Below are 248615 nucleotides of genomic sequence, written 5' to 3' on the forward strand. Positions count from 1 at the left end.
ATTTTTACTAGAAACAGGGTTTCACCATGTTGGCCAGGCTGGTCTCGAACTCCTGACCTTAGGTGATCCACCTGCCTCGGCCTCCCAAAGTGCTGGGATTACAGGCGTGAGCCACCGCACCTGGCTTGCCCACCTTTAGTTTTGAAGAACATTTTTCTGTGTAGAAAATTCTAGATTGGCAGCTATTTTCCTTCAGCCCTTTAAAGATTAAAATGTGCATCCTTGACTTCCATTGTCTGCTGATTTCCATCATTTATCTTGAAAGAATTATGCTTGCTTCTCCAAAGATAACGTGTCTTTTTTTTTCCTCAACTGATTTTTTTTTTTTAAAGACAGAATTTCACTCTGTTGCCCAGGCTGGGGTGCAGTGATGTAATCTTGGCTCACTGCAACCTCCACCTTCCAGGATCAAGGGATTCTCCTGCCTCACCCTCCCAAGTAGCTGGGATTACAGGCGCCTACCATCATACCCAGCTAATTTTCGTATTTTTAGTAGAGACAGGCCTTTACCGTGTTGGCGAGGCTGCTCTCAAACTCCTGATCTCAAGTGATCTGTCCATCTCAGCCTCCCAAAGTGTTGGGATTACAGGCGTGAGCCATCACGCCTGGCCCAGTTTTTTTTTTTAAGAGACTGGGTGTCACTATGTTGCTCAAGTTGGCCTTGAACTCCTCAGCTCAAGCAGTCCTCCTGCCACAGCCTCCCTAGTATTTTGGGACTACAGGTTCTCACCACTGTACCTGGCTCCTCCCCCACCGATTTTTAAGAATTCTCTGTCTTTGTTCTTAGAAGTTTTACTACAATGCTCCTGGGTGTGGATTTTTTTTTTTTTCTGAAGAGTTATAGAGTTTCATGAATGTGTAGTTTAATGTCGTTCATTAATATTGTAAAATTCATAGTCAGTAACTCCTCAACTATTACCTCTGACCCAGCCACTCATTCTCCTGTATCTAAGTGATTCCAATTAAATGTATGTAGACCTTTACACCATGTTCCATATGCTCTTATGCTCTTTTATGTGTTTTCCACCTGTTTTCCTGCTCCATACTTTAGACCGAATATTTTCCACTCACCTGTCATTCATTTATGAATCCTTTCTTCTGTTGTATCTAATTTGCTGTTAAACCTATCTATAGAGGGTTTTTTTACATCTTAGTGAGTAGGTTTTTTGTTCCAGAATTACCATTTAATTCTTTTTAAAACTAATTTCTAGCTATCTACTTTTTTCTTTTTTTTTTTGAGACAGAGTCTCACTGTGTCACCCAGGTTGGAGTGCAATGGCACAATCTCGGCTCACTGCAACCTCTGCCTCCCGGGTTCAAGCAATTCTCATGCCGCAGCCTCCTGAGTAGCTGGGATTACAGGCATGTACCACCATGCCCAGCTAATTTTTTGTATTTTTAGTAGACTCAAGGTTTTGCTGTGTTGGCCAGGCGGGTCCTCAAGTGATCCGCCCACCTTGGCCTCCCAAAGTGCTGGGATTACAGGTGTGAGCCACTGTACCCCACCCCTATCTACTTTCTTCAGTGTATAAGAGCTCAAATATGATAATACTAATACCTTGTTCTCCTTTAGATCTGGTTCTGTTTTTTTCTTGCTTTTTGTTTATTTGGTCTTGTCTCCCGGCATATCTGCTAATTTTTGTTAAATACTGAATGCTGAGTAAAATGAAAAATTGCATTATCACTTACATGTTGGAGCTAAAAGAAAAATTGTAGAGGCTCTGGATGATGTTCTTCTCCAGAAAATATGTAAATTTCTTTTTTTTTTTTTCCCAGCCCATTAGAGTAGGGTCAAATCATTTACTCCAGTGAGGAATTGAGATGTTACTGGCTTTGTGTGGGCTGGTCTATTTCTGGATTGCCCTGATTCCTAGGTCGTGATTCTGTAGGACTCTCTCTGAAACCCTAGGGCGTTTACCACATTCTTCTTATGAGATCCTGAACTCCAATTTTTAAATTCTCACCACGCTGAAAAGCCCAAAAGCGAGCCTCAGCTTGAGTAGCTTTCTGCTTTGCTTCTGCCCCTCCCCCTCACCCCAGCACATGCAGAGAATATGATTTGGCAAATTTTCTGAGAAAAAAAACTACATGGAATTTGGGGCTCACCTCTCTTATGCCCTTGTCCCCAGGATCTTAGTTCCTTAAATTCTGTTTGCCTTGGATTCCAATTTTTGAGCCCTGTGATATTGCCCAAGCTTTAGGTTACCCTTTTCTGCACAGCCTCAATGCCTCCCAAGCAAAGTGGCAAATTTCTTGAGAGTCAAAAGCAGTGGAGAATATCCCCTGACCTCAAAGTGGTTCCCTTCTCTTCAGAATTCTGGTTATTTAATTCCGCACATGCTGATTGCTTTCTGATACCTCAAAACAGCCGTGTGTGTGTGTGTGTGTGTGTGTGTGAGAGAGAGTGTGTGTGTGTGTGTGTGTGTGTGTAAGAGAGAGAGATCTAATTTTTACATTGTCCTCTAAAAGAATCCTAATCTGATCCAAGCAAGTCTGTCATGACCAAAGCAAAAGGCAATGGATGCATATTTTTTAAAATGAGACTTCTAGTCTGGGCGCAGTGGCTCCCTCCTATAATCCCAGCACTTTGGGAGGCTGAGGCGGGTGGATTACCTGAGGTCAGGAGTTCGAGACCAGCTTGACTAACATGGAGAAACCCCATCTCTACTAAAAATATGAAATTAGCCGGGCATGGTGGCGCATGCTTGTAATCCCAGCTACTCAAGAGGCTGAGGCGGGAGAATCGCTTGAACCCGGGAGGTGGAGGGTGCGGTGAGCCGAGATCGCACCATTGCACTGCAGCCTGGGCAACAAGAGCAAAACTCCGTCTCAAAAAAAAAAAAAAAAAGAGAGAGAGAGTGAACTCTGATCATTCTGGAGAAGACCATGAGGGAAGAGAGTAGAAGCAGAAAATGAAGTGAACAGGCTATTGCAGAATTCCAAATAAGCTGATGATAATGCCTTAAGCTAGGATACTGACCCTGATGACAGAGAGGTGGATGACTTTCAGATTTTTTTTCTTTTGATGAAGATAAAGTTATAATAATATCCAGGCAAGGTGGGTGGGGGTGACAACAAAGGACAATTTCATATACCGCTGAAGGGAGTCCAAATTGGCACAACCTTCCTAAAAGGCAAATTTACAATGTTTATCACAAGGCTTTAAAACAATATTATCCTTTGAGCTATCGATTCCATTGCTAGTAATTTATTTTAAGGAAATACCACCAATATATTGCAGTAAAAACACTTATTGCAGACTTTTTTTTTTTTTTGAGATGGAGTTTCACTCTTGTTGCCCAAGCTGGAGTGCAATGGCGCCATCTCAGTGCACTGCAACCCCCACCTCCCGGGTTCAAGCGATTCTCCTGCCTCAGTCTCCCTAGTAGCTGGGATTACAGGTGGATGCCACGATGCCCAGCTAATTTTTGTATTTTTAGTAGAGACAGGGTTTCACCATGATGGTCAAGGATGGTTTCGAACTCCTGACTTCAGGTGATCCGCCCGCCTCGGCCTCCCAAAGTGCTGGGATTACAGGCATGAGCCACTGTGCCCGGCCAACAATTTTTATAATAGGGAAAAATTGGAAACAACCTAAATATTATTCAACATGAGATTAATTAAGCAAATTACTACATCTATTAAAAAAGAGGATCTAAAAGAATGTTTATTGGGATTAAAAGTTAACAATTGAAAAAAAAAACAGGTCCTAAAAGCATTCATACAATGTGACCTCATTTATCTTAAAAATAATTATATATCATATGTATAAATACAACTATACATTTTAACATAATTATATATTATATGGCTATATATATATATATATATGCACGCTGGAATAAACACCAAAATATTAATGGTAGTTTTCTGTAGAAGTGGTGTACAGCTTGTATTTTGTGTGTGTGTGTGTGTGTGTTTATGTGTGTGTTAAAATTTTCCACATTTTTTTCAATAGTAGTGCTATTTTTATCATCCGAAAATAAGATTGTTCTTACTCTGAACTCTGTCCCTGACCCTGGCCTTACCTGTCTCAAGAATTGAGGCCTCCTAGCTGTCCGGGAGGATTTAAGCCCTGGGATGAACACTGCCAACTCAGAAAATCCTCCAAGGCGGCCAGCTCACGTCAAGCACTGTTTCTCCAAATGCTGCCGTGTCCCTGGGAACAAACCTCTCCACTGTCTTGGTGGCTTCCCTCCCCGGCCTGTCCTGAAGCATCTCTGCCCTGGGAGTGGGTCACTTGACAACAGTGAGAGGGAATCCGTGAGGTGGGTGCCAGGAGTGCAGCCCCGCGCTGCCCCGGCTGGCACAAGCTTGGGCCATGACTCAGCCCCTTCCTGCTCACCTGGTGTCCCGCCCTGCTGTCTCCACTTCCTCCCCAGCCCGCACCCTCGGGTCACCGTCCTTCCTTGCTAGTTTCATCCTGTTGAAAGAGTCCAAGCTACTTTTCTCTAAATTCTTTTGTTTGATCCACTTCAGTGGTTTCCCATCGAAAGGGCTCTCGGGTCAAGCATTTCACCCGGGCCTTGGGCTCAGCCACGGAAAGTTCTAGAGTCGCCTGTTTCTAGCTCTGGGACCTCAAGTTTCTGTCCCCTGCGTGGGCGCCAGCTCTCACCCACTCGTGCCAGAGTCCGCATGCGTGGCACTTCAGATGGTACACAAGTGAACCTTTTTATACTTAGAAGTTTGCATTAATTAATTAAAGTTTGTACCGTTTCACGAATTAATTGAGACAGAGTCTTGCTGTGTCGCCAGGCTGGAGTGCAGTGGCTCAATCTCTGCTCACTGCAACCTCCACCTCCCAGGTTCAAGAGATTCTCCTGCCTCAGCCTCCCGAGTAGCTGGGGCTACAGGCACGCACCACCACGCCCGGCTAATTTTTTGTATTTTAGTAGAGATGGGGTTTCACCATGTTGGCCAGGATGGTCTCAATTTCCTGACCTCGTGATCCACCCACCTCGGCCTCCCAAAGTGCTGGGATTACAGGCGTGAGCTACCGTGCCTGGCCCCTAATTATATTTTTAAGGTACAGACACTTATATTTGAGGCTATTAAAGGTATGAATGCTTATGTTTAAGGGTTGTGCTTTGTTTCGTATTTTTTCCCAGGCTGGACTGCAGTGGCGCGATCTCTGCAACCTCTGCCTCCCAGGTTCAAAAGAAATTCTCATGTCTCAGCCTCCCGAGTATCCGGGATTACGGATCCGCTCCACCACACCCGGCTAATTTTTGTATTTTAGTAGAGATGGTGTTTCACTATGGTGCCCAGGCTGGTCTCTAACTCCTGAGCTCAAGCGATCCACTCACCTCCGCCTCCCAAAGAGCCAGGATTACGAGTGTGAGCCACGGTGCCAGGCCAGGCCATGTTTAAGATATTTTTAAGAAATGGATGTTTTTGCTGGGTGCGGTGGCTCATGCCTGTAATCCCAGCACTGTGGGAGGCTGAGGCGGGCAGATCACTTGAGATCAGGAGTTCGAGACCAGTCTAGCCAACATGGTGAAACTCCATCTCTACCAAAAAATACAAAAGTATTAGCTGGCCGTGGTGGTAGGTGCCTGTAATCCCAGCTACTTGGGAGGTTGAGGCAGGAGAATTGCTTGAACTTGGGGGGCGGAGGTTTCAGTGCGCCGAGATTGCGCCACTGCACTGCACCCCAGCCTGGGTGACAGAGTGAGACTCTGTCTCAAAAAAACAAAAAAAAGAATGGAAAGTAGAATGACTGCGTTGCTAAAACACCCCCTTCACCTCACTACTGGCCCAACACACATGAGTTAGGCTTGAGAAGGCAGCTTTTTTTTACTTAAACATTTATTGGGCTCTAATAATACTGGGTCTTTGTGCCAGAGCCTACAGAGATGCGTGAAATAGGATCTCCCTTCATCGAGGTATTAAAGGATATAGAGGAAGGCCAAGGGCGATGGCGCACATCTGCGGCGGGAGGAGGGTCAAGGGTCATGTACACACACACTAAAAACACAAAAATTAGCCAGGCGTGGTGGCACATGCCTATAATCCCAGCCTCATGCTGAGCACTTTGGGAGGCCAAGGCAGGCAGATCACTTGAGGTCAGGAGTTCGAGACCAGCCTGGCCAACATGATGAAACCCTGTCTCTACTAAAAACACAAAAATTAGCCAGGTGTGGTGCATGCCTATAATCCCAGCCACTCGGGAGGCTAAAGCAGGGAGAATTGCTTGAACCCAGAAGGTGGAGGTTGCAGTGAGCTGAGATGGTGCCACTGCACTCCAGCCTGGGCAACAGAGCAAAAACCTGTTTCAAAAAAAAAAAAAAAAAAAAAAAAGATGTAGAGGAGATGCCAGGAGAGATGTAATGAGGTAGAAAGGCATTCCAGCCAGGAAACAATCCCCAAAAAAAAGCATGAAAAAAAGATCACAGAGGCCCACAAGCCCAGGGCCTTCAAGGGACCTGAGCTGGAAGCCAGAGCTGTGGCCATGCTGTGTAGCAAAAGATAGCCCAGCGGAGGGGCTGGCTGGAGCAAGTCTCCAGAGAGCAGTGAGGGCTTCATGGGCTCCCTGAGTATGGGCTGTGCCTCAGGGCAATAGGGAGCCGAGGAAGTCTTCAGAGAGAGGGGATGGGATGGGGTGAGACCTGTGGCCACTGCATATTGTTGGGCTGGGGAGCTTGGGAACCAAAGCAGGTGAATTGGGAATGAAAATCAGTTCCTATTCTGCCTGCCAAGCCATGTGCCCTGACACAGCCGGAGAAGAAAGAGAGCCTTTTTCCAATTTACTTCCTAGAGGGAGACGCCTCTATGTGTTCTGTTCAGAGGTCCAAGGTGTCCCTGGTTCTACCAGCAGTCCTGGGCTATGTAATAATGGGGCAGAGCCCAGGAGGGCGAAACAACAGGGAAGCTTGGGGCAAAGCAAACATTTGAGCTGGCTGGAGAAAGCCAGGCCAGAGCCAACAGCTGCAAACGGGTGGGGAGACCCTCAGGGCTGCACCAACCCAGGGTAATCCCCTGGTCTCACTGTGGAGACAGCAGCCTCACCTGGGATGCCCCAGCGGCATCCTGTGGGGCCACTGAAGCAGCAGATCTCGTCCCCTGGCCTCTGTGTAGGCTTCCCTAGGGACACGGCCATACTTTACTCCATACTTGTGGGGTCCTTTGCCCTCTCTGGTGAGGCCTTCCCATCTGCCCACAGTTACCAGATCAAGCAGGATGCTGAGAAGCGGAGGCGCGGTGGGAGGAGGGTCAAGGGTCATGTGCACACACACACTCATGGCTGGGAGGTGCCCCCACCTCCTGCCCTTGTGCACTGCCTCACTGTCTTCATGCTGAGCACACGTAGGGCAGCCAGCTTGCCTCGCCCTGCCTCCCTTGCATGAGCCCATCCTCATCTGGAGCCAGGACTGGAGCTGGCCCCACCTGGCCAACTACGTGCACTCAGGGCAACAGGGCTGTCTTCAAACAGCACACAACCTTCAGTGTCCCCTATCCGGGCCCTGGTCGGTAATCTAGGCCTGCCCACAACAGCATGGCAAAGATCATTGCCAGGTGTCTTTTCATGGACGGCAGTGATGTAAACAGACCAAGAGTCTCTGCCCTGCCAAAGGTTGGCCTTAACTGTAAACTCGCATTCTCACTCTATCCCATCCCCTTCCCCACCTCTCTTCTCTCCACTGCTTCTGGGTCGGGCCTGCAGTTCCTGGCCCCATGTTTGCTCCCCAGCCTCCAACCCCTCTGCCTTAGATATTCAGGGTGACTCACACTTACTCTTATTAAAATGTCAGCCCTGGCATAAGGTTCCAAATGGCATGAGTGACCCCATCCCATCAGGGTTGCCCCTGCCTGCTGCATCCACTCTGTCCCCACAGGGAGTGGCAGGAAGGTAGTGCAGAGAGCTTCGGAATACCCCTGCGCCTGGACAGCCAGTGTCCCTCCGGGGGAGCAGGAAAGTCAGGAGCTTCACGGATCCCACTTCCCTGGAGATGCTGTGCAGGGAAAGCTGGGGACAGTGAAGATGGTGGGGACAGAGAGCAGGTTACTCTAGAGGCTCCTGGGGGCCCTTTGGGCCTCCATCTGAGCTGAGCCACCTCAACTTCCAGTCCTCCTCCCCTAGCCTGGAGGAAGGAATACCTCTCCAAGCTACCCAGGACCCCAGTGATCTCTGGGGGCAGAGGTTCCCACACAGGCTGCTCCTTAACATCACCTGGGGAAGCTACTGAAAACTCAGATTCAACAACTGTACATGAACCTAAGGGAGAAAGCTCCAAGCTGTGCTGTCCAGTAAAACAAGCAAGATGCACCAGCATGCGTGTGGTGCACACCTTTAGATTAAAAACAGGGGGAAGGGCTGGGTATGGTGGCTAACAGCCACCTGTAATCCTGTAATCCCAGCACTTTGGGAAGCCAAGGCAGGTGGGTCACTTAAGGTCAGGAGTTCGAGACCAGCCTGACCAACCTGGTGAAACCCTGTCTCTACTAAAACTACAAAAATGAGCCAGGCGTGATGGCGGGCACCTGTAATCCCAGCTACTTGGGAAGCTGAGGCAGGAGAATTGCTTGAACCCGGGAGGCAGAGGTTGCGGTGAGCCAGGACCACGCCACTGCACTCCAGCCTGGGCAACAGAATGAGACTTCATCTCAAAAACAAAACAAACAAACAAACAAAAAACACGGGGGGAAGGAGGGGCATATTGACTCATGTCTATAATCATAGTACTTTGGGAGGCCGAGGCGGGAGGATTTCTTGAGCCCAGGAGGTCAAGACCAGCCTGGGCAACACAACGACACCTTGTATCTACAGAAAATTTAAAAATTATCCAGGTGTGGTGGCGTGCCTGTGGTCCCAGCTACTCAGGAGGCTGAGGTGGGAGGATCACTTGAGCATGGAAAGTCGAGATTGCAGTGAGCTGCGATTGAAACACTGCACTCCAGCCTGGGCGACAGAGTGAGACCCTATCTCTCAAAGGAAAGAAAAAAAAACATGGAATACAAATCCCTATTTGTATCTGTTTGTGTATATATAAATATAAATAACATGCACAAAACTAACTGCTAATAACAGCAGTTACCTTTTTTATTGTGGTAAAATACATATAACAAAATTTACCATCTTAACCTTTTTTTTTTTTTTTTGAGACGAATCTTGCTCTGTCGCCCAGACTGGAGTGCAGAGGTGTGATCTCAGCTCACTGCAACCTCTGCCTCCCAGGTTCAAGCAATTCTCCTGCCTCAGCCCCCCAAGTAGCTAGGATTACAGGTGCGCACTGCCATACCCGGCTAATTTTTGTATTTTTAGTAGACATGGGGTTTCACCATGTTGGCCAGACTGGTCTTGAACTCCTGACCTCAAATGATCCACCCACCTTGGCCTCCCAAAGTGCTGGGATTACAGGCGTGAGTCACCACACCCGGCCCATCTTAACCATTTTAAGTGTACAGTTCCACAGTATTAAGTACGCTCATATTGTGAGCAACCATCACCACCATCCATCCAGAGCGCTCATCTTCCCAAACGGAAACTCTGTCCCTGTTAAACACTCACTCCCCATTGTCCCCTCATCCCCCAACCGGCCCCTGGAAACCACCATTCCACATTCTGTCTCTATGATTTTGACTGCTCTAGGAACCTCATATAAGTGAAATCAATCATACAGTATTTGTCCTTTTGTATCTGGCTTATTTCACTTAACGTCCTCAAGGTTCATCCATGTTGTAGCAGGTGGTAAAATTTCCTTCCTTTTAAGGCTGAATAAATATTCCGTTGTGTGGATGGATCACATTGTGTTTATCCACTTATGTGTTGATGGACATTTGGGTTGATTCCACCTTTTAGCTATTGTGACTAACACTGCTATGAACATGGGTATACAAAGATCTACTTGAGTCCGTGCTTAAATTATTTGGGGTATATATCCAGAAGCGGAATTGATGGATCATACAGTAATTCTATATTTAAGATTTTGGAACCACCGTACTGTTTTCCAAAGAAGGTACACTATTTTACATTCCCACCAGCAGGGTAGAAGGGTTCCCATTTCTTCATATCCTCACCAACTCCTGTTATTTTCTGGTGTGGTTTTCTTGTTTTGTTTTGTTTTTTGTTTTTTGTTTTTGTTTTTGTTTTGGTCTTGTTTTTCTTTATCCTTTTGAAGGGATCGTTACCTTCTGAAGGGATGCACAGGAAATGGGCAGATGAGGGACAGGGAGGGAGATTAATATTCACTGCAGGTCATTTGACACTTTCTCACTTTTTTTTTTTTTTTTGAGACAAATCTTGCTCCGTTGCCCAGGCTGGAGTGCAGTGGTGTCATCTTGGCTCACTGCAACCTCTGCCTCCCGGGTTCAAGCAATTCTCCTGCCTCAGCCTCCCAAGTAGCTGGGATTACAGGCACCTAGCTAATTTTTTGAATTTTTAGTAGAGACGGGGTTTCACCATTTTGGCCAGGGTGGTCTCGAACTCCTGACCTCAGGTGATCCACCCACCTTGGCCTCCCAAAGTGCTGGGATTACAGGCATCAGCCACCGTGCCTGGCTATCTAACTTTTGAATCATCTGAATATATTACTTACTCAAAAAGGTACTTTGTTTTTCCAACGTGTGTTATGAAAATTTCCAAACATACAGAAAAGACGAAAGAATTTTACAAGAATCCATACATCCACCACCTAGATTCCACCATTAGCATGCACTATTCTTACATTATCATATATCTATCCATCCATCTATCCAATTATTAAAAATAAGTAGAGTGTACTTTCCTGAGCCTCTCCCAAGATCTGCAAGTCATGAGTGGGGCCTGGAAATCAGTTTCTGTAATCTGTTCTCCAGGTAATTCTGGCATTAGGAACTTCTGTCCTGGTCCAGCTACTCACCCCTTGCAGAAACCACACCTGCAGTTAGTCATTGGTTAGCGGGGGTGGGATTCTTCCCTTGTCTAAAAGCCCCTTAGCCTCACAAAAATGTCTCTCTAAGGAAGATCTTATGTCACTGGGCCAAAATGGTCACCAGACTCATCTCCATCCTGGCCAAGCTCTTCCCCAGGACACGCTTTGGTGCCTCATCAACACCACTTCCAATGTGGCCCCAGAACTAGACAAAACTCTACAGCATGACCTGCCCAGGGAAGGGACCCCTGGTCTCGTCCGTCCCTGAGCTGGAACCATTCTTCCATGGTTCAGCGTGCATTTGTCCTTTCTGCTGAGAAGGGGAGAACACTCCAAAATGACATGGCAGTATTTGCAACAGACACCTTATTCACTAAATCAGGACAAGATTGGCCAGGACCCTTGAGTCAGAAAGTGTTTGCATCTCCTTACCCACCTTTAGCCTTCTCTTCTTGCCATAATAATAATAAGGATGATTTCGATAATAATCGATACAGAGAGATAAATGAAGAAATACATATATATTAGATAGACGAAGAGATTGGATAGATGATAGATAGATAGATAGATAGATAGATAGATAGATAGATCTATGGAGAGATTGGAGAGAGAGATTAGATGGATGGATGGATGGATGGATGGACTGATAGATTGATGGAGAGATAGATCAATGGAGAGATAGGTAGATACATAGATACACAGAGATGGATCAGTGGAGAGATTAGGTAGATAGATAGATCAATGGAGAAATAGATTGATTGAAAGATAGATGATTGATTGATCGAGAGATTACATGGATGGATCAATGGAGAGATAGAGATTAGATAGAGAGATGGATAGATGGATGGATGGATCAATGGATAGGTTGATTGATGGATAGATGGAGAGGATAGAGAGAGAGAGATTAGATAGATCAATAGATACATAGATCAATTGAGATAGGTGGATCAATGGAGAAACCAGATAGACAGATGAATTGATTGACTGATAGACAGATAGACAGACATATAGATAGAAAACACTGACAGAGCCCCTCCTGTGTAGCAGGTGTTGTTCCAGGCACATTACTTGCATTCATTCATTTTATTGTCACAACAACCCTATAGAGTAGGTACTATTATCCCCATTTTCTACAGATGAAGCAACTGAGGTGCAGTTTCTACAGATGAAGCAACTGAGGCACGGAAGGATTAAGTAACCTACCCAAAGGCACATGGCATTTTCTCTTTAGTCACCAACACACATAAACACACATAGAGCACTCGTGAATGCTCATGCACTGGTCTAATTTCCCAGAGCTCCCTACCATCAAGTCCTATAGTGTAGTTCCTCCTGGCTAGTATACTTGTGCTCTCAACCTTTGCTGATAACTAATTCCTTCTTCCTGCCAAAATCCAACAGTCCACTTTCCCAGAAACTTGCTAGATGGCTAGAGCCGACCTGAAAAATAAATTCAAGTTAAAGTGTCTCTGGCTGATGCATTTACCTACTCAGGTAAATGTGTGTGTCCGTGCCAACATATATAAGTATACACAATTTTTTAAGTGGAATTCTTTTTCTTTTTCTTTTCTTTTTTCTTTTTCTTTTCTTTTTTTTTTTTTTTTTTTTTTGAGACAGAGTTTTACTCTGTCGCCGAGGCTGGAGTGCAGTGGCGCCATCTCAGCTCACTGCAACCTCCACCTCCCGAGTTCAAGCGATTCTCCTGCCTCAGTCTCCCGAGTAGCTGGGACTACAGGCGCATGCCACCGTGCTCGGCTAATTTTTTGTATTTTTAGTAGAGACGGGTTTCACCGTGTTAGCCAGGATGGTCTTGATCTCCTGACTTCATTATCCACCTGCCTCAGCCTCCCAAAGTGCTGGGATTACAGGCTTGAGCCACTGTGCCAGGCCAGAATTCTTTTTTTAGAACACAAACCAGGACAGACAATGATAATAAATATTTACATATTAAAGGTAATTTTCATAGTCAAGCTTCATGACAGGGCCAGTGGAAAAGATATTGGTGCCTTAGGAACTTTATATCACCCCATAAATCACATCACAAAAGTCTAAGGATGGCCGGGCCTGGCTCCGTCTCCTTTCTTGGGGACACACAAGGGCTTGATACTGAGGTATTTGGGGCACCTTTTCAGGAATCCCCAGAAAGCCCTAGGCAGAGTCATGAGCCACATTGTTGAAGGGGCTTAGAACTTTGCAATGCGCCCCTTGGAGATGCCAGTGGAAGGAGAGAAATTTGGAGAGCCCTCTGGGATTAGACTTGCTGGATGAAAATACAGAATGCCCACTTAAATTTGAGTCTCAGATAGAAAAGGAATACTCTTTAGTATAAATATGTCCCAGAGGGCCGCCACAGTGGCTCACGCCTGTAATCCCAGCACTTTGGGAGGCCAAGGCGGGCGGATCACCTAAGGTCAGGAGTTCAAAACCAGCCTTGCCAACATGGCGAAACCCCATCTCTACTAAAAATACAAAAAAATTACTGGGGTGTGGTGGTGCACACCTATAATCCCAGCTACTTGAGAGGCTGAGGCAGGAGAATCGCTTGAACCCAGGAAGTGGAGGTTGCAGTGAGCCGAGCTTGCGGCCACTGCACTCCAGCCTGGGTGACAGATCGAGACTGTCTCAAAAAAAAAAAAAAAAAATCCGAGATATTGTACTGTATTGTACTGGACATATTTATACTAAAAAGCATTCGTTGTTTGTCTGAAATTCTAATTTACCTGGGCATACTGCATTTTCATTTGCTAGGACCACCTGGGACTCTCAGGGAAAGAACAAGAGAGACTGTGATGACGGCTTGCACTCACCGATCTCTGTCCATGGTGAAGTGGCCGAGTGCACTGCCCTGACTGTCCTCCCCACCAGCTTCAAGGTGTCCATTGAGCCAGAGCCATGACTGATCGGACAGAAGAGGGGTCATCCTGTGTCATCCTATGGGGTCACACACATGCTGGGCTGTGCCTTGGACCCAGTAACTTACTTTTTTCAGAAGAAAACTGGTTTCTTGGGGACCTCCTGAGAGGACTGGGAGGGAATCCTCCAAAATGATTTCCCCGAATTTCATTCCTCCATTATTCTTGATGACTTTTTTCTTTTTCTTTGAGACAGTCTCACTCTGTCGTCCAGGCTGGAGTGCAGTGGTACAATCTTGGCTCACTCACTGCAACCTCCACCTTCTGGATTCAAGCAATTCTTGTGCCTCAGCCTCCCGAGTAGCTGAGACTACAGGCTCGCACCACCATGCCCAGCTAATTTTTGTATTTTTAGTAGCAACAGGGTTTCACCATGTTGGCAAGGCTGGTCTCGAACTCCTGGCCTCAAGCAGTCTGCCCGCCTCAACCTCCCAAAGTGCTGAGATTACAGGCATGAGCCACCATACCCAGTGGATGACTTTTTCTCTAATCACAAAAGAAACATACATTCAGGGTGAAAACGCAAACATCACAGAAATATAAAACTGAGAAAGTCTCTCCAGAGATAACTGCTATTAACAGTCTGATGTGTTTTCTTCCAGATTTTCCTCTATGAATATGATCATGTATTATTATCTTCATAAATAGAATTGTATTACACAGGCTGTTCTGAAAGTTGCTTCCATTTATCGTGATGTCGGGGACTTCTTTCCATATCTGTGTGCATTCCTGCTTCACTGGTCTTACTCGCCTCATTCTTTATGCCAGTGGTGCTGGGTCTTTGGAGTTCTAAGCGCCTTTGGGTGTTCCATGAATGACAAATGCACACAGGCAGATCCCACAAATATATGACTCTGAGTGTCATAGACTTCCCGAGGCTGATCTACTACTGACCCCTTCACCCTGTGCATGGTGTGAGGATAGGGGTGTGGGGGGAAGATGGGGATCACAGAAATGGGTCCAGGAGGGTAGGAAGGACAGTGTGGGTGACTTTCCTATTGATAGGGAGACCCATGCCTGGGGAGCCTCAGTCAAAGGGGTCCTGGGTCACTGCCTCCACTGTGAGACCCTCTGACTCTCCTGAGCACCCACCCCTGGGCTCCTCCTCAGGCTGGGGGTTCCTCTCCTGGCATCCTCAGCAAGATCACCTGACTCCAGCAGCTGCCAACCCCCTGGGCAACGCCAAAGCCTCCTGGCCTCAAACGGGTTGGGCGACATTCACTTCCTCGCGCTGTCCTCCCGACCTGCTCTGTCATTAGGAATTGCCTCGGCGGTGGTGGTCACACTAACAGCAACAGGAGGAGATCGTGCTGCTGCTCAGCACCTCGGGGTGGCTCAGATCTGCTGGAGGCCCCAGGAGGGAAGGTGGATGCTGCTCTCTCTGGTCCCAGCCAAAGTGAGTCTAGGGGCCTGGATGGGCGTGGGGAAGGAGCTTGGCAATGTTGGAAGGTTGCCAACATTGGAAGGATGCAGGAGAATGAGGGAGAGAGAAATTGAGAGAGAGAGAGAAAGAGGTACCTGTGGGTAAGCAACTAGTCACAGCTAAAGCTATAGGACCTCGCACTGGGGCTCCAGGAGGGAATCCCAGGTGCCTGGAAGTATCATTCTGTCCCACTGGCTCCTGTGCTGAGGTGGGGATGGGGGGTGTTTTCTCTGGGGTGGGGACACCTGCCCCCCTCACTCTGTTCCGGAGATGGGCTACTGCTGTGGGGGAGGCTCAGTACTGGGGCTTCCCAAGGTCAGCTCCCTTGGGCCAGCCATTGCCCTCCCCCTGCCTCCCAGGTGGCCAGAGGGGCATCCTTGTTTAGGGTCACTCTAAACCTAAAGAGGAAGGAACTTTGGGTAGTCACTTTTCTAACAGTGCTATTTCTTCTATTCCTTTGACCAAAGTCTGAAGACAAAGTCTTAAGCTCTGAGCCTCAGTTCCCTTATCTGTAAAATGAAGATAATCCCTACGCCCCAGCCTTGTCAGGATCAGATGAGGAAGGGATGCAAAATGCCAAGCACATAATTAGGATTCAATAAATGGTCGCTGTTGTAATTATTTATTATTAGCTCAATACTGGTCCCACTTCACCTAGGAATACTTTCCAGCCCTCCTCTCCCCTCAGTTTCCTAAGGCACCAACAGGGATGCTTTGGCACTTACTGCATTCTTCTTCAACTCGTTTGTGCTCAAACTAGAGTATGTTCCTTGCATTTCTTCTGTTGCCCTCTCCCTCACCCCAGCATCCAAACAGAATCATACCATAAGAGGAACTCAAGGATGGGGAATGGAATGGGATTCAGAAAGGGAGAGAGGCAAAGAGGGATGGGTCAGGGAAAGACTGGGAAAGGGAGGCAAGAAGGTGGGGAAGGAGGTAGCATTGTCCAGGTGTTGACGGCGTGGCTCTCCGGAAGCACGGGACGGGGGAAGGATTGCCCAGAGAGGCCATCGTTGGAAGGGGGAAGGACTGTCCAGGGAGGCCATCATTGGAAGGGGGAAGGATTGTCCAGAGAGGCCATCGTTGTAACAGGGAGAGATTGCCCAGAGAGGCCATCGTTGGAAGGGAGAAGGATTGCCCAGAGAGGCCATCATTGGGGCCTCGGATGTCTTCTGCACTCCCTGGGTCCTTTTTACTTTTCCTCTAACTCGGATGAAAAGTAGAGGCTCTCCTTCTCCTTCCCTGCTCGTCTCAAGGAGGACAGTGCTTTCTAACTTGGCTAATACCTACTCACCCAACCTATCAGCTGATTCTAACAATGTTCTACCATCTACGGAATCTTCTCTGTCTCTGTTAACTCCCTCTCCGTCACCTTCACCGGTCACCTCAGGTGACTCACTTCCCTCTCTCTAGACATGGATCTGCTCATCTCTGAAACTAGGAGCTTCAACTAAGTGATCTCTAAAGTCCTTTTTCCCTCTAGTATTCCATATTTGCTCTTCTTGTCAGCCTTGGTCTCTACTTCTCAGTTATCCAAACAACTTAAACCATTGATCATCAATCCTCCTTTCAAAAAAATATCTTTTTCAAGAAAACTTATAAATGTCCACTAGGCTCTAAAGTTTTATAAGAACTTCCTTGGCCACTACTTATCCCCAATTTGTAAGTCAGTACCTAGCACATAGCAGGTGCTCAATAAATATGTGTTGAATAATTAGACAGATGGATGGATGGATAGAAGGATGGAACTCTTGCCATCATACACTCTGGGGGGTTATGAAATGCAGGGAAACATATTAATAGTTGATTGGCTTAAGAAAATCATGCCCATCCTGATTATAATGGCTGTTTGGTATAAACATTTGCAAATGTGTTATGAAATAACTACCAAGAAAGATTGGAATAACCATTTAAATTATTATCCATCGCCCATCACTTATCTTATCCATTGTCATCTTGTTCAGTTATTCTAATTTGAGGTGAGCTGCCCTCTGTCAAGTGGGTGTGATTTTTTAATCATCCACATACTAAGGAACATTTGGGGATGAGAGGGAAGGAAAGGAAGGCAAATGCTGTGGCTGCCTCAAGAGCTGTGACAGGGGTCTCCAAGTCCCCTTTGGGAGAAGAGGGGACAGGACATGGTCTGTCTTAATAATGACAACTGCCATTTACTGAGCACTTACTCTGAGCCAGACTCTTCACTCACATTAACTCACTTAATTCCCCCAACAACTCTCCGAGGAAGATGGTACCATTATTATCAATTTCGTCTTATGGACAGGAAACTGAGACTCAGAGAGGTTAAACAACTTGGCTAAGCTTATACAGACAGTAATGGGTAGATCAAAGATTTGAACTGCCATCCCCCATCCTGGGGGCCACATTGACCATCTCAAAGACCAAAGCTAGAAACTCCCGAAGAGGTTTGGGGGCCTCCTCCAGGATCCCAGATTCCTTATCCCACCTCCAAATATTTTTGCTCTTTGACTATGGGACATTTTCAACTCGGCAAAATAGATTTGGAGCCAAGCCAAGAGAGGGAGGGATTCTGAAAGATTTGTGATCTTAACAGTTGTCCTTCCTACACATTGATTTTGTTCCCACTATGTCATCTCTCAGGTCTGGGGGCTGCCATGCAACTCTATTTTATCAGTGTGTCCAGGGGTCTTTTGTCTCTGTCATGGATGGAAGAAAGCAGCAATAACAAGGAATCATGGTTCTTTTTAAAGAAGCTGTTCCAGATAAGTTTAGGCTACACAGTTGTGACACTGGGAACTTTTCAGTGAGGACACTTGGACCTCACCACACACCCCAGTGGATGTTTCCCTTCAAAGCCATCGACTTGGGAAGCCATGTAGTTAATCAAACAAATCTGGTCTCAGATTCTGTTTAAAACCCATCTTGTTGCCAGCGCCTTGGCTCGCATCTGTAATCCCAGCACTTTGGGAGGCCGGCCGAGGCGGGCGGATCACTGGAGGTCAGGAGTTCAAGACCAGCCTGGCCAACATGGTGAAACTCTGTCTCTACTAAAATTACAAAAATTAGCCATGGGTGGTGGCATGCGCCTGTAATGCCAGCTATTTGGGAGGCTGAGACAGGAGAATCTCTTGAACCCAGGAGGTGGAGGTTGCAGTGAGCTGAGGTCGTGCCACTGCACTCCTGACTGGGCGACAGAGCAAAACTCCCTCTCAAAAAAAAAAAAAAAAAAACAGCCATCTTGTTACTTTATAGTGACTCCATAGCTTTGATTTCAAACAATATCATGCCACTTGATCACTCATTTACTTTCCTATCAGACTTGGCTCCCAATGACTTCTGGGCATTTCCAAAGTATCAGACATATTCTCAAAGGATGAAATTCTGTCTCCATCACGGTTAATCAGATGCTTCTCTCACTGCCTCAGGCAGCCCCATAAGAAGAATTTGGAGAATGACTGAGCTGTGGCAGGTGAGGGAATGAACCTAAAGCTCCCTGACGTGACTATGTGGAGGGCCAGCAGGCATTTGAATGTGTAAGTTCTAAGCTTTGTTTTTTTAAACAGTCATTGCTTTATAGCCACACTTAGCACGGAGGAATGCAATCCAACGGCTGGAGGAAATCCAATGGACCCGCCAACCCCAGGTGAGGGCAGAGGTTGAGACTAGCACGGGCTTTTCTGGAAAATGGCCACTCTGGGTGCAGGTCCAAATTGGACACGGGACTGGGGCTGTGCATGCATCTTCTTAGCCACCTGCTTCCCCTGGTAACAGGGACTTCCTTTCTTCACTTCCGTCACTGAAGCAGGAAGAGGTGAGGCAGTGACCTCACCATGTGTGTACATGATGATTGAGGTGAGACATCAGGAACTCCACACACCTCCTCCTGGGGTCCAGTGTGACTGGGTTCTCTGGTTCTCTGTCTCCCGATTCTCCCTTCCAGAAGCATCTGCTCCTCTCCTCCTAAGGGTCTTGGGCTCTAGGTTTGAGTCAGGTGGGCCATAGAGGAGGAGCAGCAGAAGAGCCAAGAGTAGGAGGAAGAGAGAGGAGGCAGAAGACAGGGAGAGGGGATAAGAGGCAGTGGAGGCAGAGGTGTAGGTGGGAGTTAGGACGGGGGAGGGAAAGAGGAAATGCCCCAATATTCACAACCCTTCCCGTCCACAGCTGAGCGTGCCATCTCCCAGTGGCCATGTCAGAAGGGGAGAGCAAGGACAGCTCGGGCAGTGAGTGCCCCGTGTGCTATGAGAAGTTCCGGGACCTGGAGGGCGCCAGCCGGACGCTGAGCTGTGGCCATGTGTTCTGCCATGACTGCCTGGTCAAGTACCTGCTGTCCACTCGCGTGGATGGGCAGGTCCAGAGGACCCTGGTCTGCCCCATCTGCCGCTACGTCACATTCCTTAGCAAGAAGAGCTCCCGCTGGCCCTCCATGCTGGACAAGAGCTCCCAGACGCTGGCTGTGCCCGTGGGCCTGCCCTCCGTGCCCCCACTGGACAGCCTGGGCCACACAAACCCCCTGGCTGCCTCCTCGTCTGCCTGGAGGCCACCTCCGGGCCAGGCCAGGCCGCCAGGCAGCCCGGGCCAGAGCGCCCAGCTCCCCCTGGACCTGCTGCCCAGCCTGCCCCGGGAGTCACAGATCTTTGTCATCAGCCGCCACGGGATGCCCCTGGGGGAGCAGGACAGCGTGCTGCCCCGCCGCAGCCTGGCAGAGCTCTCGGAGGCCTCCCTGGCGCCCCGCTCCGCCCGCGCCTTCTGCTGCCGATCGCGGGCCCTGCTGCTCATCACGCTCATCGCTGTGGTGGCCGTGGTGGCCGCCATCCTGCCCTGGGTGCTGCTGGTGAGGAAGCAGGCGTGAGCCGCACCTCAGGGAGGCCGCCGGGCTAGCCGTGGCCTGGGGTGGGACAGGAGGCCCACGGCAGCCCTGGTGCCACCAAGCTCCGAGGGGCACGCGGGCAGGCAGAGGGGAGGACCTGGGCACAGAGAGGGCCTTGGGCTTCCCCGACCCCCGCAGGGGCTTCCGCTCGACAGAGAGGCTGGAGCTGACTCCATGCGCGCGGCGCGTGTTCCCCACGTGAATCCTCAGCAGATGCGTTCCCCTTCCTCTAGGCTGGGAAGATGGGTGGTCACTGCCCTCCTGCAGGCTCACCAGCCCTGAGCGGCAGACCTTACCTGCCAGGTGACCTGCCCAAAGCCAGGTGGGCCCCTCCAGGGACAAGAAAGTCCTGCCGGCAGACGTCTTGCTGGGCTGGCCGATGGCAGGATCCTCCAGGCCAGAATTCCCACCCGGGATTTGTGGCTTGCCCTCGGGAACAGACAGAAGGGGCGCCCAGAATCTCAGCACTCACCCCCGACCTCCACCACAGCACCCCAACCCCTAACCCTCCCTGTCCCCAACCTGCCAGCTTAGAAGGGCTTCCCTGAAGGAGAAGCTGATCTCAGAGGCTGCCCCAGAATTTCTGGGAGAATGAACAGAAACTGTTCTTCCTGGAGAGCTGAGGCCAGATCCAGAGACAGGGGTTGGTTGATAGAGGCCACCCCAGCAGAGTGCCCCACGAACGGAGCCAGAGGTCTCCCTGAGCCCTCCAGGCCCAAGGAGGGATCCAAACTTTGAGTCCTGGGGTTCTCAAGGGTGGCAGGGAGTGGAGGGGAAGCCTGACAGGCGAGCCTTGAGTCAGCTGAGAACTATGTGGGCAAACGAACCCCTGGGGGCTCCCGCCTCCCTCCCAGCTAGTCCTCCTCCTCATGACCCAGCCACTCATTTAGAGGCCACACCAGCTGGGCCAGTTTCCTAGGTGGATTGCCAGGCTGGGCTGGGTGAGGAAGGGTGGGGAGGAAAACAGCTGTGCTTGTCAGGGACGCCGCCATCTCAACCGAGAAATGCTGAGGCCCAGGTGCCCTCAGCTGCTCCTCGAGGTCTCTTTGCCTGGGGCCCCCAAGTTGGACTGTGAAGAGCCTCAGGTTGGGTCTAGCCTGAGGCATTCGGGGATAGCTATTAGCTGTTTATTGAGGTCCGTAAGTCAACCAACACCTTTCAATGGAAAACAACAAAAACCTCCAGCAATTATCTCAAATAAGTGGTGGTCTGCACCCAGCTGTGCCCACAGCTGAGCCCCCCCCAACCTCCCTCAACCTATACCCCTCTGGGCAATTTGCTGTCTTGGTAGGGAGGGAAGAAATAGCAGTCTACGTTTTATCTAGTTCCTAAATGCCTGCAGTGGTGGTCATTTGGGGACCGCTGGGGATTTGGGCCCCACTACAGGGGATATTTGGGACATAGAGAGGGCTGCTTTAAAAGCACTTGTGGGCTTCTCTGTGTGCATTTCAAGATTACAGAAGTGGCCAGGCACGGTGGCTCATGTCTGTAATCCCAGCACTTTGGGAGGCCGAGATGGGTGGATCACAAGGTCAGGAGTTCGAGACCAGCCTGGCCAATATGGTGAAACTGCGTCTCTACTAAAAATACAAAAATTAGCCAGGAGTGGTGGCGCGCGCCTGTAGTCCCAGCTACCTGGCAGAGACAGAAGATTAGCTTGAACCCGGGAGGCGGAGGTTGCAGTGAGCCGAGATCGTGCCACTGCACTCCAGCCTGGGTGACAGAGCGAGACTCCGTCTAAAAAAAAAAAAAAAATTACAGAAGAGCACAGGTGCTATTGGAGGGGAGGGATACAGATGGATTCCATGGGGAAAATATTTATTATAGGAATAAAAATAATGTTAAATTTGCAAAGACTCCAATGAGTCTCTTTTAACCTCAGCCAGGCTGTTTTAAACAGTGTCATGAATTTCTGGGAACCTGGTTCTAGTCTTTTCAGATTCTGTCGTATTTGCCAAAAGTTTCTTTCAAAATACTCTCAGCGTTTTCGTATGTTCAATGGTGACCTGTAGCTGCAACTCCTTTTATTGTCAGAGAATGCCAAAAGCTATTTTTAAAATAAAGGTATATATTTTCTCAAAGATTCCAGAGACTCTGCAATTTATGTGGGAAGCTCCGAGCCTGGACTTGAAGGACAATTCACTTTAGGTGAAAAAGTTTGATGCGGTATCTCACTCCTGTAATCCCAGCACTTTGGGAGGCCGAGGCAGGTGGATCATGAGGTCAGGAGTTCGAGACCAGCCTGGCCAGTATGGTGAAACCCCATCTCTACTAAAAATACAAAAAATTAGCCGGGCATGGTGGCGCACGCCTGTAGTCCCAGCTACTCGGGAGGCTGAGGCAGGAGAATCGCTTGAACCTGGGAGGTGGATGTTGCAGTGAGCCGAGATCATGCCACTGCACTCCAGCTGGGTGACACAGCGAGACTCTGTCTCAAAAAAAAAAAGAAGGAAAGGAAAAGAAAAAGTTTGAAATGCAAACAGAAATGGCTCTTACACATCTATTCAACCACAGTTGCAAAAGAAATTAAAATTAAAATTCGGCTGGCATGCCATTTTTCACCTATGAGCTTGTCGAAACCTGGAAGCCTCATAACCCACTCCGCTACTGAAGCTGAGGGAGGCAGGGGAATGGTTAGTGGGAAAGCGTATTATTAAAATCCCTATCAAGGGCAATGTGACATTATCTACCAAAATTTCTGCTTTGCTCCAGCAATTCCTGTTCTAGAAACATCCTACAGATATACTTGCATGTATGGGCAGCAGCATACATGTGATGCTATATAATTGCAGCATTGTTTATAAAAATAAAGGATTGGAAAAACCCTAAATGCTAATCAATAGGGTACTGGTTATCTATCTTAAGGTCCAGGGAATATCATGCAGCTGTAAAAGAAAAAAAAAAAAAGAACAAGAAAGGACTCAATAAACTTATATGGAATGTCTCCAAGGTACAATGGAAAATGAGGAAAAGCAAGGTGTGGAACACTGGATACTGGATACTACAATTTGTATAGAAAGAGCAGGAAATAGGCCAGGCACAATGTCTCACGCCTGTAATCCCAGCACTTTGGGAGGCCGAGGCGGGCGGATCACCTGAGGTCAGGAGTTCAAGACCAGCCTGGCCAACATGGGGAAACCCTGTCTCTACTAAAAATACAAAAATTAGTCGGGCATGGTGGTACGTGCCTGTAATCCCAGCTAATAGGGAGGCTGAGGCAGGAGAATTGCTTGAACCCAGGAGGCGGAAGTTGCAGTGAGCTGAGATCGCACCGTTGCACTCCAGCCTGGGCGACAGAGCAAGACTCTGTCTCAAAAAAAAAGAAAAAGAAAGAAAGGGGGAGAATAAGAATTTACATTCCTATTTGCTTACTTATGCATCAAAAAAGTGGGAATGCAGGGCACGGTGGTTCATGCCCAGCACTTTGGGAGGCCAAGGTGGGAGGATCACTTGAGGCCAGGAGTTCAAGACCAGCCTGGGCAACATAGTGAGACCCTATCTCTATTTTTTTTAAAAAAATTGTAATTACCTTGTGGTGGTGCACCTCTGTAGCCCCAGCTACTCAGGGGGTTGAGGTGGAAGGGTCCCTTGAGCCCAGGAGGCTGCAGTGAGCTATGATTGCACCAATGTACTCCAGCCTGAGCAACAGAGTAAGACCTTGATGACACAAAGAAAAGAAAGACAAGAAGGGCAGAAGGGAGGGAGGGAGGGAGGAAGGAAGGAAGGAAGTTGGGAAGATGTACAAAACACTAATAATTCTGACTAGCCATGGAAAGGAATGAGAAAATGATGGAATGGGAAGGGGAGTTTTCACTTTACCTTTTTTTTTTTTGAGATGGAGTCTTGCCCTGTCGCCCAGGCTGGAGTGCAGTGGCGCTATCTCGGCTCACTGCAAACTCCGCCTTCAGGGTTCACGCCATTCTCCTGCCTCAGCCTCCCGAGTGGCCGGGACTACAGGCACCCGCCACCAGGCCCAGCTAATTTTTTTGTATTTTTAGTAGAGACAGGATCTCACCGTGTTAGCCAGGATGGTCTTGATCTCCTGACCTTTTGATCCACCCACCTTGACCTCCCAAAGTGCTGGGATTACAGGCGTGAGCCACCGCGCCCGGCCTCACTTTACCTTAAATTTATCCCTTTTGATGTTTGAACCAAGTAAATTTGACATTCAAAAACTGAATTGAAAAATTATTAGAAGCTAAAGATATCTTCAGTGTACACGCCTGTTGCCAAGTAAGATTGCCCCAAGAACAGTCAAGAGCTGCCAAACCACCTGTCCTGTGGTTCGAGAGTGTCAACTACTGGCTTAGTGGGGCTGGTTTGTCTGGTTGGAGGTGTGACATCTTATGCTAACAGGCGCCCAAGGAGTAAGGTTTAAAAATTTAATGTTCTCAGCGTTCCTGAGTTCCTGAGCATTTCTCTGGGCCCCGTCATTGAATGTGCTTATTTTGATTCCCCCTTCTCTTCTTTTCCTCTTTGTTTTCAAATAAAATCTTTTGTTTTAAGCAACCATCATGCGGTGAGGGCACTACAGGACAATACCATTACACAGACAGAGATAGACAGATAGATAGACAGACAGACAGACAGACAGATAGATACATAGATAGATAGATGGATAGATAGATAGATAGTAGATAGATAGATAGAGGGATGGATGCCTAGGATTAAACTTAGTTGCTCTTCTCTTCCTCCCCTTATCCAGAGGCACCCCAACCCCTGCAACACACACACACACACACACACACACACACAGCCACTTCCCATCATAATAACCTTTAACAGTAATACACACTTACACAGTCTGAGCCTACCAGTCAAGCTTAAGGATCCATAGCATTGCCAGCAGGGCCCTGACGAGGGTTGCCAGGATCCTGGGCAGGCATATTAGAGACCTCTGTGCCCCTCAGAAACAGTTCCATAACCTCTCCCCTCACTGAACCCTGTGTGACTCACAAGACCACTCAGCTGCTATCTCCTTTTGACCTCCTTGTCAGTATAAATGTCCTTTTTGGGTCCAGGTGCAGTGGCTCATGCCTGTAATCCCAGCACTTTGGGAGGCCGAGGCAAGCGGATCACGAGGTCAGGAGTTCGAGACTAGCCTGGCCAACATGGTGAAACCCTGTCTCTACTAAAAATACAAAAATTAGCCAGGCATGATGGCGTGCACCTGTAATCCCAGCTACTCGGGAGACAGAGGCAGGAGGATCGCTTGAACCCGGGAGGTGGAGGTTACAATGAGCCAAGATTGTGCCACTACACTTCAACCTGGGCAACAGAGCGAGACTCCATCTCAAAAAAAAAAAAAAGTCCTTTTTCAGGGACACACAATAAACAACTTTGCCTCACCCTTACAACTCCTCCTCCTACCAGGATAAATTAACTCCACAGCTCATTCTCAGCACAAACCACTTGCAGTTCCCAATATGCAGTGGGGTGCAGGCCTGGGCCTTTGCTTATGAGCCTCACTCCGACTGAAACACACTCCCCCCACCCCAACCCCCACTCCACCCCATCTACCTGGAAAACTCCTACCTAGCTTTTCAGAAACAGTATAGTTCCAGGGTTACCTCTGAAGACGTGCCCACTTCCTTGCTCAAGGGAACTGCCAGCTCCTACGCCACTCCCCCCATCCCCCACAAAGCATCCATCGGTGACACTTGATTATGCTTATCTGGTCACATCTGTCTCCTCCTTAACGAAGTGCTCCTTCCGGGGAGGCTAGATCTTATAGATCTTGGTATCTCCAGTGCCTGACACAGAATTTAGTAAACAGTAAGAGCTGGAGAAATATTTGGAGAATGAGTGAATGAATGAATAAACCTGACAGCTTGGTGTTTAGAAAAAAGTTAAGTCTAATCAACTCTGGGTGTGGAATCTAGCTATAATCCCTGCTTTGCTATGTCTGAAGGCTTCAAAATGATCCTAAAGGGACCTTTTTCAAATCCAGGAAGAGGAATGTGGGCAGCGAGGGAGAGAGAGTGCAGTCAGACTAGGCTGCAGGGTGAAGGCAAGGTACCCAACAGACACACGTTAAGAGAAAGGGGGCCGGGCACGGTGGCTCACGCCTGTAATCCCAGCACTTTGGGACGCCAAGGCGGGCGGATCACGAGGTCAGGAGATCGAGACCATCCTGGCTAACACGGTGAAACCCCGTCTCTACTAAAAATACAAAAAGAAATTAGCTGGGCATGGTGGCGGGAGCCTGTGGTCCCAGCTACTCGGGAGGCTGAGGCAGGAGAATGGCGTGAACCCGGGAGGCAGAGCTTGCAGTGAGCCGAGATAGCGCCACTGCACTCCAGCCTGGGTGACAGAGCCAGACTCCGTCTCAAAAAAAAAAAAGAGAGAGAAAGGGACGGCCAGGCGTGGTAGCTCACGCCTGTAATCCCGGCACTTTGGGAGGCCGAGGCAGGCAGATCACTTGAGGTCTGGAGTTCGAGACCATCCTGGCCAATGTGGTGAAACCCCATCTCTACCAAAAATAAAAAAATTAGCCAGCCAGGAGTAGTGGCTCATGCCTGTAATCTCAGCTACTCAGAAGGCTGAGGCAGGAGAATTGCTTGAACCCTGGAGGCGGAGGTTGCAGTGAGCCAAGATCGCACCACTGTACTCCAGCCTGGGTGACAGAGCGAGACTCCGCCTCAAAAAAAAACAAAAAACAAAAAAAACAGATAGGGACGTTCTAACTAGGCTACTGGCCATTTGCATCTGTATGGACAATTTGTACCCTGCAAATTTTCACATTGTATCAAGTGTCATGCTGTATGGATGGTGGGCTGAAGGTTTAATTTTTTTTTTTTTTTTTTGAGACAGAGTCTTGCTCTGTCTCGCAGGCTGAAGTGCAGTGGCATGATCTCCACTCACTGCAAGCTCCGCCTCCCAGGTTCATGCGATTCTCCTGCCTCAGCCTCCCGAGTAGCTGGGATTACAGGTGCACACCGCCACGCCCGGCTAATTTTTTTTTTTTTTTAGTAGAGATGGGGTTTCGCCATGCTGGCCAGGCTGGTCTTAAACTTCTGGCCTTAACTTCTGACCTCAAGTCTGCCTGCCTCAGCCTCCCAAAGTGCTAGGATTACAGGCGTGAGCCACCATGCCCGGCCTGAAGGTTTCATTTTGAGACTCGGTATTGAACAGAGGGAGAAAGAAAGGAAGGCCTGGGAGAGTAGGGTGTCAGCAGAGGATGTGAGGGCTGAGGAAACAGAGAGGGTCTTGGTGGGAAGACAGGAAGACGATGGGGACACCCGAACAGGAAGGGAGTTGGGAAACTAGTAAGGACAGTAGGAAGAAAGAGAAGGAGTGACAACGTGAAGGCCAGAAAGGCAAGGCAAGGAAGGAAGGCAGGCACCTTCGGCAGCTCCCTAGGACTTCCAGATCCAAATCACACTCAGCTCAGCCCTAGAACCCCTGGGCTCCCGTCTAAATGCCTCTCTTCAGCGGCAAGGACCTGGTTCCTGGAAAACGCGAGTCACGCTGCTTCACACCTCCAAGCCTTCCTTCAAGCAATTCCTACTGCCTTGTGGAGCGAATGCTAACATTCTTCCAATTCCAGTCAATGCTGACCTCACCTCAGAAGTCTTCCCTGACCCCAGAGCTCCCTTCTGCTCCTGAATCACAGAGACAGCAAGGGCAGCTGGCTCAGCGAGCACTTTTCCTGTGGTCTCGTGGCTGTTGATTCCCTTGTCTATCTCTTATAGACAGTAAACTTCCTGCAGGCACAAATTTTGACCTATTTTGCATCGCCAGTGTCTAGTTTCAGGGCTGGCCCAGGAAAGAAGCCTCATAAATATTTGTTGAAAAGAGTCGCAGCAGAGGAATTCTTGCTGAATTTTTCAATGATGAATAAAATCTAGGGCTACTTCCTTCACAGCATATTTAAGAACACAACTATTTTTAAATCATGAAAACGCATGTTCGTTGCTGACCATCCTCTGGGCAGTCCTGACTATGAGGCTCCCACAAATTGGGGCCATATACAGTTCCCAGAAGAGGCCGGGGAGCCAGCCTGCACGGGTTCTGCTGTGACTTATGGGTCCTGTATAACCTTGCACCAAGTTCCTCTCATTTCTCTGTGGCTGAGTTGCCCAATCTGTAAAATGGGGACAATAATACCAGCAACAACAGAGCCATTTTGTGGATTAAAAGAATTCATGATGTAAAGTGTAGAGAAGAGCGTCCCCACACTCAGAAGGCTCACTACGTCTTCGGTATTCTTGTGAAACGCCTGTCCTCTGTCACTGTGACACCCGTGTCATTCATTCAGCAGAAGCCGTTCAGCGCCGGTGCCTGCTGCACTGCCGCTGCCTCAGAAACCATTTGCAGGGGCCGGGCGCGGTGGCTCACGCCTGTAATCCCAGCACTTTGGGAGGCTGAGGCGGGCGGATTGCCTGAGGTCGGGAGTTCGAGACCAGCCTGGCCAACATGGTGAACCCTCGTCTCTACTGAAACTACAAAAATTAGCCGGGCGTGGTGGCGGGCGCCTGTAATCCCAGCTACTCAGGAGGCTGAGGCAGGAGAACCCGGGAGGCGGAGGTTGCAGTGAGTGGAGATCGTGCCAGTGCGCTCCAGCCTGAGCAACAAGAGCGAAACGGTCTCAAAAAGAAGAAAAAGACACACACACACACACACACACACACACACACACACACACACACACACACACACACACGAAGAAGAAGAAAAGAAACCATTTGCAGGGAGCGCACGGCTTCCGTCTGGTCCTGAACTGGACGCAAACAGGCCGAGCATTTAGAAACCCGCGCAGCTCCCCGCACCGAGAGGCTTCCTCTCGCCTGGCTCCTTCGAAGCGTGGTCTGGACCAGCACCTCCCACAGCACTGGGGGCGCCTTGGAAACGCGGCCTTGGACCTATTTCCGCGGGGGCAGGCGGCGATCGGTGGCCCTGGTCCTCGCAAGGCCCCTCACCACCCAGAACTGAATCTCTGGCGGGCACTGCTGTGCGGTCAGCAGACGCCCAGGTGCAGGGGCGGTGGCCGGCGTCGCGGTGGAGCTCGTTAAAGTACCGGCACGCTGGCCGCGCCCACGCCACGGGCGGGAGGGGACGGTGAGTGCAGGGACCCAGGCGACCGGCCGGCCGGCGTCCCCGCGCCTCCTGGCGGCCAGAAGCAGAGCCTGCGCTTCCCCGGCTAAGGGGTGCCGGCCCCCACCCCGGCACCTGGGAGTGAAGGTACCAGCGGGTCTCCTGGGCGGTCTCCTGGGGCCGCTCGTTCCTTCACCATCCCCAGGGGCAGTTGGACCCTGAGCAGCCTTAGCCAATAGCCCCGGGACTACCCTTCCCAGAGGATTCAGCGGCAGCACCCGGGTCTCGGAAGGGAGACACTAGGACCTGGAGGAGGGGAGTTTTGCAATCCCTCGCAGTTCCCCTCCTAGCCAGTAGGTGACACTAGCCATAAATTTATTTCCCAGTTTACTCCCCTCGCTCAAACTCCGCGCCCCTCTCGCTCCGAGAGACATAGGTCTCGCGAGATCTTTGGTAAACTTACAGAACCGGAAGCAGCGTGTAGTTCTCTTCCCTTTTGCGGCCATCACCGAAGCGGGAGCGGGTAAGGATTCGGCGGGCAAGCGGGTGTAATCAGCAGCCATCCGTTCTTGGCATGGTGGCTTCCGACCGCGGGGACCCCGAGAGTCTCTCGTCGGCCGAGTAGCAGCCAGGAAGGAGAGACTGGGATGGTTCGCTGGGCCGGAGATGGATGGAGGGACCGGGGATTTGGGGACTCGAAAACGAGCTGAGGGAAGGGAGCCTGTGGAAATAGTCTGGAGTCTGGGTAGTGTCGTTTCCTAGAGAATGGTCTCGAAGTAACTTCTCGGTAAAGTCTTCACGGAATTTCCAGACCACACTTGCCCACTGGGAGGCTTTTAGGACCCGAGACGTGTGCAGGCTTTTCCAGGTTCGGGTTGGTGGGCCTTATTCATTTTGGCGGGGCTATACGTATTCACTCTTAAGCCTGTAGAAGATGAACGTTGATTGTACCTTCTAAAACGTGAGGTTATAGTTAAGAGAATTGCGTTGTCGGTCTGCTCAGCAGAGATGTAAGTCCAGTCTTGATTTCCTCAGGCACTACTTGAGGAGTTGGGAGAGTGTAACTAAAAGGTCTTATAACTAGGACAAGTGTTTTTGATGCAAAAGTCTTTAGTCCGTAAACATATACGGAAAACACCCGAATAAAACAAAAAATAAAAAGTTTCGAGCTTCGGTTGATAGGCCCTTCCGATCAAACAGTTTTTGTTGAAGTTGCACAACATGACACTGCCTATGATCATTCTAGACTATCAAGATAAAATCATTGCGGTTGTTTGGAAGCTGGATGAGATTTTGGTCATTTAAGAGTCTTTTTAACTTTTTATTTAGCCAAAATGAAGTTTAATCCCTTTGTGACTTCCGACCGAAGCAAGAATCGCAAAAGGCATTTCAATGCACCTTCCCACATTCGAAGGAAGATTATGTCTTCCCCTCTTTCCAAAGAGCTGAGACAGAAGTACAACGTGCGATCCATGCCCATCCGAAAGGATGATGAAGTTCAGGTGTGTATCCCTACTTGTTCTCGTTGTCTTGATGGATATTTTACGCACTTAGCTTAGAAGAGGGATTGCATTCCTGAGAAAGATGCTTCTGAGACTCTTGCTCCCAAAGAGTGGCAAGATGAGTTGAGCCAGGGACCAAAAAACAGTAAGTAAGCTGCTTTTCAGTTTTTAATTGTATTATTTGGTGAAAATCAATTTTTTTTTTTTTTTGAGACGAAGTCTCGCTCTTGTCCCCCAGGCTGGAGTGCAGTGGTGCGATCTCAGCTCACTGCAACCTTCGCCTCCCGGGTTCAGGCGATTCTCCTGCCTCAGCCTCCCGAGTAGCTGGGATTACAAGCGCCCGCCACCACGGCTCGGCTAATTTTTGTGTTTTTAGTAGAGGCGGGGTTTCACCATGTTGGGCAGGCTGGTCTCGAACTCCTGACGTCAGGTGATCCGCCCGCCTCAGCCTCCCAAAGTGCTGGGATTACAGGCGTGAGCCACCGCGCCCGGCTGAGATGGGGTCTCACTCTTACCCAGACTGGAGTGCGGTTGCGTGGTCATGGCTCTTCTGGGCTCAAGTGATGCTCCCATGTAGGACCTTTTTTTTGTTTCTGTAGAGAGGGGTCTCACTTTACTGCCCAGATTGGTCTCCAACTCCTGGGGATCCTGCCCGAAGATCAGTTTCCTCAAACGTCAGATGATGTGACCATAATTAGGTGACATAATCAGAACATTGCTTTGGGATTATCCTTTTATCAATATATTGTGACTACCCAGCAGGCTCATTTTGCCTGCTGTCCATATAGAGCCAATTTATCTAGACAGGAATTGCAATAGAGAAAGAGTTTAATTCATGCAGAGCCAGAACAAGAGACCAGAGTTAATTACTCAAATCATTCTCCCGGAAAATTTAGGGATGGGAGTTTTTTTAAGGATAATTTGGCAGGTAGGGGGCCAGGGAGTGGGGCGTGTTGATAGGTCGTATCAGAGATGAAGGCATAGGGAGTTGAAGCTGTCTTCTTGCTCTGAGTTGGTTCCTGAATGGGGGCCACAAGATCAGATGAGCCAGTTTATTGATCTGGGTGGCACCAGCGGATCCATCAGTGCAGGGTCTGAAAAAAAAAATCACGCAAATCTTAGGCTTTACAGTGTGTTATCCCTAGGAGCAATTGGGGAAGCCTCTAGCTGCCTAAACTGTAATTTCTAGTCTTGCAGCTAATTTGTTAGCCTACAAAGGCAGTCTGGTACCCAGGCAAGAAGGGGGTTTGTTTCAGGAAAGGACTGTGAGCATCTTTGTTTCAAAGTTAAACTGTAGACTGAGTTCCTCCCAAAGTTAGTTTGGTCTATGCCCAGGAATGAACAAGGACATCTTGGAGGTTAGAAGCAAGATGGGAGTTAGGTCAGTTCTCTTTAACTGCTGTAATTTTCTCACTGTTGGCAATTTTTGCAAAGGAGGTTTCAATGTTTGGTCATTGAAGAGGCAGTTGAGGACCAGTAAACAGAATTGCTCCCAATCTAGATTCAGGAGCTGTAACTGAAGCACAGTCACGTTATCGTTTGCGCTTACAGGTAAATAATTTGTTGCATCTATTTAGGTGAAGGTTTCTATAAATGACCCTTAGGTGTAATCTGTAGTGCAGCTAGTGATTAAAGAATTCAGGCAGTCTCTAAAGCCATTTACATACACACCATCAATATTTTTTCATGCCTATTTCAAAAAGATGAAATGGGTTCCCAAATAAGCAGTGTGGGTTGAGAACAGCCATTGGACCCTGCTGCAGTAGTGCTAAACTTGCCAGTAGACCTTGAAAACAGTCATCTCTGTTTTCAGTACATACCAATGCAAGAAAGTCACAAACTGGGAAGAAGAATCTGTTCAGAAACACTTGTCCTCACAAACTGAGGACCACTGGGATTCCTGTCCGCTAACCTTTGGGAAAGAATTGGTTTGTTCCGTTAAGCATTTGTTGCTGCCCTCTGACTAGCACTAGGTTGCACACATTAATGGGTTCAGATTTAAATACTCTTGGTCTGTTGCTGCTTTTGAGATGGAGTAACAGATTCCTTGTTGTCAACTTCTTACAGGTTGCCGAAGTGGGCTCTTTTTTTTAATCTTTTAATATAATGATAGGGTGAATGGTGTATGCATGAGTTTGTTTACTTGATTTACAAGGTTAATCTTTTATTCAAATATTTGTTACTTTTGAATTTGCTCTTAGGTGGTACGTGGACACTATAAAGGTCAGCAAATTGGCAAAGTAGTCCAGGTTTACAGGAAGAAATATGTTATCTACATTGAACGGGTGCAGCGGGAAAAGGCTAATGGCACAACTGTCCACGTAGGCATTCACCCCAGCAAGGTAGGTGTTTTTGAGAATGCTTGAGAGAAGGAAATTATGGCAATTATTGTTGACGTGATTGTTTACAGAGCAAGCCCATAGAAATAGTCCTTGATTTTACATGTGCTGGAAAAAAACATTTTAAAGTAAATACTACTGCACTTGTATTGAAAATTCTAATACCATTTAAAATGTTTCTGACATCAAAGTGTTAACGGTCATTATGTTTCTGTTAGTTTGTTTTTGAGACAGTCTTGCTCTGTCACCCAGGCCGGAGTGCAGTGGCACAATCTCGGCTCACTGCAGCCTCCGCCTCCCAAGTGCAAGCGATTCTCCCGCCTCAGCCTCCTGAGTGTAGCTGTGACTACATGCGTGCACCACTACACCCGGCTAATTTTTGTACTTCTTAGTACAAAGTTTCACCATGTTGGCCAGGCTGGTCTTGAACTCCTGACCTCAGGTGATTTGCCTGCCTCAGCCTCCTAAAGTGCTGGGATTACAGGTATGAGCCACCATGCCCATCCCATTACGTATATTAAATGTGCTTTTTCTTCAAAAGCTATTAGTAAGCTGATCAACAATCAATAATTCATAGATCTTAAAATTTGGGAAGTAGGTTTTTGTAAGATGAAATGGCACTTTGGCCCTGGTTTTTCTTTTTTCTTTTTTTGAGACGGAGTCTTGCTCTGTCGCCCAGGCTGGAGTGCAGTGGCGCAATCTCGGCTCACTGCAAGCTCCGCCTCCCGGGTACATGCCACTCTCCTGCCTCAGCCTCCCCAGTAGCTGGGACTACAGGCGCCTGCCACCACGCCCAGCTAATTTTTTGTGTTTGTTAGTAGAGATGGGGTTTCACCATGTTGGCCAGGATGGTCTCAATCTCCTGACCTCGTGATCTACCCGCCTCTGCCTCCCAAAGTGCTGGGATTACAGGCGTGAGCCACTGCACCCAGCCAATAAATGTAATTTTTAAACCTCAGAGAAGTCAAAAGGCTGGTATAGTAAAACACCTGTATATCTCTGACCTAGAATTCTCTATTAAAATTTCGTCATGTGTTCTTTATCCATTTTCTCCACCCCCAGTGAATTTACTAAAAAAAGATCATGACACTTCACCTGTAATTACTTCAGTGTGTATCTCTTAAGAGTAAGGACTTCCCCATTCCTTAACCTACTCCAGTCATTTTTCCTACTCCAGTCATCTCCTCACCAGATACGTTGTTTCAAAAGGTCACCAGTTTGGTAGCAGATTCTTAGTCTTTTTGTACTGTAGATGTTAGTGCAGCATGTGACGGTCGATCTTTGAGTAACTCAGTCATCATCTTCATGTCTCATTCCAGTCTTAGGACTCTCCTCTTCCCCTAAACTCTATACTCAATATCCAACTGGCAATTGCGCAGTTCAACTTAGATATCTAATTAGTATCCCAAACTTGGCATGTTCAAACCATCATAGTGCATGGCAGCTCTCTATCTTCCTAATTGCTCAGGCCAAAATGTCATTTAAAATTTTTTTTAATACGGGCTCATGCAAGTGTTACCCAGGTGCTGGTCTCGAACTCCTAGCCGGAAGCTATCTTCCCACCTAGGCCTCCCAAAGTGTTGGGATTATAGTCGTAAGCTGCCTTGTCCAACCAAAAATGTCATTTTGACTGATTTATTATATACCCCACATCAGTTTATAAGATCTGTGGACTGCTGTCTCATTATAATACCTAGAATTCTGTCTGCTCTTTGCCATCACATTGGCCTGTAAGACCTTAACTGATCTGGCCGGGCACAGTGGCTGACGCCTGTAATCCCAACACTTTGGGAGGCCGAGGCGAGCAGATCACCTGAGGTCAGGAGTTCAAGACCAGCCTGGCCAACTGGTGAACCCCATCTCTACTAAAAATACAAAAAAAATAGCCAGGCGTGGTGGCACACGCCTGGAATCCCAGCTACTTGGGAGGCTGAGGCAGGAGAATCACTTGCACTGGGGAGGCGGAGGTTGCAGTGAGCCGAGATCGCACCATTGCACTCCAGCCTAGGCAATGAGTGAAAACGCCATCTCAAAAAAAAAAGAAAAAAAAGACCTTAACTGATCTTCCCTTACTTCTGACATCTTTTTCCATTCTATATGTTCTAGTCTGCTCGCCTCCTAGCAACTTGGTAGAATTATAAATTCTAAGAGCCCAGGCCTACTGAGGCAAAATTAGGGCTTATGACCCAGGTGTATGTTTTAATAAGCCCTCCAGTTGATTCTTATTCAAGTTTGAGAGAAACACCTATGAAACTTGATAATCTCCTGCCTTTGAACCTTTCAGCTTGCTGTTCTCTTCCAGATACCTGTGCATAGATAGATAGCTCACCACTTTAGGTCTCTGTTCAAATGTAGGGCTTTGCTTGATCACTGTAGAAAGCCCCTCGGCCTCCTCACACTTGCCTTCTTTCTCTATCAAAGTGATGTAGATTCACTTGTAAATGTTTTCAGGCTCCCTATACTAGAATGAGTTCAGTGACTGTGGAGATTTTTGTTTGGTCTGCATGCTGTATTTCCAGCACCTCTTTTCACCCTTTCCTTGCATTCATAAGACTAAAATTTATCATAATTTGGATGTCTTTTAGGATTGGAACTGTTGGAGTAAGATCTGTATTGTCATCTTCTCACTAAAGATTTTGCAGGTGGAATTATGTGTGGATGCTACCTTTAATTTCTAGCATTAAAATTCTGAAGTTACTTTATTATTTTTCTGTTTGGGGGTGGGGTTTTTGTTTGTTTGTTTTGTTTTGGACAGAGTTTTGCTCTTGTCGCCCAGCCTGGAAGTGCAGATGAAGTCTCAATTGATCGCCCAGGCTAGAGTGCAATAGCACCATCTCAGCTCACTGCAGTCTCCGCCCCCCCAGGGTTCCAGAGATTCTCCTGCCTCAGCCTCCCAGGTAGCTGGGATTACAGGCATGTGCCACCATACCCAGCTAATTTTTGTATTTTTAGTAGAGAAGGGGTTTCACCGTGTTGGCCAGACTGGTCTCAAACTCCTGACCTCAGGTGATCCGCCTGCCTCTGCCTCCCAAAGTGCTGGGATTGGGGGCATGAACCACCGCACCCAGGCTGAAGTTACTTTGGAAACAAATATATTTGTATATGACAGCTTGTAAAACTGTAGTGAGAAGAGCAGAATCATATATTTCTCAGTGAAAAAGAAACAAATCTTATAATGAAGCACAGAAGAGGCTTTAAGAATTACTGATACCATCTTGCCTTTTCTCCTTTGTTGGTAGGAAATTAGTAAATAAGCCAGGTTTGATGGCTAAAGAGTGATTTCTGGAGTTTTTTAAAAGTTAACTAATCTTTTCTTATTAGGTATCCACCTACCCCAGGTTTGGGAAATGGTATTGAATGTTGGGCTTTCCCTTGTGTTTTAGTGATTATTTAAAGCTTGGGAGTGTTTTTTTCTTATTTTTCTGCAGGTGGTTATCACTAGGCTAAAACTGGACAAAGACCGCAAAAAGATCCTTGAACGGAAAGCCAAATCTCGCCAAGTAGGAAAGGAAAAGGGCAAATACAAGGAAGAAACCATTGAGAAGATGCAGGAATAAAGTAATCTTATATACAAGCTTTGATTAAAACTTGAAACAAAGAGCCTGTGTTTTGTGCGTGGTGATTTAGGACACTCCCTAGTTTTCAGTGGATCAGTCTCTTACCTCTGATTTGTTGGTCTAAAATTTTTCTGAAATCAGGACTGATGAGATTTTTTTTATAGTGGGCAGCAGCATTTGAGGATGTATCAGAAGCTGGAGGGGTGTCATTGAGAAGAAGAAGGCCTATAAGAAAAGCTAGTTGGAAACACTTCCTCTTGAACCTGTCTTTTAACTTTCTTACTATGGATAGGTTGCTATATGGACAGGCTATATTTTTTACCTTACTGTGTAAAAGTTTGTATTGCCATTGGATAGGAAGTCTTGCTTTCAATAGGATAAGAAGCTTCTGTGACTTTATAGCTTCTAGATCACTTCTTCAAGCTGTTCCTCCAGATTGAGAGGTCTCGGGTTCAGGTTATCTGATAGACCCATGGGCCCCCTTTACCTTGTTTTCTGCACAAGTGCTGGATGAGTGCCATCAAACCAAAACCTAACACGTCTTTGAGTTAAAATATGAACTAAACTGCAGCTTCGTCAGGATGAAGTGAAAAGGTGTGAGGTGGCAGCAGTGTGTGTCCTCCTGCCGTTCCTTAAGGATCTAAACAGGATACCTGAAGCCCGTTTACTTTACAGGCTGGAGACTTGGCAACAACGTGGGAATGGGGAACGGGCCCGAGTTAAGTCACTGGCTTAGCCAAGGTCACAGCTGGCATCTGGGTGAACAGCGCTGCACGGTGTCCGCAGTGCGGTCCGCTGAGCGAAGAGCGGGAGCTCCTCCTATCCGCGGTGCCTCTAGGGGGCGGGGCTTCCGGCTGGCGCTGGCTGGCTTCCGGCGGAGCGGGCGGGAGGTGGGGCGGAGGTGCTGCTCTGGGGCCTCTGGGTGGAGGGGGATTCAGACGCCGCGTCTGGTGTGTCCCTTTCTCCTTCCCGACCTTCCTCAGTCTGCGGCTCTTTTCTCCACCGCGCGCCCGCCTCAGCCGTTCAGCCCTGAGCTGGCGGGTGGACGGGCATGGATCCAGGCGGTGGGAGCAGTCTGCGAAGTCAGGGTAGGAAGGCTACACAAAGGAGGCGACATCCCAGCCCGGTCCTCAGGAATAAGCGGGCGTGCCCGCGTGGTGTGGACGGTGAGGGGACACTGTATTAAATGCCTTATCTGCATTATCATTGAATCTTCATAGCAATCGATTGTGATGGGTACTGGTCATCTCCCCGGGTTGTAGATGAGGAAACTGAGGCCTCAGTAACTTTGCTTTAGTCAGTAAATGATAAGAGTCAGCAAATGAATTCCCAAGCGTAGACTCGGCCGTACCGCTGCTCTACCTTGCTAATAACGACCTACCTGTAAGCGACATTTTTGACAAAATGTCCTTTAAACATCTTTTGTGCTCAGCTCTGTATTCGTGGGCCCTCCAAAGGGGGTACAGGCAGGTAGAAGCCTCCGCCCCTACCTTATAGGTTGTATACATCTGAACCGGTCGACTAAAGATGCAAAGCCAAGTGCTCCAGTGAGTGTGGTACAGGTTGTTGAGATGAAGGAGAGATGGCAATCGGCTGAAGTTACTGAATACGTCAGGAAGGAGGCTGGTTTCAGCTGGCTGTGATTGGGAGGATCAATGCGAGAACATTCCGAGTCGGAAACAGCCAAGGCAAAGACTCACAGGTGGGTGAAGGGAGTAAACATGGCTTTGGAAATATTTCCAGTTTTCTCTGACCAACTCGTTTATCACCTAGCCGTCACATAGATCACACCAAGAAGCTGATTGATTTACGGTCGCGTTTCTTTCATGTTGCTTTGGAAAAGATACTGAAGCCTCGGGCAACATAATGAGACCCCGTCTCTACAAAAAAAAAAGAAAAGAAAAGAAAAGAAAAAATTAGCTGGGCCTGGTGACGCATGCCTGTAGTCCCAGCTACTTGGGAGGCTGCGGTAGAGGATGCCTTGACCCTGGGAGCCGTGATCATGCCACTGTACTCCAGCCTGGGTGACAAAGTGAGACCCTACCCTCTCAAAAAAAAAAAAAAAAAAAATGAAAGAAAAAAGATATTGAAAGCTTAGAAATCTGCAGGAGTGGGCAAGTAAGATGAATAGGTTAGTAGGTCCCGACGTCCTGGGCTGCATGCGGCCCACAGACCACAGGTAGGACAAGCTTGATCCAAAGGAAGATGCCGCCTCTCCATCACAGCCAGCTATTGCCAGGCAGCAATGCCGCCAGTGCGGCCAGAACGTTGCCTTTTCAAGAAAGCCAGAAATCGAGGCTGGGCGCAGTGGCTCACGCCTGTAATCCCAGCACTTTGGGAGGCCGAGGCGGGTGGATCACGAGGTCAGGAGATCGAGACCATCCTGGCTAACACGGTGAAACCCCGTCTAGTAAAAATACAAAAAATTAGCCAGGTGCGATGGCGGTCGCCTGTTGTCCCAGCTACTCGGGAGGCTGAGGCAGGAGAATGGCGTGAACCCGGGAGGCGGAGCTTGCAGTGAGCCGGGATCGCACCACTGCACTCCAGCCTGGATGACAGAGCAAAACTCTGTCTCAAAAAAGAAAGAAAGAAATCAAGATTTTTATGTGAAATCTCCCAATCTGTAAATATAGGTGAAACATTGAATTTTTTTTTTTTTTTTTTTTTTTTTTGGTGACAGAGTCTGGCTCTGTCGCCCAGGCTGGAGTGCGGTGGCACGATCTCGGCTCACTGCAAGCTCCACCTCCCGGGTTCATGTCATGCTCCTGCCTCAGCCTCCTGGGACTACAGGCGCTCGTCACCATGCCCAGCTAATTTTTTGTATTTTTGGTAGAGACGGGGTTTCACCGTGTTAGCCAGGATGGTCTCGATCTCCTGACCTTGTAATCCGCCCACCTCCGCCTCCTAAAGTGCTGGGGTTACAGGTGTGAGCCCCCACGCCCGGCCGAATCATTCAAATTTTTTTTTTTTTTTTTTTTTTTTTTTAGTATTTATTGATCATTCTTGGGTGTTTCTCGCAGAGGGGGATTTGGCAGGGTCATAGGACAATAGTGGAGGGAAGGTCAGCAGATAAACATGTGAACAAGGGTCTCTGGTTTTCCTAGGCAGAGGACCCTGCGGCCTTCCGCAGTGTTTGTGTCCCTGGGTGCTTGAGATTAGGGAGTGGTGATGACTCTTAACGAGCATGCTGCCTTCAAACATCTGTTTAACAAAGCACATCTTGCACCGCCCTTAATCCATTTAACCCTGAGTGGACACAGCACGTGTTTCAGAGAGCACGGGGTTGGGGGTAAGGTTATAGATTAACAGCATCCCAAGGCAGAAGAATTTTTCTTAGTACAGAACAAAATGGAGTCTCCTATGTCTACTTTCTACACAGACACAGTAACAATCTGATTTCTCTTTCTTTTCCCCACATTTCCCCCTTTTCTATTCGACACACCCGCCATTGTCACCATGGCCCGTTCTCAATGAGCTGTTGGGTACACCTCCCAGACAGGGTGGCGGCCCGGCAGAGGGGCTCCTCACTTCCCAGACAGGGCGGCCGGCTGGGCGGGGGCTGCCCCCCACCTCCCTCCTGGACGGGGCGGCTGCCGGGCGGAGGGGCTCCTCACTTCCCAGACAGGTGGCTGCCGGGCGGAGGGGCTCCTCACTTCTCAGACGGGGCGGCCGGGCAGAGACGCTCCTCACCTCCCAGACGGGGTGGCGGTAGGGCAGAGACACTCCTCAGTTCCCGGACTGGGTCGCGGCCGGGCAGAGGCGCTCCTCACATCCCAGACCGGGCGGCGGGGCAGAGGCGCTCCCCACATCTCAGACGATGGGCGGCTGGGCAGAGACGCTCCTCACTTCCCAGACGGGATGGCGGCCGGGAAGAGGCTCCTCACTTCCCAGACTGGGCGGCCGGGCAGAGGGGCTCCTCACATCCCAGACGATGGGCGGCCAGGCAGAGACGCTCCTCACTTCCCAGACAGGGTGGCGGCCGGGCAGAGGCTACAATCTCGGCACTTTGGGAGGCCAAGGCAGGCGGCTGGGAGGTGGAGGTTGTAGCGAGCCGAGATCACGCCACTGCACTCCAGCCTGGACAACATTGAGCACTGAGTGAGCGAGACTCCGTCTGCAATCCCGGCACCTCGGGAGGCCGAGGCAGGCAGACCACTCGCGGTCAGGAGCTGGAGACCAGCCCGGCCAACACGGCGAAACCCCGTCTCCACCAAAAAATACAAAAACCAGTCAGGCGTGGTGGCGCCTGCGGGCAATCCCAGGCACTCGGCAGGCTGAGGCAGGAGAATCAGGCAGGGAGGTTGCAGTGAGCCGAGATGGCGGCAGTACAGTCCAGCCTCGGCTCGGCATCAGAGGGAGACCGTGGAGAGAGAGGGAGACCGTGGAGACGGAGAGAGGGAGAGGGAGATAAATTTTTTAAAAATCACTAGATGGACCAACCAAAATAGGTCTATTAGACAATTGTAGACCCTGGACTCTACTGTAGAATTTCATGGTATAGTAAGGACTGTACCTCTACTAAAGACTGAGATTCTACATCTTTTGATTATAAATTGTTTCTAGCCTGTTGCCTTCATTCTTTTCTCTTTTTCTTTTTTTTATTTTTAGAGACGGTCTCACTATGTTGACTAGGTTGGTCTTGAACTCCTGGCCTCAAGCAATCCTCTCACCTTGGCCTACCAAAGTGTTAGGATTACGGGCATGAGCCACCATGCCCAGTTGCCTTCATTATTTTATAGAATGAAGATGAGGCTTTCCCTTCCTTTGTGGTCCCCTGAAGGGACTCAAATAACAACCAACACAGCACTCAGGTTCTGAGAGATGCTGGTTTCAGAAAGGAATCTGGAAGGTGCTTTTTCTGGATTCCATTGAATACCTTGTGGTTTCAAGTCTGTTAGAACTAGTAGGACCGGCTGGGTGTGCTGGCTCACACCTGTAATTCCAACACTTTGGGAGGCCAAAACAAGCAGATCACTTGAGGCTAGAAGTTCGAGGACTAGCCTGGCCAGCATGGCAAAACCTCACTTTGGGAGGCTGAGGCAGGTGGATCACTAGAGCCCAGGAGTTCGAGACCGGCCTGGGTTTTTTGCAACATGGCAAAACCCCATCTCTATAAAAAAATACAAAAAAAGAAAAAGAATGAAAATGCACATTTTTCACATTTTAAATTTTGGATGTGTCTTATCAATACATTCATTTAATACACACTGTTTTTCCTCTCAAAAGAAAGTTGTTATTAAGTTAGTGATTTACAATCAGTAATGTCTTAGAATCAGGAATATTCATGATTAACTAGCAATGCTGAGGAGGGGAGTTTGAAGCCCTTTTACTGAAGGACCTTCAGGACCTGGAAGCAGGCCCCACTTAACTGAGACTCTTGCTCAGAGCCTTTAAAAGTTTCCATCTTTCTCTGCTTCTCAGGAGTCTGCCCTGCCCCTCCGCTCTGCATCTGACAGCTGGGATCTCGGGATCCTGTTTTCCTAAGCTTGCTGGAATTCCTGCAGTCCTCATGTGAACTCCCCTGGCCTCATCACCATCCTGTCTTACAGCTGTTCTGACTAAGGAATCCCAGTTTAGACAACTGAGTATCAAGTTCTCTCCCTAAGGAATTATCTGATCACAGTGGCAGGTAGACTCCATTTGGGGTATCTCTTTTCTGCAGGATAATCTCCTGACATTATGTACACAGATATAATATTTCCATTGGAAACAGATCCTGCCACCCCTGTTAGGAGTCATCAAGCCTGCGCCCAAGTTCACTTGGACTCTGCTTTATTCTGAAAAGATTAATACATGGGCTACAGCTCTGGCAGCGTCAAAACTGGCCAGACCAACAGACCTCCCAGGAAAGCAAAACTCCTTTCCCTCATCCATGAAGCTGTACTCATCTTGTTGGATGTGAGACCTATTTCTTATTTCTTCCATTTATTCACCTGACTCGCTTTCAGAGTCCTTTATGCTGCACACCTTCCTTCCTGGTGCCCTCTCTTGTCTCTTCCCCAGTCCTGCTGAAGCTGCTCTTTAGCCCATGCCCCAAGACTGTATGGTCCCTGTGGCAGCAGCCAGTGTTGTTTCAGGAAGCAACAGCATTTGAAAATATGACCAAAGATTGGAATTATTTAGAAGGCTCTCAAAAGGATTGCTACAGAGACACAATGCTGGACAGTTATGAGAACACGGTCCCACAGGGTAAGGGCTCAGAATCTTCCTTTATTAATCTTGTGGACAATTGTCAAGGGGAAACCGTCATTTAAAAATATCCCCACAGCTTTCTTCTTGATTCCCCAAGATAAGGACAGACTCTTCAGCCATAAGAAATTTTTTTTTTTTTTAAACAGTCTCGCTTTGTCGCCCAGGCTGGAGTGCAGTGGCGTAATCTCGGCTCACTGCAACCTCCACCTTCCAGGTTCAGGCAGTTCTCCCTGCCTCAGTCTCCCGAGTAGCTGGGATTACAGGCTCCTGCCACTACACCTGGCTAAATTTTGTATTTTTAGTAGAGATGGGGTTTCACCCTGTTGGCCAGGCTGGTCTTGAACTCCTGACCTCAAGTGATCCGCCCACCTCGCCCTCCCAAAGTGCTGGGATTACAGGCGTGAGCCACTGTGCTTGGCCAAGAAATTGTTTCTGTTGATCATGGGAAGGCTCAGAAGCAATCCCTGGTACAAATTTCAGTTTAAGAGTTTGCTGTTATTATGTGGTACCTTTTAGCAACGTTCTCCCATTTATATTATTTTAAAGGGTACTGAGGGTAAGATTTTAGCCTCCTGCCTTAGGAGTTTCTGTTTATCCTCTCTCCTATTCAATTAATAAAAACCAGTTGATTAGGTTTCTTGCTATAAGCTAATGACTTCATTGTTTTTGCTGTTTGCCTAAAGTCTAAAACCTCTACATATTTGTGATCTTTACTGATGTCAAATTCTGTTGCTATGCTCTGGTTTTGGATGGTGCTAGTTGACTTTCTAGTTGCTTTTTAACTATTATTCTATTATCATTCTTCCATATAATCATCTTCAAAAATTAGATGAAAGAATTGATGAGGAACTTTAGAGGGAAAGTCTTCCAGGTGGGAGTGTCAGTGAATTTAACTTTGTTCTCTTTTCTTCCTTTCTTAGGATCCTTCTTACAGTTCTCCATGATGCCTCAGAGAGCTGGAAATGATCCACCTGGGGTTTCAAATGCAAGTGAAATGGAAATGGAGATAAGTAACATGAGAGAAAAGTTTCTTATGAGTGTAACAAAGTTAGTAGAAAGCAAAAGTTACAACAGCAAGGTATTTTCCAAAGAAAAGTACTTTCAAACAATAAAGGAAGTTAAAGAAGCTAAAGAAAAAGGGAAGAAGTCATCACGTGATTATCGCCGTGCAGCAAAATATGATGTAATCTCTGTACAGGGCACAGAGAAACTGATAGAGGCTACTCATGGAGAACGTGATCGAATACGGTATTATGTACATAAGGAAGAGTTGTTTGATATTCTTCATGATACACATCTCAGTATTGGACATGGTGGGCGGACACGCATGCTCAAGGAGCTGCAAGGAAAATATGGGAATGTCACCAAAGAAGTTATTGTCTTATATCTGACTCTGTGTAAACAGTGCCACCAGAAGAACCCAGTACCCAAGAGAGGCCTTGCACCACAGCCCATGACTTTTAAGGACATAGACTCCACATGCCAAGTTGAAATACTTGACATGCAGTCAAGTGCCGATGGTGAGTTCAAGTTCATTTTATACTACCAGGATCACTCAACCAAGTTTATTATTTTACGGCCATTAAGAACCAAACAGACCCATGAGGTGGTCAGTGTCTTGTTAGATATTTTCACAATTCTTGGTACACCCAGTGTGTTAGACTCTGACAGTGGCGTTGAGTTCACAAACCAGGTTGTTCATGAGCTCAATGAGTTGTGGCCAGACCTAAAGATTGTATCTGGTAAGTACCACCCTGGCCAAAGCCAGGGCTCCCTGGAAGGAGCAAGCCGTGATGTAAAGAACATGATAAGTACCTGGATGCAGAGTAACCACTCATGTCACTGGGCCAAAGGCCTCCGATTCATGCAGATGGTGAGGAATCAGGCTTTCGACGTTTCCTTGCAGCAAAGTCCATTTGAGGCAATGTTTGGCTGTAAAGCCAAATTTGGGCTATATTCCTCAAACTTGCCCCGGGAAACTGTGGCTACTTTACAAACGGAAGAAGAGCTAGAAATTGCTGAAGAACAGCTAGAAAATAGCCTTTGGATCAGGCAGGAAGAAAGGGCTGAGATTGGAGCAGACAGATCTGATATGGACGATGACATGGATCCCACTCCTGAAGCTTCAGAACCCAGCACCTCACAAGGGACTTCCGGTCTCCTCTGCTGGTGAACAGATGGCTGCTGGGTGGACAGTCACAGGTGTCTCTCTGAGCATAGTCATCTGAGAACTGTTGCCAGAGGCCCCAGAGGAAAAGATTGAAGGCTGCACTCTCAGGTCAAGTTGTACATGGCAGTCCTTGCTCAAAAAGACAAAAGTTCGGGTCTGTGTATTTATTCTTAGGGCTGCCATAAAAAATTACCACAACCTGGCCGGGCGCAGGGCTCATGCCCGTAATCCCAGCACTTTGGGAGGCCGAGGTGGGCGGGTCACTTGAGATCAGGAGTTCAAGACTAGCCTGGCCAACATGATGAAACCCTGTCTCTACTGAAAATATAGAAATTAGCCAGGCTTGGAGCTGTGTGCCTGTAATCCCAGCTAACCAGGAGGCTGAGGCAGGAGAATCACTTGAACCCAGGAGGCAGAGGTTGCAGTGAGCCGAGACCATGCCACTGCACTCCAGCCTGGGTGACAAAGCAAGACTCTGTCTCAAAAAAAAAAAAAAAAAAAAAAATTACCACCATGTAGGTGACTTAACAGAAATTGAGTCTCACAGTTCTGGAGGCCCAAAGTCTGAAATTAAAGTGTTAGTAAGGTTCTTTCTGGAGGCTCTGGGGGAGAATCCATTCCATGCCTTTCTCCTTTCTCTAGTGGCCATCGGCAATCCTTGGCATTGCTTGGCTTGTGACAGTGTAAGTCCAGTCTCTGCTTCTATCTTCATGTGGCCTTCTCCCCTGAGAAGGCCATAATTTTTTATGGCAGCCCTAAGAATAAATACACAGACCCGAACTTTTCCCTTATTAAGTAAGGACTACCATATACAACTTGACTTGAGATACACAGGAATACCTTGTGTGTATTCTTTCCTGTCTCTTGTAAAGACATCACTGGACACCAAATCCATGTCACTGGATTTAGGGCCCACTCTAATGAGGATGATCTCATCTCGAGATCCTTACCTTAATTAGATCAGCGAATACTCTTTCCAAGTAAGGTGACATTCACAGGTACTAGGGACCTGAACTTGAACTTATTTTTTTTTTATTTTATTTCATTTTTTTAGAGACAGGGTCTCCTTATATTGCCCAGGCTGGTCTCAAACTCCTGGGCCCAAGGGATTGGCCTCCCAAAGTGCTAGGATTACAGGCACACGCCACCACACCCAACCAGGACTTTTTTTTTTTTTTTGAGACAGGGTCTCGCTCTGTCACTGAGGCTGGAGTGCAGTGGCACAATCTGGGCTCACTGCAGCCTCCGCCTCCCCAGTTCAAGCAATTCTCCTGCCTCAGCCTCCCCAGTAGCTGGGACTACAGGCGTGCACTGCCACACCCGGCTAATTTTTTTTTTTTGGAGACAGAGTCTCACTCTGTCGCCCAGGCTGGAGTGCAGTGGCATGATCTGGGCTCACTGCAGCCTCCGCCTCCCAGGTTCAAGCGATTCTCCTGCCTCAGCCTCCTGAGTAGCTGGGACTACAGGCACGCACCCCCATGAACCCAGCTAATTTTTGTATTTTTAGTAGAGACAGGGTTTCACCGTGTTAGCCAGGATGGTCTCGATCTCCTGACCTCGTGATCCACCTGCCTCTGCCTCCCAAAGTGTTGGGATTACAGGCGTGAGCCACCACGTGCGGCCAGACTTACATTTTTAAGAGACACTCTTCTCATTATAGTCAATAGAAGTATATGTCTGCAAAACAAGAACTGATGGATGAGGTCTCAAGAATGTAAAGCTGGTGGGACTGCCCTAGATGTATCTAATACATATTCCTGCCCCTCAGACACATACTCTAAAACATGGAGGCATCACAGGAAAATAAGTAGATGAAGGAAGGCTGGGCACGGTGGCTCATGCCTGTAATCCCAGCACTTTGGAGACTTAGGCGGCCGATCACTTGAGGTCAGGGGTTCGAGACCCGCCTGGCCAACATGGTGAAACCCCTTCTCTACAAAAATGCAAAGTATTAGCCGGGCACGGTGGCATGCACCTGTAATCCTGGCTACTCAGGAGCCTGAGGTAGGAAGATCCCTTGAACCTAGGAGGCAGAGGTTGCAGTGAGCCGAGATCATGCCACTGCACTCCAGCCTGGGTGACAGAGCAAGGCTCTATCTCAGAAAAAAAAAAAAGTAGATGAAGGAAAAGTAATAGGAAGAAACAAGGTTCATCTAAGATGCCCTAGAGACTGGCCACCTTACCAACTGGGCTCTGTTTCCCGCTTCAGGAGAAACTGTATGTGCCATCCCTTTTCTCAGAGCATTATGCACAGATAATTGTGTAACTGCATGAAACATATATTAAAATTAGGTCAGAAGTAAAGTATGGTTGGAATTTGGGTATGCGTCTGCCACTTGTCTGTGTCTCAAGCACTTAAAAACATATCCTATTTCTGGCACAGTTCAGTGCATTTCGGGAAGTGACCAATAGTCAGGGAAATAATCAAGGTTTCTGGAACAAAATGCAAGAGTTGGCCTGAGATCACTGCTCTACCTAGAGAGGAGTAGGGCAAGGCCAGTCTGGGCCATGATTCAGAGTAAGGATGACTGACCCAGCCACAGGGGAGGACAGTGCCTAGGACCTGTGTACTCCTATGTTCCCAATGCCTAAGAGTGCCCAGCCCATGGAAAGTGTTCAGTGAATTTAATGAATAAATGATTCTACAGAAATGGGCATGGGGAAGGAGAAAGGGCCTGCAGTCTTTTATTTTTATTTTATTATTATTTTTTTTGAGATGGAGTCTCACACTGTCGCCCGGGCTGGAGTGCAGTGGCACAATCTTGGCTCACTGCAACCTCCACCTTCCAGGTTAAAGTGATTCTCCTGCCTCAGCCTCCCAAGTAGCTGGGATTACAGGCGCCCGCCAACCACGCCCGGCTAATTTTTTGTATTTTTAGTAGAGATGGGGTTTCACTATGTTGGCCAGGCTGGTCTCGAATGCCTGACCTCATGATCCGCCTGTCTTGGCCTCCCAAAGTGCTGGGATTACAGGCATGAGCCACTGCGCCCGGCCAGTCTTTTATTCTTTATACAAGTGTCCTTCCTGCACATCCCAGAGCCATCTAAGACCCATTCTGATCATCACTAATGCCAGTTCCCTCTTCTGTAAGGGGCAGTAACACCCCTGGTGCTGCCTACCTCACAGGATTGTCCTGAGAGACCAGCGAGATTCTGCATGTGAAGGGGCTTTCTCTGAATAGTGAAGTTCTACAATGTGACTCATCTTTGCGGACCCTGTCCTCCACGTGAGAGTGGGAGACCTCTGCTCATTGCCATTTCTTTTCAGATTCTGCAGTGTTAAGTTGGAAGGTTTCCACGGAAGCCGCATTATTATTACATAGGAAGTGACATCACTTTCCAGCCTGTTTTGGGGGGCCAAAATCTTGCTATGTTCTTGGCCAGCACGTCAGTTTCCATCCTCCTTCCAACCCATTGTCTTTCTTTGTAACTCTGCCTAACAGGTCTGGGAGGTCCAACTTTGACTGAGGATGTTACCTTCCCCTCCCCAGTGCTGACCTCCTCCCTCCTAGTTACTTGGCATACCGGGAACCACATCATCAACTCCTGTGGGTAAAAGGTGACACATGAGCCATAACACTGCTTGCTTTCCCAGAGATGCCTGGGTTTCCAGGAGCTGCCACATCACTCTTCCTCTTTTGCATCTTAATGTTGGCAGTGGGAAAGAGTTAGAGGTGGATTCCTGGACCCAGTCTGGCCTGCATTATTTCAGCATGTGGAATAGAGGTCACTAACCGGTGTGCCACAGGCTAGTCTCAGCTTGCAAATGTATTTTGTCCACATAATGTTTCTAATTTTGTTTTTTCTAAACAGAGTTTCGTTCTTGTTGCCTAGGCTGGAGTGCAATGGCGTGATCTCGGCCCACTACAACCTCCACCTCCCGGGTTCAGGTGATTCTTCTGCCTCAGCCTCCTGAGTAGCTGGGATTACAGGTGCCTGCCACCACGCCTGGCTAATTTTTGTATTTTTAGTAGAGACGGGGTTTTGTCATTTTGGCCAGGTTGGTTTCAAACTCCTGACCTCAGGTGATCCACCCACCTTGGCCTCCCAAAGTGCTGAGATTACAGACGTGAGCCATGGTGCCCGGCATTTTAAATTTTTTTTTTTAATTAATTGCCAACACTTTAAACACTGGAGAGTTCATATAAAAATCTGGATGTCTAGCACCTCTTGAGAACTCGGCATATGTGGCCACAGTGGGTCCACAATTTCTGCACAGCAGCAAATGAGGAGACGCAGTGCATGTGGCACTCTCCAGGTGGCCACCCTCAGCCACTCACATGCATATTCGTTTCTGTGGCCCACTGCTGAAGAAAGGCCACTGCGGGGCATGGTGCCATGTACCTGTAATCCCAGCTACTTGGGAGGCTGAAGTGGGAGGATCACTTGAACCTGGGAGGCCAAAGTTAAAGTGAGCCATGATCGTATCACCGCACTGCAGCCTGGGTGACAGAGACCCTGTTTCCAAAAAAAGAAAAAGAAAAATGGCCAGCAACAGACCTGTGTATCTCTAGGAACTTATGATAGAAGTGGCATTTCAATCAGTGGGAAGGGTTGTATTATTCAGTTAATGGGGCTGGATCAATTGGCTCTCCATTTGACAAAAATGAAGTCTGACCCCTAAACATTAAACATTTAAAAATAATGATAAAAATATTGCGGGGCTGGGTGCAGTGGCTCATGCCTGTAATCCAAGCACTTTGGAAGGCCAAGGTGGGTGGATCACCTGAGGTCAGGAGTTCGAGACCAGCCTGGCCAACCTGGCAAAACCCTGTCTCTACTAAAAATACAAAAATTAGCTGGGTGTGGTGGCAGGCGCCTGTAATCCCAGCTACTTAGGAGGCTGAGGCAGGAGAATCACTTGAACTCGGGAGGCAGAGGTTGCAGCGAACCAAGATCGCACTACTGCACTCCAGCCTGGGCAACAGAGCAAGAATCTGTCTAAAAAATAAATAAGTAAATAAATAAATATATATATATATATATATATATGAAAAAAAGATGTTTGTGATCTTGGAGAAAAATATTAATACATCTGGCTACATAAAAATAAATACTGGTATGGAAAAATAATGCCATTTAAAAAGTAGAAACTAGGCTAGGTGCAGTGGCTCATGCCTGTAATCCCAGCACTTTGGAGGCCAAGATGGACGGATCACCTGAAGTCAGGAGTTTGAGACCAACCCGGCCAAAATGGCGAAACCGCATCTCTACTAAAAATACAAAAATTAGGCATGGTGGCAGGTGCCTGTAATCCTAGCTACTCAGGAGGCTGAGGCACAAGAATTGCTTGAATCTAGGAGGCGGAGGTTGCAGTGAGCTGAGATCGTGCCACTGCACTCTAGCCTCGGTAACAGAGTGAGACTCCCTCTCAAAAAAAAAATTGTTTTCTAAAAATCTGTTATGATTTTCTTTCTCATCCTTGGCCATTTCTTCTAGTCTTAGTTTTAGCTGTGACTTTTCTGTGTAAGACTCACTTATGCCTCTTCCAGGCTCCTGCCTTCTGACTACTATGGGCTTCTCAGAGTCAATAATCTCCCCTAACATATTCTTCCTTCTGTATTCCACTAGTTCTATTAATGGCACCATGGGTCACCCAACCCAGAGTCATCAGTGTATCATTCTCCCTCACTGCCCCTAGCCAATTTGCTAAATCATGTCATCCCTACCAGTGGCAGATTATATTTTCCAAATGTCAATGCAACAGTATATCTGTAACACGTGTTCTTCGAGAACTTTGCACTTTCCTATCAAGAGATGGAGTTTTTATCACCCCTCCTTGAACTTAGGCAGAAATTTGTTCTTGCCTTGACCAGTCTAGTACAAAACAGTAATAATATGTGGCTTCTGAGGCTGTTATAAAAATGCCACCTCACTCTCTTGGAATGGTTACTCTTGAAACACCATGTTGTGAAGAAGCCCAGGCAGCCTGTGGAGAGGCCCACATTGAGAGGAGCCAAAGCCCTGGGCCCTCGGCCCTGGCTGAGCTCTTAGCCAACAGACAGAACCAACCTGCCAACCATGTGAGTGAGCCATCTTAAAAGGAGACTCCCCAGCCCCCAGTTCATCGTCCATTCAATACTGTATAGAACAGACACAAGCCCTGGCCAAATTGCAGAGTCATGTGCAAAATAAATGAATGTTGTTGTTTCAAGCCACCAAGTTTAGAGGTGGTTTGTTATGCAACAGTACATAACTGATAGGCTAACTCTGAAATGTCTTAAATCTGTTACCATCTCTCCATTCCCCCAGGACAGGCCCTTGTTACCTTTGTTGATTGGAGACAACCCACCTAGTGAATCTTCCAGAAGTAAAGCTCTGCTTGGAATAATAGTTAACACTACTGAATACTAATTTACCTACAGTATTAGTATTGAGCTTTAAATTCATTTTCTTTTTTTTTTTTTTTTTTGAGACAGAATCTTGCTCTGTTGCCCAGGCTGGAGTGCAGTGGCACAATCTTGGCTCACTACAAGCTCCACCTCCCGGGTTCACGCCATTCTCCCGCCTCAGCCTCCCAAGTAGCTGGGACTACAGGCACCCGCCAACACGCCCGGCTATTTTGTATTTTTAATAGAGACGGGGTTTCACCGTGTTAGCCAGGACGGTCGGTCTTGATCTCCTGACCTCGTGATCCACCACCCACCTTGGCCTCCCAAAGTGCTGGGATTACAGGCGTGAGCCACCACACCTGGCCTTAAATTCATTTTCTTATGTAATCCTTACAGTCCTACAAAGTCAGTTGAAGCTGAAGAAATGAGTTTAAATAGGTGTATTAAGGACTTAATTTTCCTCTCATAAAGAAAGAAATAAAGCTCAGAAAGTAATAACTAGCCCAGGGTTCAAACCTAAGTGTCAAGTCCAAGGTCAATGCTTATAACCATCTCCCCTGCTCAAGAATCTCCATTGGGCCAGGTGCAGTGGCTCGTGCCTGTAATCCAAGCACTTTGGGAGGCTGAGGCAGGAGGATTGCTTGAGCCACAGGGTTCAACACCAGCCTGGGCAACATAGTGAGGCATGGTATTAGTCAGGTTTGGTGGCTCACACTGTAGGCCCAGCTACTTGGGTGGCTGAGGTGGAAGGATCTCTTGAGCCCAGGAGGTCAAGGCTGCAGTGAGGTACGATTGCACCACAGCCCTTCAGGGGAAAAAAAAAAATCTGCAGTGGTTCCTCACTCGCAGGATAACAACTTAAACCTGGCATCCAAGTTGGACCATCATATGGTCCCAACTACCTTTGCAGCTTTGGAATTAAGGCATCAGGTCTAGGCACATGAATTTCCTGGTTTCACTTGTTTTGTGTGGGGTGGCAGGAAGAAACTCAGGCCATCGGCTACTCTAGGCACTGCCAGAGTCACTTATTCTTTCCAGAACTTGGCTTCCTCATCTAAGGTGACAGACAATTGAACCAACTCGTTTTAAAGTTCTCTTCCAGTTCTGCCCTGTGTAGTGTGAAGACTGTCCTCTTGTACTTTTGTACTTCCTACCTCTTCTAGAACCCCAGCCTGAACTTCCTGCCAGGGCACATGTCCCCACTTCCGAGATGGAGAGAAGATGGGAGACTTAGAGATGAATGCTTTTGTGAATGTTCTCTATTTACCCACTTTTTCAGAACTAGCTTTGGCCTTATATTGTGGAATAGAATCTGCTTGTCTGCAGCTCTAGGGGTAGAAGGAACGTTTTCTTCTGATATTTCTGAGATCCCTATTACCAATGGTTTTTTTGAGACTAAGCATTAGAATGTCATTAGCACTGAGAAGGAAGGGCAGCGGGGGAGGCAACCGAGAAGCTCAGACTTACGTTCTTGCTTCCAAATTATTTTACATGCTTTCTGGACATTAGTACAACAGACCATTGAAGTATGGTTTGCCAAGGTTAGGTTCAATCACTGCATGAGCCCGTTACCTCTGCAATTACTTTACCCTTGTTCAATTTGGTGACTTTGGGTTGTCGAATTGTAAGGGGGAAAGGTTTTTTGTTTTGTTTGTTTTTTTTAGTTTGTGATTTACAGTTCTTCCATTTGTTTTGTGGAAGCTTTATAGAAATTGATTTGAAACCTGAGATACTTTGAAATATAAAAGAGCAAGAGTTATCCCAGGACTCTCATTCAAAAAGTTGACTGATGGCAAAACAAGCTTGTCCCCGGAATCTTCAAAATTTTCTTCAGAATTCTATCCCTTTGAACTTACTGAATTTGGTTTCTTTTTTAGTTCCTGGTTCTTCCTTATTTTTATCATGGTGCTAATCTTTGTTTACCCAGGTTCTGACATTTTTACCCTAGAATTAATTACCCCAGATGGTCGACTCTACTGTGTTTTCCAAGCAAACAAAGAAGGCAGGAAACGTGAGCTTCCTGAGCAAATTGCCTTTCCGTTTTAATATGAGACTTTGCCTTTTAGAATCATATTTTTCTTATGTTTACTTTTCTTCATTGTTATTATTATTATCATTATTATTATCATTTTGGTTTGGATCTAGTTAGAGTTTCCCTTTTCCATTTAAAATTTGGTCCTGATATTTTGCTTTTTGCTTCCCCATGTCTCAATTTGTTAAATCTTATTGTTCTATGTAATTTGAATTGCTACATCCTTTCTGTTGACTAGCTCCTTGCTCAGAATAACTTTTCCACACCTGGAACTTTGGCATAGGAGTTCTTTTCACTTTTATGCATTTCCCGCGACATTACAGGGTGAGTATGTAGCAGATGAGTGCTTGTGAGCCTTTCCTCTGGGTTTCACACAGATGGCTCACTCCTAACTTTGGTGAGTCATTCAGTGGCCAGATGTTTGCCTCTTTCCTCCTCCCCACTCTACCCCCACAATTCAGTGTACTGTTCTTTGAATGACATCCCCTCTGTTTTTGCCTCTCTTTCTCCTGATGCAATGGCCAAAATGCTGGAAATGGCTGCCTTAAATGTAGGGACCATTAGGATCTCGCTCAACACAGAACCCAGGTCACCTGTAATAACACAGCTGGCTCCCAGTCCTGAAACCCTGCCTTTCTGCCCTGAATGGGGTGCAGAGAACCAGTCCAGACAGCTGAAACTGCCACCCTTCTTCATCTGTAGGTGCAGGGGCCCTCTGTATCAGGAAGAGAGTCTCTCTGAAATCCACTGTCATTCTGGGCTTTTCCTGGACCAGCTCTCCTTACCTACCCCCTTCTCTAGCCTGTCAGTTTCACTCATTCATTGGACATTTATAAGCACTAAGTATGTACCAGGCATCATGCTGGCCTTTGGTGGTACCAACAAATAAAGAGACTGCTAAATGCAGAAAAATAGGCACGGAGTAAAGACTTGTAAGTCTGTAAAGGAGTGCTCAGTTTCCAAGGACCATTTGCAGATCACTGCTGAACATTCTCCATCCTGCCTACTTTGTATTAGAGGACTTCTTGCAGGGAGAAATATAATCAGCAGGATCCTCACTCAGAGACCTGGCAGACACCACCTTAACCCAGTGATCAAAGTTAACCTCCCCAGTACATGTACAACTACTGCTGCCCTGATAGGATGCACTGAGAACATTTCTGTGTCATTTGTACCACAGATGCGCTACTTGAATCTAATTATGAAGAGACAAGAGACAAACCCAGATTGAGGGGCATTCAGCAAAATAATTGCCCTGTACTCTTAAAAAAAACGGCAATGTTGAGAAAGACAAAGAAAGACTGAGGAGCTATTCCAGTTAAAGTAGGCTAGAGATGTGGGAACCAAATGTGATGCATGATCCAGGATATTCTTTTATTACAATGAGCATCACTGGGACAGTTGGTAAAATGTGAATATTGTCTGAAGAGTATAATATTGTATCAAAGTTAATTTCCTGATCTTGAGGATTGTACTGTGGTTATGTAAGAGAATGTCCTTGTTTTTAGGAAATAGATGTTGAAATATCTTGAGATAAAGAGCATTATGTCGGCGACTTATTATCAAATAGTACAGGAAAATGAGAGAGAGAGAGAGAGAGTGTGTGTGTGTGTGTGTGTGTGTGTGGAGAGAGAGAGAAGGGAGGGACAGAGGGACAGAGAGATATAAAACAAATGCACCTGGGTGCGGTGGCTCACGCCCATAATCCCAGCACTTTGGGAGGCCAGGGTGGGCAGATCATGAGGTCAGAAGTTCGAGACCAGCCTAACCAACATGGTGAAACCCTGTCTCTACAAAAATACAAAAATCAGCCAGGTGTGGTGGCACACGCCTGTAATCCCAGCTACTCAGGAGGCTGAGGCAGGAGAATTGCTTGAACCCAGGAGGCGGAGGTTGCAGTGAGCCAAGATCACACCACTGCACTCCAGCCTGGTGACAGAGCAAGACTCCGTCTCAAAAAAAAAAAAAAAAAAAAAAATGCAGTAAAATGTTAACATTTGGGGAATCTGGGTGAAGAGTGGGAATTCTTTGTACTATTCTTGCAACTTTTCTGTAAGTCTACAATTACGTCCAAAAAAAGAAGAATTGACAAGTTCCCACCAAAGAGGAGAGACAGCTTTGAACATGGAAATACAGGGTAGTAACTTGGCAGTTTGCTCTTTGGCCTGCAAAGGCAGTATTCATGTGAGTGAGAGTCACTTGTCTTCAAGTCCTGGCATTTTATGTAGCAGATCCCAAAAGCTGCCTGAAAGCCCCCAGGCCTTGTGTCGTTTCCCCTTCTGTTCACAGGTATCTTCCAGGCACTCACTAGAATATGGTGTCTGACAAGTTTCTCAGCTAACCAAGCATGGAACCAGAATTCTCAGAAATACCAAGGACAGTTTCTATGGCACTGACCAGGCTTCACCCTAGAGAGTGGTCCCCTACCGAGAACAATTCTTCCTTTCCCCTGGCTACAAAATAGGGATTCCTGGCCTATTTCTGCCAAATGCTTTGTGGAAGCAGAAAATCATAAGCCTTGTGTTTTCTCCATTATAGAAAATTAGGCCAGGTGTGGTGGCTCATGCCTGAAATCCCAGCACTTTGGGAGGCCGAGGCGAGTGGATCACCTGAGGTCAGGAGTTCAAGACCAGCCTGGCCAACATGCTGAAACCCTGTCTCTACTAAAAATACAAAAACTAGCCAGACGAGGTGGCGGGCATCTATAACCCCGGCTACTCAGTAGGCTGAGGCACGAGAATCGCTTCAACCTGGGAGGCAGAGGTTGCAGAGATTGCGCCACTGTACTCCAGCCTGGGCAACAGAGCGAGACTCTGTCTCCATAAAAAAAAAAAGAAAAGAAAAATAATATTCCCTCTTTCTTGGCCCTTGGTTTTTGGGGTGCTTTTTTGTTGTTTAATAATGGACTTTATTTTTATTTTATTTTTATTTTTGAGACGGAGTTTCGCTCTTGTTGCCCAGGCTGCAGTGGAATGGTGTGATCTCGGCTCACTGCAACCTCCACCTCCCGGGTTCAAGCAATTCTCCTGCCTCTGCAAATCTGTAGTTTACATTAGGGTTCACTCTTTGTGCTATGCATTCTATTGTGTTTGTTTGTTTGTTTAGAGACAGGGTCTCACTCTATTGCCCAGGCTGGAGTGCAGTGGCGCAGTCATGGTCTACTTCAGCCTCAAGCTCCTGAGCCTAAGTGATCCTTCCACCTCAGCCTGCCAAGTAGCTGAGACTACAGCATGTGCCACCATGCCTGGCTCATTCTATGGGTTTTGACAAATGTAAAATTACATGTAGCTACCATTAAAGTATCATACAGAATAGTTGCACTATCCTAAAAATCCCCTGTACTCTAGCTAGCTATTCATCCCTCCCTTCCTACTCCCCAAACTCCTGGAAACCACTGATCTTTTTACTCTCTATAGTTCTGCCTTTTCCAAAATGTTATATATAGTATGTTCCTTTTTCAGACTGCCTTCTTATACTTCACAATGTGTATTTAAGTTTCCTCCATGTCTTTTGTGGCTTGAATAGTTCGTTTCTTTTTTGCACTGAGTAATATTCCATTGTATGGATATACCACAGTTTATGCATTCACCTGCTGAAGGATATCTTGCTTGCTCCTAATTTTCGGCAATTATGAATAAAGCTGCTATAAAGATTTGTGTGTGGTTTTTGTGTGGGCATCAGATTTTGGTTCATTTGAGTAAATAGGAGCACAACAATCACGAGATTGTATTTTAAGAGTATGTTTAGTTTTGGCCGGGCGCGGTGGCTCACGCCTGTAATCCCAGCACTTTGGGAGGCTGAGGTGGGCGGATCACGAGGTCAGGAGATCAAGACCATCCTGGCTAACACAGTGAAACCCTGTCTCTACTAAATACACAAAAAAATTAGCCGGGTGTGGTGGCGGGCACCTGTAGTCCCAGCTACTGTGGAGGCTGAGACAGGAGAATGGCGTGAACCCGGGAGGTGGAGCTTACCGTGAGCCTAGATCGCGCCACTGCAGTCCAGCCTGGGCGACAGAGTGAGACTCCATCTCAAAAAATAAAAAAGTATGTTTAGTTTTTTAAGAAATTGCCAAACCAGGCCGGGCACGGTGGCTCGTGCCTGTTATCCCAACACTTTGGGAGGCCGAGGTCAGAAGTTCAAGACCAGCCAGGCCAACGTGGTGAAACCCCGTCACTACTAAACATGCAAAAAAAAATTAGCCGGGCATGGTGGCACGCCCTTGTAATCCCAGCTACTTGGAGGCCGAGGTGGGAGAATTGCTTGAATGTGGGAGACGGAGACTGCAGTGAGCTAAGATTGTGCCACTGCACTCCAGCCTGGGCAACAGAGGGAGACACTGTCCCAAAAAAAAAAAAAGAAAAGAAATTGCCAAACTGTCTTCCAATGTTGCTGGCCATTTCGCCTTCCCACCAACAATGAATGAGAGTTCCTGTTATTCCACATCATCACTTGCTTTTGGTGTTGTCAGTATTTTGGATTTTAACTATTCAAATAAATGCAGCGGTATCTCATTGTTTTAATCTGCAATTCCCTTGAGAACATATGATGTTGAACATCTTTTCATATGGTTATTTGCCATATGTATATCATCTCTGGCGAGATGTCTGTAGATCTTTTGCATATTTTTAAATATTTTGCACATTTTTTAATTGGTTAGTTGAGTTTTAAGAATTCTTTGCCTGCTGAGGAAAACAGTCTTTTATCAGATATGTCTTTTGCAAATATTTTGTCCCAGTGAGTGCTTTGTCTTTTCATACTCTTGAGACACTTGAGTGTCTCACTATGTTGTCCAGGCTGATCTTGAACTACTGGCCACAAGCAATCCTCCTGCCTCAGCCTGCCCCATGGCTGGGCTCGGCCCAACACTTGGTTTTTATTTACCCTATTTCTATGTCTCTATTTCAGAGCTGGCTGGCTAATCTTGGCTACAGCCAGAGACTACAAACTATTGAACTAACAACAATAGAGATTTTTAAAAGAAAAAAAAAAGCTGTTTTCAAGATAAAAGTTTACTTACTCCAGTGCTGTGAAAATCAAAATCAATATGCTTAGCACTCAGTCACTTGAGGAAACTAATAAAACCTAAGAATGTTGTTTGGTTTTGTTTTTTTGTGAGACAGAGTCTTGCTCTGTCGCCAGGCTGGAGTGCAGTGGTGCGATCTCGGCTCACTGCAACCTCCGCCTCCCCAGTTCAAGCGATTCTCCTGCCTCAGCCTCCCGAGTAGCTGGGACTACAGGCATGCGCCACCACACCCAGCTAATTTTTGTATTTTTAGTAGAAACGGGGTTTCACCATGTTGGCCAGGCTGATTTCGAACTCCGGACCTCAAGTGATCCACCCACCTGGGCCTCCCAAAGTGCTGGGATTATAGGCGTGAGCCACTGCGCCTGGCCATGCTTAATAATTTTGGACCCCAGTTGACCACGGGTAATTGACACCATGGAAAGCGAAGCAAAACCACCAGGTACCTTGATCTTGGATTTCTTGATAATGAGAGAACTACTGATAATAAGGAAATACCAGATAGTGAGGGAACTACTGTAAATTCTAATCTATATTGAGGAACGAAGACATGATCATCAAAAGCATAACTGTGCTGTATCTTAAAATCTTTACATTCTTTTTCTTTTTTTTTTGTTTGTTTTCAGACAGGGTCTTACTCTGGCACCCAGGCTGGAGTGCAGTGGTGCGATCTCGGCTCACTGAAGCTTTGACCTCCTGGGCTCAGGCACTCCTCTCACCTCAGTCTCCCCTGTAGCTGGGACTATAGGCCTGTGCAACCATGCCCGGCTAATTTTTGTATTTTTTGTAGAGTCGGGGTTTCACCATGTTTCCCAGGCTGATCTCGAATTCCTCAGCTCAACCAATCTGCCTGTCTTGGATTCCCAAAGTGCTGGGCTTCCAGGCGTGAGCCACCACCCTGCCTCCCTTCTTCTTCTGTCAAGTGTATTTGTAAATGTTTCCTTCATTATTCAGACTTCATACATTTATTGTTCTCTCTGATGGAATATTACCAGCCTCTTCAAGCCTTGCTGTCTGATTGTAATTCAAATTGAGGTCTGCAGATCGGGAGTTGTCTTTGTAAAGCAGAACAATTTTAGTTTCAGTCTATTTTTATCCTCCCTTTAGCCAAAGAAGTTGTGTCCATCAGCAGTCTCAGTTATGCTAAGGTAATAAACAACCCTAAAATCCTAGATGCTTACAACAACCAGGTTAAATTCTCACCCACACCGTGTGTCTTGGTCTGCTCAGGCTGCCACTGCAAAAGTCCATAGACTGGGCGCCTTAAATAACAGAATTATTTTTCTCACAATTCTGGAGGCAAGAAATTCAAGATCCAGGTTCTGGCTGATTCCGTTTTTGGGGAGGGCTTCCTTCCTAGCTCAAAGACAGCTGCCATCTAGCTATGTCCTCACACGGCCTTTCTTCAGTGCATGTTTGCAGAGAGAAAGAAACAGCTCTGGTGTCTCTTATAAAGAACCACTAATCCTATCGGATAGGGCTCCCACCCTTATGACGTGATTTAACCCTAATTACCTCCTAAAAAGCCCTATCTCCAAATACAGCCACATTGGGAGTAAAGGCTTCAACATATAAATTTCAGGGAGAAACGGTTTAGTCCATAGCACTACCTATCCATCAAGTATCTGCTGTGGGCTCCTCTCCATGTCTCCTCATTCCAGCACCCAGGGTGACAGATCAGCCACCACCTTGAATGTCGTTACTGCGGCACAGGGAACTAACACTAGTAATTAAATGCTCCACATCCACTTCCAAATCTCCTACCAAATATCTCTGTGGCTCAAGCTAACCTGAAACACTGCAGGAAGAGACTTCTGGAAAATAGTTGCAGTTTAGCTAAGCTGACACAATACACCAAATAGGTAAGGAAGAAAGAATACCCAATCCTAGGCTGGGCGCGGTAGCTCCTGCCTGTAATCCCAGCACTTTGGGAGGCCAAGGTGGGCGGATCACCTGAGGTCGGGAGTTCGAGACCAGCCTGACCAACATGGAGAAACCCTGTCTCTACCAAAAATACAAAATTAGCCGGGCGTGGTGGCACATGCCTATAATCCCAGCTACTCAGGAGGCTGAGGCAGGAGAATCACTTGAACCCAGGAGGCGGTGTCAGGCCTCTGAGCCCAAGCCAAGCCATCGCATCCCCTGTGACTTGCATGTATACGTCCAGATGGCCTGAAGTAACTGAAGATCCACAAAAGAAGTAAAAATAGCCTTAACTGATGACATTCCACCATTGTGATTTGTTCCTGCCCCACCCTAACTGATCAATGTACTTTGTAATCTCCCCCACCCTTAAGAAGGTACTTTGTAATCTCCCCCACCCTTAAGAAGGTTCTTTGTAATTTTCCCCACCCTTGAGAATGTACTTTGTGAGATCCACCCCTGCCCGCAAAACATTGCTCTTAACTTCTTAACCGCCTATCCCAAAACCTATAAGAACTAATGATAATCCACCACCCTTTGCTGACTGTCTTTTCGGACTCAGCCCACCTGCACCCAGGTGAAATAAACAGCTTTATTGCTCACACAAAGCCTGTTTGGTGGTCTCTTCACACGGACGCGCATGAAAGCGGAGGTTGTGGTGAGTCAAGATCGCGCCATTGCACTCCAGCCGGGGTTGGAGTAGAGACGGGGTTTCACCATGTTGGCCAGGCTGGTCTCAAACTCCTGACGTCAGGTGATCTGCCTGCCTCGGCCTCTCAAAGTGCTGGGATTACAAGCGTGAGCCACCACACCTGGCCCTAATTTTTTAAAATAAGGCTTCAGAGACTTGCTTGGCCCTTCCCTCTCTTCCGCCATGTGAAAACACAACAAGAAGGCACCATCTTGGAAACAGAGAGCAAGCCCTCACTAGACACTGAGTCTGCTGGTGCCTTGATCTTAAATTTCCCGGATTCTAGAACTGTGAAAAATAAATTTCTGTTTTTTATAAATTATCCAATCTCAGGTACTTTGTTATAGAGCACAAATGGACCAAGACATTCAATTAAAATAAATTTTAGGCTGGGTACAGTGGTTCATGCCTGTAATCCCAGTGCTTGGGGAGGCTGAGGCAGGAGGATCTCTTGATGCTGGGAGTTCGAGACCAGCCTGGGCAACATGATGAGATCCCCCCCACCATCTCCAAAAACACTTTTTTCTTTTTTTTGAGACAGAGTCTTGCTCTGTTGCCCAGGCTGGAGTGCAGTGGTACAATATCGGTTCACTGCAACCTCCACCTCCTGGGTTCAAGTGATTCTTGTGCCTCAGCCTTCCGAGTAGCTGAAATTACAGGCACCCGCCACCATGCCCAGCTAATTTTTTTTGTTTTGTTTTGTTTTGTTTTGAGACGGAGTTTCACTCTTGTTGCCCAGGCTGGAGTGCAATGGCACGATCTCGGCTCACCGCAAACTCCACCTCCCAGGTTCAATCGATTCTCCTGCCTCAGCCTCCCTAATAGCTTGGATTACAGGCATGTGCCACTGCACCTGGCTAATTTTGTATTTTTAGTAGAGATGGGGTTTCTCCATGTTGGTCAGGCTGGTCTCAAACTCCCGACCTCAGGTGATCCGCCCACCTTGGCCTCCCAAAGTGCTGGGATTACAGGCATGAGCCACCACGCCCGGCCTCATGACCAGATAATTTTTGTATTTTTATTAGAGACAGGGTATTGCCATGTTAGGCAGGCTGGTCTCAAACTCCTGACCTCAAGTGATCCACCTGCCTCGGCCTCCCAAAATGCTGGGATTACAGCCATGAGCCACCGCACCTGGCCCAAAAAACGTTTTGTAAATAAAAATTAGCCGGGCATGGTGGCACATCCCTGTAGTCCTAGCTACTCAGGAGGCTGAGGCAGGAGGATTGCTTAAGCCAAGGAGTTTGAGGCTGCAATGAGCCATGATCATGCCACTGCACTCCAGCCTGGGTGACAGGGCAAGAGTCTCTCTCTAAAAAAAAATTATAGTAATAAAATTTAAAGATCAGAATTTATAAAAACATCTGGATTGGCAGCATCTTTTGAAAAAATCAGAAGCTCTAGCAAATATTCTATTTAAGGTTTTTGGTTGTATACAACAGAAATCAACCCTGGTTAACTTAAGCAGAAAAGGAAGGATATGAAATAACTTACAGAAAGCTGAAGAACAGGCTTAGAGGAGTAAGAACCAAGGGAGGCTAAGCAGCCAGAGCTACAACCCTAGTCATGCCACATGAGTTTTCTGGGAGAAAAACCCTGTGCTGTCCCCCCTAGACAATGGCCCTGTCACCTCTGCTGCAGGATGCAGGATCCTGCATGGACTAGAGTGATTCCAATATTCCCTTAATTCTTTGCACTTAATGAAAAGGATACAAAGTCGCAGGTGAACAATCTTTTTTTTTTTGAGATGGAGTTTTGCTCTTGTTGCCCAGGCTGGAGTGCAACGGCACAATCTCGGCTCACTGCAACCTCCCCCTCCCAGATTCAAGTGATTCTCCTGCCTCACCCTCCCGAGTAGCTGGGATTACAGGCATGCATGACCACGCCCAGCTAATTTTGTATTTTTAGTAGAGACAGGGTTTCTCCATGTTGGTCAGGCTGGTCTCGAACTTCCAACCTCAAGTGATCCGCCCACCTTGGCCTCCCAAAGTATTGGGATTACAGGCATGAGCCACCGTGCCCTGCCGCAGGTGAATAATCTTAGTCATATGTTGGCACTCTGGCTGCCTGAGAGCGGTCCCAGGTGTGTCTTCCCCTCCTGCACCTTCTATAATTGGAAGCGACTCCACTTCCCAGTTATGTTGACATTCTCCCCAAATAGGAAAACCATATGAATGCTGAGCAGCTCCAAATGACAAATGTTCCTCACAGCAATAACCCATGGAGCTGAGTTGCACCTTCCCCTGTTACATAAGGCAGTTTTCCGGGATATCCCAATCCCACTTGTCTCCCAAAATTAAAATGAAATTCCAGTTGCCATTTCTAATTATGCCCTCCTATTGTAAGATATTTTTTATACCAAAATGTAATGGTAATAAAATATGTCCACAGGCCAGGCGTGGTGGCTCATGCTTGTAATCTCAGCACTTTGGGAGGCCAAGGCGGGTGGATCACTTGAGGTCGGGAGTTCAAGACCAGCCTGGCCAACATTGTGAAACCCCGTCTCTACTAAAAATACAAAAATTAGCCAGGCATGGTAGTGGGCGCTTGCAGTCCCAGCTACTTGGGAGGCTGAAGCAGAAAAATTGCTGGAACCCATGAGGTCGAGGTTGCAGTGAGCCAAGATCACACCATCGCACTCCAGCCTGGGCGACAAGAGAGAAACTCCGTCTCAACAGAAAAAAAAAAAAAAAAAGAAGAAGGAAATCCTGTCATTTACAACAAGATGGATGAACCTGGATGGCATTATGTTAAGTGAAATAAGCCAGGCACAGAAAGACAAATACTGCATGATCTCACTTACATGTAGAATCTAAATTAGTCAAACACATAGAAGCAAAGAGTATTATGGTGTTTGCCAGGGACTGGGGGAGGATGTGACTGAGGAGATATTGGTCAAAGACTATAAGATTGCCGGGTGTGGTGGCTCACGCCTGTAATCCCAACACTTTGGGAGGCTGAGGTGGATGGATCACCTGAGGTCAGAGGTTCAAGACCAGCCTGACCAAGATGGTGAAACCCCGTCTCTACTAAAAATACAAAAAATCAGCCGGGCATGGTGGCACACACCTGTAATCCCAGCTACTCGGGAGGCTGAGGCAGGAGAATTGCTTGAACCCGGGAGGCAGAGATTGCAGTGACCTAAGATCTCACCATTGCACTCCAGCCTGGGCAATGAGAGTGAAACTCAGTCTCAAAAAAAAAAAAAAATGCCGGACGCGGTGGCTCACACCTGTAATCCCAGCACTTTGGGAGGCCGAGGCAGGTGGATCACGAGGTCAGGAGATCGAGACTATCCTGGTGAACACGGTGAAACCCCGTCTCTACTAAAAACACAAAAAAATTAGCCAGGCGTGGTGGTGGGCACCTGTAGTCCCAGCTACTCGGGAGGCTGAGGCAGGAGAATGGCGTGAGGTTGCAGTGAGCCGAGATCGCGCCACTGCACTCCAGCCTGGGAGACAGCGAGACTCCATCTCAAAAAAAAAAAAAAAAAAAAAACTATAAGATTTTAATTAGGAGGAATGAGTTCAAGAGACCTATTGTACAACATGGTGACTATAGTCAATAACAATGTATTGCATTTTGAAAAACGTTGAGATAGTAGGTTTTAAGTGTTCTCACCACAAAAAATAGTATGTGAGGGAATGCATACATTAATTAGTTCAACTCAGCCATTCCACAATGTAAACCTATTTCAAAACATCATGTTGTATATGATAAAATAATTTTTAAAAGTTTTTAAAAATTTTTTAAATAATTTTGACAAATTATTCAGCTAAGCTGCTTTCACATTCCTGGCCTTCAGATATGATGTGAGATAATAAATATTTATTATTTTAAGCCACTAAATGTGGGGTAATTTGTTATCCAGCAATAAATAGCTAATACACCAGATCTTTATCAAAAGGGAAAAATTATATACAGACTGTGAGAGTGGCCCCCTTTATTTATGTTACCCACCTAACCCCTGTATGCATTTGAGTTTGTGACCCCTACAAAATCACTAAGTCAGTTTCTCTAATTACATTATACATACGTGTGTTTGTACCTAAGGCAGAGACCATGACATTCCTTTATTTGGTGTCCCTTCCTCCAGGATGACTAGTTCAGTAAGTCCCCCAGTAAATCCTTGTTAGCTACTGGGGAGAGGATTAAAGTGGGATACAGAGTAGAGATTTGTGGAATGTCTGTTGTGCCTAATTTTCAAGCCCTTGTATTATGTTCCTTGCTCAGAATCTTTGCTTTGTTAGGAATCTTTCCTGGGTTAGGAATGATACAATTGCTGATCTGGTGTGGTAAGAACAAGAATCTCAGAAGGGGCTCATATTAAATAGAAGTCAGCTGGGCGTGGTGGCTCACACCTGTAATCCCAGCACTTTGGAGGCTGAGGCGGGCCGATCACCTGAGGCGGGCAGATCAGGATTCAAGACTAGCCAGACCAACATGGAGAAACCCCATCTCTGCTAAAAATACAAAATTAGCCGGCATGGTGGTGCATGCCTGTAATCCCAGTTACTAGGGAGGCTGAGGCAGGAGAATCGCTTGAACCTGAGAGGCAGAGGTTGCGGTGAGCCAAGATGGTACCATTGCACTCTAGCCTGGGCAACAAGAGCATAACTCCGTCTCAATAAATAAATAAATAAATAAAGTCGATCATATACATTAGGTTGAACCATATAAAATTGCCACATTTAACTACTAACACAACATATATGGTTCAATCTGCAGTGGCGCAATCACGGCTCACTGCAACCTCCATCTTCCAGGTTCAAGCGATTCTCATGCCTCAGCCACCCAGGTAGCTGAGACTACAGGCATGCACCACCACACCCGGCTAATTTTTGTATCTTTAGTAGAGACGGAGTTTCACCATGTTGGCCAGGCTGGTCTCGAACTCCTGACCTCAAGTGATCCGCCCACCTCGTTTTCCCAAAGTGCTGGGATTACAGGCATGAGCCACCTCACGCGGCCCAACCTAATACATATATTTTTAACATACCTGATCCACTCACAATTTCTCCCTGTGAGAGGTGACAGCGTGCTGGCAGTCCTCACAGCCCTCCTCGCTCTTGGCGCCTCCTCTGCCTGGGCTCCCACTTTGGCGGCACTTGAGGAGCCCTTCAGCCCACCGCTGCACTGTGGGAGCCCCTTTCCGGGCTGGCCGAGGCCGGAGGCCGCTCCCTCAGCTGGCAGGGAGGTGTGGAGGGAGAGGCGCGAGCGGGAACCCGAGCTGCGCGCGGCGCTTGCGGGCCAGCTGGAGTTCCGGGTGGGCGTGGGCTTGGCGGGCCCTGCACTCGGAGCAGCCGGCCGACCCTGCCGGCCCCGGGCAATGAGGGGCTTAGCACCCGGGCCAGCGGCTGCGGAGGGTGTACTGAGTCCCCCAGCAGTGCCAGCCCACCGGCGCTGAGCTCCATTTCTCGCCGGGCCTTAGCTGCCTTCCCGCGGGGCAGTGCTCGGGACCTGCAGCCCGCCATGCCTGAGCCTCCCACCCACTCCGTGGGCTCCTGTGCGACCCAAGCCTCCCTGATGAGCGCCAACCCCCTGCTCCACAGCGCCCAGTCCCATCAACCACCCAAGGGCTGAGGAGTGCGGGCGCACGGCGCGGGACTGGCAGGCAGCTCCACTTGCAGCCCCGGTGTGGGATCCACTGGGTGAAGCCAGCTGGGCTCCTGAGTCTGGTGGGGACTTGGAGAACCTTTATGTCTAGCTAAGGGATTGTAAATACACCAATTGGCACTCTGTATCTAGCTCAAGGTTTGTAAACACACCGATCAGCACCCTGTGTCTAGCTCAGGGTTTGTGAATGCACCAATCAACACTCTGTATCTAGCTACTCTGGTGGGGACGTGGAGAACCTTTGTGTCTAGCTCAGGGATTGTAAACGCACCAATCAGCGCCCTATCAAAACAGACCACTGGGCTCTACCAATCAGCAGGATGTATTGTGGTTTCATCTGGAGGGATAGACATGACCAAGGTCAGCTATGGATGCTCTCCTAGGAGGCTGGCCTCTCTGGGCAACATGTCCAAAGCCTGATGGGCATTGCCAGCATTCCCCAAGCTAACTTTAAAACCCAAATATGCAACTTACCTTTTGGTCTTAGGACCTAACCCTAATGCTTTCCTTTGTTGCCATGTTTTATTCCTGCTGTTACATGGTGGAGGGTGTGGGAGGCTTGGGTGGAAAGCTATAGCAGCCTGAGGGGATGGTGGTAGTGGTGGTTTCCAGGGCACAGGCTCTATGCGCTCTGTCATCGGAGCTGGACACAGAGGGTGGGACTGCTGCCCAGGACACACACCTGGGCTGACCACTTGTGCTGTGGTGCTCCTTGTTTAACCTGCCTCTTATCTTTGAGCCATTTGGCTTTTGAATCCTTCACTATGCTTAAGCCAACAAGTTGGCAAGTGATATCTGTCTCCTAATCAGCTCTACCTCCTCCACCCACTAACTAGCAAATGTTGGGTCAGGGGTAACAAAGTAAAAAGAGGTTTAGCTCTCCAGAGGCGTTTGCCCATGTACAAGTATGTTCTGGTAGAGGTTGGGCAGGTTTAGGCACTAACGGGTGCCAAAAGGCTCCTGGGCAGGAAGAACTGGAAAACAAACTTGTTCTTTCTCCCTTCCTCTCCCTCCTCCTCTAGCTTGCCTCAACAACAGCCAGATATGAGAAAGAAGAGACGGACAATTTATTCCACATCACTCAAGCTCAATCAAGGCAGGGAGAAAGCAGAGGAGTGCAAAATCCTCCCTTTCTCATTCCTTGCAATGATGAGGACCAACCTATTCAAGGGCTGGGGGAGGATGAGGAGATGGGGTCAGATGAATGGACAGAACTTGGTGCCAGGAGTTCAGAAAAGATTACACGTGTGTATCCTTCTGCTCAGGATCCAGGACTCCCTCCTGGGTGATGGGGGTGTCTGTGATCGTCTGTGCCCTTGGAGATTCTTCTACTAAGCCAAAACTGCTGCTGCAGGACACGGCACCACTGGGGTGGCTCAGAATCAGACTCCAGAAACTTTTATGGTTGAAGTAGCAAAGGATCGCTGGGAAAGGACAGGGACAGGGGAGAGGAAAGTTGTGACTGGGAGGTTAAGTGACAAGTAGGGTGAGACCAAAGGGAAGATAAGACCCTAAAAATCTAGCCCTGGGGATTGCCAGCCTCTTCCCTCCACACTTTCCCTGCCCTACCCTACTCATGTCGCTTCCTTCCCCCAGGGCCCTCTGGCCACTCACCGCAGGTGAAGTATAGGATAAGCACCAGCCAACCAATGAAATAGCTCCAGCCGATGGGGATGGATACATTCCTTTCCAACTCGAAGATCCAGATGTTAATGGGGAATAGCATGAGGGTGGAGAAGATGAAGGTCACTAGGAGACAGGAGGCAGAGGGTCTCATTGTCATACAAGAGTCCCACAGGAGGTTCTTCCTCATCTGCTAGGCTGCAGCCACAAACCACATCACCACGCACAGAGTGACTGGCCCTGAGGTTCCAGGAGTCAACCCCTGCATTTCTACCTCTCCTGTGACCAAGAAATGATGTAACTCGATTCTCGGTTCTGTTCTCCCACCACCCACAAAACCCCCATACCACCCCCAAAGAAGAGGGAGAAGTGCCCAGGAAGATGGGGGTTAGGAAAACAAAGGACCTTTCCAGAGGTAGGAGGCACCTTCACAGAAGCTCAAGATGGTCCCGACCAAGCCCACAAAGGGCAATTTCTGAACAGCAGGCAGGTAGGGCAGGTGCAACCAGATGGTGAGGACGAGGCCCAGCCCCAGGGTCAGGTTGAAGCTTAACTTAGCCACCTTAAACATGGGCTGATTTGTCCACAGCTTAAAACTGCCTGGGGAAAATGACAAACAAACAAGATCAACTAAGGATTTACAAAAGATGAAACATAATCAAATGAGCAAATACAAGAAAATGTACTGCCAGGCGCGGTGACTCATGCCTGTAATCCTAGCACATTGGGAGGCCGAGGCAGGGGATCACAAGGTCAGGAGTTCAAGACCAGCCTGGCCAACATAGCGAAACCCCGTCTCTACTAAAAATACAAAAATTAGCTGGGCATGGTGGTGCGTGCCTGTAGTCCCAGCTACTCCGGAGGCTGAGGCAGGAGAATCGCTTGAACCTGGGAGGCGGAGGTTGTGGTGAGCCACTGTACTCCAACCTGGGCAACAGAGCGAGACGCCGCCTGCAAAAAACAAAAAACAAAAGAGACAGAAAGAAAATGTACAGACCCATTAATAATCAGAGAAATGCACGTTTGAAATAAAATGAAATATTGCTTTCACTTCTTAAACAATCCGAGATCCTTGATATGGATATTGTTTGATAACCTCAACCACATGCAAATGAATACCTCAACAGAAAAAATGGACAGAGGACTTAAACTGCAATTCTCCAAAGAAGGAGTACAAATGTCTGATAAACATATAAAGCTCAACACAAAGAATTGCTAATTAAATGTGATTTGTGAAAAACCATCAAGGCCGAGCACGGTGGCTCACACCTGTAATCCCACCACTTTGGGAAGCTGAGGTGGGAGGATCTCTTGAGCCTGAGGGTTTGAGAGCAGCCTGGACAACATAGGGAGGCCCTGTCTCTTTAAAAATATACAACTGGGGTCGGGTGCGGTGGCTCACCCCTGTAATCCTAGCACTTTGGGAGGCCGAGGTGGGCAGGTCACTTGAGATCAGGAGTTCGAGACCAGCCTGGCCAACATGGTGAAACCCCATCGCTACTAAAAATATAAAAATTAGCTGGGCATGGTGGCATGCGCCTGTAATCCCAGCTGCTGGGAAGCTGAGACAAGAGAATCGCTTCATCCCAGGAGGCCGAGGTTGCAGTGAGCTGAGATCACACCACTGCATCCCAGCCTGGGGGACAGAGTGAGACTCCGTCCCAAAAAAAAAAAAAAAAAAAGTATATATATATATATATAGAGAGAGAGAGAGAGAGAGAGAGAGAGAGAGAGAGACACACACACACACTTGGCTGGGTGCGGTGGCTCACACGTGTAATCCCAGCACTTTGAGAGGCTGAGGTGGGCATATCACGAGGTCAGGAGATCGAGACCATCCTGACCAACATGGTGAAACCCCATCTCTACATACATATATATAAACTGTCAAATTAGCAAAGATCAAAATAAGATTGATAACACCTAGTATAGGAGAGTATGTAGAGAAAAGAGGTCCTCTCATACGCTCCTGGTGGGCAGCATTTGTGGTGAATGATCTGGTACAAAAGATCCAGAAAATCTACATTCTTTGACCCTACAATGCTTCTTGGAATTTATGTTAAGGAATAATCAGAGATCTGCAGCAAAATCTCGGTACAGGAATCTTCTTTGCAGAGATATTAATATGTCGGCTGGGTGTGCTGGCTCACGCCTGTAATCCCAGTACTTTGAGAGGCTGAGGTGGGCGGATCACTTGAGGTCAGGAGTTTGAAACCAGCCTGGGCAACATGGTAAAAACCCCGTCTCTACTAAAAATACAAAAATTAGCCAGGTGTAGTGGCACCTGTCTGTAGTCTCAGCTACTGGGGAGGCTGAGGTGGAAGGATCACTTGAGCCCAGGAAGCAGGGGTTGCAGTGAGCCGAGATCATGCCACTGCACACCAACCTGGGCAACAGAGCAAGACTCCGTCTCAAAAAAAAAAAAAATGTCCAATATGTCCAATAAGCTCCTTGATTTACAAGATATTTATAAAATAAATTATACTATCCCCATACATTGTGTTATTGTGTGTTCATTTAAAATGGTGATAGGTGATAGACTGGGCACAATGGCTCACACCAGTAATCCCAACACTTTGGGAGGTGGAGGCAGGAGAATCACTTGAGCCCAGGAGTTGGAGACCAGCCCGGGCAACAGAGGGAGACCCTGGTCTCTACAAATTAAAAAAAAAAAAAGTAGCCAGGCATGGTGGCATCTGTGGTGCCAGCTACTCGGGAGCTTCAAGGTGGGAGGATCACTTGGGCCCAGGAGTTTGAGGCTGCAGTGCAATAAACTACAATCACACCACTGCAGTCCATCCTGGGTGACGGAGTGAGACACTGTCTCAAAATAAAAATAAAAATAGATGCTTGTCTCTGAATAGAATGTCTCTGGAAAGAAACAGGAGAAACTAGGGAGGGAGACTGGATACTAAGAGATAACAGACTCACTTCAGTATACAATCTTTTGTATTCTTTGAATTTTCACTGTTTATACACACCTAATCCTAATTAAATAAATTTTAAAAATCAGTGATGTTTGGCCGGATGCGGTGGCTCACGCCTGTAATCCCAGCACTTTGGGAGGCCGAGGCAGGCGGATCATCTGAGGTCAGGAGTTCAAAACCAGCCTGGCCAACATGGTGAAACTCCGTCTCTACTAAAAATACAAAAATTAGCTGGGCATGGTGACGCACACCTGTCCTCCCAGCTACTTGGGAGGCTGAGGCAGGAGAATCGCTTGAACCCGGGAGGCAGAGGTTGCAGTGAGCTGAGACCGCAACTGCATTCCAGCCTGGGCAACAGAGCAAGACTCCGTCTCAAATAAATAAATAAATAAATAAATAAATAAAAACAAAAAGCCTGGCTGTCTTTGAGTAACTCCGTAGAGCAAGGCGCCTATGTGAGTTTTAGAGCCAGGCACACCTGAGTTGCAATTCCAAACCTGCCATTATTAGGTTGATCCATGTGAAATGCTCCTTTTGTAGGTGAAAAGCAGTCAAATATTAGCATGTCATTTGGTTCAATCTAAATAGCTCTATGACCCTGAGCAAGGTACTTAATCTCTCTGAGTCCCAATTTTCTCATCTCTAAAATAGGGATAATTATCCCTATCCCTTAGGGTTGACTAAGGACTAAATTGAACAAATGGAGTAAGTGTACAATAAAGGATAGCTTTTGTTTCCCCAAATTTATTATAATAAGGACATAATATTTTCATAATGCTTTCATAATTCATTATATGAATACTTTCATATTCATATGATAAGGACATAATACTTTCAGAAAATAATAGCTGTGTGATTTTTTTTCATGCTAAGGAGAGTGAAAAAATGGAAATAAGGGTCAAAAGCTCTGGTTTTCCCCAGGAGCAGAGAAAGAACTCCAAATTCCTGAGGGGTGAGGGAACAGCATAACCAGAGACTAACAACAATAAGAGCCAGGTGTGGTGGCCACGGCCTGTAGTCTGAGCTTCTCCAGAAGTTAAAGCAGGAGGATCCCTTGAGCCTGGAAGTTCGAGGCTGCAGTGAGCTATGATTGCACCACTGTACTCCAGCCTGGGTGACAGAGTGAGACCTTGTCTCTAAAAAAATCAGCGAAACAAACAGAAAAAAACAAGGATGAGGAATGAAGCAGCTGCAAGAATTCAGGGAAAGAAGGAACACAGAAGCCAGATGTGGAAAAAGGAAAATGATCCAGAAAAGCAAGGCCTGAGGCAGAAGGAAAGGAGAATGTGTGCGATCAGGGCCTGAGAGGGGACATTGCAAGGAGTCCTCTCAAAGCTCTGGGTACACAAGACTAAGGAAACCCCCGTCTCACTGCGGCTCTTGTCCCTGGTAAATTAGGCGATTAATGAATGATTCTCTTGTGCTGAGTCCATGCCCCTCGTAACTTTTTTTTTTTTTTTTTTTGAGACAGAGTTTTACTCTTGTTGCCCAGGCTGGAGTGCAATGGTGCGGTCTCGGCTCACCGCAACCTCCATCTCCCGGGTTCAAGCAATTCTCCTGTCTCAGTCTCCAGAGTAGCTGGGATTACAGGCATGTGCCACCATGCCTGGCTAATTTTTTGTATTTTTAGTAGAGACAGGGTTTCACTATGTTAGCCAGGATGGTCTCGATCTCCCGACCTCAGGTGATCTGCCTGCTTTGGCCTCCCAAAGTGCTGGGATTACAGGCGTGAGACGCAGTGCCCAGCCTGATTTTTTTTTTTTTTTTTTTTTTTTGAGACAGGAGTCTCACTAAATTGCCCAGGCTGGACACAAATTCTTGGGCCTAAGCAATCCTCCCACCTCAGCCTCCTGGATAGCTGAGACTACAGGTGTGCAGCACCATGCCCAACTCTCTCACAGCATTCTTAGAAGCACAGATTTGGCTCTGGGTTTTATCAAAAGCAGTGACATTTTCCATTGCACCAATCAAATCTATTTAGCCAGGCTACAGGATAAGAAATGATCATCAGAGGTCTCAGTGCCAGTGGAACCATCTTGCAGGCCAAAAAGTAAAGATGACCAGAGAGAGGGAACAAGAATACATCCAGGGTGCAGATACAGAGGCCAAGACAGGCTGGCGGCCTGGGCTGGGATGGGGGGTGGAGGGGCTCACCTTTCCCATTCTCTAAGTCAGAACAGCTCCTGGATTTGCAGAAGTGCAGGAGCCCCATGGACATAACGTGGGCTGATGTGTGGATTCTGTTGCTGACATCCACAGGCCAGCGCTGGTAGAAGCGGCTCCTAGAGAGGTCCAGCCATTTCTTGGAGAAGGCCATGACCAATAGTAGGATAAAGGCAACCAGGCTGAGCTCAGAGGCCAACACCTGGGCCATCCAGCGGAAGCTGTGTGTGATTCTCCATTGAAAGGGCAGCGGAGAGTTCCGGCGCTGGCCCAAGGACCTGTTACTACTGAGGGAGAGGGTGGAGGACAGCAGTCTCCCATCTTGTCCCAGCTCACCTGTGCCCCATCCTGCCTCCCCACTCTTCCTTTCCTTTCCAGGTCTCTGATGTTGGTCTCTTTCTCCTTCTGACCTGGGGAACTCATTCCCAGAGTACTCTGCATCCATCTTGAGCACCACTTCACCCCCTGTCTCCCCCTTCCCTCACCAGGCTCGATCGTCTCTTCTCATCTTTTGGATATTTTCATCAGCTACCACCATGCAGCCTGAGGTCTGAGAAAGAATGAGGAAGTCTAATAAGAGACCTCGATCAAATCAGAGACTCTTGATCCAAGAGAAGGCCCCAACCCATTCAGCAGGCCAGGTCCCCTAACTGCCACGGAATTTTCCTGGGGCACAGTGAGATGGGGGAGGGGAGCCAAGTCTTCAGCAATTTTTTTTTTTTTTTTAGAGAGACAGGGTCTCCCTCTATTGCCCAGGCTGGGATGCAGTGGCACAACCTAGGCTCACTGCAACCTTGAACTCCTGGGTTCAAGTGATCCTCCCACCTCAGCCTCCTGAGTAGCTGGGATTACAGGATTGTGCCAGCATGCCTGGCTAATTTTTCAATTGTTTGTAGAGATGGGGTCTTGATATGTTACCCAGCCTGGTCTCAAACTCCTGGCCTCTGCCAGGCACGGTGGCTCACGCCTGTAATCCCCGCACTTTGGGAGGCCGAGGTGGGTGGATCACCTGAGGTCGGGAGTTCGAGACCATCCTGACCAACATGGAGAAACCCCATCTCTACTAAAAATACAAAATTAGCTGGGCATGGTAGCACATGCCTGTAGTCCCAGCTACTCGGGAGGCTGAGGCAGGAGAATTGCTTGAACCCGGGAGGCGGAGGTTGCAGTGAGCCGAGATCGCGCCATTGCACTCCAGCCTGGGCAACAAGAGTGAAACTCAGCCTCAAAAAAAAAAAACTCCTGGCCTCATGAGATCCTCCCCACTTGGCCTCCCAAAGCATTGGGATTACAGGTGTGAGCCACCTTGCCTGGCCTGTGGCTCCAGCTCTAACTCTTTCTGGAAATCCTGTTTCTCAGGCCACAGCTCAGAACTGTGGATCTGACACCTCCCTCCAGCTTCTGCCTCCCTTTACATATGAGCAATGGTATGTGAGAGGCCCTCCTGTGGTCTGCATATGGTTAATTTGTCTTCACCAAACCTCATGCTGAAATTTGCTCCCCAGTGTGGTGGTGATGGGAGGTGAGAGGGCCTAGTGGATGGTGTTTGGGTCATGGGGGCAGATGCCTTGTGATTGGATTAACGCCTTCCCTGAGACCTCACTCCATTAGCTCCCCACAATATCTGGTTGTTAAAAAGAACCTGGCACTGTTACCAAGCAAAAGTGCTCACTGCCAGATGTGCATAGAAGCCAATACTCCAATACTAGGGCACTAGGTTTTGAGAAAAGGAAAGCTTTATTGTGAGCTGACCCACGAGGATACGGGAATCCAGCTCAAATCTGTCTCCCTTTGCTGGCCTTAAGGCAGTACTTTTATTAGAAAAGGTTTAGGGGGAGGATTCTGGGATTAGCGGGTGATTGGTGGAAAGAAGGGAGAAGTCTAGAAAGTCCTTAATCATGTCCAGTTATCTCCAAGGTTCTTCATGGGTTGCATGTGCAAATTTGGTGGCGTTAGTATGAAACATCAGGTGGAAATTCAGGCTGTGACATCAGCAAGCTCGTTCTGTGCAGATTGCAGTCAGCCATACGGGTTCCCACTGATTTCAGCCAGTCCTGTTATAAGCAAAGGGATTTTTCAGCATTTCAGCAAGCTGTTTCTTAGCTGCCATCCTGTAAACTCGAAAATGTCTGTTAATCACTGGTTTATTTAACTGTTTGGGGCACAGTTTCAGCTCCTCCCTTACCTTGTGATCTCTGCACAAGCCAGCTCCCCTTTGCCTCCACCATAAGTGAAAGCAGCCTGACATCCTCAACAGATGCCCAATCTTGAGCTTTCTGGCCATCAGAATTGTGAGCCAAATAGCCCTTTTTTCTTTATAAATTATTCACCCTCAGGTATTCTGTTATAGCAACACAAAATGGACTAGGACAGTCCCCTTTTCTCTTCCTAGTTCCTCTGCCCTAACCCCAACCCCAAATGCTCACTGATGGAGCAGGGGGAGGGAGCAGGAGCTTGTCCCCAGGAAAAGATCCTCCCTCCATGGTTCTTTGGACATGTCTTGCAAAGATGTCATCGAGCTTCCCATTGCTTTCCCCAACCCTTCACCTCCCTCCCAGCTCTACTCACTGCTAGTCAATCACCACCAGTTCCTTCCCTCTTCTTTTGACTTTTCTTTTTCCTTTCTTTTTTTTCTCAGCACCAGAAAGAGGAGGATGTAGGATGAGAATGGGTCCTAGAGGTGTCATGCCTTCTGAGATTATTGTAATTTTATTTATTTATGTATTTATTTATTGAGACAGCCTTCCTTCATCACTCAGGCCAGAAGGAGTCTCTGTCTAAAAAAAAAGAACATAGGCTTTGGGGTCCAACAGGCAAAGGTATGAAAAATGGGTCTTCCCTGCCTTTTTTTTTTTTTTTTTTTTTTTTTTGAGATGGGATTTCCCTCTTGTTGCCCAGGCTAGAGTGCAATGGCGCCATCTTGGTCAGCTAACTGCAACTTCCGCCTCCTGGGTTCAAGCAATTCTCCTGCCTCAGCCTCCCAAGTAGCTGGGATTACAGGCATGTGCCACCACGCCCAGCTAATGTTTTGTATTTCGTAGAGACAGGATTTCACCATGTCAGTCAGGCCGGTCTCAAACTCCTGACCTCAGGTGATCCACCTGTCTCAGCCTACCAAAGTCTTGGGATTACAGGTGTGTGCCACCACATGTGGTCGGGTCTTCCTCTTAATAGCCCTGTGAACCTCGATGTCATATAGCTTCCTTATGCCTCAGTTTACTTATCTGTAACACAGGAACAATATTTTTCTCATAGACTTGGTAAGAGTGCTGAATGAGATAATGATCAAAAAGCACTCACTAGTTCATAGTAAATTCCCAGCAACTGGTAATTATATTGTTAAATTATCATTTTAATTGTTTTTACAGTCTTTCACTAGCAAACAGGGAAAGAGCAAAAATGCAGAAGATAATTCCTGGCAAGCATCCTTGCCAGTCAGTGGCATCTGCAAATCATGGAACAGATTAACTCTCCAGATTAACTCTCCTTGTAAGCAAAAGGAGAGTGAACTATGAATCCTGATGTCACCTGTGCAGTGGGACCTCAGGAATGGTTGAAAGTTGAAATTCAAAGCCTGTGAGGGCGCTTCCTCTGGCTGTGGTCTCTGCCCCTCCCTGGGCATCTTCCTCTGTCTCTGCAGACCAGCCTCTTCCTCTGCTCTGGTCCACATGGTGGGAAACGTGGCCCTCACACTCCAAGCTGTGAATCAGACACCTCCAGCTGCTGGAGGGGAGACCTCTCAGTCCCAAGTCCAAGCATTCCCTGGCCCTGCCAGGGACGAGTGTCATCCTTAGAACAAGCAGCTACAGTTGGGGCACTGGGTCAGAAGACAGAATCTTTTTTTTTTTTTTTTTGAGACAGGGTCTCACTCTGTCATCCAGGCTGGAGTGCAGTGGTGCAAGCTCCGCCTCCCGGGTTCATGCCATTCTCCTGCCTCAGCCTCCCGAGTAGCTGGGACTACAGGTGCCCGCCACCACGCCTGGCTAATTTTTTGTATTTTTAGTAGAGATGGGGTTTCACCGTGTTAGCTAGGATGGTCTCGATCTCCTGACCTCGTGATCTGCCCGCCTCGGCCTCCCAAAGTGCTGGGATTACAGGCATGAGCCACCACACCCAGCCAGAAGACAGAATCTTGAAGATGGGAGAAGGAGGGGAGAACACTGGGAGAGGGGGTGGTGGGCCTGCTGGGAATGTCATTTACACAGAGCCAGTGTCGTCAGGATTGGGCTTCCTCCCTCGAATCCTCTTTAGTTTTTAAGTTTTTCCTGGAGTTTCTTTTTTTTTTTTTTTTTGAGATGGAGTCTCACTCTGTCCCCCAGGCTGGAGTGCAGTGGTGTGATCTCGGCTCACTGCAACCTGTGCCCCCACCGGTTCAAGCAATTGTCCTGCCTCAGCCTCCCAAGTAGCTGGGATTACAGGTGCCCGCCACCACGCCCAGCTAATTTTTTGTATTTTTAGTAGAGACAGGCTTTCACCACGTTGACCAGGTGGGTCTCAAACTCCTGACCTCATGATTCACCCGCCTCGGCCTCCCAAAGTGCTGGGATTACAGGCATGAGCCACTGCACCCAGCTTTTTCCTGGAGTTTCTAAGGGTTTTTAATAATAAGCATTTCTCGCAGCAACACACAACACAGAAGAATCTTGGAAATAGAATGTTTCCTGAAAAATGTAACCCCCAGAAGACTACACAGTACATATGATGCCATTTTTATAGAGCCTATAACCAAGCTCAACAACCAATGCATTGTTTAAGCTTATGTAAGCTTATGACTGCATAGTAGTTTTTAAAAAGCAGTGGCACAGTAAACATGAAATATCATATGATGGTTACTTCTCAAGAAGGCAGAGGAGTGAGATGTGGAATGTTACACAAGCACATATGCATTATTAATAAGAGTCTAGTTCCTGGGTTGGGTGATAGGTGCAGGCATATTCTTTTTTTTTTTTTTGAGACAAATCTCGCTCTGTCACCTAGGCTGGAGTGCAGTGACACCATCATAGCTGAACTCCTGAGCTCAAGCAATCCTCCCACTTCAGCCTCCCAAGTAGCTGGGACTACAGGTGTGGTGGTGCACCTGGGCTCAAGAGATCTTCCTGCCTTGGCCTAGGATTACAGCTCGTGCTGGGATTACAGGCACAAGCCACTGTGCCTGGCCAGGTATTTATTATATTATAATCATTTACAGCTAACATAGATTTCATAACATCTTGTGAATGTATCAAACATTGTTTTTCAGAAGGTAATTACAAATAGTTCAAGAAAGGAAATGTAATCTAAGTGATTACTAGCTCTGCAACAAAAGATATTTATATAGTCACAATGTATAAGGTAAACACTGTTCATTGCCTTTCAACTCTTAGAATCAACAGATGGACAAAGCAAGGAAGACTTAATTATAGCCACAAAAGTAAATGTAACTGTCATCGGCCTTGATGTTGCACAAGCAAAAGCCTAGAAGACGGAGACTGAAAGATGGAAGGAGGAGAAGAGAGCTGAAGGGAAGCCATCCACTAGTAACACAGGGAGAATCGACAGAGAAATTTCCTAGCTTCCTTGCTCCTAGGTTGGGATATCTCTAACACATGTCCTACATCAGGAGCTGACAAACTTTTTCTGTAAAAAAATCCAGATAATAGGCCGGGCACAGTGGCTCACGCCTGTAATCAGCACTTTGGGAGGCCGAGGTGGGTAGATCACGAAGTCAGGAGTTCAAGACCAGCCTGGACAACATGGTGAAACCCTGTCTCTACTAAAAATACAAAAAACAAAAACAAACAAAAAAAAAAAACCAGCCAGGCGTGGTGACTCATGCCTGTAATCCCAGCTACTCAGGAGACTGAGGCAGGAGAATTGCTTGAACCCGGGAGGCGGAGGTTGCAATGAGCAGAGATCGCATCACTGCGCTCCAGCCTGGGAGTCAGAGTAAGACTCTCTCAAAAACAAAAAAAAGTTAAAAATAAATAAGTAAATACTTTAGGCTTTGCAAGCCATACAGTCTCTATCACAACTATTCCACTTGGCTATTATACTGTGAAATCAGTCACAGACCATATATAATTGAATAGGAGCAGCTGTTCTGATAAAACTATTTTATGGCCCAGGCCACAGTTTGTTCAACCCTGCTCTATGCTGTTACCCAGAGTTCCCCAGTGGGATCAATCTCTAGTTGCTCATAGTAGTAACTGGTTTTGTACCCCACCTTACTGACTTTCTTCCCTTCCCTATCTCAGTTTCTTACACCTTTACTATTGTATCATGGGGTTACCTCCCTGTTAACTACCTGTTCTCAAATCGTTGTCTCAGGGTCTGCTTCTGGGAGAACCCAAATGAACACAGGTAAGAACTGTTATTATCAGTGTTTTGTTTTGTTTTGTTTTGTTTTGTTTTGTTTTGTTTTGTGAGACGGAATCTCACTCTGTTGCCCAGGCTGGAGTGCAGTGGCGCAATCTTGGCTCACTGCAAGCTCCGCCTCCCGGGTTCACGCCATTCTCCTGCCTCAGCCTCCCGAGTAGCTGGGACTACACGTGCCCGCCACCACGCCCGGCTAATTTTTTGTATTTTTAGTAGAGATAGGGTTTCACCGTGTTAGCCAGGATGGTCTCGATCTCCTGACCTCGTGATCCGCCCACCTCGGCCTCCCAAAGTGCTGGGATTACAGGCGTGAGCCACCGTGCCCGGCCTATTACAGTGTTTTTCAGCAGAAAAAACTGAGGCACAAAGGCTAAGTCATTTGCTCTAAGTCACAGAGCCAGCATTTGAACTGTCCAGTCTCACGCCGGATATATTCAAAGCATCCTGGAAAATCTGCAGAGTAGGGTAGGCGGACAGTGGTCAGAGGAGTGGGGATCGCCCCCAGCATGAGAAGAATGCTCCAGAGTAGTGGAGAGGACAGAGACAGACATGCACTTGCTCCTTGCAGCACCATCAGGGAAGCCGCCAACACCAGGGAATGATGATTACAGAGCATCTAGACATACTGGAGCTTGGGCAGCTTCCCAAAATAGTCTCATGGCCCAAACATGACTTGGAAGCAGCAGAGAGCCACCAGATCTAAAGAGACCTCATGGCCAGGCATGGTGGCTGACACCTGTAATCCCAGCACTTTGGGAGGCTGAGGCAGATGGATTGCTTGAGGCAGGAGTTCGAGACCACCCTGACCAACATAGCAAAACCCTATCTCTACCAAAAATACAAAAATCAGCTGAGCATAATGGCACACACCTGTAATCCCAGCTTCTTGAGAGACTGAGGCAGGAGGATTGCTTGAACCCAAGAGGCAGAGGTTGCAGTGAGCCAAGATCGCACCACTGCCCTCCAGCCTGGGTAACAGAACAAGACTTTGTCCAAAAAAAAAAAAAAAAGCCCTAGTCTGGAGACAGCCCTGGTCCAGCTGCAGAAATTGAACAAGCCAAAGGTTCACTTTCCCAACTACTGATCTAATTACATGACCTAGGATCAACCGAACAGACACAATGTCCCCGGACTTAAACTTGGGAGCCAGTGACACAAAGCAGGGACAGAGAAGAGTCTATTTTACAGTGGTGACAGCAGCAGGGGCAGGAGTGGCACTGTCAGCAGTACAAGCAGCAGCATCTGTTGTGGGCATTCCTGTCACTGTGGGCTTTGTTGTCATGCTGACCAGGACACCCAGTGGCGGGGGGGGTGAAGGTCGTGTGAATCTACGGTGCATGCTTGACAGACCAGTTCTGCAGAGTGTTTTTGGTGGTAGCGTGGACTGTGTTACCTCCCACACTCCTGCCTGTTTTATAGGCTCGATTCTCCAGCTTTTCTGGAGACTCGGTGACTATCCAATATCCTGTCAGCAAACACCATTTTCTACAAACATCACCAAAGTTGTATTCTGCTGCTTATAACCATAATCCAGACTGATCCATTTTTCCTTTTGGGAAGTGCTCCTCCATCCTTATCTTAATAATATGTATTAGGAGGAAGCATTTATTTCCTATTCATATTTCCAGGTAGATAGAAGAAAACCCCTAACTTCTCTCCCTACTTCTTCTTTCCTCCTGCAAAGAAGATGGAGCACCTTATCTGACTGGTGAATGTAGCAGTCAGGATAGGCAAGGTTATGCTGTGGTAACAAGCAACTGCAAAATCTCAGTTGCTTAAAACAGCAAATATTTCTTCGTTGCTCAAGCTCCATGTCACTGTTTGTTGTCTTGGGGCTCCTCTCCATGTCGTCCTCATTCCAGAACATAGGATAATGAAGCAGGTACCACCTGGGCCACTAACTGTTGCCATATCAAGTGGAAAAAGAGTTTGTGCAGCCAATCAACCACAGGCTCTTAAAGCTCCCAGCTGGAGGTGACACACGTCACAACTAATGACATGTAACTGGCTAAAGCAAGTAACATACCTGCACTTCACTCTAAGAGGGAGCCCACCATGTTCCCAGAAGAAGAAATGCAGCTATTTCATTAATGGGACAAATAATTAACACAGTGGGTTTGGGATGAAGGGACGTGTGGTGGTTCAGCTTCATCTAGGTTCTCTTTTGGCAACCTGCTCACCTGGAACGGGCATGTGCTCCTGCCTGTTCTTGGTCACACAGTAAAAGCTCCCCAGGACTAGGCAATCAAGGGTGAATTTTTTTTTTTTTTTTTTGATATGGAGTTTCACTCTGTTGCCCAGTTTGGAGTGCAATGGGGTGATCTCGGCTCACCACAACCTCCGCCTCCCAGGTTCAAGTGATTCTCCTGCCTCAGCCTCCCGAGTAGCTGGGATTACAGGCATGCGCCACCACGTCCGGCTAATTTTGTATTTTTAGTACAGATGGGGTTTCTCCATGTTGGTCAGGCTGGTCTCGAACTCCCGACCTCAGGTGATCCACCCGCCTTGGCCTCCCAAAGTGCTGGGATTACAGGCAGGAGCCACAGCACCCAGCAAGGGAGAATTATTAAAAAGCCAATTTGACCAGAGAAAATAAAGCCACATTTACAAACATCTTTACCAGTAATAATGGTACTATTTTGATCTACATATGCTTGTCTCCTATTGGTTGATGCCTGAAAACTCATCACTGTGGTTCCAGTGGGGGCTGCAAAGTGGTGAACACGTGACCCAAACTCAAAATGATTGACCCACGGCCGGGCGCGCAGTGGCTCACACCTGTAATCTCAGCACTTTAGGAGGCCAAGGCGGGCGGATCACCTGAGGTCGGGAGTTCGAGACCAGCCTGACCAACATGGTGAAACCCCATCTCTAGGCCAGGTGCGGTGGCTCATGCCTGTAATCCTAGCACTTTGGGAGGCTGAGGCGGGCGGATCACGAGGTCAGGAGATCGAGACCATCCTGGCCAACATGGTGAAACCCCGTCTCTATCAAAAATACAAAAAATTAGCCAAGCGTGGTGGCAGGCGCCTGTAGTCCCAGCTACTCGGGAGGCTGAGGCAGGAGAATGGCATGAACCTGGGAGGCGGAGCTTGCAGTGATCCGAGATCGCGCCACTGCACTCCAGCCTGGGCGACAGAGCAAGACTGCGTCTCAAAAAAAAAAAAAAGAAAAGAAAAGAAATCCCATCTCTACTAAAAATACAAAAATTAGCCAGGCATGGTGACACACGCCTGTCCTCCCAGCTACTTGGGAGGATGAGGCAGGAGAATCGCTTGAACCCAAGAGGCAGAGGTTGCAGTGAGCTGAGATTTCACCACTGCACTCCAGCCTGGGCAACAGAGTGAGATCCATCTCAAAAAAAAAAAAAAAAAAGGTTGACCCAAGCTAGATCCTTCCAGAGTTCTGCCCTGCCTGGGACTTTGTAATTGAAGTCAAGTGCAAAGTCGGTGGTGAAACTATGAGGCTGAACTATGAGTCTATGAGAAATTCCTTTCATTCTGGGGGAATCCCACTCCTCTGCCCACTGACCCCCGCCCCTACCCTGCTGATTCTCAAAGTATTATTTCAGAATCTACATGCAAATAATACTTTGAATATTACATTCAAAGTATTAGAGTCACTTAACTAATACTTTGTGATACCCACATATATGTATGTGTGAATGTATCTGTGTGTATGTGTACGTACATATATAATGATATGTAGATGCATATATATACACACATATAAATGTTATCCATGAATCATATATAAGTACTACTACACTAATAGCTTTAAACATTTACAATAATATATTTTATAAAGGGCATAATAAGAGTAGAAATATGGTACCGGGCGTGGTGACTAATGCCTGTAATCCCAGCACTTTGGGAGGCTGAGGTGGGCAGATCACCTGAGGTCAGGGGTTCAAGACCAACCTAACCAATATGGTGAAACCCCGTCTCTTCTAAAAATAGAAAAATTAGCCAGGAGTGATGGCACACACCTATAATCCCAGCTACTCAGGAGGCTGAGGCAGGAGAATCACTTGAACCCAGGAGGTGAAGGTTGCAGTGAGCCGAGATCGTGCCACTGCACGCCAGCCTGGGCAACAGAGCAAGACGCCGTCTCAAAATAAAAAGATTAAAAATATGGAATATTTTTAAATATTTATTTCTCGTCCCCATGGATCATCACATATATGCTGCTTCCAGAACACTTTGAATATATCCAGAACTCTCGAGTGAGACTGTCAGATGCAAATGCTATCTCTGCCAATTGCTAGCTCTGTGAACCTGAAATACTTGACCTCTTTGTGCCTCAGTTTCTTCTGAGAGAATGAAACCAACATGCAACGTTCTGTATTTTCATTCTGGTATTCTTTTATTTTTTTTTTCCTTAGAATTGTCCATGTCAATCTGTCGTGATTTTACTCTCACAAAGACAAAATCAAAAATCATTAAAACAGCTTTTCTTTCAGCAGCATAATGATGGTATTTAGTATTTCACAAAATGAAGCACTGCAATTCCAGCTTGCTTTTCACTCTGACATTCTAAATGCCCAATCTAGTCTTTTTTTTTTTTTTTTTGAGACAGAGTTTCACTCTTGTTGCCCAGGCTGGAGTGCAGTGGTGCCATCTCACCTCGCTGCAAACTCCGCCTCCCGGGTTCAAGCGATTCTCCTGCCTCAGCCTCCCAAGTAGCTGGGATTGCAGGCATGTGCCACCACACCAAACTAATTTTTGTATTTTTAGTAGAGACGGGATTTCATCATATTGGTCAGGCTGGTCTCGAACTCCTGACCTCAAGTGATCCACCCGCCTCGGCCTCCCAAAGTGCTGGGATTACAGGCGTGAGCCACCGCGCCCGGCCTGGTCTCGTCTTAAATAAAATGGCAAGCCATGATGAGGACCAAATTGAAGCAACTTTGGCGAAGTTACATATTTTAACAAGCAGGCCGACTTGAGGTGGACCTGCCCACCTCAGATTTGCATCCTACCATTTGGGAATTCATTGCATGATCCACAGAGTCTGAACAGGAAGGCACACAGGAGAGGAAGAGCTGCCAGTGAGATAAATGGCCTCTCTGGAATAGCTAAGAGTACAATTGTATTGTGGATTATCTGAATCAGTTAGGACTCTGTAGCTAATAAAAGAAAGGAGATTCAAACTGGTTTAAGGGATAAAGGGAATTTAATGACCTATAGAACTGAAAAATCCAGGCTGGTCTCAGTGGCTCGTGCCTGTAATCCCAGCACTTTGTGAGGCCCAGGCGGGCAGATCACCTGAGGTCAGGAGTTTGAGACCAGCCTGGCCAACATGGTGAAACTTCATTTCTACTAAAAATACAAAAATTAGTGGGGCATGATCGCAGGCGCCTGCAATCCCAGCTACTCAGGAGGCTGAGACAACAGAATCACTTGAACCCAGGAGGCAGAGGTTGCAGTGAGCCAAGATCATGCCATTGCACTCCAGCCTGGGTGACAGAGTGTGACTCCATCTAAAAAAAAAAAAAAAAATTAGCTGGGCGTGGTGGCGCATGCCTGTAGTCCCAGCTACTAGAGAGGCTGAAGTATGAGAATAGCTTGAACCCAGGAGGCAGAGGGTTGCAGTGAGCCGAGATCGTGCCACTTCCTTCCAGCCTGGGCAACAGTGCGAGATCCTGCCTCAAACAAACAAACAAACAAAAATAACTGAAAAATCAAGATAAAAGCTTCAGATGAGACTTGATCCTGGAACTCAAGTGATGATAACAAGGACCTGGCTTTCCCCTTGTCTCTCCATTTCCAGTTTTGTGGTGTTGGCTCCTTCATCAGGCTGTATCCAGTGGCCTCCCCAGCAACTCCCAGCTGCCTCTCACTGCACTAAAATGGCAGCCACTGATCCAAACCTTATATCCTCACACCGCAGTGTCCAGGGGAAGAGAGAATGGCTCATTCAAGTGGCTCTTGGGTGGGTCTCGAATTAACTGTCTCTGAACTCATTGATCCAAATTGGGACACATACCCATCTCGACCCAATCACAATAACCAAGGGTTGTCGTAAATCAAGGAAGAGTAGCTGGGCGCAGTGCCTCCCCTGTAATCCCAGCACTTTGGGAGGTCGAGGGGGGTAGATCATGAGGTCAAGTGTTCAAAACCAGCCTGGCCAATATGGTGAAGCCCCGTCTCTACTAAAAATATAAAAAATTAGCCGAGTGTGGTGGCGCACGCCTGTAGTCCCAGCTACTCGGGAGGCTGAGGCAGGAGAATCGCTTGAACCCAGAAGGCGAAGGTTGCGGTGAGCCGAGGTCACGCCACTGCACTCTAGACTGGGTGACAGTGTGAGACTCCGTCTAAAACAACAACAACAACAACAACTCAGGGTCACTTTCAAATCCAATTTTTAGTCAATATTTTGTATTCTTTATTGTTAAGGTTCCCCAAAAGTCTGGATTCAATCCCAACGCTTTCTCACAGAGGGCAGCTTCAGGTTTCTAACGGTGGACGGAGTGAGAGAGGCTTCGGGTCAGCGGTGGTTGTGAGGCAGTTTGGGCGCAGCCCACGGCTCCATGCCCCGCGGCGGGGGCACGTGCAGCCACCAGCTTGAAAAACTCCATCGGGCGTGGAGCTGACCCATTCGGGTCCGAAGCCAAACCTAGTCGGATCAAGCAGCTGAACGCAGGCCCCGGGACCTGGTGACTGCCGTTGCGACCTCGAGAGTGCTGCGGGTGGGTGGGAAGGAGGAGTGGCTAGCTCTGGGGACGTCGGGCAGTGTTCTGAACAGCGGGAGCCAGTGCCTCAACTTCCCCAGGATTCTTCCGCGGGAGCAGCCCACTCCCATACTCCGCCCCGCGTGGGAGGCGAGCGCTGAGAACCAGGAGACACAGCCAGGCCAGGAGACCCCAGAGTCCAGCCAGAAGACGTGCTGAGACCCCGCTGCAGGAAGCCCTATGGCCGCGCTGCGCTCACTCACTGAGTCCGGGTCTCCGGAGAGAGCCAGGGGCAGCCCCGCGGGAGGGGCGGGCGCGGGGCCAGAGCGGGGCCTGGCCACGTCCGGGAGGATGAACGGAGCCCCGCTAAGGTCGGGAGGACTTCGAGGAGCTCCAGCGCTCTGTTCCCCTTGGTGTCGCCCGAGGCTGCTGGAGGGTGGTGAGACCGTGGCTTGGAGACGACGTGCTGGGCAGCAAGGTCGGGAGCCCGCCAGGCTCGCGGTGGAGCTGTCGCTGGAGAGGCACTGCTGCACCGGGACGGTGGGCTGGTGGGCTGGCCACCCTGGAGAACCTGAGCCTGCAGTTACCTCTGTAGCTGAACCTGCGAGTGTGGAGGGTTTAGGAAAGAGAAGCTTTCCGAGATGGCTGGAGAGCCAGCCAGGCTGAAGGGCTCCGGAAAGGATCACAGGAAGTGGGCTGGAGAGTTCCTTGCGGGTGGAAGGAGGAGGAGAGAGCTAGTGAGCAGGCTTGGGGGCCGGGGCGTGGGGGGAAGAGGGCGATGCTCCTCTCTTTCCTCTGTTGCTTGTGGGCATGATTGCAACCCCCACCCCCGTTTATCTGCGATGTTGGCCACGAAGATCTTGACCCGGAGCCCACAGAAGGCCAGCTCAAAGAGAGGCCCGTGCCCTTTACTATCTGCCTTATCTTGTAGGAAAAGAAAAACTTTTTATCTGAGGAGGGCAAGGCTTTTAAAATTATCAGGCCCATAGAGAGGATCGCTTGAGCCCAGGAGTTCCAGACCAGCCTGGGCAACATGGCAAAACGCCGTCTCTACAAAATATACAGAAATTAGTCGGGTGTGTTGGCTCCTGCCTGTGGTCCCAGCTACTCAGGAAGCTGAGGCAGGAGGATCGCTTGAGCCCAGGAGCTCGAGGCTGCAGTGAGCCAAGATCGTGCCACTGCACTCCCGCCTGGGTGACAAAGCCAAACCTTGTGACCAAAAAAAAAAAAAAAATCAGGGCCAGAGAGGAATTAAAATGAGACAACAGTGACATCCCATTACCCCCTTTGAGCTATGTATTCACCTCTTTAACTGCTTGCATTGGCTTGCTCTTGCCATAAGTAGCTATGAATTAACCTGGTAATGCCACACTGGACACTATAACCCACCCCCTATAGCTTAACAGTATATAGCCAATCACTAATCAAAGAGGTTCCTTTAAACCAATGAGAATTCCTAACAACTTTGTATCAGCCCACAGCCCACTCCCTGTCCCCCTTTTTTGCCTTTGAAAACCTGCTTGTAACAAAGCCCTAATGGAGCTCATATCCAAGGTTACTTAGGTCTGAGTCTTCCTGGCAGCCGTCCTCCCTTTGTCTTTCGTTTGTTTTTTGTTTTTTGAGACAGAGTCTCGCTCTTGTCACCCAGGCTGGAGTGCAATCACGCGATCTGGGCTCACTGCAACCACCGTCTCCTGGGTTCAAAGGATCCTCCTGCCTCAGCCTCCCGAGTGGCTGGGATTACAGGCGGGCACCACGACACCTGGCTAATTTTTTGTATTTTTAGTGGAGACGGGATTTCACCATGTTGGCCAAGCTGGTCTTGAAGTCATGACCTCAGGTGATCCACCTGCCTCGACCTCCCAAAGTGTTGGGATTACAGGCGTGAGCCACCATGCCCGGTCCCCTTGGGCTCAAGTAAACTCTTTCAACCATATTTTGTGCCTCAGCCTCTTCCTTTTAGGTTGACAATTGACTCCCAGAATATGGAGGCTTCAGCTATGAGGAGCAGGGCCACGGGTGAAGAGTGCCCACACTGACTCAGAGAGAGGTCCCCAACTGGGGCCAGCTTTCCCACCCTGTCGCCTCAGGCATCTGCCCCCGGGACGCCTGCACCTTTCCTGAGCCTGTGGAAATGTTGGTTTCCTCCACCTCCCCAGCATGATAGACTGTGAGGGAATAAGGTGATAGTGGCTCTAAGACTCCCCAGCTGACTCAGTGAACCTCTCTGTACTACCCCCACCAGCATGCCTGGAACGCAGACAGGGCACCGCTGAGAGGCTTCTCCCATGGGCCCTCCTACGCCGCCTATGAGGAAGTTACAGGAGGCAACCCAGAGGGGCAGGAAGAACACAGGAGGGAGGGGACACTGGACACCCATAGCAGAGATGCCTGAGGGAGAGGGAGGGAGACAATTTGGAATGAGCTGAGTTACCTCCTGCCACCTGTCCTGCAACACCCCCCATCAGCCTCCCTCTTCTGTCCTCTTTACCCCATCCCCATTCCCATCTTCTGTCTATCCACACTCTCCTTGCTGTAGTCCTCATTCCCCCACATCCGTTCCTTTCCCATATAGCTGTGTTTCATGCCCTTCGGCCCCCTTAGACAGGCCAGCAGAATGCAGACCCCTCCAGGACAAACACACTCAGGTCACCCCAAAATGGAAAGCGGGCTCTGAGATAACAGAATCCAACCCCCAAAAGTCAGGAAACATAGCAGTCCCCTCCCTTCCTGTCTTCTCAGTCTCTTTTGGAACATATGGTTGTATTTTATGCACCTTTATGTCCCAAAATAACCCTTACCTGGTCGGCATCTCCCCATTATCCCACCATCAGAACATCTGAATTGGAGCATGGGGGCTTCCTTAGTGGCAGGACTCCAGTAAGGGATGAGGAGCCAGGAGAGAAGGTGTATGGGGCACATGTCTGCCCCTGGATGTCTGTCTGTCTGAGTATCCCAGTGTGTCTCCATCTTATGCCAAAGAGGGAGGGAGACCTTGGTGGGGAGGGGCTCCACCTACCAGGACACTTGAAGGGGCACGTGCACCAATTCCCGTCCCCACTACCACTACCTTCTGTTCCTGGACTATCGCCCCCTGTTGCCTCCATTCGAATGCTCTTTCCCCAGATCTTCCCAGGGCTACTTCCTCTGGAAGTCATCTGGGTCTCAGTTCAAATGTCATCTCTTCCAGGATCTTCCCTAAAGCCACCACCCTCCCCCAAAACATACACACACAACATTCTATGCCACAGCCCTTGCTGTATTTTCTGCTTACTGCTTACTGATTTTATCTTAGTGCTGTTTTTTTTGGGGGGGGGGGAGGGTTTGTTTTGTTTTGTTTTTTGAGATGGAGTTTCACTCTTGTTGCCCAGGCTGGAGTGCAATGGTGCCATCTCGGCTCACTGCAACATCTGCCTCCCGGGTTCAAGCGATTCTCCTGCCTCAGCTTCCCGAGTAGCTGGGATTACAGGCATGCGCCACCATGCCCGGCTAATTTTGTATTTTTAGTAGAGACGGGGTTTCTCCATATTGGTCAGGCTGGTCTCAAACTCCCAACCTCAGGTGATCCACCCGCCTTGGCCTCCCAAAGCGCTGGGATTACAGGCATGAGCCACTGCACCCGGCCCCTGTTTTGTTTTTATGAGACGGAATCTCGCCCTGTCGCCCAGGCTGGAGTGCAATGGCGCGATCTCGGCTCACTGCAACCTCCTGCAACTTCTGCCTCCCAGGTTCAAAGGATTTTCCCTGCCTCAGCCTCCCGAGTAGCTGGGACTTACAGGCATGTACCACCATGCCCAGCTAATTTTTGTATTTTTAGTAGAGACAGGGTTTCACCATGTTGGCCAGGCTGGTCTCGAACTCCTGACCTCAGGTGATCCACCCGCCTCGGCCTCTCAAAGTGCTGAGATTACAGGCATGAGCCACTGCACCTGGCCTAATTTTTGTATTTTTAGTAGAGACAGGGTTTAGCCATGTTGGCCAGGCCGGTCTTGAACTCCTGACCTCAAGAGATCCGCCCACCTCAGCCTCCCAATGTGCTGGGATTACAGGGGTGAGCCACCATGCCTGGCTTGATCTTATCTTACTTATTAATTTGTTGACATGGTAATTGTCCCTGTCACCTCTCACCCTCAGGATGAAGGCTTCCTGAGGGCAAGGACTTTGTCTTTTTCATATCTGTATCCCCAGATCCTAGAACAATGCCTGGCACATAGAAGGCACTCAATAAATAGGTAGAATTGAATTAAACACAGAGATGATTGGCTGGTCAGTAAAGGGCCTTTATCACTGCCCTTTTTTTTTTTATTTATTTTTTTGAGACAAGGTCTTGCTTTGTCACCCAAGCTGGAGTGCAGTGATGCGAACATGGCACGTTGCAGCCTCGACCTCCCGGGGCTAAGCTATCCTCTTGCCTCAGCCTCTCGAGGAACTGGGACTATAGGCGCATGCCACTACACCTGGGTAATTTTGTATTTTTTTGTAGAGACAGGGTTTCATTATGCTGCCCAGGCTGGTCTCAAACTCCTGAGCTCAAGTGATCTGCCCACCTCGGCCTCCCAAAGTGCTGGGATTACAGGTGCGAGCCACCGTGCCCGGCCCTGACTGCCCTTTTTATCCTTCTTGCTGCATTTTCATCCCCTGCCAAAGCCCCAGGCATTGCCCAGCCTGCAGCAGCCCCCAACCACAGCTGTTGCAAACCCACCACCATCGCCACAACCACCACCACCTGAGATCCCTCAGGAACTGTGAGTGGGCTAACACACTCAGGTCTAGCACATGACCTTCAAGCCCCAGTTCCCAACAGAATTGACCCCTGCTCTGCACCCCTTTCCAAGCAGCCCCATCCCCTTATAAACCACACTTGGAGACCACTGCTCCTATAAGCACACACTTCCTCAGAGAGCCTCAATACAAATGCACCACTATTTACTGAGGGTTCCCCACACGTCAGGCACCCTGCTAGGGGAGTCTCCAATGTCATGGACATGCCAAATGCCAGTGCTCTTCGCCCTCTGAGTCTCCCGGAGTCCCTGTGCCTCCTGCAGTCAGTGTGACAGTGTCAGTCCTGGGCAAGTTGCTGTGCCTGAGCTGAAGGGGAGGCCTCGTCCCGGGCCTGGGCCCCCCTGCCAGCCACTGTCTGCCTTGCTGTCTCTGTCCCTCGCCTCCTCTGGTATCATGCGAGGCATTGGCTCATCTGGAAGCAGATGCTCTGGATGGGGTTGGGCAGCCACACCCGCTCTCCAATCTCTCCCCACTGTTTGGCCCAGTGTTTCTGTGAGAGGATCACGACAAAGGCAAGAAAGCCCAGGAGGTTCACTGGCTGGCCTGTGGTCCACAGCTCCCGTTTCTTCACCCAGATGCAGGATCTAATGTGGTTCCGAAGCTCAAGGCTGAGGCTGGCTGGTGGATTATAGTTCAAGTTGGGAGATCTGCAGGCAGGAATTATGGAGGCCAGTGTTTGGGGCAAGGAGAAGGGTCTGCAGACTTCAGGGGCCTCAGGACCCAGCTACTGGCCATCTTCAGTCCCTTGGGCTCCTCTGCCAGGCCATTGGCTGCTCCATAACATTGCCCTGCAACTGCCACAGAACCCTAGCCTCCAAGAGACCCAGAGCTCAGGGCTCTCATCCCCTGGGTGCCAAGCCACACCCAGCACAGTCTCTTCTGGAGCTCAGACTTAGCATCTTTCTTGGAGCGAGTAATAGGAAAAATGGGAGGTAAAGGAAGAAATGGAGCACTCAGTCATTTGTGGGTCAGGAGCACAATCACCACACACACACCACAGTCAGCAGAATGCCTTTCCTGATACATATACACACATATCTACACATGCACGTGTACACACACAGATTTTCTGAGACACATACTCTGAATTCTTCTGGAAGAGAAGAACTGGCTTGAGAGGGCACAGGAAGCACCCAGGAATGGAAACTAGTATTTCCCAGACTCAAAAGACAGGACCAGTCATTGCTGCAGAACCAAGCAGGGTGACTACTGGTCTCTTGGGTCCAGATCACCATTTTCTTTCGCTGATTGGCTTCCTGCTCATTCCTGTTCCCAATTTTATCCTAGGACTTTATCTCCAATGAGGCCCTTTTTCAACTGCCATTACCTAGATTTGTCTTCCTTGGCCCTGAGCATAGCAGGAATACTCATTGGCCATAGGCTCAGCCAGCTCAGTACCCACTGGCTGCTCTGCACTAAGCCTCTGTCTCCATTGGCCACACATTCAAGGCATCCTCATTCATTCTTATTGCTGTGGGTTCAGGCGGCCGTTTTCATTGGCTGCTCTGTCCTGAAGCTCGATCTCTATTGGTTGCCACGAGAGGTAGTATCTCCACTGACAGTGAATCCAATGGATGAATGGGCTTTGTTCTCTCCGTGCCACACTGGTAGGTGTCTCCCAACATGTGCCCCCTCCTCAGCCTGCATTAGGGTGGGGGGGCATTGGGGGTGCCTGAAGAAGGTCCAACAGCCTCGAGAAGCCTCTGGTTCTGGCGAAGGTGCCTCCTCCTTTCGTGTTCCCCTGTGACTTCACACACCAGCTGGGCAGGGAAGGCCCCAGGAAGCCCCTTCAGCCAACCTGGGGGAAGAGAGACAGAGGCTCCAGTGAGGTGGGGGCAGGGAGCAGGTGAGGAGGCAAAGGGGGCCTCGTGGGGTCTCAGGCCTTCAGGGTCATTGTAGGTGTGGGAATTCATGGACAAGCCTGGAGCATCGGTAGAAAGGGCATCAGAAGTGGAGGTGACAGCAGCTCGGAGAGGGTCTGGGCTGCTCCTCCGTCAAGCCCTGCAGTGGCTGCTCATGTCTCGGAGTAAGAGGTGGAGTCCTTGCAGAGACCTGTCAGGTCCTGCCTGATCCCATCCCTGCCACTTCTATGACCTCATTTGCTTCTCCCCCTTTCTCTCTCCTGCTAGTCACACTGGCCTCCTTACAGTTCCTCAGTCACACACCAGCCGCAGGGCCTTTGCACTGCCTGCTGCCTCCAGCTGGGACACTCTTCCCCCAGACACCATGGGCCTAAATTAGCTCCATCAAGCTTCATGTTGCCTTCTCAGTGAGGTCCACCTCAGCCTCCCTATTGAAAATTTCAGTCTGCCCAACCCTGGAACTCCAGACCTTCTTTGCTCTGCTCACTTTTTTTTTTCCATAACACTCATCACCTTCACATGTACTTTATAATTTACTTATCTATTTTGCTCATTCTTTATCATCTGCCTCCTCTGCTAGAACGTAGCTCCAGCAAGGAAGGAAGTGTGATATATTTGATTCACAATCCCTAGAACAGCGAGTGGCACTTTGTAGGTGCTTAATAAGTATTTATTGAATGAATAAATGAAACACGGCCAGGCGCAGTGGCTCACGCCTGTAATCCCAGCACTTTGGGAGCCTGAGGCAGGAGGATCACTTGAGCCCAGGAGTTCAAGACCAGCCTGAGCAACATAGTGAGATACCCCCACCTCCATTAAAAAAAAAAAATAGAAATAAGGCCTGGCACCAGAGGCTCATGCCTATAATCCCAGCACTTTGGGAGGTGAAAGGGGACGGATCACCTGAGGTTAGTTCGAGACCAGCCTGGCCAACATGGTGAAACCCCATCTCTACTAAAAATACAAAAATTAGCCAGACGTGGTGGTGGGCACCTGTAATCTCAGCTACTTGGGAGGTTGAGGCAGGAGAATCCCTTGAACCCAGGAGGCAGAGGTTGCAGTGAGCCGAGCTCACACCACTGCACTCTAGCCTGGCTGACAGAATGAGACTCTGTCTCAAAAAATAATAATAATAAATACAAAATAAATAAATGAAAGACTTTCTCACCTTCAGGGGTCTTGTGCAGGTGTTTGGGGGCAGCCCTGGACTCCAGACTCCGTCCTTCAGTCTTGGCAGGTGCAGACGACTCTGAACACAGTTCCTGGGAACAGTCTGGTTGGGGGTGGGTGACATTAAAGTGATTCTGTTTAGCTTCTCCCCCATATTCCTCTAAGACTCGCTTTTTCTTCCCTCATCCCCTCTAGGGGGATACTCACCACAGTCCTCATAGATGGTGTCTGGGGAGCAGGGAAGGGGGCCTGGGGTTGGGAAGGCTCCCAGCCAGCGCTGCATGTCTGATCTGGTGGGGATATTGGGAAGTGTCACAGTTGGCCCAAAAAATCCTCTGGTGCTGAGGCAGGAGCCACAGAAGAGAGAGACTGGGGAAGTGGGGGAGGTCTGAGAGGTCAGATAAGTGTCCCAAGGTTGTTTTCTGAGGGAAACACAACTCACAGGGAAGAAGCTTGGAGTAGTCGGTGGGTGGGGCGGCCCTGGTGGTTGCTGAGAAGGGAGAGGCGGAAGGTAGGGGGTCCAGATGGATCCGGAACCTGCTGGGCCTGGACCAGGGAGCGATGGGCATAGTCCAGAACCTGTAACCGCTGCCCACTGCCCAGGGATGAGGTCGTTCAGAAGGTCAGCAGGGGTCCCGCTGGACCCCTCCTGCCCACTCCAGCCTGGGCTCCTTCCTTCCCTAGGACTCACCTCTTAGGCTGAGTGATGAGCAGCAGGTCGCTAAAGAGCAGCAGGCAAAGAGGGGTGAAGCGGGGGCGCGAGGCAAAGAGCATGCCCCCCCTCCGGCACCCTAACTCAGTCAGCTCTCCCTGGAATTCCAGGCGCCGTGACCAGGAGACCAGGGGCAGGGCCTGCGAGGAAGCGGAGGCAGAGGAGGTTCTAGCGTGGCAGCAGCAACATGGGGCAGGGCAAGATGGGGAGCCTGGGCAGCGATGTACCTTGACTTTGTGGAAGCGCAGCCTTTGGGTGAGCCGGATCAGCTCTTCAGTCTGCTTCATGCGCCCCACCTCAGCGCTGCAACGCTCGATGATCTAGGTAAGGGGAGCTGTGTCACCACCCCAGCAGCCAGCCCCCTACTCCCTACCATTTCTCTCTACCACCTTGTCACCTCCCCCTGCTTCAGCTTCCCCACTGCCCACCTTGCTGACAGCACCCAGGGCCTTCTGGGCATTCTCCTGACGGCTGGACCCCTCTTCTGTCTGGCGCAGGATATTCTGGGGACAAGGAGGAAGGGTGACTGGGCCCCCTGCTCTGTGGCCCTGGGATTCAGAGGGGCCACAGCTCAGAGGACCCTGTCTGTTTCGGCCAGTTTCAACAAGGCTGACAGACCTCATCACTCACCATCTGCAGAACCCTGAGCAAGTCCTGTTACCTCTCTGAGCCTCAGCTTCCCTATCTGTAAAATGGGGCTAATACCCACCTAGCATATCAATAGCATTGTTTTGAGGATTCAAGAAGGCAATATATGTAAAGTGCTTAGCATAGTTCTTGGCACATATTAAATGTTGAAAAGAAGGTTCTTATTTTTTTTTTTCCAGAGTCTGGCTCTGTCACCCAGGCTGGAGTGCAGGGGTGCGATCTCGGCTCACTGCAACCTCTGCCTCCCGGGTTCAAGTGATTCTCCTGCCTCAGCCTCCCAAGTAGCTGGGATTACAGATATGTGCCACCACGCCCGACTAATTTTTTTGTATTTTCAGTAGAAGCGGGGTTTCACCATGTTGGCCAGGCTGGTCTTGAACTCCTGACCTCAGATGATCCACGCGCCTCGGCCTCCCAAAGTGCTGGGATTACAGGCATGAGCCACCGTGCCTGCCCCGAAGGTTCCTATTATTTTAATAATTATTAACCAAAACTGTTAGTGCAGGCAATATAGCAGAGTAGCTAAGAGTGCTTAGATTACAATTTTGTCTCCATCAATTATTTCTGTATGACCTGAGGCAAGTTATGTGACCTGTGCCTTAGCTTTCTCATCTCTAAAGTAGGACAAGTAATAGTTCCTACCCTCACATAGTTGCGGGTAAGGTTACACAGGTGTATAGCACTTAGAACCATTCCTAGAAAGTTTAATAGCTGTTGAGCTATTATGATCAGTATCATTATTATTATTTTGTTGTCTACAATGGGGATAGATAAAGCTGAATAAGATCATAAAGACACTGATAATCTAGTTGGGAACTCTTCACATAAAGATCCCCTCATTCACTGGGCTCAGTAGCTCACACCTATAATGCCAGAGCTTTGAGAAGCTGAGATAGGAGGATTGCTTGAGGCCAGGAGTTCAAGACCAGCCTGGCCAACATAGTGAGACCCTGTCTCTATAAAAATAAAAATTAATAAATAGCCGGGCATGGTGGCATTGTAGTCCCAGCTACTCTAGAGGCTGAGGCATGAGGATCCCTTGAGCCCAGGAATTTGAGGCTGCAGTGAGCCGTGATTGTGCCAGTGCTCTAAAGATCCCCATATTGGGTGACCTGGTTAGAAAGGAGTCTCTGCTTTGCCATAGAAGAGAGTGTCTTAGGCCGGGTGCAGTGGCTCACGCCTGTAATGCCAGCACTTTGGGCGACTGAGGCAGGTGGACCACATGAGGTCAGGAGTTCGATAGCAGCCTGGCCAACACGGTGAAACCCCATCTCTACTAATAATACAAAAATTAGCCGGGCATGGTAGTCCACACCTGTAATCCCAGCTACTCAGGAGGCTGAGGCAGGAGAATCGCTTGAACCCGGGAGGCAGAGGTTGCAGTGAGCCGATATTGCGCCACTGTACTCCAGCCTGGGTAACAGAGTGAGACTCCGTCTCGAAGAAGGAGAAGAAGAAGAGGAGGAGGAGGAGGAGGAAGAAAGTGTCTCAAATCTCAAACTTTTTTTTCCCCAGTATCACCCCACTAAGTTGCCTTTTTAAGATAATTTTCCCTAAACATCTCCCTCACCATGAAAGTTTAATTCTACAGATCTACTGGAATTCTGTTTATGCACTAAAGCTTAATGGAGTACAACTGTTGGAATAACTAAGATTATTTTCACCCCCAAAGAACCAATTTTTGCCCCCTTGGGGGTGATACCACCCCAGCTGGGAAGGCATGTGGGTAGAAGAATATAGCCAGAGACAACCTCAAAAACCACTCACACACTCCCCCTGAGACCCAGCGAGCAGAAGGGACTTGCCTAAGGTCACTCAGAGAGTCAGTGGCAGAGCTAGGTGTGGAACTCATGTCTCCAGCCAGAGGGCCTTTCCCTGCACCTGGACCTAGAGGCAGTCCAGGTAAGGGGAAGAGCACAGGGCCCCTAAGGTAGGACTTGGTGAGTCCTAGGCTGAGAGACCCAGATTCAGAGTTATGATTTGGGGGATTTTATGTTTAAGGTGGAGTAGTGCATGGTGATAGCTGGAGGGCCAAGAAGCCCTCGGGAGAGTTCTCCGATGGGGTTGGTGGGGCAGAAACGGCCGCAGCCGGGACAGGTACCTGCAGCAGCATGCGCAGCCGGGTGATGCGCTGGAAGGGCAGTAGCAGGAAGGACGGCAGCGGGAGCCGCTCACACTTAGGGAGGCTCTGCAGCCGGCGCAGCTCGGCGGAGAAGCGCACGTTGGTGTCCCTGCAGAAGCAGGCATGGCTAGCGGCTGCCTGGAGGCCCTGGTGCCCCAACCTCCTGTGGCCTCGATCCCATCCCTCTCCCCAGCTTCCTCCCCACTCCTGGGACACTCACATGAGGCGGCTGTAGGTCTCCTCCTGATACTGCTGGTTCCGCACATAATCCACATACACCGAGAAAGGCCCCACAGCGTGGGCATGCACTACGTCACACAGGTCGCTGATGTGGGGGGAAGAGCGCACACGGGACAGGAGCGTTGCTAGAAACCTGAAGGAATTGGGGAAGCAAGCAATGGGGCGGGGCAGAGAGCCAGGTCTCCCGGGTTCTTGAGAGAAGGGTTGGGAACTAACTGGGTCCGTAGAAGGAAGGACCCGGGCCCGGGAGAGAGGAAAGGGCGTGCCCAGCAGCCTAAGGGCAGGTTCCCTGGAAGGACGGAAAGCCACTGACCGCTCGCTGACTCCCTGGACTCGCTGCACATTGGAGAAGAGTGTGTGGTGATCACGGGGGGTGAGCGTGTCCCGGAGTGCCTGGCTCAGCACGAAGGTGTCGGTCAGCAGCCGCAGGGAGCGCAGGTAGGAAGCCTCGGACGTCACCACCTCGAAAAGACTCTAGAAAGAAAAGCAGGCAGTCGTGGGAAGCCCAGTTCCCCGTGGGAAGCTAGGACCCTGGGCCCTCCTCCCCTATGCCTGACCCATGCAGCCCAACCCCAGCACCCCCCTCCCATCTCCCACCTCCAGCTCCCACCTCCTGCATGCGCCTCTCCTGGGGGCTGAGGGTATCCAGAAGACCGCTGGCTTGCACAGCCGGAAGCTCCTGCCACAGGGTGTTGCGAGGTCCAGGGGGTCGTGGGAAGGTGGGCGCATCTCCAGCATTTGCTGGAGAAGGACTCCCATCCTCACCCACCCCCCACAGCTCCTCTGACAGCACGGCTGCTCGGTAGGTCTGGTACAGAGGTTCTAGAGGGCAAACATAGCACTTCAGGGAAGCCCAGGGCTCCCAAACCCTTCCCCACTGCTTGATGGTCACAGCAGGGACCCTCAGGTCCAGAGGCCCTCACCATCCTGCAGGGGCAGCTCCCAATTCTGCTCCTTCAGCACCTCTAGCCCCTCCTCTTCCCTGTGGAGAAAGAAAGGGAAGGAAGTCCCCAGGGCCACCACTGCTGCCCACCGTAGGGGTGCTTGTTCTCATGCTGGACAGGGCAACCCATGTGCAGGTTGGATGTAGGGACCCTGACGGCTCCCCAAATCAAACCTCAGGCTTTTTTTTTTTTTTTTTTTTTTTTTTTTTTAAGGGGAAAGGCAAGGTCTCGCTATGTTGCCCAGGCTGGTCTTAAAATCCTGGTCTCAAGCAATCCTGCCACCTTGGCCTCACGAAGTGTCAGGATTACAGGCGTAACCTACTTTGCCCGGCCCAAATTCCAGATCTTTTTATGTGCCTTTTAGAGAGGAGCCCCTGAACTAAGTGGGCCCCATTCTTATGTCAACTATTGCAGACCAGAGATTTCTGAGTCTCCTTGTCAGCCGTCTCATGTAGCAACCATTGTCTGGAACGCCCTATTTGTGTGTCAAGAAAGCTCAACGTGATGGACTGCAAGCTCTCACACCTCCCACCAGCACCTGCAGCCCCTTATCTCCCCTGCTGTGGCCATCAGCACCACCACACCCCCATTCGCCCAAGCTAAAAACCACACTAGTAAATGTTTGTTGAATAAATGAATGGACACAGATAACTTCTGATAACAATGGTGAATCTAAGATAATTAACAATCCTGGATAGCATAGAAGAGATGGTCATGATTGCCAAATAGATTTTCAGACAATAATTGCAATAGAAGCTCAAGGTGAGGGAAGGGAGTTAAAATGGTGCACTCACTTACTCTGGACCCGGCTCTTCACAATATCATATCCCCACGATTCCATGAGGTGGTTCCTATGCTTAGCCCCATTTCATAGATGAGGACACTGAGACCCAGGAAGGCTACAGATTTTTTTTTTTTTTTTTGAGATGGAGTTTCTCTCTTGTCGACCAGGCTGGAGTGCAGTGGCACGCTCTTGTCTCCCTGCAACCTCCATCTCCCCGGGTCCAAGCCATTCTCCTGCCTCAGCCTCCCGAGTAGCTGGGATTACAGGCACCCATCACCCTGCCCGGCTAATTTTTGTATTTTTAGTAGAGACAGGGTTTCACCACGTTAGCCAGGCTGATCTTGAACTCCTGACTTCAGGTGATCCTTCTGCCACAGCCTCCCAGAGTGCTGGGATTACAGATGTAAGCCACCGTGCCCGGCCTTCTATAAGATCACAGAATTGATAAGGGCCAGAGCTGGGATTCGAAACAAGGGCTGCTTATCTCTAGAGCCCTGGCCCTTGTCCCCTCACCTTTGTGGAGGTGGGATTTAGCTGGAGCTGAAGGTTAGTCTGCCCTCAGGTAGAAGCATGGTGGGGAGAGCACCAGGGAGTAGGGGTGGGGGTGTTCAGTACCTCCCCTCCGCAGTTGCTGGAGGAGTATTCTGAGGAGCTTCATCAGGACTGTCCCCTGGAGAGAGAAGCCAGAGTGAAGAGAAAAAAAAACTCCAGGATCCCCAGCCAGGACTCCCGACTCCAGCCCCAGCAGGGATGGTTACTATAAAAACTGCAACTCTCTTCAGCACCAGAGCAGCAGCTGGTAGGAAAGCAAAGAGCCCAGTGCCTGTTGGGGATTGTAGTTTGCTGGGCTTTAGTACCCCCCTGCCTCTCTCCTGTCCCCTCACAGCCCAGAGGTCCACTCCCCCAGGCCCTGCACCTGTTTGGATTCCATCTTCAGAAAGCAGATCAAGATCTGGCTGTGGGGGGTCCCCGAAAATGGTGGCATCCTGCCTGACACGAGTTGGTTTGGGAGGCTTGAGGGGTGGCAGGAGTTTGCGCTCAGCAGTGGAGCGGTAGGATGTGAGGACAACGGCAGGGTGACCGATGCTTGGAGGGTTGGGGCGGGAGCGAGAGGTCCGCAGCGGGGAGGCCCGACGGGGGACCCTGGGGACCTCCTCATAGCCCCCCACAGGCACCCATCTGAGCTCCAGGCCAGGCCGGGTGGTATGGCAGACACAGGGGCAGCAGGGAGGGCAGGCCAGGCCAGCATCTGTGGGAGACAGGTAGCCTAAGGAGAAAGCCCTTGGGGCCCAGCTCCACCCCCGCCCAGACCATCTCCATCTTTAACCTGCCCAGCAACTGCAATATCAAGGTCCAGGCATCTATAGATCTCCTCCAACCTGACTCCCTTCAAATCCCGACATACAGAAACCAGATATCCCAAACATCAAATCCATTTTTGAAAAGGTAGCCCCTGAAAGTTGTCAGCACTGAAAACGGAGAAGATGGGTGGATTGAGGTCACCCAGCGCCCCCCACCCGCCACACTCACCTGGAGCACCGTTCTCCTGGGACCCACTCCCGGTGAGGGGAGCTTCTCTCTCCCCATTCACATCTGCTCTCGCTTGGAGACCTGGCTCCGGGGCATCTGCATCCTGAGCCCGGCCTTCAGCACCCCCTTCAAACCTGCCAGCCAGCCTCCGCACAGTGCCAGGAGCTGAGGCAGAGCCATTCTGAGCCAGGACCCCAACCATGGGGAGTAGAGGCGTGCAGGGTGACCCAGACGGCTTGGGTGGGGGGACTGGAGACCGGGGAGCAGGTTCTGGGGAGGCGGAGCGCCGGGACACTGGACTAGGTGTGGGGGTGCTGGAAGGTGAGTCTGGGGAAGTCTGGGAGTCGAGGCTGGCTCTAGAAGCTGAGGGGGGCAAAAGAGCAGGGGGCTTGAGGGATGCAGCTGGGGGCTCCCAGAAGATGGGGGTGCACATTGGGGTTGGTGCATCATTGGAGTTTCGGGGTAGTTCTTGTGGAGAGGAGCCATTGTGGGGAGGCCCTGGGGACTGCGCAGCCCTGGAACGAGAAGGAGGGCGGGGGCGGATGATCCGAGGGGGCTTCTGCGTGGGGGGTGTTGCTGCAGGAAGGGACTGGGCTGACATCTTCCTCTGTGCTCTTCAAAGGAGTGAGGTGCTCTGCTGGAGTCATCCCCTGAGGAGGAGGGAGGGAAAGAGAAAGACCCTTAGTGCCCCACAGGGAGGGTAAACTGGGGCCACTGGAAGGCAGGATTTTGAAGTCAGGAGGGAAGGCTGGTGTGGGGGTTCCAGAGAATCCATAAAACTCAATACGGGATACAGCCGCTCCGTGTCTGCCCACTGAACCGTGTGTCCGTGGAGTGTGTTGTGGAGGTTTGTGTGTGGTTTGTGTAGGGGGTGGCACGGTGTGTTGCGAGTGTGCGAGTTCTGTGCTTGCCGGGTGGGTGTGCAGGGGGAGAGTGGAGCATACGGTGTGTGGTGTGTGGCCCTTTAGGAAGTTCTCGGTGTGAGTGTCTGAGATAGCGGTGCCAGGGTGGGTGTGCCATGTGTGTTCTGTGCTGTCTGGGTCTGGGTGCCGTGGGCGCGCCTGTCCGCCGGGCCTGGGCTGCGAGGCGTGCATCACTGTTTCCCTGCTCCACTGGCCCTCCGCCCCCCATTTCCCAGTTCCTCTCTCCGGACTCTCCCTTTCCGGATTATTTTTAGTCTCCTTTTCCTGCCATCAAGATTCTTGGAGCCTCTGACCCCCGGAGATGAGGAGGTCCTGGCGCGGTCTCTCCTGTCCTGCGTCTGATCATCCCCGCCTGCCCTAGGGTCTGGTCACAGAGAGAGGCCCAGCACAGGCGTGGGTCTTGCCAAGAGGCCTGGGGAGGTGGCTGGGAGAGTGAACCGAAGGAGAGGACCAGTCGGGCCAGGGCGCTGCGGCCTGGGTTTCTCTTCCTCCCTCGAGGAAGGAGGCTACAATCCCAAGAAGGCTGCAGGGTCAGGGCTGGGAAGCAGAGGAACCCCCAAACTCCCTTCAGGGGTCAGCAGGAGAGTCAGACCCCTCCAGGCCTCGGATTGGGTCCTTGAGAAATGATGAGGGGGGAGCAAGGGGGTTGTAGGTGATGGGTCTTGCAGCTCAGTGGCCTCTGTGTTCTGGCAGAAAGTCATTTAGCAAAGTGACCCACACGGTGGTCTTGACCACTGGCCAGCTCCTCCCCAGCCCCTGCCCCTCAGGGATCCCACCCCCTCTCGGGTACCTGCATTTACTTCCTTCCCTACCCCCCACTTAGGAACCCAGGTACTCGGGCCCCAAGCACTCACCCTTGAATCCCCTCCACTCTCAGTCACCTCCCAGGGCTGAGTGAGTAGGGGCAGGAAACAGGAATCAGATCCGCCTCCCAACCGGACACCCCCCCCTCACGAACCACACCACTCTCCACATGCGCACATCACACAGGGCCCCAGGAGACAGAGGTATCCAGGGTCTCAGAGGTTAAAGGGGCCTGGGGAAAAGCTGAAATTCAGGCTTGGAAAGTGTGTGCGCAGGTTCTACCTGCACAGCTGTGTGGATCGGGGCTCATAGGGGTGAGGTGGACAGGGGTAGGGATGAGGACAAGACGGCAATGGCACAGAGCCTGGCTGAGCAGCATGGGTGTCTGGATGCCTCTGTCTCAGCTAAGGGATGCTGCGTGCGTCCCTCCACGGCGAGTCTCACCATCTTTCCCCGGACTTGCACCACCACCTGTCTCCTGAGCCAGGTGTGAGCCAACGCCTATTTCACACCCAGGGACCCTCCCGCAGGCTTCCCTCCCTAACTCTGCAGTAGGTCCCCATGAATTTACCTTTATCTTTTTGGAACCAGTTGCTATTTTCAGCCTGTCCTGTCTGCCCCTTGGAGCGAGGAATGCAGGGCTGAGGTTTCCAAGTGTGTGTTCCTGTGATTCTGGGGTGGGAACTCAGGGCCCAGATTGAGATCTCTGCGGAGGAAGCCAGTTCCTCAGCCCCACCCAGCCATTGTGTCTGGCGTGTGTGTGTGTGTGTGTGTGTGTGTGTGTGTGTGTGTGTGTGTGTGTGTTAGAGGAGAGAGAAAAGGGGAGGGCCAGGAGGTAGGACTGAAGAGAGAAGTGTGGACTACTTGGGGTCTGTCTCCTCCAGGGAGGTATAACATTTGCAGGGGGCCAGGCGTGGTTGCTCATCCTTATAATCCCAGCACTCCAGCACTTTGGGAGGGCAAGGTGGGAGGACCAGCCTCGGCAACATAGTGTGACCCTGTCTCTACAAAAGATTTTTTAAAAATTAGCCGTGGACAGGCCGGGCGAGGTGGCTCACATCTGTAATCCCAGCATTTAGGGGGGCCGAGGCAGGCGGATCACCTGAGGTCAGGAGTTCGAGACCAGCCTGACTAACATAGTGAAACCCAGTTTCTATTAAAAATACAAAAAATTAGCCAAGCATGGTGGCACACGCCTGTAATCCCAGCTAGTCGGGAGGCTGAGGCAGGAGAATTGCTTGAACCCGGGAGGCAGAGGTTGCAGTGAGCCGAGATCGCGCCATTGCACTTCAGCTTGGCCAACAAGAGCGAAATTCCATCTCAAAAGAAAAAAAAAAAGCCATAATGGCACACATCTGTGGTCCCAGCTACTCAGGAGGCTGAGGTGGGAAGATTACTTGAGCCCAGGAGTTGGACACTACAGTGAGCCGTGATCGCACCACTGCCCTCCAGCCTGGGCAACAGAGCAATATGCTGTCTGAAAACAATAAAAATTGTGCAGAGGTCGGGCGCAGTGGCTCATGCCTGTAATCCCAGCACTTTGGGAGGCCGAGGCAGGAGGATCACCTGAGGTCAGGAGTTTGGTGAAACCCTGTCTCTACTAAAAATACAAAAAAATTAGCTGGGCGTGGTGGCGCACGCCTGTACTCCCACCTACTCGGGAGGGTGAAGCAGGAGAATCACTTGAACCCAGGAGGTGGAGGTTGCAATGAGCCAAGATCCTGCCACTGCACTCCAGCCTAGGCAACAGAGCAAGACTCCATCTCAAAAAAAATAAAAATAAAAAATGTCCCAGGAGCCGTGGCTCACGCCTATAATCCTAGCAGATTGGGAGGCCAAGGAGGGTGGATCATCTGAGGCCAGAAGTTTGAGACCAGCCTGGCAAACATGGTGAAACCCCATCTCTACTAAAAAAAAAAAATACAAAAATTAGCTGGGCATGGTGGCGGGCACCTGTAATCCCAGCTGCTCTGGAGGCTGAGGAGAGAGAATCACTTGAACCCAGGAGGTGGCAGTTGCAGTGAGCCAAGATCGCGCCATTGCACTCCAGCCTGGGCAACAAGAGTGAAACTCCATCTCAAAAAAAAAAAATTAGCCGGGCATGGTGGCACTCCCCTGTAATCCCAGCTACTCAGGAGTCTGAGGCACAAGAATCACTTGAGCCCAGGAGGCGGAGGTTGCAGTGAGCTGAGATCGTACCATTGCACTCCAGCCTGGGCAACAAGAGTGAAACTGCATCTCAAAAAAAAAAAATTAGCCAGGCATGGTGGCACTCCCCTGTAATCCCAGAAGAGACTTAATTTTCCAAACAATAAGCCCCAATAAAAACAGCATGAAGCCAATTAAATTTTTTCCAAAAAAAAATTTTTTTTGAGACAGAGTCTTGCTCTGTTGCCTAGGCTGGAGTGCAGTGGTGCGATCTCTGCTCACTGCAACCTCCGCCTCCTAGGTTCAAGTGATTCTCCTACCTCAGTCTCCCGAATAGCTGGGATTACAGGCATCTGCCACCATGCCCGGCTAATTTTTTGTATTTTTTAGTAGAGACAGGGTTTCCCCATGTTGGCCAGGCTGGTCTCGAACTCCTGACCTCGTGATATGCCCGACTCGGCCTCCCAAAGTGCTGGGATTACAGGCGTGAGCCACCACATCTGGCCCCAAAAATTTTATAAATAGTCTATAACATTTTAATCTTGACCATAAGATGTAACTTCCATAACCTTTGTATAACCTTTATAACCTTTATTAAGGAGTCAGTTAATGCTCCAAGAAAACCTTGTGAATCTGACACAGGGGCCCATATGCTGGTCTTGCATCAGTGTGTCTTTGACATTAATGGTTAATTTATAGAGAAACTGAATTTATTTTATTTCTCAAAATCAACCCTTACCATCTCACATGCCCACCTCTTCTGCAATAGTCCCTGGGCCTTGAGGAGTTTAACAGCTTTAATTTGTGGCCGTGTGTCTCGGCAATACAGTTATTTTGATTGGCATCTTCTACCGGGCCTGAAGATGAGGCTTTAATTGATGTTAGTTTTTAAGATTTAGCAGAATTGGTGTCCTTTTTAGACCCAAGAATCAAAGCCCTGTAACTCAGTGTCACAAGGACTTTAAAAGCACATACAGAAAAATACATGGATGTAATAAACTTAATTTAAAAAAATTGTTTTTGGCCTGGCATGGTGGCTCACACCTGTAATCCCAACACTTTTGGAGGCCAAGGTGGGTGGATCACCTGAAGTCAGGGGTTCAAAACCAGCCTGGCCAATATGGTGAAACCCCATCTCTACTAAAAATACAAAAATTAGCTGGGCCTGGTGGCAGGTGCCTGTAATCCCAGCTACTTTGGAGGCTGAGGCAGGAGAATTGCTTGAACCCGGGAGGCGGAGGTTGCAGTGGGCTGAGATCGTGCCACTGCACTCCAGCCTGGGTGACAGAGTGAGATTCCATCTAAAAAAAAAAAAAACGAAAAGGAAAAAGAAAAAAAACAAGAGTAGCCTCTGTTGCAATAACTATTTTAGTCAATAAATCAGGTAACACAATACAAAAGTAAGCAGTTTAGCCGGGCAAGGTGGGCAGATCACCTGAGGTCAGGAGTTCGAGACCAGCCTGGCCAACATGGTGAAAACCCGATTCTACTAAAAATACAAAATATTAGCCAGGCATGGTGGTGCATGCCTATAATCCCTGCTACTCAGGAGGCTGAAACAGAAGAATCACTTGAACCCGGACGCAGAGGTTGCAGTGAGCCAGGATCACACCACTGCACACCAGCCTGGGCACGACAGAGTGAGACTCCATCTCAAAAAAAAAAAAAAAATTTATTTTGCCAAGGTTGAGAACACACACTTGTGACACAGCTTCAGGAGATCTTGATGACATGTGTCCAAGGTGGTTAGGGCACAGCTTGGTTGGTTTTATACATTTTAGGGAGACATAAGACCTCAATCGATATAAGTAAGACGTACATTGGTTTAGTCTGGAAAGGCGGGACAACTCAAGCACGGAGAGGGCTTCCAGGTCACAGGTAGGTGAGAGACAAACTGTTGCATTCTTTTCAGTTTCTGATTAGCCTTTCCAAAGGAGGCAATCAGATATGCTTTTTTTTTTTTTTTTTTTTTTTGACAGAGTCTCACTCTGTTACCCAGGCTGGAGTGCAGTAGTGTGATCTTGGCTCACTGCAAACTCCGCCTCCTGGGTTCAAGTGATTCTCCTGCCTCGGCCTCCCGAGTAGCTGGGACTATAGGCGCCCACCACCACGCCCAGCTAATTTTTGTATTTTTAGTAGAGACGGGGTTTCACCATGTTGACCAGGATGGTTTCAATCTCCTGACCTCGTGATCTGCCCGCCTCGGCCTCCCAAAGTGATGGGATTACAGGTGAGAGCCACTGCGCCCCGGCCCCAGATATGCATTTATCTCAGTGAGCAGAGGGATGACTTTGAGTAGAATGGGAGGCAGTTTGCCCTAAGCAGTTCCCAGCTTGACTTTTTCTTTAGTTTAGTGATTTGGGGGCCCCAAGAGTCATTTTCCTTTCACACTGGTATACCCCAAAGTTCTGGAAGAGGATCAGGCACATAATAGGTGCTCAATAGTTGATGAATTGAACCAAATTGAATTGAATCCTTCCCACAGTTCACTACTCCTCTTTTTTTTTTTTTTTTGAGACGAATTCTGTGTTGCCCAGGCTGGAATGCAGTGGCAGGATTTCGGCTCACTGCAACCTCTGCCTCCTGGGTTCAAGCAATTGTCTTACCTCAACCTTCTAAGCAGCTAGGATTACAGGCATGCGCCACCATGTCTGGCTAATTTTTGTACTTTTAGTAGAGATAGAGTTTCACCACGTTCGCCAGGTTGGTCTTGAACTCCTGACCTCAAGTGATCTGCCTGCCTCGGCCTCCCAAAGTACTGGGATTACAGACATAAGCCACCGTGCCCAGCCTTTTATTTTTTTATTTTTTGACACTCTTTCTGTTGCCCAGGCTGGAGTGCAGTGGCATGATCTTGATTCACTGCAACCTCCGCCTCCCGGGTTCAAGCAATTCTCCTGCCTTAGCCTCCCGAGTAGCTGGGATTACCAGCGTGTGCCACTGTGCCCGGCTAATTTTTGCTATTATTTTTAGTAGAGATGGAGTTTCACCATGTTGGCCAGGCTGGTCTCGAACTTCTGACCTCAGATGATCTGCCCACCTCAGCCTCCCAAAGTGCTGGGATTACAGGCATGAGCCACCGCGCCTGGCCTGTATTTCTTAAATGTATTTGAATGTATTTGATTGAGGCCAGGCGCGGTGGCTCAAGCTTGTAATCCCAACTCTTTGGGAGGCCGAGGCGGGCCGATCAGCTGAGGCCAGGAGTTCGAGACCAGCCTGGCCAACATGGTGAAACCCCTTCTCTACTAAAAATACAAAAATAAGCCAGGCGTGGTGGCGAGCACCTGTAATCCCAGCTACTGTACTCGGGAGGCTGAGGCAGGAGAATCGTTTGAACCTGGGAGGCAGACGTTGCAGTGAGCCGAGATTGTGCCACTGCACTCCAGCCTGGGTGACAGAGTGAGACTTGGTCTCAAAAAAAAAAAAGTATTTGATAGAAGTCTCATGTCTCCCTAAAATATATAAAAGCAAGCTGCACCCCAACTACATTGGGCACATGTTCTCAGGATCTCCTGAGGGCTGAGTCACAGGCCATGGTCACTCATATTTGGCTCAGAATAAATCTCTTCAAATAGTTTACAGAGTTTGACTCTTTTTGTCAATATCACCATCTATTTTATTTGTGTCTTATCTCATTACAAAAAGAAACTGAGCTCCGAAAATCATATTATGCAGTAAACATGAGACTATTTGTGCATGCACATGTTATTTATTATAAAATACTTTTGCAAAGACACTGAAGGTTTTTGACGTAATAATTCATTCTTCCACCACCCTTACAGAGCAAAAGTTTTCTATTTTTTCATATTCCAAAGGTGCCATCATAGTTTCAAGTCTGCCTTCTGCCTTGTTCTCTTAGCATTGCTTTATAACCAATTTTCATGTCGCTACGTGGTCTTTGCAGCTATAACGTTTCCTGGAATATAATGTTGCATCAAATAGATTTCATCTTCCTGGTAACAGCAGTGTCCATCTCCTACGAAACTCTCCATCACCCACCCGACTCCATGTGGTTCCAGTGGGACAGCCAATCACAACAGCCTCCCTCTGGCCACGTGACTCAGGTTTGTTCAATCACAGTGCCGTATTCCTCTGGCCACAGAGACTGGTCCAGGAATGAGCAGGTCAGGACAGACTCCAGGAGAAAGAGAAGCTTCTGGGCCTCTGAGAAAGAGAAGCTTTCTCTTCCCTCCAAGCTCACAAGGCAGGAACAATCTACGTCAGGAGCTGTCTATACCTTAGCCTACTTCCTTCCCCTGGAAAAGGAGGAAGCCAGTCAACAGTGGGAGAAAATGAGCCCCATACCTGAGGGAAGCAGAGCCAAGAGAGGGAGGAAGCCTGGCGGTGGCGCATGCCTGTAGTCTCAACTACTCCGGAGGCTGAGGCAGGAGGATCACTTGAGCCCAGGAGTTCGAGGCTGCAGTGAACCAAGACCACGCCCCTGCACTCCAGCCTGGGTGACAGAGCAAAAAAAAAAAAAAAGCCGGGGATTACAATGATATTTGAGTCCCTTGGACCTCCCAGTTTCCAGAGGCATGACATTCCCTTTTGCGCTTGAGCTGGTTTTAGCTGGTTTTCTGTCACTTACTGCTGAAAGAATCTTGACCATTACAATTTATCCCCTAGCGCAGAACTGGGAGACAGCCCTCCTAGGGAAGCTTACAGTCTTTAGCATTACAAATAATTAGTGCAGCCGGGCGTGGTGGCTCACACCTGTAATCCCAGCACTTTGGGAGGCTGAGGCAGGCAGATCACTTAAGGTCAGGAGTTCATGACCAGCCTGGACAACAAGATGAAACCCCGTCTCTACTAAAAATACAAAAATTAGCCAGGCATGGTGGCACAAGTTTGTAATACCAGCTACTCAGGAGGCTGAGGCCAGAGAATAGCTTGAACCCAGGAGGCGGAGGTTGCAGTGAGCCAAGATCACACGATTGTACTCCAGCCTGGGCGGCAGAGTGAGAATCCGTCTCAAAAAAAAAAGACTTCAATTTGAAGTCTTTTTGAAATATTATTATTATTATTATTATTATTTGAGACGGAGTCTTGCTCTGTTGCCCAGGCTGGAGTGTAGTGGTGCAATCTCGGCTCACTGCAACCTCCGCCTCCTGGGCTCAAGCCATTCTCCTGCCTCAGCCTCCCCAGTAGCTGGGACTACAGGCGCCCGCTACCACGCCCGGCTAACTTTTTGTAGAGACAGGATTTCACCATATTGGCCAGGCTGGTCTTGAACTCCTAATCTTGTGATCCTCCCGCCTCAGGCTCCCAAAGTGCTGGGATTACAGGCGTGAGCCACCACGCCCGGCCTGAAATATTAATGAAGTAACCCTAGGAGCTTCAATGTGACTGGTTTAGACTTTGCTTGGAGAGTCTGTTCTGGAAGGATGAAGGAGCCCATAAGTGTCTGCCCCATCTCTTTGTGTCCACACCCAGCAGCCTCCTTCGGTCTTCCTCATGTCATTGACCTGTTGGTTGGAAAAAGTGGGTGTCAGGGAGAAGAGGCACTTTGACTGTTCATTTAAAATCAGGCAGAGGGGTTTAGCCAAGCCAAGAGGCAGGGCATGAAGGAGCATTGTGGGAATCCAGGGAAGCGCAGGCACAGCGAAGAGGAAAGTAGGCACGTCTGGAGAACCGTGAAAGGGAAACAAACTGATCTGAAATGAAAAGAGGGAGACATGGAGGCCATATCGTGAGCAATCACACCGGGCAGACAGGCCCTGAAGGTTTCAGAGCAGAGTAGGGGGAGTGGATCACGATAGTTTTTGTTTGTTTGTTTGTTTGTTTTTGAGACAGGGTCTTAAAATCGCCTTTGTAAAGTTATAACTGAGGAAATTATGACAGTGAAAGAAATCAGACCTCACCAGTTCCATGTTGCTTCTAACCTTTAAGCTGTCCTTGTTCATTCCTCAGCGTAGGCTGAACTAACTTTGGGAAGGAATTCAGTTCATGGTTTGACTCTGAAACAAAATTGTTAATAGTCCTTAACTGAAAAGACCCCCTTCTTGCCTGGGGACCAGTCTGCCTTTGCAGGACTAACAAATTGACAGATTAGCTACAAGATTATAAATTAGTTTGGAGGTCATGCAGCCACTGGCTCTATGAATCAGCTGATACCACCCAGACCTTAATCTGGCACCACCTGTTCTGTCCTCACACCCAGGAACAGAAGACAGCAAGAAAACCTCACTTCGACCCCCTGCAATTCCATCTCCAACCTGACCAATCAGCACTCCCCACTTCCCAAGTCCCTACCCGCCAAATGATCTTTAAAAACTCTGATTCTGGTAGCCGGGCACGGTGGCTCAAGCCTGTAATCCCAGCACTTTGGGAGGCTGAGGCGGGCAGATCACGAGGTCAGGAGATCGAGACCATCCTGGCTAACACGGTGAAACCCCGTCTCTACTAAAAGTACAAAAAATTAGCCGGGCGTGGTGGCAGGGGCCTGTAGGCCCAGCTACTGGGGAGGCTGAGGCAGAATGGCGTGAACCCGGGAGGCGGAGCTTGCAGTGAGCCAAGATGGCGCCATTGCACTCCAGCCTGGGCGACAGAGCGAGACTCCGTCTCAAAAAACAAACAAACAAACAAACAAACTGATTCTGCTTGGGGAGACTGATTTGAGTAATAATATAATAAAACTCCCGTTTCGGCTGGGCGCAGTGGCTTATGCCTGTAATCCCAGCACTTTGGGAGGCCGAGGTTGGCGGATCACGAGGTCAGGAGTTCAAGGCCAGCCTGGCCAACATGGTGAAACCCTGTCTCTACTAAAAATACAAAAAATTAGCCGGGTGTGGTGGCACACGCCTGTAGTCCCAGCTACTCGGGAGGCTGAGACAGGAGAATCGCTTGAACCCAGGAGACAGAGGTTGCAGTGAGCAGAGACCATGCCATTGCACTCCAGCCTGGGTGACAAAGCGATACTCCATCTCAAAAAAATAAATAAATAAATAAGATTTGGTTTAGGAGTCATGCAGCTGGAGGCTGCAAGATTCTGAACCTCCCCAAATTGCTCCTGGGGATAACATCGTTGTAAAACCTAAGATGAGTGCTTGTGATATTTTGCAGACCCTGGACTCAAAGTATCATCTGGCAACACCCGGATCAATAAACTGGTTCATCTGTTCTTGTGGCCCCCACCCAGGAACCGACCCAGTGAAAGAGGAGAGTTGCAACTCCCTGTGATTTCATCTCCCACCTAATCAATTAGCACTCCCCACTTTCCGACCCCCTACCCACCAAATTATCAAAAACCCTGATCTCTGAATTTTCAGGGAGATTGACTTGAGTAATAATCAATTTTGCATGTGGCATGGCCGGCCTCGTGTCAATTAAACTCTTTCTTTACTGCAATGCCATGGTCTTTATTTGTGCAGAGGACAGGAAGAGCCCACTGGGCAGTTACATTTCCACTGAGGATGCTAAGCTGGTGGAATATGGGCCTGGAGCTGCTAGTGGCCATCAATGAGGTGGCCTGAGAATAAAACCGATACATGGCAGAGGTGGAGAGAGACAGATTTGAGTGCCTGATTCTGCTGGCCTGAAGTCATATCTGTGTCTGGAGCTTTCAGTTGTGTGAGTCAATGAATTCCCTTTTTGTAAGCTAGTTTGAGTTGGATTTCTGTCACTTACAACAAAACAATCCCTTATAAAGGGAGCTTCTAATAAAAGAAGTGTTGAGTCCAACTGCCTCCGGTAGGGCCAGGACTTGGAAGTCCAGTAGACTCTTTCATGGAGCACAGAACACCTGGGCCTCATTTCTGTCTGCAAAGCTGTTAATGTAGGTAGCCTGCCTGTGATGGGGGATAAATCAGGAAGAAGCAGTAAGGAAAAGCTGGCCTGCTCTGGGAATTTATACAGGTTTTGGCCCAGGTGAGGATACACACAGACGATCCTTCCTCACCACCACTAGGTGGAGTTTGAGCACTTCGGGTGCGGGCTCAGCAGCCAAAAGGAACCCACCAGTGTCTAGGCCACCAAGGAAGAGGCAAGAAAGACACAGCCCCCTGCCCTCCAAGCCTCCGCGTCTTTCTCGCTCCCTCTCTATGTTACCACCCCTTCTTTCAGACACCTGGGGACTTTTACGTTCCCTATGCAACTCCTCTCAAATCTGATTCAGGACATTCACATCCAGGAAAAAATGGTAACAGCCTACAATAAATCAAGACAGCATGATATTGGTCAAAGGCTAGACACACAGATCAAGGGAACAGAAGAGAGGGCACAGAAATCGAGCCACACAAATATAGAAAACAGATTTTTTACAAAGGACCAAAGGAAGAAGAAGAAAGAAGAAGGAGAAGAAGAGGAGGAAGAGGAAGAAGACGACGAAGGAGGAGGAGGAGGAAAGAAGAAAGAAGAAATGAGAGAGAAGAGGAGGATGAGAAGAAACCAAACCCAGACCTCACATAATTTACAAAAATTAACTCAAAATGGATCATAGACCTAAATGTAAAAAGTAAAACTATAAAGCTTCTAGAAGAAAACATAAAAGAAAATCTAGGTGACCTTGGGCTTAATTATACATTTTTGGGTTTTTTTGTTTGTTTTGTTGTTGTTGTTGTTGTTGTTTGAGACGGAGTCTAGCTCTGTTGCCCAGCTGGAGTGCAGTGGTGCGATCTCGGCTCGCTGCAAACTCCGCCTCCTGGGTTGAAGTGATTCTCCTGCTTCAGCCTCCCAAGTAGCTGGGATTACAGGTGCCCGCCACCACACCCAGCTAATTTTTGTATTTTTAGTAGAAACGGGGTTTCACCAGGTTGACCAGGCTGGTCTCGAACTCCTGGCCTTAGGTTATCCACCCACCTGGGCCTCCCAAAGTGCTGGGATTACAAGCATGAGCCACTGCATCCGGCCTCAATTTTTTTTTTTTTTTTTTTTTTTTTGAGACAGAGTCTCACTCTGTCGCCCAGGCTGGAGTGCAGTGGCGCGATCTCGGCTCACTGCAAGCTCCGCCTCCCGGGTTCACGCCATTTTCCTGCCTCAGCCTCCCTAGTAGCTGGGACTACAGGCGCCCGCCACCACGCCCGGCTAATTTTTTGTATTTTTAGTAGAGATGGGGTTTCATTGTGTTAGCCAGGATGGTCTTGACCTCCTGACCTGGTGATCCGCCCGCCTCGGCCTCCCAAAGTGCTGGGATTACAGGCATGAGCCACCACACCCGGCCAATTTTTGTTTTTTTTTTTTTTTTTAGTAGAGATGAGGGTTCACCATGTTGGCCAGGATGGTCTCGATCTCTCGACCTTGTGATCCGCTGACCTCAGCCTCCCAAAGTGCTGGGATTACAGGCGTGAGCCACCATGCCCAGCCCTGATATATAGATAGATAGATAGATAGATAGATAGATAGATGTAATTTTGAGACGGAGTTTAACTCTTGTTGCCCAGGCTGGAGTGCAATGGCGCAATCTCCTGCTCACTGCAACCTCCACTTCCGGGGTTCAAGTGATTCTCCTGCCTCAGCCTCCCGAGTAGCTGGGATTACAGGCATGCGCCACCACGCCCAGCTAATTTTGTATTTTTTTTAGTAGAGAAGAAGTTTCCCCACATTGGTCAGGCTGGTCTCACACCCCCGACCTCAGGTGATCTGCCTGCCTTGGCCTCCCAAAGTGCTGGGATTACAGGTGTGAGCCACCACGCCCAGACTCCTGATATTTTTAATTAAAAAAAAAATTAGGAGGTCAGGGAACCCAATATGGAAGGCAGATTGTGGCAAAAGAATTTAATGATACTACTAATGTATGAAATAACTTTTCTGAAGGGAGCTGGGGGGAAAGGTGCTGACCTGAGTAATTTTGGAAATGAGTCGAGTCTGTAAGATCAAAGGCAAATGGAACTACACATAAGCACTGTACCCTAGTTTATAAGATTGTTCTCCACAGGGGTATGTGTTAACAATTCTCTTTTGAGACATTATGATTACAAATAAAGAAATATTTTATTTTATTTTATTGAAACGGAATCTTGCTCTGTAACCTAGGCTGGAGTGCAACGACGCGATCTTGGCTCACAGCAACCTCCGCCTCCCAGGTTCAAGTAATTCTCGTGCCTCAGCCTCCCAAGTAGGTGGGACTACAGGTGCGTGCCACCACACCCACCTAATTTCTGTATTTTTAGTAGAGACGGGGTTTTGCCATGGTGCCCAGGATCGTCTTGAACTCCTGACCTCAGGTGATCCACCTGCCTCAGCCTCCCGAACTGCTGGGATTACAGGCATGAGCTACTGTGCCTGGCACAAATAAAGAAAAATTTTAGGCTTGGTGTGGTGGCTCACCCCTGTAATCCTAGCACTTTGGGAGGCCGAGGCAGGTGGATCACCTGAGGTCAGGAGTTCGCAAACCAGCCTGACCAACATGGAGAAACCCTGTTTCTACTAAAAATACAAAATTAGCCAGGCGTGGTGGCGCATGCCTGTAATCTCAGCTACTTGGGAGGCTGAGGTAGGAGAATCGCTTGAACCCGGGAGGCAGAGGTTGCAGTATGCCAAGATCATGCCATTGTGCTCCAGCCTGGGCGACAACAGCAAAACTCCATCTCAAAAAAAAAAGAAAGAAAGAAGAAAAAGTTTAGGCCGGGTGCAGTGGCTCATGCCTGTAATCCCAGCACTTTGGGAGGTCAAGGCGGGAGGATCACCTGAGGTCAGGAGTTCGAGACCAGCCTGGCTAACATGGTGAAACCCCGTTTCTACTAAAAATACAAAAACAAATTAGCCAGGTGTGGTGGTTCATGCCTGTAATCCCAGCTACTCAGGAGGCTGAGGCAGGAGAATCACTTGAACCTGAGAGGTGAAGGTTGCAGTGAACTGATATTGCAACATTGCACTCTAGCATGGGCAACAAGAACAAAACTCCGTCTCAAATAATAATAATAATAATAAATTTAAAAAGAAAAACAAAACAATTCTGATACTCTTATACACGTGTCCTGGAATAAACAATTAAGTAAATAGATGGCAAATTATGGAAGCCAGGTTTCTCACAGTTGGGGTGGGAGTTTAGATAAACAGGGGAGGTGGCTAGAATGATCCATGTAGTAATGGATTAAAGTTGGAGACATCAGTATGAATTCATGCTTAGCTTAATATAGATATGGATGGTTATATATGGAAATACATGTTTGTGTATATACGTGGGTTAGTATACACACATATATTTCCTTGCTTTCTCAGATGTGAGGGTCCAGAAGCAATGATACCTCAAAAGCAACAAGCACACCTAGGGCCCAGATCTTGGATTCTAAAACCATTTGCCAATAAAAGAAAATAGGGGTCCTTGGAGAAATGGCTGATTGCAGGACTGTGGCAGGAAATACACAAAATGAGCCTGGAGCATTTTATAGTACCAGAAAGTAAGGTGACACTAAATAAAAACAAGGTTTTAATTAAAATAACAACGATGACAACAACACTGATGGGACTCTTATTTTTCTCCCTGGCTGAGGATTGACCGCCATCATGAATGACTTAGTAACCATCTGAACTAGGAAGTTCATGATCAACTGACTACATACTTCAGGAGGAACAAATGGTTATTGAGGTCCTTCACCCTGGGAAGACAACAGTACCTAAGACAGAAATTCAGGAAAAACTAGCCAAAATGTATGAGACTACACTAGATGTCATCATCTTTGTTTGTTTTTGTTTGTCTTTATGAGATGGAGTCTCCGTCTGTCACTCAGGCTGGAGTGTAGTGGCGCAATCTCGGCTCACTGCAACCTCTGCCTCTTGGGTTCAAGTGATTCTCCTGCCTCAGCCTCCCGAGTAGCTGGGATTACAGGTGCCTGCCACCACACCTGGCTAATTTTTGTAGTTTTAGCAGAGACAGGGTTTCACAATGTTGGCCAGGCTGGTCTCAAACTCCTGATCTCATGTGATCTGTCTGCCTCTGCCTCCCAAAGTGCTGGGATTACAGGCGTGAGCCACCACGCCTGGCCTCATCTTTGTATTTGGATTCAGAACTCATTTTGGTGGTGGCAAGACAACTGGCTTTGGCATGATTTATGATTCACTGGATTATGCAAAGAAAAATAAACCCAAATGCTGACTTCCAAGACATGGCCTGGATGAGAAGAAAAAGAACTCAAGAAAGCAATGAAAGGAACACAAGACCAGAATGAAGAAAGGGGGACTGCAAAGGACAGTGTTGGTGTGGCAAAAAGCCAAAGGAGTAAAGATGCCACAATAACATCTGTGGCCACTGTGGATTTTTCACAAGATTTATAAACTAAAAACCTTTGTGTGCAAAAAAAATGGATGGGGGTATGCTAAAGAGACACAGGAGCCAACGGAAACGCTCTCAAAGGCCAAAGCTAGAACGAAATTAGCTAGAAAATAAATATGAAGTATATTGGATTATAACCCAAAGTATAAATGTCCATGAGTCCATACTGATTAAATAAATGGTTGAATAAATAATGGAGGAGTAGAGACAAATATCTGATATGAAAGAACTCCAGGCCGGGGATGGTGGCTCACGCCTGTAATCCCAGCACTTTGGGAGGCTGAGGTGGGTGGATCACGAGGTCAGGAGATGGAGACCATCCTGGCTAACACGGTGGTCTCTGCTAAAAATACAAAAAATAAGCCGGGCGTGGTGGCGGGCACCTGTAGTCCCAGCTACTTGGGAGGCTGAGGCAGGAGAATGGCGTGAACCCGGGAGGCGGAGCTCTCAGTGAGCTAAGATCGCGCCACTGCACTCCAACCTGGGCGACAGAGCGAGACTCTGTCTCAAAAAAAATAAAAATAAAAATAAAGAGCCTAAGGACTAAGGATTTAATTAACCAAGCACCAACCCGTGCAGCCTCAGGAGACTGGTCCCGCAGCGCAGGTGTGTCCCTCTACCCCCCGCAAGCCGGGCCGCGTCTTCCTGGCTCTCCTGGCGCCGGCACCGAGCAGGGCGTGGACCTGAACTTATGTGACCCCACCCGGTCACAACCCGGGGTAGGAAGCTAAAGAAGGGAGCCGTCCGCCCACCCGAGGGGCGGTCCCAGCGCCCCAGTGGGGGACTGCTGCGCTCGGCCTCTGTGTTCGATTGGGAACCCAGGTCTCTTCCCTGCCAATAACAAAACCGCCGCGTCCCGGGCCTCCCTTCCGGAGCCGGAGTCGGCGGCCGAGCGCTGGTGGCGGAGCCTGGACAGTTAATTCCAACCGCCTCCGGGTGATTCCGGGGACGGGAGCGCGGAGAGCTCCTCCCATTGGCCGCGGAGCCGGCTCGGCGCTGATTGGCTGAGGGCCTCGTTTGTGGCTCTCGAAGGCTCCCCATTGGCCCCGCGCTCCAGTGGCAGGAGTGTGGCGGCCCGGCCTCCGCAGGCTACCCGGGGTTGAAGCTGCTGCGATCTCCGGTGGCTGCCTGAGGACGCTCAGGGACGCTCATTCCTGGCCAGAGTCCTGACTTCTTTCTCGGATCCAGATCTCGTTGCTGGCTCGAGGAAATCACCGGCTCTTCTCCCGGATCCTTTTCTTCTCTCACTTGCTGGCTTTCTTCTTCCTGCCTCCCTGGCTTCCATCTCCCAACCCCGCGATTCCCTCCTCTACTCCCGTGCTCCCGTCGCCCGCCATCCTGAGCCATCCCACCTGCAACCTTCTGTCTTTTGCCCCTCCTTGACCTCAGAGGGTCCTGCCATAAGCTTCTCACCAGAATCTCCTAGATTTCTATCTCTTCCCTGCTTGCCAGCTCTTGACTCCCAAATTCCAGCTGACGTTTGACCACTTGACATTTGACCCTGACACCCTTGACTGCAAATCTAAATTCTTATCTTCTGCAACCTGTACTGCTGAAACAGGCCTTCCCCCTGTCTTCCAACCCCGCTTTCTGACACCCATTTTTACTTTCTTACTCTTGGGTCAGTTCCTGCTACAGCTATCGCACCATGGACTTCTTGATGAGTGGCCTGGCAGCCTGCGGGGCCTGTGTATTCACCAATCCCCTGGAGGTGGTGAAGACCAGGATGCAGTTGCAAGGAGAACTGCAGGCCCCTGGCACATACCAGCGGCACTACCGAAATGTCTTCCATGCCTTCATCACCATCGGCAAGGTGGATGGCCTTGCTGCCCTGCAGAAAGGCCTGGCCCCCGCCCTCTTGTACCAGTTCCTGATGAATGGCATCCGACTGGGCACCTATGGGCTGGCTGAGGCTGGGGGCTACCTGCACACAGCCGAAGGCACCCACAGTCCTGCCCGCAGCGCAGCAGCTGGGGCCATGGCTGGGGTCATGGGAGCCTACTTGGGGAGCCCCATCTACATGGTAAGAAGAGGGCTCTTGCCTGGGACCTTCAGGGCAGATCCTCGTTGTAGGATAGGAGCTGGTCTTTCCTAAGGGCATAGGTGGCAGGGTGCTGCCCCACTGCAAGCAGGGAAAGGCATCAGGAAAGTGCTGGTAGGCTTCGGAGTCTTCTGATCTGCCCTATACACACCCGTCTGATGGACACGATTGAATGTATTGATTAAGATTATGGGCTTTGGGGCCGGGTGCAGTGGTTCACACCTGTAATCCCAGCACTTTGGGAGGCCAAGGCGGGCGGATCACGACGTCAGGAGATGGAGACCATCCTGGCTAACACAGTGAAACCCCATCTCTACTAAAAATACAAAAAATTAGCCGGGTGCGGTGGTGGGCGCCTGTAGTCCCAGCTACTCGGGAGGCTGAGGCAGGAGAATGGCATGAACCCGGGAGGCGGAACTTGCAGTGAGCCGAGATCCGGTCACTGCACTCCAGCCTGGGCCACAGAGCAAGGCTCCGTCTCACAAAAAAAAAAAAAAAAAAAAAAAAAAAAAGATTATGGGCTTTGGAATCAGACTTTCTGGAACTAAAATCCTGGCTTTGAAAATTACTAGTTGTTGGCCGGGCGCGGTGGCTCACGCCAGTAATCCCAGCACTTTGGGAGGCCGAGGCGGGCGGATCACGAGGTCAGGAGATGGAGACCATCCTGGCTAACACAGTGAAACCCCGTCTCTACTAAAAATACAAAAAATTAGCCGGGCGTGGTGGTGGGCGCCTGTAGTCCCAGCTACTCCGGAGGCTGAGGCAGGAGAATGGCCTAAACCCAGGAGGCGGAGCTTGCAGTGAGCTGAGATCCGGCCACTGCACTCCAGCCTGGGCCACAGAGAGAGACTCCGTCTCAAAAAAAAAAAAAAGAAAGAAAGAAAATTACTAGTTGTTGAGCTTCAGTTGCCACATCTGTAAAATGGTGATAATTATAGTGCCCTTTCTGTGTGATCATTGGGAGGATCGAGGGAGACAAATGCGGTAGACATGAAAGCATTAGTGCGAATCCTGGCAGACAGTAAGCATTTGGTAGCATTTGTTTTTATTATTATGTGTTGATATTGAGGTTGGATTTGTGAAGGGGAGGATAAGGAATTTAACATACGTCAGAGAGTCTAGGGATCAGGAAGACCCTGGGCATCACAGAATTAACAATCTCAACATCTGCCCCTTTGAGTTATCTGGTATAGGTGAAGGGTCAAGAGCCTGAGGCCCAGAAAGGGGAAGTGACCCACTCAAGGTCACAGCTGTTTATTGCTAGGACTAGGCCCTGCTTAGTGCTCCCAAGAGCAAAAGAGACTGGGAAGTAGTATGTCCTGTAGCAGAGGCAGTCTGGTCTCATTCTCAGGGTGTGAGTTTCAGGGACAGTGGTCTCTCCAAAGTCAGCTAGATACCTCTGTGGGGATTGGGGGCTAGAGAGCAAGTTTTGCCCAGAGTCTGATGGGGAGCCTGATAGAAGTGGTGGCTGGAGATCCAGTCTGGGAATGGGAGCTAGCATGAGAGGCTGGACACCAGGTCTTGCCTAACATGAACAGCCTTAAGAAATATTGCCATTCTCCAACCACTCCACCCCCCACTGCTAGCCCCAAGGGAAGGAGGATATGAAGGGGTTGGGGTGTCTTGCAGTGCTGGGAGATCCATCCCCCTGGGGCTGGAGCCTAGAGACAGAGTCTTTTTGTTAACCAGTTTGTTAAGTAGGAACAACAATAATCAGAGTAAGGGGCTATTCATTGCTGAACACCCTAGAGGAAGTGTGAGGGGGTGAGACATTTGGTTCTGAGGTAGGAGGATGGCCACTGGGGCACAGGCTATGATATTCTCTTGTTCCCAGGTGAAGACACACCTACAGGCACAGGCAGCCTCAGAAATTGCTGTAGGGCACCAGTATAAGCATCAGGTGAGGGTTCCCAAGTCTGCCAAAGTCCCTGACCATCCTTTCTCTTTTCCCCTAGCTTTCTGCCTGCACCCAACAGATCCAATCCCAGCCACTGCTCTGCTCAACCCATTGGTTCTGTCCCATTTTGCCCCTGGAGTCTACCCTGACCCTCTTTACTCTTTTTTTAGATGGAGTCTCGCTCTGTTGCCCAGGCTGAAGTGCATTGGCACGATCTCAGCTCACTGCAACCTCCGCTTCCCGGGTTCAAGTGATTCTCCTGCCTCAGCCTCCTGAGTAGCTGGGACTACAGGCGTGCACCACCACACCCAGCTAAATTTTTTTTTGTTTTGTTTTGTTTTGTTGAGACAGAGTCTTGCTCTGTTGCCCAGGCTGGAGTGCAGTGGCGCGGTCTTGGCTCACTGCAACCTCCACCTCCCGGGTTCAAGTGATTCTCCTGCTGCAACCTCTTGAGTAGCTGGGATTATAGCCATGCGCCACCACATCCAGCTAATTTTTGTATTTTTAGTAGAGATGGGGTTTCACCATGTTGGTCAGGCTGGTCTCGAACTCCTGAACTTGTGATCCGCCCGTCTCGGCCTCCCAAAGTGCTGGGATTACAGGCGTGAGCCACTGCACCCGGCAATTTTTGTATTTTTAATAGAGATGGGGTTTCACCATGTTGGCCAAGCTGGTCTCAAACTCCTGACCTCAGGTGATCCACCTGCCTGGGCCTCCCAAAGTGCTAGGATTACAGGCGTGAGCCACCGTGCCTGATGCCTCTTTCCAATATGTACTCCAGTTCCTCTAATTTTCTGCCCCTGTTTCTCCTGACCAGTGAATGGCCTCACTTGCATACATCCCACCCCAGTTCTTGGGTACCCAGGGAGGGAACAATGGGGTGGCTAGACAACCAAGGGCCCACATTCTGGCTCTAAGCCCACATTGAACTGGTTGTCTGGACAAGAGGTTCCTATTAAGGACCCATCCTTGGCAGTGTTAGGATGGCAGCCCCTGATGCTGGGCTGTCTGAACCCCACCCCCGGTCTTCCCCACACTAGGGCATGTTTCAGGCGCTAACCAAGATTGGCCAGAAACATGGTCTGGTGGGGTTATGGCGTGGGGCTCTGGGCGGCCTGCCCCGAGTTATCGTCGGTTCCTCCACCCAGCTGTGCACCTTCTCATCCACCAAGGACCTCCTGAGCCAGTGGGAGGTACTGCCTGGGAAATGGGTGGGTCTGTTTTGGGAAGCGGGGAAGGGGAGGGCAAACTGCGCTAGGCCCTGGAGGGGATGGTGCCCAACATCCACAGGTGAGGGAGTGGCAGGAGGGCTTGGAGGTCAACTCTCTAGACCCTTCCCACAGTTCTCTTGTCACTTCCTCCCAGAAGGGGTACCTGAGCCTTCAGGGTACCCTGGCCTTCCTCCTTCTCACTGTTTTTGCACTGTTATAACTGGTGCAGTGGAAGCTCCCCCAGTTACCAGCATCTCTGTCCCCAGGGCAGGGACTGTCCTGTCCTTGGGGTGGAATAGTTGGCTGGTTGACAATGCTCTTCCTCTCTACCCCCTTAGATCTTTCCTCCCCAGAGCTGGAAGTTGGCGCTGGTGGCTGCCATGATGAGTGGCATTGCAGTTGTCTTGGCCATGGCACCCTTTGATGTGGCCTGCACAAGGCTCTACAACCAGCCCACAGATGCACAGGGCAAGGTAAGGAAGTGCTCTGGGATGCAGGCGGGAAGCAGGGGATGGGGAAGGCAGATTGCGGGTGCAGGTGGGATAGCCTGAAATGCGGTCTGTGGAGGTGCTGCCCCTGGTGGGCTCTGACAAACTCCTTCTCTGTGCTCTCCCTCCCTCTCTGACACACTCTCAGGGCCTCATGTACCGGGGGATACTGGACGCTCTGCTGCAGACAGCTCGGACCGAGGGTATTTTTGGCATGTACAAGGGTATAGGTGCCTCCTACTTCCGCCTCGGCCCCCACACCATCCTCTCCCTCTTCTTCTGGGACCAGCTGCGCTCCCTCTACTACACAGACACTAAATAACAGCCGCTCTCCCAGTCTCCACCAAATGAGCACTCCTTGGCCACTTGTGCCTCCACCACTATGTCCTGGTGACTACTGATTAGGTGACCTTTCATCCATCCATGGGGGACAGCCAACCCCACTCCCCATCTGTTCTCAGGGTTGAATCACTACAAGAGATGAGTTTCCCTTCTTTCCTTGGGTGTTGCTTTAAACCTTCCCTACCCATTCCCTGGGTAACTCACACCCCTCTCTCAGGGCTGAACGAGTCATCCCAAAGTGTATTTCCTCCCTCTCACCACTGCCACCCTTGAGTCCCTCCTGCTCCCATGCACAGTTTTAAACTCCTCCCTCCAAAACCAAAGGGAATTGAGAGACCCAATTCCCAGGCGTCTGGGACCCAGGCGTCCTGTTAGATTCAAAGGCACAGAGATTATATTGATTATAAAGCAAGTTTATTCTGAAGAGGGATTGTCTTATGTTTATGCACAGGGAAGAAATAAGAGGAAACCCTCTTTTCAACCTCTTTTCCCCCTCACAGAACCGAGTCCCCAAGTTCTCAGCAACATCATGCAGTGCTTCAGCGCCTTTACTGGGGACCAAAGATGTTGGGATCATGAAGGGTCAGACTGGTCACCAGCTGTTCAAAGTCACCCAGGCTCCAGGGTGCAGGTGACAGATTTTCAGGGCCAAGAGATGACCTGTTGTCAGGGCTTGGGGTGGGGGAACAGATGGAGACAGAACATCATCCAGGCCTGAGGTTTGGAAATTGCCAATTCCTGTTCCCCAGAGGACCTGGGTATCAGTTACCCCAAACCTCTGGCCCACTCCCGCTTCCTTGGAGGATCCCACCAGTGAGTCTCCCTGTTTTGTCCCTCCCAGCCCGATTCTCCTGGGAACCCAGTCATGAGATACCCGCCCGTTCCTTCCTCCTTACGGGGGCTGATTGAAGGTGAGCAAGAGATCAGTCTGGTACTGGGGCAGCCTCAGCAAGGCCTGATGAAGTGTCACGTCCTTTGCTACCTAAGGGGATCAGAGTCAGGATGCTTACCTGGATCTCTGCGTCCCCGCTACCGCCCTTCCAGGACATTACACACTCTCGGGCCCTCACCTGCTGGTTTTCCTTAGCTATCTGCTGCTTGCCAGAGAGGACCCAGGCTTCTTGACAGCAGCCCCTCAGGGCCAGGTTCTCCAAACTGAGAGGCTGAACAGACTCCACATGGACAGCCCTAGCCCCCTGCACGCCACCAACATCCTCAAAGTGGTACCTGGAGTAGGGAAGCGGGGTCAGGAAGGGACATCTCTGGTCGCCTCCCCGGGAGCATCTTTAAGTTGCAGGCCTGGCTCCCGGCCCGTGCGTGGTCTCACCGCCCGGATTAACCGTCGGCCGCGGGCCCCGCCCACTGGCCCGACCCCGCCCCTGCCATTGGCCAGCCGGGGGCCATTCCCTCACCGCGCAGCCGCTTCGCCCCGCACGTGGGCCTGCAGCTCGAGAAGTTCCACTATCAGGCTCTGGTCCGTCACGGGATGGCAGAAAACTTCTTGATTGTCCGGGACCGGTCGGAGGTCGCTGGAGTGAGGCAAGGCAGACCCTGGTTGACCCCGGTCTCTTCCCACAACCCACCCAGTCAGCCGCCCCTGGGCGCCCCGGCCTTCTCACCTTACGTCAACGGCCCCCATGGGGAGGATGGCGGAAAAGGCGCCCCCGAACAGCGGGCAGTCTCTCGTGGGCTCCATGGGTCTGAGGCTGGGTTATGGGCATTAGAAAGGTTTAAAAGAAGCCCACATTGGGTCACGTGGCATCGGCTCCCTGGGTTTCGCAGCTGCCACCGCCACCCGGGTCTGGCTTAGCTCCCGGATCCTTTAAGATTTGGCTCCGCCCTGCGCTCTCGCTGGCCAATCGGCGCCAAGACCCTGGGGGCGGGGGTCAGCGGCTTTGCTCCGGAAGCCGCGCTCTTAGGAGGGCGCCTGGCGGGACGGTGGGGTCTGCCTTGGGGTTGGACTTAGGGTTAGGGTCTGTGTCGCCCCCGGTGGTCACGAGCATGCTCCCGCCAGCCTCCTCTTGATTGATTGATTGATTGATTGACAGGTCTCGCTGTGTCGCCCAGGCTGTAATGCAGTGGCGCGATCACGGCTCACTGCAGTCTCCACCTCCAGGACTCAAGTGATACTCCTGCCTCAGCCTCTTGAGTGGCTCCTGCTCCCGCCACCACGCCCGGCTAAATTTTTAATTACTTGTAGAAATGGGGCGGGGTGGGGAGTGTCTTCCAATCTTGCCCAGGCTGGCCTCAAACTCCTGGACTCAAGCGATCCTCCCGCCTCGGCTCCCTAAGTGCTGGAATTACAGGCGAGAGCCACAGCGCCTGGCCTCCTCGTCCTTTTCAAGTGGTCACACCTTCCAAGAAGGTCGCCTGAGACCCTCCTGAGGGGCAGGTGCTCGTCAAAGGGGCCCACGTCTAGGTAGGGTCTCTTGAGTCAGGAAAGCATAGTTTCACGGTGTTCTGGGCCTCTGAACGACGAATGGGCTGCCACCCAGACCGCTAATTCATAGATCTGCTGCTGGGAATTAGGGGAACAATGCGTCCAGGTTAGGATTCAGGTCTCACACCTTCCTGAAAGTGAGAGCCAACCTGGGTATTAGAAATCTAATTCCTCTCAAATATTTGCCTTGGGAATGCTCCCGGGCAGGTGCAACCCCACCCCCAGCTCCGCACACCTGGACAGAAGCACAGATTAAACCCTCTTTTGTTTGTCTTTTACAGATTTGTTGTGTTCTTTAAGTTTTAACTTCACTATATCATTTCAGTTCATTTCTCTATTCATCTTTGATCCCCAGCACCTGGCACGGTGTTTAGAGCATAACAGACCTGATATATATTGGGTTTTTTTGTTTTGTTTTGTTTTTGAGATGGAGTTTCACTCTTGTTGCCCAGGCTGGAGTGCAATGGCATGATCTTGGCTCACTGCAACCTCCACCTCCTGGGTTCAAGCTGTTCTCCTGCCCCAACCTCCCAAGTAGCTGGATTACAGGCATGCACCACCACACCCAGCTAATTTTGTATTTTTAGTAGAGATGGAGTTTCTCCATGTTGGTCAGGTGAGTCTCCAACTTCCGACCTCAGGTGATCCGCCTGCCTCGGCCTCCCAAAGTGCTGGGATTATTACAGGCGTGAGCCACCGTGCCCAGCCCAGACCTAATATATATTGTTAAGTGATTGAATAAACTCAATGCAAATGTCTGGAACCCAGGAGATCACCCATACCCTCATGGATTCTAGATGTCACCTACTTCCCAGCCAAGAATTGGGCAAGAGGACTCTGATCTTGAGGCCATTCCACAGGGTTCCAAGTGCTGACCATACCTCTGGACCCTAATGACTTAGTGAAATGAAGCCAAAGGGTGCATATTTATTGGTCTCTTACCTTGCCAGGCCCTATGTGAAGGGCTGGAGATACAAAGACATTTAGGACACAGCCCCTGATGCCTCACTGAAGGAACAGTGGAGCACACTTTGAGTCTTTTTTTTTTTTTTTTTTTTTTTTTTGAGAGGCGGTCTCACTGTTGCCAGGACCAGACTGTAGTGGTGCAGTCATAGCTCACTGCAGCCTCAGCCTTGTGGGCTCAAGCCATCCTCCTGCCTCAGCCTCCTGAGTAGCTGGGGCTACAGGCATGCACCACCATGCTCCGGTAATTTGTGTGTGTGTGTTTTTTTTTTTTAGGGATGGAGTCTCACTGTGTTGCCCAGGCTGGTCTCGGATTTCTGGTCTCAAGTGATCCTCCTGCCTTGGCCTCCCAAAGTGATGGGATTATAGGCATGCGCCACCATGCCTGGCCCATACTTTGAGTCTTAAAGTTTGACTCAGAATTCAGTAGGACATCCTAGGGGTATTCTAGCTGGGGGAACATCAGGAGCAAAAACTTGGAGATGAGAGGGCATATTTTGGAGAAAGAAAGTGTATCTGTTTGGCAAGGGAGGGTAGGATGGGAATGGGTGGCAGGGAGCTGCAAACATGGTCAGGTGTGCAGGGTTTCTGTAGCGCACACTAAGGAGCTTGACTCCTCATTGACTCCTCATTTCTTACTATAGCCATCAGACTCCTCTCTGAGTCTCATTTCCTCATCTCTAAAATGCTGTTGGGGGGCCAGGCGCCGTGGCTCACACCTGTAATCCCAGCATTTTGGGAGGCCAAGGCGGGCGGATCACTTGTGATCATGAGTTCGAGACTAGCCTGGCCAACATAACGAAACCCCATCTCTACTAAAAACACAAAAATGAGCCAAGCGTGGTGGCAGGCACCTGTAATCCCAATTACTAGGGAGGCTAAGGCAGGAGAATTGCTTGAACCCAGGAGGTGGAGGCTGCGGTGAGCCAAGATTGCGCCACTGTACTCCAGCCTGGGCGACAGAGCAAGACTCCGTCTCAAAAATGAAATAAAATGCTGTTAGGAAGAAACGAGATATGGGCCAGGTGCAGTGGCTCATGCCTGTAATCCCAGCACTTTGGGAGGCCCAGGTGGGTGGATCACCTGAGATCAGGAGTTCCAGACCAGCCTGGCCAACATGGTCAAACCCTGTCTCTACTAAACATACAAAAAAAAAAAAAAAAAAAAACAAAGGAAGAAATCAGATATGGATGTAGTTGAGTCTGACCTATTTCTGGGTAAAGAGAGTAGAATAAGTTTGCTGTATGAGGAATTTGACAGAGCGGAGGCGTTACAGGCTCTAGAAGGAAAGAAGGAGCCCAGCCATGGGAAACAAAAGGAGCCAGGTCAGAGGAGTCCACCCCATGATGCTTCTCTGGGATAATAAGTGACAGACCTCTCTGTCCCTCTCTCCTCCTTGCTGCCAGCCTGCTCTCCAGCTCCATTCCCCACCAGGGGCAATACTGGCTCTGGCTGCTTTGGGAGCAGTCAAGCAGGTAGAGTCCTTGGAAAGGGACCTACAGGGACATAGAAGTTAACAGGGTGCCTGCACCAGGCATAAGGGGGTGTGGAGGCCTGTTACATGGGCCCAGAGGAGGTCACGCTAGGTCAGGAAGGCTGAGAAAAAAGCCCCCCCAAGTTCCTCATTTTGGGTGTCTGGCCTGTCTCATGTTCTCCCATGAGCCCTGCGCAGCTGGGGACCCCTGGCCCTCCACAATTCTGTAGGCTCTTGGGGGCTGCTCAGCCGGACCTCCTCTGAATGAATGGGGTGGAAGGCCACCCTCACTTGGCAAATCCCCACGCTTGGCTCCACTTCCCCTTCTCCCTTCACCTTTTTTTTTGTGTGCCTGTCAATTCTGCTGGCCCTGCCACCTGTCGACTCCCTCAAGTGTTCAAATTCCAACTTCCCAAGGGACAGGATCCAATTGGGTCGATTAGTTGTTATTCAATCTGAAAGTACCTATTTGGCCGGCTCTCCTGCCTGGCCACTCCTCAGGCCACCACCCAAACACAAGGGAGATCTCTGGTCCAGCTGGCTGTGGCTAGGATGATAAGTATCAGGGGACAAATCTCAGTAGAGAGAAGGCCAGCAGCCACTTTTCTCAGGCGAATGTGAGGGTATGGCTGGCTCTCAGCCCACTGGTTGCAAGTAGGCCTGCAACTGATTGATTCTCTACACCTGGGACATTCCCTTATCCAATGCCCTGCATGCAGTTGATGCAGTTGTTTGCTTTGGGGACAAGAGTCCCAGAGACTCTCCCCTTTAGGGCACCAAGAGATGGACTCAGATCAGAGAGACAACACCACACCCAAAGTCAAGCATTCCTTTGAGAAGAGTTAGGACAATGAATATTTCTATTAAGCAGGGGTTTTCGTCCTTTTTTCTACTGTGGACTGCTTTGGCAGTTTTGTGAAGCCCATGATCCCCTATTCGGTGTAATGTTATTATTATTTTTATTTTTTCTGTGTTTTTGAGACAGGGTCTTATTCTGTCACCCAGGCTGGAGTGCAGTGGCATGATAACAGCTCACTGCAGCCTCAACCTCCTGGGCTTAAGCCATCCTCCCACCTTGGACTCTCAAAAGAGATTACAGGCATGGGCCAGGTGCGGTGGCTCACGCCTGTAATCCTAGCACTTTGAGAGGCCTAGGTGGGCAGATTGCTTGAGCTCAGGAGTTTGAGACCAGCCTGGAAAACAAAGTGAGACTCTGTCTCTATTACCAAAAAAAAAAAAAATTAGCCAGGCATGGTGGCATATGCCTGTAGTGCCAGCTACTTGGGAGGCCAAGGTGGGAGGATGACTTGAGCCTGAGAGGCAGAGGTTGTAATGAGCCAAGATCACGCCATTGCACTCCAGCCTGGTCAACAGAGCCAGACTGTTTCTCAAAAAATAAAAAAGAAAATTAAACCCAGATATTTGATAGAGTACAAGTCTACTTCTTTGTTATCATATTAACTAGATCTAGCAGCAGTCTCTAATAAATGTAATAAAAAACTAGCAATGCATACAAATTATGGTTCAAGATATCCACAGCCATTCTAAAGTAAGCATATCTGTAACTGCTATTGAGATGAAACCACAGATACTGCTAATACTACTGTGGTTTGTTACCTAAATTCACAGTGAAAGGAAATGCTAAATTTCAGTTAAAAGGTTACTGAAAACATGGCTGTACGCAGTGGCTCACCCCTGTGATCCTAACACCATAGGAGGCCCAGGAGGGAGGACTGCTTGAGCCCAGAAGTTCGAGACTAGGCTGCGCAACATGACAGAACACCAACTCTACCAAAAAAATACAAAAATTAGCTGGGCATAGTGACTCGCACCTCCCAGCTACTGGGGAGGCTGAGGCGGGAGGATTGCTTCAGCCTGGGAGCTTGAGGCTGCAGTGAGTCGACATCATGCCACTGCACTCCAGCCTGTGTGACAGAGGGAGACACTGTCTCAAAAAAAAAAAAAAAAAAAAAGCCAGGAGTGGTGGTACACACCTGTAGTATCAGCTACTTGGGAGGCTGAGGTGGGAGGATGGCTTGAGCCGGGAGGTTGAGGCTGTGGTGAGCCGAGATGCCACTGCACTCTAGCCTGGGTGACAGAGGGAGACCCTGTCTCAAAATATCATAGCCTGGGCGACAAGAGCTAAACTCCGTCTCAAAAAAAGAAAAAAGAAAGGAAAAAGAAAGATGAAATTTTTATCCAAGCTCATTGACTAAAGACTAAGAAACCCAGCTATGAAGTATTTTGTGTATTTAGCCCTGTACTAGGCTTTAGGAGAGGGTCTAAAAATGAGTAAAACATGGCCCTTCTTTCTGGGCCTTCAGCCTGAACAGGAAGAGCTAGGGCGTGCTACAGTTCATATCCTGTAATGAGATCTAGTTTGTGCCCCTGCTTAGTCCCCGGCTGAGAAACCTGCCTTGGGGAGATGCTTAGGATTGTCTGGCAATCAGTGGTAGCCACAGTAGATACACAATACACAAAGGCCTGCTATAACGAAGTTAGTGTCTGAGGAAGACCAGTGTGTCCTCGTGTTTGGAGCAATTCTATACCTGTCACTCAGTCCTTTCCCTGTAACGTTTCAGCCCCATATCCCATCATTTTCCCCTTATAGTCTTTTTTTTTTATGTTTTGAGACAGAGTCTCGCTCTGTCGCCCAGGCTGGAGTGCAGTGGCATGATCTTGGCTCACTGCAACTTCCACCTCCCGGGTTCAAGTGATTTTCCTGCCTCAGCCTCCCGAGTAGCTGGGATTACTGGCATGTGCCACCACTCCTGGCTAATTTTTGTATTTTTAGTAGAGACGGGGTTTCACCATGTTGGCCAGCCTGGTCTTGAACCCCTGACCTCAGGTGATCCACCCGCCTCTGCCTCCCAAAGTGCTGGGATTACAGGTGTGAGCCACTGCGCCCTGCCGTTTTCCCCTTATAGTCTGTTTCTCCTTATAGACACTGAACTTTCTTCAATCCCTTGACTGAGTCAACCTCTTTCATGCCTCTGGGCATTTGCACATGTGATGCCCTCTGCCTAGAACTTTCTTTCCCCCTTCTTCCCTAGCTAGCTCATCCTCAGATCTCCAGAAAACATTTGTGGATTAACTGCTGGCTCCTGCTGTGCTGCTATGCTCCTGTCACCACTGCAGGCGCCTCACTGTGTAACACACTAAGCACCAGGAGAGAGGGGTCCATGTCTGTCTTTTCACCATCAACTTTCCACTGACTTGTACAGGGCCTGGCCTGTATTTATTGGATGGCAGTTAAGAGATAGATTATTTACCAGTTAGGCCCTTTTAAAAGATGTTGTACAATAAAGAACTTGACTGGGCCAGGCGCAGTGGCTCAGCCTGTAATCCCAACACTTTGGGAGGTTAAGGTGGGAGGATCACTTGAGCCCAGGAATTCGAGACCAGCCTGGGCAATGTAGCCAGACCCCATCTCAACCAAAAATTTAAATAATTAGCTGGGCATGGTGGTATGCACACCTGTAGTCCCAGGGAAGCTGAAGCAGGAGGATCGCTTGAGTCCAGGAGTTTGAGGTTGCAGTGAACTATGATTACACCACTACACTCCAGCCTGGATGACAGAACAAGACTCCATCTCTTTTTTTTCTCTTTTTTTTTGAGACAGAGTTTTGCTCTTGTTCCCCAGGCTGGAGTGCAATGGCACGATCTCGGCTCACCACAACCTCCGCCTCCCAAGTTCAAGTGATTCTCCTGCCTCAGCCTCCTGAGTACCTGGAATTACAGGCATGCACCACCATGCCCAGCTAATTTTTTTTTAGTTTTAGTAGAGATGGGGTTTCTCCATGTTGGTCAGGCTGATCTCGAACTCCCAACCTCAGGTGATTCGCCCGCCTCAGCCTCCCAAAGTGCTGAGATTACAAGCGTGAGCCACCACGCCTGGCCAAGACTCCATCTCTTAAAAAAAATAAAAATAAAAATAAAAATGAAAGAGCAGGCGCAGTGGCTCACGCCTGTAATCCCAGCACTTTGGGAGGCAGAGGCGGGTGGATCACCTGAGGTCAGGGGTTCAAGACCAGGCTGGCCAACATGATGAAACCCCGTCTCTACTAAAAATACAAAACTTAGCCGGGCGCAGTGGTGGGTGCCTGTAATCCTAGTTACTAAGGACGCTGAGGCAGGAGAATCACTTGAATCCGGGAGTGGGAGGTTGCAGTGAGCCCAGATGGTGCCACTGCACTCCAGCCTGGGCGATAGAGTAAGACTTTGTCTCAAAAGCAAAAACAAAAAGGCCAGGCACGGTGGCTCAAGCCTGTAATCCCAGCACTTTGGGAGGCCAAGGCGGATGGATCACGCGGTCAGGAGTTCAAGATCAGCTTGGCCAACATGGTGAAACCTCATCTCTACCAAAAATACAAAAATTAGCTGGGCATGGTGGCACATGCCTGTAATTCCAGCTACTCGGGAGGCTGAGGCAGGAGAATTGTTTGAACTGGGACCCGGGAGGCAGAGGTTGCAGTGAGCTGAGATTGAGCCACTGCACTGCAGCCTGGGCTACAGAGGGAGACTCTGTCTCAAAACAAACAAACAAACAAACAAACAAACAAACAAACAAAAAACTTAATTGCCCTTTATGCCTGGTTCCTGAAAAACTCAAAATCTGTGGAATTTCCCATTATTGGAGTTGTTATTCTTGATAGGCCCTAATGGTTTATACTAATGAGGTGACTCATGGTGGGCCTCTAGATAGGTTATGCTAAGGACATGAATCAGGATGGGGGTGAGCCACGCCAGAAAGATCAACCATGTGATTAGAGGGTTGGAGCTTTGGCCCAGTTGATATCAGCCCAATAAAACCCCAATAGGAATTCTGGACACTGAAGTTCAGTGAGGCTTCCTGGTTGGTCAACACATTGATGTGCCAGTAGGCTCTGTGCCCTGACTCCTCAGCAGTCCCCACAGAAGCTCAGATTCTGGGACCTGTTCCAACCTTCCCTATGCATATTCTTTTTTGTTGTTGTTGTTGAGACAGAGTCTCACTCTGTCACCCAGGCTGGAGTGCAGCGGCACGATCTCTGCTCACTGCAGGCTCCACATCCTGGATTCACGCCATTCTCCTGCCTTAGCCTTCAGAGTAGCTGGGACTACAGGCACCCGCCACCACGCCTGGCTAATTTTTTGTATTTTCAGTACAGATGGGGTTTCACCGTGTTAGCCAGGATGGTCTTGATCTCCTGACCTCGTGATCTGCCCGCCTCGGCCTCCCAAAGTGCTGGGATTATAGGCGTGAGCCACCATGCCCGGCCTTTTTTTTTTTTTTTTTTTGTGAGTCTCACTCTGTCGCCCAGGCTGGAGTGCAGTGACACAATCTCATGTCCGGCTAATTTTTGTATTTTTATTTGTTTTTTTTGTTTTTGTTTTTGAGACGGAGTTTCGCTATTGTTGCCCAGGCTGAAGTGCAATGGTGCAATCTCGGTTCACCGCAACCTCCGCCTCCCAGATTCAAGCAATTCTCCTGCCTCAGCCTCCTGAGTAGCTGGGATTACAGGCATGCACCACCATGCCTGGCTAATTTTGTATTTTTAGTAGAGATGGGGTTTCACCATCTTGGTCAGGCTGGTCTTGAACTCCTGACCTCAGGTGATCCGCCTGCCTCGGCCTCCCAAAGTGCTGGGATTACAGGCGTGAGCCACCGTGCCTGGACACCAATGCATATTCTTTATAATAAAACCATAATGCCACAATCATAAGTATAGTGCTTCTCTGAGTTCTGTGAGTCCTTCCGGTGAATTATTGAGCCTGTGGGGATTGTGGGAACTTCTGAACATAAAGCCAGTCAGGCAAAGTGTGGCTGACTTGGGGACGCCTGAGATTTGTGACTAGTGTCTGAAATGAGGGGAGTCTTGTGGAAGACTCAGACCTTTACTTCAGGGATCTGACACTAACTCCGGGTGGTCAGCCCCAGACTTGTATAGTGTGTGTGGAGGGATGAGAATCTGTGCTAAGCTGTTACAGTTAGGAGAGGGAGAGATGAAGCCAGGACAAGCAATGCAGAAGGAAAACAAGAATATGGGACAATGCACAAGGTGGAGGGGAAAAATGTAGAGCAGGTTCCAAGATGGAAGCCTGGTCAAGAAGAATGGAGACACCAGCCGGGTGGCTCACGCCTGTAATCCCAGCACTTTGGGAGGCTGAGGCAGGCGGATCACAAGGTCAGGAGTTCAAGACGAATATGGTGAAACCCCGTCTCTACTAAAAATACAAAAATGAGCCAGGTGTGGTGGCGCACACCTGTAATCCCAGCTACTCAAGAGGCTGAGACAGGAGGATCACTTGAACCCGGGAGGCGGAGGTTGCAGTGAGCTGAGATCGTGCCACTGCACTCCAGCCTGGGCAACCAAACAAGACTCTGCCTCAAAAAAAAAAAAAAAAAAAAAAAAAAAAAGAATGGAGACACCAATGACAGAAAGACAGAGTTGGAGGGTTTGGGTTGTAAGTAGGGCAAAGAGGAAAGAGGGCCTCTCTTCTTTGCTGCAGCTAAGTCACGAGATTGGGCACTTTATCCTCTGTCCCCTAGTTCCCTACAATGGAGTCCAATTCCTCTGATTCTGTCATGCATCCCTTTTCAGCATAAGATCATCAGTGCCAGTGCAGCGGGGACCACCATCCATATGCCAGTGCTCCGTACATTTCTCCATAAGGACCCTGTGCCTGGAGCCAGCTAACAGCACCTGGACCCACTGCTCTCCCAACCAGGAACAAGGGACGTATTTTTCCAACTAGATTCTGGCAACCTTTAGTTTTGACTTCTCCACAGACACACGCCCTCCTGCATCTCACTGCTGTCTCTCAACACATATTCCAGAAGTGGGAGGAGGAGGCAATTTGGACACTGTCAAACGGGAGAGGTGGTGTGTGGTGATGGATAGCAACCCTGGTGGCCTGTCCTGAGTCTGATGGAGAGCCAAGGCAGGGCTCCCATCACAGCTCTTCAGAATCCTATGGGCCTCCTGCAGAGACAGAGGCACAACAGGCACAAGGGAAGGAGGACTTTCCACATCCACAACCAGTCTATGCAAACCTACCCAAAGGCCAAGGGAGCTGAGAGGCTGAAGAAAGAGACTGAGGCCAGGCATGGTGGCTCACACCTATAATCCCAGCACTTTGGGAGGCCAAGGCTGGCAGATTACCTGAAGTCAGGAGTTCAAGACCAGCCTGGCCAACATGGTGAAACCCCATCTCTACTAAAAATACAAAAGTAGCCAGGTGTGGTGGTGTGCTCCTGTAGTCCCAGCTACTCGGGAGGCAGAAGAATCACTTGAACCCAGGAGGCAGAGGTGGCAGTGAGCTGAGAGAGTGCCACCACTACACTCCAACCTGGGTGACAGAGCAAGACTCCATCTCAAAAAAAAAAAAAAAAAAAAAAAAAAGAGGGAGACTGATGTATCCAGTTTCTCAGAAAGAAACATTTAATAGCAACTTAGAAACAGAAGCCAGGCAGCTGTCAGTCAGTTATCCCCGAGTCCCAGGGCTGATATACCTGATGCGAAAGGTACACATGCCTCAGTAGAAATGTGTGGCACCACTGAAGTCAACCCCTCAGGGAAAGGCACAGAATGCTATGTGAATCTACCTAAGAGCAGGATTTAAGGTCACAGTAGATAAAGTGGCAATCTTAGAGGAGGCATTCCAGAACAGGGGTTAACCAGAGGACAACATGGCGGATCAGCATCCAAGATGGAGCAGCTTCATCCTCCACGACAATCCAGGCTGGGATCTCTGTGTCTGAAACCCAGTGGAACTGCCCCTTGTTTCTGCCCTTGGAACCTCTTAGAAGGTGCCATCCCTCTTAAGAGTCCATGTGGTCCCAGCTTCCAAAGCACCACATAATTTAGCTCTTTTCTTTTTTTTTTTTTTTTTTTGAGACACATAATTTAGCTTTTTTCTTTTTTTTTTTCACTCTTGTTGCTCAGGCTGGAATGCAATGGCTCCATCTCGGCTCACCACAACCTCTGCCTCCTGGGTTCAAGTGATTCTCCTGCCTCAGCCTTTCTGAGTAGCTGGGATTACAAGCATGTGCCACCATGCCCGGATAATTTTTAGTAGAGACGAGGTTTCTCCTTGTTGGTCAGGCTGGTTTCAAACTCCCGACCTCGGGTGATCCGCCTTCCTCGGCCTCCCAAAGTGCTGGGATTACAGGCATGAGCCACCGTACCCGGCCTAATTTAGCTCTTTCCATCTGCTTGATTTAGCCAAGGCCACTTCCCTGTAACTTTCCACAGGTGAGATGTTTGGGAGTGGGGAGGGCCGTTGTACTGCGTTTGGCAATGATCTAGGGGAGAGGAGTTGTGGTGAACAGGCCTGCTTCCTAATCTCTCTTGTTGCCTTGGATCGCCGGGCAGTGGGAAGCCGCTCAACTGGTTAGACTGTTGGGTTAGTCGTGGCCATTCCTTCTCAGCTTCCTCTTTTTCTGTCAACCCCTTCAATGTTGGGCTACCAGGCCCTGCGCACTCCCCCTAGATAACCTTACCCATCCACATACCAGTGCTTCCCAAATATTCATCTCCATCCCAGAGCTCTTCTGACCACCTCCTGGATGCCTCCACCTACATGTCTCATTGACATTTCAAACTGAACACATCGTAAGCAAAGCACATCATCTTCCTCCCAGACATGTCCCTATCACAGGTAATGACATTATCTACCCAGTGGTTCAAGCAAGAAGCATGGGCATCATCACTGGCTCCTCTCTCCCCATCCCTCTTCCCCAACACCCAGTTCGTGGTGATTCCTCCCCCCACCCCCACCCCTGAGACAGAGTCTCGCTCTGTGGCCCAAGCGGGAGTGCAGTGGTGTGATCTCAACTCACTGCAACCTCTGGCTCCTAGGTTCAAGCAATTCTCCTGCCTCAGCCTCCTGAGCAGCTGGGATTACAGGCGTGCACCACCACACCCCGCTAATTTTTATATTTTTAGTAGAGATGGAGTTTCGCCATGTTAGCCGGGCTGGTCTCGAACTCCTGACCTTGTGATCTGCCCGCCTCAGCCTCCCAAAGTGCTGGGATTACAGGCGTGAGCCACCGCACCTGGCCATTCATGGTGATTCTATCTCCTAATAGCCCTGGAATCCTTCCACTTCTCGCCATTTCCACTGCCACTACCGTAGTCCGAGCTAGCACTGTTTCTGCCTGGAGACTGTGTAGCTTTCTCCGTGGACTCCCATGTCCTCTCCTGCCTCCCTCCTCTAAGAGTGATTTCTCAAAAATGCAGACCCCCTCATGTCTATCTGCTGTATAAACCCCTCCAAATGGCTTCCGTTGCTCTTAGAATCAAGTCCAGATTCCTGTTCTGTTAGGCCTTCGATTTTGCCTGTCCTGTTTCCCAGTTATATTATACTTGATGTTCCAGACAGACTCACTCACCTTTGTTTAGCTCTTTACCATGTCTCTTGCCTCTGAGGCTTTGCAAATATTGTTGTTTTTCTAGAGTGCCACTCACCTTCATGTAACAAACTGCTACTCATCCTTCCGGTCTCAGCTCACTCCGAGAATCCTTCCCTGATCCCAAAAGTCTGGGCCACATCCCCTGCTATGAGCTCCACGGCACCCTGAGCTTCCCCTAAAAGGCACTGGATTGAAATCACTTGTTCCAAGTCTATCTCCCTCATGTGTGTCCCTCAGGAGGAGGCCCTTGACAATGTTGTTCCCTGAGTGACAGTATGGGCAGGGCTGTTTCACAGTGTTTTGTCTCATTCTGTAGTCGCAGGCTGCCCCTCCAGCCTGACCAGGCAGAGGGAGCTGCACAAAGCCCTTCCTGCTTGGGGGAGGATGGCCCAATGTCGCAGGCATTCCTAGTGGGCTGCTCACACGGAAAGGTTTCCTGAAGCCCCACAAGATGCCAAGACCCAGGCTCCACTGCAGCAGGTCTCCGGTCTCTACCATCTGGCTGTTTGCCACCCCCAAGTGTCCAGTGACAGAAGGTTTGTTTGGTTTCCACCACCACAGGGTCTTACATACAGCAGGTGCTGGGAGCACGCTGCTAGCCAGGCCCCAGGATACTGACCACCCAGCTGCTGTGGGAGACATTCCTTCACCAGGCTCACCACTGACTGATGCCCACCCCTCTTCTTTCCAGTCTTTCTCCATTATCTATGTTCTAGTTTGAGCAGTGTCCCAGACACAGTTCAGAACGAAGTCCCTTGGTGGGCTGGCCTGTTGGAGAGCAGAGGGTGCCCTGGCGGGAAGCCTCTCTAAAACAGATGGCCCCTACCAGGTGGTCCCATCTGGATGCTCTCACTCACACTCCTTTTCTGTGCTTAGCCCCTGCCTGCTGCCTCCCCAGCCAGTAGTGCCCCTTCTAGCAACCGAGGATGACGGTAATGTGTGCTTAGTTCAGTGTTGTGTCTTTTTCTGTGCAACTGAAGGGCCCTGTTGGCTGCCAGGCAAATGTTAAACTAAGCGGAAAAAAAAAAGAAAAGAGAAGAAAAAATGTTAAACCAAGCAAGAAAAGAGGCCGGGCCTGGTGGCTCACACCTGTAATCTCAGCACTTTGGGAGGCCGAGGCGGGTGGATCACAAAGTCAAGAGATGGAAACCATCCTGGCCAACATGGTGAAACCCCGTCTCTACTAAAAATACAAAAATTTGCCAGGCATGGTGGCCTGCGCCTGTAGTCCCAGCTACTTGGGAGGCTGAGGCAGGAGAATTGCTTGAACCTGAGGGACGGAGGTTGCAGTGAGCCTAGATCGCGCCACTGCATTCCACCCTGGGCAGCTGAGTGAGACTCCATCTCAAGAAAGAAAAGAGACTTACTGGTTCTCCCTGTCTTTCCACTTACACAGGGCCAGTCCCCTTCATTTGACCTGATAACAAGAACTCGTGACTTTAACTGGACAAATGAGGTAAAAAGGGGAAATGCTTGAGAGGGTGTACAAAGTCCAAGCACCCATGAACCCAATCCACTAATTCACTCTTGTATTAAGGGAAAAAAATGTATGTCAATACTTACTAATTTTAACATTCATATGTATTAATTTGTTCAGCATATATTTATTGAGCACCTACTAGGTGCCGGGCACTGTGCTAGGTATTAGGACACGGTGGGGAGCAAAAATGGGTCTCCTATCCATGGAACTTACACACTAACAGGGAGACAGATCTTTGATCAAAGAAACAATTCAGGCCGGGCACAGTAGCTCACGCCCATAATCCCAGCACTTTGGGAGGCCGAGGCGGGCAGATCACGAGGTCAGGAGTTCAAGACCATCCTGGTCAACATGGCGAAACTGTCTCTACTAAAAATATAAAAATTATCGCGCCACTGCACTCCAGCCTGGGCGACAGAGACTCCCTCTCAAAAATAATAAAATAAAATAAAATAAATAAAAATATAAAAATTAGCCAGACATGGTGGCACGTGTCTGTAGTCCCAGCTACTCGGGAGGCTGAGGCAGGAGAATTGCTTGAACCCGGGAGGTGGAGGTTGTGGTGAGCTGAGATCACGCTAGTGCACTACAGCCTGGGCAACAGAGGTAGACTCCATCTCTAAATAAATAAAAACAGTTCACAGTTCATTGATTGCAATGGTGAAAAATAAAGTACAACAGAGACTTGGGCTGAAAAGGGAGGTATGTGGTGCTACTGAAATAACCTCTCACAAAGGATTTGAGCAGCGCTATTGACCCAGCTGAAACCCAAAGGAAGGACTTGATCACTAGGTGTGTATGTTGTTGTAAATTGTTTTTGCTTTTAGACCTCAGGTTTAGAGAACTAAGGTCATCATGACCCTGGGTTCATGGCACATTGTATCATCAAAGGCCCACTTGGGCACTTTCTTATTAACCTTTCATCTCCATTTTTCCTTCCCATTCCCTGTTTCCCCATACGTGGTTAATGATGAACTTATGAGAGAACCTGTTCTGTCTGGCTTTCTCAGAGAAAGCAGGTAGGTTGGGAGTTTGCCAAATGGGTATGATGAAAAGGTCATAGCTCAAGTGAAGGGGTTTTGGAAAGGCTGTTACTGGAAGTTGGATAAGGAGGGAAGAAAAGGAGCAATGGATTGGGGTAAAGTAATTATTGCACTGGAGGTCCTAATTACTTTGAAATCTCAGAGTATTGTGGATAAAGAAGAAAGATGGAAGGAAAGGGCCAGGCATGGTGGCTCATGCCTGTCATCCCAGCACTTTGGGAGGCCAAGGTGGGTAGATCACTTGAGGTCAGGAGTTTGAGACCATCCTGGCCAACATGGTGAAACCCCATCTCTACTAAAAATACAAAAACTAGCCAGGTATGGTGGCACATGCCTGTAATCCCAGCTACTTGGGAGGCTGAGGCAGGAGAATCGCTTGAACCCAGGAGGTGGAGGTTGCAGTGAGCTGAGATCGCACCACTGCCCTCCAGTCTGGGCGATAGAGTGAGACTCCATCTCAAAAAGAAAAAAAGTTGGAAGGAAACAGGACACCTGCATAAATAAGTTTGGAGATAGAGCCTTATGGTTGGAAACAGGACGCCTGAATAAATAAGTTTGGAGATAGAGCCGATCCTGGGTGATAAAATCCAAATGGGATAGTTAGCTGAGGTGGAATGAAGGTCACTGTAGAAAAGTTCAGAGTGTTGGATGGTCACCGACATGGATACAGGATAACAGAAGGGGCTGAAGTGAAGCACAAGACAGGGAACCAGGGCCTAATACCCTTAAAGAATGAGAGGGAGTTAGGAGTGGTTGAATAGGGTAAGGTTTAGTTACGAGGGATGGAAAACACCAAAATTAATAGTGCTTAAACAAGATAGGCTGGTGCTTTGGTTTATGCCTATAATCCCAGCATTGTGGGAGATGGAGGCAGGCAGATCACTTCAGGTCAGGAGTTCAAGAACAGCCTGGCCAACATGGCGAAACCCCGTCTCTACTAAAAATACAAAAATTAGCTGGGCATGGTGGCACGTGCCTGTAATCCCAGCTACTCAGAAGGCTGGGGTGGGAGGATCGCTTAAACCCAGGAGGCAGAGGTTGCAGCAAGCGGAGATCACACCACTGTATTCCAGTACTCCAGCCTGGGAGACAGAGCGAGAGACTCTGTCTCAATGAAAAACAAAAGCAAAAACCAAGACACAAGTTCATTTCCTACACTCAAGACATTCAGTGTTATCTTGTCCTCATGGCACTCCTCAGTGTTGGAAGAACCAGTCTCCTTTGATCTTTTTTTCTTTTTTGAGACAGGGTCTGGCTCTGTTGCCCAGGCTGGAGTGCAGTGGTATGATCACAGTTCACTGCAGCCTCAACCACCTGGGCTCAAGTGATCCTCCCACCTTAGCCTCCCAAGTAGATAAGAGGAAGAGCCTTCTGTTGCTCTGCATGGTACCAATTCCCAAAGCTACTTCAGTATGGCTACTGAACTTCCAGCTGTCGTGTCTGCATTCCAAACAATAGGAAGCAAGAATGGATAAAGGGGAAAATGTACCCTTCTTGTAAGAACACTTGCAAATTGTATACATCATTTTCTCTACCATTGGCCACAATTTAATCATAACTGGGAGGGAAGCTGGGAGATGTCATCTTTACTTTCAGCAGCCACAACCCCAGCTAAAATACTGGAACATTCTATTTCTTTTTTTTTTTGAGACACAGTCTCACTCTGTCGCCCAGGCTGGAGTGCAGTGGCGCAACGTCCGCTCACTGCAAGCTCCGCCTCCCGGGTTCACACCATTCTCCTGCCTCAGCCTCCCGAGTAGCTGGGACTACAGGCGCCCGCCACCTCGCCTGGCTAATTTTTTTTGTACTTTTAGTAGAGACGGGGTTTCACTGTGTTAGCCAAGATGGTCTCGATCTCCTGACCTCATGATCTGCCCACCTCGGCCTCCCAAAGTGCTGGGATTACAGGTGTGAGCCACCACGCCCGGCCCTGGAACATTCTATTTCTTTCTTTCTTTTTTTTTTTGAGACAGACTCTGTTGCCCAGGCTGAAGTGCAGTGGCGTGATCTCGGCTCACTGCAACCTCCGCCTCCTGGGTTCAAGCGATTCTTCTGCCTCAGCCTCCCGAGAAGCTGGGATTATTGGCACACACCACCACACCCAGCTAATTTTTGTATTTTTAGTAGAGACGGGGTTCACCATGTTGGCCAGGCTGGTCTCAAACTCAGGTGATCTACCAGCCTTGGCCTCCCAAAGTGTTGGAATTACAGGCATGAGCCACCGCACCTGGCAGGAACATTTTATTTCTAGAGAGGAATCAACTATTGAAGAATTGGCACCTTCTCCCAAAGGAAGCGCTGGGGAAGTCAGTAGAACACAAAGAATTGGATGAAAGGGGTGTAGTAGAATGGCATGAGCCTGCAACGGGCAGGGTTTTCTTTGAACTGGGTGAACAGTCTGGCAGTGGTACGAGGACCCCGTACTCCCCAGCCTGGGGAAGATGAGATATGTGAGGTTGAGGTTTGAGAAGAAAAGCCACCACTTGGAGGGGCTGCAGAAGTGGCTCTCAGAGGATAGCTGGTTTTCCATGAAGGCAAGGAGGGAGCAGAGAGCTAGCCTGGAAGGTTCACCAGAGGGCCCTTGGGAGTGGGTGAGTGGGAATGGAGCTGGGTGGGGGTCAGCAAGGACAGGGTTATTTGGTTACTGGATGAAAACACGGATGAAAAGCCAGTGGACTTGGTCTTGATAGTGTCTGAGGAGGGTGGGTCTTACTTGGCCACTGCGACCCAAACCAGAAACTGCTCCCCCTTCAAAATCCACGAGTTTACTTATCACAGCCAACCAGGTTACCTCCCATGCCATCCTTTGACTTTTGCATCAAGCACTTAATAAACTTAATATCTAACCCTTGGTACCAGCCCCCAAATTGTATGTTCGATACTATAAATTTGAAAGACATACATATATCCTTTCCAAGGGTCAGGAAAGAACATTCAAATGTCAAAAATGATCCGGAGGAGTCCCATACTGCTCAGGGTAGGTCGCTTTGCAAAGCAATGAGAAAAATCTCTGAAATAGTTGTTTTCCCCATAGCCATCATTTAACATTGTTTCATTATTATCAGTTTCTTCTCAGGGTGGCTACTCTACCAGGAGCACACAGAAGTGCTCAGCGCCCCCACCCAGCTCTCCTAGCCCTCAGGGATCTGGGATTATAGTCTCCATTCTCAGGCAAACTCCTTTTATCAAGATGTTGAACATTCTAGGGAGCCAACTGACTTGAGGTGTACAACAGAACAGTCATGAGGAAGGGACCTCTATCCACAGTCCTGTGAGCAAAGGAAGCAACAGACAGCAAAGGAAGCAACAGACAGCTGCCAGCACAAAGTCTCAACACACTGCCTCCAGGAAGTAAGACTGCAGGATGGCGGGAAGCAGATGTAGTATGGGTGAGCCCAGCCCCCCTCACCATCTGTGGACCCCAGGCAATGCAGTCAACCTTCATTCATCCTTTATTGAAAAGGCGGGGAGGGGCTATCAAGTCCTTCGCTGAATTTTAGTGAGAATTAATTCAGATACATACCAAATGCCTCACACATGCGTGGCTTGAGCTAAATGTTATACACAGCTATTATTTTTAATTATATTACACATAAACTCCCTGAGGCCGGTGACAGTGCTTTGCAATAATAACTAATCAACAACAGTCAATGCAGTAAGTGAAGAGTAGAATTCCAGCATACTAAAGGGTTAGGATCTAGGGATGAGAGCCCCAACCACCTCTATCAGAAACAGAGCTGCTGGGCCAGGTGTAGTGGCTCCCACCTGTAATCCCAGCACTTTGGGAGGCCGAGGCAGGCGGATCACTTGAGGTTAGGAGTTTGAGACCAGCCTGGGAGACATGGTGAAACCCTATCTCTACTAAAAATACAAAAATTAGCTGGGTGTGGTGGTGTGTGCCTGTACTCCCAGCTACTCGGGAGGCTGAGGCAGGAAAATTGCTTGAACCCAGGAGGCAGAGGTTGCAGTGAGCCGAGATCACGCCATTGTACTCCAGCCTGGGTGACAGAGTGAGACTGCCTCAAAAAAAAAAAAAAAAAAAAAAGAGAGCTGCTAATTTAGAAGCAAATAACAGGAATGCTGGGTTCTGAGGCCAGCCCTAAGACAGCCAGAAACGCTGAGAAACTTCCACAAGCAACAATTCCTTACATTCAGCGCAGTGTAGCACTTCAAAAGAAGTCCAGAAAGTTTCAGTTCCAGATGAGAACAATGAGGTGGTGAGGGTGAGGGGCTGATCTGCATACTATTGCTGACTTTGTCTGCACCCCCTAACCCCAATGATGAGAAAAGGGAGCGCAAAACATCCCTCAGAGCCAAGGAGGCAACTGCACGCCGGTGATCACTGAGTGTTGTGAAGTGGGCAACAGAAGCCCCTGTTCGGACCTCAGGAGTCCTAACTTTTCCTTGTCGCTCTTTTCTCTGAACCACATGCTGTTTCCTGGGCTGAGAAAGGGCATGCCATGTTAGAGCAGAACTGAAAATAGACACAGCCACAGAAGGAACATCAGCAGGCAGATCATCGAGTCCGCTGAGATTTTGGCATTTTGGTCCTTGTCTGTCCAAGATATTTTTGGAAATAATATGGGGTGCTCCCGAAGGTCATGGGGGAGGGGGCAGGACCCACTCAGGTGAAAAGCCATGGGGCCCAGATAAGCCCCTGTGGCCAGTCAGCAGCTCCCTTCCAGGGTCCAGTTTCGGGCATTGATAAAGAGCTGGAGCCAGGGGGAGGTGGTCAGAGTATCAAATGGAGGGGGTCGCCATGCCCACTGCCAAGGCCTAACGGCCCGCTCAGGGTGAGGCATGACAGCCAGGTGGCGGCCATCACAGGAGCAGATGCCAGCCACGCCCCCTGGGGACCCATTGGGATTCAGAGGGTACTGCTCTGTGGGGTTCCCGTCATCATCGGCCCAGTGCAGTGGAGACAAGCCCCTGGCCTCAATCTGAGCTTGGAGTTCCGGAGAAGAAAATGCTACGTAACCTGGGATGGAAGGAGGAGGGAAGTGAGAGCCAAGGTCCTTCATGCCCACCCTTGCCCCCAACCCTCGGGCCCTCCCTTGCCCCCAACCCTCGTGCCCTCCCCCAGCCTTCCTTGGGCCTGACCTTCCCCGTGCGCACTCCACACGGGCAGCACGGCGCCCTCCATCCCTCGCAGCATCAGGGCTGGCCCAGGCCCCACACGCACGCTGGCCCAGCGAGACTCGTAGCGCCCAGACAGGTTGTGGCGTAGCAGAAGGCCTGGCCGGGCTGGCTGGGAGTCAGGGCCCATCTCTGCAGCATCCTCATTGGGGTCGCCTCCCACCCAGCCGAGCAGAGCCAGCAGCTGACAGCCATTACACACGCCCAGGCTGAAGGTGTCTGGCCGCTTCCGGAAGCGCCTCAGCTCAGCCCCAGCCCTGGGATGAAAGGTCACAGCAGCTGCCCACCCTAGCAGGGAATAGGGAAGTCAGGGTGAGACATGGAGGACCTCAAAAAAGGGAATTGGGAATGAAGGGGCATAACTGCTCTGTTTCTTTTCTTTTTTGTTTCTTCCTTTTCCCTCCCTCCCTCCTTCCTTCCTTTCCTTCTTTCTTTTTTTTTTTTTTTTTTTTGAGATGGAATCTCATTCTGTCACCCGGGCTGGAGTACAGTGGCATGATCTTGGCTCACTACAACCTCTGCCTCCTGGGTTCAAGCGATTCTCCTGCCTCAGCCTCCCAAGTAGCTGGGATTACAGGCGCCCGCCAGCACGCCTGGCTAATTTTTGTATTTTTGCATGCCTGTAATCCCAGCTACTTGGGAGGATGAGGCAGGAAAATCGCTTGAACCCAGGAGGTGGAGGTTGCGGTGAGCCGAGATCGCGCCATTGCACTCCAGCCTGGGCAACAAGGGTGAAACTCCGTCTCAAAAAATATATATTTTAATAATATATAAATAATATATATTTTAATAATATATAAATAATATATATTTTAACAATATATAAATAATATATATTTTAATAATATGTAAATAATATATATTTTAACAATATATAAATAATATATATTTTAATAATATATAAATAATATATATAATGTTTTAGTAATATATATTTTAATTATATATGTGTATATATATACTTTTTTTCAATGAAAAAATTAAAAATTTACTACCAGCCTTCTGTTGGCATGTGGCCCAGACGAATGGGCCCACTCTCTCCTAGCTCAGTGGAGTGAGAGGCCAATCCCCAGCCCAGGAAGATGGGGCTAAAGGCACCTCTTCAGGAATGTGGGGGAAGGGAGTGGGCAGAAGCCTGCACACTGACCTTTGGCAGAGCCCAGAGCATCTGCATAGCTGAAGCCGCCCACGAAGGCCACGCCACGGAAAGTGTCCAGCCCAATTGCCCCAGAGCAGAGGTCCTGCATGGTCACGTCCCATACCTGCGAAGGTGGGGAGGGGGAGTGTGGGTGGGAGGACACGCAGCTGAGGCTGGACAATCACCCCCAGCTGCCCCCTACCCTGCTCACCTCAAACCCAGCCAAGTGGAAGGCATCGGCCATCTCCCGGTCTCCATTACTGCCCTCCTCTCGCAAGATGGCGACTCGGGGGCTGGGACCACCTTGGGGGAGAATAAGTGTCTTTGGGCCAGAAAGTTACTTCCCCACCCCAACTCCCCAGACACCTTTCCGAGGGCAGGCCCAGGCATCCAGGCTCAGTGCCCCCAGGACGCACACACTCCCTCACCAGGCTCACGGGGCACGGAGGCTTTGGGAAAGGTGGGGGGCAGGCAATAGCTGGGCCCCATCCGCTCCCTCAGGCCCCGTTCCTCCTCTGCCACACAGTGAGGCTCTGCCTGTAGCCGGTCCAGCTGGAAACTCGTCTCCTCCCAGAGGGCTCGCAGCTCCCCAACAGGCTCCTCCAGAACCACAGCCCTGTTCACTGACACACGGACCTAGGAAGAGGAACAAATCTCCCACGGGCTAGGAGAAAGGATGGCCCCCTCCACAGTGGGAGAGGGATGGACCGCGGCCACCCCACTCTGACTGCCCACTGCACACCGCTCTCTCCCTCACTTCCTCACCATGGCGTGGGGCCCAGCCTCGCCTGTGTGGCCCAGCTCCAGGCAATGGAGGCCAGCGTCCCGGTAACGCTTCAGCACCTGGACCAGGTCTGGCTCCTGCACCTCCAACACGAGGCCTGGCTCCTCAGCGAACAGCACAGACAGGACTGGGAGAGCAATGTGGGGAGTCAGGGGGGTGCAAGAAGGGCCAAGGGAGTTGGGGCGGGATCAGGGAAATGCAGGAAGGGCCAGGGCGAGGGTCAGAGGGATGCAGCCAGAGAGTAGGGTAGGGATCAAGGAGGATGAGGGCTAGGACGGCAGGACTGAGGATGTTTCATCATGGACATCTCAGGGATGGGAAGTCTCAGAGGGGTGCAGTCAGGAACATGGCGGGTGTCAGCCAGTTCCATCCAGTTCAGCTGTCAGAGAGACAGCACAGAAAAGCTAGTCAGGGAAGACTCAGGGAAAGGGGACCGGAGGGCACTCCACTCTTTAATATATTGGAAATGGGGTCTGCAGGGTGCAGAAGGCAGCCCAGGCCCGAGACTAGACCCCAGATTCCTTACCATCAACCCCGGGGACAGGCACATCCACCTGTAGCCCGCAATTTCCAGCAAAGGCCATCTCCAGCAGGCATGTGACGAGGCCTCCGTCACTGACATCATGGCCTGAGCAGAGGAGGCGGTCTGGAGGAAGGAGAAGAAAGCTCAGCAACCTCGGGGCCCAAACCTGACAGCCCCACCCCACCTTCCGGAGTCAGTCCATCAAGAGTGTGTGTCAGAATGTCAGGGGATCTGGGGTGCATCGTCCATTGGAGTCCCTTTTGCCCCACTGCTCAGCTGGTGAATGCCTGCTGCACGCCTGGCACCCCGTGCGCCATCTCCCCAGGGGTCTTCACTCACCTTTCAGCAGCCCCTGAGTGATGCTGAAGGCCCGCACCAAGTTCTCAGGAAGGTCCAGGTCTGGAGGGTGCTCCCCGAGCTGGGAGAAGCACTGGGCCAGAGCTGTGCCCCCGAGCCGGTGCTGCCCAGGGCTCAGAGGCACATAGAGCAGATGGCCTGGGGAGACGGGGAGGGGTGAGGGGAGGGGAACAGCTCAGGAGGACCCATCCCTGAGGGGCTCACAGCACTGCTATTCCCAGCATGTGGTGAGACACCTAGACAATCAGTCCCAGAAAACACCACAGCCCAGTGTTGAGATGGGGGCCCAGCACTCACAAAGCAGGAGCCAAGCAAAGATCACACAAGCAAAGATCACAAAGGATGGGGCCATGTCCATACCTCTCCCTTCAGGATGCTTGAGGTCTGGGGTCACGGTGGCTGTGATGTCTGGGCAGATGGCATAGGCTGAGATGACCAGTGACCCTGTAGAGCAAGGAGGAGTCCAAAGGAATGAGTTGCCAACCCAGCTCCATAGTTCCTCCTCCCCTCCCCGGGGCTCCCACGCCTCACCAGGAGCCCGCACGGTCTCAGTGCCAACCCGAGCAGCCATGCTGAGGGAGTCCTTGCCACCGTCCACTGCCACACCCAGGGCTGCCATCACTGCCACCATAGCCTCACAGGCATCCGCCAAAGCTGCGCCCTCCCCTGGGAGCTTGGCTGCCCACATCCAGTTCCCGCTACACTTCACATCCTGGGGGTGGCAGAGGCACAGCATTAGAGGGGAAGAGAAATGTGGAGAGGCCAGGGGTGCAGGCGGACTGGGAGGTTGCAACATGAAATGAAGGGCTACAGATGGATGTGGAAGGGTCCTGAAGCCCGGGGGCTCCAGGATAGAAGCTGTGGGAGAACTCACCCGGAGGTCAGTGACCAGAGCAAACACGAGGTTGGTGAGGGCTTCGGCCACGGCCAACCGGGCGGCGACTTTTGGGTCCAGCAGGCTCTTGACTGGCTGTTCTCCCAAGGCTGTGGCAGCCCCTATGAGCTCCTCATGGCTCAGTGCCACAACCGCTACATCTGCCAGAGGAGTCTGCAGGGGCCCCACGCACTGCTGCTGGGCGACCAGGCCGCCCACGGAGCGGTCCACCTGTGGAACCAGGTGGGGTTAGCAAGAGAGCAAGGGACAGGGACAGCCTGAGCTCCCGCACATGCCCCCAAGGCACCCAGGGCAGTGGGAGGCCTGTCTTTCCCCCAACGCAGACAACAGCTCTACTTAGAAGGTGGGTAGCAGGGAGACCAGGCCATCAGGGTGGCTGCCCTGCCCCTGCTGCTTCCTGCAGGGCCAGGCAAAAACCCCCACAGCAGTTTCTAAGGGTGGGAGGGCAGAGGAGGCTGAGCGGAGGAAGGAGGCAGTGGGCGGAGGAAGGAGGCAGGGGGCAGAGGAAGGGTGCAGGGAGGACCTTATTGGTGAGGTAGCGCTTGCTGGCCACGGCGGGCAGCCTCAGAACCCTCTCCAGAGCCTGGTGCACGCTCAGCCCTGGGGGCAAGGCCAGAGGCTGCAGCATGGGGGGCTTCCTCTGCAGGAAGAACTCCTGCAACACAGACAGCGACAGGCAGTGTGAACACCTGGGGTGGGCTGGGCACACAGGCGACAAAATGCACGTAGGGTAAAGGGTGGTGTGGAGAGGACCACAGGAAAAACCTATCCCCTCAACCCCACATACCTTCCGAGGCATCTTGCCCAGCACCCATTCGAGCTCCAGGTCCACAGGGGTTGGCGGGGGTGTCGGGGGGGCATCCCCCTGGCCATTTCTTCTGACAGGACACTCCCGATCGTCCACCAGCACTATCTATAGACCACAGGGACCCCACCCAGAGGGGATGAGACTATGAACACCAGCAAGGAATGTTCCTAGAAATCAGGGCACAAATGTGCTTTCCACTCCTTGTTTGGTTTCCATATTGAGTCCCTGCCCCTCCTTGGATCCTACATTCCCCACAGCTTGTTTGCCACTACCTCCCATCTTCCTCTCGTCTCTCTCCCTTGACAGCTCTCCCTCTAGCCCATACCCAGGTGGCTCATGTCTGCCCCAGTGTCTGCTCCCAACTCCCTGGGCCAACTCACTCTCCGGTCTCCAGTGATGGTGCCCACGAAGCAAGCCGGGCAACGTTCACGGGCACTGACATGAGTCAGGAAGTCCCGGTCGGGGGACCTCAGCAGAAGAGCATTTGATTCCTGGTACTCAGCCCCCCAGATTTCCAGGGCATTCAGGGTTGGGTCCCCAAGCTGCACAGCCACGGCGGGGAGGAAAGAGAAGGGCCAGTGGGCACTCCCACGTCTCATGTTGTTGTAAGAGAGATGGGTGGAAGCGGGCTGGGGCTGGCAGGGGTGGGAAAATGCCACACTTCAGGGGACGAGACCCACCTGGAAGCGGCTGGTGTAAATGATGGCTCCAGCTGGGTCACTCAGCTCTTTTAGGACATTGCCTGGTGAGAGGGTTGCAAGGAGAAGCAGTGACCTAGTGGTGGTCAGGCAACAAAGGGCAGTCCCTGGCCTCCAAAGGAGCCTGTAATTTGGTGTGTTCCTGTGTCAACCGCTGCCGCACCCTCACCACCAATCATCCCACGGCAGCAGGCTTCCACCCTTCCAACCCTGAACCTGTCTAGAATGTACAGAGCATGGAGAATGGGACCCAGAGCTGGGTGGTTGGTTGGAGATTCCTGATACCTCTCCCTAAACCAAACCTGGCAGGATACCAGGCAGGCCCAGTCTCTTGTTTCAACTCCTTTCCTCACCATTGCCACCAGCGCCCTGATCATGAAGGCTGCAGATGGGGTTTCCCTTGGGGGCCTCCACACAAGCCCTGATCACACGGTTCATCTTCTGTTCCATCTCCGGGTCTCCTCGCTGCACAGCCCCAAAGTCTAGGTCACTGGTGTTATCTCCCTGCACCTGGGGGCATATATGGCATAGCTCAGCTCAACGAGGCTGGAAGCACCTGTACGCTCCCCTATGCCTGGGGCCCGGTTATATCAAGGATTCTGCACCTTTAGCAATTCCCACTCACCTGCACAGATGAAGCAGCTCCACCTCCAACTCCAATCCTGTAGACGGGACCTCCAACCTTTACAACTTCCATGCCTGTAAGAAGGGAAGGCAGAATCAGAACACTGGGGAAGCCATGAGAAGAGGCCTCGAAAGCAAGGCAGCGTGAACACAGAGGAAGCTGATGTTAGGGAGAAGCCTGACCACCTTTTTTTTTTTGAGATGGAGTCTCGCTCTGTTGCCCAGGCTGAAGTACAGTGGCGTGATCTCAGCTCACTGCAACCTCCGCCTCCTGGGTTCAAGTGATTCTCCTGCCTCAGCCTCCTGAGTAGCTGGGACTACAGGCGCCCGCTATCGTGCCCAGCTAATTTTTGTATTTTTTCAGTAGAGACAGGGTTTCACCATCTTGGCCAGGCTGGTCTCAAACTCCTGACCTCAGGTGATCCACCCACCTCGGCCTCCCAAAGTGTTGGGATTACAGTCGTGAGCCACCCTGCCTAGCCCAGAAGCCTTACCACTTGACTGGGTTGATAGGAGAGTAAACTGGTATCAACTACGGAGGACGATTTGGCAATAACAACCAAAATGACAAATGCACACAGTCTCTGATTGGGTAAATACACTTTGAGGAAGTCATCCCGCTGATTTATTTGCACAGGTATAAAATCACCTACTTACAAGATTAAACACTACAGTAACGTTGGTATTAGCAAGTACATGAAATAATCTAAAGGCTGACAACAGAGACCTCATTAAGTAAACTATGGTAAGTCTATACAATGAAAGACTAAGCCACCAAAAAAAGAGAATATAGGAATGTAATGAAGTAATATGATTTCATCAATATGAAATTATTTCCAAGATATACTGCTAAGCAAAAAATGAAAAAGGCAAAAATATCTATGTCTATTTACAGTAGCATCAAAAAGAATAAAAATAATTAGGAATAAATTTAACAATAGAAGTAAGGCTTATACACTAAAAACTTTTCTTTTTTTTGAGATGTTGCCCAGGCTGGAGTGCAGTAATGCAATCTTGGCTCACTGCAACCTCTGGATGCGGAAGGGTCCTGAAGCCTGGGGGCTCCAGGGTAGAAACTGTGGGAGAACTCACCCACACTCCCAGCACTTTGGGAGACTGAGGCGGGCGGATCGCTTGAGCTCAGGAATTCGAGACCAGCCTGGCTAACACAGTGAAATCCAATCTTTACAAAAAATGCAAAAATTAGCCAGGCATGGTGGCGGGAGCTTGTAGTCTCAGCTACTCAGGAGGCTAAGGTGGGAGGATCGCCTGAGCCCGGAAGACGGAGGTTGCAGTGAGCTGAGATCGCACCACTGCACTCCAGCCTGGGTGACAGAGCGAGATCCCATCTCAAAAAAGAAAAAATAAATAGGAAAGGATCTGAATAGATGTTTCTCTAAGGAAGATATACACATAGCTAACTAGCATACGAAAACATGCTCGGCCAGGTATGGTGGCTCACGCCTGTAATCCTAGCACTTTGGGAGGCTGAGGCGGGTGGATTACCTGAGCTCAGGAGTTCGAGACCAGCCTGGGCAACACGGTGAAACCCCATCTCTACTAAAATACAAAAGAAATTAGCTGGGTGTGGTGGCACGTGCCTGTAATCCCAGCTATTTGGGAGGCTGAGGCAGGGGAATTGCTTGAACCCGGGAGGTGGAGGTTGCAGTGAGCTGAGATTGCGCCATTGCACTCCAGCCTGAGTAACAGAGCAAGACTCTGTCTCTACAAAAAAAAAAAAAAGAAAGAAAGAAAACATGCTCAACATCATTAGTCATTAGAGAAAAACAAACCAAATCCACAATGAAATACTGCTTCATACCCACTATTATGCCTTACAATCAAAAGGACAGATATTAACAAGTGTTGTCAAGCATGTGGAGAAACTGGAACCCTCACACACTGCTAGAGAGAATGTAAAATGGTACAGCTGCTTTGGAAAACAGTTTGGCAATTTTTTGAAAAGCTGAACATAGTTATCACATGACCCAGCAATTCCACCCCTAGTTATATACCGGGGAGAAATGATAACATATGTTCATACAAAAACTTGTACATAGGCCAGGCGCGGTGGCTCACGCCTGTAATCCCAGCACTTTGGGAGGCCGAGGCGGGCGGATCACATCGGGAGATAGAGACCACCCTGGCTAACATGGCAAAACCCCGTCTCTGCTAAAAACACAAAAAATTAGCCGGGCGTGGTCGTGGGCACCTGTGGTCCCAGCTACTTGGGAGGCTGAGGCAGGAGAGTGGCGTGAACCCAGGAGGCGGGGCTTGCAGTGAGCCTAGATGGCGCCATTGCGCTCCAGCCTGGGCGACAGAGCGAGACTCCGTCTCAAAAAAACCAAACCAAAACAAAACAAAAAAACTTGTACATAAATGTTCATAGCAGCATTATGCATAATAGCTAAAAAGTTGGAACAACCCCAATGTCCACCAACTAAGGAATGGGTAAACAAAATGTGACATAGCTACATAATGGGATATTATTCAGCCATAAAAAGAAATAAAGTACTGATGCAACGGATAACCCCTGAAAACATTAAGCTAAGTGAAAGAAGGCAGACACAAAAGGCCGCATATTATATGATTCCATTATGGTCATGGGCTGACTAATGACATTTTGCTTAACAACAGACCACATATAGAAACAGTGATCCCTTAAGATTATAATTGTGCTGAAAAATTCCTATTGCCTAGTGGCATCGTGGCACGCTGGTGGGTGATGCTATTGTAAATAAACCTACTATACTGCCAGTCACACAAAAGTATACTGCAAACCATTATTGTATGTATACTACATAATACTTCATAATGACAATAAATGACTATTGCTGGTTTATGTATTTACCACACTTAAAAAAAAATTTTTTTTTTTTTGAGACAGAGTCTCACTCTGTCGTCCAGACTGGAGTGCAGTGGTGCAAACTTGGCTCACTGCAACCTCCACCTCCCAGGTTCAAGTGATTCTCCTGCCTCAGCCTCCCGAGTAGCTGGGATTATAGGTGCGCGCCACGACACCCGGCTAATATTTGAATTTTTGGTAGAGAGGGGGTTTCACCATGTTGGCCAGGCTGGTCTTGAACTCCTGACCTCAGGTGATCTGCCCACCATGGCCTCCCAAAGTGCTGGGATTACAGGCGTGAGCCACCACACCCAGCCTACATTTATTTTTTATTTTTATTCTTTTTTGGAGACAGGGTCTCACTGTCACTCATGCTGGAGTGCAGTGGTATGATCATAGCTCACTACAGCCTTGAGCTCCTTGGCTCAAGTGATCTTCCCACCTAAGCCTCCTGGGTAGCTGGGACTACAGGTGTACACCACCATATCCAGCTAAGTTTTATTTCTTAATTTTTTTAGAGACAGGGGTCTGACTATATTCCCCAGACTGGTCTCAAACTCCTGGCCTCAAGTAATCCCCCTGCCTTGACCTCCCAAAGTGCTGGGATTACAGGCGTGAGCCACTGTGCCCAGCCAACTATACTTTTTACTGTTATTTTAGAATGTACTCATTCTACTTATATAAAGCAAGTGTATTCTGGCTGGGCACCATGGCTCACACCTGTAATCCCAGTGCTTTGGAAGGCTGAAGCAGGAGAACTGCTTGAGCCCAGGAGCTCAAGGCCACAGTGAGCTAGGACAGAACCACTGTTCTTCAGCCTGGGTGACAAAGTAACACCCTGTCTCTAAAAAGAGAAAAAAAATCTGAGTTGAGAAAGAAAATGCAGATTAAAAATAATAATAATTAACAAAAAAGAGAAAAAAAAGTTTACTTAAAAACGGTATGCCATGTTACATTGACAGTAGCTTCATATATCTCATATTTACCATGTCTTTTTTTTTTTTTGACAGTGGTGCGATCTCCACTCACTGCAACCTCCACCTCCCAGCTTTAAGTGGTTCTTGTGCCTCAGGAGGCTGGGACTATAGGCATGCACCATGACGCCTGGGTAATTTTTTTTTTTTTTTGAGATGGAGTCTCGATCTGTCGCCCAGGCTGGAGTGCAGTGGTGGGATCTCAGCTCACTGCAAGCTCCACCTCCTGGGTTCACGTCATTCTCCTGCCTCAGCCTCCCGAGTAGCTGGGACTACAGGTGCCCGCCACCACACCTGGCTAATTTTTTTATTTTTTTAGTAGAGACGGGGTTTCACCGTGTTAGCCAGGATGGTCTCGATCTCCTGACCTCGTGATCCGCCCACCTCAGCCTCCCAAAGTGTTGGGATTACAGGCGTGAGCCACCGTGCCCGGCAGATGCCTGGCTAATTTTTGTATTTTTAGTAGCAACAGGGTTTCAGCATGTTGGTCAGGCTGGTCTTGAACTCCTGATCTCAGGTGATCCACCTGTCTCAGTCTCCCAAAGTGCTGAGATTACAGGTGCGAGCCACCCTGCCTGGCCCACCACGTCTTGATTGCATTATTTTCTCTTGTGCTTATTTTATTCTCATGCTGTTTTGTTCATCATGGCTCCTAAGTGTACAAAATTCCTGGATAATATTGCCCGTAAGAGGCTGTGTGGATTGTGTAGCAGGCTATGCCATCTAGGTTTGTGTATGTACAGTCTATGAAGTGGGCACAATAATGAAATTACCTAATAGCCACATTTCTCAGAATGAGTTGTCCATCATTATGTGACACATAACATAAGCCAACATATTAAAAACTAACCACTGAAGTGTTCCCTAAGTTCCCTCCCTGTAGCCATCCTGTGCTGGGGAGAAAGCTGGCTGGATCCAGAGAAAGGTGGCAGGCTCTTACCTGGCTCTGGGGCCTCCTTGCTTATGTGGTCAGCTTCCATGGACCCAATGCCCCCACTAAACATGATGGGCTTGATCCACTCACGCCGCTGGCTGTCTGGGAGCTGGAGGCCCAAGGAGCGGGCGAAGCCTGGAGTGTGAACATCAGAGGGACCTGTCACTCAGTTCCCCCAGTGCTCGCCCAATAGCACAGCCCCCGGGTCGCACACCCCACCCACAAGCCCCTCTGGGTGTTTGTCATCCCTCCACACCCCCAGCCTCACCAGCCAGCACTGGTTCCCCAAACTTGTTGCCATAGTCAGAAGCTCCATTACTGGCTTCAATGGCAACCTCCAGGGGCCGGGCAAAGTTCCCAGGATACTGGAAGCTTGGATCCTCCCAGGGCAGATTGTAACCTGGGAGGGAAGGAGAGAGAACTGGATGAACTGAATGAACTGTGAAGACAGGCCGGAGCAGCCTGCATCCTTCAGGAAGAGTCAAGGCCACCAAGGACCACCTGCATGGTTGCAATGTTCCACTTCAGGAAGTCCTGTTTTAGGAAGCCCTAGAGCCTGCAGTGAGGCACTGGTCTTCTTTCCACCACCCACACCAGCCTTCCCTCTGAATCTCGCAATCAGAGTTACACAGGCTTTCTGTTTTTTTTTTTTTTTTGAGATGGAGTCTCGCTCTATCACCCAGGCTAGCGTGCAGTGGCGTGATCTTGGCTCACTAAAAGCTCTGCCTCCCGGGTTCATGCCATTCTCTCGCCTCAGCCTCCTGAGTAGCTGGGACTATAGGCGCCCGCCACCACGCCCGGCTAATTGTTTGTATTTTTAGTAGAGATGGGGTTTCACCGTGTTAGCCAGGATGGTTTCGATCCCCTGACCTTGTGATCCGCCCACCTCAGCCTCCCAAAGTGCTGGGATTACAGGTGTGAGCCACCACGCCCAGCCAAGTTTCTCAGGCTTTCTAAGAAACCAGATTTGAGGGGCAGGTGCTGATCATAAGACCAACCCAATATCATGCTTTCTGGCTGAATGAAGGCTAGTTTTTAAAGAAAATCGTGGACCTGCAAAATCAGTCTGGCCACCTCATCTCCCCAGGTCTACACTTATGACCATAGTTAGTGAAAGGCCAGCTATCCTAGAGCCCTTGCTCCTGAGAAAAGGCACACAGGATAACCCTATGGACCTAACAGATAGAAGTTTGCTGCCTGCCAGGACAAGGAATCTGGAAGGGAAGGTGGATAGAGAGGAAGGAGATGGAACCTGGAATATGCAGATTTCCAAAGCAATAGCCGGCAGTGCCAGCCACCACGTGGGCCCCGCGGCCTGTGCACTGGATATCTCGAATCCGGCCCCCTGTGCCAGTGGTTGCACCACTAAAGGGGCATACTCCTGCAAAGAGAGAGTGGGGAGAGGTCTGGGTGCCTCAGAGACAAACCCCCATCTCTGACTACCCCCACTGAAAATAAGGACAACCAATTTCCCTGATTATTTTCCCCAGGCCCACCCCAGGGGCCTGGGACCTTTGCCCTACCCTATTCTGTGATCTCACCTATTTCTCCAGGGAACCCAGCTCACCTGTGGGAAAGTTGTGAGTCTCTGCTGTGAAGACAACATGTCTCAGCCCTTGCTGTTGCTGGAAGCGGCTTGGCCGTGTGGGGTCCTCAGGCCGTAGGAATCGGACTTCCTTTCCCTGGATTGCACTGTGGACATATCCGTCATGGACCCTGCTTCCTTTCTGGGACCTACACTAACCCAACCAGGGCCTGGGGCCTCCCCTCCCCGGGTCCTGACGCCACCCCAGTCTAGGGCACAGCCCACCTGCTGTTATCACAGAATTTGAGGACGTTGTTGGGGTTCGAGGATTCCTGGGTGCTCATGATGGACTCAAACAGTGAGTGCACCAGCTTCTGCCCATCCACGTGGAGCTGGCCCTTGAAGAACCAGTGTCGGCTGTGCTCGCTGCAGGGGGCGATGCAGGGAGGGGAAGGCAGGTGGAAACGGGGTCATTTCTTAATGCCATGTCTTCTCACCAGCATTTAACAGCAGAGTTACAGCCAAATTCATACTTAGATAATAGATCAAAATATATTCCAAAAAGTCATAATCTTCAAGTATTCTGTCATTTTGGACTATCCAGAGCCAAAGTGAAGATAAAACCAAGATTTGAATGTAGACTCCTTGATGGATGACGGGAGCCCAGGCCCTCAGAGACTCAGGGAGGCCCGTAAGCCAAGGGAGGACCATGAAGGTGAGCCCCTGTGGTCTCTCCCAACACCCATGGGCTCAGGTATGGGAACAACCCCATTTCTCCCCACCTATTGGACTGCGCCAAGTCAAAGGCCTCCACAGTGCTCGGGTTCCGCTGTAGCTCCTGGAAGCGCTTGGTGTAGAAGTCTAGGTCCCAAGAGTCTAAAGCCAGACCTAGGAGACAAATCCAGGAAGAGGTGACTATGGAACTCAGGCAGCCACATTCCAGATCTCAGCACCCCTACTGGCCTATCCTGGACCCTACATCTCCCTCCCCAGCTACTCACCAAGCTCCTGGTTGGCCTTCTCCAGCGCAAGCCGGCCCTCACCCAGTATATTGATAGGGCCATTGAGGGGTTCCGGCATGCTCTCAGGGGAGAAACTCTGGATAGGATGGGGGAAGTGCTGCTCTGTCATCCGGTCGTGCAGGGTAGCCAGAGCAATGGCTTCCACCTCAGCTGACGGGGGGTGGGCAAACTAGGGGTGCAGACACACAGAGGGCAAGGGGTGAAGAGTTTAAGAATGGAGAGAAATGGTCCACCTTCCTACCCTCTTAGTCATGCAAGGCTAGCCCACTGCCACACCATATGGCACTTTTTCTCAGATTACAAAAAGACGCCCTTTCCAGGTATGAATCCATGCCAGGATGCACAAATTAAAGGAAGCATAGGCTGGATTTCTGCCCCATTTACCCCTCAACCAGGTACTTTCAGGCAGTGAACAACTTGTACGACCATACAGAGCAGGCCTAAAGCCAGGAGCACCTGTCCCTGCTTCTCTCTAGAGCTTAGGATCTAATCTTGTATCTCTGGCTCATCTCCTCCTCCTGATTCCCCATCACCTCACCGAGAGCCGGTAGCGCCGGGTGGTCTCCACACGATCCACAGGCCCCAGCCCAGTGGCGCGGCACACTGACACGATGTTGGTGGATGTTGGGGTGGAGAAGTTCAGCCTGAACAATGGGCCTGATGGTTAGGACTGGAGAACCCCCGGCAGGCCTCAGCTGGGCGGGTGGATCCTGCCCACTGCTGTCTGGACAACCTCCCACCGCTATCCCCTCACCATTGGCTTTCAGCCTCAGGCTGGGCAACAAGAAACCTGCTTTCAAAGTACACTCAAACCAAACCAAAACTGTCCTCTAGTATCACAACTATTTTGATTTTTTTTTCTTTCTGTGAGGCAGAGTCTTGCTCTGTTGCCCAGGCTAGAGTGCAGTGGCGTGATCTCGGTTCACTGCAACCTCTGCCTCCCGGTTTCATGCCATTCTCCTGCCTCAGCCTGCCCAGTAGCTGGGACTACAGGCGCCCGCCACCACACCCGGCTAATTTTTTGTATTTTTAGTAGAGACGAGGCTTCACCGTGTTAGCCAGGATGGTCTCAATCTCCTGATCTCGTGATCTGCCCCGCCTCGGCCTCCCAAAGTGCTGGGATTACAGGCGTGAGCCACCGCGCCTGGCCAAAACTGTTTGATTTTAACTTGGAATCTAATTTATTTTGCTTTCTGAACATGTTTTGGAGCAGGCTAGGTCTTTGGAGGGATCTACCCAAATGGGGAAAGCACATGTGTGGTTTCCTAGGCAGGAAGTAGCAAAGAGCAAAGGAAAAGCAAATCTCCCAAGGATCACAAGAGGAAGCAGAGGAAAGCAGAAGAAAGGGGTGGGCAGGATGAGATACTTACCTGGGCCCGACCTCCAGCAGCAGGTCATTGGAGCCAGGAAGGAGCCAGGACTCCCGAGCAACATCATCCAGCAGTAAAGGGCAACCAAACAGCCACATCAGCTTCTTTGTCTCCTCAGCACTGGGGAGGGCCTCAGCTGCAGGGAGACAGGGCAAGGACACCTTGAGACACTGCCCCCAGCACCGAGGCATGTCCCCCAAGAATCTAATACCTGGGCCCAACCTGTCCAGTTCACGTTGTAGCACAGTTCAGTCTCGACACCCTGCAGCTCTGGCAGTTTCCCTTGCAGTTTCCTCCGAGTGTGTCCAGAGGCTGCCCCCTCATGGCCAGAGGGACGAACATAGAAGTGAAGGACTGGGGACATCTCTGCAGGTGTCCTTTGCTGGAGAGAGGTGTCCTTTGCTGGAGAGATGTGTCCTTTGCTGGAGAGATGAATTAGGTTCCTAAAAAATAACATTAACTAAGCCGGGCATGGTGGCTCACATCTGTAATCCCAGCACTTTGGGAGACTGAGGCAGGTGGATTGCCTGAGGTCAGGAGTTGGAGATCAGCCCGGCCAACATAGTGAAACCCTGTCTCTACTAAAAATATAAAATTAGCTGGGTGTGGTGGCGGGCGCCTGTAATCACAGTTACTAGGGAGGCTGAGGCAGGAGGAGAACTGCTTGAACCCGGGAGGCAGAGGTTGCAGTGAGCCGAGATTGCGCCATTGCACTCCAGCCTGGGCAACAAGAGCGAAACTCTGTCTCAAAACAAACAAAAACAAACAAACAAAAAAGGATCTCTGATCACAAAGCTTTTGTTTAAGAATTTATTGCTTCATGATATCATGTCATAAATTATTTATTTATTTATTTTTTCTTTTTTTTTGAGATGGATTCACTCTGTCACCCAGGCTGGAGTGCAGTGGCGCAATCTGGGCTCTCTGCAACTTCTGCCTCCTGGGTTCAAGCAATTCTCCTGCCTCAGCCTCCCAAGTAGCTGAGATTACAGGCATGCGCCACCACGCCCAGCTAATTTTTGTATTATTAGTAGAGATGGGGTTTCCCCATGTTCTCCAGGCTGGTCTCCAACTCCTGACCTCAAGTGATCTGCCCGCCTCGGACTCCAAAAGTGTTGGGATTACAGGCGTGCGCCACCATTCCGACCCATAAATTATTAAAACAAAAAAAAAGAATTGCTTAAGCAGGACTGGGCATGGTGGTTCACATCTGTAATCCTAGCACTTTAGGAGGCCAAGAGGGGTAGATCACTTGAGGTCAGGAGTTCAAGACCAACCTGGCCAACATGGTGAAACCCTGTCTCTATTAAAAATACAAAAAATTAGCCAGGCGTGGTGGCAAGCACCTGTAGTCCCAGCTACTCGGGAGGCTGAGGCAGGAGAATCGCTGGAACCTGGGAAGCAGAGGTTGCAGTGAGCCAAGATTGAGCCATTGCACTCCAGCCTGGGTGACAGAGTAAGACTCTGACTCAAAAAAAGAAAAAAAAAAAGAATTGCTTAAGCAGATCCTGAATTCCAGCAGAACAGCTGACTCCACCAGCTCAAAGACTCCCACAGAAGCCAGGAGCAGTGGCTCACGCCTATAATCCCAATGCCTGTAATCCCAGCACTTTGGGAGGCCAAAGCAGTGGACTGCTTGAGCCCAGGAGTTTGAGACCAGCCCTGGGCAACATGGTAAGACCCTGTCTTTATAAAAAAAAAATTAAAAATTAGTGGGGCATGGTGGCATGTACCTGTGGTCCCAGCTACTCAAGAGGCTGAGGCAAGAGGATCGCTTGAGCCCATGAGTTTGAGGCTGCAGTGAGCTACGATTGTGCCACTGCACTCCAGCCTGGGTGACAGAGCAAGACCCCGTCTTTCTTTTTCTTTTTTTTTTCTTTTTTTGAGATGGGGTCTCACTCTGTCGCCAGGCTGGAGTGCAGTGGCACGATCTTGGCTCACTGCAACCTCTGCCTTCCGGGTTTACGCGATTCTCCTGCCTCGGTCTCCCGAGTAGCTGAGACTACAGGTGCACACCACCATGCCCAGCTAATTTTTGTATTTTTAGTAGAGATGGGGTTTCACCATGTTGGCCAGGATGGTCTCAATCTCTTGAACTCATGATCCACCCACCTCAGCCTCCCAAAGTGCTGGGATTACAGGCGTGAGCCACTGCGCCAGGCAGACCTCATCTTTCAAATTAAAAAAAAGAAAAAAAAAAAGACTCCCACAGTGGAACCAAGTGAGCATGAGAATCAGTTTCTTCATCTCCCTGTTTCATGACCTCACCCTGCACTCTTCAATCAATGATTTTCACACTTCATCCTAATCCTACTCCAAACCCTTTTTTAAAAACCCTAGCCCCAAAGTACTCTGGGAGATGGATTTGAGGTTTCCTCCTGTCTCCTTGTTCAGCAGCCCTATGATTAAACCTCTTTCTCTGCTGCAACCTGGTGTCTTGGTGTATTGACCTCCAGTGTGCATCAGGCAACAGAACTATTACAGTTAATACTTTTAGCCTAACATTCAAAGGCCCTCCCCATCTATTCCAAACTACCTATCCAATTTCTGGTCCCACTGCCTCTCAGCGGGACCCTGGCTTTACTCACCAAACTCTGCTGTTCCCCTAGTCTTGCCACTCAGTAAACACTACCATCATCCAATTTGTTGCTCAAGACAAAAACACAGAAGTCATCCTTAATTCTCTTTCCCTCAGACTCTCTAAATCCAATCCACCAGGAAATCTATTTCCAATCGTGTCTCAAATCTCTCATCTCTTCATCTCTACTACCTCACTCTAGTTCAAGTAAGCCACCACCATCACTCACCTGGACCAATGCATTAACCTCCTGACCACTGCATAACCACAATTCATTTGTCACACATCAGCATAAAGTGGATTATGGCTTCCCATTACACATGGTATAAATTCCAACTCAGCATCCTGGTTTACCAAGTCTGGCCACTCTCTGGCCTACCTTTCCAACCCTAACTCACACCATTCTCTTTTTCACCCACAATGCACCAACCACACATTAGCTTCTTTTTTATTTCTCTAACTTGCCAAGCTCAGTCCTGGAAGGCATTTTTTTCACCCTGACATATGCATGGCTAGCTCTTTCTTGTTATTTAGATTTCTGGTGATTCGCCTTCGTGGAAAAGGCTTCACTAGCCACTCAAGTAGTTACTATCAGATGGCCGGCCCTATTTTAATTTCCTATAAAGCGCTTATCACTATTGGATGTTTTTATTTTTCGCTCTATATTCCCCACTAGAAAAAAATCTCTACGTGGGCATGGGATGTTGCTGCTTCGTTTCCATTGAATTACCAAGGCTTAGAACAATACCAGGGCTTGAAACGCAAAAAAATTCTAAAACTTGTGGACTGACTTAATGAACTCTTGATTCTCACCACTCTTCAGCCCCTCCCCAACTTTCAGGACAGTCTTCCTGAAGGCATTTTGTTTATTAAGCCACTTGATTTCCGTCTATCATTCCCAGTAAAATATAAGCTTCAAGAGCTCAGAGACAGGGTTTGCGTGCATGAGGGCTGTATTCCATGACCAGCATGGTGCCTGATATAAAGTAGGCGGCCGGCAGTCTTTCTGTTAGTTGAATCCATGAATGGGACAATGGGGCTAAGTTTACATGGGGGTCGGCCATGCCTGGGGTCTGCGGAACGCACGCAAGATAGGACGAATGGACACCTCCACTAAAGCAAATACGCGGGCACCAAGTAGACACAGCTCGGCCCGGTGGGGATACTGAAGCCGCCAGACCAGGCTTGGGCTAGATGACGAAACGCCGCACCTGGAGGAGGATCCAGGTCCGCACGCGGTAACTATACTCACGTGGAAGATGCACTCGCGGCCACAGAGCACCTCGAATCGTCGCGCGCGTTTGTTACGTCATCCGCGTGCGCCGCGGGCAGAGACTGGACCTGCCAGCGCCGGGGCGACTACGCCCCGCCCACTTTTCCCCGGCCACCCGGCCGAATTCTAGGTTCTTGGTGGGGAGAGGTTTATCCCCAGGTGGTTTCTCCCACAAATCTGTCTTGAATTGACGTTTGTGAAAATACATTCAGTTCCCCGTCCCCGCGGGGACAGTTAAGTAATGACATCAGTTAGTTAAGGCCATAAAGCAAGCATGTGAAAGTTGTGCTATGGTGGCATTACGAGGAAGCGCTTCTCTGCTTGGCAAGATCAGGGAGACTAAAGGATGCTTAGAAGTCATCCACCAGGCGGGCTGTGTTTGAGTTCCTGAGCTCTCCTACCCCATCCATCTGAAGGCCTGCGGGATGCCGGACAGGATGTCACTTAGAAGGGAGACGGAGGCTGGGCGCGGTGGCTTCCGCCTGTAATCCGAGCACTTTGGGAGCCCGAGGCGGGCAGATCGCTTGAGCCCAGGAGTTCGAGACCAGTCTGGGCAACATGGCGAAACCATGTCGCTACAGAAAAATACAAAAATTAGCCGGGTGTGGCTGTGCACGCCTGCGATCCCAGCTACTTGGTGGGCTGAGGTGGGAGGATCGCTTGAGCCCGGGAGGTCGAGGCTGCAGTGAACCGAGATGGCGCCGCTGCACTCCAGCCTGGGCGATAGAGCGAGACCTCGTCTCAAAAAAATCAGAGAGGGCCAGGGGCTGTGTTTCACGCCTGTAATCCCAGCACTTTGGGAGGCTGAGGCAGGTGGATCACCTGAGGTCAGGAGTTTGAGACCAGCCTGGCCACATGGTGAAACCCCGTCTCTACTAAAAATACAAAAAAAAAACAAAAAACCAAAAACAAAAATTAGCCGGGCGTGGTGGTGGCAGGTGCCTGTAATCCTAGCTACTCAGGAGGCTGAGGCCGGAAAATCCCTTGAACCTGGGAGGCGGGGGTTGCAGTGAGCCGAGATCGCGCCACTGCACTCCAGCCTGGGCGACAGAGCCAGGCTTCGTCTTAAAAAAAAAAAAATCAGAGAAAAGAGACAGGGGTGTCGGGAGTTGGGATGGTGCACTGAGGCGCCTCGCGGAGTCTCTAGGAAGCGAGGGGGTGAGCAGCGAGAAGGAGCTGGAGGTGGCGAGGAAACCCGCTCACCGGTGACGTCACCGAGCGCCCCCCCACCCCCATCCCCACCCCCAAGCGAGCACCTGCCCCTCCCGGGGGCGGAGCTCCGGCGCATCATGGCGGCTGGCCGGGCCCAGGTCCCTTCCTCCGTGAGTGCTGCTATTACGTCTCTTGTTCCTTTTTTCTTGTTTGTCACAGATATTCTTTCTCTTCCTATTTCCTCTGCCTTGTCTTTTGGGCTCGCTGGCCGCGTCCGGCCCATGGGTGAGGGGGTTGTGAGTCGGTCCGCTCCTACCTCTTACTGGTTCTGCGAATGTTTATTCCCTCATTCACGCGGCGCCCGCTGTGAGCCTTAAACTGGTCTCCGTTCACTCTCTAGGGTTTAAGCCTGGTGGGAAACCAGGAGCAGGTTAATGGGGGAACTATGGGGCTGTGGGTTCCTGGAGAAGACCCTTGACGGAGCTGTAGGGGAAAAGGGCAACCATAATAAGTAAAAGCGTCTGAGACCCGAAGTGCGTGTAGAAGGCAAAAAGCGCCGAAAGGGGCTGGGTGTGGTGGCTCACGCTTGTAATCCAGCACTGTGGGAGGCGGAGGCGGGCGGATTACTTGAGGTCAGGAGTTCGAGACCAGCCTGACCAACATGGTGAAACCCCATCTCTACTAAAAATACAAAAATTAGCCGGGCGTGGTGGCGCTCACCTGTAATTCCAGCTACTCAGAAGGTTGAGGCAGGAGAATCGCTTGAACCGGGTAGACGGAGGCTGCAGTGAGCTGAGATTGTGCCACCGCACTCCAGCCTGGGCAACAGAGCGAGACTCTGTCAAAAAAAAAAAAAAAAAAAAAAGCGCCGGAAGGGGTTTCAGGACGGAAGCAAACACATATTCAAAGGCAGGAGGATAGAGCAGGTGTCTGAAAAACTCAAAAGTTCAGTTGGGTGGTGGTGGAGGGGTCAGAGCTGACAGTTTTGTACCTCTTGCTAAGCAGCGACTTTAACATGAGGGTAATTGGGTGTGGTGGCACACGCCGGTAGTCCCAGCTGCTCAGGAAGCTGAGCAGGGAACCAGGGAAGTGGAGGTTGCAGTGAGCCGAGATCGCGCCACTGCACTCTAGCTTGGACGACAGAGCCAGACTCCATCTCAAATAAATAAATAAGATGTTAAGAAAATACAATCTAAAGGATTGGTTTGTGTGTGTGTGCGTGCGTGTGTGTGTGTGTGTGTGTGTGTTTTGAGACGGAGTCTAGCTTTGTCACCAGGCTGGAGTGCAGTGACGCGATCTCGGCTCCCTGCAACCTCTGCCTCCCAGGTTCAAGCGATTCTTCTGTCTCAGCCTCCCGAGTAGCTGGAATTACAGGCATACAGGCACGCGCCGCCATGTCCAGCTCATTTTTGTATTTTTTTTCTTTTTTTTAAGTACAGACGGGGTTTCACCATGTTAGCCAGGATGGTCTCGATCTCCTGACGTCGTTATCTGCCCGCCTTGGCCTCCGAAACTGCTGGGATTACAGGCGTGAGCCACCGCACCCAGCCAGGACTGGGACCTATGTAGGGAAAGGAAGGAGCTAAGGAGGACATCTAGGTTTCAGGATAGAACAACTGTTTGGTTAAGGGTACTATTTGCTAAGTTAGTGAACATAACACTAGAAGAGTTCTAGAAAAGGAGAGGGTTTTGTGGAAAGTTCAGTGTTGGGCATGTGTGCTGCCTGTGGATTGGCCATGGAGAGTCTGGCAGATGGATAGGACTAAAGCTCAGGAATGAGATCTCAGCTAAAGTAGACATACAGGAACAATCATCATCTGGCCATGGCTGTTAAACCCATGCAGTGGTTGAGATAATTGTGGGAAAGCATATTGTGTTCTTAAACTTCAGCCTGTATTAATCTGGATCTTCCCCCCTCCTTTTTTTTTTTTTTTTTTTTTTGAAACAAGGTCTTACTCTGTCACCCAGGCTAGAGTGCAGTGGCACCATCATGGCTCACTGCAGCCTCAACCTCCCTGGGCTCAAGCGATCCTCCCACCTCAGCCTCCCAAGTAGCTGGGACTACTGGCGTGTGCTACCACGCCAGGCTAACCCAGCTAATTTTGAATTGTTGTAGAGTTTCACCATGTTGCCCAGGCGGGTCTCAACCTTCCCAGGCTCAAGTGATCCTCCCACCTCAGCCTCCCGAGTAGCTGGGACTACAGGCACGAGCCACCATGCCCAGCTAATTTTTCTTTTTTGTAGAGACGGGTCTTTGCCTTGTTGCCCAGACTAGTGGTGAACTACTGGGCTCGAGCGATCCACCTTGGCCCCCCAGAGTGCTGGGATTACAGGCGAGAGCCACCACATCCAGTCTGCTCCATTTTCGCTCAGTAGATGAAAACACGAATTTGCCTTTTTAACAAAACTTAGGTAATTTTACCTTGAAGCCATGGGATCACTTTGAGAGACAATCATATTCAGTGCACCAAGCAAAGGATAGGCCATCCGAGAAACAGGAACTACAAAAGAATACTGGGAGAGGAAGACAAAAAGCGTGAGAGTCGGAACTTTGCTTATACTGGTGGGGCAACTCTGAATGGTGATTTGGTCTGCCTTCCACAACTCTGACCATGAATGAGTGTGTGGCTGAAGTGGGCTGAAGGTCCGTGGTAGGGCTGTCCACAAGGATGCTGAAGACATCTAGAACTTGAAGACTTTTTTTTCCTTTTAACTTTTATTTTAGATTCAGGGGGACGTGCGCAGGTTTATTATGTAGGTAACCTCATGTCATGGGGGTTTGGTGTAGAGATTATTTCGTCACCCCTGTACTAAGCATAGTACTTGATGGGTATTTTTTCCGATCTCTCTCTTCCCACCCTCAAGTAGGACCCAGTGTCAGTTATTTCCCTCTTTGTGTTCACGTGTTCTCGTTATTTAGCTCCCACTTATAAGTGGGAACAAACATGCAGTATTTGGTTTTCTGTTCTTGGATTAGTTTGCTAAGGATAATGGTCTCCAACTGCATCCATGTTGTAGCAGAGAACATGATCTCATTCTTTTTTATGGCTGCGTAGTATTCCATGGTGTATATGTACCACATTTTCTTTATCCAGTCTACTGTTGATGTGCATTTAGGTTGATTCCATGGAAGACTGGCTTTTCTAGCTCTTTTCGAGCTCCTTAAGATTAGAAGAATGTGAAAGGCCAGGCGTGGTGGCTCACGTGTGTAATCCTAGCACTTTGGGAGGCTGAGGCGGGCAGATCACTTGAGTTCAGGAGTTCGAAACTAGCTTGGCCAACATGGTGAAACTTCGTCTCTACTAAAAATATAAAAAATTAGCTGGGTGTGGTAGTGGATGCCTGTAATCCCAGCTACTTGGGAGGCTGAGACAGGAGAATCGCTTGAACCCGGAAAGCGGAGGTTGTGGTGAGCCGAGATTGCGCCATTGCTCTTCAGCCTGGGCAACAGAGCAAGACTCCGTCTCAAAAAAAAAAAGAGAGGAATGTGAAAGATTGACCAGGATGTTAATATATGAGCATTGGAGGACCAGGGAAGGAGCTGTAATGGCTTAGAAGTAGCATTAAGGGAGAAGGATAAAGGGCCTACTGCCAAGTGTGTTAAAGCTGCCTAGCACTGGGAGTAGGCCAAACTGGTCCTTTTCCCTAAAGTTATCTACATATCATGGCAACTGTGTGTCCAGAATCTGTGTCAGGTATACAAAGATAGTCCATATCCTCCTCAGGAAGCCCACACCTTAGCTGAAAAGACAACAGGAAACAAATCAAGTGAGGTTGTATCTTGCATATATTTAGTTTGTGGGAAATGCATACCTTTGAATAAAAAAAGGAGATGATTAAAAATTATACTCCGCCTATGTCCTTTTTATGTACTGTCCACTATTAGGCACTTATACATAGTATGGCACTATGTCTTACTCATTTTTGGTTTTGGTTTTTTTGAGACAGTGTCTCACTCTGTCACCCAGGCCAGAGTGCAGTGGCGCCATCTGGGTTCACTGAAGTTTCAACCGCCCCAGGCTCAGGTGATCCTCCCATCTCAGCCTCCTGAGTAGCTGGAACCACGGGCATGTGCCACCACGCCTGGCTTTTTGTATTTTTGTAGAGACATGATTTCGCCATGTTGTCCAGGCTGTACTTGAACTCCTGGACTCAAGCAATCCACCCTCTTTGGCCTCCCAAAGTGCTGGGATTACAAGCGTGAGCCACTGCACCCAGCCTGTCCTGTTCTTTATGAACAGTTTAAAGGATTGTTCAACAATGTTTTTGTCCATTCTTGCTCTTCAACGTACTGACTTTAGAACCAGATTCCATGTAAGATGGCATGAGTACAAGTTTGTTAGAGAAAGGGGCAAGACCAAAGCTGGATGGCCAGCTGTCTATGGTATGGCTGGACTAAGACTTTTAAGGTTTCTTCAAGTTCTAAATTCCTTTACTTTTGATCTTCATTTCATGTGCCCTCTGGATATTCTTTTCTTTTTTTTTTTTTTGAGACGGAGTTTCGCTCTTGTTGCCCAGGCTGGAGTGCAATGGCTCGATCTTGGCTCACCACAACCTCCGCCTCCTGGGTTCAAGCAATTCTCCTGCCTCAGCCTCCCAAGTAGCTGGGATTATAGGTGTGCACCACCACCCCCAGCTAATTTTGTGTTTTTAGTAGAGACAGGGTTTCACCATGTTGGTCAGGCTGGTCTTGAACTCCCAACCTCAAGTGATCCGCCTGCCTCAGCCTCCCAAAGTGTTGGGATTACAGGCGTGAGCCACTGCACCCAGCCTGGATATTTTTTTCTAGTCCTTTATTCTTCCCAAGTTTCCTTGGTGGGCCAGATAGTCAAGATGTTTTAACTAAATTCACTTTCCTCAGGAACAAGCCTGGCTTGAGGATGCTCAGGTCTTCATCCAAAAGACCCTGTGTCCAGCTGTCAAGGAGCCTAATGTCCAGTTGACTCCATTGGTAATTGATTGTGTGAAGACTGTCTGGTTGTCCCAGGGAAGGAACCAAGGTTCTACACTGCCCCTCAGCTATAGGTAAGGAGAGGTGGCGGTTGCGGGGGCTGGGCAGGGGCAGGTATTGAATTCAGGATTGAAAAGTAAGGTTCTATAGTTAGAAAAAGGGCAAGTGAGAGAGTGAGCGGAGGACAAGGTAGTCTAAACATACCCCTTCTGCAGAGCTTTTCTGTTCTAACACTATCAAGCTTTCCTTTTCCTAAAGTTCTCCTGAATTGGCTTAAGATTAAAGAAAAAGAGAGGAAGAGGGGAAGAGAGAAGGAAAATTTGGAAAAAGAACTCTCGAAGTGGGGAAAGAGGCTGGTGTTATCTTTATTTTGTGTATTGGGAAACAAAGATACAGAGAACTGTTTGACATTACCAAGTGCAGATCATTGTGTTTAAGATGTGAGTTTTAGGGCTTCCGAGAGTGTGTTTATATATATATATATATATATATTTTTTTTTTTTTTTTCTCTACACTGTCATTTCCAAAAGTGTTCTAGGCAACGTTAGTAAAGCACAAGAAAAGGGGTTCATAGCTAAGTAAGTGTGAGGGACATTGAATATAATAAACGTCTCTGGGAGAGTCATAGGGTTTATTAACATATTAGAGGCTATCACAAGTCCTGCAAAAGAAACCTATTTATCTCCTCATAGAAGTAATCACTATTGGCCAGGCGCAGTGGCTCATGCCTGTAATCCCAACACTTTGGGAGGCTAAGGCAGGTGGATCACCTGAGGTCGGCAGTTCGAGGTCAGCCTGCCCAACGTGCTGAAACACCATCTCTACTAAAAAAAATACAAAAATTAGCCGGGCGTGGTGGTGGGCGCCTGCAATCCCCAGCTACTCAGAGGCTGAGGCAGGAGAATAGCTTGAACCCGGGAGGCGGAGGTTGCAGTGAGCCAAGATCGCACCATTGCACTCTAGCTGGGCAACAAGAGCGAAACTCCATATTTAAAAAAATAATAATAATCACTATCTTGGAGATGGGATATATTATTCCAATAAATATTTTAATAGTTTTACTACACATGCATCTATCCTTAAGCAATATAATGTAGAGTTTTGCATACATGTAGACTTTAAATAAATGGTACTGTACCCTATGTAAATACCCTCTGTGATTTGCTTTTTTTTTTTTTTTTTTGAGACAGGGTCTCACTCTGTCCCCCAGGCTCTAGTGCAGTGGTGTAAACATGGCTCGCAGCCTTTACCTCCTGGGCTCAAGCAATTCTCCTGCCTCAGCCTCCCACATAGCTAGGACCACAGGTGCATGCCACACTGGTCTCGAACCCTCAGGCTCAAGCAGTCCTCCTACCGTGGCCTCCCAAGGTGTTGGCATTATAGGCATGAGCCACCGTGCCTGGCCTGCTTTTTTTTTTTTTTTTTTTTTTTTTTTTTTGAGACGGAGTCTCATTCTGTTGCCCAGGCTGGAGTGCAGTGGCATGATCTCGGCCCATTGCAACCTCTGCCTCCTGGGTTCAAGTGATTCTCCTGCCTCTTGAGTAGCTGGGACTATGCGCCACCACACCAGCTAATTTTTGTATTTTTTAGTAGAGATGGGGTTTCACCATTGGCCGTACTGGTATCGAATTCCTGACCTCAGGTGATCTGCCGTCTCGGTCTTCCAGAGTGCTGGGATTACAGGTGTGAACCATTGCACCCAGCCCCTGCCTGCTTTTTGTGCTTAACATTATACTTCTTTTTTTGTTTGTGGTTGTTTGTTTTTTGAGATGGAGTCTTGCTCTGTCACCCAGACTGGAGTGCAATGGCATCATCTCGGCTCACTGCAAGTTCTACCTCCCAGGTTCAAGCAATTCTCCTGTCTCAGCCTACCAAGAAGCTGGGATTACAGGTGCCTGCCACCACACCTGGCTAGTTTTTGTATATTTGCAGAGATGGGGTTTTACCATGTTGGCCAGGCTGGTCTTGAACTCCTGACCTCAGGTGATCCGCCCACCTCAGCCTCCCAGAGTGCTGGGATTACAGGCGTGAGCCACCGCGCCCGGCCCATAGTGTATATGCATATCTTGAGCCTGTGTTTACCTTGGTTAAAAAATTATTTTTATTTATTTTTCCCTATTTGGTAGGCATTAAATGATATTTTGTTACATTAATTCCAAGGTAATTTCTTTTTTTTTTTGAGATGGAATTTCGCTCTTGTGGCCCAGGCTATAGTGCAATGTCGCAATCTCTGCTCACTGCAACCTCCGCCTCCCAGATTCAAGCAATTTTGCCTTAGCCTCCTGAATAGCTGGGATTACAGGCACTCGCCACCATGCCTGGCTACTTTTGTATTTTTGGTAGAGACGGGGTTTCACCATGTTGGCCAGGCTGGTCTCAAACTCCTGACCTCAGGTGATCCTCCCGCCTCGGCCTCCCAAAGTGCTGGGATTACAGGCATGAGCCACTGTGCTTGGCCTAATTCCAAAGTAATTTCTGAGGGTACTTGTACACGGTTTTGTTTTTTTTCCTTTTTATCATTTTATTTCACTGGACTGTTTTTCCTTTCTTTTCCTATAATTCTTGTCCATGTCCATAACACTTAAGATTACTTTTTTTGGCTGGGCGCAATGGATGGCTCACGCCTGTAATCCTAGCACTTTGGGAGGCTGAGACGGGTGGATCACGGGGTCAAGAGTTCGAGACCAGCCTGGCCAGCATGGTGAAACCCTGTCTCTACTAAAAATACAAAAAATTAGCCAGGCATGGTGGCACATGCCTGTAGTCCCAGCTACTTGGGAGGCTGAGGCAGGAGAATTGCTTGAACCCGGCAGGCGGAGGTTGCAGTGAGCCGAGTTCACGCCAATGCACTCCAGTCTGGGCGACAGAGCAAGACTCTGTCTCAAAAAAAAAAAAAAAAAAGAGACAGTTCTCTCTGGTTGCTTTTTCCTGGGCCTTCAGATAAGTAGGAAAACACAGAGAAAGAACATGGACTTTTGAATGAGGCACATCTAGCTTTGCCACCCATGCCTCTGTGTACCTGAGCCTCTGAGTTTCCCCATTGGTGGTGTTTACAGGGTTTTGAGGTGAAGAAAATTCAGCGTTGTGCCTGACCAGACTTAGTATAGTATAGCTTGCATGGCAGGGGCCAACAGGTATTAGTTTCTGTCTTTGCCTTGTGTCTTCTCCAAAGCTGTCAGGGAAGGAGAGCAGACGCAGAAGGGGAATGGCTTTCTAGAACAGCATTCTCTCTCTTTGATACTCATTTGTGCATAATGTTCTTGAGTCCAACAGGGAGGATTAATTGTGATGTTTTGTAACTCGATCCTTTTCATTTCCACTTAAAAAAAATCATGGGGCCGGGCACAGTGGCTCATGCCTGTAATCCCAGCACTTTGGGAGGCTGAGGCAGATGGATCAGCTGAGGTCAGGAGTTTGAGACCAGCCTGGACAACATGGTGAAACCCCATCTGGAGAGGGTTCCAGATTTCAGTCTTGATTTCACTCCAGCCTGGGCAAAAGAGTGAGACTCTGTCTAAAAAAAAAAAAAAAAAAAAAAAAAAAAAAAATTCAGGGGAATGCAAGCGAGAATAATGGTATTACAAACAGGTGAATTTATCACAACGTTGATAATTTAACCATTACTTGTATCACATCCAACACCCACATCTCAGCCTCAGCTTCCCCCCTAGTCTCTAGTACTGCGCTATTCTAGACTAGAAAGGAACTTGACTGGGGTCATTGTAGTTGGACTGTTAGATGCCTAAGTGGTCCCATTAAGTTCTCTCTGGAGTTAAGAGCTGAGATGCTTTCAAGAGAATTGCCTTTGTTATTTACAAAGTGTTCTCCCCACACATTCATTTCCTCAGGCCCCTCATGCATTCCTACTTCATTTCTCTGGGTCCTCTCCCTGGCACCATCTTGTTGAAGATACTATTCAGCACAGAATTGGACTCAGATCCCATCCTTATTTTCTTTTTCCTTTTTTTTTTTTTTTTTTTTGAGTCAGTCTCACTCTGTTGCCCAAGCTGGAGTGCAGTGGCGTGATCTCAGCTCACTGCAACCTCCATCTCCTGGGTTCAAGCAATTCTTCTGCCTCAGCATCCCAAGAAACTGGGATTACAGGTGCACACCACCATGCCCGGCTAATTTTTTGTATTTTTAGTAGAGATGGGGTTTCACCATGTTGGCCGGGCTGGTCTCAAACTCCTGACCTCAGGTGATCCACCCGCCTTGGCCTCCCAAAGTGCTAGGATTACGAGTGTGAGCCACTGCGCCTGGCCCCCATCCTTATTTTCTTAGGCCTTTAGCCCCAGGTTTTACCCCTTTAATCAATCAAACTCATCTCTTAGTCCATGTTCCCTGCAACCTTTCCCTGGGCTCTTGAGGGTTTATCAGGGTTGAGGGTTGCCTTAGTAGGCTTGGACCTGGCTTTGCAGGACCTCTGTTCCCTTCACTCTACAGCTTCGTCTCAGTACAGGACCTCAAGACTCACCAGCGTCTCCCATGCTGCAGCCACCTGTCGTGGAGCAGTAGTGCATACCAGGCCTGGGCCCAAGAGGCTGGACGAAATGGGAACCCCCTGCCCCGAGAGCAGCTGTTACTTTTAGGGACACTAACAGACCTATCGGCGGACTTGGAACAAGAGTGCAGGAACGGAAGCCTCTATGTGAGAGATAACACTGGCGTCCTGAGCTGTGAGGTGAGTGGAAGGTGGAGATCAGATGCCTCAGATCCTGACAAGAATGGTGTCCAAGGATCAAGGCAATTAAGTCTCTGAGGAAACAAACGGGGAGGTGCGTGGATAGGATGCTAAGGTCCTGATTAACCCTTGCTCTTGGTCTTTCTTAGCTCATAGACCTGGACCTTTCTTGGTTGGGCCATCTTTTTCTGTTCCCCCGTTGGAGTTACCTCCCTCCTGCCAGGTGGAATTCCTCAGGGGAAGGGCACTTGGAGCTGTGGGATGCCCCTGTGCCAGTGTTTCCTTTGACCATCAGTCCTGGCCCCGTCACGCCTATCCCTGTCCTCTACCCAGAGAGTGCTTCCTGCCTGCTCAGGCTCAGGTAATTTCCCCCTCTAGGCATGGCGGGGGTGCTGTAAAACTGAAGGATGATGCTGGGTCAGTGGAGGGAGAGAAAGAAAAGGGCATTGATAGTAATATAGACTGAATGTTCCAAATCAAGGGAATGGTGGGCTTTGAATATTAAGAAGGTAAAGAGAAGGGTTGTTCAAGGGATCTGTGCCTTACCTAAGGGAAAGAGAATTTTGAAGGTTTTTAGCATACCTTGCTTTGGGCTATGGACATTTTGTATCATTACCAGGTTATTCTTTACTGTGGAAGGGACAGCATTTATAGGGAAAAAGAAGAGAAATAAAGACGACTGCTGCTTCTTTTTTTTTTTTTTTTTTTTTTTTTTTGAGACGTAGTTTCACTCCTGCTGCCCAGGCTGGAGTCCAATGGCGGGATCTCAGCTTACTGCAACCTCTGCCTTTCGGGTTCAAGTGATTCTCCTCCCTCAGCCTCCTGAGTAGCTGGGATTACAGGGCTTTTTCTTCCTTCTTAGAAACAAGCTCAGAGGTGTGCAGCGAAACCTGGCTGGGAATCTAGTTCGATTGAGTGCTCTGGTGAAAAGTAAACAGAAAGCTTACTTCATCCTGTCTCTTGGTAGATCACACCCAGCTGTCACCCACGTGTCCATCATCGTGCAGGTGAGGACTGGGGTCATTTCAGCCGTGGAAGTCGGGGAGGGTGGTAGAACTTTCAGTAGGAAAGATAGCATCATAGGAGGAGCCATGTAGGAAAGGAGGACAGCTGGGGAGAGCTGTTTTCTGGAATAGCGCTGTTGGGAGAAGATTCCGGGAAATGTTTGTGCATAGAGTTAGGGAGTAGACTTTCCCGCTGTGCAACTCACTTGAGCACACAGCTTTTAGATTGTATGTGACCTTTTAAAAAACTGCCACGCTCACTTGTGGAGATGACCAAAGAAATCATTCATCTTAACGCCATTGAGACATTGAATACAGGCATTAAAAAAAAAAAAAAAAAACTTGGTACTTACTGTTGACTCTTTTTGCATCAACTGGTACAATTTTATTTTTATAATTTCAACTTTTAGACTCATGAGGTACATGTGCAAGTTTATTAACTGGGTATATTTTGTGATTCTGAGGTTTGGGGTATGATTGATCTCTTTACCCAGGTACTGAGCATAGTACCCAAGGTAGAAATTGTAAATCATTGATTTTTATTCTAACCATTGTTTTATGACATATAAGTTTCTGAATAATGTTTCTTTTCCTTTTTATAGAAATTTTTAAAATATATGTATTTTGTAGAAATAGGGCCTTACTGTGTTAGAGAAGAACAGTTTGTCATACTTCCCTTGACATCGGTCACAATACTGGATACATATATACTCAATACACTTTGATTACATGAATGAATGTTGTTTGTGTGTTATGGGGCGGGATAGGGCACAGTTTTCTCAGTGGAATATTTATGTATTTTGAAGGAAGTTTTAGGGATGGTTTGTATGTTGGGGAAGTGGTTTGGAAATATTTGGCATCTCCTGTGAGAGAGGAGAGACGCTGAGATTTAGTTGGCAGACATAGGGAAGATGGAGAGGTGAGTAGAGACTCACAGGGGGCAGGTCTCTGAGTTCAAGTCGTGAGGGAAAAGGACTCTGGCAGAGTGGCAGTGTTGGGGTCTCTTGTGTCACATTGCCTGTCTCTGCACAAGCCAGGTCCCTGCCCAGCTGGTGTGGCACAGAGCCCTTCGGCCTGGTACAGCCTATGTGCTGACAGAACTGCGAGTGTCCAAGATCCGTGGTCAGCGCCAGCATGTTTGGATGACCAGTCAGTCCTCCCGTCTGTTGCTGCTGAAACCAGAATGTGTGCAGGAGCTGGAACTGGAGCTAGAAGGACCCCTCTTAGAGGCTGACCCCAAGCCACTCCCCATGCCCAGCAACTTGGAGGACAAGAAGGATCCAGAAAGTCTTGTCCGGTATTCTAGACTCCTATCCTATTCGGTGAGCACAGGGAGAGATCCTAGAGCTTGAGGGGCCGGAAATGTGGGTCTTCAAGGAGGAAGAAAATAGCGGTCAACTGGACCTCGGCCTGTTTGCAGGGAGCAGTCACTGGCGTGTTGAATGAGCCTGCTGGCCTCTATGAGCTGGATGGGCAGCTGGGGCTCTGCCTTGCCTACCAGCAGTTCCGTGGCCTTAGGCGGGTGATGCGACCTGGAGTGTGTCTGCAGGTATGTGAGATCAGGGCTGATAACAAAAAGAGACCTCTGCAGCTTCTCTTACCTTCATAGGCTCCTTTTCTGCAGCAGGGTGGTTATATAGAAATATAGAAATTAAAAGTGTGTGTTAGGGGGCACTTTTGCTAAGGATAACTTGGACAGAAGCTTAAATAAAAAGGAGTAGAGTCTTGGGCACTGTGAGGAGGAGTTGTGGCCAGAGCATCTCCTTCACAGAAGGGCCTTTCAACTGGAGGAGGAGATAGCTGAAGCACAGATCTGGGGCTGGGGTGATCTCAGGCGACCCGGTGAGAAGCCTCAGCCATGTCTGTTCATCCAGGAGCCACCCAGCCCACAGCAAGACTGAGTGGAGCTCATGGGAGATGAAGGCTGACCGCAGCGGGAGTGGGTTGTAATGGAAAGTGAGGCCAGCCCACATGGGAGAAATTGCTTTCCGTCTTCCTGGAACCCAGGCAGTGGCAAAGTGCGGTTAACTCTGCCTGGGTTCATTGAGTTGGGGGCTTCATCTCTGCTTTTTCATTTTCTCTGCTTTTCCCCAGCTCCAGGATGTTCACTTGCTCCAGTCAGTGGGAGGGGGGACAAGAAGGCCAGTGCTCGCCCCCTGCCTCCGTGGCGCCGTTCTGCTTCAAAGCTTCTCTCGTCAGAAGCCTGGAGCTCACTCATCCCGTCAAGCCTACGGGGCCTCCCTGTACGAGCAGCTGGTGTGGGAACGTCAGTTAGGACTTCCCCTCTACCTGTGGGCTACCAAGGCCCTGGAGGAGCTGGCCTGCAAGTGAGGAGGCTGAGGGCCCAGGGCGGGGAGGCAATGGGAGTAGCACACTTCCTTGGCAAGGAGAGCAGGATTCTTGAAGAGGCAGGCTCTTCAGGGGAAGTGACTGTGCTGCTTTTCCTGGCCAAGGCTGTGTCCCCATGTGCTGAGACACCACCAGTTCCTGCAATATTCCTCTCCTGGGAGCCCCAGCCTGGGACTGCAACTCCTGGCTCCTACCCTGGATCTTCTAGCTCCGCCAGGCAGCCCTGTTCGGAATGCACACAATGAGATCCTTGAAGAGCCACATCACTGTCCCCTCCAGAAAGTATGAGGATGTGGGGGAAGGATGGTGGCAGAACACTGGAGGACACCTGGGGCCCATGGGACACACACCCGATTTCTCTTCCCTCCTTGACAGTACACTCGGCTGCAGACTCCCTCCTCCTTCCCCACTCTGGCCACCCTGAAAGAGGAAGGACAGCGTAAGGCCTGGGCCTCCTTTGACCCTAAGGCCCTTCTGCCCCTCCCGGAGGCCTCCTACCTGCCCAGCTGCCAACTCAATCGCCGCCTGGCTTGGTCCTGGCTCTGTCTGCTGCCCTCTGCCTTCTACCCAGCCCAGGTAAGGGGGACCCTAGCAGGGCTCAGGGGATTTCCTTTTTTTGTCATCCTTATTGCCACGACCCTAGTCTCGGTTACTATCTTTTTTCGTCATTTTGACTACACTAGCCTTCTAAGCAGACCACTTCATCTGTTGTTGGCCCCTCCAATTCATTCTCTCTGCAGCAACTAGAAATGGGGATATGCCAGGCACAGTGGCTCATGCCTGTAATCCCAACACTTTGGGAGGCTAAGGCATGAGGATCACTGGAGCCCAAGAGTTTGAGACCAGCCTGGGTAGAGAGACCTTGTTGCTACAAAAAAGTTGTTTTAATTAGGTGCGGTGGCATGTGCCTATGGTCCCAGCTACTCAGGAGGCTGAGGTAGGATTGCTTGAGCCTGAGAGATCAAGAGTATAGTGAGCCAAGATCACACCACTGCACTCCAGCCGGGGCAACAGAGCAAGACTCAGGAAAAAAAAGGAAGTTTAAAAAAAAGTGAAACTCGTATTACAGAACTCTCTTGTTTAAATCCTTTTTTTCGAGACAGGATCTTGCTCTGTAGCCCAGGCTAGAGTGCATTGGCGCGATCATGGCTCATTGCAGTCTCGACCTCCCAGGTTCCAGTGATCCTCCCACCTCAGCCTCCCAAGTAGCTGAGACTACGGGCGTTCACCACCGTCCCTGGCTAATTTTATTTTTTTATTTTTTTGGGACAGAATCTTGCTCTGTCACCCAGGCTAGAGTGCAGAGGCACTATCTTGGCTCACTGCAACCTTGCCTCCTGGGCTCAAGCAGTCCTCCCACCTCAGCCTCCCGAGTAGCTGGGACTGTAGGCATCCATCACCACGTCCAGCTAATTTTTGTGTTTTTGTAGAGATGGGATTTCGCCATGTTTCCCAGGCTGGTCTCGAATTCCTGGACTTGAGTGATCTGCCTGCCTCAGCCTCCCAAAGTGCTGGGATTATAGGCGTGAGCCACTGCACCTGGCCTGGGTTAATTTTTACACTTTTTAATTTTTAGAGATGGGGTCTCACTATGTTGCCAGGCTGATCTCCACCTCCTGAGCTCAAGTGATCCTTCTGCCTTGGCCTCCCAAAGTGCTAGGATTATAGGCGTGAGCCACTGCTCCCAGCTTAAATTCTTTGTGTGCCTCCCAGTGCATATAAAGTAAAATCAAATGTCTCATTGTGTCCTGTGAGATCCCGCATGGCCTCTTAACTGTAACCTCTATTTGTGCGCTTTCTCTTCTCCTACTAAATGTGTGAATGCATGTGTGTTTTTTTATGTCTGTCTTCCCCACTTGAATATAAGTTTTTTGAAGCCAGAGACGTGTCTTTTTTGTTCATTTTGTAGCTTTACCATGTAATACAGCATCTGGCAAATAGTAGCTGCTCAGTATTTGCTGAATAAACATTTGATAACTCAACCTTCATCTTCTTGCAGGTTTTACTTGGGGTTCTGGTGGCTTCATCTCATAAAGGTTGTCTGCAACTTCGGGACCAAAGTGGTTCCCTGCCCTGCCTGCTCCTGGCCAAGCACTCTCAACCCCTCAGTGACCCACGGCTGATAGGTTTGGAGTTCAGATGTGGAAAGAAGATGGTAGTGGGATGGTGGTTCTCATAGCCAGGGGAGCCTGGGAGGAAAAGTCTGCTGGGATTTACTAGAGATGCAGAAGTGACACATGTCAATCAACAACTTCTGGGAGACTTGTATGGCAAGCAGAGAACAGGAGCAAGAGGACCCCTAGCCAGAATTTCCAGCATGCATTTCTCCACCATAGCTCCTAACATGCACTCCAGGATTACAACTGTGTCTCCTACATTCTTAGTTTGGAGAGAAGGTGTCACCCCTCTAAGGTGGGGGTCAGGTGTGGGCTTTCATGTCATGTGAGGGCAGCAGCTCTGGCCTGGGATGGGTAGTGAGGCCGGTAGGATGGTTTGCCTTGCAACCCACCCCACAGGTCTCCTTTCTTGTCAAAACAGAAAACTTTCTTCCTCTAGGCTGCCTGGTGCGGGCAGAGAGGTTTCAGTTGATCGTAGAGAGGGACGTGAGAAGCAGCTTCCCTTCCTGGAAGGAGCTGAGCATGCCAGGCTTCATCCAGAAGCAGCAGGCCAGGTTGGCTCCTTGGGGTCATGGTTGTCTTGAGTCTGAGGGGAAGGAAGGGCCTGGTGGAAGGAGTGGGATGCTGGGGACCAAAATACCCAATGCCTGCATCACTAAGAAATGTATTCCTTGTCTCTCCCAACAGAGTCTATGTCCAGTTCTTTCTGGCTGATGCCCTGATCCTGCCTGTGCCCAGACCCTGCCTTCATTCAGCAACACCCTCAACACCTCAGACAGATCCCACCGGCCCAGAGGGACCCCACCTAGGACAGAGCCGGCTCTTCTTGCTCTGCCACAAGGAGGCCCTCATGAAGCGTAATTTTTGTGTCCCCCCAGGAGCAAGTCCAGAGGTGCCCAAGCCCACCCTCAGTTTCTGTGTGTTGGGGAGCTGGCTTGGGGGCACCCAGAGGAAGGAGGGGACTGGATGGGGGCTGCCCGAGCCCCAGGGAAATGACGACAATGATCAGAAGGTAAACTGGGACTCCAGGGACCCAGGACCTGACCTGTGCCCTGAGCCTCTGGCTAGGATGCCAGTACTTTGCTCTCCATCCTCTCAGGTTCACCTCATTTTCTTTGGCTCTTCAGTCCGCTGGTTTGAGTTCTTGCACCCGGGACAGGTGTACCGACTCGTAGCTCCTGGCCCCCCTGTGAGTGTCCTACTTCATCATACCTTTCCCCAGAAAGCTTTTTTGGGGTTGGGGTCTAAAGAGGGCATGCCAGTGCCTGGTCATTCTCTAGGCCTCCTGGAAGAAGGCTGGATTTAGATACACCAGAAAGCCTGTGTGTGTTGACACACTTCCTTCTCCATGCTCCAGAAATAACAAAATTGGGTCAGAGTATTTTGTGAACCTCCCACTGGACTAGCACACACTCACAGGCAGTCGTCTTCCCATTTCCGTGCAGACACCAATGTTGTTTGAAAAGGATGGTTCATCCTGCATATCTCGGCGTCCTCTGGAGTTGGCTGGCTGTGCATCCTGCCTCACTGTCCAGGACAACTGGACTCTGGAGCTTGAAAGCTCCCAGGATATCCAAGATGTGCTGGATGCAAACAAGTCATTGCCTGAATCCTCACTGACCGACCTGCTCAGTGACAAGTAAATGTCCACCAAGCCCCTCTGGTTAATTTGGCCACTCTCTCTTCTCCCAAGCTAGCTGGGTTTGGTGAAGACTTCATTTTCTGCTACAGGAGGTATTTCTTTTGTTATTGTTGTTTTTGTTTGGTTTTTTTTTTTTTTTTTTTTTTTTTGAGACGGAGTCTCACTCTGTTGCCTAAGCCAGAGTGCAATGGCCTGATCTCAGCTCACTGAAACCTCTACTTCCCTGGTTCGAAGGATTATCCCGCATCAGCTTCCCAAATAGCTGGGATTATAGGGGTGCACGCCACCACCCCCAGCTAGTTTTTTTGTATTTTTAGTAGAGACAGGGTTTCGTCATGTTGGCCAGGCTGGTCTTGAGTTCTTGACCTTAAGTGAGCCTCCCACCTCAGCCTCCCAAAGTGCTGGGATTTAGGGGCATGAGCCACCTTGTGCAGGTTTTGAATGATCTGCCACAACCCTCTTTTTCCCATAGGCCCTGTTACTCTTAGTGTGCAGTGTGGCAGAGCTCAGGTTTTTTCAGGACTTTATATATGAAGTTCTAGCAGATACTTTAGCTCCATTTTCTGCCTTGAATCTGACTGTCTCCACTCTGTGCTTTCTTGTGCCTCCATTCTCAGTGTATTTCCCTGACCTTCCAGTTTCACAGATTCCTTGGTGTCTTTCTCCGCTGAGATTTTGTCACGGACACTATGTGAACCCCTTGTGGCGTCTCTCTGGATGAAACTGGGTAATGACCCTTCCTTTGTGGGGAAGGTATGAAATAGAGTGATGGGACTTTGTGGACTTCACAGATCCTACTAACACCCACCTTCCTTCTATAGGGAACACGGGGGCCATGAGAAGGTGTGTGAAGCTAACAGTCGCTCTTGAGACTGCTGAATGTGAATTCCCCCCTCACCTGGATGTATATATAGAAGACCCACACTTGCCTCCCTCACTAGGACTACTTCCAGGAGCCCGGGTCCACTTTAGCCAGTTGGAGAAAAGGGTTTCCAGGTGAAGATGTGTAGTGTCACCTGCCTCCTCTTGCTACTGATGTGGCTCTCTGGAATGTGCACCCCTGCTTAACTTTGCTGCAGCGACCCCTTCTCTTTCATACAGGTTTCCATATATCAGTCTGCCATTTGTGCCCAGCCAGTACCCTCCCGAGGTGTTGCAGGCTGGTCCTCCTCCTAGTCTTCCCCTAGCTTTGGTAGAGCCATGGCTAGGGTATGTCCCTCAGGGGGAGTGGCCACTCTGTGGTGCTTGATCTCTGAGTCCCAGCTTCTACCCCAATTTGCCTTGTCTTCCTGGTCACTCACTATTCCTCTTCCACTTGCAGATCTCACAATGTTTATTGTTGTTTCCGGTCATCCACTTATGTGCAGGTCCTGAGTTTTCCCCCTGAGACCACCATCAGGTCAGTGCCCAGACCCCAACCCCTAAACTTCCTGGCTTCACATCTGCATCTCCCACATGTCCCTGGTTCTGAAGATTTTGCCATCATTACAGTCTTCTCCAATCCCAACAAGATGTGTTGAGTCAGAGGAGCTTCTCTACTCCAAATAAAAAATGCTCTGTGTCTATCATTGTACCCAGAATCATTTAGTGTTCTAGGCTTTTGAAGGCTTTTCAGTCTTAACATGCAAATATTTCTTGGCTAACATCATGGTGTTCAAACCTGAAAAATAACCAATGACTATCAGAGATCAGGAATTAAAATGGGGCTTCTAGGAGCGCATGGAACCCACTGCTGTCCCCATCCTGATGCCCTCTAAGTCCTTCTAGACCCACCCTGCTTTCAGAACCCCTTTGCCTGTTCTGTTATCTTGACCCCTGTCTCTGTCTCCCTGTATTTATTTAGCGTTCCCCTGCCCCACATCTACCTGGCTGAACTTCTGCAGGGTGGTCAGTCCCCATTCCAGGCCACTACCTCTTGCCATGTCGTCTCTGTCTTCAGCCTTCAGCTCTTCTGGGTGTGTGCTTATTGTACCAGCATCTGCCGGCAGGTAAGGGAGGGAAGGAACAGGCTGAACTGAGTATGGAGTGCCAGAGGGATGTGATGGGACCAAGAGGACTTTTCCAACCACTGTCTTCATCCCAGGGAAAGTGCACTCGCCTGGGCTCCACTTGCCCTACGCAGACAGCTATAAGCCAGGCCATCATCAGGTGAGAGCACAAGGCGGGCACCCATTGTGCCATTTACTTATGAGACCACTTTGTCCATCTGCAGTTTCTACATTAGCATAATTCCTGGCTCATGAGAATTGCTTAATATTTTTTGAACGAATGAATGAGGGTAAGCTCCTAAATCTGTGAGCCAAAGACTGCAGACAGCGGGGAGGGAGGCATGTTGGGTCCAGGGTGTTGGCAACCTGGGTTGCTATAGGCGTTTTTATTTCCTCCTGCTCCCCATAGGCTCCTGGTGGAGGATGGGACTGCCGAAGCCGTGGTGACCTGTAGGAATCACCATGTGGCAGCAGCACTAGGGCTGTGTCCTAGAGAGTGGGCCTCCCTCCTAGATTTCGTCCAAGTGCCAGGCAGAGTGGTCTTGCAGTTTGCAGGGCCTGGAGCCCAACTTGAGGTGTGATGTGGCTGGGAGGGAGGGACTCGGATACCCAAATTCCTGGGCTTTTGGCAAAGGGTTTAGGAGCCAGTTAACCTTGACCTTCTCTTTCTAGTCTTCAGCCAGGGTTGACGAGCCCATGACTATGTTCCTCTGGACACTTTGTACTAGCCCCTCTGTCCTCCGTCCTATTGTGCTTTCTTTTGAGCTGGAAAGGAAACCGTCGAAGATCGTCCCATTAGGTAAGGTTGGAGACAGGGGGATCATGATGATAGGGGGATCATGGTGATACAGATAGATGGGTCCCTGGGAGGAAGAGGGATGAGGGACTGATGGGGAATTTCTGGAGTTAGGGAGGAGAATGGTGGGTGGGAACTAAAAGCCACATGCCTGAGACGTGTGTTTTTCCTCTCTTCCAACCTCAGAACCTCCTCGGCTACAGCGATTCCAGTGTGGAGAGCTCCCTTTCCTGACTCATGTGAACCCCAGGCTCCGATTGTCCTGCCTTTCTATCCGAGAGTCAGAGTACTCCAGCTCTCTGGGGATCCTTGCTTCCTCCTGTTAACTGAACTGCAAGGATGGCCTGAGAGTCCTTCCTTGCTGAAAACCTGAAGGCCTAGGTCCTGGCTCCTCCCCCTACTTGTTCAGTGATTGAACCAAGGACTCCAGATTCACAAACTGCTACTCCACTATAATTTCCCTTCTTTGGTGTTCTGGTGCCAGCCTGCCTTGGCAAAATTGTGGCAACAGGAAATCATGGCACTATTAATATGTCCTCTGATTGGGACAAGGCACCTGCATTCACAGGCGGCCCTGAGCACCTGGGTTCTGACTTTGTCGCAGGAGCTGAGGGAACAAAAGACTTGCTCGCTGTGGGGTGATGGTGACAGGCCCATTGACCTGCAATGAAGCCCTCTGGTGTCATTTCTCACTGGTACTCATCTCTGGGGTCCCAGGCCTCCTGACTCCTAGTTGTCCACCTCCTAGGAACTCCTAGTCGTTCATCATCATTTCAGCCCTTTGCCGCCAGGGCCAAAGGTGGAAAGTGATTTGGAAGAGAAGAGCTTTTGGTCCAGCAGAAGAAATGGTACCAAAATCAGTCTGCAAAGGAAGTAAATTGGGGAGTTGGCGGCAAGGCAGAGAGCATAGCTATGATGGTCTCAGTCAGTAAGGCTGGGCCCTGCAGGAAGTCACATATGAATGCCTAGAGGTGTTCACAAGCACAAAGAAGGTGTAGGGGGAGGCAAGTGCCAGGCACAAGCAGGGGCAGGTGAGGACTCTGGGTGACTGTGCTATAGGGCCCCAGGCTACGGTTAGCCCTGTAGGTTTCCCAAGGGCCTGGCCTAAGGCAGATCCTTGATCAATATACCTTGAGACCAGAAGGTGCTCCGAAATCACAACCATAGAATTAGGGGATCTAGGAACAATTCTTTGGAGATACCAATGCCTTTGGCTGGTGTTGCTGCATTTCTTTACTGGGGACTGATAGATGGAGAGGTGGAAAGATGAGCTGAGGCACATCTTTCAGAGCTACTGGGAGGCCATTTCTTCCTGGCCTTAGGATTTGTTCGTCTTTGGGAGACTTTTAGAGCGTGGTTAAACCCATATGTTGGGATTTATGCTGCTTTTATGGTAGCAATACCCTATATTAAGATTCGAGGTAGATCTGGGAAATTAGTGGCCGGTTAGCTCAGTTGGTTAGAACGTGGTGCTAATAACGTCAAGGTCGCGGGTTCGAACCCCGTACGGGCCAGTGGGTGGCTTTTTTTTTGTGTTTTGTTTTCTAACCCTCTGCTGTTATCCGGAAGTTTCTACCCGGAGCCAGTTGCCTTCTGGTAACAGAATTATATTGCACCTACTGCTTCCTATTCCCTGAATCACTAGCGCTCCCGAAGGCTTGGAGGGAGGAGTCTCTGGGCACCCGGGTGAAAGGAAGGTTCACGTGCAACCGCCGCGTCTTTTTTTTCCCTGAAGCGAATTCATGGAGGTAGATGTTTGTCAGTCAAGGGAAGTAAGAAAGGCATTGGATGAAAACGAAAACATAAGTCTCGTAGTCGTGGCCGAGTGGTTAAGGCGATGGACTAGAAATCCATTGGGGTCTCCCCGCGCAGGTTCGAATCCTGCCGACTACGTCATATTTTTTTCTTCAGCATACTGACCATATTTCTCTCCAGGACGGGATGATCCAGTCGGCACCCTCCAAACCTCTCATCTAGGAACTCTAGAATCGAGAATTTGATTTAGAGTCTATGATTTTGGTTTGAAATCTATGATTAACTTCTTTGGACATTGAAGGAAATCCGAGGAATGGACAAGTGATGCAAGAGCCAGTTGAGTTACCAAATTAGTTCTAGAAAGATCTGAAAAAGCTCGGTCGGGGTTCCTAGCTCTATATTCTTGTAGATGAATTTCAGGAACCTTTATGGCAGCTTCGGCGCCGTGGCTTAGTTGGTTAAAGCGCCTGTCTAGTAAACAGGAGATCCTGGGTTCGAATCCCAGCGGTGCCTTTATTCAATTGAAACAGCGTGATTTTGCGGCTAAATCCACATCCCTTCATGTATTGTTTTTATATCAGAACGCGTAAGAGTTTCTGTTCTGCACTCATAGCACCCACATTTCCTGCAGAGTCAAGCTGCCACTCCCATGAGATCGCCACTCTAAAAGGTGGTTCTCTAACTTAGGGGCAGAAATGCTGCATAGGCTAAGGGTCCTTTGCTTAACTGATGCCACACCCCACTGGTGCAGGTGGACTGGGTCAGGCGGCCGCCCCACCCTCGATGGAAGGGGCTGCCCACCTTCCAGGCCTCTTTCTCCACCCTAGGACGTCCCCTAGAACCTGAGCCACTTTGTTTTGTTTGGCTCTTCATTATAGTTCTTTGGGTTTGGTGGCTGATAATTTTATATATATAGTATATAATATAAAAATATATATTTAAATATACAGTATTTAAAATTTGGCACAGCTTCCAGATGCGGTCCTCTAACTGGTCTTTCACTTGCAGTTACCTCCATCCCTCTCCACCAGCGGGATGTCAGGGTAAGGAGTAAGCAGGGATCCGGCTGGCCTGGCCTGGCCTGGCACCAGGTTTCGTGCAGCAGGGTGCAGAAGGGCTGAGGCCATGTGAACAGAGTCCAAGAAAGCATCATTTGGGAGTCGCTAGGGATCCTGGTGTGGAAGGGCAGGGCACATTTCTGGAGCACTGAAGCTAGGCTGGTTAAGGAAGAAATAAATGCCAGAGATAAGGCAAGAAATAGGATCTGTGAGCTCTTGGCAGGACCTAAACCTCCTTGGAAGATAGGCAGAAAGCTCTCGACACCATTCCATGGCCCACGAACCAATGTAAGATGAGCAAATGGCTTGAAGGAATTGCTACCTCCAGGTCAAGCCAGGGATGCAGCACTGCCGAGACCACGTTTGTGCCAAGCACTGGGCTGGACCCTGTGCAGAACCAAATGAACAAGGCACGTTCCCCTTTTCAGCACTAACGGCACTGTAAGAACAGGGAGAAGTGGAATCTAATCTGGCCTGAGGGTAGAGGGTGATCAGCTAAGTCTGAAACACCATGTAGAAACTTGCCATGTATGGCCGGGCGCGGTGGCTCACGCCTGTAATCCCAGCGCTTTGGGAGGCCAAGGCGGGCGGATCACGAGGTCAGGAGTTCCAGACCAGCAACCTGGCCAACATAGTGAAACCTGGTAACATAGTGAAACCTCGTCTCTACTAAAAATACAAAAAATTAGCCAGGCATGGTGGCAGGCGCCTGCAGTCCTAGCTACTTGGGAGGCTGAGGCAAGAGAATCGCTTCAACCTTGGAGCGGGGAGGAGGTGTTGTCAGCCGAGATCGCGCCACTGCATCCCAGCCTGGGCAACAAGAGTGAAACTCCGTCTCAAAAAAATGAAATAAAATAAACGAATGATCAGCTGTTTGTTAGTTCTTGGTTATTAAAAGTGGGGTCTATGTACGCACTTTTCTGAGGAAAAAATAGTGTGTAGGGTATGTGGATGGGATTATGTGTGAACTCCCTGGATTGTATACATTATACATGTTTAGGAAGAGGGCCATCGCTTTTTTTTTTTTTTTTTTTTTTGAGACGGAGGGAGTCTCATTCCGTCACCCAGGCTGGAGTGCAATGGCACAATATTGACTCACTGCAACCTCCGCTTCCCGGGTTCAAGCAATTCTCCTGCCTCAGTCTCCCGAGTAGCTGGGATTACAGGCGCCCGCCACCACGCCTGGCTAATTTTTGTATATTTAGTAGAGACGGGGTTTCACCATTTTGGTCAGGCTGGTCTTGAACTCCTGACCTTGTGATCCACCCACCTCAGCCTCCCAAAGTGCTGGGATTACAGGTGTGAGCCACTGCGCCCGGTGAAGAGGGACATAGCTTTCATAAGGGTCATAAAGGATTTAGGCCTCCCCTTCTGCAGCGTTTAAGTGCCTGAGGCCAGGGAAGAGGTGACTGGATTATTTTGCAGAGAAAGCTGGGGCCCAAGGGGAGGGAGACAGGAATTGGAAAAGGGTAGGAATGGGGGAGGAGATGCCAGATCAGCCCTGAGAACCTCTTTACCCATCTCAAAGACTTGGGACACTAATGGGAAAGGCTGGGCTAACTTCTGCTGCCCTTCCCCACTGTCTGTCCAGGGGCACCTGGGAAAGACAAATAGGAGCTGAATCCTTCACTGAAAGCCCCGTCATCGTATCTATGGGTTGGGCATTAGGAACGGCCTGGCCCCACAAATCACACAACTGGGGTGTAGAACAAAATGGTTCCAGAGATGCCACCAGGCTGGTCCAGGGCCGATGCAGGCCAGAACCCCGCTGGGAGGACTCCCCAGAACAGGCACTGAGCTGAGGAAAGGCAGGACACGTCGTCTGCTACCGACCCCACCAGATCTTGCTGGGACTCTGGGCAGCTCCGGAGTAAGAGCAGCATGGTGAGTGTTTAAGAGCGCAGAGGCTCACTGGGCAGCCCCGGGGACACTGCTAAGTCCCCAAACCGGGTCTACAGGCCTTCGACCACATTCATGCGGCCACGTGCCTCAGAGCCTTTGGGGGGTCTTAGGAGGCAGGCAGGAGGGTCTCCCTTCTAGGCCATTCTAGGAGGGGACTGGGGAGCAGAGGTTAGACTGTAGGGTAGGGGTAACCTGATCTTACAGTCCGGAAGCCATGAGACTAGTCGCCTGGCCTTGCGCCCCGCCCCACTGCAGGGTGGAAAGCCTGTCCCCCTCCAGTCACCCAGCTCAATAACGCCCTCCTCCGTGGGTCTTCTGGGCCCCAGAAATCGTTCCGTCTTTCCCTCGCTTGGGTACTGCCATGCGGTCTGGGGAACCCGTGGACTATCGATGGGTCTGGCCCAGGGTTTGCCCTGCCCGTTAGCCCAGGAGGATAGACAGACACGGGGCACTGGTGTTCCCCTAGTGATTTCTCCTGCCCGTCCCGAAAGCAAGCAATTCCACCGCTTCTCTTCAAAGCTCTGCAACGAAGAGCTAGGTCCAAGGACCGCAGGCGGAGGCAGGAAGTGTCAAGATCCCAGGTTACGGAATGGCACCAAGTCGGTAACCAAAGGAAGCAACAACCCGGGTGTTCAAGGCAGTCGTGCAAGGCGGCGCGGGGGCGAGGCCGAGGCCACTCCCTCCGACTTCCTTGACGCTATTTCCTGGGAGGAGCCGGAGCTCGCGGCCCGGAGCCAAGAGATTCCCAGCCCAGTGCTCCAAAATACTCGGCCTGGGGGAGGCTGGTCCGTGAGCGCGCGCCAGGACCGTTCCGCCATGCATAGTGGACCCAGCACTACAGCAAACCTGGCACGACCTCTAAGGCGGTTCGCGGCAATATCTGCACGTCGGCTCGTTGGTCTAGGGGTATGATTCTCGCTTCGGGTGCGAGAGGTCCCGGGTTCAAATCCCGGACGAGCCCTCCTTTACCTTTTGCTGGGACAAGAGTGCCTTCAAGGCATGTGTTACCTGACAAGCGCTGCAGGAGGCTTGACTGGAAGTCATCAATGTACAGTAAGCTCTTTTGTGGCACCGCAGTAGCAGAAAGCATCTCAATCCCCAGACCCGCCTGGCATGTCAGGAAGAGACGAGGCACGCCCAGACTTGGGCAGATTGCTCCCTTTCTGCTTCCTGACTTCCTTCCTGGTGTCTCAACTCGGCCACCACAGCCTGGTTTCGCTTTGATTGACACGCGTCAATCTATAGTTGTGGATGACAGTGTTCGGGAGAGCCCAGGACTGTCAAAACTTGGTTCTCTGCAGCCCTGAAGGCACTCTGTCTCTTTCGGTCACTCCATCTGACGATTGGTGCCTGAAATACACCTACGGTTTCTGGTCAGCGTTTATCAGTGGTTGGAAGAACAGAACCCCTAGGAACCCTGCTGTCAGCACGCCGAGTTTAAAGTCTCAGATCAAGGATTCGGAGAAGGACGTCCACAGGTCCCTCCTCGTTAGTATAGTGGTGAGTATCCCCGCCTGTCACGCGGGAGACCGGGGTTCGATTCCCCGACGGGGAGAGTACTACTAGTTTTGAAACTTCTATCTTTTTGCTTTCATTAAATCCGTCCTGGTCCCTGGGATGGAGCTATAAAAAAGAGGGAAAGGAGGAGGGGAGGAGAGTTTGGCCTTTCTCTCCAGCTCGCATTCTAAGTTTCCATTTTACTTCAAGCAACTTAGAGTTCAAACGTGTACCTAAAGTGGCCATTATCTGCTCTGCTCAGTATGCTCATTAGCGCTCAGACTTGACCTAGCTTGCTCCCTCCTTGACGGAAGTGCGCATTTCCAGTCTCTGCTTGAACCTGGGCAAGTAGCTTTGGCCCCCAGCCGTCCAGGGTGCAGAGCCCGGGCTTTTGTTTCCTTTCGCCTCCCTGCTTTTTGTGGATTCGCACTGCGATCCGGGAACAGTAGGCAACCCCGGGCCGAGATTCCGACGCGCTGCTCTCGCCTGGAGGGGCTTGCAGGGAGCATCCGTCAGGAGCGCGGTGGTCCAGCCGTGGTCGCGGGTGTAGCGGAAAGTGGGTCCTTTCGGAGCGGAAGTTTCCTCAGGAAAACCTCACGAAAACCCTCAACGATGCTGGGGCCCAGAAAACACGAAAAGGAAAAGGCGGGGGGGGTGGGGAAAAAACACCCAAAAACGACTTGCGTTGGCCGGGAATCGAACCCGGGTCAACTGCTTGGAAGGCAGCTATGCTTACCACTATACCACCAACGCTCGGGTGCGAACTCTTTTTGCTGGTTTTCATACCTCAGGTTGGTTGGGATGAGTCGGGTTGGACCCGTGCGGATCCAGGAAAACAGCATCAGCGAGATCGAGGTAAAAATAATGGCTGCCGTCGTCTGCCCAGCGCGCAATTGTGAGTGACCTTCACCGCTAGCGCGCGCCACCCACCCCACATGAACCTGTAGGGTTACGCCCAGTCTACAGACGAGGAAACCAAGATCCAGGGAAGCTGAGTCACCGGCAGAGCTGGGATTACGTCTAAGATTTGTCCAGGGGGCGAGAACTGCAGCGACACCATGATGATTTATCATCTCCAGAAAACAAAAAAAAGGCCTAGACACACAAAAATGGCTTCTCTGCAGAGTGAGCTCAACGAGCTCAATGTGATTCCAGTTAAGGAATTGGGCCTTAAGCCAAATGCGCCTAAACACAACTTGCCTCTCTATTATTTATCCAGAGGATGAATTTAATTCCTACGTACATGCGCCCACATCTCGTCAGCTGGTGCCTCAGAGAGATGCGCTGACAAATCTTAAAGGTGGGGCTTCATGACAAAAGTCCGCCCATTATTGCTGCTCAACAGACCCATCAAGTCACGCTCTTGGACAGGCCTCGTGGCGCAACGGTAGCGCGTCTGACTCCAGATCAGAAGGTTGCGTGTTCAAATCACGTCGGGGTCAAACGAAATATTGTTTTCCCTAATCGAATAGACCTACGGTGACATTTTTCAGGATAGGAAAAAAAAAAGCCTCCTCAGTAGAAGGATAGGAGGGGAATGAGACAAATATGAACGTTATTCAGAAGTTGGGTGCAGACTTTCAACATTATGTGATATATCCCTGTGGCAAAACTGCGCATGTATCCCTAAGGTCTATAAAAGTAAAAATAAATTTAAAAATAAAAAAATTCCCTGTTGTATGGAAATTTTTAAATAATTTTTTGAATTATTATTTTTTGTTTGTATTTTTTTCCCCTTGAGACGGAGTTTCTCTCTTGTTGCCCAGGCTGGAATGCAATGGCACTATCGCGGCTCACCGCAACCTCCGCCCACGGGTTCAAAGGGATTCTCCTGCCTCAGCGTCCCGAGTAGCTGCGATTACAGGCATGCACCACCACGCCCGGATAATTTTGTATTTTAGTGGCGTGAGCCACTGTGCCTGGCCTTTTTTAATGTTTTTAATAATCTCTGCTGTTCTAGGTATGTTTACTTAACACTGAACACAAGGATATTAAATACAAATATTACCTTTCTCCAGACTTCCCAGCAGTCACTAGAAGCCCAGGACCACGTGCATTTTGGCTGCTTCCAGTATATTGAAAAACAAAACCGGTGGGATGGGATAGCTCACGCCTGTAATCCCAGCACTTAGGGAGGCCCAGGCGGGCAGATCACGAAGTCAAGAGATCAAGACCATCCTGGCCAACTTGGTGAAACCCCGTCTCTACTAAAAAATACAAAAATTAGCTGGGCGTGGTGGTGCACGCCTGTAGTCCCAGCTACTTGGGAGGCTGAGGCAGGAGAATCGCTTGAACCCCGGAGGCAGAGGTTGCAGTGAGCCGAGACTCTCTCTCAAAAAACAAAAAACAAAAAACAAAAAAAAAAAGAAAGAAAGAAAAAGAAAGAAAGAAAGAAATCCAGGCCACCCACCCTATATGCCTTGTCTTTTCCAATGGGAAATTTATTCCCTTCACCTCTCTCTCCTCCACTAACAATACCTTTCTAAGTGTGACTGGCTTTGGTTGATGGGGAAGAATTTGGGCCATCTCACCACCATCCACACAGCAGACATTGCCCAGGTTAAAATCTGTGCTCCGCTTTCCTTCCCCTTTCTTGCCCCTGCCCACCTTCTGCCATAGCTGTCACTGTGTCACTGTGTCACTGTATCACTATGTCCAAGACAAAGGCAGACAGTTGACCAGTCCTTGCAGAAATGGTGCTTGAAGAACTGCTGATGACCTGAGCAAGGTAACAGCATAGAAACTCTGGCGACCTAAGGCGGAGCTGGCTGTGAGGCTGGCTACCAAGCAGTCCCACCACCATTCTCACTGCCAGGGCAACCAGAAAACCTTGCCTGCATTAATTATTTCATAAGGAGATGCAAAATGATCATTTCCTAATTCTATCATTTTGTGTACATTTATTAGCTGAAACACACACACAGATATATTCGTAACAAAATAAAGAAGAAATACAGCCAGGTGTGGTGGCTCACGCCTGTAATCCCAGCACTTTGGGATGCCGAGGTGGGCAGATCACCTGAGGTCAGGAGTTTGAGACCAGCCTGGCCAACACGGTGAAACCCCGTCTCTACTCAAAATACAAAAAAAATTAACCAGGCATGGTGGCACATGCCTGTAATCCCAGCTACTCAGGAGGCTAAGGCAGGAGAATCACTTGAGCTTGGGAGGCGGAGGTTGCAGTGAGCTGAGATCATGCCATTACACTCCAACCTGGGCGACAGATTGACGCTCCGTCTCAAAAAAAAAAAAAAAAAAAAAAAAAAAAGGAAATACACCTACAGTCCTTGTTTCTCTAACTGGCCACGTAGTGGTAGCTGATAACTAGCTGCTGCTGCTGCTGCTTCTTTTTTTTTTTTTTTTTCTTGAGATGGAGTCTCGCTCTGTCACTCAGGTTGGAGTGCAGTAGAGTGCAGGTGATCCACCCATCTCGGCCTCCCAAAGTGCTGGGATTACAGGCGTGACCCACTGTGCACAGCCTTTTTTTTATATTTTTAGTAGAGACGGGGTTTCATCATGTTGGCCAGGCTGGTCTCCAACTCTTGACCTCAGGTGATCCTCCCGCCTCAGCCTCCTAAAATGCTGGGAATAAAGGTGTGAGCCACCGCACCTGGCCTAACTAGCTTCTTCTATTACCCATTTTGTCTTCCCATTGTCTTCAACAAGCCCCTCAACTGGTCCTGGTTATTTCCCTCGTAGGGAGACCCAAACCTTGTTCCTGAAGGGTCTAAGCCACTAGTAGTCCTATCTGAAGTGAGTGCTTCCGCTTGTAGTTTTCCACTGACCTTAGAATCTGTATTAGTCTGCTCAGGCTACCATAACAAAATGCCGTAGACTGCGTGGCTTAAACAACAGATATTTATTTTCTCACTGTTCTGGAGGCTCAAAGTCCAAGATCAAGATGTTATCAGGGTTGGTGTCTGCTGAGGCCTCTCTTGCCGGCTTTTACGGTGTCTGCTGAGGCCTCTCTTGCCGGCTTTTACATGCCGCCTTCTTGCAGTGTCCTCACATGGCCTTTCCTCTGTGCCGACAGGGAAAGAGAGAACTCTGGAGTCTCTCCCTCTTCTCCTAAGGATGCCAGCCCTGTAGGATTAGGATTCCACTCAAATGACCTCATTTAACCTCAACTACCTCCCTAAAGCTGTGTCTAGAAATACATTTACATTGGGTGTTAAAGCTTTATCATATGGATTTTGGAGAGACACAATTTCATCCATAACAACCACAGAAGAAAATGGTAGAGAAACAATATACCTAGACCTAATTCTTGAAAATATTTTTTTTTTGAGACGGAGTCTCTGTCTGTCGCCTAGGCTGGAGTGCAGTGGCATGATCTCAGCTCACTGCAAGCTCCGCCTCCTGGGTTCACGCCATTCTCCTGCCTCAGCCTCCCTAGTAGCTCGGACTACAGGCACCCGCTATCACGCCCGGCTAATTTTTTTTTTGTATTTTTAGTAGAGACGGGGTTTCACCGTGTTAGCCAGGATGGTCTCGATCTCCTGACCTCGTGATCCACCCACCTCGGCCTCTCAAAGTGCTGGGATTTCAGGCATGAGCCGCAGCGCCCGGCCTACTTCTTGAAATTTTACTGACCGGGCGCGGTGGCTCACGCCTGTAATCCTAGCACTTTGGGAGGCCGAGACGGGTGGATCACGAGGTCAGGCGATCGAGACCATTCTGGCTAACACGGTGAAACCTCGTCTCTACTAAAAATACAAAAAAAAAAAAAAAAAATAGCCAGGCGTGGTGGCGGGTGCCTGTAGTCCCAGCTACTAGGGAGGCTGAGGCAGAAGAATGGCGTGAACCCGGGAGGCGGAGCTTGCAGTGAGCTAAGATCGCGCCACTGCACTCCACCCTGGGGGACAGAGCGACACTCCGTCTCAAAAAAAAAAAAAAAGAAATTTTACACTGGAACTCTACCTGTATGCCTTTTAGTTCATTTAAAAAAACATCATAAACAAATATAGCAAAATGTGTTAAGATTTGACTAATTTAATAGCAGTCACACAAGTGCCTTTAAAGTGTATTCCTGGATGGGTGTGGCGGCTCACGCCTGTAATCCCAGCACTTTGGAAGGCCAAGGTGGGTGGATCACCTGAGGTCAGGAGTTCGAGACCAGCCTGGTGAAAATGAGGAAACCCCTGTCTGTACTAAAAATACAAAAATTAGCTAGGCATGGTGGCCCACGCCTGTAATCCTGGGAGGCAGACGTTGCAGTGAACCAAGATCACCCCATTGCACTCCAGCCTGGGCGACAAGAGCAACACTGTGTCTCAAAAAAAAAAAAAAAAAAAAAAAAAAAAAATTAGCCAGAATGGTGGCGGGCGCCTGTAATCCCAGCTACTTGGGAAGCTGAGGCAGGAGAATCGCTTGAACCGGGGAGGCAGAGGTTGCAGTGAACTGAGATTGCACTGCTGCACTCCAGCCTGGGCAACAAGAGTGAAACTCCATTTCAAAATAATAATAATAAGGCCGGGCGTGGTGGCTCATGCCTGTAATCCCAGCTCTCATGGAGGCAGAGGTGGGAGGATAGCTTGAGCCCAGGAGTTCGAGACCTGCTTGGGCAATATAGCGAGACCCTGTTCTCCACAAAAAGGAAGAAAAAAAAGACAAAATAATAATAATAATAATAACAATAATAATAATAAATAAATAAATAAATAAATAAAAAAGAGCCGGGAGCGGTGGCTTCAGGCCTGTAATCCCAGCACTTTGGGAGGCTGCAGCAGGCGGATCACGAGGTCAGGAGTTCGAGAACAGCCTGACCAACATGGTGAAACCCCATCTCTACTAAAAATACAAAAATTAGCTGGGCATGGTGGCACACGCCTGTAGTCCCACCTACTTGGGAAGCTGAGGCAGGAGAATCACTTGAACGCAGGAGGCAGAGGTTGTGGTGAGCTGAGATCATCATGCCACTGCATTCCAGTCTGGGAAACAGAGCAAGACTCCATCTCAAAAAAAAAAAGATATTTTATAATTTTTTGTGGTAAATTATACTTAACATAAATTTTACCATTTTAACCATTTTAAAGTGTACAATTAAGGGTTTCTGGTATATTCTCACAGTGGTGCATCAATCATCACTATTTAATTCCAGAACATTTTAATCACCCCCCCCCGCCAAAAGAAACCATTGGCACTCACTCTGTATTCCTCCTTCTCCCTTCCCCTAGTCTCTGGAAACCACTAATCTGTTTCTGTCCCAGTGGATTTGCTTATGCTGGATATTATGCTGGATATTGCATGTAAATGCAATCATATAATATGTGAACTTTCTATCTTTTTTTTTTTTTTTTTGACGGAGTCTTGCTCTGTTGCCCAGGCTGGAGTGCAATGGCACGATCTCGGCTCACTGCAACCTGTGCCTCTTGGGTTCAATGGCTCTGCTGCCTCAGCCTCCTGAGTAGCTGGGACTACAGGTGCCCACCACCACACCTGGCTAATTTTTGTATTTTTTGTAGAGACGGGATTTCGCCATGTTGCCCAGGCTGGTCTGGAACTTCTGGGCTCAAGGGATCTGCCCACCTTAGCCTTCCAAAGTGCTGGGACTACAGCCATGAGCTGCTGTGCTCAGCTTAGCCTCTTTTGTTTATACTGTTTTCATGGTTTCCATGACATAAAATATCAGTACTTCATTCCTCTTAGGACTAAGTAAGTTTCTATTTTATGGATATATGACATTTTGTTTATTCATTCACCAGTTGATGGACATTTGGGCTGCTTCCAACTTTTGGCTGTTGTGAATAACGCTGCTTCTGAATATTTATGATACTTCCTTTCAATTCTTTTTTTTTTCTTTTTTTTTTTGAGATGAGTCTTGCTCTGTCACCCAGGCTGGAATGCAGTGGCATGATCTCAGCTCACTGCAACCTCCACCTTCCAGGTTCAAGCGATTCTCCTCCCTCAGCCTCTCGAGTAGCTGGGATTATAGGCACCCGCCACCACACCTGACTAATTTTTGTATTTTTAGTAGAGATGGGGTTTCACTATGTTGGCCTGGCTGGTCTCGAACTCCTGACCTCATGATCCACCCGCCTCGGCCTCCCAAAGTGCTGCGATTACAGGCGTGAGCCATCGTGCCTGGTCCACACCTTCCTTTTAGAGATTATTTGTCATTAATATTTAATCCTGCAAACAGTTCCATGACTCTATACACCTTCTAAAAAATTAGAACATTAAAGGCAAAACTTAAGTCCCCTTTGATGACCAACCATCTCTGCCTGCTCCCTCCTCTCCACAGAAGAGACAATGGCAATGCAAATACATGAGGTATATTTCACTACGTTGATGTGCCGGCAGTTAAAGGTAAATTGATAGATTAAAGAAGCAAGTTGGTGTAACCAAGTCCAAACTTGTTCTGAGGCTGCAATGAGCTATGATTGTGCAGCAAGAGTGCTTGCCTCGGACAAAAGAGACCTTCTCTTAAAAAAAAAAAAAAAAAAAAAAGGCCAGGTGGTGGTGAAACCCCATGTCTACTAAAAATAAAAAAATTAGCTGGGAGTGGTGGTGGGTGCCTGTAGTCGCAGCTACTTGGGAGGCTGAGGCAGGAGAATGGCGTGAACCCGGGAGGCGGAGGTTGCAGTGAGCCGAGATCACACCACTGCACTCCAGCCTGGGCGATGGAGCGAGTCTCTGTCTCAAAAAACAAAGAACCAAACTGTACATATATATATATATATATATATATTACTCTTATCTTACCTCTTTCCTGTCTGTCCTGAAGCTGGCCATAAATAAATTCTCTGAACAATCTTGTTCAATTACAGGTCATAAGACCCCCATTTCAGAAGGTGGAAGGAATACTGCACAGAGAAGCCAGGAAGAATCTAGACAGGCCTTGCTGGGCTTCCCCACTCAGCCTATTAGTACTAGATCATACCCTCTTCGTCCAATCACATTTCTACACAGTCGTCATGCTTCAATCACACCTATTTAATGAAGTCTCCATAAAAGACCCAAGAGGATGGGGTAGAGAGAGCTTCCTGAGAGCTGAACCCGTGGAGCATCCTGGAGGGCGGCACACCTTAGAAGGGCATGGAAGTTCCATGCCCTTCCCACCTCCTTGCCCCGTGCATCTCTTCATCTGTATCCTTGGTCGTATCCTTTATAAGGCCGGGCACGGTGGCTCACGCCTGCAATCCCAGCACTTTGGGAGGCCAAGACGGGTGGATCACGAGGTCAGGAGTTCGAGACCAGCCTGGCCAACGTAGTGAAACCCCGTCTCTACTAAAAATACAAAAATCAGCTGGGCGTGGTGGCGGGTTCTCCTGCTGAGGCAGGAGAATCACTTGAATCCGGGAGGCAGAGGTTGCAGTGAGCCAAGATTGCACCATTGCACTCCAGCCTGGGTGGCAGAGAGACTCCATCTCAAAAAAAAAAAAAAAAAATCCTTTATAATAAACCAGTAAACATTTTTTCCTGAGTTCTGTCAGCCACTCTAGCAAATTCATTGAACATAAAGAGGGAATTGTAGGAACCCCAACTTACACCCAGTTAGTCATGAGTACAGGTAAAAACAACCTGAGGCTTGCAGTTGGCATCCAAAGTGAGGGGCAGTCTTGTGGGACTGAGCCTTCAACCTATGGGATCTGATGCTCTCTCCAGGTAGATAGTGTCAGAATCTAATTGGAAGACACCCAGCTGATGTCTGCTGCAGAACTGATTGCTTGGTGGTGCAGTAAAATCTCCACACATGTGGTCGCAGAAGTCTCCTGTGTTGATTGCTGTGGTGTGAGGGCAGAGGAAGAATTGGGTCTTTTTTTGTTTTTGTTTATTTTAGACAGACTCTTGCTGTGTTGCTCAGGCTGGAGTGCAGTGGCGTGATCTCGGCTCACTGCAACACTCCCAGGTTCAAGCAATTCTTGTGCCTCACTCAGCCTCCTGAGTAGCTGGGACTACAGGCACCCGCCACCACAACTGGCTAATTTTTTTTTTTTTTTTCGAGACGGAGTCTAGCTCTGTCACCCAGGCTAGAGTGCAGTGGTGCGATCTTGGCTCCCTGCAACCTCTGCCTCCCAGGTTCAAGTGATTCTCTTGCCTCAGCCTCCCAAGTAGTTGGGATTACAGGCGCCTGCCACCACATCCAGCTAATTTTTGTATTTTTAGTAGAGACGGGTTTCACTGTGTTGGCCAGGCTGGTCTCGAACTCCTGACCTCGTGATCCACCCACTTCAGCCTGCCAAAGTGCTGGGATTACAAGCATGAGCCACCGCGCCTGGCCAGAACTGGCTAATTTTTTGTATTTTAGTAGTAACGGGGTTTCACCATGTTGCCCAGGGTGGTCTTGAACTACTGAGCTCAGGCAATCCACCCTCCTGGGGCTCCCGATGTGCTAGGATTACAGGCATGAGCCACTGAACCCTGCCCGTTTTTTGTTTTTATTGAGACAGGGTGTCACTCTAATGTCGGGGCTGGAGTGCAGTGGTGCAATCATGGCTCACCACAGCCTTGACCTCCGGCCTCTGCTGATCCTCCTCCTCAGCCTACCAAGTAGCTTGGACTAGAGGCACACACTACCATACTGGCTAATTTTTTTTTTTTTTATTTGTAGAGACGGGGTTTCACATGTTGCCCAGGCTGATCTTAAACTCCTGGGCTCAAGGGATACAGCCGCCTTAGCCTCCCAAAGTGCTGGGATTACAGGCGTGAGCCGCCAAGCCTAGCCATGGTTTGTTTTTTCTACACAATATGCTTAAACAGCAAATAGCATTTAGAATGCATTCAGAAAGGATATTAGCTGAATAATAATCTTCTCTATTGTTCATGTAAGAAAAGTGCTAACGTAGGCATGTAGAGGCTCAACAATGTCATCAAGTCCTGAAGTTCTTTCCAGGCCTCTCTTCTCCCTTCTGTAATGTTAGGCTTCAATGTCAAGCTGCTTCCTTCAGTAGCACTAGAAGCAGCAATGAGGGCTGCATGCTTCCCTGCTCACTTCCAGAAATCTCTTCCTCCATACCTTGCCCTATACATCTTTTCATCTATATCATTTGTAATACACTTTATGATAAACCAGTAAACGTTAAGTGTTTCCTTGAGCTGCCCAGCATTCTGAGCAAGAAACTGATTCCCACTAGCTGGCCCACTTAAATCACAGGCTTATGCCTGATCCAATAACCATAATCTGGAATAAAAGGTATTGATTAGTATAAGTCAATTGGGGCTCATTTCTGGACCTACAATGGAGTCAGTTTCCTTCTCAAATCCTCAAAACTCTAAGTGCTTTCAGAAGTGGGAATAAAGCTGGGCGCAGTGGCTCACGCCTGTAATCCAAGCACTTTGGGAGACCAAGGTGGGCGGATCACCTGAGGCCAGGAGTTCGAGACCAGCCTGAGCAATGTGATGAAACCCCGTCTCTACTAAAAATACAAAAATTAGCCGGGCGTGGTCACTTGCACCTGTAATCCCAGGTACTCGGTAGGCTGATACAGGAGAATCGGTTGAACCCTGAAGGAGGAGGTTGTGGTGAGCTGAGATTGCACCATTGCACTCCAGCCTGGGCAACACAGCGAATCTTCATCTCAAAAAAAAAAAAAAAAAGTGAGATTTAAATAGGTCTTCATCAACCTAGGGATTTGGGGTTGTCAGCAACTGAAACTACTACAGAAACCGACTGCATAGACTGGAGAGACAGGTGGTCCCCTAAAGGAAAAATAGAGTGTTAGAAGAAAGGAGAAGAGTGCTGGACAGTACACACTTAATAAATATCCACTGGTTATTTCATAGAAGGCCCAAAAATGTATTTATTTAACCCAGTAATGAAATCTGAGGGTTAGGAAGAGCAGAAAAGAAGGGAGTGTGGCAGGAAGGAGGAAAAATGAAAGTGGGCCCAAACAACACGGCAGCTAACAGAGGTCTTGCAACGAAAGGTCTGTTGGTGGAAAAACTCCCAGGAATGTCAGAACTTTTAAGAACGACGTAGTAATGACACAAGAATAAACACACAGGCAAATGAGCAAACAACGGAATACAAAGTCTAGAAATAGACACAAGTAAATATGCTAACATTATATATCAAGGGCAACATTTAAATTCTGTTGGGGCAGTTTGTTTAACAAATGGTGTTGACATAACTGGCGCTCCATCGGGCAGAGAAGTTAGACCCCAGCTCATACATGCATAAGGATAAACTCCAGTTACATTAAAGATTTAATATTTTTTATAAAAAGAAGAAGGCCGGGCACGGTGGCTCACGCCTGTAATCCCAGCATTTTGGGAAGCCGAGGCGGGTGGATCACCTGAGGACAGGAGTTCGAGACCAGATTGGCCAACACAGCGAAAACCCGTCTCTAATAAAAATACAAAAATTAGCCAGGCGTGGTGGCGGGCGCTTGTAATCCCAGCTACTCGGGTGGCTGAGGCACGAGAATCGCTTGAACCCGGGAGGCAGAGGTTGCAGCAAGCCGAGATAGCACCATTATACTCCAGCCTGGGCGACAGAGAGAGACCTGTCTCAAAAAAGGAAGAAAAAAAAAAAAAAGAAAAGAAAAGAAAAGAAAAGGCAAGATAATTCACTGCGGGAATTTGGGGAAACTTTCCTAAGCTGGAAGCCAAGCGTGCGCCCTTCTCATTCCGCCTCTTCCCATGACTTACGTCACAGGACATCGAGCCAATGGGAACTAGGCATGGGCGACGAGCTTCTCCAATGGGGCCGGGGCGGGAGATTTGAAAAGTCCTTGGCCAGGGCGCGGCGTGGCAGATTCAGTTGTTTGCGGGCGGCCGGGAGAGTAGCAGTGCCTTGGACCCCAGGTGAGCTGGCCTCCTGTCGCAGGCCTTGCGCCGGGAGTGGGCAGATGATCAGGTAGATCAGAGGGTCTGTTGGGCTGGCCTGCGCGCACGCCGCAGGGCTGGAAGGAGGTAGGGACGATAGGAGGGCGGGGGCGGTGAGACCAGCGCCCAGATTGGGGCTAGTGTGCTGACCTGCTCCCTTTTACCAGCTCGGGCTAGCGCTTCCGGCTCGATCGGTCCAACCCCTCCCTCTCTCTCTCTTTTTCTCTGCTTCTCACGGCTGTTTCCCTTCTCCGCCCAGCTCTCCTCCCCCTTTCCCTCTAAGGATGGCCCAGAAGGAGAACGCCTACCCCTGGCCCTACGGCCGGCAGACGGTAAGGCCCTTCCCTCCGTCCCTGCGCCCCCATGACCCCGCATGGCGAGTTCCTGCTGGGAAACTTGAGATCCTGCAATGAGCAATCCTTTAAGCACTTTCTTCCCCGTTATGCTCCAAAGAACGGGTCCCAAGTTTGACAACAGAACCCGCTCTGGTCATTTGTAGCCACATCCTGTCAGGTGCTGCCAACGTGAATCTAACCAGCCAGTGACTCCCAGCCGGTGAGGACCTCTGCAGGGCTCGTCACATACAAATGATATCTGGGACTGAGCAGGCAGGGCCTGGCCTTCAGGCCATGATTCCCAACCCATATCCTGAAAAAAATAAACTAGACAGCAAATAGAAATAGACTATAGACAGAGCGAGACTCCGTCTCAAAAAAAAAAAAAAAAAAAAAAGAAATAGACTATAAAAGGATATAAAGTTACAGTTTAAAAGGCCCAAGGCAAGTCTAAATTACAATTTGGAATTCATGACTAAATTGAGGTAAGAATCTAAATGGATCTAAATTGACTTATTTCCCAATGGTCCAGACAGATTTCATTGACGGGCCTCCTCCCTGATTTGAAATGCCACTTTTATTATATATATAAATTCCCACATATATGTGGGTCTATTTCTGGACTGTATTTTATTCAACTTGCTTATTTGTAGATTGGTACCAATATCACTATTCGGGGCCTAGGGGCTTTCTTCTCTTGGCTGCAGAAGAAGGAAGGGGCCCTGCACAGGCTTTGCTCCCTGTTTTTGGAGCTCTTGCTTCCTGGAGAGTCTGTCTGTTCCCTTGTGCATCAGCTCCCTCCCTCATGGAGCACTGAGTGAGGCTGTCAGGAATGGAGTCTGAATGAGAAACCATTGTCACTTTTACCTTAGTCACTCCTAAAAGAAAGTGTACCTATTATTTTGAGAAGTTGAAAGTGAGGCCAGGTGGGTGGCTCACGCCTGTAATCCCAGCACTGGGAGGCTGAGGCAGGTGGATCACCTGAGGTCAGGAGTTCGAGACCAGCCTGGTCAACATGGTGAAACCCCGTCTCTACTAAAAATACAAAAATTAGCCAGGCATGTGCCTGTAATCCCACCTACTCAGGAGGCCGAGGCAGCAGAATTGCCTGAACCTGGGAGGTTGGAAGTTGCAGTGAGCCGAGATGGCACCATTGCACTCCAGCCTGGGTAATAGAGCGAGACTCCATCTCAAAAAAAAAAAAAAAAAAAAAAAAAAATGAAGAAGTTGAAAGTGAGAAGTGGTCCAGGGCCATCAGGGTAGCTCTTAGTGTCCTTAAAGCCTGTTCTTGCAAAAGTGTAAATCCTGGTTATTGCTATAACATTCAAGGCCTCAAGCATCTTATCTAAGCCTTAATAAACTAAGTTTTTTAGGAGACTTTGAGAATACCTCTGTGCTAAACCCCTTGAATTGTGGGTGTTCATTGACCCAGCTCTCTACTGTGGTGTAAGTGAGGGGCTGGATGAATGACTGTGTTGTTATGGACAGGACTTATACAGGTTGAACAGCTTCATGCCTGAAAAGTGTGGGCCAGGGCCAAAGAAGTGAAATGTTAGGTGTTGGTGTGAGTCCTTTGCCCCTTATCTTAGGCCTACTTAGGTTATTTATTTTTTATTTATTTATTTTTTTGAGATGGAGCCTCACTGTGTTGCCCAGGCTGGAGTGCAATGGTGCGATCTCAGCTCACTGCAACCTCTGCCGCCCAGGTTCAAGCGATTCTCCTGCCTCAGCCTCCCGAGTAGCTGGGATTACAGGCGCCTGCCACCACACCTGGCTAATTTTTTTTTTTTTTGAGATGGAGTCTAGCTCTGTTGCCCAGGCTGGAGTGCAATGGCACGATCTCGGCTCACTGCAACCTGTGCCTCCCAGGTTCAAGCGATTCTCCTGCCTCAGCCTCCTGAGTAGCTGGGATTACAGGCGCGTGCCACCACGGCCAGCTAATTTTTGTATTTTTAGTAGAGATGGGGTTTCACTGTGTTGGCCAGGCTGGTCTCAAACTCCTGACCTTGTGATCCGCCTGCCTCGGCCTTCCAAAGTGCTGGGATTACAAGCATGAGCCACCATGCCCGGCCGCACCCAGCTAATTTTTTATATTTTTAGTAGAGATGGCGTTTCACCATGTTGGCCAGGCTGGTCTTGAACTCCTGACTGCAGGAGCCACTGCGCCCGGCCCTAGGTTGTTTATTAATAACCCATTTTAATATGGGACTATGAGCAGAGGCTGGGAAGCAAAACTGTCACATCAGTGTTTCTCTTTGAATTGGGGGTAGGTGGGTGGGTGGCTCTTTAGCAAGGGGCTGAAATACTGCTTGCAGCACATTCCACCCCGGTCATCAGACAAAGGCACCCTCAGAGCTACCCCCTGCTCCTTCTCAGGCTCCATCTGGCCTGAGCACCCTGCCCCAGCGAGTCCTCCGGAAAGAGCCTGTCACCCCATCTGCACTTGTCCTCATGAGCCGCTGCAATGTCCAGCCCACAGGTAACTGGGGCAAGGGGGAGAGGACTGAGCTGGGGAGATGACCGTCTGTGGGAGGGTTTAGGGATGAGAAGGTCATCCCTGTTCACATTCAACCTACCTGTTCTCTCCTTAGCTGCCCCTGGCCAGAAGGTGATGGAGAATAGCAGTGGGACACCCAACATCTTAACGTAAGTGCCCCAAGCCTTGGGGTGGACGGGGGTGAGGGGACAATGAACAGGCAGGAAGTCGGGGAGATAAAACCTAAGCACGGGAGGAGTAGGGATGAAGAGAAGTGGGGCGGAGGACAGGATGGGATGAGGAAGCAGAGAGAAAGCAAACCTCTTAATAACCAAAACCGGTTCTGAGTTGCCTTCCTCCACTTTCTAAGCAGGCGGCACTTCACAATTGATGACTTTGAGATTGGGCGTCCTCTGGGCAAAGGCAAGTTTGGAAACGTGTACTTGGCTCGGGAGAAGAAAAGCCATTTCATCGTGGCGCTCAAGGTCCTCTTCAAGTCCCAGATAGAGAAGGAGGGCGTGGAGCATCAGCTGCGCAGAGAGATCGAAATCCAGGCCCACCTGCAGTATGGGTTGATGCCCCCTGAGCCGAAGCCCCTCTGCTCCCTCACCCCCAGCTCCTCATTCAGCCCCACTTCATCCAGATTGCTTTCTCTGTAGCTATGGCTAGTGAGCCCCATTTAGCTCTTAGTCCTGGCAAGCCTTGAATCCAGAAATCTGCCTCCAGTTTCCCCTTACCACTCCCAGCCCTGGTGTCCCCGGCCTGGGCCACGTCTGACCCCAGTTTGCTCCTATCATCTTTTCCAGCTCTTTTATGCCTTTGGCCTGAGGCCTCCTCTGTCTCTTCCCCCAGCCATCCCAACATCCTGCGTCTCTACAACTATTTTTATGACCGGAGGAGGATCTACTTGATTCTAGAGTATGCCCCCCGCGGGGAGCTCTACAAGGAGCTGCAGAAGAGCCGCACATTTGACGAGCAGCGAACAGCCACGGTCCGGGCGGGTGGGCACCTGGGGCGCCAGTAGGGGGCTCGAGGCTGAGGGTGTGCTGCTTGTAGCTGGAGGTCCATCCTTGTCTGATTGCCTGTCGTTGCCCCTCCCAGATCATGGAGGAGTTGGCAGATGCTCTAATGTACTGCCATGGGAAGAAGGTGATTCACAGAGACATAAAGCCAGAAAATCTGCTCTTAGGGCTCAAGGGAGAGCTGAAGATTGCTGACTTCGGCTGGTCTGTGCATGCGCCCTCCCTGAGGTATGGTGGCCTGGGAGGCCAGACCTGGGTGTGAGGCAGGGCCATTAAAACCTCTCCAGGGGCCGTGCACCGTGGCTCACACCTGTAATCCCAGCACTTTGGGAGGCCGAGGAGGGCGGATCACCTGAGGTCAGGAGTTCGAGACTAGATTTGCCAACATGATGAAACCTTGTCTCTACTAAATATACAAAAATTAGCCGGCCATGGTGGCGGACGCCAGTAATCCCAGCTACTGGGGAGGCTGAGGCAGGAGAATTGTTTGAACCTGGGAGGCGGAGGTTGCAGTGAGCCGAGATTATGCCATTGCACTCCAGCCTGGGTGACAGATCGAGACTCTGTCTCAAAAAAAAAAAAAAAAAAAAAAAAATGGTTAGAGTGTGGTGCTAATAACCCCAAGGTCGCAGGTTTGATCCCCGTAGGGGCCAATGGTAAAACTTTGGCCAGGCGCGGTGGCTCACGCCTACCAGTCCCAGCACTTTGGGAGGCCAAGGCGGGTGGCACTTGAGGCCAGGAGTTCAAGACCAGCGGACCAGCCTGGCCAACATGATGAAACCCCATCTTTACTAAAAACACAAAATTTATTAAGCAGACATGGTGGTGCACACTTGTAATCCCAGCTGTTCAGGAGGCTGAGACATGAGAATCACTTGAACCCGGGAGGCAGAGGTTGCAGTGAGCCAAGATCGCCCCACTGCACTCCAGCCTGGACTCTGTCTCAAAAAAGCCCGGAGCAGTGGCCTTTTTTCCTCCCACATCACTTTTTAATGGCTTCATAGTATCACGTAGTAGCTGATTTATTTAACCAGAACATGCCTGATGGGCATTAGAGATGTCCCCAGTGAACTCCAAATGAACACTGCCCTCATATCAGGGTATCTTATTAAGATATATCCTTCAGTGTGGAGTTGCTGGGCTGTGTGCAGGCTCACCTCTGGGGCTTTGGGATATATCATCACCCCAACCCCAACCCCACTCCAGTGGCCCTACCTGGCTGGACCTCTCGCCTGGTACATCCCGTGGTCTTTTGGCTCCCTGCCGTCAGGCAGCAGGGAAAGGAGAGTTCCTATGTCACTGGGACCCCTGCCCACACCCCTTATCCCTCCCAGGAGGAAGACAATGTGTGGCACCCTGGACTACCTGCCCCCAGAGATGATTGAGGGGCGCACGCACAATGAGAAGGTGGATCTGTGGTGCATTGGAGTGCTTTGCTATGAGCTGCTGGTGGGGAACCCACCCTTTGAGAGTGCATCACACAATGAGACCTATCGCCGCATCGTCAAGGTGCGGCCTGGGCTTCGTGCCAGCTGCTGAGGCCAGGAGTTGGGGGGCTGGGGGTGGGCAAAGTGTATTTGCATGGCCCTAAGTAACTCCAAACAGAATGGGTAGTCAAGGAAGATGTAGCCAGGGTGAAACTAATGCAGCCCTTCCATCTCTTCACACCTGCAGGTGGACCTAAAGTTCCCCGCTTCTGTGCCCACGGGAGCCCAGGACCTCATCTCCAAACTGCTCAGGCATAACCCCTCGGAACGGCTGCCCCTGGCCCAGGTCTCAGCCCACCCTTGGGTCCGGGCCAACTCTCGGAGGGTGCTGCCTCCCTCTGCCCTTCAATCTGTCGCCTGATGGTCCCTGTCATTCACTCGGGTGTGTGTGTTTGTATGTCTGTGTATGTATAGGGGAAAGAAGGGATCCTGAACTGTTCCCTTATCTGTTTTCTACCTCCTCCTTTGTTTAATAAAGGCTGAAGCTTTTTGTACTGATGAGTGTAGATGTTTCTAGGTGGAGGCTTTGCTGTGGAGGAAGCTGTTCCCTAGAAGGAGAGCTGGCTCACCCTGAGGAGCCGGGATGAGCATTACTTTGCTATCCCTGGTAACACCCTACCCTCTCAGCTCTGACACCCACCTGGTCAGCTCCCAGCCACCCCAACCCCTACCCCCACTTCCACCTCTACCCTCACTGTCTATTCTTTCTGTTGCTCAGACTCCCACAGCCCAGGGGCACTGGGGGCCCTGGTTCCCCATTGCTACATTGGAACACCAGCCATCTCTGGCCACCTTCTTTCACCTCTCTCGGTTGTCCAACTTCTAGTTTTTCCTTTTCTGTTTCATTCTCTGCCCCTTTGCCAACGTAGGAGCAACTAAACAGTTCTGTACCCTAGAAGCTGTCTTTGATTATTTCACTGCTCTGGTCAGGATCTAGTACAGGAGCCAATAGAAGCAGCAGTGATTCTGTCTTGTTCCTGACATGAGGTTTCACTGTTATGCATGATGCTTGCTGTAGGTTTTTGATAGATACCCTTTATCAGGTTAAATAGGGCCTATTCTACTCATAGTTTACTCAGAGTCTTTAAAAAAACAAAAACAAAAACAAAAAAACAGTTAAGTCTGGGCGCAGTGACTCATGCCTGTAATCCCTGCACTTTCAGAGGCCGAGGCAGGCAGATCACGAAGTCAAGAGATCGAGACCATCCTGGCCAACATGGTGAAACCCCATCTCTACAAAAAATACAAAAATTAGCTGAGCGTGGTGGCGTACACCTGTAGTCCCAGCTACTCAGGAAGCTGAGGCAGGAGAATCGGTTGAACCCGGGAGGTGGAGGCTGCAGCAAGACCAGATCGCACCAATGCACTCCAGCCTGGCTACACAGCAGGACGGAGTCTCACCCTGTCGTGCAGGCTGGAGTGCAGTGGCCCGATCTTGGCTCACCGCAACTTCCAACCTCCTTTCAGGTTCAAGCTATTCTCCTGCCTCAGCCAGCCAAGTAGCTGGGATTACAGGCGCACGCCACCAAGCCCGGCTCATTTTTTTGTAGTTTTAGTAGAGATGGGGTTTCACCATGTTGGCCAGGCTGCTCTCGGACTCCTCACCTCAGGTGATCCACCCTCCTCAGCCTCCCAAAGTGCTGGGATTACAGGCGTACCACGCCTGGACAAGTTTTTTTTTTTTTTTTGAAACAGAGTCTTGCTCTGTCGCCCAGGCCGGAGTGCAGTGGTGTGATCTCAGCTCACTGCAGCCTCCGCCTCCCGGGCTCAAGTGATTCTCCTGCTTCAGCCTCCCGTGTAGTTGGTATTACAGACATGTGCCACCACTCCTGGCTAATTTTTGTATTTTTAGTGGAGACCGGGTTGGGGTTTCACCGTGTTGGCCAGGCTGGTCTCGAACTCCCGACCTCAAGCATTCTGCCCACCTCGGCCTCCCAAAGTGCTGGGATTACAGGCGTGAGCCACTGCGCCTGGCAGGATTGATTGATTTTTTTTTTTTTTTAATTCATTGCTTTACACCAAGCCTCTAGAACAGTACCTGGAATGTAGAGGACACTCAGTAACTACTGTAACAAATGAATAAATCTAACCAAAATTATGGTGGCAGTAGGGTGGAAAAGTGAATTCCTTGAATTTTATAGCAGGAAAAAAACAGGTCATGCCTAAAACTGAAAACTTAAGAAGCAGCAACGGAAGCATGTGATTTAAAAACGTATGGTAGGGGCTGGGCGTGGTGGCTCAGGCCTGTAATCCCAACACTTTGGGAAGCCAAGGCAGGTGGATCACCTGAGGTCAGGAGTTCGAGACCAGCCTGACCAACATGGTGAAACTCTGTCTCTACTAAAAAAATACAAAATTAGCCGGGTGTGGTGGTGCACGCCTGTAATCGCAGCTACTTGGGAGTCTGAGGCAGGAGAATTGCTTAAATCCAGAAGGCAGAGGTTGCAATGAGCTGAGATCACGCCATTGCACTCCAGCCTGGGCAACAAGAGCAAGACTCCATTTGAAGAAACAAAAAAGAAATCTGTACTTGTACACCTTGAGAACATAAAAATTAAAAAAATAAAAATAAAATATACATGACTGTTGTTTAACAACTTTAAAAAAATGTATGGTAGGCCAGGCTCAGTAGGCCATGCCTGTAATCCCAGCACTTTGGGAGGCCAAGGCGGGCGGATCACGAGGTCAAGAGATCAAGACCATCCTGGCCAACATGGTCAAACCCTGCTTCTACTAAAAATACAAAAATTAGCTGGGCATGGTGGTGTGTGCCTGTAGTCCCAGCTACTAGGGAGGCTGAGGCAGGAGAATCTCTTGAACCCGGGAGACAGAGGTTGCAGTGAGCCGAGATCAAGCCACTGCACTCCAGCCTGGCGACAAAGTGATACTCCGCCTCAAGAAAAAAAAAAGTATGGTAAATACCCAAAGCAAATCAAAATAAAACAGTGAAAAGACTTGGAACTGGCTATCTCTAGGGAGAAAGAAATGGGCGGGGTGCTTATTTATTTTTTATTTTTTGAGACGGAGTTTTGCTTTGTCACTCATGCTGGAGTGCAGTGGCACAATCTCAGCTCACTGCAACCTCCACCTCCCAGGATCAAGCGATTCTCCTGCCTCAGCCTCCCGAGTAGCTGGGATTACAGGCATGTGCCACCACGCCCAGATAATTTTTGTATTTTTAGTAGAGATGGGTTTCACCATGTTGGCCAGGCTGGTCTCAAACTCCTGACCTCCAGTGATCCACCCGTCTGGGTCTCCCAAAGTGCTGGGATTACAGGCATGAGCCACTTCACCCATCCTGTAATTTTCTCTCTTTTTTTTTTTTTTTTTTTTTTTTTGAGACAGAGTCTTCTGTCACCGAGGCTGGAGTGCAGTGGCACGATCGCGGCTTACTGCAAGCTCTGCCTCCTGGGTTCACGCCATTCTGCTGCCTCAGCCTCCCGAGTAGCTGGGACTACAGGCGCCCACCACCACGCCCAGCTAATTTTTTTTTTTTTTTTTTTTGCATTTTTTAGTAGAGACGGGGTTTTCACCATGTTAGCCAGGATGGTCCCGATCTCCTGACCTCGGGATCCGCCCGCCTCGGCCTCCCAAAGTGCTGGGATTACAGGCGTGAGCCACTGCGCCCGGCCTTTCAGCCTATAATTTTTAATAAGGATATCCCTAGGGTTTTTTTTAAAGCCCTTCTACTGGATGCACATGCAGATTATTTCCAATGCTTTGCACTGTGGCCAGTGTCTTTTGAGTGCCTCCTGTGCACCTTTGTGATGGTCTCTAGTTGTCCTCTAGGGGACATCTGAAGAAAGACATGGCAATGGAGAGTACCAGCATCTAGAGAAAGACGTGGTAATGCTGGGTACACGCAGGTAAACGGTCTATAGATATCACCAAAAATGCCCCTCTAAGTGGTGGACAGTTTACACTCCCACCGGCAATAATGAAGGACACCTATTTTCCCACAGCCTTAACGCTGACTCCTATTGTTACCTGCGGGTAAGCCTGCAGCTATCCGGGAAACTCCGGAGTTGCAACTCTGCAGCAAACTCTCTCCTCTGTTTTCTCGAGGGCAAGAATTCAAACGAGATAAAGGCAAGGTTTTTGCTTTTTCTCAAGACGGAATCTTGCTCTGTTGCCCAGGCTGGAATGCAATGGCGCGATCTCGACTCACTGCAACCTCCGCCTCCTGGGTTCAAGCGATCCTCCTGCTTCAGCCTCCCGAGTAGCTGGGATTACAGGCACGCGCCACCACGCCCGGCTAATTTTTGTATTTTTAGTAGAGACGAAGTTTCACCATATTGCCCACGCTGGTCTCGAACTCCTGACCTCGTGATCCGCCCCTCCTCGGCCTCCCAAAGTGTTGGGATTACAGCCGTGAGCCACCGCACCCGGCCAAAGGCAAGGTTTAAGGCAGAAGGGAGAACTGATTTTAAGCAAAGTGAGAGTTTATTACAAGACAGTACACTTAGAAGAGGACAAGGCTGGAGACTTGAAAAATCAAGTGCCCCTTCCTTTTCTTTGTTTAGAGTTTTTTGTTTTTTGTTTTGAGACAGAGTCTCGCTCTGTCGCCCAGGCTGCAGTGCCGTGGCACAATCTCGGCTCACTGCAAGCTCCGCCTCCTGGGTTCAGGCTATTCTCCTGTCTCAGCCTCCCGAGTAGCTGGGACTACAGGCGCCCGCCACCACGCCCGGCTAATTTTTTGTATTTTTAGTAGAGATGGGGTTTCACTGTGTTAGCCAGGATGGTCTCGATCTCCTGATCTCGTGATCCTCCCGCCTCTGCCTCCCAAAGTGCTGGGATTACAGGCGTGAGCCACCGCGCCCGGCATGTTTAGAGTTTTTACACCCCCTACGTTTTCCCGCACTCTCTGTGTCCTCCTTATGTTCTTCCCTTGAGCGGGCTGTGGCTTAATTGCCGCATGCGCAGTGGCCTGTTGGCGTTTGGGAGGGACCGCATGCGCAGTGTTCACCGAAGTCCAGCGCATGCTCATTAGGGGCAATTCGCCCTTTCTGGTCCAGAGCCCCCACAGGAAGGTTAGATACTGATCAAATTCAACCATTTTCTTTTTTCACTGCACATACTTAAAACCTTATAGGGGTGATGGCTTGCTAACTCCAGGTGTTTTCTCTGTTGCAAGACTCCTCTTACTCCCAGCACCAGCGATGGCCACTTATTATCTCAGACGGATGGTTGTATGCCTGCCGGTCCTTCACTCGATGAGAACCAGCTTGGGGGTTCTTCCCTTCTCCTGCTCATTATGTCAGAGGGACAGATTTCTAATCGCTTGACCATGGCTTGACAAATGCCCAGCATACCTGGAGGCCCTCTTTCCTGCCTTCATGTCTACCTACTCTAACATTACAAAGCATCCCCAATATATTGGCTTTTCTACTCCCGAAAACACCAAAGCTCCCCACAGCTCCCACACTAGTGATCCCCCCTCTTCTCTGAGAAACAGCAGAACCAAACAGGGGTCTTGTACATTCCAATCACCAATTGCCCCAAGTTACCTCTGTTCACCTATTATCTGTCTTTCCCCTTCTCAAGTCCTGTCAGGGAGCCCCTCCAGATATACTCTGAACCCAGGCCTCCTACTATTCAACAACTTCATTCCAGTAATTGTCCCCTTTCGCTTTTCTACCATTTATATATGTGTGTGTGTGTATATATACACACACATATATGTCCATATATATATATATCCTTTTTTTTTTTTTTGGCTGGATAAGTCTCATCACCATGCAAACATCTAGCATCCAAAAAAAAAAAAATAGGCCAGGCAGTTTGGCTCAGGCCAACTTTACATCTGTAAGCTCTGCCTCAATATCTGTGTGGAGAAGAGTGACGATAGACTGACACGGGCAGCCAAGGTGTTGGAGCAACTCACAGGCCAGACCCCTGTGTTTTCCAAAACTAGATGCACTGTCAGATCTTTTGTTTTCAGGAGAAATGAAAAGATTACTGTTGACTGCACAGTTCCAGGGGCCAAGGCAGAAGAAATCCTGGAGAAAGGTCCAAAGGTATGGGAGTATGAATTATTTTTTCTTAACTTCTCAGATACTGGAAACTTTGGTTTCCAGGAACACAAGAATCTGGGTATCAAATATGAAATCTTTGGCCGCGACTTTCTTTCTTCTTCTTCTTCTTCTTTTTTTTTTTTTTTTTTTGAGACAGGGTCTCACTGTCATCCAGGCTCAAGTGCAGTGGTGTGATCACAGCTCACTGCAGCCTTGAACTTGTGGGCTCAAGCATTCCTCCTGCCTCAGCCTCTGGAGCAGCTGGAACCACAGGTGCACACCACCACACCCGGGTAATTTTTGTTTTCTCTTGTAGAGATGGGGTCTTATTATGTTGCCAAGGCTGGTGTTGAACTCCTGGGCTCAAGCGATCCTCCAACCTCGGCCTCCCAAAGTGCTGGGATTATAGGCTTGAGCCACTGTGCCAAACCCATGGTTTTATTTTTATTTTATTTTTGAGATGGAGTCACTCTGTCACCCAAGCTGGAGTGCGGTCGCACAGTCTCAGCTCACTGCAACCTCCGCCCTCCGGGTTCAAGCAATTCTGCCTCAGCCTCCCGAGTAGCTGGGATTACAGGCGCGTGCCACTGTGCCTAGCTAATTTTTATATTTTCAGTAGGGGTTTCACCATGTTGGCCAGGGTGATCTTGAACTCCTGACCTCAGGTGATCCACCCGCCTCAGCCTCTCAAAGTGCTGGAATTACAGGCGTGAGCCACTGTGCCCGGCCCAGCCCATGGTTTTAAATAACGACTCCCACATTTGTATTTCTCACCTTGACGTCCCTATCAAGCTTGAGACTAACACATTCTTGGCAATCTAATAGGCTTCTCAAAGTGAGCATGCCTAAAATAGTACTTTTTTTTTTTTAGACAAGAGTTTTGCTCTGTTGCCCAGGCTGGAGTGCTGTGGCATGATCTCGGCTCACTGCAACCTCTGCCTCCCGGGTTCAAGCGATTCTCCTCCCTCAGCCTCCTGAGTAGCTGAGATTACAGGCACATGCCACCATGCCCAGCTAATTTTTTTTTTTTTTGTATTTTTAGTAGAGACGGGGGTTTCATCATGTTGGCCAAGCTGATCTCGAACTCCTGACCTCAGGTGATCCCCCCACCTTGGCCTCCCAAAGTGCAGGGATTACAGGCGGGAGCAACCACGCCTGGCCTAAAATAGTATTCTTAATTCAGTGCCCACCCAATCAAAAAAGTTGTAACTTCCCCATCTCAGTCAATAGCACTATCATTTAGCACCCAGTTACTTGGGTCAAAAACCTAGAAATCATTCCTGGTTTCTCTCTTTTTTCTTCCTCACCTCCCCAGATCTTCCACCTCTTCTTATTGCCAACCAAATCCATGGAGAGGCCCACCTTTATTACACACACACCCCATCACTCTCATGCTGGTTCAAGCCACCATCCTTTCTGGCTTGAGTGATAACAACCTCCTAACTATTCTCTCTGCTTCTTCTGTTCCTGCCTCCTTGAGTCCATTCCCCCAACAGTCAAAGTCAGAGCATATCATTCCTCTGTTCAAAACCCTCCTTTGGTTTTTCAGTGTATTTACAATAAAATCGAAACTCCTTATCATGGCTGGCGAGGTCCTATCTTCAGGGGTTATCAACAATGGCTGCACATTAGAAGCATCTGAAGGACTTAAAAAGAAAATAGGAGACCGGGCGCGGTGGCTTATGCCTGTAATCCCAGCACTTTGGGAGGCTGAGGCGGGCGGATCACGAGGTCAGGAGATCAAGACCATCCTGGCTAACACGGTGAAACCCTGTCTCTACCAAAAATACAAAAAAAAATTAGCTGGGCGTGGTGGTGGGTGCCTGTAGTCCCAGCTACTCAGGAGGCTGGGGCAGGAGAGTGGCATGAACCCAGGAGGCGGAGCTTGCAGTGAGCTGAGATCGTGCCACTGCACTCTAGCCTGGGCGACAGAGCGAAATTCTGTCTCAAAAACAAAAAACAAAAAACTCCCAGGCCTTGCCCTAAGAAATTCAGATTTCATTGATCTGGGTTGAGGCTGGAGCATCCATGTCGTTTTTAACTCCCCAGGTGGTTCTGAGGGGTTCAGAAGCCCTGCCCTAAGAGTTCTGGTCCTTCCCCACCAATGGATGCTCCTCTCTAACTGCTCTTCCACTTCCATCACTAAAGCTCTAACTTCGGCTGGGCACGGCAGCTCATGCCTGTCATCCCAGCACTTTGGGAGGCCGAGGCGGGTGGATCACCTGAGGTCTGGGGTTCAAGACCAGCCTGGCCAACATGGTGAAATCCCATCTGTACTAAAAATACAAAAAAAAAAAAAAAAAAAAATTAGCCGGGCGTGGTGGCGGGCGCATGTAATCCCAGCTACTTGGGAGGCTGAAGCAGAAGAATCTCTTGAACCCCGGGAGTGGAGGTTGCAGTGAAGCAAGATTGGGCCATTGCACTCCAGCCTGGGCAACAAGAGGGAAACTCCATCTCAAAAAAAAAAAAAAAGAAAAGAAAACAAAGACATCATCTCCTCACACGTGAAAATTCCAAGTATCCAGAGCAAGAGCCATCCCCAAATGTAATGTAAAACCATGGCATAATTCTACATGCCACATAAAACCTGCATTCCACCCCCATCCCACTCAACAAGCCCTACAGACAATACAAGGGCTGATGCCCTGGGGTATGGGGAGAAAACTGTCCTAGTTGACATTCTTCTAAATGCTGAGCATAGCTGACTGGGGCATTTGTTCATTTTTGGGACTTGATGATCACCTTACCTTCCCACTGAATGGATGATGCCAAAAAAAGAAAGCAGAAATGATATCCAGCCTTGCTTGTTCCCCTGATAGGTCGGCAGATAACTTCTCTCTACTTCTGTGAAGTAATGTGGGCACTGGCAACATTGAGGGTGGGTAATCTGACCCCCTCCCCTACTGTGGCCTATGGAGGGGTGAGACCTGTGGATGATCGAGCTTTCACTTTGAGTCAGCATATCTCACTTTGAATTCCTTCACCATTGCTTATTAGCCATGTGACCTTGGCCAAGTTATTTTTGTATTTTTGTGAGTCTTTTTTTTTTGAGACAGACTCTGTCACCCAGGCTGGAGTGTGGTGGCGCTGTCTCAGCTCACTGCAACCTCCGCCTCCTGGGTTGAAGCGATTCTAATAGAGACAGGGTTTCACCATGTTATCCAGACCGGCCTTGAACTCCTGACCTCAAGTGATCCACCTGCCTCGGCCTCCCAAAGTGCTGGGATTACAGGCCTGAGCCACGGCACCCAGCCAGCCACTGCGCCCGGCCTTTTGTGAGTCTTTAAGATGGAAATAACAGTCATTTCTTATGTATAACATGGGCTGTTCCCAATTGCATTAATATACATAGACATTTTGTTTTGTTTTGTTTCGTTTGTTTGTTTTGAGATGGAGTCTCACTCTTGTTGCCTAGGCTGGAGTGCAATGGCATGATCTCCGTTCACTGCAACCTCCACCTCCCAGGTTCAAGCGATTCTCCTGCCTTAGCCTCCCGAGTAGCTGGGATTACAGGCATGCGCCACCACACCCAGCTAATTTTTATATTTTTAGTAGAGACAGGGTTTCACCATGTTGGCCAGAATGGTCTCTAACTCCTCACCTCAGGTGATCCGCCGGCCTCGGCCTCCCAAAGTGTTGGGATTACAGACGTGAGCCACCGTGCCTGGCCCGTACATAGAAATTTTTACTTTCTAAAAACAATATTTTAAAATGCTGTTGGGGGCTGGGCGCAGCGGCTCACGCCTGTAATCCCAGCACTTTGGGAGGCCGAGGTGGGCCAGGTGGGGCGAGGTGGATCACGAGGTCAGGAGATCGAGACCATCCTGGCTAACACGGTGAAACCCCGTCTCTTCTAAAAATACAAATAATTAGCCGGGCGTGGTGGCGGGCGCCTGTAGTCCCAGCTACTGGGGAGGCTGAGGCAGGAGAATGGCATGAACCCGGGAGGCAGAGCTTGCAGTGAGCCGAGATCATGCCACTGCACTCCAGCCTGGGCGACAGAGTGAGACTTCGTCTCAAAATAAATAAATAAATAAAACAAAATAAAATAAAATGCTGTTAGAGGCCAGGCACTGTGGCTGATGCCTGTAATGCTAGCACTTTGGGCAGATCATCTTAGGTCAGGAGTTTGAGACCAGCCTGGCCAACAAGGTGAAACCCTGTCTCTACTAAAGATAAAAAAATTAGCCGGGTGTGGTGGCATATGCCTGTAGTCCCAGATACTCAGGAGGCTGAGGCAGAGAATCGCTTGAACCCGGGAGGCGGAGGTTGCAGTGAGCTGAGATGGTGCCACCGCACTCCAGCCTGGGCAACAGAGCGAGACTGTGTCTCAAAAACAACAACAATAAAACACACAAAAAAAGACAATACATAAGTGAATGAACATAGCTGTGTTCCAATAAAAATTTATAGACTCTGAATTTTTTTTTTTTTTTTTTTTTTTTTGGAGACAGCGTTTCATTCTGTTGCTCAGGCTGGAGTGCAGTGGTGTGATCTCAGCTCACTTCGACCTCTGCCTCCTGGGTTCAAGCAATTCTCGTGCTTCAGCTTCCCGAGTAGCTGGGACTATGGGCACACATCACCACGCCCAGCTTTTTTTTTTTTTTTTTTTTTTGAGATGAAATGTTCTGTCGCCCAGGCTGGAGTGCAATGGAGCGACCTTGGCTCACTGCAACCTCTGCCTCCCTGGTTCAAGCGATTCTCCTGCCTCAGCCTCCCGAGTAGCTGGGATTACAGGCACGCGCCAATATGCCCGTCTAATTTTTGTATTTTTAGTAGAGACGGGGTTTCACCATGTTAGTCAGGCTGGTCTGGCACTGTTAACCTCAGGTGATCTGCGCACCTCGTCATCCCCAAAGTGCTGGGATTACATGTGTGAGCCACCACGCCCGGCTTCCCGGCTAATTTTTGTACTTTTTGTAGAGACAGGGCTTTTGCCATGTTGGCCAGGCTGATCTTGAACTCCTGGCCTCAAGTGATTCAACCGCCTCGGTTTCCCAAAGTGCTAGGATTATAGGTGTGAGCCACCATGCCCAGCCAACTTTCATATTCTCTAGATTATTTTCAACAGCTGGGCAGGGTAGCTCACGCCTTTAATCTCAGCACTGAGTCTGAGGCAGATGGATCACCTGATCTCAGGAGTTCAAGATCAGCCTGACCAATATGGTGAAACCCCCATCTCTACTAAAAATACAAAATTAGCCAGATGTAGTGGCACATGCCTGTAATTCCAGCTACTTGGGAGGCTGAGGCAGGAGAATTGTTTGAACCTGGGAGGCAGAGGTTGTAGTGAGCTGAGATTGCGCCACTGCATTCCAGCCTGGGCAACAAGAGCGAAACTCTGTCTCAAACAAACAAATAAAAACATAAAAGCATTCTTAGCTCATGGCCGTATAACAACAGGTGTTGAGCTGGATTTGGCCCTTGGGCTATACTTTGCTGAACCCCACTGTAGTGGACACTGTGGTAGCCTCCTGACAGCCCCTCCTGCCTTCCCATTATGTCGCAACTGTTTGAATTTGGAAGGAACTGACCCATCCCTAGCTCCAGGAGGAGCATAACTCTTAACCTAATCAGTTAATTCTTTTTTTGAAATAGGGTCTCGCTCTGTTGCCCAGACTGGAGTGCAATAGTCCGATGATAGCTCACTGCAGATTCAACCTTCTGGGTTCAAGCAGTCCTCCCGCATCAGCCTCCACAGTAGCTGGGACTCCAGGTGTGCAACACCATGTCTGGCTAATTTTATTTATTTATTTATTTATTTTTTTTTGAGACGGAGTCTCGCTGTGTTGCCAGGCTGGAGTGCAGTGGCACAATCTCGGCTCACTGCAACCTCCGCCTCCCGGGTTCAAGTGATTCTCCTGCCTCGGCCTCCAGATTAGCTGGGATTACAGGTGCGCGCCACCACACCGGGCTAATGTTTTTGTATTTTTAGTAAAGGCGGGGTTTCACCATGTTGGCCAGGATGGTCTCGATCTCCTGACCTCGTGATCCGCCCACCTCGGCCTCCCAAAGTGTTGAGATTACAGGCGTGAGCCACCGCGCCCGGCTGATAATTTACATTTTTAAAGGATCATTCTGGTTCTCTATTGAAAATAGACTGTAGAGAGAGGTGAGGGTAGAAGTGAGACCATTCGGGAAGCAACTTCATTTATCCAGGCCAAAAATGATGGTGGTTTGGACCAGGGCAGAAACAATGGTAAGGATGAGAAGTGGTCAAATTCTGGATGTATTTTCGAGCAGAACCAACAAGATTTCCTAAAGGATTGGCCATGGATTATGACAGAAAGAGGAGTCAAGTACAACTCCAAGGTTTTTGGCCTTGGCCACTGGGAAGATGGAGTTGCCACTTACTGAGACAGAAGTCACCGTAGGAAGAAACAAGGTTTTGCGGGGGAGGTGGTGCGATAGGGGTGGGGCAAGGAACCAAATCACAGGAAGGATAAAGGTGGGGCTATCTTCAGGCTGGCACAGGAATTCAAACGCTCTCAGAACTCATGCCTCTTCATCTTTTGTCTCTGGTTCTCTTCCTTATCAGCCTCATTCTTTCCTTCTACAGACAGCGATCTCCTGGACATGAAAGATGGACAAGCTGATACCCAGCTTGAGCTCTCAAGAGAACAGAAAGGCGTCTCACACTCTCCACAAAGCTAGAAACAAACAACACTGTGGAGGATTTTTACTGGTCATACCTTGGGTCATGTGCCCTCCCCTGAGCCAATCTGCAGTCAGAAGGATGAAGTACTCTAATTGGCCAGTTTTGGGTCACGTGCCTGTTCCTGGCTGTCATTGCACCAACACATCAGGGAATGGGGAGTTGAGGAGTGAGGAGCTTCCCCTACACAGAGAGACGGTGGGTAGCCCATTTGTCCGCTAAAACCTTCAAGATACATCTAGAATGCATCCATCCACATCATGCTAGGCTGAGCTACTATCACCTGGTACTTGGAACCGCCTCCTCACTGGTCTACCGTCTCCCTTGCAAACATTTTCTACAACAGCCAGTAATCCCTAAACATGAATCCCATCACATCACTCTCTTCCTGTGCTCAGCTTCTCATTCTCAAGGGAAGTCCTCCCATCTTCTAAAGAATATCTACCTACCCAGCCCAATTATATATGAGCTTTTTAGGTTTTTTTTTTTAGAGCAAAGGAATGACAGGTTTTGTCAAGCTGCAGGTGACTATAAGATACAGACAGCTGACAATTGTGGACTCCTCAGGCGTGGTGAAAGATTGAGCTACTATCATTAGGGTTGGCTGGCTAGGACCCCGGCAGGCACCTGGGGATAGTAGTGCTGGGAAGTTCTGGGGAGTTGCACTTCTGAATGCTGGCATGACACTGCCTCAAGACATCTCTCTATCCAAATGGAAAAAACAACCACATCCTTTGTCAGCTAAGGAGAGGTAGCAAACTGTTTTTATTAAATACTGATGTCTGGCCGGGCACGGTGGCTCACGCCTGTCATGCTAGCACTTTGGGAGGCCGAGGCGGGTGGATCACTTGAGGCCAGGAGTTCAAGACCAGCCTGGCCAACATGGTGAAGCCCCATCTCTCTGAAAATACAAAATTAGCCGGGCGTGGTGGCGGGCGCTTGTAATCCCAGCTACCTGAGAGACTGAGGTAGGAGAATCGCGTGAACCCAGGAGGCGGAGGTTGCAGTGAGCCGAGATCGCGCCACTGCACTCCAGCCTGGGTGACGGAGTGGGACTCTGTCTCTAAATAAATAAATAAAAATACTGATGTCTCCAAGCTTTGGCTATGTGTTGCAATGTACAACCTTTCCAATGTCGCTGCACCATTGCATTTAGAGGAAATCTCCATTCCCTAACAAGAACTACAAGACCCCCTGCATGACGTGGCCCCTGCTGCCTGTTCAGCTCCTTGGCTTGAAATCCTTCCCCTTACCTTGCTGATTTTGTTTTAGTCCCAATGTCTCCTGCCCCCTCACCTCAGTTTCTTGAATACGTCAAGACTTCTTTGTCTCTGAGAGGTAGCTCACGTTTTCTTCTCTCTGCCTGGAGGGTGGCTGCGTCTTTTTGGTTCTTTTTAGTTAAAAGTCTCACCAAAGAGGTATTTTCCTGACCCCTTATCTAAACTAGTGCCTGCTCAGTTATATTCTCAATCATAACACTTTATTTCCTGTATAGCACATATCAAAATTTGTGATCATTTCATTTGTTGAATATTTTACCTCGTGGCAAAATCACACGCCATCCTCCAAGGGGCGAGACCCCTCAATGTGAAAGGGGCAAGAGACACAGAACAAGAGTGACAAACGCATAGGAAAGCCCAGAGGCCGCTGCCTTGACCACAGTGGGTTGCTCTGAGCAGTTCAGTGGTTAGGTCTGTTAACCAAGAAAGATAGAGCAAACCATTCATGCTCATGCTGGACCTCTGGTTTCCTTCTTTTTAGTCAACTAGGTTCAACCCTGATGGTCCAAGAAGGATATGCCATTTTCATCCTAAGAACCTCTCTAGGAACCCCAAGTGGGCTCCCCACTTGGTATTTTTGCTAAGCAATCACTGTAGGGGGGGTACAATTGCAGGCAGAAAGAATCTGAGCCCCACCCCTCGGGACTCAGGAATTTGAGGACCTTGGTCTTTAAGATCTGCCTCATCAGCTTTCAGAAAGGGCGGGGCGATGGGAGCAGCTGTCACCTCCTTCTCTCCACCCTGCCGGCGTTCACGTGTGTTCCGCTGTGCAGTAACAGCTCTTCTTCCGGGACTTCCTGGTCGCCGCGACCAATCAAAATGCTTTTCCTGTCCTTACCATTGTCAGCCGCTGCCAATCGGCGCGCCTCTACCAACGCCCCTTAAAGGCGCAGCCACTGCCTCCGGAGCCGGGGCGAACCAATTCCTCCGTTGCGGCCCCCACCTGCAGTATGGAGTCGTCTCGGGGGCGGCCCGGGCCCGAGACGGACCTTCTGGCTGTAGCGGAACATCAGGCCCTAGTCTTTGGCGGCGGGCCGGGCCGAACGTCCTCTGAGCCGCCCGCAGGCCTCCTGGTGTCCGGGGAGGAAGAGGCCGAGAACGTTGGGGGCGCGAACCGCCACCCCAGGACGTCCCCGAAGACGTCAAGCTGCGGCGTCGTCCACCGGCCGGAACGGGAGGCTCTGGAGAACGAGCCCGGCTCTCAAGGGACGCCGTCTGGGGCCGGGAGCCGCAGGGGGGCGCCGGGTGCAGAGCACGAACCTTCCCTGTCCTCCCGGCACAAGAACCCGGCGCCGCCCGAGGGCAAGCCCGCCTCCGGGAGGGACTGCCGTCGAGGGGGACCAGGCGGCGGGATGGATGTTGAGCAGCAGGAGGAGGAAGACAACGACGAGGAGGCGGCCGCGGGCAGCAGAGCCGGCCGCTCGTTCTCCAGCCGTCTTCAGGACAGCCGCAGCCTGGACGGGCTGAGCGAGGCGTGCGGTGGCGCCGGGTCCTCAGGGAGTGCCGAGTCCGGCGCGGGCGGCGGACGCCGCGCCACCATCTCCAGTCCCCTGGAGCTCGAAGGCACAGTGAGCCGCCACGGCGACCTTACCCACTTTGTCGCCAACAACCTGCAACTCAAGATCCGTCTGAGCGGCGCCCCTCCACCCCCGCCTTCTGCCCCTGCGCGGCCCTGCCCAGCGCCTGCACCCACACCCACACCGGCCATTCCCCCCATCGACCCCGAGGTGCTGCGGGATCTGGAGCGGTTGAGTCGGGAGCTGGGAGGCCGGGTGGACCGTCTGCTTCGCGGTCTGGGTGGCGCGGTGCAGGAGCTGACGGCGCTGAGCGTGGGTTGCATCCAGACCTACCGCGATGCTGTGGACTCCTTAGGTGAAGCCGTGGACATGAGCATCAAGGGCATGTACACCCTGCTGGCGCGCTGCGAGGAGCTGGAGCGGGCTCTGCAGCCGGTTCAGGGGCTGGCGCGCCAAGTCCGGGATATCCGACGTACTCTGGAGGTGTTGGAGGCCCTGTGCAAGTGACCAGGAGGACAAGAGAGGCCGGGCCTGGCCAGGGCAGGGCCCAGCAGGACCCTAAGGACTCTTCAGGGAGTCCTGGTGGGAAGTGCCCACTGAGGGGAGGCCTGTGTGTTGGAGGCTCTTCCAGATGCGTTCAGCTGGCCCGTGCCCACTCGCTGGGCCTTAGGCTGGTGTATGTGGGGAAGTTCTAACGGCTCTCCTGGTGGGAAGGGATGTTGCTCTGCTTGTATTCAGTTGGCCATCTGTAGCTACCCTGTTCTTCCCAACTCTCCTCCCTAGCTAGAGCACCAGCCCTGGGAACACAGGGCTTTAGGTCTGCTTGAAGGTGAGGACGTGACTCCCACATGTAATCAGGAGAAAGGGACAGAGGAAGCCCCAGCCCCCACTGTGGCTATCCTGACTCCAGTGGCCACATCTCAGGTGCCAGGGGCTGTGGGAGCTTGTGCCGTCCTTGGCCAAACACCCCGCAGGCAAAGATGCACCCCTGCTGATGGAGAGCCTTCTGCTTCTGCCCTCTGGCCCTCTACCATACCACTTCCCCAGCCAGAACCGGCGTGCAGCTAGGAGGAATGGGTTGCACGGCGGAGGGGGTGAGGTGGGAGGCGTCTCACTGCTCTCAGGGTTCAGGTAGAATGTTGCTGGTTTTGAAGCTCACCTGTTGTGGAGTGTTCTAATCAGTTTTGGCTTTCTGAGTTTTTGTGGAATTAAAGTGCTGCTGCTGCGAAGGCTGAGGCTGAGTCTGTGTGGGGTTGCAGTGATTAATAAGCCAAAGGAATGGGAATGAGGGTCGGTGTTGTTCACGCAGCTCCCTTGGGGCTGGTGCTGGGAGTGGGGTGGGGGTGGAGATGTCTCAAGCTCCGTGGGGAAAGATATGGTTCTTGCTCTTAAGCATCTGGTCTGAGGGGAAATGTGAGGACACAGATAATCACTCACAGGGGCCCAGAGATCCGGTAACCACAGAAACGTAAAAAAGATGCTCTAGAAGAGAAGGGGAAGAAATTGTCTTCTCAGGTCCTCATGAATAGGCAGGGGCTGGGTGGATTGGACGGACATTTTACCTCTGGGGGAAGACTGGGAACACTTGTCAGCTCTATTCCTGACCATTTCCCACACTCTGCAGATCAGTGCCACGTGGTTTGAGACAAATTTGTCCCAAAGCCTTTTGTTTACAGTTCACACAGTAAGTTCAGGAGCCATATATTGTGGCCATAAGATGTAGAAGCAAAGATCACGAAACAACCCCGGTTTCTCTCAATCCCTTCCTCTCAAGACACGCCCACTTTAGAATGCGCTCCAATACGCTCCCTGTTCTGGGATTGGAAATGTGGCGCTGTTTTTCCCCAGAGACGTTACCTGGCTCTAAAACGGAGTGCAGAAATCGTACTTTGGAAAAGTTGTAAGCCTTGGCCCGTACGGGGATCGAACCCGCGACCTTGGCGTTATTAGCACCACGCTCTAACCAACTGAGCTAACCGGCCAGTCGTTACGAAGACTTTGAAATAAATCTATTTAGTTACAATACTGTTCAGTTCTCTCGGGAAAAACCTTCAGTTGTGGGACTGCTTTATGAGAAATGAAAACAGAACACAAACACTGACTAACTGAGCACCTAGACGAGTAACAGACAGTACTGGCAAGTACAGATGATACGACTGGTGTAACTGCAGGTCGAGGCGCAAGTACCATGTGCACGAAGGGCAAAAAACCCAACAGCGTGTGGCAGATGCACCGGGAGAGGATAGATGGGTACGTGATTAAACCATGTAGGATGGAAGTTATGAGTTTCTGCAACTGTCCTCACGATGTTTAATGTTGGCAAAAGCGTGGGGAAACACGGAGGCACCGCTGGGATTCGAACCCAGGATCTCCTGTTTACTAGACAGGCGCTTTAACCAACTAAGCCACGGCGCCGCCGGAAGGGCGCTTAGGATCTTATTTCCTTGGCCAGGTCAGCTGAATTGCAGAGAATGAATACAAAGATGTCACAAAAAGTCGGCTGCATAGGAAAATGAGGAAAGGATGGATGCAGCTGGGAAAGACACGAAAACTGAAGGGAGTGACTGGGGTAACAAGAGAAATCCTAGTTTTGATGCTACAAAACTGAGCACAGGACTTCCTTAGCCGACGAGGATGGGATTCGAACCCACGCGTGCAGAGCACAATGGATTAGCAGTCCATCGCCTTAACCACTCGGCCACCTCGTCTACACACAACCCTCGCTGTTCAGACTGCCCTCCGCGTCTCACATCTATGGGACCTGAACTTCCTGCAGGTGGGGCTCGCCTACATCGTGAAGGCTGCACATTTTGAAGGAATCCGCTCGGCACTGGAAAGAGAACTCGTAGATCAGAGACCGACTTCTTCCATGCGTGATCGCCCGACCCTCCTCCCTCTGCTGAGAGGTCTAGAACTGCTCCTGTCTTAGGACCCGCGTTGTCCGCCCAGAATTACGGTACCCGGATCCATCGCAAAAATCCCCGCGCGATGGTTGGGCTGTCCAGACGAGGCGGCCTTGGAACTTCCAGAAACCCCTCTCCTTCAGGCCCCAAGGAGATATTGCTTCTTCAATGACCTGAACGCCGAAGCTCGACCGTAGTTTAAAATAAAGGGGGGTAATGAAAACAGAAGAAAAATAGCCGCTGACCCCGACGTGATTTGAACACGCAACCTTCTGATCTGGAGTCAGACGCGCTACCGTTGCGCCACGAGGTCGGCCGGCCACTCGGCAGCTCAGGTCTCCCCATGACCACTGTGCGCCCAGGAGGCCAGGGTCATGAATCGAGGCATGGATGGGCACCTAGGGCATTTCTGCCCCTCTGAACAGCTGCGGGGTCGTATCTGCGCTCGCCGAGCAGCCCTGTAGGACGAGCCGGGCTAGTGGCATCCCAGGGCAGTGACTATGGGATCCAGGCTTAGCGGTCTGTCCCTCCCGGCCCCCGGCGTCCTGCCAACGCCCAGATAGAGGGTCCCGAGCTGATCGCCAGGGGATCCCAAAGCTTACAGCCCAGTGGGGACGGACCTGCCTAGAAACGGATGGAAGGATGGGAACCAGACGGAACGTGACAGAGCAGTGCCAGAGCCTAGGGCACCTGAAGTGGTAAGAGATTTGCTCCCCCAGCAGCAGGTCTCCTCCCCGGTTGCACTTTTGTAACTGCCTGCGGAGACTTCGAATGTACCCACGCACAACCCCCGGGTTCGGAGATTCTGATTTAAACGGTCCAGGGAAGAGCTCTGAGATCGGTATGTAAAACTTTTGAAAAGTATCGGTATCTCAACTGTTGGAGGGCACATAAATTTTGTCTATATTTTGATGAGTTTTGACAAATACATACACCTGCGCAAATCACAACTCTTTAAAAGCATATAGGACATTTCCCTCGCTCAAGGTTCTTGCATGTCTGTCCCTTCTCTACGGATCCCCACTCCTCCCTTGCCAGAGGCAATCTCTGTTCTAATTTTGACCACCACAAACATCAGTATTTCTTTCTTTCTTTTTTTTTTTTTTTTTTTTGAGACGGAGTTTCGCTCTTGTTGCCCAGGCTGGAGTGCAATGGCGCGATCTCGGCTCACCGCAACCTCCGCCTCCCGAGTTCAAGAGATTCTCCTGCCTCAGCCTCCCGAGTAGCTGGGATTACAGGCATGCGCCACCACGCCCGGCTAATTTTGTACTTTTAGTAGAGACGGGGGTTTCTCCATCTTGGTCAGGCTGGTCTCGAACTCCCGACGTCAGGTGATCCTCCCGCCTCGGCCTCCCAAAGTGCTGGGATTACAGGCGTGAGCCACCATGCCCGGCCAACATAAGTTTTTTGTTGTTGTTTTTCTGTTTTTGTTTTGTTTTGTTTTGTTTTGTCTTTTTGAGACGGAGTCTCACTCTGTCGTCCAGGCTGGAGTGCGGCGGCGCGACCTCGGCTCACTGCAACCTCCGCCTCCCGGATTCAAGCAAGTCTGCCTCAGCCTCCCGAGTAGCTGGGATTACAGCGCCCACCACCGCGCCCGGCTATAATTTTTGTATTTTTAGTGGTGACAGGGTTTCACCATGTTGGCCAGGCTGGTCTTCAACTCCTGACCTCGTGATCCGCCCGCCTCGGCCCCGCAAAGTGCTGGGATTACAGGCGTGAACCACAGCGCCCGGCTGTTTCTAGAAGAATGAAAGGAGTTCAATAGGCCGAGATGGCACAAGAGGTCCTGCCTGTATCTCATTCCTTTCCATCCAAGCCAAATTTCTACACAGTGGCTCTCTCGAAAGTTATCAGGGACCACAGAGATGTCAAAGCCAACAGGCTTTCTCAGGCCTGGCCTTAACCGACTCCAGGCAACATCTTCTCCATGAGCCTCATTTCCCATGGTTGTCTTGACACTAGTCTGCTGGCCCTTCCTAACTGGCTCCCCGCTCCAGTCTCTTTTTTTTTTTCTTTTATAAATTTTTTTGAAACGGAGTCTCACTCTGTCGCCCAGGCTGGAGTGCTTTGTGGCGCGTTCTCGCTCGCCGCAACCTCCGCCTCCCGGGTTCAAGCGATTTTCCTTCCTCAACCTCCCGAGTAGCTGGGATTACAGGCGTGGTGCCGGTTAATTTAATTTTTTTTTTTTAAAGTAGAGACCGGGATTCACCAGGTTGGAGAGGCTGGTCTCGAATTGCTGACCTCAGATGATCCACCCGCCTCGAGCTCCCAAAGGGCTGGGATTACAGGCGTGAGCCACCGCGCCCAGCTCCAATCTCTTTTTCTGTTCTCCCTGTAAATCCTGGTTTTCCTCGGGTAAGGTTTTCTCTCCTCATGCTACACATGTTCTACGGATTCAGCTATTTCCTGCTTGCTAAGGGCTCCTGAATCTCGCTCCCACCTCTGGACTCAGATGTGTAGTGCCTGCTGATACCTTCACTTGACCCTGCCATACTTCCTTCCAGTCTTTCTGCACTCCCAGAGAGTGGCCAGGCCCAGGCTGGGGGATGCATCCTTGATTCTTCCCTCCCCCTACCGTCTTACTTCCAGTCACCACATCCTGTCAATTCCATTTCCTCAATAATCCCCCTGTCAACCATCCTTCCCCATCCCACTGACAACCCCTCAGCCTCTCTTGCTGGATTGTTGTAGCAGGCTCCTCTCTAATCTCCCTGCCACCCGAATAGTCAGATAATCGTCTTTTTTTTTTTTTTTTTTTTTTTTTTTTTTTTGAGATGGAGTCTGGCTCTGTCTGGAAGAAGAGGAGGAGGAGGAGGAGACGGAGACGGAGACTGGCACGGTGGCTCACTCCTGTAATCCCAGCACTTTGGGAGGCCGAGGCGGGTGGATCACCTGACGTCGGGAGTTCTAGACCAGCCTGACCAAGATGGAGAAACCCTGTTTCTACTAAAAATACAAAATTAGCCGGGTGTGGTGGCGCATGCCTGTAATTCCAGCTACTTGGGAGGCTGAGGCAGGAGAATCTCTTGAACTCGGGAGGCGGAGGTTGCGGTGAGCCGAGATCGCGCCATTGCACTCCAGCCTGGGCAACAAGAGCGAAACTCCGTCTCAAAAAAAAAAAAAAGAAAGAAAGCTTAGGCACCAACCAGAAGAAGCTCCCACCGACCAAAATTGGGACAATTTGAACATCAAAAAGAATAACTGCAATGGATTGAAACACACAAAAGATATTAAAATGTACAAGTTCATAATGATATTAAAAACAACTAATTACTTTTGCAAGATGCTAGAGAACCAACTCATTTTTCTGAAAACTGGTAAATCATAAGAAAAAACCCACACATTTATCCTGCCTTTCCTGTATGACCTGTATCTCATGGTAAACAAATTGATGATGGCAAGTTCTTACTGCAGAATGACAGAATTAGGACATCCCAATTTTGCAACTCCTAATGAAATAATAGAGCTAGGCAGTGATGATCAACTAAACCATTAGGTGAAAAACGGACGGGGAATTTTATAATTGTTGCCTAGTCTGACTACACCTGAACCCAATGCTCAGCCTAAACACTAGAAAAACAGGGAAAAGCAGGCGTCCTGATGCAATGGAATCAGGAGAACAAACCGTCACTCATGATGTGTTTTTACCAGAAAACTGAACGTGAGACTAACCAACCACTGGATCTAAGAACCAGTTTACAGGACATGCAGGGCATGGAGGAACGTGTTAAATCACATCACAAGGATAAGGCCCAGAAATGGCTCAATGCCTTCAACTGATAAATTGCAAGAAAAGAAAAGAAGGAGAAAGGAGGTGAGGGGGTAGGGAGGAGGCAGGACCCAAGATGAGCAAGACATGACAACCAGGTGCAATGTGTGGACTTTATTTGGACCCAGATTCAAACAAACTGTAAAAGAAAAAAGAAGTATGTAGGAGACACTTGGGCAATTTGAACTGTTTGATGACGTCTAGGATTTGCTTCAAAATAACCTGGTGTGTGCTATGAGGGAGGGTATGCCTGAAACAAAGTTGGTCATGTGTTGATAATTGTTGAAGCAGAATAGAAGTGTTCATTATCTCCCCTCCCCTCGGCTCCCCCATCCTTCCCTCTCCCCACTCCCTCACCTTTCCCCCTCCCCTCCCCTCCCCTCTTTTTGAAGGAGTCTTGCCCTGTCACCCAGGCTGCAGTGCAATGGCACGATCTCAGCTCACTGCAACCTCCACCTCTCAGGTTAAAATGATTCTGCTGCCTCAGCCTCCCGAGTAGCTGGGATTACAGGCACCTGCCACCATGCAGCTAATATTTGTATTTTTAGTAGTGACTGGGGTTCACCATGTTGGCCAGGCTGGTCTCGAACTCCTGACCTCGTGATCTGCCCACCTCGGCCTCCCAAAGTGCTGGGATTACAGGCATGAGCCACCACACCCGGCTATTTTCTTTATTTTGTCATGTTTGAATTTGTCCATGATAAAAAAAAAAACGATTTTTAACTCCTTTTATTAAGAGTTCAAATCTTAGTACTTGCGGGTCCCAGTCCTGGAGTGAGTAGTCACTTGGGGGGGACACCTCGTCACCAGCAGTACCTCCTATGGCCACTGGCTGGCTCTAAATATCAGTTTTGTGAGCAGGCAGAAACAGCGTCTCTATAGGGCAGGCTTCTGTGAACCAAGGTCATGGAAAATGACAGGACAGGCTACTCACTGTTTATCAGTTCAGGACATGAAATGTGACTACCCCGTTGTTACTTATATAGTAAGTCCCCTATGCAGAAGGCCTATTTTTTTTTTTTTTTTTTTTTTTTTGAGACGGAGTCTCGCTCTGTCGCCAGGTTGGAGTGCAGTGGCTCGATCTCGGCTCACTGCAACCTCCGCCTCCCAGGTTCAAGCGATTCTCCTGGCTCAGCCTCCCAAGTAGCTGGGACTACAGGTGCACACCACCATGCCTGGGTAATTTTTGTATTTTTAGTAGAGATGGGGTTTCACCATGTTGGCCAGGATGGTCTCAATCTCTTGACCTCGTGATCTGCCTGCCTCGGTCTCCCAAAGTGCTGGGATTACAGGCGTGAGCCACTGCGCCTGGCCCAGAAGGCCTATTATAAGCAGAATGCCTCAGACCTCCAGCTGTCAGAGCCCCCATAATCTAACAGCCATCCTGACCCTCCCTTTTTCCCACTCACCCACAGCACCAAGTCCAGACTTCCTTTATCTTCTAAATATCTTTTGATACCCTCCACCTCCTTTGTCCAAGCCTCATCCTGTCTCTTCTGGATAATTATTAGCCTTCTGTTTAAAATCTGCTTAAAAGAAAGAAAAAAAATGGAAGAAGAATATAAATAAAAATAAAATTTGCTTAAAATCCATTATCCATGTTGCAACTAGAGTCATCATCTAGAACACCAACCTGACCATGTCCCTCCCTGTAGCTGCAAGGCCTGGCTTCATCTGGCCCCTGTTTACCTAACGAACCTCACACTGAACTTTTCTTCCCCTTCCATCACTAGGTTTCTGAAATGCTGCCTTCCTTACTGTTCAACAAACACACTTGGCTTGTTCTCACCATCTTTGCACTTGCTATGTCCTCTGTCTGGAATGCTGTTTCCCTAGATCTTCATGTAGCTGACTCTTTCACTTCCTTCTATTCAGAGACCTTGGAAAACCTTGCAAAAGCAGGTCCTGGATTTTCCTCACTTTTGGCCTATGACAACTTCTTTCATCTGTGAACAGTTATATTTGATGAATCTCTCACTGGGGGAGCTCACCTCTGAAGGTCTAGGTCGAAAATGCATGTAAGTTGCAGACAGAGGGAAGAAAAGCATGGAGAGTTCGTCAGTCTTTTTTTTTTTTTTTTTTTTTTTTTGAGACAGGTCTCACTCCTGGCACTCAGGCTGCAGTGCAGTGGTGTGATCATGGCTCACTGCAGCCTCCACTTCCTGGGTGCAGGTGATCCTCCCACCTCAGCCTCCCAAGCAGCTGGAACTACAGGTGTGCACCACTATGTTTGGCTAATTTTTTGTATTGTTTTGTAGAGACGGGGTTTTGCCATGTTGCCCAGGCTGAACCTTCAGTCTTTTTATCTTGTCTCCTAAGAACGTTTGAATGCTTGCTATGCTGTAATTTCTGCATTGGAGAATACAGGAAGCTCATCTCTCATTGTAAATTAGGTGTCATTACTATCACTCATTTTAGGAATCAAATGCAATGGGGGTCATTTCAAAGGAGAAAACTTAATGGGTTTCCTTGTCCATCCTGAGAGCAGGGAGGTTTGAAACTATCTTCAGAACTTTGAAGGGGTCCAACAGTTAAGAAAAGAACTGGCCGGGTGTGGCGGCTCACGCCTGTAATCCCAGCGCTTTGGGAGGCCGAGGCGGGTGGATCACCTGAAGTCAGGAGTCAGAAGTTCGAGAACAGCCGGGCCAACATGGTGAAACCCCGTCTCTACTAAAAATACAAAAATTAGCTGGGCATGGTCACGGGCACCTGTAATCCCAGCTACTAGGGAGGCTGAGGCAGGAGCATCACCCCAACCCACAAGGCGGCAGTTGCAGTGAGCCGAGATTATGCCATTGCACTCCAGCCTGGGCGACAAAGGTGAAAACTCTGTCTCAAAAAAAAAAAAAGGGGGGGGTGCCGGGTACGGTGGCTCACGCCTGTAATCCCAACACTTTGGGTGCTGGGAGACTGAGGCGGGCAGATCACGAGGTCAAGAGATGGAGACCATCCTGGCCAACATGGTGAAACGCGGTCTCTATTAAAAATACAAAAATTAGCTGGGCATGGTGGCGTGCGTCTGTAGTCCCAGCTATTCCGGAGGCTGAGACAGCAGGATCACCTGAGCCAGGGAGGTCGAGGGTCACTGTAGTCATGATCATACCCCTGCACTCCATCCTGAGTGACAGAGCAAGACCCTGCCTAAAAAAAACAAAGAGAGACTTTGTTGAACCTCCTTTCAAAAAAAAAGATAATAATAATAATAGTAACTCCTCAGTAAAGTTTAGAAAATCACAATCTTTTATTTCATGGGGATAAAAGCAAGTTTTGGTGATTACATTGTCTCCAATATGAAGAAAAGGCTGTGCTGTCTTTTAAAGAGATGGTTTATATGGAAATGTCATTACATAGTTTCAATATATAGGAGTTCAACATTTTAGGGACCCTCAATCCTATAAATCATTCCGTTTTTTTTTTTCCAATTTCTTGTCTTAATAATACAATATAAGACTCCGAAAATATTAATGTTTATTGTTTAAAACTTTTTTTTTAAGACGGAATCTCATTCTGTCACCCAGAGTGGAGTGCAGTGGTGTGATCTCAGCTCACTGCAATCTCCACCTCGTGGGTTCAAGAGATTCTCCTGCCTCAGCCTCTCGAGTAGCTGGGACTACAGGAGAGTGCCACGATGCCTGGCTAATTTTTGTATTTTTAGTAGAGACGGGGTTTCTCCATGTTGGCCAGGCTGGCCTTGAACTCCTGACCTCAGATGATCCACCCACCTCGGCTTCCCAAAGTGCTGGGATTACATGCGTGAGCCACCGCGCCCGGCCTAAAACTTTATTAAAAAGATATCTATGTATGTATATGTGTGTGTGTGTGTGTGTGTGTGTATATATATATATATATATTTTTTTTTTTTTTTGAGTTGGAGTCTTGCTCTGTTGTCCAGGCTGGAGTGCAGTGGCGCAATCTCGGCTCATTGTAACATCCGCCTCCCGGGTTCAAGCGATTCTCCTGCCCCAGCCTCCCGAGTAGCTGGGAATACAGGTGTGTGCCACCATGCCCGGCTAATTTTTTTTTTTTAATAGAGACGGGGTTTCATCATGTTTGTCAGGCTGGTCTCAAACTCCTGACCTCAGGGGATCCGCCCGCTTCGGCCTCCCAAAGTGCTGGGATTACAAGCGTAAGCCACCATTGCCGGCCTTTATTATTGTTTTAACAGAGAGAGGTGTCTCACTATGTTGCTCAGACTGGCTTCAAAGTCTTGGGTTCAAGGAATACTTCGCCTTGGCCTCCCAAAGTGCTGGGATTACAGGCATGGGCTTTTGCTTCTGGTCCCAGAGTGCATTTTCTTTTTATTTCTTTTCTCTTTTTTTGAGACGAAGTCTTGGTCTGTTTCCCAGGCGGGAGTGCAGTGGCACGATCTTGGGTCACTGCAACCTCTGCCTCCCGGGTTCAAGCACTTCTCCTCCCTCAGCCTCTGGAATAGCTGGGATTAGAGGCGGGCGCCACCACACCTGGCTAACTTTTTAACTTTTTTTTTTTTTTTTTTTTTCAGTAGAGATGAGGTTTCACCATGTTGGCCAGGCAGGTCTGAAACTCCTGACCTCAGGTGATCTCCCTGCCTCGGTCTCCCAAAGTGCTGGGATTACATGCGTGAGCCACCGCTCCCGGCCAATTTTTGGCCAAAGTTTCTAAAATAAAGTTTAAGGTTAAATGTCCGGCTGGGCGCGGTGGCTCATGCCTGTAATCCCAGCACTTTGCAAGGCCGAGGCTGGCGGATCACGAGGGCAGGAGATCTAGACCATCCTGGCTAACACAGTGAAACTCCGTCTCTCCTAAAAACACAAAAAATTAGCCGGGCATGGTGGCGAGCGCCTGTAGTCCCAGCTACTCAGGAGGCTGAGACAGGAGAATGGCGTGAACCCGGGAGGCCGAGCTTGCAGTGAGCCGAAATCGCGCCACTGCACTCCAGCCTGGGAGACAGAGCGAGACTCCGTCTCAAAAAAAGTAAATAAATAAAATAAAACAAAATAAATGCTCTATTTTAATAGAATTATAAATGCCCTATTTTTATAGAATTATAATTCTAGCGTTTCTTTTTTTTTTTTTTGGAGACGGAGTTGCGCTCTTGTTGCAGAGGCTGGAGTGCAATGGCGCGATCTCGGCTCACTGCAACCTCCACCTCCTCGGTTCAAGCGATTCCCCTGCCTCAGCCTCCCGAATAGCTGGGATTACAGGCACGCGCCACCACGCCCGGCTAATTTTGTATTTTTAGTGGAGACAGGGTTTCAGCATGTTGGTCAGTCTGGTCTCGAACTCCTGACCTCAGGTGATCCGCCCTCCTAGGCCTCCTAAAGCGCTGGGATTACAGGTGTGAGCCACAGTGCACAGCCCGCTTTTCCCTGTTTGTAGCGCCTATTATCTTACGGATTTATTTGTTTGCATGTCTGTTGTTGATCTCCCTGACTAGAATACCCTTACTAGGTGATCAATAAACATATAAAAATATTTGTTGAAGGAATGAGAAATGCCTCTTGGGCTTGTAGTTTAGACTGGCTAAAAGCACTGAGATGGGGAGTGGGGAGTAGGAAGAGATTGTTCTCCTGGGAGATGGGCCGGGAGGTTCCTTGAGGATGGGACTTGACTCAGCAATTAAAGAACTTTCAGATCTGCAGGGACCTGCGCTGAGGCCCAAAGGTCATGAGGTCGCCGATGATAAGAGCTTCTTGGACTGTAGCTGGGCAATGTCGGAGGCCCAGCACCTCCAAGAGACAAAGAAATCTGAGTTGAGTTTCCCTTCCAGCCGGCTCCAAGCCTCCCAGAGACGCAGGGACTGTCCCATTCCCTTCGTCCACTCCCACCCTTTCCAGCCACCTTGCTCTGCTCTTATCCCCATGCTAGTTTAAGGACGCTGGCCATTTTTTGCACTCTGCAAATCCCTCACCAAACTGAGCAAAGTAGTCTGAAAGAAATCAGTCTTCCTCAAGGAAGGTTCAGGCCTGGGGTCCTCAGACAACCAGGGGCTCCGTGACAATCTGTGACTGCAGAGCAGTCCAGGAACACCGGCCTCTCCAGGTTCGGGTCCCTTGTTTCTCAGGCCCAGCTTGGTGGGAAGCTAAAGGCATGCAGAGGAGGGGAAGGGGAGCGGGTCTGAGTCTTCGGCATGGCGGGGAACTCAGCCCGGCGTGGTGGTGGCAGCGGTCTCAAGTGATCCACAACTGGGCAGCGTAGCTGGGGCTGGGGGCCGCTCCCGGCGTGGGCAACAGCAGAAGCATTGGTGTCCCCAAGCTAGGCCAGGGTGGGTTTCCGTTCATCGGCCCTGCGTGGGCAGATCGGGCGCTGCGGGGCTGTGCCACCTCGCACCCTCTGAGGAACAAAGGGCCTGGCTGCGCGCGGGTACCCAGCCGTTAGGTTAGAAGCGCCTTCGGGTACCCCTGACCTTCGCTGGCCCTGAGAGACCCGCAGCAGCCGGAGAATGTACTGCTCGCGAGGTTTTCCGAGAACGCGGCGCCGAGCCCGCGTACACGGTTACCAAGGCAACTGGGCGGTGCCTGAGCGGGCGGGAAGGAGGCGTTCGTCTAGATTTGTCGGCTTGCGGGGAGACTTCAGGAGTCGCTGTCTCTGAACTTCCAGCCTCAGAGACCGCCGCCCTTGTCCCCGAGGGCCATGGGCCGGGTCTCAGGGCTTGTGCCCTCTCGCTTCCTGACGCTCCTGGCGCATCTGGTGGTCGTCATCACCTTATTCTGGTCCCGGGTAAGACCCACGGCTGCACTCAATCCGTCCCCATTCCCATCTCTGAGTGGTCCTAGTCCTACCCTGCCCCCTCCCAGTGTCTTACCCTCTTGGGTTTTCTTGTTTCCCGCCGCCCCCAGGCCTGCCCTGCAGCCTGCCCCTTTTTCACTTCTCTTCCTGTGCCCTGCTCCCAGGACAGCAACATACAGGCCTGCCTGCCTCTCACGTTCACCCCCGAGGAGTATGACAAGCAGGACATTCAGTGAGCTCTTGGGACGGGGTGGCCAGAACGAAGAGGTGGTGGGAGTGGAGGGGTCTTAGAATAAGTCCAAAGGCCTGGGCCAGTCCACTTCCTCTCTGCAGGCTGGTGGCCGCGCTCTCTGTCACCCTGGGCCTCTTTGCAGTGGAGCTGGCCGGTTTCCTCTCAGGAGTCTCCATGTTCAACAGCACCCAGAGCCTCATCTGTATCCTTTCTGCCTGCCCACCTTTCCCACACGACCCACTTCTATCAGGACTCCCTTCAGCCACCTGACACAATAGTAGTGTCTGCTGTAGCCAATCCTTCCAGTTCAAAGATCTTCAACCATGTGCTAAATCCTGCTGTTTACTAGGCACTTAAAATCCCAAAATGAGAGTAAAATACAGTTTTTGGCCAGGCATGTTGGCTCACGTCTGTAATCCCAGCACTGTGGGAGGCGCAGGCAGGAGGCAACATAGTGAGAACCCATGTCTACAAAAATAATAGGAATAATAAAAACCCCACCGTTTCTTTTTACCGTGAGGAGGAGGTAGATACAAATCTGTAATTCAGTGTGATAAGCACTGTGCTATAGAAGTGTGTGAAGATAGAAAGCACAGGCAGGGCGCGATGGCTCACGCATGTAATCCCAGCACTTTGGGAGGCCGAGGCAGGTGGACCACCTGAGGTCAGGAGTTCGAGACCGGCCTGACCAACATGGTGAAACCCCCGTCTCTACTAAAAATACAAAAATTAGTCGGGCGTGGCGGCGCACTCCTGTAATCCCAGCTACTCAGGAGACTGAGGAAGGAGAATTGCTTGAACCCGGGAGGCAGAGGTTGCAGTGAGCTGAGATCGTGCCACTGCACTCCAGCCAGGGCAACAGAGCAAGACTCTGTCAAAAAACAAACAAAAGATATAAAGCACAATGGGAACTCAGAAGAGGCAACGGAAGCGAGCACTGGGAACTCAGAAGAGACAAAGGAGATGAGGCACATGGGTCAGAGAATTGTGGACCAGGAGGACCAGGACACTGGAGGCTGATTCCAGCGCATATTAAGTCGCTGTCAGCACTCCTTTGTGGCATAGCAGAAGGAGAGCCTACTCTTACCTCTCATCTGAAGGATCCAGGCTGGCCCACAGATAAGGGGTAGGGTAGCCTGAGGTCCGATCTGTGCAGTCACTTCTGGTCTCTCCTCACATGACTGTCCTGAAATTCAGAAGTCAGAGCTGCTGACTCTAGCCCTTGAAACATGGTGAGGGAGCAAGGATGAACCTGAATACAGATGCCAGCCCCACCACTGGCCTTTTCTGACCCATCACTGTCTGTCGATCCAAAGACTTTCCTTAATCTGGTGCCTTCCCAAGCCATTGGGGCTCACTGTAGTGCATCCGTGGCCCTGTCCTTCTTCATATTCGAGCGTTGGGAGTGCACTACGTATTGGTACATTTTTGTCTTCTGCAGGTGTGGTAGCATCCAATATTTGGGGATGAGGGAGGAAGGTTGGCCCTAAACCTGAAGGTTTTTCCCCTACCCAGCCCTTTCCTCCATGTGTGAGATACCAGATCCACTCAACATCCTGTAGTCTTTTAAAGTTTCATCCCCTACCCCCATGCCACCTGCCCTACACTTTCAGAGGTGGGGTCTCTGGTTTGGAGATTTGGGTATTTATATTGAAAGGGTTTCTGAATCTACCACTTGCCTTGGTAGTGCCCTTCCAGCTGTCACTGAAATGGCTTTATTCGTCACCGTCTTTGGGCTGAAAAAGAAACCCTTCTGATTACCTTCATGACGGGAACCTAAGGACGAAGGCTACAGGGGCAAGGGCCGCTTCGTATTCCTGGAAGAAGGAAGGCATAGGCTTCGGTTTTCCCCTCGGAAACTGCTTCTGCTGGAGGATATGTGTTGGAATAATTACGTCTTGAGTCTGGGATTATCCGCATTGTATTTAGTGCTTTGTAATAAAATATGTTTTGTAGTAACATTAAGACTTATATACAGTTTTAGGGGAAAATTGAGATGGCTGAACTACTGAATAAAAAAAACACACGCTGTTTTCTAGTCCTGCAGACCGTAAGATACTTGGTATCGCTTCTATTTTGGTTACTACGGTAGGTGCCTGGCGGAAGGGAGTGGGCGGAGATATGTAAATAGAAAGTGCGTACAGTTAGAGCGTCCGGCACGTAACTGATCGGAGCATTCTGGGAAGAAGTAATTTATTCCTTTTCGGCAGCCGAATGAAAAAAAAATTTTTTAAAATGTGCGAGCAAATATGGCAAAATAACTGGAAGGACGCTAAATAATAGGATTGCCATACCAACGCGTTAGGAACTCACCCTAGCTTGTAACGGAATCTTTTTCACTGAGTGCGGAATGTCGGCTTTCCTTGTGTATCGTCAGGTGGGATAATCCTTACCTGTTCCTCCTTCGGAGGGCAGATTAGAACATGATGATTGGAGATGCATGAAACGTGATTAACGTCTCTGCGTAATCAGGATTTGCAACACCCTGATTGCTCCTATCTGATTCTTTCTGACGATCATTTTCATTTGTGTTATATTGAGTAACAGGCATCTGTAAGTGTAGTTATGAAGTTGTGACTGTGATAATCTTGTTGTGTGTCTATTTTGCAGTCTTGCTAAATTTTTTTGTTCTTGCAAATTGTGTTTTGGTTTTTGTTTTCTGGAATTTAGGTAGTGAAGTAATACAAGTGGACTCATTGTTTTTTGTTGTTTGATAACTTTAACGCTCACTTCTCAGAAATATTGCACATCAGTAAATATCTGTAGTCTTGTGCACATGGTGGTTGCCTTCAGGATGGTATTCAATAGGAACTGTATTTCTTTTTCCTTGAGGTAGGGTCTTGGTCTGTCGCCAAGGCAGGAGTGCACGGCGCAGATGTATATACATGGATACATTTGTTTTTGGAGAGTTGGTTGTTAAAAATCTACCAGTACACCCCCAAGAAACTGATCATCACCAATGACTTCTTCCCAAATCCAGAGTCACTTTTCAGACTTGAGATTGACCTCTCTTCAGCATATGGTATGTTGACCACCCCCCTCTTTTTTTTTTTTTTTTTTTTTTGAGACAGTCTCACTCTGTTGCCCAGGCTAGAGTGCAGTGTGCAGTGGTGGGATCATGGCTCACTGCAGCCTCAAACTCCCAGGCTCAGATGATCCTCCTGCATCAGCCTCCCAAGTAGCTGGGACTACAGGTGAGCACCACCACACCTGGTTAAGTTTTAAAATTTTCTATAGAGACAGGGTCTCACTGTGTTGCCCAAGCTGGTCCCAAACTCCTGGGCTCAAGCCGTCCTCCCCACTAGGCCTCTAGGCCTCCTAAAGTGCTAGGATACAGGCATGAGCCACCGCGTTTCTCCCACTCCCCTCTTTTGCACTTTTTTCTCCCTTAGTTTTGAAACAGTGGTTCACCTGGTTTGCCTACTATTATACTGTTCTGGTTGTTCCTTCTTACATTAATTCAATAAATACTTATTGAGTACCTGCAGTGTGTCAGTTACTGGGGACATAATACTGGGTTGTCTCTTCTGCTTGCCCCGTAAGTGCTGGTGATCACTGCTCTTCGGGTGACTTCATCCATCTCTTGTTTTCAAACATCAACTAGATGCTGCTGGTTTCCAGATCTCAGCTCACGTATGTGAGCCCTAGCCCAGGGCCAGGACTACAGGAACAAGCTCTGCAGCCAGACTGCCTGCCGGGGTCCCAGTGTGGTTTTTTCTCTTTTTGGCCGTGTGATGGGCAGGAGGTCACTTTCCCTCTTTCTGCCTCAGTTCCCTCACCGAGATGGAGTCTTGCTCTGTCGCCCAGGCTAGGGTGCAGTGGTGCGATCTGCAACCTCCGCCTCCCTGGTTCAAGCGATTCTCCTGCCTCAGCCTCCCGAGTAGCTGGGATTACAGGCGCCGGCCACTGCTGTCTGTCAGGGGAGAAGGGTAGCAGAGTGTCAGGCCTGTGGTAACTGCTCAGTGTCTTTTCCCTCCTGAGTTGACTGGGTCTTGGGATTCTCCCATCATAGTAGACATCTGTTTTTGCCAGTTCAGTATCCATCCTTTCTTTCTGGTAATAGCACCACCATTTTCTCTTCTTTTTCTTTCTTTCTTTCTTTCTTTCTTTCTTTTTTTTTTTTTTTTTTTTTTTGGAGAGGGAGTCTCGCTCTGTCGCCCAGGCTGGAGTGCGATGGCGCAGTCTCGGCTCACTGCAACCTCGGCCTCTCGGGTTCAAGCGATTCTCCTGCCTCAGCCTCTTGAGGAGCTGGGATCACAGGCGCGCGCCACCACGCCCGGCTAATTTTTGTATTTTTAGTACAGACGAGGTTTCACCATGTTGTTCAGGCTGGTCTCGATCTCCTGACCTTGTGATCTGCCAGCCTCGGCCTCCCAAAGTGCTGGGATTACAGGCGTGAGGCACTGCGCCCGGCAGCACCACCATTTTCTTTTAGGAGACCCTCCCTTATTCTTAGTCTGCGTGGTTAGGAAGAGGCTGACAGCCACTCCCTCCCTACCATTCCTCTCTAGGCTCATTCTGTTTTCCTGGGCGCGGTGATTGGTTCAAGCATAAACCTTGACAACAGGACTATTGCTGGAACTTTTGGGAAAAGAGAAGCCTGGACTCTTCCTGGAAATAAAAGCATGCTATAAAATAAAATAATTAGCCTGGGCGAGGTGGCTCACGCCTTTAATCTCAGCACTTTGGGAGGCCGAGGTGGGCAGATCACCTGAGGTCAGGAGTTCAAGAACAGCCTAGCCAGCATGGTGAAACCCCGTCTCTACTAAAAATTAGTCGGCCGTGGTGGCGTGTGCCTATAATCGTAGCTACTCGAGAGGCTGAGGCAGGAGAATCGCTTGAACCCGGGAGACGGAGGTTGCAGTGAGCTGAGATCGCGCCACTGCCCTTCAGCCTGGGTGACAGAGGGAGTCTCTGTCTTAAAAAAAAACAAAAACAAAAGCATAAAAGTATTCAAATAAATCTTGGAACTTTTAACCTTATATTTTGAATAACTTAATTTTTTTTTTCTTTTTGAGACGGAGTCTCGCTCTGTCGCCAGGCTGGAGCGCAGTGGTGCGATCTCGACTCACTGCAACCTCCGCCTCCCGTGTTCAAGCGATTCCCCTGCCTTAGCCTCCCAAGTAGCTGGGACTACAGACATATGCTGCCACGCCCGGCTGATCTCCCCTCCCCTCTCCTCCCCTCTTTTTTTTTTTTTTTTTTTTTGAGATGGAGTCGCCTTCTGTTGCCCTGGCTGAAGTGCAATGGCGCGATCTCGGCTCACTGCAACCTCCGCGTCCCAGGTTCAAGTGATTATCCTGCCTCAGCCACCCAAGTAGCTGGGATTACAAGTGCATGCCACCACACCTGGCTAATTTTTGTATTTGTAGAAGAGACAGGGGTTGGGGGGGAGGTTCACCATGTTGGCCAGGCTGGTCTCGAACTCCTGACCTCAGGTGATCTGCCCACCTCAGTCTCCCAAAGTGCTGGGATTACAGATGTGAGCCACCGTGCTTAGCCCTATTATTATTATTTTTGAGACAGGGTCTTGCCCTGTGGCTCAGGCAGGAATGCAGCGGCATGATCATAGCCCACTGCAGCCTCAGCTGCCCCAGGCTCAAGCGATCCTCCCACCTCAGCCTCCCTAGTAGCTGGGATTACAAGCACCTACTGCCACTACTGGCTAATTTTGATGGCTTTTTTCGTTTTGTTTTGAGGCAGAGTCTTACTCTGTCACCCAGGTTGGAGTGCAGTGTTGCCTTCACAGCTTACTGCAGCCTTGACCTTCTGGGTTCAAACAACCCTCCCACCTCTGCCTCCAGAGTAGCTGGGACCACAGGCGGGTAAAAACACACCCAGCTAATTTTTTAACTTTTTTGTAGTGACAGGGTCTCGCTTTGTTGCCCAGGCTGGTCTCGAAGTCTCAAAGTATGGTAATAAAACACTGAAGGCATAAATGAAAACACTCACACACTTTAAATATATATTAGAATGTTAAAACTATGCATAGTACAAAAAATTATAAGCAAAAGTTAAAGAATAGATGATAATCTAGGGGGAATATTTTAAATTCATATTGCAGAGAAAGGACTAATTTTGACATATATATATCTACAAATTTACAAGATAAATACCAATAACCCAATAAAACTGTACAAAACATTTCTACAGAAATTTCACTGGTAAGGAAACACAAAAAACTCTCAACTATATGAAAAGATGCCTAACCTCATTCATCAATGAGAAATGCAGATCATGTTTCAACTTAGCGTATTTGTAATCACCAAAAAGTTTCATAGAGTGTTGGAGGGGGTGTGGGCAAACAGGCATTGCCTATTTGTTGGTGGGAGTAAAAGCTGGTAACACATCTATGGAGAGCAATTTAGCAATTCCCATGAAAATCAAAATCACAAACACCTATTCCTTTGACCTAGAATTTATTTTTGTTATTTTTATTGTTTTTGAGACAGGGTCTCACTCTGTTGCCCAGGTTGGAGTGCAGTGACATGATCATGGCTCACTGAAGCCTTGGAAATCCTAGGCTAAAGTGAGCCTCCCACTGCAGCCTCCCAAGTAGCTGGGAATACAGGTGTGAGCCACCACACCTGACTAGTATTTTCATATCTAAGAATTAGCCCTACATATTTGCACACAGTTGAAAGGGGAATGTGTAGGATATTCTTTGCACCTTTGTTTGTATTGGCAAAAGGCTAGAAACAACCTAAATGTCTGTCAGTAGGGGATTGGTTACATTCTGATACGTCCATACTGTGGAATACTATGCCACCAGAAGAAAGGGAATTTTATGCAGTATAATGGTACAATATACAAGATACATTAAGTGACAAAAGCAAGGTGCAGAAAAGTGCATGTAGTTTGCTTCCATTGGTGTAAAAAAGGGGAAAACTACAAACATGATCGCTTACATATGCATGGACCACCTCTGAAAGGAGGTGCAGGCAACCGGGAGTATTGGCTGTTGTGAGAAAGCAGATTGAGTGGCTGGGATACAGGGTGGGGGAGAAACTTTCTGCATATGCTCTTTTGAACTTTTGAAATTCTGAAGATAAATTGTGTGTGTGTGTGTGTGTGCATGTGTGTGTGTTTAATATACAAGGTTGAGTGCAGTGGCTCACACTTGTAATCCCAGAACTTTGGGAGGCCAAGGCAGGAGGACTGTTTGAGCCCAGGAGTGTGAGACCAGCCTAGGCAACATAATGAGACCCCCATCTCTACAAAAAATTTTAAAAATTAGCTGGATGTGGATGTGGTGGTCTCCGCCTGTGGTCCCAGCTACTTGGGAGGCTAAGGTGGGAGGATCACTTGAGCCCAGCAGTGAGCTTTGATTGTGCCACTGCACTCCCTCCTGGGTGACAGAGTGAGAACATGTCTCTGAAAAAACAAATAAAAATTTAAAAACTATAACATTTTTGGGGCCGGGCATGGTAGCTCACACCTGTAATCCCAGCACTTTGCGGGGCTAAGGCCGGAGGATCACTTGAGGCCAGAAGTTTGAGACCAGTCTGGAAAACATGGTGAGACCCCCCCCATCTCTATAAACTAGATATAAATATATATAAAACTATAACATTTTAAACAAATATGAGCCTGCAGCTGCTTATGTTGCCTGTGTGGAAATGAAGCTACGCCAGAGGCAAGCATAGCTGAAGAACAGAGAGACAGATCCCCGATGGCATCTTTTGAGGACCTGGATCCTGCTGTTTCTAGCTGTGTTCTAGTTACAAGATTCTTCTTTTTTGGTTTAATCCGTTTGAGGAGGGTTGGCAAGTGTCTTGGTCATTAAGTCCATCACAGCAAAGATCATGCTGTTTTAATAATCTCTCTTTGTGTTTATTATTGTAGCTTCTGATACCAGCACAATGCCTGGCATTGTAGAATAAGAGAGCCCTCACTTAACAAATGAGAAAAATGAGGCCCCAGGAGAAAGGCATTTGCTCCAGGACACCATGCAGAGTGGGAAAGCTGGGACTAGAACCCAAGTCTCCTGGCTGTTAGGCCAAATCAGTTGACTCAATTAAACAAATGTTTATTGAACACCTGCTACCTGCCAGGCTCTGGGCTTGGCATGTAATATGGAAGGTAATAAGATGTCAACCAGGTGCCGTGGCTCATGCCTGTAATCCCAGCACTTTGGGAGGCCGAGGCAGGTGGATCACCTGAGGTCAGGAGTCCGAGACCAGCCTGCCCAACATGGTGAAACCCTGTCTCTACTAAAAATACAAAAATCAGCTGGGCTTAATGGCAGGCGCCTGTAATCCCAGCTACTCAGGGGGCTGAGGCAGGAGAATTGTTTGAACCCAGGAGGCAGAAGATGGCACCACTGCACTCCAGCCTGGGGGACAGTGAGACTCCATCTCAAAAATAATTAAATAAATAAAAAGGAAGATGTGGGTTCTTGACAACCTCTCTATCTAGAGGAGAATTCCTCCCCCTTTCAAAACAACAGGAGCTTGTTAAACCCAGTGAATCTCTAATGAATGGAGGGTTGGAGAGTGAGGGACTGGAACCAGGAGTCCTTTCACGCACCCAATCCCAGGAGATTCTGATCTGCCTATGTCTTCTCCCACCCATATAGGGCTCTGGCATGTGGCACCCCCACCACCCACACTGCCCTGCTTCCCAGTGGCCAGGGGCCTGGGCCTGCTCTGCTGGCTGGTTCCCTGGTCGAACCAGTAAAAAGTGATCAGTGCTTCGCCAGCCCAACTAGGACTGTCCTTACAGAATACTGGGCACATAGGTCCTGCCCAAACACATCCTTCCCGTTAGCAGTCTATCTGCCTGCTATGCACTCACCATAGTTTATTATTCATTTGCCTGCCTCGTTCCTGGCACTGTGCTTGGTACTTGTTCAGAGAGAACTTCACATATTAAAAAGATACCACTTTATGTGTTTACATTATGCTTTAATACAAAAAGAGACACATTCTTGACCGGGTGCATTGGCTCACGCCTGTAATCCCAACACTTCAGGAGGCCAAGGTCGGCAGATCACCTGAAGTCAGGAGTTTGAGACTAGCCTGGCCAACATGGTGTAACCCTGTCTCTACTAAAAACAGAAAAATTAGCAGAGGTTGTAGTGAGCCAAGCTTGTGCTACTGCACTCCAGCTTGGGTGACAGAGGGAGACTGCCTCAAAAAAAATAATTAAAAAGGCCGGGCACAGTGGCTTACACCTGTAATCCCAGAACTTCGGGAGGCCAAAGTGGGCAGATCACCTGAAGTCAGGAGTTTGAGACCAGCCTGGCCAACATGGCGCAACCCTGTCTTTACTAAAAATAGAAAAATTAGCCAGGCATGGTGGCGGACGCCTGTAATCCCAGGGACTCGGGAGGCTGAGGCAGGAGAATCTCTTGAACCCAGGAGGCAGAGGTTGCAGTGAGCCGAGATCACGCCACTGCACTGCAGCCTGGCGAAAGAGTGAGACTTCGTCTCAAAAATAAGTAAAAATAAAAACAAATTGAGCACACGTGGCAATCCATGCCAACTGTCTGGCACACAGTGGGTCCCTGGAGTGTCCCCTCCTTCCAGGAGCCCAGAGCTGGACAGGCAGCTCTGAGAACCTTCTGTCCTGGAGGGTTCACCAGACGTCACAGCTGATTGCAATGGTGGAGGGCTGACCTTTCTATTACTCATTAGAAGGCCTTTACTTCACAAGCTGCACTGAGGGACACACAGGCCTCTGAAATTAATTATAAGTTCAGTCAGGTTTGATTCATGTGGATGAAGCAAGTTCATGAGTCAGTGTGGGAACGACCCAGCTCCTTTCTTTCTTTCTTTTTTTTTTTTTTTTTTTTGAGACGGAGTCTCTCTGTAGCCCAGGCTGGAGTGCAGTGGTGCGATCTCTGCTCACTGCAAGCTCCGCCTCCCGGGTTCACGCTATTCTCCAGCCTCAGCCTCCAACCACTGCGCCCGGCCGACTTCTAAACCAGTAATTAATTGTCTGAAGAGAAAAAAAAATTACGAAATAAGGCCGGGCATGGTGGCTCACGCCTGTAATCCCAGCACTTTGGGAGGCCACGGTGGGTGGGTCACCTGAGGTCAGGAGTTCGAGACCAGCCTGGCCAACATGGTGAAATCCCGTCTCTACTAAAAGTACAAAACAATTAGCCGGGCGTGGTGGTGCACTCCTGTAATCCCAGCCACTTGGGAGTCTGAGGCAGGAGAATCACTTGAACCCGGGAGGTGGAGGTTGCAGTGAGCCGAGATCGCACCATTGCACTCCAGCCTGGGCAACAAGAGCGAAACTCCATCTTAAATATAAATAAATAAATAATAATAAAAATAAAAAATAAAAGAAAGCATTTATGAAAGTGTGGTCTCGGCCAGGTGCGGTGGCTCAAGCCTGTAATCTCAGCACTTTGGGAGGCCGAGGCAGGCGGATCACGGGGTCAGGAGATCAAGACCACCCTGGCTAACACAGTGAAACCCTGTCTCTACTAAAAATACAAAAAATTAGCCGGGCGTGGTGGTGGGCGCCTGTAGTCCCAGCTACTCGGGAGGCTGAGGCAGGAGAATGGCGTGAACCCGGGAGGCGGAGCTTGCAGTGAGCAGAGATCGCGCCATTGCACTCCAGCCTGGGTGACAGAGACTCTGTCTCAAAAAAGAAAAAAAAAAAAAAGAAAAAAGAAAAAGAAAGTGTGGTCTCTGTTGCCTACATCACCATCACCTTGAGCCCCTACATCCTTTGAATGAGTCTTGGGGGTGTGCCCTAGAAAATCATTGGCCAATTCCCGAAGCCGGTACATGTAGAAGCCAAATCTGAGTTATGCAAATACATTATTTTTCTATTGTTCAACTTACCTCTATTTGGGTCTCCATTCTACCTGCCTGCAGAAAACATTCTCTTAGTCACTTCTAGGTGAACTCCGTCATCCCACTCCTTCTCCCACCTCCACCATTGATCTAAATTTGGGGAGTTCCTCTGAGCCACAGCCTAGGTGGGGTGGGGTGGGAAGGGGCTGCTGGATGAGAGTCCTCTTTCTGAGATGAATCCTCCTGGGCCCTTCATCTCCATGGGTCACACATGCCCTCATTTCTACCCTGCTGCTGCCGTCCCCACGATCCAATAGCAATAGCACGACCCCTGGCCTTGACAGTGTATCTGGGGCTCTGTCCCTTCCACATCACCCCCAAACCAGCATCAAATGTCTTGTCTGGCTCTGCACTAGGCTCCCCTCAGTTAGTGCAGGGTGTCCAACTGGGGGCGGAAGGGCTTCCTGTGCCTGCCTCTTCCAATCCTCCATGTCTTATTTATACCCTGACAGACACTGAGGGTTTTGAACTTAAAAGGCTGGAATTTGGCATCTTTGTTCTCTGACTAGAAAGAGGAATCATTTCAAGACCAAAAAGCAGGAGCCAGCATCTCATAGCATGATCTGAGACCCCCGTGGAAGCTGCTCTTTTCTTTCTCATCACATAGGCTGAGCCACCCGGGACTGTCAGTGCACAAGGACCAGGGACGCGGCTGCTCCTCTGAGGGGGAGGAAGCCAAGAGTATCTTCTCTTAGATTGGGCTGAGTTCCCACACCCAGCACACACATTCCCTGCTCACTCACCTCCCACAGACAGCTGGGAAATGACACCTCTGGTGACAGAGCCACTCTCCGGGCTTCTGTGGGGAGCGGGTGGGGCACTGCAGTGGGGGAGGATCTCACACCCGGAGGCCCTGGGAAGCCAGGGTGGGGGAGGGAGGAAGCTGGTTCCTGTTTGTCTTAGAGATCAAGGCCATCAGCCTCCCTGCACCTTCCAGGGATGTAGTAAGCACCCCCACCCCAGGGCCAAAGGGCCTCGCCTAAAATGCCTCCTGCACCCTTGAGGCTTGCTTTGACCCCCTGCACTCCACCAGAGCGACAGCTCCCCTGGTCCCATCTTCTCTGACAAGCTGGGTGGGAGTGTATACAGCTGCTGGGTGTGCTTAGAGGGCCTAATGGAGACCAGCCAGGGATAATCTCCTATGTTATCCACATCAAGCCATTTAACAAATATGGATTTAGTACCTACATATGCAATGTATTTGGGGTCCAGAGAGAGGAGGGCAACGGTCCAAGGTCACACCTGCGAGGCGAATACGCATGTAAAGCAGCACCTTGTAACCTGTGCCCACTGTGCCTACTACTAAAGAAAAAAAAATGAGAGAAAAAGAAAAAAGGCTTTTTTTTTTTTTTTTTTGGCCCAGGCCCTGTGCCTGGGACCAAAGCCTGAGCCCTTTCCTGCAGTCGGGTCGCTGACCC

General features: G+C 49.5%; 12 protein-coding genes, 2 long non-coding RNA genes, 13 other non-coding genes and 1 pseudogene across 49 annotated transcripts; 18 read left to right on the forward strand and 10 right to left on the reverse strand.

Annotated features, from left to right (window-relative positions):
• Positions 1–17913: 17913 nt before the first annotated feature.
• On the forward strand, positions 17914–27738 carry RNF222 (ring finger protein 222). Its single transcript, XM_063598746.1, has one exon. The coding sequence runs from the start codon at positions 19351–19353 to the stop codon at positions 20011–20013; it is 663 nt and encodes a 220-aa protein (XP_063454816.1). The 5' UTR covers positions 17914–19350; the 3' UTR covers positions 20014–27738.
• Positions 27739–29459: 1721 nt separating this feature from the next.
• RPL26 (ribosomal protein L26) lies at positions 29460–36506 on the forward strand. Its single transcript, XM_008971328.4, has 4 exons — positions 29460–29590; positions 30397–30569; positions 32771–32911; positions 36337–36506. The coding sequence occupies exons 2-4, from the start codon at positions 30402–30404 to the stop codon at positions 36463–36465; spliced, it is 438 nt and encodes a 145-aa protein (XP_008969576.1). The 5' UTR covers positions 29460–29590; positions 30397–30401; the 3' UTR covers positions 36466–36506.
• An 862-nt stretch (positions 36507–37368) lies between these two features.
• On the forward strand, positions 37369–49312 carry KRBA2 (KRAB-A domain containing 2). Its single transcript, XM_034942404.3, has 4 exons — positions 37369–37631; positions 37963–38167; positions 41887–42654; positions 43578–49312. Exons 3-4 carry the CDS (start codon positions 42564–42566, stop codon positions 44828–44830), a joined length of 1344 nt encoding a protein of 447 aa, XP_034798295.2. The 5' UTR covers positions 37369–37631; positions 37963–38167; positions 41887–42563; the 3' UTR covers positions 44831–49312.
• An 18131-nt stretch (positions 49313–67443) lies between these two features.
• On the reverse strand, positions 67444–74627 carry ODF4 (outer dense fiber of sperm tails 4). Of its 2 annotated transcripts, none has more exons than XM_003818069.5 (4): positions 73152–74627; positions 68497–68670; positions 68062–68196; positions 67444–67871 (listed from the first exon to the last, which is right to left on the reverse strand). In XM_003818069.5, exons 1-4 carry the CDS (start codon positions 73603–73605, stop codon positions 67687–67689), a joined length of 948 nt encoding a protein of 315 aa, XP_003818117.1. In that variant the 5' UTR covers positions 73606–74627; the 3' UTR covers positions 67444–67686. The 2 variants fall into 2 exon arrangements, with proteins under 2 accessions (XP_003818117.1, XP_008969574.1); XM_008971326.4 differs by having other exon boundaries at positions 68476–68670.
• A 9271-nt stretch (positions 74628–83898) lies between these two features.
• On the reverse strand, positions 83899–84036 carry LOC112437646 (small nucleolar RNA SNORA69). Its single transcript, XR_003026206.1, has one exon. It is a non-coding gene; the product is annotated as a small nucleolar RNA SNORA69 (small nucleolar RNA).
• A 5362-nt stretch (positions 84037–89398) lies between these two features.
• On the reverse strand, positions 89399–108159 carry ARHGEF15 (Rho guanine nucleotide exchange factor 15). 4 transcript variants are annotated; one of them, XM_003818067.5, is made up of 16 exons: positions 103280–108157; positions 100982–101631; positions 100368–100700; positions 100067–100121; positions 98647–98705; positions 98334–98545; positions 98037–98197; positions 97704–97856; positions 97463–97592; positions 95142–95216; positions 94941–95033; positions 94693–94853; positions 94444–94596; positions 94209–94291; positions 94000–94104; positions 89400–92767 (listed from the first exon to the last, which is right to left on the reverse strand). In XM_003818067.5, exons 2-16 carry the CDS (start codon positions 101580–101582, stop codon positions 92616–92618), a joined length of 2526 nt encoding a protein of 841 aa, XP_003818115.3. In that variant the 5' UTR covers positions 101583–101631; positions 103280–108157; the 3' UTR covers positions 89400–92615. The 4 variants fall into 4 exon arrangements, with proteins under 4 accessions (XP_034798300.2, XP_003818115.3, XP_008969571.3 ...); XM_008971323.5 differs by lacking the exon at positions 103280–108157 and adding an exon at positions 102759–102800; XM_063598748.1 differs by having other exon boundaries at positions 92631–92767; positions 94444–94547; positions 103280–108159.
• Positions 98022–112680, forward strand: LOC117976550 (uncharacterized). Its single transcript, XR_004667240.3, has 3 exons — positions 98022–98161; positions 108761–108920; positions 111919–112680. It is a non-coding gene; the product is annotated as an uncharacterized LOC117976550 (long non-coding RNA).
• A 3618-nt stretch (positions 112681–116298) lies between these two features.
• On the forward strand, positions 116299–117163 carry LOC103786034 (small ribosomal subunit protein eS24-like; annotated as a pseudogene).
• A 195-nt stretch (positions 117164–117358) lies between these two features.
• SLC25A35 (solute carrier family 25 member 35) lies at positions 117359–130094 on the forward strand. 2 transcript variants are annotated; one of them, XM_003818064.5, is made up of 6 exons: positions 117359–119087; positions 120940–121005; positions 122043–122195; positions 122552–122686; positions 122850–124582; positions 125092–130094. In XM_003818064.5, exons 1-5 carry the CDS (start codon positions 118713–118715, stop codon positions 123021–123023), a joined length of 903 nt encoding a protein of 300 aa, XP_003818112.1. In that variant the 5' UTR covers positions 117359–118712; the 3' UTR covers positions 123024–124582; positions 125092–130094. The 2 variants fall into 2 exon arrangements, with proteins under 2 accessions (XP_003818112.1, XP_063454820.1); XM_063598750.1 differs by lacking the exon at positions 120940–121005 and having other exon boundaries at positions 118006–119087.
• Positions 123441–125096, reverse strand: RANGRF (RAN guanine nucleotide release factor). The gene is made up of 5 exons (XM_003818066.6): positions 124663–125096; positions 124456–124572; positions 124114–124270; positions 123940–124025; positions 123441–123715 (listed from the first exon to the last, which is right to left on the reverse strand). Exons 1-5 carry the CDS (start codon positions 124737–124739, stop codon positions 123592–123594), a joined length of 561 nt encoding a protein of 186 aa, XP_003818114.2. The 5' UTR covers positions 124740–125096; the 3' UTR covers positions 123441–123591.
• A 4414-nt stretch (positions 130095–134508) lies between the features above and the next one.
• On the forward strand, positions 134509–143892 carry LOC134729456 (uncharacterized). Its single transcript, XR_010110559.1, has 2 exons — positions 134509–136157; positions 138714–143892. It is a non-coding gene; the product is annotated as an uncharacterized LOC134729456 (long non-coding RNA).
• PFAS (phosphoribosylformylglycinamidine synthase) lies at positions 143275–163470 on the reverse strand. Of its 2 annotated transcripts, XM_003818063.7 has the most exons (28): positions 163304–163470; positions 159696–159916; positions 159474–159609; positions 158642–158747; positions 158083–158272; positions 157864–157969; positions 157367–157507; positions 157124–157248; positions 156809–156937; positions 155825–155956; positions 155563–155691; positions 150805–150878; positions 150533–150689; positions 150162–150223; positions 149862–150023; positions 149461–149586; positions 149197–149328; positions 148653–148883; positions 148310–148490; positions 148139–148222; positions 147761–147916; positions 147425–147544; positions 146880–147025; positions 146543–146750; positions 146326–146417; positions 146124–146238; positions 144941–145264; positions 143275–144818 (listed from the first exon to the last, which is right to left on the reverse strand). In XM_003818063.7, exons 2-28 carry the CDS (start codon positions 159835–159837, stop codon positions 144508–144510), a joined length of 4017 nt encoding a protein of 1338 aa, XP_003818111.1. In that variant the 5' UTR covers positions 159838–159916; positions 163304–163470; the 3' UTR covers positions 143275–144507. The 2 variants fall into 2 exon arrangements, with proteins under 2 accessions (XP_003818111.1, XP_034798302.1); XM_034942411.3 differs by lacking the exons at positions 158083–158272; positions 159474–159609; positions 159696–159916; positions 163304–163470.
• Positions 163471–164569: 1099 nt separating this feature from the next.
• CTC1 (CST telomere replication complex component 1) lies at positions 164570–191896 on the forward strand. Of its 4 annotated transcripts, XM_008971319.6 has the most exons (24): positions 164578–164646; positions 169338–169501; positions 173871–174108; positions 174258–174469; positions 174971–175115; positions 176150–176434; positions 176533–176661; positions 177207–177439; positions 177566–177743; positions 177837–178037; positions 179461–179587; positions 180018–180132; positions 180266–180590; positions 180678–180767; positions 181024–181217; positions 181859–181947; positions 182042–182216; positions 182542–182619; positions 183064–183208; positions 183304–183368; positions 183618–183783; positions 183881–184007; positions 184191–190219; positions 191008–191896. In XM_008971319.6, the coding sequence occupies exons 1-23, from the start codon at positions 164614–164616 to the stop codon at positions 184328–184330; spliced, it is 3654 nt and encodes a 1217-aa protein (XP_008969567.3). In that variant the 5' UTR covers positions 164578–164613; the 3' UTR covers positions 184331–190219; positions 191008–191896. The 4 variants fall into 4 exon arrangements, with proteins under 4 accessions (XP_034798304.2, XP_008969567.3, XP_034798303.2 ...); XM_034942413.4 differs by lacking the exon at positions 169338–169501 and having other exon boundaries at positions 164570–164646; XM_034942412.4 differs by lacking the exon at positions 176533–176661.
• TRNAI-AAU (transfer RNA isoleucine (anticodon AAU)) lies at positions 185445–185518 on the forward strand. The gene has a single exon. It is a non-coding gene; the product is annotated as a tRNA-Ile (tRNA).
• Positions 185816–185897, forward strand: TRNAS-AGA (transfer RNA serine (anticodon AGA)). Its single transcript has one exon. It is a non-coding gene; the product is annotated as a tRNA-Ser (tRNA).
• On the forward strand, positions 186199–186272 carry TRNAT-AGU (transfer RNA threonine (anticodon AGU)). Its single transcript has one exon. It is a non-coding gene; the product is annotated as a tRNA-Thr (tRNA).
• Positions 189609–189680, forward strand: TRNAP-CGG (transfer RNA proline (anticodon CGG)). The gene has a single exon. It is a non-coding gene; the product is annotated as a tRNA-Pro (tRNA).
• Positions 190203–190274, forward strand: TRNAD-GUC (transfer RNA aspartic acid (anticodon GUC)). Its single transcript has one exon. It is a non-coding gene; the product is annotated as a tRNA-Asp (tRNA).
• Positions 190898–190969, reverse strand: TRNAG-UCC (transfer RNA glycine (anticodon UCC)). The gene has a single exon. It is a non-coding gene; the product is annotated as a tRNA-Gly (tRNA).
• TRNAW-CCA (transfer RNA tryptophan (anticodon CCA)) lies at positions 191587–191658 on the forward strand. Its single transcript has one exon. It is a non-coding gene; the product is annotated as a tRNA-Trp (tRNA).
• Positions 191897–200491: 8595 nt separating the features above from the next.
• AURKB (aurora kinase B) lies at positions 200492–207803 on the forward strand. Of its 8 annotated transcripts, none has more exons than XM_008971317.4 (10): positions 200492–201964; positions 202245–202317; positions 202485–202540; positions 204636–204799; positions 204912–204966; positions 205170–205219; positions 205603–205787; positions 205898–206046; positions 207153–207327; positions 207493–207803. In XM_008971317.4, exons 2-10 carry the CDS (start codon positions 202270–202272, stop codon positions 207664–207666), a joined length of 1056 nt encoding a protein of 351 aa, XP_008969565.2. In that variant the 5' UTR covers positions 200492–201964; positions 202245–202269; the 3' UTR covers positions 207667–207803. The 8 variants fall into 8 exon arrangements, with proteins under 8 accessions (XP_008969565.2, XP_008969564.2, XP_003818109.2 ...); XM_008971316.4 differs by having other exon boundaries at positions 200506–201964; positions 205170–205361; positions 205649–205787; XM_063598753.1 differs by having other exon boundaries at positions 200517–201964; positions 202439–202540; positions 204697–204799; positions 205170–205361; positions 205649–205787.
• Positions 207804–219534: 11731 nt separating this feature from the next.
• On the forward strand, positions 219535–224000 carry BORCS6 (BLOC-1 related complex subunit 6). The gene has a single exon (XM_003818062.6). The coding sequence runs from the start codon at positions 222205–222207 to the stop codon at positions 223276–223278; it is 1074 nt and encodes a 357-aa protein (XP_003818110.3). The 5' UTR covers positions 219535–222204; the 3' UTR covers positions 223279–224000.
• A 679-nt stretch (positions 224001–224679) lies between these two features.
• Positions 224680–224753, reverse strand: TRNAI-AAU (transfer RNA isoleucine (anticodon AAU)). Its single transcript has one exon. It is a non-coding gene; the product is annotated as a tRNA-Ile (tRNA).
• A 359-nt stretch (positions 224754–225112) lies between these two features.
• Positions 225113–225186, reverse strand: TRNAT-AGU (transfer RNA threonine (anticodon AGU)). Its single transcript has one exon. It is a non-coding gene; the product is annotated as a tRNA-Thr (tRNA).
• Positions 225187–225397: 211 nt separating this feature from the next.
• TRNAS-GCU (transfer RNA serine (anticodon GCU)) lies at positions 225398–225479 on the reverse strand. Its single transcript has one exon. It is a non-coding gene; the product is annotated as a tRNA-Ser (tRNA).
• Positions 225480–225915: 436 nt separating this feature from the next.
• Positions 225916–225987, reverse strand: TRNAW-CCA (transfer RNA tryptophan (anticodon CCA)). Its single transcript has one exon. It is a non-coding gene; the product is annotated as a tRNA-Trp (tRNA).
• A 6053-nt stretch (positions 225988–232040) lies between these two features.
• On the forward strand, positions 232041–239864 carry TMEM107 (transmembrane protein 107). Of its 7 annotated transcripts, none has more exons than XM_008971310.6 (5): positions 232041–236142; positions 236262–236383; positions 236467–236585; positions 237728–237803; positions 238071–239864. In XM_008971310.6, exons 1-5 carry the CDS (start codon positions 236056–236058, stop codon positions 238138–238140), a joined length of 474 nt encoding a protein of 157 aa, XP_008969558.3. In that variant the 5' UTR covers positions 232041–236055; the 3' UTR covers positions 238141–239864. The 7 variants fall into 7 exon arrangements, with proteins under 7 accessions (XP_008969558.3, XP_003818105.1, XP_008969555.3 ...); XM_003818057.5 differs by having other exon boundaries at positions 232743–236142; positions 236316–236383; positions 236485–236585; positions 237728–237824; XM_008971307.4 differs by having other exon boundaries at positions 235910–236142; positions 237728–237824.
• LOC112437636 (U8 small nucleolar RNA) lies at positions 238754–238887 on the forward strand. The gene has a single exon (XR_003026197.2). It is a non-coding gene; the product is annotated as a U8 small nucleolar RNA (small nucleolar RNA).
• Positions 239865–248615: the final 8751 nt, after the last annotated feature.

Source organism: Pan paniscus, chromosome 19 (assembly GCF_029289425.2).
Source record: "Pan paniscus chromosome 19, NHGRI_mPanPan1-v2.0_pri, whole genome shotgun sequence".
NCBI classification, from domain to species: Eukaryota; Metazoa; Chordata; class Mammalia; order Primates; family Hominidae; genus Pan; species Pan paniscus.

Excerpts from the sequence above, each read along its gene's own strand:
- RNF222 (XM_063598746.1), top strand. The coding sequence starts at position 19,351 with ATGTCAGAAGGGGAGAGCAAGGACAGCTCGGGCAGTGAGTGCCCCGTG.
- ARHGEF15 (XM_003818067.5), bottom strand. The coding sequence starts at position 101,582 with ATGTCAGCCCAGTCCCTTCCTGCAGCAACACCCCCCACGCAGAAGCCC. Across the intron at positions 98,706-100,066 it reads CCAGCAACTGCGGAGGGGAG|GGAAGAGGAGGGGCTAGAGG; the intron begins GTACTGAACACC and ends CTTTCTCCACAG. Across the intron at positions 98,198-98,333 it reads AGGAGAGGCGCATGCAGGAG|AGTCTTTTCGAGGTGGTGAC; the intron begins GTGGGAGCTGGA and ends TTTTCTTTCTAG.
- ODF4 (XM_008971326.4), bottom strand. The coding sequence starts at position 73,605 with ATGGATGCAGAGTACTCTGGGAATGAGTTCCCCAGGTCAGAAGGAGAA. Across the intron at positions 68,671-73,151 it reads TGACTTAGAGAATGGGAAAG|GCAGTTTTAAGCTGTGGACA; the intron begins GTGAGCCCCTCC and ends CATTTTCCCCAG. Across the intron at positions 68,197-68,475 it reads TGCCTCCTACCTCTGGAAAG|TGACCTTCATCTTCTCCACC; the intron begins GTCCTTTGTTTT and ends CCTGTCTCCTAG.
- KRBA2 (XM_034942404.3), top strand. The coding sequence starts at position 42,564 with ATGACCAAAGATTGGAATTATTTAGAAGGCTCTCAAAAGGATTGCTAC. Across the intron at positions 42,655-43,577 it reads TGAGAACACGGTCCCACAGG|GATCCTTCTTACAGTTCTCC; the intron begins GTAAGGGCTCAG and ends TTCCTTTCTTAG.
- SLC25A35 (XM_003818064.5), top strand. The coding sequence starts at position 118,713 with ATGGACTTCTTGATGAGTGGCCTGGCAGCCTGCGGGGCCTGTGTATTC. Across the intron at positions 119,088-120,939 it reads TGGGGAGCCCCATCTACATG|GTGAAGACACACCTACAGGC; the intron begins GTAAGAAGAGGG and ends TCTTGTTCCCAG. Across the intron at positions 122,196-122,551 it reads ACCTCCTGAGCCAGTGGGAG|ATCTTTCCTCCCCAGAGCTG; the intron begins GTACTGCCTGGG and ends CTACCCCCTTAG.
- BORCS6 (XM_003818062.6), top strand. The coding sequence starts at position 222,205 with ATGGAGTCGTCTCGGGGGCGGCCCGGGCCCGAGACGGACCTTCTGGCT.
- CTC1 (XM_008971319.6), top strand. The coding sequence starts at position 164,614 with ATGGCGGCTGGCCGGGCCCAGGTCCCTTCCTCC. Across the intron at positions 176,435-176,532 it reads CTAGACTCCTATCCTATTCG|GGAGCAGTCACTGGCGTGTT; the intron begins GTGAGCACAGGG and ends GCCTGTTTGCAG. Across the intron at positions 180,133-180,265 it reads ATCCAGAAGCAGCAGGCCAG|AGTCTATGTCCAGTTCTTTC; the intron begins GTTGGCTCCTTG and ends CTCTCCCAACAG.
- PFAS (XM_003818063.7), bottom strand. The coding sequence starts at position 159,837 with ATGTCCCCAGTCCTTCACTTCTATGTTCGTCCCTCTGGCCATGAGGGG. Across the intron at positions 149,587-149,861 it reads CCATCACTGGAGACCGGAGA|ATAGTGCTGGTGGACGATCG; the intron begins GTGAGTTGGCCC and ends TGTGGTCTATAG. Across the intron at positions 147,026-147,424 it reads GCCTGTCCCCGGGGTTGATG|TCCTGTCTGTGCTGTTCGCT; the intron begins GTAAGGAATCTG and ends TTGCTCTCCCAG.
- RPL26 (XM_008971328.4), top strand. The coding sequence starts at position 30,402 with ATGAAGTTTAATCCCTTTGTGACTTCCGACCGAAGCAAGAATCGCAAA. Across the intron at positions 30,570-32,770 it reads GAAAGGATGATGAAGTTCAG|GTGGTACGTGGACACTATAA; the intron begins GTGTGTATCCCT and ends ATTTGCTCTTAG. Across the intron at positions 32,912-36,336 it reads TAGGCATTCACCCCAGCAAG|GTGGTTATCACTAGGCTAAA; the intron begins GTAGGTGTTTTT and ends ATTTTTCTGCAG.
- AURKB (XM_008971316.4), top strand. The coding sequence starts at position 202,270 with ATGGCCCAGAAGGAGAACGCCTACCCCTGGCCCTACGGCCGGCAGACG. Across the intron at positions 202,318-202,484 it reads GGCCCTACGGCCGGCAGACG|CCACATCCTGTCAGGTGCTG; the intron begins GTAAGGCCCTTC and ends GGTCATTTGTAG. Across the intron at positions 205,362-205,648 it reads GAAATCCAGGCCCACCTGCA|CCATCCCAACATCCTGCGTC; the intron begins GTATGGGTTGAT and ends CTCTTCCCCCAG.
- TMEM107 (XM_008971307.4), top strand. The coding sequence starts at position 236,056 with ATGGGCCGGGTCTCAGGGCTTGTGCCCTCTCGCTTCCTGACGCTCCTG. Across the intron at positions 236,143-236,261 it reads TCACCTTATTCTGGTCCCGG|GCCTGCCCTGCAGCCTGCCC; the intron begins GTAAGACCCACG and ends CGCCGCCCCCAG. Across the intron at positions 236,586-237,727 it reads CAGCACCCAGAGCCTCATCT|CCATTGGGGCTCACTGTAGT; the intron begins GTATCCTTTCTG and ends TGCCTTCCCAAG.
- RANGRF (XM_003818066.6), bottom strand. The coding sequence starts at position 124,739 with ATGGAGCCCACGAGAGACTGCCCGCTGTTCGGGGGCGCCTTTTCCGCC. Across the intron at positions 124,271-124,455 it reads CGGGGCGAAGCGGCTGCGCG|GTACCACTTTGAGGATGTTG; the intron begins GTGAGGGAATGG and ends TCCCTACTCCAG. Across the intron at positions 123,716-123,939 it reads CTCACCTTCAATCAGCCCCC|CCCTGACAACAGGTCATCTC; the intron begins GTAAGGAGGAAG and ends CCCCACCCCAAG.